General features: G+C 44.5%; 1 protein-coding gene across 1 annotated transcript; it reads right to left on the bottom strand.

Moving 5' to 3' along the window:
* Positions 1-113801: 113801 nt before the first annotated feature.
* LOC134944818 (protein mono-ADP-ribosyltransferase PARP15-like) lies at positions 113802-277432 on the bottom strand. The gene is made up of 13 exons (XM_063933705.1): positions 277330-277432; positions 259126-259284; positions 257506-257568; positions 253448-253621; positions 243265-243428; positions 224813-224933; positions 208030-208092; positions 189912-190088; positions 187495-187667; positions 183516-183561; positions 168752-168891; positions 164732-164906; positions 113802-114869 (listed from the first exon to the last, which is right to left on the bottom strand). Exons 2-13 carry the CDS (start codon positions 259238-259240, stop codon positions 114574-114576), a joined length of 1707 nt encoding a protein of 568 aa, XP_063789775.1. The 5' UTR covers positions 259241-259284; positions 277330-277432; the 3' UTR covers positions 113802-114573.
* Positions 277433-280165: the final 2733 nt, after the last annotated feature.

Below are 280165 nucleotides of genomic sequence, written 5' to 3'. Positions count from 1 at the left end.
AAAGTTTAAAGCAGAAATTGGGGCACTTTTGGAATTTTCATTTTTGACCAAAATCGATGGGTCCGAGGCTTAGGGAATTTCTCATATGCCGCAAAATGGTTGAAGCTCCAGTTCAAAAATCATGCTCTGAAATCAACTTCTGTCACCTCAGTGATACATTTTGGGATGGCACCTAAAGTTTAAAGCAGAAATTGGTACACTTTTGGAATTTTCATTTTTGACCAAAATCGATGGGTCCAGGGCTTAGGGAATTTCTCATATGCTGCAAAACTGTTGAAGCTCCTGTTCAAAAATCATGCTTCGAAATCAACTTCTGTCACCTCAGTGATAAAATTTGGGATGGTACCTAAAGTTTAAAGCAGAAATTGGGGCACTTTTGAAATTTTCATTTTTGACCAAAATTGACAGGTCTGGGGCTTAGGGAATTTCTCATATGCTACATAATGGTTGAAGCTCCTGTTCAAAAATGATGCTCCGAAATCAACTTCTGTCACCTTAGTGATACATTTTGGGATAGTACCTTAAGTTTAAAGCAGAAATTGGGGCACTTTTGAAATTTTCATTTTTGACCAAAATCGACAGGTCTGGGGCTTATGGAATTTCTCATATGCCACAAAACGGTTAAAACTCCTGTTCAAAAATCATGCTCCGAAATCAACTTCTGTCACCTCAGTGATAAAATTTGGGATGGTACCTAAAGTTTAAAGCAGAAATTGGGGCACTTTTGGAATTTTCATTTTTGACCAAAATCGACAAGTCCGGTGCTTAGGGAATTTCTCATATTCTGCAAAATGGTTGAAGCTCCTGTTCAAAAATCATGCTCCGAAATCAACTACTGTCACCTCAGTGAAACATTTTGGGATGGTACCTAAAGTTTAAAGCAGAAATTGGGGCACTTTTGGGATTTTTATTTTTGACCAAAATCGATGGGTCCAGGGGTTAGGGAATTTCTCATATTCTGCAAAATGGTTGAAGCTCCTGTTCAAAAATCATGCTCCGAAATCTACTTCTGTCACCTCAGTGATACATTTTGGGATGGTAACTAAAGTTTAAAGCAGAAATTGGGGCACTTTTGAAATTTTCATTTTTGACCAAAATTGACAGGTCTGGGGCTTAGGGAATTTCTCATATGCTACATAACGGTTGAAGCTCCTGTTCAAAAATGATGCTCCGAAATCAACTTCTGTCACCTTAGTGATACATTTTGGGATAGTACCTAAAGTTTAAAGCAGAAATTGGGGCACTTTTGAAATTTTCATTTTTGACCAAAATCGACAGGTCTGGGGCTTATGGAATTTCTCATATGCCACAAAACGGTTGAAACTCCTGTTCAAAAATCATGCTCCGAAATCAACTTCTGTCACCTCAGTGATAAAATTTGGGATGGTACCTAAAGTTTAAAGCAGAAATTGGGGCACTTTTGGGATTTTTATTTTTGACCAAAATAGATGGGTCCAGGGGTTAGGGAATTTCTCATATTCTGCAAAATGGTTGAAGCTCCTGTTCAAAAATCATGCTCCGAAATCTACTTCTGTCACCTCAGTGATACATTTTGGGATGGTAACTAAAGTTTAAAGCTGAAATTGGGGCACTTTTGGAATTTTCATTTTTGACCAAAATCGATGGGTCCGGGGCTTAGGGAATTTCTCATATGCTGCAAAACGGTTGAAGCTCCTGTTCAAAAATCATGCTCCGAAATCAACTACTGTCACCTCAGTGAAACATTTTGGGATGGTACCTAAAGTTTAAAGCAGAAATTGGGGCACTTTTGGGATTTTCATTTTTGACCAAAATCGATGGGTCCAGGGGTTAGGAAATTTCTCATATTCTGCAAAATGGTTGAAGCTCCTGTTCAAAAATCATGCTCCGAAATCTACTTCTGTCACCTCAGTGATACATTTTGGGATGGTAACTAAAGTTTAAAGCAGAAATTGGGGCACTTTTGGAATTTTCATTTTTGACCAATATCGATGGGTCCGGGGCTTAGGGAATTTCTCATATGCCACAAAACGGTTGAAGCTCCTGTTCAAAAATGATGCTCCGAAATCAACTTCTGTCACCTTAGTGATACATTTTGGGATAGTACCTAAAGTTTAAAGCAGAAATTGGGACACTTTTGAAATTTTCATTTTTGACCAAAATCGACAGGTCTGGGGCTTAGGGAATTTCTCATATGCCACAAAACGGTTGAAGCTCCTGTTCAAAAATGATGCTCCGAAATCAACTTCTGTTACCTTAGTGATACATTTTGGGATAGTACCTAAAGTTTAAAGCAGATATTGGGGCACTTTTGAAATTTTCATTTTTGACCAACCGGGGCTTAGGGAATTTCTCATATGCCACAAAACGGTTGAAGCTCCTGTTCAAAAATCATGCTCCGAAATCAACTTCTGTCACCTCAGTGATACATTTTGGGATAGTACCTAAAGTTTAAAGCAGAAATTGGGGCACTTTTGAAATTTTCATTTTTGACCAAAATCGATGGGTCCGGGGCTTAGGGAATTTCTCATATGCCACATAACGGTTGAAGCTCCAGTTCAAAAATGATGCTCCGAAATCAACTTCTGTCTCCTTAGTGATACATTTTGGGACAGTACCTAAAGTTTAAAGCAGAAATTGGGGCACTTTTGAAATTTTCATTTTTGACCAAAATCGACAGGTCTGGGGCTTATGGAATTTCTCATATGCCACAAAACGGTTGAAACTCCTGTTCAAAAATCATGCTCCGAAATCAACTTCTGTCACCTCAGTGATAAAATTTGGGATGGTACCTAAAGTTTAAAGCAGAAATTGGGGCACTTTTGGAATTTTCATTTTTGACCAAAATCGACAAGTCCGGTGCTTAGGGAATTTCTCATATTCTGCAAAATGGTTGAAGCTCCTGTTCAAAAATCATGCTCCGAAATCAACTTCTGTCACCTCAGTGATACATTTTGGGATGGTAACTAAAGTTTAAAGCAGAAATTGGGGCACTTTTGGAATTTTCATTTTTGACCAAAATCGATGGGTCCGGGGCTTAGGGAATTTCTCATATGCCGCAAAACGGTTGAAGCTCCTGTTCAAAAATCATGCTCCGAAATCAACTACTGTCACCTCAGTGAAACATTTTGGGATGGTACCTAAAGTTTAAAGCAGAAATTGGGGCACTTTTGGGATTTTTATTTTTGACCAAAATCGATGGGTCCAGGGGTTAGGGAATTTCTCATATTCTGCAAAATGGTTGAAGCTCCTGTTCAAAAATCATGCTCCGAAATCTACTTCTGTCACCTCAGTGATACATTTTGGGATGGTAACTAAAGTTTAAAGCAGAAATTGGGGCACTTTTGGAATTTTCATTTTTGACCAATATCGATGGGTCCGGGGCTTAGGGAATTTCTCATATGCTGCAAAATGGTTGAAGCTCCTGTTCAAAAATCATGCTCCGAAATCAACTTCTGTCACCTCAGTGATAAAATTTGGGATGGTACCTAAAGTTTAAAGCAGAAATTGGGGCAGTTTTGGGATTTTCATTTTTGACCAAAATCGATGGGTCCGAGGTTTAGGGAATTTCTCATATGCTGCAAAATGGTTGAAGCTCCTGTTCAAAAATCTTGCTCTGAAATCAACTTCTGTCACCTCAGTGATACATTTTGGGATGGTACCTAAAGTTTAAAGCAGAAATTGGGGCACTTTTGGGATTTTCATTTTTGACCAAAATCGATGGGTCCAGGGCTTAGGGAATTTCTCATAATCTGCAAAATGGTTGAAGCTCCTGTTCAAAAATCATGCTCCGAAATCAACTTCTGTCACCTCAATGATACATTTTGGGATGGTAACTAAAGATTAAAGCAGAAATTGGGGCACTTTTGGAATTTTCATTTTTGACCAATATCGATGGGTCCGGGGCTTAGGGAATTTCTCATATGCTGCAAAATGGTTGAAGCTCCTGTTCAAAAATCATGCTCCGAAATCAACTTCTGTCACCTCAGTGATAAAATTTGGGATGGTACCTAAAGTTTAAAGCAGAAATTGGGGCACTTTTGGAATTTTCATTTTTGACCAAAATCGATGGGTCCGAGGCTTAGGGAATTTCTCATATGCCGCAAAATGGTTGAAGCTCCTGTTCAAAAATCTTGCTCTGAAATCAACTTCTGTCACCTCATTGATACATTTTGGGATGGTACCTAAAGTTTAAAGTAGAAATTGGTGCACTTTTGGAATTTTCATTTTTGACCAAAATCGATGGGTCCAGGGCTTAGGGAATTTCTCATATGCTGCAAAACGGTTGAAGCTCCTGTTCAAAAATCATGCTTCGAAATCAACTTCTGTCACCTCAGTGATAAAATTTGAGATGGTACCTAAAGTTTAAAGCAGAAATTTGGGCACTTTTGGAATTTTAATTTTTGACCAAAATCGATGGGTCCGGGGCTTAGGGAATTTCTCATATTCTGCAAAATGGTTGAAGCTCCTGTTCAAAAATCATGCTCCGAAATCAACTTCTGTCACCTCAGTGATACATTTTGGGATGGTAACTAAAGTTTAAAGCAGAAATTGGGGCACTTTTGGAATTTTCATTTTTGACCAATATCGATGGGTCCGGGGCTTAGGGAATTTCTCATATGCTGCAAAATGGTTGAAGCTCCTGTTCAAAAATCATGCTCCGAAATCAACTTCTGTCACCTCAGTGATAAAATTTGGGATGGTAACTAAAGTTTAAAGCAGAAATTGGGGCACTTTTGGAATTTTCATTTTTGACCAAAATCAATGGGTCAGGGGCTTAGGGAATTTCTCATATGCCGCAAAACGGTTGAAGCTCCTGTTCAAAAATCATGCTCCGAAATCAACTACTGTCACCTCAGTGAAACATTTTGGGATGGTACCTAAAGTTTAAAGCAGAAATTGGGGCACTTTTGGGATTTTTATTTTTGACCAAAATCGATGGGTCCAGGGGTTAGGGAATTTCTCATATTCTGCAAAATGGTTGAAGCTCCTGTTCAAAAATCATGCTCCGAAATCTACTTCTGTCACCTCAGTGATATATTTTGGGATGGTAACTAAAGTTTAAAGCCGAAATTGGGGCACTTTTGGAATTTTAATTTTTGACCAAAATCGATGGGTCCAGGGGTTAGGGAATTTCTCATATGCTGCAAAATGGTTGAAGCTCCTGTTCAAAAATCATGCTCCGAAATCAACTTCTGTCACCTCAGTGATACATTTTGGGATAGTACCTTAAGTTTAAAGCAGAAATTGGGGCACTTTTGAAATTTTCATTTTTGACCAAAATTGACAGGTCTGGGGCTTAGGGAATTTCTCATATGCTACATAATGGTTGAAGCTCCTGTTCAAAAATGATGCTCCGAAATCAACTTCTGTCACCTTAGTGATACATTTTGGGATAGTACCTTAAGTTTAAAGCAGAAATTGGGGCACTTTTGAAATTTTCATTTTTGACCAAAATCGACAGGTCTGGGGCTTATGGAATTTCTCATATGCCACAAAATGGTTAAAACTCCTGTTCAAAAATCATGCTCCGAAATCAACTTCTGTCACCTCAGTGATAAAATTTGGGATGGTACCTAAAGTTTAAAGCAGAAATTGGGGCACTTTTGGAATTTTCATTTTTGACCAAAATCGACAAGTCCGGTGCTTAGGGAATTTCTCATATTCTGCAAAATGGTTGAAGCTCCTGTTCAAAAATCATGCTCCGAAATCAACTACTGTCACCTCAGTGAAACATTTTGGGATGGTACCTAAAGTTTAAAGCAGAAATTGGGGCACTTTTGGGATTTTTATTTTTGACCAAAATCGATGGGTCCAGGGGTTAGGGAATTTCTCATATTCTGCAAAATGGTTGAAGCTCCTGTTCAAAAATCATGCTCCGAAATCTACTTCTGTCACCTCAGTGATACATTTTGGGATGGTAACTAAAGTTTAAAGCAGAAATTGGGGCACTTTTGAAATTTTCATTTTTGACCAAAATTGACAGGTCTGGGGCTTAGGGAATTTCTCATATGCTACATAACGGTTGAAGCTCCTGTTCAAAAATGATGCTCCGAAATCAACTTCTGTCACCTTAGTGATACATTTTGGGATAGTACCTAAAGTTTAAAGCAGAAATTGGGGCACTTTTGAAATTTTCATTTTTGACCAAAATCGACAGGTCTGGGGCTTATGGAATTTCTCATATGCCACAAAACGGTTGAAACTCCTGTTCAAAAATCATGCTCCGAAATCAACTTCTGTCACCTCAGTGATAAAATTTGGGATGGTACCTAAAGTTTAAAGCAGAAATTGGGGCACTTTTGGAATTTTCATTTTTGACCAAAATCGACAAGTCCGGTGCTTAGGGAATTTCTCATATTCTGCAAAATGGTTGAAGCTCCTGTTCAAAAATCATGCTCCGAAATCAACTACTGTCACCTCAGTGAAACATTTTGGGATGGTACCTAAAGTTTAAAGCAGAAATTGGGGCACTTTTGGGATTTTTATTTTTGACCAAAATAGATGGGTCCAGGGGTTAGGGAATTTCTCATATTCTGCAAAATGGTTGAAGCTCCTGTTCAAAAATCATGCTCCGAAATCTACTTCTGTCACCTCAGTGATACATTTTGGGATGGTAACTAAAGTTTAAAGCAGAAATTGGGGCACTTTTGGAATTTTCATTTTTGACCAAAATCGATGGGTCAGGGGCTTAGGGAATTTCTCATATGCCGCAAAACGGTTGAAGCTCCTGTTCAAAAATCATGCTCCGAAATCAACTACTGTCACCTCAGTGAAACATTTTGGGATGGTACCTAAAGTTTAAAGCAGAAATTGGGGCACTTTTGGGATTTTTATTTTTGACCAAAATCGATGGGTCCAGGGGTTAGGGAATTTCTCATATTCTGCAAAATGGTTGAAGCTCCTGTTCAAAAATCATGCTCCGAAATCTACTTCTGTCACCTCAGTGATATATTTTGGGATGGTAACTAAAGTTTAAAGCCGAAATTGGGGCACTTTTGGAATTTTAATTTTTGACCAAAATCGATGGGTCCAGGGGTTAGGGAATTTCTCATATGCTGCAAAATGGTTGAAGCTCCTGTTCAAAAATCATGCTCCGAAATCAACTTCTGTCACCTCAGTGATATATTTTGGGATGGTAACTAAAGTTTAAAGCCGAAATTGGGGCACTTTTGGAATTTTAATTTTTGACCAAAATCGATGGGTCCAGGGGTTAGGGAATTTCTCATATGCTGCAAAATGGTTGAAGCTCCTGTTCAAAAATCATGCTCCGAAATCTACTTCTGTCACCTCAGTGATACATTTTGGGATGGTAACTAAAGTTTAAAGCAGAAATTGGGGCACTTTTGGAATTTTCATTTTTGACCAAAATCGATGGTCCGGGGCTTAGGGAATTTCTCATATGTCGCAAAACGGTTGAAGCTCCTGTTCAAAAATCATGTTCCGAAATCTACTGTCACCTCAGTGAAACATTTTGGGATGGTGCCTAAAGTTTAAAGCAGAAATTGGGGCACTTTTGGGATTTTTATGTTTGATAAAAATCGATGGGTCCAGGGGTTAGGGAATTTCTCATATTCTGCAAAATGGTTGAAGCTCCTGTTCAAAAATCATGCTCCGAAATCAACTTCTGTCACCTCAGTGATACATTTTGGGATGGTAACTAAAGTTTAAAGCAGAAATTGGGGCACTTTTGGAATTTTCATTTTTGACCAATATCGATGGGTCCAGGGCTTAGGGAATTTCTCATATGCTGCAAAACTGTTGAAGCTCCTGTTCAAAAATCATGCTTCGAAATCAACTTCTGTCACCTCAGTGATAAAATTTGGGATGGTACCTAAAGTTTAAAGCAGAAATTGGGGCACTTTTGAAATTTTCATTTTTGACCAAAATTGACAGGTCTGGGGCTTAGGGAATTTCTCATATGCTACATAATGGTTGAAGCTCCTGTTCAAAAATGATGCTCCGAAATCAACTTCTGTCACCTTAGTGATACATTTTGGGATAGTACCTTAAGTTTAAAGCAGAAATTGGGGCACTTTTGAAATTTTCATTTTTGACCAAAATCGACAGGTCTGGGGCTTATGGAATTTCTCATATGCCACAAAACGGTTAAAACTCCTGTTCAAAAATCATGCTCCGAAATCAACTTCTGTCACCTCAGTGATAAAATTTGGGATGGTACCTAAAGTTTAAAGCAGAAATTGGGGCACTTTTGGAATTTTCATTTTTGACCAAAATCGACAAGTCCGGTGCTTAGGGAATTTCTCATATTCTGCAAAATGGTTGAAGCTCCTGTTCAAAAATCATGCTCCGAAATCAACTACTGTCACCTCAGTGAAACATTTTGGGATGGTACCTAAAGTTTAAAGCAGAAATTGGGGCACTTTTGGGATTTTTATTTTTGACCAAAATCGATGGGTCCAGGGGTTAGGGAATTTCTCATATTCTGCAAAATGGTTGAAGCTCCTGTTCAAAAATCATGCTCCGAAATCTACTTCTGTCACCTCAGTGATACATTTTGGGATGGTAACTAAAGTTTAAAGCAGAAATTGGGGCACTTTTGAAATTTTCATTTTTGACCAAAATTGACAGGTCTGGGGCTTAGGGAATTTCTCATATGCTACATAACGGTTGAAGCTCCTGTTCAAAAATGATGCTCCGAAATCAACTTCTGTCACCTTAGTGATACATTTTGGGATAGTACCTAAAGTTTAAAGCAGAAATTGGGGCACTTTTGAAATTTTCATTTTTGACCAAAATCGACAGGTCTGGGGCTTATGGAATTTCTCATATGCCACAAAACGGTTGAAACTCCTGTTCAAAAATCATGCTCCGAAATCAACTTCTGTCACCTCAGTGATAAAATTTGGGATGGTACCTAAAGTTTAAAGCAGAAATTGGGGCACTTTTGGAATTTTCATTTTTGACCAAAATCGACAAGTCCGGTGCTTAGGGAATTTCTCATATTCTGCAAAATGGTTGAAGCTCCTGTTCAAAAATCATGCTCCGAAATCAACTACTGTCACCTCAGTGAAACATTTTGGGATGGTACCTAAAGTTTAAAGCAGAAATTGGGGCACTTTTGGGATTTTTATTTTTGACCAAAATAGATGGGTCCAGGGGTTAGGGAATTTCTCATATTCTGCAAAATGGTTGAAGCTCCTGTTCAAAAATCATGCTCCGAAATCTTCTTCTGTCACCTCAGTGAAACATTTTGGGATGGTAACTAAAGTTTAAAGCAGAAATTGGGGCACTTTTGGAATTTTCATTTTTGACCAAAATCGATGGGTCCGGGGCTTAGGGAATTTCTCATATGCTGCAAAACGGTTGAAGCTCCTGTTCAAAAATCATGCTCCGAAATCAACTACTGTCACCTCAGTGAAACATTTTGGGATGGTACCTAAAGTTTAAAGCAGAAATTGGGGCACTTTTGGGATTTTCATTTTTGACCAAAATCGATGGGTCCAGGGGTTAGGGAATTTCTCATATTCTGCAAAATGGTTGAAGCTCCTGTTCAAAAATCATGCTCCGAAATCTACTTCTGTCACCTCAGTGATACATTTTGGGATGGTAACTAAAGTTTAAAGCAGAAATTGGGGCACTTTTGGAATTTTCATTTTTGACCAATATCGATGGGTCCGGGGCTTAGGGAATTTCTCATATGCCACAAAACGGTTGAAGCTCCTGTTCAAAAATGATGCTCCGAAATCAACTTCTGTCACCTTAGTGATACATTTTGGGATAGTACCTAAAGTTTAAAGCAGAAATTGGGACACTTTTGAAATTTTCATTTTTGACCAAAATCGACAGGTCTGGGGCTTAGGGAATTTCTCATATGCCACAAAACGGTTGAAGCTCCTGTTCAAAAATGATGCTCCGAAATCAACTTCTGTTACCTTAGTGATACATTTTGGGATAGTACCTAAAGTTTAAAGCAGATATTGGGGCACTTTTGAAATTTTCATTTTTGACCAACCGGGGCTTAGGGAATTTCTCATATGCCACAAAACGGTTGAAGCTCCTGTTCAAAAATCATGCTCCGAAATCAACTTCTGTCACCTCAGTGATACATTTTGGGATAGTACCTAAAGTTTAAAGCAGAAATTGGGGCACTTTTGAAATTTTCATTTTTGACCAAAATCGATGGGTCCGGGGCTTAGGGAATTTCTCATATGCCACATAACGGTTGAAGCTCCAGTTCAAAAATGATGCTCCGAAATCAACTTCTGTCACCTTAGTGATACATTTTGGGATAGTACCTAAAGTTTAAAGCAGAAATTGGGGCACTTTTGAAATTTTCATTTTTGACCAAAATCGACAGGTCTGGGGCTTATGGAATTTCTCATATGCCACAAAACGGTTGAAACTCCTGTTCAAAAATCATGCTCCGAAATCAACTTCTGTCACCTCAGTGATAAAATTTGGGATGGTACCTAAAGTTTAAAGCAGAAATTGGGGCACTTTTGGAATTTTCATTTTTGACCAAAATCGACAAGTCCGGTGCTTAGGGAATTTCTCATATTCTGCAAAATGGTTGAAGCTCCTGTTCAAAAATCATGCTCCGAAATCAACTTCTGTCACCTCAGTGATACATTTTGGGATGGTAACTAAAGTTTAAAGCAGAAATTGGGGCACTTTTGGAATTTTCATTTTTGACCAAAATCGATGGGTCCGGGGCTTAGGGAATTTCTCATATGCCGCAAAACGGTTGAAGCTCCTGTTCAAAAATCATGCTCCGAAATCAACTACTGTCACCTCAGTGAAACATTTTGGGATGGTACCTAAAGTTTAAAGCAGAAATTGGGGCACTTTTGGGATTTTTATTTTTGACCAAAATCGATGGGTCCAGGGGTTAGGGAATTTCTCATATTCTGCAAAATGGTTGAAGCTCCTGTTCAAAAATCATGCTCCGAAATCTACTTCTGTCACCTCAGTGATACATTTTGGGATGGTAACTAAAGTTTAAAGCAGAAATTGGGGCACTTTTGGAATTTTCATTTTTGACCAATATCGATGGGTCCGGGGCTTAGGGAATTTCTCATATGCTGCAAAATGGTTGAAGCTCCTGTTCAAAAATCATGCTCCGAAATCAACTTCTGTCACCTCAGTGATAAAATTTGGGATGGTAACTAAAGTTTAAAGCAGAAATTGGGGCACTTTTGGAATTTTCATTTTTGACCAAAATCGATGGGTCAGGGGCTTAGGGAATTTCTCATATGCCGCAAAACGGTTGAAGCTCCTGTTCAAAAATCATGCTCCGAAATCAACTACTGTCACCTCAGTGAAACATTTTGGGATGGTACCTAAAGTTTAAAGCAGAAATTGGGGCACTTTTGGGATTTTTATTTTTGACCAAAATCGATGGGTCCAGGGGTTAGGGAATTTCTCATATTCTGCAAAATGGTTGAAGCTCCTGTTCAAAAATCATGCTCCGAAAACTACTTCTGTCACCTCAGTGATACATTTTGGGATGGTAACTAAAGTTTAAAGCAGAAATTTGGGGCACTTTTGGAATTTTCATTTTTGACCAATATCGATGGGTCCGGGGCTTAGGGAATTTCTCATATGCTGCAAAATGGTTGAAGCTCCTGTTCAAAAATCATGCTCCGAAATCAACTTCTGTCACCTCAGTGATAAAATTTGGGATGGTACCTAAAGTTTAAAGCAGAAATTGGGGCACTTTTGGGATTTTCACTTTTAACCAAAATCGATGGGTCCGAGGCTTAGGGAATTTCTCATATGCTGCAAAATGGTTGAAGCTCCTGTTCAAAAATCTTGCTCTGAAATCAACTTCTGTCACCTCAGTGATACATTTTGGGATGGTACCTAAAGTTTAAAGCAGAAATTGGGGCACTTTTGGGATTTTCATTTTTGACCAATATCGATGGGTCCGGGGCTTAGGGAATTTCTCATATGCTGCAAAATGGTTGAAGCTCCTGTTCAAAAATCATGCTCCGAAATCAACTTCTGTCACCTCAGTGATAAAATTTGGGATGGTAACTAAAGTTTAAAGCAGAAATTGGGGCACTTTTGGAATTTTCATTTTTGACCAAAATCGATGGGTCCGGGGCTTAGGGAATTTCTCATATGCCGCAAAACGGTTGAAGCTCCTGTTCAAAAATCATGCTCCGAAATCAACTACTGTCACCTCAGTGAAACATTTTGGGATGGTACCTAAAGTTTAAAGCAGAAATTGGGGCACTTTTGGGATTTTTATTTTTGACCAAAATCGATGGGTCCAGAGGTTAGGGAATTTCTCATATTCTGCAAAATGGTTGAAGCTCCTGTTCAAAAATCATGCTCCGAAATCTACTTCTGTCACCTCAGTGATACATTTTGGGATGGTAACTAAAGTTTAAAGCAGAAATTGGGGCACTTTTGGAATTTTCATTTTTGACCAATATCGATGGGTCCGGGGCTTAGGGAATTTCTCATATGCTGCAAAATGGTTGAAGCTCCTGTTCAAAAATCATGCTCCGAAATCAACTTCTGTCACCTCAGTGATAAAATTTGGGATGGTACCTAAAGTTTAAAGCAGAAATTGGGGCACTTTTGGGATTTTAATTTTTGACCAAAATCGATGGGTCCAGGGCTTAGGGAATTTCTCATATGCTGCAAAACGGTTGAAGCTCCTGTTCAAAAATCATGCTTCGAAATCAACCTCTGTCACCTCAGTGATAAAATTTGGGATGGTACCTAAAGTTTAAAGCAGAAATTTGGGCACTTTTGGAATTTTAATTTTTGACCAAAATCGATGGGTCCGGGGCTTAGGGAATTTCTCATATGCCACATAACGGTTAAAGCTCCAGTTCAAAAATGATGCTCCGAAATCAACTTCTGTCACCTTAGTGATACATTTTGGGATAGTACCTAAAGTTTAAAGCAGAAATTGGGGCACTTTTGGAATTTTCATTTTTGACCAAAATCGACAGGTCTGAGGCTTATGGAATTTCTCATATGCCACAAAACGGTTGAAACTCCTGTTCAAAAATCATGCTCCGAAATCAACTTCTGTCACCTCAGTGATAAAATTTGGGATGGTACCTAAAGTTTAAAGCAGAAATTGGGGCACTTTTGGAATTTTCATTTTTGACCAAAATCGACAAGTGCGGTGCTTAGGGAATTTCTCATATTCTGCAAAATGGTTGAAGCTCCTGTTCAAAAATCATGCTCCGAAATCAACTTCTGTCACCTCAGTGATACATTTTGGGATGGTAACTAAAGTTTAAAGCAGAAATTGGGGCACTTCTGGAATTTTCATTTTTGACCAAAATCGATGGGTCCGGGGCTTAGGGAATTTCTCATATGCCGCAAAACGGTTGAAGCTCCTGTTCAAAAATCATGCTCCGAAATCAACTACTGTCACCTCAGTGAAACATTTTGGGATGGTACCTAAAGTTTAAAGCAGAAATTGGGGCACTTTTGGGATTTTTATTTTTGACCAAAATCGATGGGTCCAGGGGTTAGGGAATTTCTCATATTCTGCAAAATGGTTGAAGCTCCTGTTCAAAAATCATGCTCCGAAATCTACTTCTGTCACCTCAGTGATACATTTTGGGATGGTAACTAAAGTTTAAAGCAGAAATTGGGGCACTTTTGGAATTTTCATTTTTGACCAATATCGATGGGTCCGGGGCTTAGGGAATTTCTCATATGCTGCAAAATGGTTGAAGCTCCTGTTCAAAAATCATGCTCCGAAATCAACTTCTGTCACCTCAGTGATAAAATTTGGGATGGTAACTAAAGTTTAAAGCAGAAATTGGGGCACTTTTGGAATTTTCATTTTTGACCAAAATCGATGGGTCAGGGGCTTAGGGAATTTCTCATATGCCGCAAAACGGTTGAAGCTCCTGTTCAAAAATCATGCTCCGAAATCAACTACTGTCACCTCAGTGAAACATTTTGGGATGGTACCTAAAGTTTAAAGCAGAAATTGGGGCACTTTTGGGATTTTTATTTTTGACCAAAATCGATGGGTCCAGGGGTTAGGGAATTTCTCATATTCTGCAAAATGGTTGAAGCTCCTGTTCAAAAATCATGCTCCGAAAACTACTTCTGTCACCTCAGTGATACATTTTGGGATGGTAACTAAAGTTTAAAGCAGAAATTTGGGGCACTTTTGGAATTTTCATTTTTGACCAATATCGATGGGTCCGGGGCTTAGGGAATTTCTCATATGCTGCAAAATGGTTGAAGCTCCTGTTCAAAAATCATGCTCCGAAATCAACTTCTGTCACCTCAGTGATAAAATTTGGGATGGTACCTAAAGTTTAAAGCAGAAATTGGGGCACTTTTGGGATTTTCACTTTTAACCAAAATCGATGGGTCCGAGGCTTAGGGAATTTCTCATATGCTGCAAAATGGTTGAAGCTCCTGTTCAAAAATCTTGCTCTGAAATCAACTTCTGTCACCTCAGTGATACATTTTGGGATGGTACCTAAAGTTTAAAGCAGAAATTGGGGCACTTTTGGGATTTTCATTTTTGACCAATATCGATGGGTCCGGGGCTTAGGGAATTTCTCATATGCTGCAAAATGGTTGAAGCTCCTGTTCAAAAATCATGCTCCGAAATCAACTTCTGTCACCTCAGTGATAAAATTTGGGATGGTAACTAAAGTTTAAAGCAGAAATTGGGGCACTTTTGGAATTTTCATTTTTGACCAAAATCGATGGGTCCGGGGCTTAGGGAATTTCTCATATGCCGCAAAACGGTTGAAGCTCCTGTTCAAAAATCATGCTCCGAAATCAACTACTGTCACCTCAGTGAAACATTTTGGGATGGTACCTAAAGTTTAAAGCAGAAATTGGGGCACTTTTGGGATTTTTATTTTTGACCAAAATCGATGGGTCCAGAGGTTAGGGAATTTCTCATATTCTGCAAAATGGTTGAAGCTCCTGTTCAAAAATCATGCTCCGAAATCTACTTCTGTCACCTCAGTGATACATTTTGGGATGGTAACTAAAGTTTAAAGCAGAAATTGGGGCACTTTTGGAATTTTCATTTTTGACCAATATCGATGGGTCCGGGGCTTAGGGAATTTCTCATATGCTGCAAAATGGTTGAAGCTCCTGTTCAAAAATCATGCTCCGAAATCAACTTCTGTCACCTCAGTGATAAAATTTGGGATGGTACCTAAAGTTTAAAGCAGAAATTGGGGCACTTTTGGGATTTTAATTTTTGACCAAAATCGATGGGTCCAGGGCTTAGGGAATTTCTCATATGCTGCAAAACGGTTGAAGCTCCTGTTCAAAAATCATGCTTCGAAATCAACCTCTGTCACCTCAGTGATAAAATTTGGGATGGTACCTAAAGTTTAAAGCAGAAATTTGGGCACTTTTGGAATTTTAATTTTTGACCAAAATCGATGGGTCCGGGGCTTAGGGAATTTCTCATATGCCACATAACGGTTAAAGCTCCAGTTCAAAAATGATGCTCCGAAATCAACTTCTGTCACCTTAGTGATACATTTTGGGATAGTACCTAAAGTTTAAAGCAGAAATTGGGGCACTTTTGGAATTTTCATTTTTGACCAAAATCGACAGGTCTGAGGCTTATGGAATTTCTCATATGCCACAAAACGGTTGAAACTCCTGTTCAAAAATCATGCTCCGAAATCAACTTCTGTCACCTCAGTGATTAAATTTGGGATGGTACCTAAAGTTTAAAGCAGAAATTGGGGCACTTTTGGAATTTTCATTTTTGACCAAAATCGACAAGTGCGGTGCTTAGGGAATTTCTCATATTCTGCAAAATGGTTGAAGCTCCTGTTCAAAAATCATGCTCCGAAATCAACTTCTGTCACCTCAGTGATACATTTTGGGATGGTAACTAAAGTTTAAAGCAGAAATTGGGGCACTTCTGGAATTTTCATTTTTGACCAAAATCGATGGGTCCGGGGCTTAGGGAATTTCTCATATGCCGCAAAACGGTTGAAGCTCCTGTTCAAAAATCATGCTCCGAAATCAACTACTGTCACCTCAGTGAAACATTTTGGGATGGTACCTAAAGTTTAAAGCAGAAATTGGGGCACTTTTGGGATTTTTATTTTTGACCAAAATCGATGGGTCCAGGGGTTAGGGAATTTCTCATATTCTGCAAAATGGTTGAAGCTCCTGTTCAAAAATCATGCTCCGAAATCTACTTCTATCACCTCAGTGATACATTTTGGGATGGTACCTAAAGTTTAAAGCAGAAATTGGGGCACTTTTGGGATTTTCATTTTTGACCAAAATCGATGGGTCCAGGGCTTAGGGAATTTCTCATATGCTGCAAAACGGTTGAAGCTCCTGTTCAAAAATCATGCTTCGAAATCAACCTCTGTCACCTCAGTGATAAAATTTGGGATGGTACCTAAAGTTTAAAGCAGAAATTTGGGCACTTTTGGAATTTTAATTTTTGACCAAAATCGATGGGTCCGGGGCTTAGGGAATTTCTCATATGCCACATAACGGTTAAAGCTCCAGTTCAAAAATGATGCTCCGAAATCAACTTCTGTCACCTTAGTGATACATTTTGGGATAGTACCTAAAGTTTAAAGCAGAAATTGGGGCACTTTTGAAATTTTCATTTTTGACCAAAATCGACAGGTCTGGGGCTTATGGAATTTCTCATATGCCACAAAACGGTTGAAACTCCTGTTCAAAAATCATGCTCCGAAATCAACTTCTGTCACCTCAGTGATAAAATTTGGGATGGTACCTAAAGTTTAAAGCAGAAATTGGGGCACTTTTGGAATTTTCATTTTTGACCAAAATCGACAAGTCCGGTGCTTAGGGAATTTCTCATATTCTGCAAAATGGTTGAAGCTCCTGTTCAAAAATCATGCTCCGAAATCAACTTCTGTCACCTCAGTGATACATTTTGGGATGGTAACTAAAGTTTAAAGCAGAAATTGGGGCACTTTTGGAATTTTCATTTTTGACCAAAATCGATGGGTCCGGGGCTTAGGGAATTTCTCATATGCCGCAAAACGGTTGAAGCTCCTGTTCAAAAATCATGCTCCGAAATCAACTTCTGTCACCTCAGTGATAAAATTTGGGATGGTACCTAAAGTTTAAAGCAGAAATTGGGGCACTTTTGGAATTTTCATTTTTGACCAAAATCGATGGGTCCGAAGCTTAGGGAATTTCTCATATGCCGCAAAATGGTTGAAGCTCCTGTTCAAAAATCATGCTCTGAAATCAACTTCTGTCACCTCAGTGATACATTTTGGGATGGTACCTAAAGTTTAAAGTAGAAATTGGTGCACTTTTGGAATTTTCATTTTTGACCAAAATCGATGGGTCCAGGGCTTAGGGAATTTCTCATATGCTGCAAAACGGTTGAAGCTCCTGTTCAAAAATCATGCTTCGAAATCAACCTCTGTCACCTCAGTGATAAAATTTGGGATGGTACCTAAAGTTTAAAGCAGAAATTTGGGCACTTTTGGAATTTTAATTTTTGACCAAAATCGATGGGTCCGGGGCTTAGGGAATTTCTCATATGCCACATAACGGTTAAAGCTCCAGTTCAAAAATGATGCTCCGAAATCAACTTCTGTCACCTTAGTGATACATTTTGGGATAGTACCTAAAGTTTAAAGCAGAAATTGGGGCACTTTTGGAATTTTCATTTTTGACCAAAATCGACAGGTCTGGGGCTTATGGAATTTCTCATATGCCACAAAACGGTTGAAACTCCTGTTCAAAAATCATGCTCCGAAATCAACTTCTGTCACCTCAGTGATAAAATTTGGGATGGTACCTAAAGTTTAAAGCAGAAATTGGGGCACTTTTGGAATTTTCATTTTTGACCAAAATCGACAAGTCCGGTGCTTAGGGAATTTCTCATATTCTGCAAAATGGTTGAAGCTCCTGTTCAAAAATCATGCTCCGAAATCAACTTCTGTCACCTCAGTGATACATTTTGGGATGGTAACTAAAGTTTAAAGCAGAAATTGGGGCACTTTTGGAATTTTCATTTTTGACCAAAATCGATGGGTCCAGGGCTTAGGGAATTTCTCATATGCTGCAAAACGGTTGAAGCTCCTGTTCAAAAATCATGCTTCGAAATCAACCTCTGTCACCTCAGTGATAAAATTTGGGATGGTACCTAAAGTTTAAAGCAGAAATTTGGGCACTTTTGGAATTTTAATTTTTGACCAAAATCGATGGGTCCGGGGCTTAGGGAATTTCTCATATGCCACATAACGGTTAAAGCTCCAGTTCAAAAATGATGCTCCGAAATCAACTTCTGTCACCTTAGTGATACATTTTGGGATAGTACCTAAAGTTTAAAGCAGAAATTGGGGCACTTTTGGAATTTTCATTTTTGACCAAAATCGACAGGTCTGAGGCTTATGGAATTTCTCATATGCCACAAAACGGTTGAAACTCCTGTTCAAAAATCATGCTCCGAAATCAACTTCTGTCACCTCAGTGATAAAATTTGGGATGGTACCTAAAGTTTAAAGCAGAAATTGGGGCACTTTTGGAATTTTCATTTTTGACCAAAATCGACAAGTCCGGTGCTTAGGGAATTTCTCATATTCTGCAAAATGGTTGAAGCTCCTGTTCAAAAATCATGCTCCGAAATCAACTTCTGTCACCTCAGTGATACATTTTGGGATGGTAACTAAAGTTTAAAGCAGAAATTGGGGCACTTCTGGAATTTTCATTTTTGACCAAAATCGATGGGTCCGGGGCTTAGGGAATTTCTCATATGCCGCAAAACGGTTGAAGCTCCTGTTCAAAAATCATGCTCCGAAATCAACTACTGTCACCTCAGTGAAACATTTTGGGATGGTACCTAAAGTTTAAAGCAGAAATTGGGGCACTTTTGGGATTTTTATTTTTGACCAAAATCGATGGGTCCAGGGGTTAGGGAATTTCTCATATTCTGCAAAATGGTTGAAGCTCCTGTTCAAAAATCATGCTCCGAAATCTACTTCTATCACCTCAGTGATACATTTTGGGATGGTACCTAAAGTTTAAAGCAGAAATTGGGGCACTTTTGGGATTTTCATTTTTGACCAAAATCGATGGGTCCAGGGCTTAGGGAATTTCTCATATGCTGCAAAACGGTTGAAGCTCCTGTTCAAAAATCATGCTTCGAAATCAACCTCTGTCACCTCAGTGATAAAATTTGGGATGGTACCTAAAGTTTAAAGCAGAAATTTGGGCACTTTTGGAATTTTAATTTTTGACCAAAATCGATGGGTCCGGGGCTTAGGGAATTTCTCATATGCCACATAACGGTTAAAGCTCCTGTTCAAAAATGATGCTCCGAAATCAACTTCTGTCACCTTAGTGATACATTTTGGGATAGTACCTAAAGTTTAAAGCAGAAATTGGGGCACTTTTGAAATTTTCATTTTTGACCAAAATCGACAGGTCTGGGGCTTATGGAATTTCTCATATGCCACAAAACGGTTGAAACTCCTGTTCAAAAATCATGCTCCGAAATCAACTTCTGTCACCTCAGTGATAAAATTTGGGATGGTACCTAAAGTTTAAAGCAGAAATTGGGGCACTTTTGGAATTTTCATTTTTGACCAAAATCGACAAGTCCGGTGCTTAGGGAATTTCTCATATTCTGCAAAATGGTTGAAGCTCCTGTTCAAAAATCATGCTCCGAAATCAACTTCTGTCACCTCAGTGATACATTTTGGGATGGTAACTAAAGTTTAAAGCAGAAATTGGGGCACTTTTGGAATTTTCATTTTTGACCAAAATCGATGGGTCCGGGGCTTAGGGAATTTCTCATATGCCGCAAAACGGTTGAAGCTCCTGTTCAAAAATCATGCTCCGAAATCAACTTCTGTCACCTCAGTGATAAAATTTGGGATGGTACCTAAAGTTTAAAGCAGAAATTGGGGCACTTTTGGAATTTTCATTTTTGACCAAAATCGATGGGTCCGAAGCTTAGGGAATTTCTCATATGCCGCAAAATGGTTGAAGCTCCTGTTCAAAAATCATGCTCTGAAATCAACTTCTGTCACCTCAGTGATACATTTTGGGATGGTACCTAAAGTTTAAAGTAGAAATTGGTGCACTTTTGGAATTTTCATTTTTGACCAAAATCGATGGGTCCAGGGCTTAGGGAATTTCTCATATGCTGCAAAACGGTTGAAGCTCCTGTTCAAAAATCATGCTTCGAAATCAACCTCTGTCACCTCAGTGATAAAATTTGGGATGGTACCTAAAGTTTAAAGCAGAAATTTGGGCACTTTTGGAATTTTAATTTTTGACCAAAATCGATGGGTCCGGGGCTTAGGGAATTTCTCATATGCCACATAACGGTTAAAGCTCCAGTTCAAAAATGATGCTCCGAAATCAACTTCTGTCACCTTAGTGATACATTTTGGGATAGTACCTAAAGTTTAAAGCAGAAATTGGGGCACTTTTGGAATTTTCATTTTTGACCAAAATCGACAGGTCTGGGGCTTATGGAATTTCTCATATGCCACAAAACGGTTGAAACTCCTGTTCAAAAATCATGCTCCGAAATCAACTTCTGTCACCTCAGTGATAAAATTTGGGATGGTACCTAAAGTTTAAAGCAGAAATTGGGGCACTTTTGGAATTTTCATTTTTGACCAAAATCGACAAGTCCGGTGCTTAGGGAATTTCTCATATTCTGCAAAATGGTTGAAGCTCCTGTTCAAAAATCATGCTCCGAAATCAACTTCTGTCACCTCAGTGATAAAATTTGGGATGGTACCTAAAGTTTAAAGCAGAAATTGGGGCACTTTTGGAATTTTCATTTTTGACCAAAATCGACAAGTCCGGTGCTTAGGGAATTTCTCATATTCTGCAAAATGGTTGAAGCTCCTGTTCAAAAATCATGCTCCGAAATCAACTTCTGTCACCTCAGTGATACATTTTGGGATGGTAACTAAAGTTTAAAGCAGAAATTGGGGCACTTTTGGAATTTTCATTTTTGACCAAAATCGATGGGTCCGGGGCTTAGGGAATTTCTCATATGCCGCAAAACGGTTGAAGCTCCTGTTCAAAAATCATGCTCCGAAATCAACTACTGTCACCTCAGTGAAACATTTTGGGATGGTACCTAAAGTTTAAAGCAGAAATTGGGGCACTTTTGGGATTTTTATTTTTGACCAAAATCGATGGGTCCAGGGGTTAGGGAATTTCTCATATTCTGCAAAATGGTTGAAGCTCCTGTTCAAAAATCATGCTCCGAAATCTACTTCTGTCACCTCAGTGATACATTTTGGGATGGTACCTAAAGTTTAAAGCAGAAATTTGGGCACTTTTGGGATTTTCATTTTTGACCAAAATCGATGGGTCCAGGGCTTAGGGAATTTCTCATATGCTGCAAAACGGTTGAAGCTCCTGTTCAAAAATCATGCTTCGAAATCAACCTCTGTCACCTCAGTGATAAAATTTGGGATGGTACCTAAAGTTTAAAGCAGAAATTTGGGCACTTTTGGAATTTTAATTTTTGACCAAAATCGATGGGTCCGGGGCTTAGGGAATTTCTCATATGCCACATAACGGTTAAAGCTCCAGTTCAAAAATGATGCTCCGAAATCAACTTCTGTCACCTTAGTGATACATTTTGGGATAGTACCTAAAGTTTAAAGCAGAAATTGGGGCACTTTTGAAATTTTCATTTTTGACCAAAATCGACAGGTCTGGGGCTTATGGAATTTCTCATATGCCACAAAACGGTTGAAATTCCTGTTCAAAAATCATGCTCCGAAATCAACTTCTGTCACCTCAGTGATAAAATTTGGGATGGTACCTAAAGTTTAAAGCAGAAATTGGGGCACTTTTGGAATTTTCATTTTTGACCAAAATCGACAAGTCCGGTGCTTAGGGAATTTCTCATATTCTGCAAAATGGTTGAAGCTCCTGTTCAAAAATCATGCTCCGAAATCAACTTCTGTCACCTCAGTGATACATTTTGGGATGGTAACTAAAGTTTAAAGCAGAAATTGGGGCACTTTTGGAATTTTCATTTTTGACCAAAATCGATGGGTCCGGGGCTTAGGGAATTTCTCATATGCCGCAAAACGGTTGAAGCTCCTGTTCAAAAATCATGCTCCGAAATCAACTTCTGTCACCTCAGTGATAAAATTTGGTATGGTACCTAAAGTTTAAAGCAGAAATTGGGGCACTTTTGGAATTTTCATTTTTGACCAAAATCGATGGGTCCGAGGCTTAGGGAATTTCTCATATGCCGCAAAATGGTTGAAGCTCCTGTTCAAAAATCATGCTCTGAAATCAACTTCTGTCACCTCAGTGATACATTTTGGGATGGTACCTAAAGTTTAAAGTAGAAATTGGTGCACTTTTGGAATTTTCATTTTTGACCAAAATCGATGGGTCCAGGGCTTAGGGAATTTCTCATATGCTGCAAAACGGTTGAAGCTCCTGTTCAAAAATCATGCTTCGAAATCAACTTCTGTCACCTCAGTGATAAAATTTGGGATGGTACCTAAAGTTTAAAGCAGAAATTTGGGCACTTTTGGAATTTTTATTTTTGACCAAAATCGATGGGTTCGGGGCTTAGGGAATTTCTCATATGCCGCAAAACGGTTTAAGCTCCTGTTCAAAAATCATGCTCCGAAATCAACTTCTGTCACCTCAGTGATACATTTTGGGATAGTACCTAACTTTTAAAGCAGAAATTGGGGCACTTTTGAAATTTTCATTTTTGACCAACCGGGGCTTAGAGAATTTCTCATATGCTACAAAACGGTTGAAGCTCCTGTTCAAAAATCATGCTTCGAAATCAACTTCTGTCACCTCAGTGATAAATTTACCCCAATGGGTCTGGGGCTTAGGGAATTTCTCATATGCCGCAAAACGGTTGAAGCTCCTGTTCAAAAATCATGCTCCGAAATCAACTTCTGTCACCTCAGTGATAAAATTTGGGATGGTAACTAAAGTTTAAAGCAGAAATTGGGGCACTTTTGGGATTTTCATTTTTGACCAAAATCGATGGGTCCAGGGGTTAGGGAATTTCTCATATGCTGCAAAATGGTTGAAGCTCCTGTTCAAAAATCTTGCTCTGAAATCAACTTCTGTCACCTCAGTGATACATTTTGGGATGTTACCTAAAGTTTAAAGCAGAAATTGGGGCACTTTTGGGATTTTCATTTTTGACCAAAATCGATGGGTCCAGGGGTTAGGGAATTTCTCATATTCTGCAAAATGGTTGAAGCTCCTGTTCAAAAATCATGCTCCGAAATCAACTTCTGTCACCTCAGTGATACATTTTGGGATGGTAACTAAAGTTTAAAGCAGAAATTGGGGCACTTTTGGAATTTTCATTTTTGACCAATATCGATGGGTCCGGGGCTTAGGGAATTTCTCATATGCTACATAACGGTTGAAGCTCCTGTTCAAAAATTATGCTCCGAAATCAACTTCTGTCACCTTAGTGATACATTTTGGGATAGTACCTAAAGTTTAAAGCAGAAATTGGGGCACTTTTGAAATTTTCATTTTTGACCAACCGGGGCTTAGGGAATTTCTCATATGCCACAAAACTGTTGAAGCTCCTGTTCAAAAATCATGCTCCGAAATCAACTTCTGTCACCTCAGTGATAAATTTACCCCAATGGGTCTGGGGCTTAGGGAATTTCTCATATGCCGCAAAACGGTTGAAGCTCCTGTTCAAAAATCATGCTCCGAAATCAACTTCTGTCACCTCAGTGATAAAATTTGGGATGGTACCTAAAGTTTAAAACAGAAATTGGGGCACTTTTGGAATTTTCATTTTTGACCAATATCGATGGGTCCGGGGCTTAGGGAATTTCTCAAATGCCGCAAAACGGTTGAAGCTCCTGTTCAAAAATCATGCTCCGAAATCAACTTCTGTCACCTCAGTGATACATTTTGGGATGGTAACTAAAGTTTAAAGCAGAAATTGGGGCACTTTTGGAATTTTCATTTTTGACCAAAATCGACAGGTCTGGGGCTTATGGAATTTCTCATATGCCACAAAACGGTTGAAACTCCTGTTCAAAAATCATGCTCCGAAATCAACTTCTGTCACCTCAGTGATAAAATTTGGAATGGTACCTAAAGTTTAAAGCAGAAATTGGGGCACTTTTGGAATTTTCATTTTTGACCAAAATCGACAAGTCCGGTGCTTAGGGAATTTCTCATATTCTGCAAAATGGTTGAAGCTCCTGTTCAAAAATCATGCTCCGAAATCAACTTCTGTCACCTCAGTGATACATTTTGGGATGGTAACTAAAGTTTAAAGCAGAAATTGGGGCACTTTTGGAATTTTCATTTTTGACCAAAATCGATGGGTCCGGGGCTTAGGGAATTTCTCATATGCCGCAAAACGGTTGAAGCTCCTGTTCAAAAATCATGCTCCGAAATCAACTTCTGTCACCTCAGTGATACATTTTGGGATGGTACCTAAAGTTTAAAGCAGAAATTGGGGCACTTTTGGAATTTTCATTTTTTACCAAAATCGACAGGTCTGGGGCTTATGGAATTTCTCATATGCCACAAAACGGTTGAAACTCCTGTTCAAAAATCATGCTCCGAAATCAACTTCTGTCACCTCAGTAATAAAATTTGGGATGGTACCTAAAGTTTAAAGCAGAAATTGGGGCACTTTTGGAATTTTCATTTTTGACCAAAATCGACAAGTCCGGTGCTTAGGGAATTTCTCATATTCTGCAAAATGGTTGAAGCTCCTGTTCAAAAATCATGCTCCGAAATCAACTTCTGTCACCTCAGTGATACATTTTGGGATGGTAACTAAAGTTTAAAGCAGAAATTGGGGCACTTTTGGAATTTTCATTTTTGACCAAAATCGATGGGTCCGGGGCTTAGGGAATTTCTCATATGCCGCAAAACGGTTGAAGCTCCTGTTCAAAAATCATGCTCCGAAATCAACTACTGTCACCTTAGTGAAACATTTTGGGATGGTACCTAAAGTTTAAAGCAGAAATTGGGGCACTTTTGGGATTTTTATTTTTGACCAAAATCGATGGGTCCAGGGGTTAGGGAATTTCTCATATTCTGCAAAATGGTTGAAGCTCCTGTTCAAAAATCATGCTCCGAAATCTACTTCTGTCACCTCAGTGATACATTTTGGGATGGTAACTAAAGTTTAAAGCAGAAATTGGGGCACTTTTGGAATTTTCATTTTTGACCAATATCGATGGGTCCGGGGCTTAGGGAATTTCTCATATGCTGCAAAATGGTTGAAGCTCCTGTTCAAAAATCATGCTCCGAAATCAACTTCTGTCACCTCAGTGATAAAATTTGGGATGGTACCTAAAGTTTAAAGCAGAAATTGGGGCACTTTTGGGATTTTCATTTTTGACCAAAATCGATGGGTCCGAGGCTTAGGGAATTTCTCATATGCTGCAAAATGGTTGCAGCTCCTATTCAAAAATCTTGCTCTGAAATCAACTTCTGTCACCTCAGTGATACATTTTGGGATGGTACCTAAAGTTTAAAGCAGAAATTGGGGCACTTTTGGGATTTTCATTTTTGGCCAAAATCGATGGGTCCAGGGGTTAGGGAATTTCTCATATTCTGCAAAATGGTTGAAGCTCCTGTTCAAAAATCATGCTCCGAAATCAACTTCTGTCACCTCAATGATACATTTTGGGATGGTAACTAAAGATTAAAGCAGAAATTGGGGCACTTTTGGAATTTTCATTTTTGACCAATATCGATGGGTCCGGGGCTTAGGGAATTTCTCATATGCTGCAAAATGGTTGCAGCTCCTGTTCAAAAATCATGCTCCGAAATCAACTTCTGTCACCTCAGTGATAAAATTTGGGATGGTACCTAAAGTTTAAAGCAGAAATTGGGGCACTTTTGGAATTTTCATTTTTGACCAAAATCGATGGGTCCGAGGCTTAGGGAATTTCTCATATGCCGCAAAATGGTTGAAGCTCCTGTTCAAAAATCATGCTCTGAAATCAACTTCTGTCACCTCAGTGATACATTTTGGGATGGTACCTAAAGTTTAAAGTAGAAATTGGTGCACTTTTGGAATTTTCATTTTTGACCAAAATCGATGGGTCCAGGGCTTAGGGAATTTCTCATATGCTGCAAAACGGTTGAAGCTCCTGTTCAAAAATCATGCTTCGAAATCAACTTCTGTCACCTCAGTGATAAAATTTGGGATGGTACCTAAAGTTTAAAGCAGAAATTTGGGCACTTTTGGAATTTTAATTTTTGACCAAAATCGATGGGTTCGGGGCTTAGGGAATTTCTCATATGCCGCAAAACGGTTTAAGCTCCTGTTCAAAAATCATGCTCCGAAATCAACTTCTGTCACCTCAGTGATACATTTTGGGATAGTACCTAACTTTTAAAGCAGAAATTGGGGCACTTTTGGGATTTTCATTTTTGACCAACCGGGGCTTAGAGAATTTTTCATATGCTACAAAACGGTTGAAGCTCCTGTTCAAAAATCATGCTTCGAAATCAACTTCTGTCACCTCAGTGATAAATTTACCCCAATGGGTCTGGGGCTTAGGGAATTTCTCATATGCCGCAAAACGGTTGAAGCTCCTGTTCAAAAATCATGCTCCGAAATCAACTTCTGTCACCTCAGTGATAAAATTTGGGATGGTAACTAAAGTTTAAAGCAGAAATTGGGGCACTTTTGGGATTTTCATTTTTGACCAAAATCGATGGGTCCAGGGGTTAGGGAATTTCTCATATGCTGCAAAATGGTTGAAGCTCCTGTTCAAAAATCTTGCTCTGAAATCAACTTCTGTCACCTCAGTGATACATTTTGGGATGTTACCTAAAGTTTAAAGCAGAAATTGGGGCACTTTTGGGATTTTCATTTTTGACCAAAATCGATGGGTCCAGGGGTTAGGGAATTTCTCATATTCTGCAAAATGGTTGAAGCTCCTGTTCAAAAATCATGCTCCGAAATCAACTTCTGTCACCTCAGTGATACATTTTGGGATGGTAACTAAAGTTTAAAGCAGAAATTGGGGCACTTTTGGAATTTTCATTTTTGACCAATATCGATGGGTCCGGGGCTTAGGGAATTTCTCATATGCTACATAACGGTTGAAGCTCCTGTTCAAAAATTATGCTCCGAAATCAACTTCTGTCACCTTAGTGATACATTTTGGGATAGTACCTAAAGTTTAAAGCAGAAATTGGGGCACTTTTGAAATTTTCATTTTTGACCAACCGGGGCTTAGGGAATTTCTCATATGCCACAAAACGGTTGAAGCTCCTGTTCAAAAATCATGCTCCGAAATCAACTTCTGTCACCTCAGTGATAAATTTACCCCAATGTGTCTGGGGCTTAGGGAATTTCTCATATGCCGCAAAACGGTTGAAGCTCCTGTTCAAAAATCATGCTCCGAAATCAACTTCTGTCACCTCAGTGATAAAATTTGGGATGGTACCTAAAGTTTAAAACAGAAATTGGGGCACTTTTGGAATTTTCATTTTTGACCAATATCGATGGGTCCGGGGCTTAGGGAATTTCTCAAATGCCGCAAAACGGTTGAAGCTCCTGTTCAAAAATCATGCTCCGAAATCAACTTCTGTCACCTCAGTGATACATTTTGGGATGGTAACTAAAGTTTAAAGCAGAAATTGGGGCACTTTTGGAATTTTCATTTTTGACCAATATCGATGGGTCCAGGGCTTAGGGAATTTCTCATATGCCGCAAAACGGTTGAAGCTCCTGTTCAAAAATCATGCTCCGAAATCAACTTCTGTCACCTCAGTGATAAAATTTGGGATGGTACCTAAAGTTTAAAGCAGAAATTGGGGCACTTTTGGAATTTTCATTTTTGACCAAAATCGATGGGTCCGAGGCTTAGGGAATTTCTCATATGCCGCAAAATGGTTGAAGCTCCTGTTCAAAAATCATGCTCTGAAATCAACTTCTGTCACCTCAGTGATACATTTTGGGATGGTACCTAAAGTTTAAAGTAGAAATTGGTGCACTTTTGGAATTTTCATTTTTGACCAAAATCGATGGGTCCAGGGCTTAGGGAATTTCTCATATGCTGCAAAACGGTTGAAGCTCCTGTTCAAAAATCATGCTTCGAAATCAACTTCTGTCACCTCAGTGATAAAATTTGGGATGGTACCTAAAGTTTAAAGCAGAAATTTGGGCACTTTTGGAATTTTAATTTTTGACCAAAATCGATGGGTTCGGGGCTTAGGGAATTTCTCATATGCCGCAAAACGGTTTAAGCTCCTGTTCAAAAATCATGCTCCGAAATCAACTTCTGTCACCTCAGTGATACATTTTGGGATAGTACCTAACTTTTAAAGCAGAAATTGGGGCACTTTTGGGATTTTCATTTTTGACCAACCGGGGCTTAGAGAATTTTTCATATGCTACAAAACGGTTGAAGCTCCTGTTCAAAAATCATGCTTCGAAATCAACTTCTGTCACCTCAGTGATAAATTTACCCCAATGGGTCTGGGGCTTAGGGAATTTCTCATATGCCGCAAAACGGTTGAAGCTCCTGTTCAAAAATCATGCTCTGAAATCAACTTCTGTCACCTCAGTGATAAAATTTGGGATGGTAACTAAAGTTTAAAGCAGAAATTGGGGCACTTTTGGGATTTTCATTTTTGACCAAAATCGATGGGTCCAGGGGTTAGGGAATTTCTCATATGCTGCAAAATGGTTGAAGCTCCTGTTCAAAAATCTTGCTCTGAAATCAACTTCTGTCACCTCAGTGATACATTTTGGGATGTTACCTAAAGTTTAAAGCAGAAATTGGGGCACTTTTGGGATTTTCATTTTTGACCAAAATCGATGGGTCCAGGGGTTAGGGAATTTCTCATATTCTGCAAAATGGTTGAAGCTCCTGTTCAAAAATCATGCTCCGAAATCAACTTCTGTCACCTCAGTGATACATTTTGGGATGGTAACTATAGTTTAAAGCAGAAATTGGGGCACTTTTGGAATTTTCATTTTTGACCAATATCGATGGGTCCGGGGCTTAGGGAATTTCTCATATGCTACATAACGGTTGAAGCTCCTGTTCAAAAATTATGCTCCGAAATCAACTTCTGTCACCTTAGTGATACATTTTGGGATAGTACCTAAAGTTTAAAGCAGAAATTGGGGCACTTTTGAAATTTTCATTTTTGACCAACCGGGGCTTAGGGAATTTCTCATATGCCACAAAACGGTTGAAGCTCCTGTTCAAAAATCATGCTCCGAAATCAACTTCTGTCACCTCAGTGATAAATTTACCCCAATGTGTCTGGGGCTTAGGGAATTTCTCATATGCCGCAAAACGGTTGAAGCTCCTGTTCAAAAATCATGCTCCGAAATCAACTTCTGTCACCTCAGTGATAAAATTTGGGATGGTACCTAAAGTTTAAAACAGAAATTGGGGCACTTTTGGAATTTTCATTTTTGACCAATATCGATGGGTCCGGGGCTTAGGGAATTTCTCAAATGCCGCAAAACGGTTGAAGCTCCTGTTCAAAAATCATGCTCCGAAATCAACTTCTGTCACCTCAGTGATACATTTTGGGATGGTAACTAAAGTTTAAAGCAGAAATTGGGGCACTTTTGGAATTTTCATTTTTGACCAATATCGATGGGTCCAGGGCTTAGGGAATTTCTCATATGCCGCAAAACGGTTGAAGCTCCTGTTCAAAAATCATGCTCCGAAATCAACTTCTGTCACCTCAGTGATAAAATTTGGGATGGTACCTAAAGTTTAAAGCAGAAATTGGGGCACTTTTGGAATTTTCATTTTTGACCAAAATCAATGGGTCCGGGGCTTAGGGAATTTCTCATATGCCGCAAAATGGTTGAAGCTCCTGTTCAAAAATCATGCTCCGAAATCAACTTCTGTCACCTCAGTAATACATTTTGGGATGGTACCTAAAGTTTAAAGCAGAAATTGGGGCACTTTTGGGATTTTCATTTTTGACCAAAATCGATGGGTCCAGGGGTTAGGGAATTTCTCATATGCTGCAAAATGGTTGAAGCTCCTGTTCAAAAATCTTGCTCTGAAATCAATTTCTGTCACCTCAGTGAAACATTTTGGGATGGTACCTAAAGTTTAAAGCAGAAATTGGGGCACTTTTGGGATTTTCATTTTTGACCAAAATCGATGGGTCCAGGGGTTAGGGAATTTCTCATATGCTGCAAAATGGTTGAAGCTCCTGTTCAATAATATTGCTCTGAAATCAACTTCTGTCACCTCAGTGATACATTTTGGGATGGTACCTAAAGTTTAAAGCAGAAATTGGTGCACTTTTGGAATTTTCATTTTTGACCAAACTCGATGGGTCCAGGGCTTAGGGAATTTCTCATATGCCGCAAAACGGTTGAAGCTCCTGTTCAAAAATCATGCTCCGAAATAAACTTCTGTCACCTCAGTGATACATTTTGGGATGGTACCTAAAGTTTAAAGCAGAAATTGGGGCACTTTTGGAATTTTCATTTTTGACCAAAATCGATGGGTCCGGGGCTTAGGGAATTTCTAATATGCCGCAAAACGGTTGAAGCTCCTGTTAAAAAATCATGCTCCGAAATCAACTTCTGTCACCTCAATAATACATTTTGGGATGGTACCTAAAGTTTAAAGCAGTAATTGTGGCACTTTTGGAATTTTCATTTTTGACCAAAATCGATGGGTCCGGGGCTTAGGGAATTTCTCATATGCCGCAAAACGGTTGAAGCTCCTGTTAAAAAATCATGCTCCGAAATCAACTTCTGTCACCTCAGTGATACATTTTGGGATGGTACCTAAAGTTTAAAGCAGAAATTGGGGCACTTTTGGAATTTTCATTTTTGACCAAAATCGATGGGTCCGGGGCTCAGGGAATTTCTCATATGCCGCAAAATGGTTGAAGCTCCTGTTCAAAAATCATGCTCCGAAATCAACTTCTGTCACCTCAATGATAAAATTTGGGATGGTATCTAAAGTTTAAAGCAGAAATTGGGGCACTTTTGGAATTTTCATTTTTGACCAAAATCAATGGGGTAAATTTACTAAGGTGCGAGATTTTTAGAACTGGTGATGTTGCCCATGGCAACCAATCAGATTCTACTTACCATTTATCTAGCTGCTTCTAGCAGATAATAGATATAATTTGATTGGTTGCCATGGGCAACATAACCAGTTCTAAAAATCTCCCACCTTAGTAAATTTACCCCAATGGGTCTGGGGCTTAGGGAATTTCTCATATGCCACAAAATGGTTGAAGCTCCTGTTCAAAAATCATGCTCCGAAATCAACTTCTGTCACCTCAATGATACATTTTGGGATGGTACCTAAAGTTTAAAGCAGAAATTGGGGCACTTTTGGAATTTTCATTTTTGAGCAAAATCGATGGGTCCGGGGCTTAGAGATTTCTCATATGCCGCAAAACGGTTGAAGCTGCTGTTCAAAAATCATGCTCCGAAATCAACTTCTGTCACCTCAATGATAAAATTTGGGATGGTATCTAAAGTTTAAAGCAGAAATTGGGACACTTTTGGAATTTTCATTTTTGACCAAAATCAATGGGTCCGGGGCTCAGGGAATTTCTCATATGCCGCAAAACGGTTGAAGCTCCTGTTCAAAAATCATGCTCCGAAATCAACTTCTGTCACCTCAATGATAAAATTTGGGATGGTATCTAAAGTTTAAAGCAGAAATTGGGACACTTTTGGAATTTTCATTTTTGACCAAAATCGATGTGTCCGGGGCTTTTTTACACATTACTGCAGACAGTGTCCCCTTTCATTACGGCACACAGCGTCCCCTTTTTACACATTATGGCAGACAGCATCCCCTTTTTTACACATTACGGCAGACAACTTCCACCTTTTTTCACATTACGGTAAATAGCGTCCACCTTTTTTACACATTACGGCAGACAGTGTCCTTTTTTATAAATCTGTTTTATTGAGGGTTTTCAGTATAACAGAATAACAAGTACAATGGTACAAAAAGCATAAAGAATAAGTAGTATTTGTATAAAAGTCAATCAATCTTAATGCATGGTGAATCAGCATAAAGTGTCAAAACAATCAGGATTGACAAAGAGACAGTAAACACAATTAGTTGAGAAATAATGTCCAAAGACCAGGAGGGAGGAGTCCATCAGGGTCTCCTTGAGCTTCGGGTAATACAATAAGAATACCAAAAACCTTCAATAATATGAAAATAACAGGGGGGATGACACAAAAGGAGAGAATGAGGAGGGGAGGGGGGGAGGGGAGCAGAGTATACAGACAAGCAATCATAGTGATGAGGACTACAAGGAGATCTGTCGAAGTAGGTACCATTCAGTTGATTCAAAGACCTTAAATGTGCAAGCTTGGGTGGAAAGTGGGAGTGAGTTAATATACTTTTCCCATCTAGCATAAAATTTAATGACACCAGATTCCATGTTTACCAGAGCAGTTCTACGATCAAAGTACAATATCTGTAGTAATTTCCTTTGCACTTCCAGTAATGAGTGCTTAGATTTGGAAACCCAGTATGTGAGAATTATTTTCTTAGATACCGTGACTACTATGGTTAGAAATGGTATGATCGCACGTCCATGTGCACCCAAGTCCCAGTGGGAGAAATTCGCACATAGGCAGGCTAGGTGATCAGAAGTGGTGTGAAGGAGAGAGTTGATGAATTACAGCACCTTATACCAAAACCTCCTAATATGGCCACATTCCCAAAAGTTGTGGAAGAAGGTTGCCGAATGATAACGACACTTAGGGCATTCACCTGATACCAATGGGTTATAGCGTGCGTGTTGAATTTGGGGAACATAGGCCCTCTGCAGAGTTCGGAGATGTACTTATTGTAGGTAAGCTGAGGACAAGACCTTCATGGTGGAGTAGTAATATGTGCTAAGAGCTGAGGAGTTGGTAAGTGAGGGGATATCTTTTTGCCATTGTGCTAGAGGCCGTGGGTATGTCAGTTAGGAGATTGTACAACATCCCAGTGCGAAAGGGCATGCATTCACATAGGGAAATCACTGATTGTAGTGGATCAGGAGGGCCAGAAGGGAGGGAGGAGTGGCCAATGGAATGTAGTAAAGAGGAGAGATAATGACGGACCTGTAAATACATGTAGAAATGTGAATGTGGGATGCTATATTTTTCTTGAAGGAAAGAAAATAGTAGTAGTCTGCCCCCAGATCAAAGACCTTGGAGGAATGTGACCATCCTTTACATTTCCAGAGCTTGAAAGCAGAATTTGTGAGGGAGGGGGAATGCAGGATTACCCCAAACAGGAATTTGCAGTGCGAACATATGAGACCTATGGAACAGTTTGTTAATTTTGAGCCAAGCATAGTAGATGTCATGAAATAATGGAGAGCGGAGGATATGAGGAGGGACAGTCTTCGGTGCGGAATGTAGGAGAGCGCTAGGAGAAAATGGGGAGAACATAGCCTCAACCAGAGCAAGGTCCATGTAGGAATGTCCGTCAGTCAGCCAATCAGCAATCTAACGAAAGAGCACAGACAAAGAATAAGAAAGGAAGTCAGGCAAACCAACACCTCCAGCAGTGTGTGGAACAGCTAGCTTTTTAAAAGCTATGAGCGATTTCTTGCCCTTCCAGTGAAATTTAGCAAGGAGTTTACGAAGGTGCAACAAGTCTTTCGTAGAAAGATGGATATGTAGCATTTGCATTAGATAGTACAACCGGGGAAAGAACACACTTTGAAGAACTGCCACTCGGCCCAGGATCGAGAGAGGTAACAATTTCCAAGAATCTAGAGTAGTAGCGAGTTTGACTAGCATAGGCGTGAAATTGATCTCATATAATGTGGACAGATCAGATGGGCTCTGTATTCCCAAGTAGGTAATTTTATCCGTGACAGTTTTGAATGCCAGTGCTACAGTGGATATGGGGCAGGGGGCAGATGCGCGTGAGGTTCCATGGGGTAACAATTCAGACTTGGCGACGTTGATGCGATAGCCCGCGACTGGTCCAAAAGAAGATATCAGATCAAGAATCTCCGGGAGGGAGGTGTCAGGGTCCGACATAATAAGGAGCATATCATCGGCGAAAAGAGCCACCTTTAGTTCTACATCGCCAATTCGAATCCCCTTTAAATTTGTGTATGCACATAGCGCAATCGCTAGCAGTTTGCGCGCTATGTCGAGAAGTAATGGGGACAATGAGCAGCCCTGCCTAGTGCCTCTACCGATATCAAAGGGGATGGACAGAATGCCATTACATGAAACCTGGGTTTGGGGGTGTAGGTATAGCAGTTTGATCCAATCGATGAAAGCTGGTGAGAAGCCGAAACGGGCTAGGGAGCGATATAGATGGGGCCATTCAACCAGATCAAATGCTTTTTCTGCGTCGAGGGAAAGGATATAGGTGGGCAGAGGCGAGGTGGAGGAGGCATGTACTGCTGCAAGGACACGTCGAACATTAACTTCTGAATGCCTGCCACAAACAAAACCCATTTGATCTGGATGAATGATATGGGGTAGAAGTAATTTAACTTGATCGGCCAAGATCTTGGTCAGTAGCTTATAGTCAAGATTGAGTAGGGAAATGGGTCGGTAGGATCCCAGGAGGGTGAGATCCCTGACAGGTTTCGGCAATACTTTAAGTATGGCCGTATTAAAATGCAAGGGGAGAGATCCTGACGTAAGCATAGCATTAAGCGCATTTAGCAGGGGAGTCTCAATTTTAGGCAATAGCAGCTTGTAGAAATGGGCAGAAAAGCCATCCGGTTCCGGGGCTTTATCACGTTTAAAGTGACCAATAGTCATGCAAATTTCTTCTAGAGAAATCGGGGCCGCGTGGGGTTGGCAAAGTTCTGAAGATAGGATGGGATTCGGCAGGGTCTCCCAGGTGTTATGAGATGTGGGCTCGTCAAGAGATTCAGGTGGGAAGGGGCAAGGAGTTGTGGGGAAATAGAGATCCGAGTAAAAGGAGTGCATAACATCAGCAATTTCTACATTGGTACTCATCAACGTACCTGAGTCAGACACTAAGGGTTGTGTAGTTAATGGAGGATGAGAGCCCCACAGTAGATTAAATAATAATTTACCTGTATTGTTTCCAAATTTGTGAAATCTGTAATTAACATTAAACATATACTTGTCACCTAATGTTTGCAAGAATTCGTCAAAGTGTGTCTTCGCCAAAAGGTAATTGTGTTTAGTAGTGTCTTGAATTGCTGAAAGGCTGAGGTCAGAACAGACTGAAATTCCAGATATTGTGTCGTGTATCGTTTCCAAGAATTGGCCACATATCATAATATCTCATTGCGTAACATGGCCTTAGCGGATAACCAAAAGAGCATGGGGTCAGAGTCTGCATGTGAGGCATTGTCCAAGGCAAACATCTCCCATGCTGCCTCAAGTTTGTTGCGGAACTTTAAGGACTTGGACAAATAAGAGGGAAATTTCCACAGTTTGGGGGAATCCTGCGACCCTGAAATTTGGATGGAGGATGTCACAAGAGCATGATCAGACGGGAAAATTGGGGAAATATGAGCATCTACCATGTTAGGGAAGAGGGTGTGAGAAGTGAATATGTAGTCAATTCGGAATAAGATGTGATGGGCTGAGGACAAACAGGTATAATCTCTGTCGGTTGGGTGGAGGGCCCTCCACACATCCACCAGAGAGAGTCTGTCTGTTAGCAAAGGTATTCCTAGCTTGGGGAGAGTCAGGCCTTTAGGGGGTGTAGAAGATCTATCCAGGAGAAGGGAGGATACTAAATTAAAATCTCTGCACAGTATAATAGAGGAGGAGAGGTGCGGGGTCAATAAGGCAAGTAATGAGTGTAGAAATCTCTTGGCATGGGTGGAGGGAGCGTATACATTACAGAGTGTCAGTGGCAGGTCATATAATTTGAGTGTCAATAACACTGTTCTGCCTAATTCATATGAATGAATAGTCAGATCATCATAGGGGATATGCCTTTTGATTAGGATGATGACAACTCTGGCTTTAGAATTATAAGAACTAGAACCCAAAACAGCCCAGCCTAAAGTATTCAGTTTAACCACTTTGGCAGGTACTAGATGGGACTCTTGCAGGAATGCAATGTCAACATTTTGCTCATTAAGGTAGATGAGAATTTTCCTACGTTTCGCAGGTGAGTTGAACCCGCCCACATTCCACGAGCCTATTGTCAGAGTAGGCATAACAGGGCGGGAGGGGAGTTACCATTACCATAGCTGCTATTGTCAAAGAAATACAATGGTCTATAGTGCAATGGAGGGGGAGGGGGAGCGGAGGTGGGGAAGGAGGGGGAGGGAAGGGGGGAGGGAGACAGGCATGACACAGTACACGCTAAAAATACTAATTGAGTCCAAAAAATCAATGGTGTGGCCAGAGGAGACATAACAATATGAAAGGACTCAGAACTTCCGAAAAGAAAAAATTACAGGGACATACATAAAAACCACATGAACGATAAAACCAGTAGTGGAGTGCGAGGGAGAAGCTCCGTTCGTCCCTCCACAGGTACTAAGAGGAGGAAATAAGGTGCATTGCCCTATATAGTAGGAGTGGGCGGGGAGCTTAGCACCAGGAGCCGAAGCCCCATAAGGCAGTAGCTCGGGACTAGAGGCAGGCTGGTGAATGAGTCTTGACAGCATAAAAAAACAAGTAATCATAACAGGCATAACATAAGTATTAGAGGGGTGTGCTCATTGGAGAGCAGCAACCAGTATGAAAAAAGGAAACATCAGAAAGAGAGCATGTGCAGTGAAACAAAACATGAGATATGTAACATGAAACATGAAAACAGTGCCGAAGTCGGATACTACAGAGGTAGCACTAATTACAGACGGGCGACCAGCAAAGAAAACCTTCAGGTAGACGCAGCAGGTGGAGGATCACTGATGTCAGCATCCGAGGGCCGAGGGAGGTCTTTGAGAAAAGCATGGGCGTCTGCAGGGGAGAGGAAGTCTTTATAGGAGGTGCCATCATAGATACGTAAACGGGCTGGGTAGAGCAAGCCAAACTTGCGGCCCTCTGAAACAAGTTGGGAGCAAATTGGAGAGAAAGCTTTCCAGGCCTGAGTCAATTCCACAGAGTAGTCCTGGAAAATAAAGAGTCTGTGGCCCTCCCATTGAAGATCCTTGATGCGACGGGACACAGACCAAAAGGCAGTCTTATGAAGGTAGTTCAAGCAGCGAAACAGCGTGACTCTCGAACGAGGCTTATTAGGGGTGGGGGCAGTCCCACTCAGTGCACCCTTTCAATTACCAAGTCACGACAGTCTTGCTCAATATCCAGGAGGTTGGGCAACATAGTGCGGACAAAGTGAGCAAGTGCTGGACCCTTGACGGATTCAGGAAGGCCCACTAGCCTAATATTATTTCTGCAAGACCTGTTCTCGATATCATCGAACTTGTTCCATATATGATAGTTGTCTGAAGTCAGGGTTTTCACAAACTGCTGCAGCTCATCAACATTATGCATGGCAGCTCCCAATTGATTTTCTGTATGGGATACACGTTGTTGCAAGCGCTGCAACTGCAGCGTTATGTCAGAGACAGCTTGAGTGAGGAGGGGGGTCATGGTGGACCTGATTGAGTCCACCATGTCTGCACAAGAAACCGGAGCAACTGCAGCGCGCTCCAACGGGGGGACAGTAACAGCCGCTACTTTCTTTGGGGCAGGGGAGACAGGATCAGGGCCAACCTCTGGCGACATAGTCCCCGCCACATGGCATTTTTCTTGGCGCTGCTACTGCACGCCAACCGCGGCTGCGGGCGTCACAAAGTTGTCCATCAGGGTCACGGATGCAGGGGGGAAGTAGTGAAGGGCAATTGGAGGCCTGGAAGGGCCGATAAAAGGCGTTTGCAGAGGGATTGTGGCGGAGCTCCGGGACTTGCTGCCTCACGCCAACAATCCGGAACCGAAAGTCCCAACAGCATCCATTTTTATACATTACAGCAGACAGAGTCCCCTTTTTTACACATTACGGCAGACAGCGTCCCTTTTTTTAAACATTACGGCAGACAGCTTCCCTTTTTATACATTACAGCAGACAGTGTCCCCTTTTTTACAAATTACTGCAGAACGTGTCCCCTTTTTTACACATTACGGCAAACAGCGTCCTCTTTTCACACATTACGGCAGACAGCGTCCCCTTTTTTACACTTTACAGCAGACAGCGTCCCCTTTTTTACACATTATGGCAGACAGCGTCCCCTTTTTACACATTACGGCAGGCAGAGTCCCTTTTTTACACATTATGGAAGACAGCGTGCCTTTTTATACATTACTGCTGACAGCGTCCCCTTTTTTACATATTATGGCAGACAGCGTCCCTTTTTTTCACATTACGGCAGACAGCGTCCCCTTTTTTACACATTACGGCAAACAGCGTCCACTTTTTTACACATTACGGCAGACAGCGTCCCCCTTTTTTACATATTACGGCAGACAGCGTCTCGCTTTTTTACACATTACGGCAAACAGCATCCCCTTTTTTACACATTACGGCAGACAGCGTCCACCTTTTTTACACATTACAGCTAACAGCATTCCCTTTTTTACACATTACGGCAGACAGCGTCCACCTTTTTTACACATTACAGCAAACAGCATCCCCTTTTTTACACATTACGGCAGACAGCATCCCCTTTTTTACACATTACGGCAGACAGCATCCCCTTTTTTACACATTACAGCAGACAGCATCCCCTTTTTACACATTACGGCAGACAATGGGGGTCATTCCGAGTTGTTCGCTCGTTGCCGATTTTCGCTATATTGTGATTAGTCGCTTACTGCGCATGCGCAAGGTTCGCAGAGCGCATGCGCTTAGTTATTTTACACAAAAGTTAGGTATTTTACTCACGGCATAACGAGGATTTTTCATCGTTCTGGTGATCGTACTGTGATTGACAGGAAGTGGGTGTTTCTGGGCGGAAACTGGCCGTTTTCTGGGCGTGTGCGAAAAAACGCTGACGTTTCTGGGAAAAACGCAGGAGTGTCTGAAGAAACGGGGGAGTGTCTGGGCGAACGCTGGGTGTGTTTGTGACGTCAAACCAGGAACGAAACTGACTGAACTGATCGCAATGGCTGAGTAAGTCTGGAGCTACTCAGAAACTGCTAAGAAATGTCTATCCGCAATTCTGCTAATCTTTCGTTCGCAATTCTGCTATGCTAAGATACACTCCCAGTAGGCGGCGGCTTAGCGTGTGCAATGCTGCTAAAAGCAGCTAGCGAGCGAACAACTCGGAATGAGGGCCAGTGTCCCTTTTTTTACACATTACGGCAGACAGCGTCCCCTTTTTTACATATTACGGCAGATAGATAGATAGATAGATAGATAGATAGATAGATAGATAGAATAGATTATACTTACTGTTTCCTCTGGCTCAGGCTCCTCAGTGCAGCTTCTGGCAGATCCCGGGCAGGGGAGAAGAAGGAGGAGGGAGGGGTACTCGGGAGCCGCAGCAGCGCATTGTAATTGGTGGAGGCACTGCTGCTGCTGTCCCTCTCCTTCACCATAGGCTGTCCTTCGCCGCTGTGAATGCTGGGAAGCATATCCCAGCATTCACAGTGGTGGAGGGCAGCCTATGGTGAAGGAGAGGGCCAGCAGCAGCAGCGCCTCCACCAATTACACAGCGCTGCTGTGGCTCCCTCCTCCACCTCCCTCCTCCTTCTTCACCCCCCCCCCCCCCATAATCGGTGCGCTCCTCTCCTCGGCGGCGGCACACAGCGGTAGCCAGGCGGCATGTAATGAGTCAGTCAGTTTGACTCATTACATGCCGCTCTGGCTTTGGGCCCCTGGACAGTGGCGGGCCCCAGTGCAGGGCACTGCCTGCACTGGCAGTAGTTCCGCCACTGGGTAGGTTGTATTCAAAATAAAGCAAAAAATAAAATTAGACCCGTGCATGATAAATGTGAACAGCAATAACAGCAAAAGTACTATTTCTCTGTTTACATCTTGATGTTTTAGACACTGCAAACATGAAAAAGAGCACTATTCTTCAAAATTAGTGGTAAACATGCAACAATACTGTTGGTCTATCACCATTTACAGACGTAGGAAGTTAACAGTAAGTTAGGATACTACTCAAAACACATACACATTAATACAGTAAATCATCCATGTGTACATAAATCTCTTCCATACCAACATATTACTTAAACTTCTCTAAAATACAGTCACATATGTTATCAAAAATTAAAAGTAAAAAAAAAAATGTAGCATCAATAAATTGCGAATGTGTTCAGGACATAAGCATACCTGAAATGCTGGTGCACTATTCTTGCCTTAACGGCATGACCACGCTGGGCCTCCATGCCTCTGCGGAATGTCCGCCAAACCCATGGCTCCTCATCCTCTCTGGGCAATTCCTCTGAGTGAGGAAGCTCCAGCCGACTCCTCACAGCAATATTGTGGAGGATGGCACAATGGACCACAATTTTACTTACCATTTCCGGTGAATACATGAGGTCACCACCAGTGCGGTGGAGCACATGGAAGCGTCCCTTCAGGACCCCAATGGTGCACTCCACCAGCTGCTTAGTGGCAGTAAGCGTGGAATTAAACTCGGACTGTGGCCCTAGCCTGGGTGTGCTGTAAGGAGTCATGAGCCAGGGGGTGCAAGGATATCCATGATCTCCTGTAAGAACACAATACCATCATAAGTGTTCAGATTTAACGACATACCACAAAAAATATAAAAAAATAAAAATTCTAACAAAATACTTACCGAATAGCCACGTCTTGGCCTTCCATCATTCTTAATCTTTGCCAGATCCCTGATTGCCGAATGACATGGGCATCATGGGCACTCCCGGGGTACTTTGCATTCAGGGATAGGATCTGGAGGGATGGGCCACAAACAACCATCACATTCAGAGAGTGGAACAGTTTTCTGTTCCTTTAAATTTCCTCATTATGTTTTGGTGCCACAAGTGGAACATGTGTCCCATCCACAACCCCACTAATGTGTGGGAAGCGACTACCCCCTTCCTGTAATTGCTGCTTCACCACAGCCAGGGCACCAGCATCCAATGGCATTGATGTGAACTGCTTTGTTCGCTTTAAGAATGCATCTAGGACGCGGTGCAGGACCTTTGAAAACTTGTCCTGAGACATACCTACCAGCACGCCAATGACTTGTTGGTAGGATCTCGTGGCACAGAAAAGTAACACAGCAAGGAATTGTGTCAATGCTGGTATTGCTATAGGATACTGAATAGATTGATCTAGATCACTCTCTATTATGGAGAGAGTTTCTAGGATGATATGAGGAGCCAGCCTGTAGCGCCGTACAACCTCATCATCTGGCATACCAAGAAGGGTGACACAGGTACGGAAAATACCAGGCCTTGCATGCCTCCGTTGCCTTTGAGGATGAGGGTCAGGTTGGGGTTGGGTGGCTTCAGAGGCAAGATATGTGACAAACAGCATGTTTAAAATGACCAAAAAAAAAATGTGTTCACAAACATTCACATATTTGCCTCCACCACAAAGTAAACTTACTTCCGGCATGTACTCCATATCTAAATGTCGGAGAGCAGGAGGCAAGAAAAAAGACAATTTGGCTGATAGAGAAAAATAAAATTTTACTTACCGGTAAATCTATTTCTCGTAGTCCGTAGAGGATGCTGGGACTCCGTAAGGACCATGGGGAATAGATGGGCTCCGCAGGAGATAGGGCACTTTAAAAAAGCTTTGGATTCTGGGTGTGCACTGGCTCCTCCCTCTATGATCCTCCTCCAGACCTCAGTTAGGGAAACTGTGCCCAGAGGAGATGGACAGTACGAGGAAGGATTTTTGTAAATCTAAGGGCGAGATTCATACCAGCCACACCAATCACACCGTATAACTTGTGATAACTTACCCAGTTAACAGTATGAACAACAACATAGCCACGGTATCACCGAAAACTATAACATAACCCTTATGTAAGCAATAACTATATTCAAGTCTTGCAGAAGAAGTCCGCACTTGGGACGGGCGCCCAGCATCCTCTACGGACTACGAGAAATAGATTTACCGGTAAGTAAAATCTTATTTTCTCTAACGTCCTTGAGGATGCTGGGACTCCGTAAGGACCATGGGGATTATACCAAAGCTCCCAAACGGGCGGGAGAGTGCGGATGACTCTGCAGCACCGATTGAGCAAACAGGAGGTCCTCCTCAGCCAGGTTATCAAATTTATAGAACTTTGCAAAGGTGTTTGTCCCCGACCAAGTAGTAGCTCGGCACAACTGTAGTGCAGAGACCCCTCGGGCAGCCGCCCAAGAAGAGCCCACCTTTCTAGTGGAGTGGGCCTTAACCGATTTCGGTAACGGCAATCCTGCCGTAGAATGCGCCTGCTGAATCGTGTTACAGATCCAGCGAGCAATAGTCTGCTTTGAAGCAGGGGCGCCAACCTTGTTGGCCGCATACAGAACAAACAAAGCTTCAGTCTTCCTGACCCGAGCCGTTCTGGTCACATAAATCTTCAAAGCCCTGACTACATCCAGGGACTCAGAATCCTCCAAGTCCCTTGTAGCCACAGGCACGACAATAGGTTGGTTCACATGAAAAGATGAGACCACTTTTAGCAGAAAGTGAGGACGAGTCCTCAACTCTGCCCTATCCACGTGAAAAACCAAGTATGGGCTTTTATGCGATAAAGCCGCCAATTCTGAAACACGTCTCGCCGAAGCTAACGCCAACAACATGAACACTTTCCATGTGAGGTATTTCTACTCCACAGTTTTAAGTGGTTCAAACCAAGGTGACTTGAGGAAACGTAACACCACGTTAAGATCCCAAGGCGCCACCAGAGGCACAAAGGGAGGCTGAATATGCAGCACCCCCTTCACAAAAGTCTGTACCTCAGGAAGAGAGGCTAATTCTATTTGAAAGAAAATGGATAGGGACGAAATCTGGACCTTTATGGACCCTAATTTTAGGCCCAAGGTCACTCCTGTTTGAAGGAAGTGAAGTAGACGGCCCAAATGGAACTCCTCCGTAGGAGCAGCTCTGGCCTCACACCAAGAAACATATTTCCACCATATACGGTGATAATGTTTTAACGTAACGTCTTTCCTAGCCTTGATCGGGGTTGGAATTACTTCCTCCGGAATTCCTTTTTCCGCTAGGATCCGGCGTTCAACCGCCATGCCGTCAAACGCAGCCGCGGTAAGTCTTGGAACAGACAGGGCCCCTGCTGTAGCAGGTCCTGCCTTAGAGGAAGAGGCCACGGATCTTCTGTGAGCAACTCTTGTAGTTCCGGATGCCAAGTCCTCCGTGGCCAATCTGGAAAAATGAGGATTGTTCTAACCTTGCTTATTCTTATAATTCTCAACACCTTGGGTATGAGAGGAAGAGGAGGAAACACATAGACCGATCTGAACACCCAAGGTGTCACCAGAGCATCTACCGCTACCGCCTGAGGGTCCCTTGACCTGGCGCAATACCGCTTTAGCTTTTTGTTGAGACGGGACGGCATCATGTCTATTTTAGGGAGGCACCACCAATCCGCGATCTGTGCAAAGACTTCTTGATGAAGTCCCCACTCCCCCAGATGCAGGTCGTGCCTGCTGAGGAAGTCCGCCTCCCAGTTGTCCACCTCCGGGATGAACACCGCGGACGGCGCGCTTACATGGCCTTCCGCCCAGCGTAGAATCCTGGTCGCTTCTGCCATGGCCACTCTGCTCCTTGTTCCGCCTTGGCGGTTTATATGAGCCACTGCCGTGACATTGTCTGACTGAATCAGAACCGGTCTTCTCTGAAGTAAGTTCTCCACTTGGTGCAGGGCGTTGTATATGGCCCTCAACTCCAGGATGTTGATGTGGAGACAAGTCTCCAGGCTTGACCAGAGACCTTGGAAATTTCTTCCCAGTGTCACTGCTCCCCAGGCTCGGAGGCTTGCGTCCGTGGTTACCAGGACCCAGTCCTGAATGCCGAACCTGCGACCCTCTAGAAGGTGAGCACTGTTCAGCCACCACAGGAGAGATACCCTGGTCCTGGGAGACAGGGTGATCCTTTGATGCATTTGTAAATGGGACCCGGACCACTTGTCCAAGAGGTCCCTCTGAAAAGTCCTTGCATGGAATCTGCCGAAAGGGATGACCTCGTATGAAGCCACCATCTTCCCCAGGACCCGCGTGCACTGATGCACTGAAACCTTCTTTGGTTTCAATAGGTTCCTGACCATGGTCATGAGTTCCTGAACCTTTTCGATCGGAAGAAAAACCTTTTTCTGGTCTGTGTCTAGGATCAGGCCTAGAAATGTCAGACGCGTTGTAGGAAATAGCTGGGACTTCGGTATATTGAGAATCCAGCCGTGTAGCTGCAACGTCTTCATGGACAGAGACACGGTGTCCAGCAACTTCTCCCTAGATCTCGCCTTTATTAGGAGATCGTCCAAGTATGGGATAATTGTGACCCCCTGCCTGCGCAGGAGCACCATCATTTCCGCCATTACCTTGGTGAAAATCCTCTGGGCCGTGGAAAGCCCAAACGGCAACGTCTGAGATTGGTAGTGACAGTCCTGCACTGCAAATCTCAAGAATGCCTGATGAGGGGGGAATATTGGAACATGAAGGTATGCATCCTTTATGTCCAGGGACACCATCCAATCCCCCCCCCCCTTCCAGGCTGGCGATGACCGCCCTGAGTGATTCCATTTTGAACTTGAACCTTTTCAAGTACAAGTTCAGAGAGTTCAGGTTTAAAATGGGCCTGACCGAACAGTCCGGTTTTGGGACCACAAACAGGGTTGAATAATATCCCTCTCCCTGCTGGAGATAAGGAACTGTGACAATCACCTGTTGAACATACAATTTTTGTATTGCTGTCAACACTGACTCCCTCTCTGATGGGGAAGTCGGCAGAGCCGATTTGAAAAACCGGCGAGGAGGCAAGTCTTCGAATTCCAGCCTGAATTCCTGAGCAACAATCTCCATTGCCCAGGGATCCACCTGCGATTGAACCCAGACGTGGCTGAAAAACCGAAGACGAGCCCCACCAGATCTGCCTCCCCCCGGGAAGCCTCAGCGTCATGCGGTGGATTTTGCAGACGCAGGGGAGGACTTCTGCTCTTGGGAACTAGCTGTGTGCAGCTTCTTTCCCCTGCCTTTTCCTCTGGTAACAAAAGACGATCCCCGCACCTTCTTGTTTTTATTGGAACGAAAGGACTGCATTTGATAATGAGGTGCCTTTTTAGTATGCTGCGGGGGGACATAAGGCAAGAAATTCGACTTACCAGCCGTAGCCGTAGAGACTAGGTCCGAGAGGCCGTCTCCAAACAACTCCTCCCCCTTGTACGGCAAGGACTCCATGTGCCGCTTAGAATCGGCATCTCCCGTCCACTGCCGGGTCCACAGGAGTCTCCTAGCAGAAATAGACATAGCATTTATTCTGGAACTTAATAAACAAATGTCTCCCTGAGCATCTCTCATATACAAGGCAGCATCTCTGATATGCTCTATGGTCATTTGAATGGCATCCCTATCTAAGGTGTCAATCTCCGCAGATAAGGAATCTGCCCATGCCACAACTGCACTACAAACCCAGGCCGACGCCATAGCCGGTCTAGCAATGGTACCGGAGTGAGTGTAAATGTGCTTCAAGGTAATTTCCTGCCTGCGATCAGCCGGTTCCTTGAGGGAAGCCGTATCCTGAGAAGGCAGTGCCACCTTTTTGGACAAGCGTGTCAGCGTCTTGTCCACTTTTGGTGAAGATTCCCAGCGTATCCTATCAGTTTGTGGAAAAGGATACGCCATAAGAATCCTTTTGGGAACTTGTGGTCTCCTATCTGGAGAGTTCCAAGCCTTTTCGCACAATTCACTTAACTCAAATGATGATGGAAAAGTGACTTAAGGCTTTTTCTCTTTATACATGTGTACCCTCGTGTCAGGGACAGGGGGTTCCTCAGTAATATGCAAAACCTCTTTAATGGCCATAATCCTGTACTGTATACCCTTAGCCACCTTCGGCTGTAATTTTGCATCTTCATAGTTGACACTAGAGTCAGAATCTGTGTCGGTATCTGTGTCATCGATCTGGGATATGGTGCCCTTCTGAGACCCCAACGGGCCCGGCGCTACAGGGACAGGCATGGACTGGGTACCTGACTGATCCCTAGCTTCTGCCTTGTCTAACCTTTTATGCAATAGATTTACATTTGCATTCAAGACATTCAGCATATCCACCCATTCCGGTGTCGGCGTTGCCGACGGCGACCTGACATTCAAGCACTCCCCCTCCACATTAAGCGAGCCTTCCTCGTCAAACATGTCGACACACGCGTACCGACACACTTCACACACACAGGGAACCCCTTTCCTGAAGACAGTATCCCTGTCAAGGCCCTTTGGAGAGACAGAGAGAGAGTATGCCAGCACACACCCCAGCGCAATAACCCTGGAGACTAACACAAAATGTTTTTCCACAGCAGTGCTGTGTAATATGTAAACCGCCAATTATGTGCCCCCCCCCCCCCCTCTCTTTTAAGCACCCTTTCACCGTGTAAGCAGGGAGAGTCCGGGGAGCTTCCTCTCAGCAGTGCTATGGAGAGAAAATGGCGCTGGTGAGTGCTGAGGGAGAAGCCCCGCCCCCTCGGCGGCGGGCTTCTGTCCCGCTCAAACTTAGGAAAATATGGCGGGGGCTCTTTTATATACATGTAGAGAGCCCACCTGTACATGTATATATTCTCTTTTGCCATGTAGAGGTTTATATTGCTGCCCAGGGCGCCCCCCCCCCCTGCGCCCTGCACCCTTACAGTGACCAGAGTGTGTGAGGTGTATGGGACCAATGACGCACAGCTGCAGTGCTGTGCATTACCTCCGTGAAGCTGAAGGCTTTTGCCGCCTGAGACGTCTTCTGACTTCTGTGCTTCTGGCTCTGTTAGGAGAATGGCGGCGCGGCTCCGGGGGTGGATGCCCAGTAAGAACCTGCGTTCACCCCCTCTGGAGCTAATGGTGTCCAGTAACCGAGGAAGCAGAGCCTATCTTTGACAAGAAGGTCTGCTCCTCTCTCCGCAGTCCCTCGATGCAGGGAGCCTGTTGCCAGCAGTGCTCCCTGTGAAAAAGTAGTAAAAAGTAGAAGAAAAATCCAAACAAAAATGCTTTCAAGCAGAGAACTCTAGAGAGCTCTCTACAGTGCACCCATCTTGCTCTGGGCACAGTGTAAAACTGAGGTCTGGAGGAGGGTCATAGAGGGAGGAGCCAGTGCACACCCAGAATCCAAAGCTTTCTTAAAGTGCCCTATCTCCTGCAGAGCCCGTCTATTCCCCATGGTCCTTACGGAGTCCCAGCATCCTCAAGGACGTTAGAGAAACAATACATATGTCACAAATACAGCACACACCACAAACACTGTAAAACCTAACTTTGCGGTCTTATACTTACCTTAAACATAAATACAACACACACAAAAAATACATGCAGAAGTTTAAGAAGACATACAAGTCAAAAGGCAAACACCCAAAGCACAGCAAGCAACATGATCAGACTTAACAGCAATTAGAAGAAAATATTCAAACGAACACAAAATAAGGCTCACTTGGCTAGAGGGAGAAAAAAAAAGTATGCACCCTACAGAAGAACAAACAGATTCAGAAACTACTGTAAACTCACCCAGAAATCACTAACCACCTACACCCAAAGCACAGCAAGCAACATGACCATACTATCCAGCAATTAGAAGAAAATATTCAAACATACACAAAATAAGGCTCACTTGGCCAAAGGGAAAAAAATGTATGCACCCTACAGAAGAACAAACGAATTCAGAAACTACTGTAAACTCACACAGAAATCACTAACAACCTACACCCAAAGCACAGCAAGCAACATACCCATACTTACCAGCAATTAGAAGAAAATATTCAAACTAGAGATGAGCGGGTTCGGTTCCTCGAGAATCGCCCCCCCCCCCCGAACTTCACCTATTTTACACGGTTCCGAGGCAGCCTCGGATCTTCCCGCCTTGCTCGGTTAACACGAACGCGCCCGATCGTCATCATCCCGCTGTCGTATTCTCGCGAGATTCGTATTGCATATAAAGAGCCGCGCGTCGCCGCCATTTTCACTCATGCATTGGAGATGATAGCGAGAGGACGTGGCTGCGTTCTCTCAGTTTCTGTGTTCAGTGTGCTGCAAATATCTGTGCTCAGTGTGCTGCAAATATCTGTGCTCAGTGTGCTGCACATATCTACGTTCTCTGCCTGAAAACGCTCCATAACTGTGCTGCATTGTAGTTGTGCGCAGTATATAATAAGAGGACAGTGCAGAATTTTGCTGACCACCAGTATATATATAGCAGTACGGTACAGTAGTCCATTGCTCTACCTCTGTGTCGTCAAGTATACTATCCATATCTGTGCTGAATAGTAGTTGTACGCAGTATATAATAGGAGGGCAGTGCAGAATTTTGCTGACCACCAGTATATATATAGCAGTACGGTACAGCAGTCCATTGCTCAACCTCTGTGTCGTCAAGTATACTATCCATATCTGTGCTGCATTGTAGTTGTGCGCAGTATATAGAAGGAGGACAGTGCAGAATTTTGCTGACCAACGGTATATATATATATATATATATATATATATATATAGTAGTATAGTACAGTAGGCCATTGCTATTGATATATTACTGGCATATAATTCCACACATTAAAAAATGGAGAACAAAAATGTGGAGGGTAAAATAGGGAAAGATCAAGATCCACTTCCACCTCGTGCTGAAGCTGCTGCCACTAGTCATGGCCGAGACGATGAAATGCCATCAACGTCATCTGCCAAGGCCGATGCCTAATGTCATAGTAGAGAGCATGTAAAATCCAAAAAACAAAAGTTCATTAAAATGACCCAAAAATCAAAATTAAAAGCGTCTGATGAGAAGCGTAAACTTGCCAATATGCCATTTATGACACGGAGTGGCAAGGAACAGCTGAGGCCCTGGCCTATGTTCATGGCTAGTGGTTCAGCTTCACATGAGGATGGAAGCACTCATCCTCCCGCTAGAAAAATGAAAAGACTTAAACTGGCAAAAGCACAGCAAAGAACTGTGCGTTCTTCTAAATCACAAATCCCCAAGGAGAGTCCAATTGTGTCGGTTGCGATGCCTGACCTTCCCAACACTGGACAGGAAGAGGTAGCGCCTTCCACCATTTGCACACACCCTGCAAGTGCTGGAAGGAGCACCCGCAGTCCAGTTCCTGATAGTCAAATTGAAGATGTCACTGTTGAAGTACACCAGGATGAGGATATGGGTGTTGCTGGCGCTGAGGAGGAAATTGACAAGTAGGATTCTGATGGTGAGGTGGTTTGTTTAAGTCAGGCACCCGGGGAGACACCTGTTGTCCGTGGGACGAATATGGCCATTGACATGCCTGGTCAAATTACAAAAAAAATCACCTCTTCGGTGTGGAATTATTTTAACAGAAATGCGGACAACAGGTGTCAAGCCGTGTGTTGCCTTTGTCAAGCTGTAATAAGTAGGGGTAAGGACGTTAATCACCTAGGAACATCCTCCCTTATACGTCACCTGGAGCGCATTCATCAGAAGTCATTGACAAGTTCAAAAACTTTGGGTGACAGTGGAAGCAGTCCACTGACAACTAAATCCCTTCCTCTTGTAACCAAGCTTCTGCAAACCACACCACCAACTCCCTCAGTGTCAATTTCCTCCTTAGACAGGAAAGCCAATAGTCCTGCAGGCCATGTCACTGGGAAGTCTGACGAGTCCTCTCCTGCCTGGGATTCCTCCGATGCATCCTTGAGTGTAACGCCTACTGCTGCTGGCGCTGCTGTTGTTGCTGCTGGGAGTCGATCGGCATCCCAGAGGGGACGTCGAAGGACCACTTGTACTACTTACAGTAAGCAATTGACTGTCCAACAGTCCTTTGCGAGGAAGATGAAATATCACAGCAGTCATCCTGCTGCAAAGCGGATAACTCAGGTCTTGGCAGCTGCGGTGGTGTTAAACATGTGTCCGGTACCCACCGTTAATTCACAGGGAATTAGAGAATTGATCGAGGTACTGTGTCCCCGGTACCAAATACTATCTAGGTTCCATTTCTCTAGGCAGGCGATACTGAGAATGTACACAGATGTCAGAAAAAGAGTCACCAGTGTCCTAAAAAATGCAGTTGTACCCAATGTCCACTTAACCACGGACATGTGGACAAGTGGAGCAGGGCAGACTCAGGACTATATGACTGTGACAGCCCACTGGGTAGATGTATTGCCTCCCGCTGCAAGAACAGCAGTGGCGGCACGAGTAGCAGCATCTCGCAAACGCCAACTCGTTCCTAGGCAGGCTACGCTTTGTATCACCGCTTTCCATAAGAGGCACACAGCTGACAACCTCTTACGGAAACTGAGGAACATCATCGCAGAATGGCTTACCCCAATTTGACTCTCCTGGGGATTTGTGACATCGCACAATGCCACCAATATTGTGCGTGCATTACATGTGGGCAAATTCCAGCACGTCCCATGTTTTGCACACACATTGAATTTGGTGGTGCAGAATTATTTAAAAAACGACAGGGGCATGCAAGAGATGCTGTCGGTGGCCCGAAGAATTGCGGGCCACTTTCGGCATTCAGCCACCGCGTGCCGAAGACTGGAGCACCACCAAACATTCCTGAACCTGCCCCGCCATCATCTAAAGCAAGAGGTGGTAACGAGGTGGAATTCAACCCTCTATATGCTTCAGAGGATGGAGGAGCAGCAAAAGGCCATTCAAGCCTATACATCTGCCTACGATATAGGCAAAGGAGGGGGATGCACCTGACAAGCGCAGTGGAGAATGATTTCAACGTTGTGCAAGGTTCTGCAACCCTTTGAACTTGCCACACGTGAAGTCAGTTCAGACACTGCCAGCCTGAGTCAGGTCATTCCCCTCATCAGGATTTTGCAGAAGAAGATGGAGAGATTGAAGGAGGAGCTAAAACAGAGCGATTCCGTTAGGCATGTGGTACTTGTGGATGGAGCCCTTAATTCGCTTAACCAGGATTCACTTTGTGGTCAATCTGTTGAAATCAGAGCACTACATTTTGGCCACCGTGCTCGATCCTAGGTTTAAAGCCTACATTGTATCTCTCTTTCCGGCAGACACAAGTCTGCAGAGGTGCAAAGACCTGCTGGTGAGACACTTGTCAAGTCAAGCGGACCGTGACCCGTCAACAGCTCCTCCTTCACATTCTCCCGCAACTGGGGCTGCAAGGAAAAGGCTAAGAATTCCGAGCCCACCCGCTGGTGGTGATGCAGGGCAGTCTGGAGCGAGTGCTGACATCTGGTCCGGACTGAAGGACCTGCCAACGATTACTGACATGTCGTCTACTGTCACTGCATATGATTCTGTCACCATTGAAAGAATGGTGGAGGATTATATGAGTGACCGCATCCAAGTAGGCACATCAGACAGTCCGTACGTATACTGGCAGGAAAAAGAGGCAATTTGGAGGCCCTTGCACAAACTGGCTTTATTTTACCTAAGTTGCCCCCCCTCCAGTGTGTACTCCGAAAGAGTGTTTAGTGCAGCCGCTCACCTTGTCAGCAATTGGTGTACGAGGTTACTTCCAGAAAATGTGGAGAAGATGATGTTCCTCAAAATGAATTATAATCAATTCCTCCGTGGAGACATTCACCAGCAATTGCCTCCAGAAAGTACACAGGGACCTGAGATGGTGGATTCCAGTGGGGTCGAATTAATAATCTGTGAGGAGGGGGATGTACACAGTGAAAGGGGTGAGGAATCGGACGATGAGGAGGAGGTGGACATCTTGCCTCTGTAGAGCCAGTTTGTGCAAGGAGAGATTGATTGCTTCTTTTTTGGTGGGGGCCCAAACCAACCAGTCATTTCAGTCACAGTCGTGTGGCAGACCCTGTCGCTGAAATGATGGGTTTGTTAAAGTGTGCATGTCCTGTTTATACAACATAAGGGTGGGTGGGAAGGCCCAAGGACAATTCCATCTTGCACCTCTTTTTTCTTTAATTTATCTTTGCATCATGTTATGTTTGGGGCCAATTTTTTTTAACTGCCATCCTGTCTAACACTGCAGTGCTACTCCTAGATGGGTCAGGTGTTTGTGCCGGCCACTTGGGTCGCTTAGCTTAGTCATCCAGCGACCTCGGTGCAAATTTTAGGACTAAAAATAATATTGTGAGGTGGTCAGAATAGACTGGAAATGAGTGGAAATTATGGTTATTGAGGTTAATAATACTATGGGATCAAAATGACCCCCAAATTCTATGATTTAAGCTGTTTTTGAGGGGTTTTTGAAAAAAAACACCCGAATCCAAAACACACCCGAATCCGACAAAAAAATTTCAGGGAGGTTTTGCCAAAACGCGTCTGAATCCAAAACACGGCCGCGGAACCAAATCCAAAACCAAAACACAAAACATGAAAAATGTTCAGTGCACATCTCTAATTCAAACGAACACAAAATAAGGCTCACTTGGCCAAAGGAAAAAAAAATGTATGTACCTGACAGAAGAGCAAACAGATTCAGAAACTACTGTAAACTCACCCAGAAATCACTTACCACCTACACCCAAAGCACATCAAGCAACAGGACCATACTTACCAGCAATTAGAAGAAAATATTAAAACCAATACAAAATAAGGCTCACTTGGCCAAAGGGGGAAAAAAAAAGTATGCACCCTACAGAAGAACAAACAGATTCAGAAACTACTGTAAACTCACCCAGAAATCACTAACCACCTACACCCAAAGCACAGCAAGCAACATACCCATACTTACCAGCAATTAGAAGAAAATATTCAAATGAACACAAAATAAGGATCACTTGGCCAAAGGGGAAAAAAATGTATGCACCCTACAGAAGAGCAAACGGATTCAGAAACTACTGTAAACTCACCCAGAAATCACTAACCACCTACACCCAAAGCACAGTAAGCAACAGGACCATACTTACCAGCAATTAGAAGAAAATATTCAAACAAACACAAAATAAGGCTCACTTGGCCAAAGGGGGGGGGGAAAATGTATGCACCCTACAGAACAAACAGATTCAGAAACTACTGTAAACTCACCTAGAAATCACTAACCACCTACACCCAAAGCACAGCAAGCAACATGACCATACTTACCAGCAATTAGATAAATACTGTGGAGAACATTATAACAATGTGAAAAAAAGTAAAATAGAATGAATGACAACCCCACCACAACAGCTTATCAGAACATTAATTTCCTTGATATCTTTGATAAAAATTATTTACCCATATATACTAAAGCAACATACATGAATGTAAAAAAAAAACAGAAAAAGTAACAACAACAAAAAACGCTGGGCGTACGCACTATAATGAGTCGCACCATCCGAAGCGGATAATCGTGTTAGCAGAGATAACAAAAAAAAAAATCATACCTCTCACGCCTTTGCAACTGTAATACTCGTCTCTCTCCAGTAAACATAGCTCTCTCCACAGCAAACAACACCACTGAACTCCTGCATACACCCACAAACGCAGGCCGCATGGAGGCCGTTTAAATAGGCAAAGTACACCCAAACATTCTGTATGCATCACCTTTGCAATTTCCCGCACAAACATACATACGCAGGTATGAAAACTCTACACACATTCAGACGCACATGCCAACACCAATATGGCCAATGTAAGCGAAATAGACGCTAAGGTGGCAGAGCAGCAGGAGCAGATGCGGGTTATCACAGTGAGAAGACGGAGGCTACTAGTGCAGAGGATGAGGGTGCAGGACCCAGTACTGCAGGACCCAGTATTCCAGCACCCCCATCTACTGACCAACAAACAGAAGAGGCCCTGCCAGAGGAAGCTGAAAATCAAACTGAGGAAGATTCTGGCCTCACTACTCAAACCCAACCAAGCCAGGGCCAAAGTGAAGAGGAAGGTGGTGAAACTTTGCAGGAAGAAGCATCACAGGAACCAAGCAAAATGAGAAAGCGCCAGCCCCCATTTACGAAGAGTGAGTTGGCAATTTTGGTCCCACAAGCCATGCAAAAAATACATTATGGCAGTAAAAACATGGGTGCTGCGGCGAAAGACCGCATCTGGAGAGACATTACTGACCGCATAAATGAAGTTGGCCCAATAGTCCGTACCGCAGCAGAAGTCCGAAGACGGTAAGTACATACTGACACACAATTGCATACACTATTTTAAAAACAACCAAGGAAAAATATGAGGTTGCCTATAGCAACTTAAAACTTTACATGTGTACAAAAATTTAACAAAACATTTATTGTTCTTTCTTTTCTTCACCTTTCTCCCAAAACAAACCACATATGTAGTTGGGCCGACTTCAAGTCCCTCCTGAAGGCAAAACGGTCTGCAGCTGGTGATGCCGTCTGTGACGTATGAGGAGGTACGATATGGACACAGACATGCCTGATATGTTCGGCCCACATGACTTGCCCGGTAAGTTGTCTTACATATATATTATATTAAAGTGTTTTATGTCTCAGTTTAGAAGTTGATACTAATGTTTTCATGTTTTTGTTGTCCCCTTATGTATCACATTAATATATCTGTTTTTCTCATAACACAGCACAGGAGGGGCAGATAGGTGAGTCACAGGAGGGGCATCTTGTGGAGGCTGAGGTGGGGGGAAGTAGTGAGACCTCCAGTGTGGGGCCGGTTATTCCATCAGGCCAGCCACACACTGCCCCCCCACCCCACCCCACCCAACCCTCTCTCCCGGCAATTCTGACAGAAATATTGAGTCATGGAGATCGGCTCAGCCAATACCATGACGTGATGACCTGGGAGATACGCAAGATGGCCCTTCGGCTCACTGAGCATACCACCTGTGTTCGTTCGGCAAGGTATGGGCGAAATCAGGCAAGGTCTATCCGAGCTCACCTCCTCTGTCCAACATTTGGCAAACCGAGTTGGACAAGGTCTACAGGACATCGCTGCCCTTCTTTCCCACAGTGGCAGGGAGCCACCAAGACCTACCAGTGACCTGCCACTTCAGGCGGGGAGAAAGAAGAAAAAGTAAAGTCTCTCCAGATGCGGGCACATTTCCCAGCACCCATGTTTATAATGTTCCCAAAATGTATTTTTGCTGGCTTGTGGGCCCAGAATGGCCAACTCCCTCATGCTGAATGGGGTTTGGTGGGTACTCTTTTTGTTAGTAGCCTGTGATGCATTCTCCTGTAAACTTTAGCCACCTTCCTCTTCATATCGTGCTGTGGCTGCTTGGGTTTGGGTAGTGTTCCCCCGAATCTTCCTCAGTTTGAACTACAGGATCCTCTGGCAGGGTATTGCCAGCTGTTTGTTATATTGTTTGCTGGCCAGTAGATGGGGGACCCTTACTACTGGCTTCTGTGTTTGAATTTTCTGCACTGGCATGTGTTTATTGCTAGGGCATGTTTGCTTATTGTATTGGTGTAAGTCAGGCATGTCCAAACTGCGGCCCTCCAGCTGTTGAGAAACTACACATCCCAGCATGCCCTGACACAGCTTTAGCATTCTCTGACAGCAAAACTGTGTCAGGGCATGTTGGGATATGTAGTTTCACAACAGCTGGAGGGCCACAGTTTGGACATGCCTGGTGTAAGTAAATGTATATAGATTAGTAAAATTACTTTATTAACATATTATTTGTGTGGATATTGTGTTTTTATTATTGTTTTTTTTATAAACATTTGCTTATTTTATTTGTATTACAAGTACAAATGCTAATATTATGTTTGGGGACAAAGCCCACAATCATTCCATATCTCATAGCTCAAAATGCTTTGCATTCACAACTCTTTTCTGTCTCTCAAAACACAATATATTGGCACGAAGCAGTTTAGTTACTGGGGGCAACAGGCCATAGTTGAAGAAACTGACAAGTGAACCAAATCAGACTTTGCAATGTCTTAGGTACATCAGTATGACAAAACATTGCAGCTTAGCGTGCATTATGTGGGTAATGTTGGTATATGAGTGACATACCTCCCAACATGACCCTCTCCAGGAGGGACACAATGCTCTGATTCTGGGCTTTTCTCTTAATTTATGATTGCCGACACCTGTGTTAAACAGGTTAATGGATAAGAAAGGTGTTTCACCACAGGTGATGGCAATCATACATGAAGAGGGAAGGTCAGGAACAGAGCATTCTGTCCCTCCTGGAGAGGGTCATGTTGGGAGGTATGGAGTGACCAAACTAAGGATGGAATCTTGAAAACATGGCATGGTTGTGGGTTGCACTTTTAATTTCCATAAATTAGTAAAAACACTTAGCCAATACACATACCTCCCAACATGACCCTCTCCAGGAGGAACAGACTGCTCTGCTTCTGGACTTTTCTCTTAATTTATGATTGCGCGCACCTGTGTTGAACAGGCTAATGGATAAGAAAGGTGTTTCAGCACAGGTGATGGCAATCATACATTAAGAGGCAAGTCCAGGAGCAGAGCATTCTGTCCCTCCTGGAGAGGGTCATGTTGGGAGGTATGAATACGTTCCAAACAAAGCAGACATATGGAACATAGCAAATACACTTGTATTATACAATAAGACACATGTGTAATGTTTGTCAGGGTCTTTGATTTTGAAATGGGTTTGAAAAAACGAGTTTTATGGTAAGAACTTACCTTTGTTAAAACTCTTTCTGCAAGGTACACTGGGCTCCACAAGGATAGACATAGGAGTGTAGAGTAGGATCTTGATCCGAGGCACCAACAGGCTGAAAAGCTTTGACTGTTCCCAGAATGCATAGCACCGCCTCCTCTATAACCCCGCCTCCCTGCACAGGAGCTCAGTTTTTAGTTAACCAGCCCAATGCAGTAGCAGGAAAAGAGACGACAACGGTTAGTAGCCACATACACCACACTCTCAGGAGAAGTGTCAGCGGCTAATGCCATACCAACCCAAAGAAGCTAAGTGCGTCAGGGTGGGCGCTTTGTGGAGCCCAGTGTACCTTGCAGAAAGAGTTTTAACAAAGGTAAGTTCTTACCATAAAACTCATTTTCAGATATGGGGAACTACAGGACAAATCATCCAAATCCGACACTCTTCTAGCTGAAGCAATAACCAGCAGAAACACCACCTTAAGGGAAAGCAACTTAAGATCAGCTGAACCAAGAGGTTCAAACGGAGACTCTTGTAACGCCTCCAAAACCACCGACAAGTCCCAAGGAGCCACAGGCGGGACATAGGGATGTTGGATATGCAACACACCCTGAGTGAAGGTATGCACATCAGGTAAGGTCGCAATCTTTCTCTGAAACCACACCGACAAGGCAGATATTTGAACCTTGAGGGAAGCCAGACGCAGGCCTAAGTCCAGGCCCTGCTGAAGAAAAGCCAACAACTTGGCTGTACTATACTTGGAAGCGTCATAATCGTTAGATGCGCACCAAACAAAGTAAGAATGCCAGACCCTATAGTAAATCCGAGCAGAAGCCAGTTTCCAGGCCCGCAACATAGTTTGAATGACCGCCTCAGAAAACCCTTTAGCCTTTAAGACGGAAGCTTCAAGAGCCACGCCGTCAAAGACAGCTGTGCTAGGTCCTGGTAGACACAGGGGCCCTGAACGAGGAGGTATGGGCATTGTGGAAGTAGAATTGGACGCTTTGACGATAGGCCCTGCAGGCCTGAGAACCAGTGCTGCCTGGGCCACACTGTAGCTATAAGAAGCAGAATTCCTCTTTCTTGCTTGAACGTCCGAATTACCCTGGGCAGGAGTGACACCGGAGGGAACACGTATGGCAGCCGAAACCTCCACTGCACCGCCAGTGCATCCACGAATGCTGCTTGAGGATCCCTTGTCCTTTCTCTGAAGACCGGAACCTTGTGATTGTGTCGAGACGCCATCAGATCTACGTCTGGAATGCCCCACTTTTCCACTAGGAGTTGAAACACTTCTGGATGGAGGCCCCACTCGCCGGCATGTACGTCCTGATGACTGAGAAAGTCCGCTTTCCAATTCAGGACTCCCGGAATGAATATTGCCGATATGGCCGGTAGATGGCGTTCCGCCCAATGTAGAATCCGTGAGACTTCCTTCATTGCCAAGCGGCTTCGAGTGCCGCCTTGATGATTTATGTAAGCCACTGTGGTGGCGTTGTCCGACTGTACTTGAACACGACGGTTCTGAATTAAATGCTGGGCCAGGTTCAACGCATTGAAGACCGCCCGCGATTCCAGAATGTTGATCGAGAGGAGGGATTCCTACTTGGTCCACCGACCCTGAAGGGAGTGTCGCTCCAGCACCGCACCCCAACCTCTTAGACTGGCATCTGTCGTCAACAGGATCCAGTCGGATATCCAGAAGGGACGGCCCCTGCACAATTGTCGGTCCTGGAGCCACCAGAGCAGCGACAGACGGACCTCCGGAGTCAATGAGATCATGTGAGACCTGATCCGGTGAGGCAGGCCGTCCCACTTGGCTAGAATCAGCTCTCTGGAGGGGGCGAGAATGGAATTGAGCATACTCCACCATGTCGAATGCTGACACCATGAGGCCCAGCACCTGCATCGCCGAAAGTATTGACACTTGCGGACGAGAAAGGAAGCAACGAATCCTGTCCTGAAGCTTCAGGGTTTTCTCCTGAGACAAGAACAACCTCTGGTTGTGAGTGTCCAATAGCGCTCCCAGGTGCACCACGCTCTGAGCAGGGACCAGGGAGGATTTCTTCCAGTTGATGAGCCACCCGTGGGCTTGTAGAAACCGGACAGTCATATCCAGATGACGTAGGAGAAGTTCTGGGGAATTTGCCAGGATTAACAAGTCATCCAGATACAGTAGTATCCTGACCCCTTGACGGCGCCATAACTCTGAGCAGGGACCAGGGAGGATTTCTTCCAGTTGATGAGCCACTCGTGGGCTTGTAGAAACCGGACAGTCATATCCAGATGACGTAGGAGAAGTTCTGGGGAATTTGCCAGGATTAACAAGTCGTCCAGATACAGCAGTATCCTGACCCCTTGAGTACCACGCCATAACTTTGGTGAAGACTCACGGAGCCGTAGTTAAACCAAAAGGTAATGCCCGAAACTGGTAATGGAGGTTGCCGATCGCAAACCTCAGGAATTGCTGATGTGACGCTGCTATAGGAATATGCAGGTAAGCATCCTGTATGTCCAGGGAGACCATGTAGTCCCCAGGTTCCAAAGCCAGAACTATAGAGCGAAGGGTATCCATACGGAACTTGCAAACCTTCACAAACCTGTTCAAAGCCTTGAGGTTGAGAATGGGCCGGGAGGACCCATTCGGTTTTGGGACTAGAAAAAGCGGAGAATAGTACCCCTGGCCACTCTGCGCAAGAGGCACCTGTACTACGACTCCTGTCTCCAGGAGGGTCTGTACCACCGAATGTAGAGTGTTTGCTTTGTCTGGTCCAATGGGACGACTGTCCGGCAAAATCGATGAGGGGGTCGGTTTTTGAAGGCTATGGCGTAACCTCGAGTGACGACTTCCCGTACCCAGGCATCTGAAGTGGTCTTCAACCATTCCTGGGTACACCCTAGAAGCCAGCCCCCCACCCAGGGGGAGGCCCGCCCCATCATGCGGTAGGCTTATCGGTCTTGGAAGCTGGCTGACAGGCAGCCCAGGCTCTTTTGGGCTTCGGCTTACCAGGTTTGGAAGTGCGGGCCTGCTTGATGTACGCCTGACCTTTTGCTTTACCTGAAGGACCAAAGGGGCGAAAGGAAGTACCTTTAGCCTTCGACACAGAAGGAGCGGTACTTGGCAGACAGGCAGTTTTGGCAGTAGCCAAGTCAGCCACAATCTTATTTAAGTCCTCCCCAAATAGAATATCTCCCTTGAAAGGGAGTACCTCCAGGGTTTTTCTTGAGTCCAGATCCACAGACCAGGATCTCAGCCACAAAATCCGGTGAGCCAGGACTGATGTAGTAGAGGCCTTGGCTGCTAGGACACCGGCATCAGAAGCCGCCTCTTTAATATAGCGAGAAGCTGTGACAATATATGACAAGCATTGTCTAGCATGGTCAGAAGAGATTTCAGCTTCTAACTCCAAGGCCCATGCTTAAATAGCTTCTGCAGCCCATGTTGCTGCAATAGTGGGCCTTTGTGCAGCACCCATGAGGGTGTAAATCGCTTTCAGACAACCCTCCACACATTTATTCGTAGGCTCTTTTAGAAACATGACGGTAGTGACAGGTAGAGCTGAGGAAACCACCATCTTAGCCACATGCGAGTCTACTGGAGGAGGCGTTTCCCAATTTTTAGACAGCTCCAGCGCGAGGGGATAGCGAGCCAGCATCTTCTTTTGAGGCACAAACTTCTTACCTGGGTTTTCCCAGGGTTCCTGACGTATATCCACTAGTGGTCAGTTAACTTGTTTAACCACCTTCTGACGCTTGAACCTGTCTGGTTTCTTAGGAGGAACGGATGGCTCGGGATCATCCGTAATCTGCAGAATCAACTTAATAGCCTCCAAAAGATCAGGAACATCCACATGTGAACTACCCTCCCCATCAGCAGTATCTGTGTCAGAATCTGTGGGGTCAGTAAAAGTGCCATCTTCATCAGACGAGGTGTCAGTGACAGCAATGGATTGTGAGGAGATAAGAGCTCGCTTAGAGGACCCCTTGGGCTTGGGCGAGCGAGGGTCAGACTTTTTAGTAGTCAGGGACTGGTTCAACTTCTTCAATTGAGCAGATAAATTGTCCGCCCATGGTGGGTTAGCTGCAGGGACCACATACGGTTGCACTGCCACAGGGGGTCCCATAGGGGGTGTAACTTTATTAACTAGCATATGCAGAAGCGTGTAAAAAGCAGCCCACGGAGGGTCATTATGGACCTCCGTTGCCAAAGTCCCACTGGGGGGCAAGGAGTCCCCAGAACCAGGGCCCACAGCTGCTATATTCCCCTCATATGGATCTGTGGCTTCAGCAACACCTGCAGTGTGTTCCGCCCCTGAACCGTTACCTTCAGAAGCAGACATGATATAACTTGCAGTATCAGGTAACACAGTACAATTGGCAGCAGCACAATACCTCTTACCCAAACCCCTGCGCAGTGTAGTCAGCACAAGCAGAGATAAAGGAGAGATATGTTGACTAAAATCACAGAGTAAAATACGTATTAAAGTATATCTTGTGAAAATCCTATATAAATATAAAACCTGACGTACCAAGCCCCCTCAGGTTATAGAATATAGGGATAGCAAGTTGCGTGAGAGACACACGAAATGGAAACCACTCAGCAAGATAATGCACACACATATAGTCACAGTTGTACAATGCAGAGGTTATTACTAACAATAATACTGCACTGGACCAGCTTATATAGCTATGTAGTCAATAGATATAACACTGCATAGTAAGAACTGGATGTATATCACAGGGTACTTGTACCAGAGAACCCTGACTAAATGCACTCTTTCTTAACTAACACTGTCTAATTGACATGTAGAATACTTAAGTGTCATGTAAAGTCACAGCGCTGACAACCAGGCGGCTTTACACAGGAGGATTTGCCCAAACAGTCCCAGGAACAGTGTAGCTTAGAGAAATGGCGCCCAGACACTGACAGGGAGTGAGGAAGAGACAGATATGCAGCTCCAGGGCAGGAACATTTGCGGGAAATGGCGCCCTGGGGCTGGGCGAAGGGCTCCAGGTCTAAGCCTTATCCCCCTGCTGGCAAAACCACGGGGTACTGTGGGCTGCTATTAAAATGGTTTTAAGAGAAAACCTGACCTTCACCCATGCCCTGGTGATCTAGTGGGATCGCCTGTACTGCCACAGTGTCCACCGCCAGTGCGCGCGGCCCGCCTCCCACTGACCGTTCCGGATCGTGATAAAGTACGGGTCCCGCAAGCGGGACCCACTCACCACCTCCCGAAGCGCGGCCACGCGATCCCGGAGAGTCCCCGTCGTGTGTGCCTGACCATGGAAGAAAACCGGAGCCTCCTGCTGTAGGTACCCGGCAACCAGGGCTCGGGAGTGTACAGCGCCGCTGGGGAGAGATGGAGCTGCAGCAGTGAATGTCAAAGACATATACACAATGCTACAGCCCTTGTAGTCTTCACTTTTCTTCTTAAAAAGCTCTTCTCAGGGCTGCCCAGAGCAGCCCCTCTGTTATGTGCCTGCTATCTGCGGCACCAACTACAAAACTGAGCTCCTGTGCAGGGAGGCGGGGTTATAGAGGAGGCGGCGCTATGCATTCTGGGAACAGTCAAAGCTTTTCAGCCTGTTGGTGCCTCGGATCAAGATCCTACTCTACACCTCTATGTCTATCCTTGTGGAGCCCAGTGTACCCCGCAGCAGAAATAACATTTCCTAGGAGTTTAAATGCACATACCGTCTGTGTAACTGACTCAGTTACAATTGCAGTGTTGAGCTATTAGCTGCTCACCAGCTGCTTTTTATTGCCAATTATTAGCTAGCTATGCCCTGTCAGCAACTTGTTGCACGATTTCGCTTGCTCTACGTAGCTGAAGACCTACTGCGTTCGTGTTGCAAACGCTTATTGTGCAGCAGCTACTATCAGCTTTGCAGCGATGTGAAAACCACACCTGCTATCATTAGCACATTCCCACAGTAGACACCCACCATCACGCCCCTTTTCGCTAGCTAGCGAAGCCATGCCCCTGCACCGCCTTCAACATTCCTCTTTATCGTTGACCCACTGCGAACACAAAATTCTGCACATTCATCACACGGGTCACTGTGCACATGCGGATTGTAGCTTTTGCGCATGCGCATTGGGCTTTTCCCCGCTGCTTGCAATGCGAAGATCTGCAGCGATCAACTCGGAATGAGGGCCAAAGACCGTCCAGGATCTTCATGATTGAGATTGCAATTTTTACTATTAACAAAATCTTTAATCAATCTCAGCATTATATGTTATCAGGCAAAACATCTTGGATCAGGTGGAACATTTGTACAACCAGAAGCTGACATACAGACTGCTGCAAAAAAAGTAATTTGCAAATCGAATTCCTACTATGAAACCCCAAACCACGGTAAGTACACTTTTGGCTAATTCTATTTCACACTCTAATTATTATTGTGTTTACATTGCAGATGGATTGCATTTATTAAAGTATATAGATACTTTTCTTCTTAACGGATACCTAGCGGGAGCCCTGCTGTACCTGTCAGGGAAGACAAATGTTCCTGTGAAGCCGCGATCTCCTCTCTGGCCTGGAAGAAAATGGTGTCATGCTGCTTAGAGGTATGTTAGGTTTATTTACTAATCAAAACCTTGTTATTAGCCATAAAAGTGGGTGCCTCTGGAATCATGGGGGTTAGAGGGGGTAACTATATATTTGCTAAAAATGTATTCTAATACTACGATAAAACCAGTAAAACCTCTCCAATACAGTGGTAATAAATTATCTTGATCACGCACTTTTTTTTTTTTGCAAACACAAGTAAATAAAAGCTTACAATATGCCTATTAATCAATAAATCAACATCTGCGGAATATACCTCTTTAAACACAAAAGGCCCGCCGCTGCTAATTCCTATAATAATCTTTGATTTTTCACCTCAGCCCTGACCAACCACAAACCATACGTTCTTTCCCAGAGGCATATTCCTTTGTGCCCTGGTCAGTGCACATTTTCAAAAGTTCAATCACATCCTTACAGTACTCAGCCTGCTTTAGAATGCCCCCCCTCATCCCAATTCCCTCTCCCAACCCGTCCAATCATCCTGACTGAGCCTGACACTCACAAGCTCCGCTCCCCAGACTATACTACATAAGAAAGGAGCTGCTACTGATGTTGCTGCATGGTGCCTGGTAACTTCTATAATGGCTCCATGATGAGCAGAATCGATTTATGATGTGTGTGTGAGAGGTGTGTTTATGGGGGTGAATGTGTTAATGGGCACTGGAATGTACAAATTGTTCAATAAATGGGTTACTGAGTGCTGGGTGGGGGGGAGTTAATGGGTACTGTGTGAGCATAGTATGGGTGCTACTGTGTGAGTATAGTATGGGTGCCACTGTGTGAGCGTAGTATGGGTGCTATGTGATGTAGTATGGGTGCCGCTGTGTGAGCGTAGTATGGGTGCTATGTGATGTAGTATGGGTAATAGCTTATGAGCGTAGTATGGGTGCTGCCGTGTGAGCATAGTATGGGTGCTGCTATGTGAGCGTAGTATGCAGAGGTGCTTTAAGAGAGGAGGAGGTCCACCTGCTGCCTCCTCCGTAAGGGCCCCCTCCTGTCTGCAGGAGCGCTGTAGAGTCTGAGCCCTAGAGGGCTCAGACTCTACTATGCATGTGCAGATCTCTGGGAAAATGGCGCGGTGGCCATTTTCCCAGAGATTTCTCTACTGCGAATGCGTAGAACTCAGTGAAAATGGCCGCTGTGCCATTTTCACAGGGTTTTAACAGCGCCGGTGACTTCAGCGCGGGACTCCGGAGGGTGAGTATTAAAAAAATGGGTGCAGTGTGTGCGGTGTGGGCCCCCTCTGGACTCAGGGACTGCACCCATTATAGAGACGCCAGTGGTAGTATGGGTGCTATTTGAGCATAGTATGGGTGGTGCTGTGTGAGGGGAGAGCTTATGGGAGCTGGAAGGGGGGGGGCGGATGAATGAATAAATTAGGGAGAGATGGGGTAATGAATGCACGGGGGGAGGGGGTGCTTGAGTAATGGGTTCTTGGACAGAGATATGTTTGTGGATACTGTGTAGGGGAAATTGGTTAATGGGTGTTTGCTGGATGGGTGAAAGTTTTGCTGGGGCTGAATGTGAGTCGTTAATGGTGTTAAAGGTGAATGGTCAAATTGGGGGGATTCAGTTGTTTGTGGAGTTTACTTTCTGTCTCAAGCTATTTAATTGTTTTGCCGATGGTTAGGCCGTATTATGTTTGTGTAAAACATTATTGCTGGTTAGACATTCCAGTCCATATTTATAGTAATGTACTGGAAGCAGATAGAGGTGGTACTCCAGGGACTGGCACATTGTAGAGAAAATACTTGTCACCTCATGACACCCCATGCCACCCCCAAGACACCACATGACACCCCATGTCACCACCAAAACACCACATGACACCCCACGTCACCACCAAAACACCACATGACACCCCATGTCACCACCAAGACACCACATGATACTCCATGTCATCACCAAGACACCAAATGACACCCCATGTCACCACCAAGACACCATATTATACCTCATGTCACCACCAAGTCACCACATTTCACCATATGACACCCCATTTCATCACCAAGGCACCACATGATACCACATGTCACCACCAAGACACCATATGACCCCATGTCACCACCAAGACACCATATGATACCCCATGTCACCACCAAGACACCATATGACACCTCATGTCTCCACCAAGACACCACATGATACCCCATGTCACCACAAAGACACCACATGACACCCCATGTCACCACCAAGACACCATATTTCACCACATGACACCCTATGTCACCACATGACACCACCAAAATATCACATGACTGGGTGGTGACATGTAGTATTTGTACATAATAACTTTTTTTTTAAATTTCTCACTATCGGGTCTAGATCTAGTATCTTCTTTGTATAGCTATTAATAAGGTTAGGACTTTCTTTTTTATATACAGTACTATATATAGATATGTGACATTCATGGTATCGCTTAGTGACCCGTATGCTGCTTAGTAGAGAGGTTTCAAATTCATGTGATCACTAAGCGCCATTTTTCCTTTTTTTGTCAGGTTAACAAGTAGGGTTTCCTTTTGTTTGTAGACTTTCACATTACACTGTTGATACAGATGTAGCCATGCTCATCCATCCTGCGGTATGGCCGCATGGGCACACCTGCCATGCTGAACTGCGGATTAGTATGCCGCTCATGTATTCCTATGGGTGCTTGTACTTAGACACACACGTGCATCCTAGTCGTGGGCACATTTCTAGCGCCTGGAAGGGAGACACTTGCTACAACTCATAATGCAGGCCACACCCACATTTTACTGGTCATGCCCCGCACAACTCTAGTCGCATCCCCTGCTTCAGCACACATTAGGCATTTTTTATTTATTTCAGCTCCAGGCCAATGTGGACCTTAATCTGGCACTGGTTATATAGGGCTGATCCTACCAGCCTATTAAGGCTTGCATAGTTGATTTTGTTCCCATTTCAATTTATTTATATACATTGTATGTGACTTTGCTAGTAATTGCTGTGTGCTATGTCTGTATTTACAACTCTGTACAGCTATATACCTATCCCTCACTAATTTATTAACCCAGACATGGCTGAGGTGTTTAAGGATTCAAAAAAGTACCTCACATTTACTTGCACTTGTGAGGAATGTCACATTGCATTGTTTGCCTGTACAGATACTGTGTGGCCTTTGCCGCCGGATATATTACTTTGTCCTCTAAAGGCAAGGGTGATAAGAAGACTAGGGCTCCTTCTCTGGCTACGAGCAGATCCTGTTCAGCTGGCTTATTCCCTCAGGTTTATGGTTAGTGTGTTATACCCCTCCACAACAGTCCGTCACTATACCACCGGTCCAGGAACCACCATGAGTGTCTTTTCTATCTCAGGTTATGACACAGCTAGTACAGTAGATCACTTGTCAGCTTCTACTCTGCATCTATAACAGTGGTTCCCTCAGCAAGTACAGCCTGCTTTAGTTACTCCCCTTGCATCCTCCCTGGACGGATACTTTTTCATACTCTGTACAGAGTTTGGCTCAGACACCAGTTGCTTTTCAGCTAATGCTACAGGGCAATGAACAGTTATCTGCCAATGGTCATAAACGTGCTGTAACATCATAACATTCTGCACATGTTTCAAATTCTGAGGAATTATTTGATCAGGAGGCAGACAATTCTTATGAATCAGTCCACAAGTCTTCCTCTGTTCATGAGGAACAATACTCTACTGTGGATCTTCCCACTTTGGTGCAGGCAGTACAATCCCTACTGTATATTGAGGAACAGGAGCCGGCGACTAAGACTAAAACTCCATTCTTTAAATGACAGAAGGTTGTTAAAGCAGAATTTTCTCATTTTGAGCTCACGGAGCTTATGCGGGATGCCCAGACTACGCATAACAAGCAGTTCCAGCTGTCAGAAAGGCTTACGTTCTTTTATACTCTCCATGTGGGGGAATGTACTAAGCGGGAGGTTTCCCCCTTCGGAAGAGGCTCATGTAGCCTGTCTAGTCAGAAGCTCTGTTCCCAAAGCATCCTCCCTCAAAGATGCCACTGGCAGAAAAATAGAGTGTTTCCTCTTTACCCTCAGGCTGGTGCTATTACATGTCCAATAGGGGTTTCGGAATGGATAGCCAATGTTGTTGGAGCTGGGTGGAGGCACTGGAAGAGTGCATTCCTACAGATGCCACAGGGAACAACTGACTCTCCTATCCCATATTAAGGACGTGGCTTTTTACTTAAGAGATGCAGCCTTAGATACAGGCGTACTTGTCTCTAAAGTATCTGCGGCCTTTGTGGCATTTAGACAAATTCTTTGGCTCCACTCCAGGAGGGCGGACTCTGACTCAAAAAAGAGTTCTTAAATCGCTGCCTTTCACAGACGAATTATTGTTTTGGGTACAGCTAGATAAGTATGAGGCTACTGTCGCAGCTTTTAAAACTACTTTTCTGCCATCAACTGCTGCCCTCATGTCTATGGCATCCTCTTTTAAGCCTTTTCGTCCCCAAGGGACAGCTAAAGGTCAGTCCTTTCCCAGGCCGATCTCTTCTTACAGGTTCAACTGCCCATGCCTTAAGCACTCCTGGGCTAGCAGACATCCGGCCACTAAGCTAGATGGGCCTCCTCCTGGGGGATCCTCCTTCAGTTTACAATGACCTGGTATCAGACTACCACAGACGCTTGAGTACGCTATCTCTTTCATGAGGTGACCTCCTCAGCAGTACTCTTGTGTGGGTCTCACAGCAGATCCCTACAAGGCCTTAGCACTGTAACAGGCCATTCTCTCTCTTCAACAGTCAGTAGTCATAGTGCCAGTTCCTCCAGAAAAACGACGTACAGGCTTTTATTCCGCTGTTTTTCTGGTTCAACAGCCCAATGTCTCCTTTTGACCCATGCTCAACCTGAAATCACTCAACAGGTTTAAGCGGGTACACAGGTTTCATATGAAAACCCTTTGCTCCATTGTCCTAGCCTTGGAGCCTGAGGACTTTATGACCTCCCTGGATATCCAGGATGCATACCTGCATGTGCCTATCACTTAAAAACATCAGCAATCCCTCAGAGTTGCTGTCCACCAGCAACTCTATCAGTTCCGGATCCTGCCCCTTTGGACTATCCACGGCCACCAGTGTTAAATTGTTTTGTGGAGTGAAAATAAATGGGTGCCCACAAACACAACAAGGATTGCCCCTAATAATATCCCCTCTCCACTCCTTTATATCTTTTCATTAATCACGCCCTACAAAAATAAGGGGTTGATGTATCAAGCAGTGAAAATAGTGGAAAAGTGTATCATGGGGAAGTTGCCCATAAGTTGCTTCTACCTAGAGATGTGCGGCTGGCACTTTTTGTGTTTTGTGTTTTGGTTTTGGTTCTAATTCCACTTTCGTGTTTTGGTTTGGTTTTGCCAAAACCACCCTTTCGTGTTTTGGTTTTGGTACTGGATGATTTTAGAAAAAATATAGAAATGGCTAAAATCACAGAATTTGGGGGTAATTTTGATCCTACGGTATTATTAACCTCAATAACATTCATTTCCACACATTTCCAGTCTATTCTGAACACCTCACACCTCGCAATATTGTTTTTAGGCCAAAAGGTTGCACTGAGGTAGATGGATCACTAAGCTAAGTGACACAAGTGGACAACATAAACACCTGGCCCATCTAGTAATTGCACTGCAGTGTCAGACAGGAGGGCAGATATAAAAAAGACCCCAAACAGCAGCAAAGATGTAGAAGAGGTGCAACGAGGTTGCTGTATGACTAAGCCAAGCGACACAAGTGTGCGGCACAAACTCCTGCCCCATCTAGAAGTGGCACTGCAGTGTCAGGCAGGATGGCACTTTTCAAAAACTAGGCCCCAAACAGCACGTCATGCAAAGATGTAGAAGAGGTGCAATGAGGTAGCTGTATGACTAAGCCAAGCGACACAAACAATTGGCCCATCTAGGAGTGGAGCTGCAGTGGCAGACAGGAGGGCAGATATAAAAAAAAAGGCCCCAAACAGCACCTCATGTAAAGATGTAGAAGAGGTGCAATGAGGTAGCTGTATGACTAAGCGAAGCGACACAAACAATTGGCCCATCTAGGAGTGGCACTGCAGTGGCAGATAGGGGGACAGATATAAAAAAAGGCCACAAACAGCACCTAATGCAAAGATGTAGAAGAGGTGCAATGAGGTAGTTGAATGACTAAGCCAAGCAACACAAACATATCCCACTGAAATTATACAGCAATATCACTGGAATCATATGGCAGTACCACTGGACATATACGGCAGTATCACTGGAATTATATGGCAGTACCACTGGACATATACTGTACGTGAGACAGGATAGCACTTTAAAAAAAATAGTCCCAAAACAGCACATGATGCAAAGAAGAAAAAGAGGTGCAAGATGGAATTGTCCTTGGGCACTCCCACCCACCCTTATGTTGTATAAACAGGACATGCATACTTTAACAAACCCATCATTTCAGTGACAGGGTCTGCCACACGACTGTGGCTGAAATGACTGGTTTGTTTGGGCCCCCACCAAAAAAGATGCAACCAATCTCTCCTTGCACAAACTGGCTCTACAGAGGCAAGATGTCGACCTCATCCTCATCCTCTGATTCCTCACCCCTTTCACTGTGTACATCCACCTCCTCACAGAGTATTAAATCGTCCCCACTGGAAATCATAGGTCCCTGTGTACTTTACGGAGACAATAGCTGGTCAAGTTCTTCCTAGAGGAATTTATAATTCATTTTGATGAACATCATCTTCTCCACATTTTCTGGAAGTAACCTCCTATGCCGATCGCTGACAAGGTTACCGGCTGCACTAAACAATATTTCGGAATACACACTGGAGGGAGGGCAACTTAGGTAAAATAAAGCCAGTTTGTGCAAGGGCATCCAAATTGCCTCTTTTTCCTGCCAGTATACATACGGACTGTCTAACATGCCTACTTGGATGTTGTCACTCATATAATCCTCCACCATTCTTTCAATGGTGACAGATTCATATGCAGTGACAGTAGGTATGTCAGTAATCGTTGGCAGGTCCTTCAGTCCGAACCAGATGTCAGCTTTCGCTCCTGACTGCCCTGCATCACCGCCAGCGGGTGTGCTAGGAAATATTATCCTTTTCCTTGCAGCCCCAGTGGCGGTAGATATTGAAGGAGGAGCTGTTGACGGGTCACATTCTGCTTGAGTTGACAATTTTCTCACCAGCAGGTATTTGAACCTCTGCAGACTTGTGTCTGCCGGATAGAGAGATACAATGTAGGCTTTAAACCTAGGATCGAGCATGGTGGCCAAAATGTAGTGCTCTGATTTCAGCAGATTGACTACCCTTGAATCCTGGCAAAGCGAATAAAGGGCTCCATCCACAAGTCCCACATACTTAGCGGAATCGCTCCGTCTTAGCTCCTCCTTTAATTTCTCCAGCTGCTTCTTTAAAAGCCTGATGAGGGGAATGACCTGACTCAAGCTGGCAGTGCCTGAACTGACTTCACATGTGGTAAGTTCAAAGGTTTGGATAACCTTGCACAAGACGGAAATCATTCTCCACTGTGCATTACCCCTCCTTTGCCTATATCATATGTGGATGTAAGGCTTTAATGGCCATTTGCTGCTCCTCCATCCTCTGAAGCATATAGAGTGTTGAATTCCACCTCATTACCACCTCTTGCTTCAGTTGATGGCAGGGCAGGTTCAGGAGTGTTTGCTGGTGCTCCAGTCTTTGGCACGCAGTGGCAGAATGTCGAAAGTGGCCGGAAATATTTTGGGCCACCGACAGCATCTTCTGTACACCCTTGTTATTTTTCAAAAAATTCTGCACCACCAAATTAATTGTGTGTGCAAAACATTGGACGTGCTGGAATTTGCCCAGTTGTAATGCATGCACAATATTGGTGGCGTTGTCCGATATCACAAATCCCCAGGAGAGTCTAAGTGGGGTAAGCCAATGCGCAATGATGTCCCTCAGTTTCCGTAAGAGGTTGTCAGCAGTGTGCCTCTTATGGAAAGCGGTGATACACAGCATAGCCTGCCTAGAAACGAGTTTGGATTTGCGAGATGCTGCTACTGGTGCCGTTGCTGCTGTTGTTGCTGCGGGAGGCAATACATCTACCCAGTGGGCTGTAACAGTCATATAGTCCTTAGTCTGCCCTGTTCCACTTTTTCACATGTCCATGGTTAAGTGGACACTGGATACAACCGCATTTTTAGGACACTGGCGACACTTTTTATGACATCTCTGTACATTTTCAGTATCGCCTGCCTAGTGAAGTGGAACCTAGATGGGATTTGGTAACAGGGACACAATACCTCCACCAATTGTCTAAATCCCACTGCACTAATGGCGGATACCGGACGCACGTCTAACACCAACATAAGTGTCAAGGCCTCAGTTATCCGCATTGCAACAGGATGACTGCTGTTATATTTCATCTTCCTCATAAAGGACTATTGGACAGTCAATTGCTTAGTTGAAGTAGTACAAGTGGTCTTCCGACATCCCCTCTGGGATGATGATCGACTCCCAGCAGCAACAACAGCAGCGGCGGCAGCAACAGCAGCAGTGGGCGTACCACTCAAGGATCCTCCGGAGGAATCCCGGTTAGGAGAGGACTCCTCAGTCTTGACAGTGACATGGCCTGCAGGACTACTGACGTTCATGGCTGAGGAGGAAGTTGACGTTGAGGGAGTTGGTGGTGTGGCTTGCAGGAGCTTGGGTACAAGAGGAAGATGGGATTTAGGTGTCATTGTAGTGCTTATGCTCTTACCCAAACTTTCCCAACTTGACACTGACTTCTGATGAATGCACTGCAGGTGACGTATAAGGGAGGGTGTTCCAAGGTGGTTAACATCCTTACCCCTACTTATTACAGATTGACAGAGGCAAAACACGGCTTGACACCTGTTGTCCAGATTTGTGGAGAAATAATTCCACACCGAAGAGGTGGCTTTTTTGGTATTTTGCCCAGGAATCACAATGGGCTTCTTCATCCCACGTACAACAGGTGTTTCCCCCGGTGCCTCATTTAAACAAACCACATCACCATCAGAATCCTCATCGTCAAATTCCTCCTCAGCGCCAGCAACACCCATATCCTCACCCTGGTGTACTTCAACATTGACATCTTCAATTTGAATATCAGAAACTGGACTGTGGGTACTCCTTCCAGCACTTGCATGGGGCGTGCAAATGGTGGAAGGAGCCACCTTTTCCCATCCAGTGTTGGGAAGGTCAGGCATCGCAACCGCCGACACACTTGGTCTCTCCTTGGGGATTTGTGATACCATCTTAGACCGCACAGTTCTTTTCTGTGCTTTTTCCAGCTTAACTCTTTAAATTTTTCTAGCAGGAGGATGAGGGCTTCCATTGTCATGTGAAGCTGAACCACTAGTCATGAACATAGGCCAGGGCCTTAGCCGTTCCTTGCCACTCCATGTCGTAAATGGCATATTGGCAAGTTTACATTTCTCCTCAGACCATTTAAATTTCTTTTTTGGGGTCTTTTTACAGAACTTTGGCTTTTTGGATTTTACATGCCCTCTACTTTCACATTGGGCATCGGCCTTGGCAGACGACGTTGATGGCATTTCATCATCTATGTCATGACTAGTGGCAGCAGCTTCAGCACTAGGAGGAAGTGGTTCTTGATCTTTACCTACTTTATCCTCCAAATTTTTGTTCTCAATTATTTTTCTGTAGTTATATAACACAATATGCGGCACAGGAGATCTTTCCCTTACACCTCACAGGGCAAACCCTGTAAAACTTATTTGGATTAAATATTAATAACCCCTTTATTTGGAGTAAATAATATACAGCACAGGACAGCACCACTGAATTTATATGGCAGCACCACTGGACTGGATTTATACGGAATTATATGGAGTTATATGGAATTAAACGGCAGTATCACTGGAATTATACATCAGTGTCACAGGAACTATATGGCAATATCACAGGAATTATACTCCAGTATTCAGAGAATTATATGGCAATATTACAGGAATTATACGCCAGTATCATGGGAATTATATGGCAATATCACAGGAATTATACGGCAATATCACAGGAATTATACGCCAGCATTTCCGAGAATTATACGGCAATATAACAGGAATTATATGGTAGTATCATGAGAATTATATGTCAATATCACTGAAATTATACGGCAATATCACAGGAATTATACGCCAGTATTACAAAAATTATATGGCAATATCACAGGAATTATATGATAGTATCATGGGAATTATATGGCAATATCACAGGAATTATACGGCAATATCACTGGAATTATACACCAGTATTCCGAGAATTATACAGCAATATCACAGGAATAATACGCCAGTATCATGGGAATTATATGGCAATATCACTGGAATTATACGGCAATATCACAGGAATTATATGGCAATGTCACAGGAATTATACGCTAGTATTTCGAGAATTATACGGCAGTATCACAGGAATTATACGCCAGTATCCCGAGAATTATATGGCAATATAACAGGAATTATACGCCAGTATTCCGAGAATTATACTGCAAGATCACAGGAATTATATGTCAGTATCACGGGTATCATATAGCAATATCACAGGAATTATACGGCAATATCACAGGAATTATATGTCAGTATTGCAAGAATTATATGGTAATATCACAGGAATTATACGCCAGTATCCCGAGAATTATACGCCAATATCACAGGAATTATACGCCAGTATTCCGAGAATTATAGGGCAATATCACAGAAATTATACTCCAGTATCACGGGAATTATATGGCAATATCACAGAAATTATACAGCAATATCACAGGAATTATATGCCAGTATTGCAAGAATTATATGGTAATATCACAGGAATTATATGCCAGTATCCTGAGAATTATACGACAATATCACAGGAATTATACGCCAGTATTCCGAGAATTATACGGCAATATCACAGAAATTATACTCCAGGATCACGGGAATTATATGGCAATATCACTGGAATTATACGGCAATATCACAGGAATTATACGGCAATATCACAGGAATTATATGCCAGTATTTCATAAATTATACGGCAATAGCACAGGAATTATACGCCAGTACCAAGGGAATTGTATAGCAATATCACAGGAATTATATTGCAAAATCACAGGAATTATACACCAGTATTCCGAGAATTATACGACAATATCACAGTAATAACACGCCAGTATCACGGGAACTATATGGCAATATCACTGGAATTATACGGCAATATCACAGGAATTATATGGCAATATCACAGGAATTATACGCCAGCATTTCGAGAATTATACGGCAGTATCACAAGAATTATACGCCAGTATCCCGAGAATTATATGGCAATATCACAGGAATTACACGCCAGTATTCTGAGAATTATACTGCAATTTCACAGGAATTATATGCCAGTATCACGGGTATCATATAGCAATATCACAGGAATTATACGCCAGTATTCCGAGAATTATAGGGCAATATCACAGAAATTATACTCCAGTATCACGGGAATTATATGGCAATATCACAGAAATTATACAGCAATATCACAGGAATTATATGCCAGTATTGCAAGAATTATATGGTAATATCACAGGAATTATATGCCAGTATCCTGAGAATTATACGACAATATCACAGGAATTATACGCCAGTATTCCGAGAATTATACGGCAATATCACAGAAATTATACTCCAGGATCACGGGAATTATATGGCAATATCACTGGAATTATACGGCAATATCACAGGAATTATACGGCAATATCACAGGAATTATATGCCAGTATTTCATAAATTATACGGCAATAGCACAGGAATTATACGCCAGTACCAAGGGAATTGTATAGCAATATCACAGGAATTATATTGCAAAATCACAGGAATTATACACCAGTATTCCGAGAATTATACGACAATATCACAGTAATAACACGCCAGTATCACGGGAACTATATGGCAATATCACTGGAATTATACGGCAATATCACAGGAATTATATGGCAATATCACAGGAATTATACGCCAGCATTTCGAGAATTATACGGCAGTATCACAAGAATTATACGCCAGTATCCCGAGAATTATATGGCAATATCACAGGAATTACACGCCAGTATTCTGAGAATTATACTGCAATTTCACAGGAATTATATGCCAGTATCACGGGTATCATATAGCAATATCACAGGAATTATATGCCAGTATTCCGAGAATTATAGGGCAATATCACAGAAATTATACTCCAGTATCACGGGAATTATATGGCAATATCACAGAAATTATACAGCAATATCACAGGAATTATATGCCAGTATTGCAAGAATTATACGGTAATATCACAGGAATTATATGCCAGTATCCTGAGAATTATACGACAATATCACAGGAATTATACGCCAGTATTCCGAGAATTATACGGCATATCACAGAAATTATACTCCAGGATCACGGGAATTATATGGCAATATCACTGGAATTATACGGCAATATCACAGGAATTATACGGCAATATCACAGGAATTATATGCCAGTATTTCATAAATTATACGGCAATAGCACAGGAATTATACGCCAGTACCAAGGGAATTGTATAGCAATATCACAGGAATTATATTGCAAAATCACAGGAATTATACACCAGTATTCCGAGAATTATACGACAATATCACAGTAATAACACGCCAGTATCACGGGAACTATATGGCAATATCACTGGAATTATACGGCAATATCACAGGAATTATATGGCAATATCACAGGAATTATACGCCAGTATTTCGAGAATTATACGGCAGTATCACAAGAATTATACGCCAGTATCCCGAGAATTATATGGCAATATCACAGGAATTACACGCCAGTATTCTGAGAATTATACTGCAATTTCACAGGAATTATATGTCAGTATCACGGGTATCATATAGCAATATCACAGGAATTATACGCCAGTATTTCGAGAATTATAGGGCAATATCACAGAAATTATACTCCAGTATCACGGGAATTATATGGCAATATCACAGAAATTATACAGCAATATCACAGGAATTATATGACAGTATTGCAAGAATTATATGGTAATATCACAGGAATTATATGCCAGTATCCTGAGAATTATACGACAATATCACAGGAATTATACGCCAGTATTCCAAAAATTATACGGCAATATCACAGAAATTATACTCCAGGATCACGGGAATTATATGGCAATATCACTGGAATTATACGGCAATATCACAGGAATTATACGGCAATATCACAGGAATTATATGCCAGTATTTCATAAATTATACGGCAATAGCACAGGAATTATACGCCAGTACCAAGGGAATTGTATAGCAATATCACAGGAATTATATTGCAAAATCACAGGAATTATACACCAGTATTCCGAGAATTATACGACAATATCACAGTAATAACACGCCAGTATCACGGGAACTATATGGCAATATCACTGGAATTATACGGCAATATCACAGGAATTATATGGCAATATCACAGGAATTATACGCCAGTATTTCGAGAATTATACGGCAGTATCACAAGAATTATACGCCAGTATCCCGAGAATTATATGGCAATATCACAGGAATTACACGCCAGTATTCTGAGAATTATACTGCAATTTCACAGGAATTATATGCCAGTATCACGGGAATTATATGGCAGTATCACAGGAATTATACGGCAATATCCCAGGAATTATACGGCAATATCACAGGAATTATATGGCAATATTACAGGAATTATACGCCAGTATTCCGAGAATTATACAGCTGTTTCACAGGAATTATACGCCAGTATCTCGAGAATTATATGGCAATATCACAGGAATTATACGCTAGTATTCCGAGAATTATACAGCAATATCACAGGAATTATATGGCAGTATCATGAGAATTATATGGCAATATCACTGGAATTATACGGCAATATCACAGGAATTTTACGGCAATATCACAGGAATTATACGGCAATATCACAGGAATTATACGCCAGCATTGCAAGAATTATATGGCAATATCACAGAAATTATATGCCAGTATCCCGAGAATTATACGGCAAAATCACAGGAATTATACACCAGCATCACGGGAATTATATGGCAATATCACAGGAATTATATGGTAATATCACAGGAATTATACGACAATATCACAGGAATTATACGCCAGTATTCCGAGAATTATACGGCAATATCACAGAAATTATACTCCAGTATCACGGGAATTATACAGCAATATCACAGGAATTATATGCCAGTATTGCAAGAATGATATGGTAATATCACAGGAATTATATGCCAGTATCCTGAGAATTATACGACAATATCACAGGAATTATATGTCAGTATCACGGGTATCATATAGCAATATCACAGGAATTATACGGCAATATCACAGGAATTATATGTCAGTATTGCAAGAATTATATGGTAATATCACAGGAATTATACGCCAGTATCCCGAGAATTATACGCCAATATCACAGGAATTATACGCCAGTATTCCGAGAATTATAGGGCAATATCACAGAAATTATACTCCAGTATCACGGGAATTATATGGCAATATCACAGAAATTATACAGCAATATCACAGGAATTATATGCCAGTATTGCAAGAATTATATGGTAATATCACAGGAATTATATGCCAGTATCCTGAGAATTATACGACAATATCACAGGAATTATACGCCAGTATTCCGAGAATTATACGGCAATATCACAGAAATTATACTCCAGGATCACGGGAATTATATGGCAATATCACTGGAATTATACGGCAATATCACAGGAATTATACGGCAATATCACAGGAATTATATGCCAGTATTTCATAAATTATACGGCAATAGCACAGGAATTATACGCCAGTACCAAGGAAATTGTATAGCAATATCACAGGAATTATATTGCAAAATCACAGGAATTATACACCAGTATTCCGAGAATTATACGACAATATCACAGTAATAACACGCCAGTATCACGGGAACTATATGGCAATATCACTGGAATTATACGGCAATATCACAGGAATTATATGGCAATATCACAGGAATTATACGCCAGCATTTCGAGAATTATACGGCAGTATCACAAGAATTATACGCCAGTATCCCGAGAATTATATGGCAATATCACAGGAATTACACGCCAGTATTCTGAGAATTATACTGCAATTTCACAGGAATTATATGCCAGTATCACGGGTATCATATAGCAATATCACAGGAATTATACGCCAGTATTCCGAGAATTATAGGGCAATATCACAGAAATTATACTCCAGTATCACGGGAATTATATGGCAATATCACAGAAATTATACAGCAATATCACAGGAATTATATGCCAGTATTGCAAGAATTATATGGTAATATCACAGGAATTATATGTCAGTATCCTGAGAATTATACGACAATATCACAGGAATTATACGCCAGTATTCCGAGAATTATACGGCAATATCACAGAAATTATACTCCAGGATCACGGGAATTATATGGCAATATCACTGGAATTATGCGGCAATATCACAGGAATTATACGGCAATATCACAGGAATTATATGCCAGTATTTTATAAATTATACGGCAATAGCACAGGAATTATACGCCAGTACCAAGGGAATTGTATAGCAATATCACAGGAATTATATTGCAAAATCACAGGAATTATACACCAGTATTCCGAGAATTATACGACAATATCACAGTAATAACACGCCAGTATCACGGGAACTTTATGGCAATATCACTGGAATTATACGGCAATATCACAGGAATTATATGGCAATATCACAGGAATTATACGCCAGTATTTCGAGAATTATACGGCAGTATCACAAGAATTATACGCCAGTATCGCGAGAATTATATGGCAATATCACAGGAATTACACGCCAGTATTCTGAGAATTATACTGCAATTTCACAGGAATTATATGCCAGTATCACGGGTATCATATAGCAATATCACAGGAATTATACGCCAGTATTCCGAGAATTATAGGGCAATATCACAGAAATTATACTCCAGTATCACGGGAATCATATGGCAATATCACAGAAATTATACAGCAATATCACAGGAATTATATGCCAGTATTGCAAGAATTATATGGTAATATCACAGGAATTATATGCCAGTATCCTGAGAATTATACGACAATATCACAGGAATTATACGCCAGTATTCCGAGAATTATACGGCAATATCACAGAAATTATACTCCAGGATCACGGGAATTATATGGCAATATCACTGGAATTATACGGCAATATCACAGGAATTATACGGCAATATCACAGGAATTATATGCCAGTATTTCATAAATTATACGGCAATAGCACAGGAATTATACGCCAGTACCAAGGGAATTGTATAGCAATATCACAGGAATTATATTGCAAAATCACAGGAATTATACACCAGTATTCCGAGAATTATACGACAATATCACAGTAATAACACGCCAGTATCACGGGAACTATATGGCAATATCACTGGAATTATACGGCAATATCACAGGAATTATATGGCAATATCACAGGAATTATACACCAGTATTTCGAGAATTATACGGCAGTATCACAAGAATTATACGCCAGTATCCCGAGAATTATATGGCAATATCACAGGAATTACACGCCAGTATTCTGAGAATTATACTGCAATTTCACAGGAATTATATGCCAGTATCACGGGTATCATATAGCAATATCACAGGAATTATACGCCAGTATTCCGAGAATTATAGGGCAATATCACAGAAATTATACTCCAGTATCACGGGAATTATATGGCAATATCACAGAAATTATACAGCAATATCACAGGAATTATATGCCAGTATTGCAAGAATTATATGGTAATATCACAGGAATTATATGTCAGTATCCTGAGAATTATACGACAATATCACAGGAATTATACGCCAGTATTCCGAGAATTATACGGCAATATCACAGAAATTATACTCCAGGATCACGGGAATTATATGGCAATATCACTGGAATTATGCGGCAATATCACAGGAATTATACGGCAATATCACAGGAATTATATGCCAGTATTTTATAAATTATACGGCAATAGCACAGGAATTATACGCCAGTACCAAGGGAATTGTATAGCAATATCACAGGAATTATATTGCAAAATCACAGGAATTATACACCAGTATTCCGAGAATTATACGACAATATCACAGTAATAACACGCCAGTATCACGGGAACTTTATGGCAATATCACTGGAATTATACGGCAATATCACAGGAATTATATGGCAATATCACAGGAATTATACGCCAGTATTTCGAGAATTATACGGCAGTATCAAAAGAATTATACGCCAGTATCGCGAGAATTATATGGCAATATCACAGGAATTACACGCCAGTATTCTGAGAATTATACTGCAATTTCACAGGAATTATATGCCAGTATCACGGGTATCATATAGCAATATCACAGGAATTATACGCCAGTATTCCGAGAATTATAGGGCAATATCACAGAAATTATACTCCAGTATCACGGGAATCATATGGCAATATCACAGAAATTATACAGCAATATCACAGGAATTATATGCCAGTATTGCAAGAATTATATGGTAATATCACAGGAATTATATGCCAGTATCCTGAGAATTATACGACAATATCACAGGAATTATACGCCAGTATTCCGAGAATTATACGGCAATATCACAGAAATTATACTCCAGGATCACGGGAATTATATGGCAATATCACTGGAATTATACGGCAATATCACAGGAATTATACGGCAATATCACAGGAATTATATGCCAGTATTTCATAAATTATACGGCAATAGCACAGGAATTATACGCCAGTACCAAGGGAATTGTATAGCAATATCACAGGAATTATATTGCAAAATCACAGGAATTATACACCAGTATTCCGAGAATTATACGACAATATCACAGTAATAACACGCCAGTATCACGGGAACTATATGGCAATATCACTGGAATTATACGGCAATATCACAGGAATTATATGGCAATATCACAGGAATTATACACCAGTATTTCGAGAATTATACGGCAGTATCACAAGAATTATACGCCAGTATCCCGAGAATTATATGGCAATATCACAGGAATTACACGCCAGTATTCTGAGAATTATACTGCAATTTCACAGGAATTATATGCCAGTATCACGGGTATCATATAGCAATATCACAGGAATTATACGCCAGTATTCCGAGAATTATAGGGCAATATCACAGAAATTATACTCCAGTATCACGGGAATTATATGGCAATATCACAGAAATTGTACAGCAATATCACAGGAATTATATGCCAGTATTGCAAGAGTTATATGGTAATATCACAGGAATTATATGCCAGTATCCTGAGAATTATACGACAATATCACAGGAATTATACGCCAGTATTCCGAGAATTATACGGCAATATCACAGAAATTATACTCCAGGATCACGGGAATTATATGGCAATATCACTGGAATTATGCGGCAATATCACAGGAATTATACGGCAATATCACAGGAATTATATGCCAGTATTTCATAAATTATACGGCAATAGCACAGGAATTATACGCCAGTACCAAGGGAATTGTATAGCAATATCACAGGAATTATATTGCAAAATCACAGGAATTATACACCAGTATTCCGAGAATTATACGACAATATCACAGTAATAACACGCCAGTATCACGGGAACTATATGGCAATATCACTGGAATTATACGGCAATATCACAGGAATTATATGGCAATATCACAGGAATTATACGCCAGCATTTCGAGAATTATACGGCAGTATCACAAGAATTATACGCCAGTATCCCGAGAATTATATGGCAATATCACAGGAATTACACGCCAGTATTCTGAGAATTATACTGCAATTTCACAGGAATTATATGCCAGTATCACGGGTATCATATAGCAATATCACAGGAATTATACGCCAGTATTCCGAGAATTATAGGGCAATATCACAGAAATTATACTCCAGTATCACGGGAATTATATGGCAATATCACAGAAATTATACAGCAATATCACAGGAATTATATGCCAGTATTGCAAGAATTATATGGTAATATCACAGGAATTATATGCCAGTATCCTGAGAATTATACGACAATATCACAGGAATTATACGCCAGTATTCCGAGAATTATACGGCAATATCACAGAAATTATACTCCAGGATCACGGGAATTATATGGCAATATCACTGGAATTATACGGCAATATCACAGGAATTATACGGCAATATCACAGGAATTATATGCCAGTATTTCATAAATTATACGGCAATAGCACAGGAATTATACTCCAGTACCAAGGGAATTGTATAGCAATATCACAGGAATTATATTGCAAAATCACAGGAATTATACACCAGTATTCCGAGAATTATACGACAATATCACAGTAATAACACGCCAGTATCACGGAACTATATGGCAATATCACTGGAATTATACGGCAATATCACAGGAATTATATGGCAATATCACAGGAATTATACGCCAGTATTTCGAGAATTATACTGCAGTATCACAAGAATTATACGCCAGTATCCCGAGAATTATATGGCAATATCACAGGAATTACACGCCAGTATTCTGAGAATTATACTGCAATTTCACAGGAATTATATGTCAGTATCACGGGTATCATATAGCAATATCACAGGAATTATACGCCAGTATTTCGAGAATTATAGGGCAATATCACAGAAATTATACTCCAGTATCACGGGAATTATATGGCAATATCACAGAAATTATACAGCAATATCACAGGAATTATATGACAGTATTGCAAGAATTATATGGTAATATCACAGGAATTATATGCCAGTATCCTGAGAATTATACGACAATATCACAGGAATTATACGCCAGTATTCCAAGAATTATACGGCAATATCACAGAAATTATACTCCAGGATCACGGGAATTATATGGCAATATCACTGGAATTATACGGCAATATCACAGGAATTATACGGCAATATCACAGGAATTATATGCCAGTATTTCATAAATTATACGGCAATAGCACAGGAATTATACGCCAGTACCAAGGGAATTGTATAGCAATATCACAGGAATTATATTGCAAAATCACAGGAATTATACACCAGTATTACGAGAATTATACGACAATATCACAGTAATAACACGCCAGTATCACGGGAACTATATGGCAATATCACTGGAATTATACGGCAATATCACAGGAATTATATGGCAATATCACAGGAATTATACGCCAGTATTTCGAGAATTATACGGCAGTATCACAAGAATTATACGCCAGTATCCCGAGAATTATATGGCAATATCACAGGAATTACACGCCAGTATTCTGAGAATTATACTGCAATTTCACAGGAATTATATGCCAGTATCACGGGAATTATATGGCAGTATCACAGGAATTATACGGCAATATCCCAGGAATTATACGGCAATATCACAGGAATTATATGGCAATATTACAGGAATTATACGCCAGTATTCCGAGAATTATACAGCTGTTTCACAGGAATTATACGCCAGTATCTCGAGAATTATATGGCAATATCACAGGAATTATACGCTAGTATTCCGAGAATTATACAGCAATATCACAGGAATTATATGGCAGTATCATGAGAATTATATGGCAATATCACTGGAATTATACGGCAATATCACAGGAATTTTACGGCAATATCACAGGAATTATACGGCAATATCACAGGAATTATACGCCAGCATTGCAAGAATTATATGGCAATATCACAGAAATTATATGCCAGTATCCCGAGAATTATACGGCAAAATCACAGGAATTATACACCAGCATCACGGGAATTATATGGCAATATCACAGGAATTATATGGTAATATCACAGGAATTATACGACAATATCACAGGAATTATACGCCAGTATTCCGAGAATTATACGGCAATATCACAGAAATTATACTCCAGTATCACGGGAATTATACAGCAATATCACAGGAATTATATGCCAGTATTGCAAGAATGATATGGTAATATCACAGGAATTATATGCCAGTATCCTGAGAATTATACGACAATATCACAGGAATTATACGCCAGTATTCCGAGAATTATACGGCAATATCACAGAAATTATACTCCAGGATCACGGGAATTATATGGCAATATCACTGGAATTATACGGCAATATATCAGGAATTATACGGCAATATCACAGGAATTATATGCCAGTATTTCATAAATTATACGGCAATAGCACAGGAATTATACGCCAGTACCAAGGGAATTGTATAGCAATATCACAGGAATTATATTGCAAAATCACAGGAATTATACACCAGTATTCCGAGAATTATACGACAATATCACAGTAATAACACGCCAGTATCACGGGAACTATATGGCAATATCACTGGAATTATACGGCAATATCACAGGAATTATATGGCAATATCACAGGAATTATACGCCAGTATTTCGAGAATTATACGGCAGTATCACAAGAATTATACGCCAGTATCCCGAGAATTATATGGCAATATCACAGGAATTACACGCCAGTATTCTGAGAATTATACTGCAATTTCACAGGAATTATATGCCAGTATCACGGGAATTATATGGCAGTATCACAGGAATTATACGGCAATATCCCAGGAATTATACGGCAATATCACAGGAATTATATGGCAATATTACAGGAATTAAACGCCAGTATTCCGAGAATTATACAGCTGTTTCACAGGAATTATACGCCAGTATCTCGAGAATTATATGGCAATATCACAGGAATTATACGCTAGTATTCCGAGAATTATACAGCAATATCACAGGAATTATATGGCAGTATCATGAGAATTATATGGCAATATCACTGGAATTATACGGCAATATCACAGGAATTTTACGGCAATATCACAGGAATTATACGGCAATATCACAGGAATTATACGCCAGCATTGCAAGAATTATATGGCAATATCACAGAAATTATATGCCAGTATCCCGAGAATTATACGGCAAAATCACAGGAATTATACACCAGCATCACGGGAATTATATGGCAATATCACAGGAATTATATGGTAATATCACAGGAATTATACGACAATATCACAGGAATTATACGCCAGTATTCCGAGAATTATACGGCAATATCACAGAAATTATACTCCAGTATCACGGGAATTATACAGCAATATCACAGGAATTATATGCCAGTATTGCAAGAATGATATGGTAATATCACAGGAATTATATGCCAGTATCCTGAGAATTATACGACAATATCACAGGAATTATACGCCAGTATTCCGAGAATTACACGGCAATATCACAGAAATTATACTCCAGGATCACGGGAATTATATGGCAATATCACTGGAATTATACGGCAATATATCAGGAATTATACGGCAATATCACAGGAATTATATGCCAGTATTTCATAAATTATACGGCAATAGCACAGGAATTATACGCCAGTACCAAGGGAATTTTATAGCAATATCACAGGAATTATATTGCAAAATCACAGGAATTATACACCAGTATTCCGAGAATTATACGACAATATCACAGTAATAACACGCCAGTATCACTGGAACTATATGGCAATATCACTGGAATTATACGGCAATATCACAGGAATTATATGGCAATATCACAGGAATTATACGCCAGTATTTCGAGAATTATACGGCAGTATCACAAGAATTATACGCCAGTATCCCGAGAATTATATGGCAATATCACAGGAATTACACGCCAGTATTCTGAGAATTATACTGCAATTTCACAGGAATTATATGCCAGTATCACGGGAATTATATGGCAGTATCACAGGAATTATACGGCAATATCCCAGGAATTATACGGCAATATCACAGGAATTATATGGCAATATTACAGGAATTATACGCCAGTATTCCGAGAATTATACAGCTGTTTCACAGGAATTATACGCCAGTATCTCGAGAATTATATGGCAATATCACAGGAATTATACGCTAGTATTCCGAGAATTATACAGCAATATCACAGGAATTATATGGCAGTATCATGAGAATTATATGGCAATATCACTGGAATTATACGGCAATATCACAGGAATTTTACGGCAATATCACAGGAATTATACGGCAATATCACAGGAATTATACGCCAGCATTGCAAGAATTATATGGCAATATCACAGAAATTATATGCCAGTATCCCGAGAATTATACGGCAAAATCACAGGAATTATACACCAGCATCACGGGAATTATATGGCAATATCACAGGAATTATATGGTAATATCACAGGAATTATACGACAATATCACAGGAATTATACGCCAGTATTCCGAGAATTATATGGCAATATCACAGAAATTATACTCCAGTATCACGGGAATTATATAGCAATATCACTGGAATTATACGGCAATATCACAGGAATTATACGGCAATATCACAGGAATTATATGACAGTATTTCATAAATTATACGGCAATAGTACAGGAATTATACGCCAGTACCACGGGAATTGTATAGCAATATCACAGGAATTATATTGCAAAATCACAGGAATTATACACCAGTATTCCGAGAATTATACGACAATATCACAGGAATAATACGCCAGCATCACGGGAACTATATGGCAATATCACAGGAATTATACGGCAATATCACAGGAATTATATGGCAATATCACAGGAATTATTCGCCAGTATTCCGAGAATTATACGGCAGTATCACAGGAATTATACGCCAGTATCCCGAGAATTATATGGCAATATCCCAGGAATTATATGCCAGTATTCTGAGAATTATACTGCAATATCACAGGAATTATACGGCAATATCCCAGGAATTATACGGCAATATCACAGGAATTATACACCAGTATTCCAAGAATTATACAGCAATATCATAGGAATAATACGCCAGTATCACGGGAATTATATAGCAATATCACTGGAATTATACAGCAATTTCACAGGAATTATATGGCAATATTACAGGAATTATACGCCAGTATTCCGATAATTATACAGCAGTATCACAGGAATTATAGGGCAATATCACAGGAATTATACACCAGTATTCCGAGAATTATACGGCAATATCACAGGAATAATACGCCAGTATCATGAGAATTATATGGCAATATCACTGGAATTTTACGGCAATATCACAGGAATTATATGGCAATATCACAGGAATTATACGCCAGCATTGCAAGAATTTTATGGCAATATCACAGAAATTATATGCCAGTATCCCGAGAATTATACGGCAAAATCACAGGAATTATACACCAGCATCACGGGAATTATATGGCAATATCACAGGAATTATATGGTAATATCACAGGAATTATACGACAATATCACAGGAATTATACGACAGTATTCCGAGAATTATACGGCAAAATCACAGGAATAATACGCCAGTATCCTGAGATTTATACGGCAATATCACAGGAATTATACACCAGTATTCTAAGAATTATACGGCAATATCACAGGAATTATACGCCAGTATCACGGGAAATATATGGCAATATCACTGGAATTATACGGCAATATCACAGGAATTATACGGCAAAATCACAGGAATTATACGCCAGTATTCCAAGAATTATATGGCAATATCACAGGAATTATACGCCAGTATCACGGGAATTGTATAGCAATATCACAGAAATTATACTGCAATATCACAGGAATTATACACCAGTATTCCGAGAATTATACGGCAATATCACAGGAATAAAACACCAGTATCACGGGAATTATATGGCAATATCACTGGAATTATACGGCAATATCACAGGAATTATACGGCAATATCACAGGAATTGTATGCCAGTATTTCAAGAATTATACAGCAATATCACAGGAATTATACGCCAGTATCACGGGAATTGTATAGCAATATCACAGGAATTATACGGCAAAATCACAGGAATTATACACCAGTATTCCGAGAATTACACGACAATATCACAGGAATAATACGTCAGTATTACGGGAACTATATGGCAATATCACTGGAATTATACGCCAGTATCCCGAGAATTATATGGCAACATCACAGGAATTATACGCCAGTATCCTGAGAATTATACTGCAATATCACAGGAATTACACCACTGTTACTGGTCACTGGACTGATGCTGCACAAGAGAGACACTACCCCTGGTCTGATGCAAGACAACACAGCAAAACTGCAAGGGACTTATACAGCAGCCAGCAGCACTGAGGACATGTAGAAGCAGAGGACACCAACACTGTGATGGGCTGGACTGATGCTGAGGCTACACTGGACTGAGCAGCACAAGACAGCACTAGAATCGCCACCCCACTTTCCCGCCCACACAGACACTGAGGATGGAGATACGTCCTCTCACTACACTCTCCGTGACTGGAGTGAAAATGGCTGCGACGCGCGGCTCCTTATATGGAATTCAATTCCCAGCGAGAATCCGACAGTGGGATGATGACGTTTTGCCTCGTTCTGGTTTCCGAGTCAGGCAGGAAAACCCGAGCCTGACTCAGATCCGGACTTGGGTAGGGAGGTTCGGTAGGGTTCGGATCTCAGGGATCCGAACTAGAGATGAGCGCCTGAAATTTTTCGGGTTTTGTGTTTTGGTTTTGGGTTCGGTTCCGCGGCCGTGTTTTGGGTTCGAACGCGTTTTGGCAAAACCTCACCGAATTTTTTTTGTCGGATTCGGGTGTGTTTTGGATTCGGGTGTTTTTTTCAAAAAACACTAAAAAACAGCTTAAATCATAGAATTTGGGGGTCATTTTGATCCCAAAGTATTATTAACCTCAAAAACCATAATTTACACTCATTTTCAGTCTATTCTGAATACCTCACACCTCACAATATTATTTTTAGTCCTAAAATTTGCACCGAGGTCGCTGTGTGAGTAAGATAAGCGACCCTAGTGGCCGACACAAACACCGGGCCCATCTAGGAGTGGCACTGCAGTGTCACGCAGGATGTCCCTTCCAAAAAACCCTCCCCAAACAGCACATGACGCAAAGAAAAAAAGAGGCGCAATGAGGTAGCTGTGTGAGTAAGATTAGCAACCCTAGTGGCCGACACAAACACCGGGCCCATCTAGGAGTGGCACTGCAGTGTCACGCAGGATGGCCCTTCCAAAAAACCCTCCCCAAACAGCACATGACGCAAAGAAAAAAAGAGGCGCAATGAGGTAGCTGTGTGAGTAAGATTAGCGACCCTAGTGGCCGACACAAACACCGGGCCCATCTAGGAGTGGCACTGCAGTGTCACGCAGGATGTCCCTTCCAAAAAACCCTCCCCAAACAGCACATGACGCAAAGAAAAAAAGAGGCGCAATGAGGTAGCTGACTGTGTGAGTAAGATTAGCGACCCTAGTGGCCGACACAAACACCGGGCCCATCTAGGAGTGGCACTGCAGTGTCACGCAGGATGTCCCTTCCAAAAAACCCTCCCCAATCAGCACATGATGCAAAGAAAAAGAAAAAAAAAAGAGGTGCAAGATGGAATTGTCCTTGGGCCCTCCCACCCACCCTTATGTTGTATAAACAAAACAGGACATGCACACTTTAACCAACCCATCATTTCAGTGACAGGGTCTGCCACACGACTGTGACTGATATGACGGGTTGGTTTGGACCCCCCCCAAAAAAGAAGCAATTAATCTCTCCTTGCACAAACTGGCTCTACAGAGGCAAGATGTCCACCTCATCTTCACCCTCCGATATATCACCGTGTACATCCCCCTCCTCACAGATTATCAATTCGTCCCCACTGGAATCCACCATCTCAGCTCCCTGTGTACTTTGTGGAGGCAATTGCTGCTGGTCAATGTCTCCGCGGAGGAATTGATTATAATTCATTTTAATGAACATCATCTTCTCCACATTTTCTGGATGTAACCTCGTACGCCGATTGCTGACAAGGTGAGCGGCGGCACTAAACACTCTTTCGGAGTACACACTTGTGGGAGGGCAACTTAGGTAGAATAAAGCCAGTTTGTGCAAGGGCCTCCAAATTGCCTCTTTTTCCTGCCAGTATAAGTACGGACTGTGTGACGTGCCTACTTGGATGCGGTCACTCATATAATCCTCCACCATTCTATCAATGTTGAGAGAATCATATGCAGTGACAGTAGACGACATGTCCGTAATCGTTGTCAGGTCCTTCAGTCCGGACCAGATGTCAGCATCAGCAGTCGCTCCAGACTGCCCTGCATCACCGCCAGCGGGTGGGCTCGGAATTCTGAGCCTTTTCCTCGCACCCCCAGTTGCGGGAGAATGTGAAGGAGGAGATGTTGACAGGTCGCGTTCCGCTTGACTTGACAATTTTGTCACCAGCAGGTCTTTCAACCCCAGCAGACTTGTGTCTGCCGGAAAGAGAGATCCAAGGTAGGCTTTAAATCTAGGATCGAGCACGGTGGCCAAAATGATTTCAACAGATTGACCACCCGTGAATCCTTGTTAAGCGAATTAAGGGCTGCATCCACAAGTCCCACATGCCTAGCGGAATCGCTCCCTTTTAGCTCCTTCTTCAATGCCTCCAGCTTCTTCTGCAAAAGCCTGATGAGGGGAATGACCTGACTCAGGCTGGCAGTGTCTGAACTGACTTCACGTGTGGCAAGTTCAAAGGGCATCAGAACCTTGCACAACGTTGAAATCATTCTCCACTGCACTTGAGACAGGTGCATTCCACCTCCTATATCGTGCTCAATTGTATAGGCTTGAATGGCCTTTTGCTGCTCCTCCAACCTCTGAAGCATATAGAGGGTTGAATTCCACCTCGTTACCACTTCTTGCTTCAGATGATGGCAGGGCAGGTTCAGTAGTTTTTGGTGGTGCTCCAGTCTTCTGTACGTGGTGCCTGTACGCCGAAAGTGTCCCGCAATTCTTCTGGCCACCGACAGCATCTCTTGCACGCCCCTGTCGTTTTTAAAAAAATTCTGCACCACCAAATTCAAGGTATGTGCAAAACATGGGACGTGCTGGAATTTGCCCATATTTAATGCACACACAATATTGCTGGCGTTGTCCGATGCCACAAATCCACAGGAGAGTCCAATTGGGGTAAGCCATTCCGCGATGATCTTCCTCAGTTGCCGTAAGAGGTTTTCAGCTGTGTGCGTATTCTGGAAACCGGTGATACAAAGCGTAGCCTGCCTAGGAAAGAGTTGGCGTTTGCGAGATGCTGCTACTGGTGCCGCCGCTGCTGTTCTTGCGGCGGGAGTCCATACATCTACCCAGTGGGCTGTCACAGTCATATAGTCCTGACCCTGCCCTGCTCCACTTGTCCACATGTCCGTGGTTAAGTGGACATTGGGTACAGCTGCATTTTTTAGGACACTGGTGACTCTTTTTCTGAGGTCTGTGTACATTTTCGGTATCGCCTGCCTAGAGAAATGGAACCTAGATGGTATTTGGTACCGGGGACACAGTACCTCCAACAAGTCTCTAGTTGGCTCTGCAGTAATGATGGATACCGGAACCACGTTTCTCACCACCCAGGATGCCAAGGCCTCAGTTATCCGCTTTGCAGTAGGATGACTGCTGTGATATTTCATCTTCCTCGCAAAGGACTGTTGAACAGTCAATTGCTTACTGGAAGTAGTACAAGTGGGCTTACGACTTCCCCTCTGGGATGACCATCGACTCCCAGCGGCAACAACAGCAGCGCCAGCAGCAGTAGGCGTTACACGCAAGGATGCATCGGAGGAATCCCAGGCAGGAGAGGACTCGTCAGAATTGCCAGTGACATGGCCTGCAGGACTATTGGCATTCCTGGGGAAGGAGGAAATTGACACTGAGGGAGTTGGTGGGGTGGTTTGCGTGAGCTTGGTTACAAGAGGAAGGGATTTACTGGTCAGTGGACTGCTTCCGCTGTCACCCAAAGTTTTTGAACTTGTCACTGACTTATTATGAATGCGCTGCAGGTGACGTATAAGGGAGGATGTTCCGAGGTGGTTAACGTCCTTACCCCTACTTATTACAGCTTGACAAAGGGAACACACGGCTTGACACCTGTTGTCCGCATTTCTGGTGAAATACCTCCACACCGAAGAGCTGATTTTTTTGGTATTTTCACCTGGCATGTCAACGGCCATATTCCTCCCACGGACAACAGGTGTCTCCCCGGGTGCCTGACTTAAACAAACCACCTCACCATCAGAATCCTCCTGGTCAATTTCCTCCCCAGCGCCAGCAACACCCATATCCTCCTCATCCTGGTGTACTTCAACACTGACATCTTCAATCTGACTATCAGGAACTGGACTGCGGGTGCTCCTTCCAGCACTTGCAGGGGGCGTGCAAATGGTGGAAGGCGCATGCTCTTCACGTCCAGTGTTGGGAAGGTCAGGCATCGCAACCGACACAATTGGACTCTCCTTGTGGATTTGGGATTTCGAAGAATGCACAGTTCTTTGCTGTGCTGCTTTTGCCAGCTTGAGTCTTTTCATTTTTCTAGCGAGAGGCTGAGTGCTTCCATCCTCATGTGAAGCTGAACCACTAGCCATGAACATAGGCCAGGGCCTCAGCCGTTCCTTGCCACTCCGTGTGGTAAATGGCATATTGGCAAGTTTACGCTTCTCCTCCGACAATTTTATTTTAGGTTTTGGAGTCCTTTTTTTTCTGATATTTGGTGTTTTGGATTTGACATGCTCTGTACTATGACATTGGGCATCGGCCTTGGCAGACGACGTTGCTGGCATTTCATCGTCTCGGCCATGACTAGTGGCAGCAGCTTCAGCACGAGGTGGAAGTGGATCTTGATCTTTCCCTAATTTTGGAACCTCAACATTTTTGTTCTCCATATTTTAATAGGCACAACTAAAAGGCACCTCAGGTAAACAATGGAGATGGATACTAGTATACAATTATGGACTGCCTGCCGACTGCAGACACAGAGGTAGCCACAGCCGTGAACTACCGTACTGTACTGTGTCTGCAGCTAATATAGACTGGTTGATAAAGAGAAGATGTCTATGTAACTATGTATGTATAAAGAAGACTGAAAAAAATCCACGGTTAGGTGGTATACAATTATGGACGGACTGCCTGCCGAGTGCAGACACAGAGGTAGCCACAGCCGTGAACTACCGTACTGTACTGTGTCTGCAGCTAATATAGACTGGTTGATAAAGAGAAGATGTCTATGTAACTATGTATGTATAAAGAAGAATGAAAAAAAACCACGGTTAGGTGGTATACAATTATGGACGGACTGCCTGCCGAGTGCAGACACAGAGGTAGCCACAGCCGTGAACTACCGTACTGTACTGTGTCTGCAGCTAATATAGACTGGTTGATAAAGAGAAGATGTCTATGTAACTATGTATGTATAAAGAAGAATGAAAAAAATCCACGGTTAGGTGGTATTACAATTATGGACGGACTGCCTGCCGAGTGCAGAGACACAGAGGTAGCCACAGCCGTGAACTACCGTACTGTGTCTGCTGCGACTGGATGATAAATGATATAAAAAATATATATATATCACTACTGCAGCCGGACAGGTATATATTATATATTATATAATGACGGACCTGCTGGACACTGTCTGTCAGCAGAATGAGTTTTATTTTTATAGAATAAAAAAAAAAAAAACACACAAGTGAAGTCACACGACGAGTGTTTAACTTTTTCAGGCAATCACAATATAAGTATACTACTAACTATACTGGTGGTCAGTGTGGTCAGGTCACTGGTCAGTCACACTGGCAGTGGCACTCCTGCAGCAAAAGTGTGCACTGTTTAATTTTAATATAATATGTACTCCTGGCTCCTGCTATAACCTATAACTGGCACTGCAGTAGTGCTCCCCAGTCTCCCCCACAATTATAAGCTGTGTGAGCTGAGCAGTCAGACAGATATATAATATATATAGATGATGCAGCACACTGGCCTGAGCCTGAGCAGTGCACACAGATATGGTATGTGACTGACTGAGTCACTGTGTGTATCGCTTTTTTCAGGCAGAGAACGGATATATTAAATAAACTGCACTGTGTGTCTGGTGGTCACTCACTATATAATATATTATGTACTCCTGGCTCCTGCTATAACCTATAACTGGCACTGCAGTAGTGCTCCCCAGTCTCCCCCACAATTATAAGCTGTGTGAGCTGAGCAGTCAGACAGATATATATAATATTATATATAGATAATAGATGATGCAGCACACTGGCCTGAGCCTGAGCAGTGCACACAGATATGGTATGTGACTGACTGAGTCACTGTGTGTATCGCTTTTTTCAGGCAGAGAACGGATATATTAAATAAACTGCACTGTGTGTCTGGTGGTCACTCACTATATAATATATTATGTACTCCTGGCTCCTGCTATAACCTATAACTGGCACTGCAGTAGTGCTCCCCAGTCTCCCCCACAATTATAAGCTGTGTGAGCTGAGCAGTCAGACAGATATATATAATATTATATATAGATAATAGATGATGCAGCACACTGGCCTGAGCCTGAGCAGTGCACACAGATATGGTATGTGACTGACTGAGTCACTGTGTGTATCGCTTTTTTCAGGCAGAGAACGGATATATTAAATAAACTGCACTGTGTGTCTGGTGGTCACTCACTATATAATATATTATGTACTCCTGGCTCCTGCTATAACCTATAACTGGCACTGCAGTAGTGCTCCCCAGTCTCCCCCACAATTATAAGCTGTGTGAGCTGAGCAGTCAGACAGATATATATAATATTATATATAGATAATAGATGATGCAGCACACTGGCCTGAGCCTGAGCAGTGCACACAGATATGGTATGTGACTGAGTCACTGTGTGCTGTGTATCGCTTTTTTCAGGCAGAGAACGGATTATAAAGTAAACTGCACTGTCCTCACTAGTAAACTCTCTCCACTCAGTCTCTACACTTCTACAGTAACAGTACTCCTCCTAGTCAGCTCCAGTAAATCTCTCTCAGTCTCTTATAATCTAAATGGAGAGGACGCCAGCCACGTCCTCTCCCTATCAATCTCAATGCACGTGTGAAAATGGCGGCGACGCGCGGCTCCTTATATAGAATCCGAGTCTCGCGATAGAATCCGAGCCTCGCGAGAATCCGACAGCGTCATGATGACGTTCGGGCGCGCTCGGGTTAACCGAGCAAGGCGGGAAGATCCGAGTCGCTCGGACCCGTGAAAAAAAACATGAAGTTCTGTCGGGTTCGGATTCAGAGAAACCGAACCCGCTCATCTCTAATCCGAACCCGCTCATCTCTACTTCTACCTATCATTTTATAGAATGTACTGCTTCAAAGCTGACTGGTTTCCATGGGAAACTTCTCCACTGGTCCTCTTTTCACTCTTTTCACTGCTTGACTTATTAACCCCTCAATCTGATTTGTACTTCTCAGCAAAACTGCAGCCGTGTGTATCTCTGTATGTAGCAATAGAGATGGGAATAAATATCTGTTGCATTGATTTTGTGCATTCGATAGCAGATGATTACCCAGTCCATAGTGAGGTTTTCAATATTTCATCCCTATCTATTTTTCCCTGATTCTCTATTATTTGTAAGTTCCGGCAGCCAGGCTTCCAGCTAGCCTAGCAGACACAGCTCAGCACAGACCTGGTTACTGTTTGTAATGTAGCTTGTGTCCTTATCACAGCCAGCTCTGTGATCGGCATGAGATATGGACCAAAAGGCAGCCACCAGCACAGGTCACACTGTGAGTCTCTGAAAGCACTAGGGGGTAAATTTACTAATATGGGAGTTCTATTTAAATTGGGATGTTGCCCATAGCAACCTATCAGATTACAGGTACAGTATTTATCTTCTAGAATGTGCTAGATAAATGAGAAGCAGAATCTGATTGGTTGCTATGGGCAACATCCCATCTTAGATAGAACTCCCATCTTAGTAAATTTACCCCTAGGTCTTTACTACAAAAGAACAAAAAATAAAAAGCAGTTATAACTTCTAACATCATTCAGATGTTTTTCAAGTTAAAAATACATCGTTTTAACAGTTAATAATGATTTCACAACCAATTTTATATTCCAATAAATTAAAAAAATTAAACGTTTAAAATATCTAAATCTATTTTTTTAATTCCCTTTCCTACTTAGCGTAGTGCTTTTGCTCATCAGCTGCTGCAAATTCCTGCTCCTCTGAAATTTAATAACCCTATGAGCTTTTGCACAAAATGAGATGAATGGTAGGATCATGGCCAGCCACTCAAGCAAGAATTCTAAGGCTTTTGCGTGTTTTCGAGATTGTGAGACCAGGAACCATTAGAACCAGAGCCAGAACATACTGTATGGCCAACATTTCTGTTCCCTACAGTTAGAGCAACACAATCTTCACATGTGGATAAAGTTCCAGTGATGGCCATTTATCCCTATTCCCTTATATCGACAATACTGTATGTTAAACTTTTGTGGAGGAAGTCTCCTTTTTCCTTCTGTCATCTGGCTAATCATTTTGCAAGCTCTTGACCAAATAATTCCTTTTCTGGACAATTTGATAAATTAAGGAGTGTTAGGTTCCTGGTGCTCAGAACAAGGGAGATGTTCATGAAGTGAGTCCAGAGCACCAGGACGTAACGCTGGGAAAGGGGAATGGAAAGGGAATAGCCCCTGGCGCCCTAACTCTGTTGTCTCACCCGTGCTGTCAGAAATCCCTTGCGAGACTATGGTTTCTTGAGCCCTTGGCAGCCGCGTTTGAAGGGCGGATTATGTCTGCCCAACTCCGATGCCCCCCGGTCTTAGTGAGAGACAAAGGGAAATCCGAGACAGGATGATAACAAGAGGCCCTCTAACTAAGCAAACAGGCCAGGGGCTACAAGCTAACTAAAAACCTAAAGTATGTGCGGAGAAACCGCCAAAGGAAAAGAACAACAAAGGAAATGCTGATCACACGCCGACACAATACCTTTGTGTACCGGCGGTGACAGCATAAGCAGAACCCTCTGCAAAACACCAGGGACAGAAACAATAATGGAATACAGCGGCCTAGGCCAACGGACGCGGCAGAGCCGCTACTCACGGAACCGGTACGAATACTGGCAAACGAACAGGAACCCTCAATGATGCCGACACACACTCTCAGAACTGGAGGACAGGCAGAATCCCAAACGACAGACCGGTGGACACCAGGAAACCAGGAACTTGACCAGGGATAGGCAAAGCCACTGGACATCAGGGCAGGAACGCCTCACAGCAGGACACGGGCTCAGACACAGGAATCGACACAGGGACTGACACAGGAATCAACACAGGAAGCAGCTAGTCAGATACTGCTATACAGGAGCTCAGAGACTGGCAGGAACCAACACAGACTTCAAGCAGACTGAAAACCAAGAAATATCACCAGCATCTGTGAATTGCAGACAGCCAGCATATAACAGAGAGGCCTAATTAATAATCCCATGCAGCTGCCCTGTTGCATGACTCTAAACTGACAAGATGCAATTAGCAGCCAGGTGAGGCTGAACACATGGGAACAAGCTGCAATTACACAGACTCACCAGCGGCAGCAGACAAGAGTATTCTAAAACAGAGCAACGGGAAATCCTGGCATGCAAGACAACTTTATAAACATAAAATAGGAATGAACCACTACCTGTGGTTCATAACAGGAGTCATTTCTGCATTCTAGTATCTTTACCACAGTGGCATACAGGCATATTTTGTTGTTGCTGACATTCCAGCTATTAATATGGCTGCTTAACCACTTGCCTGACATGGTTGCATCAGATGCGACCACATTAAGCTGGTCTTTCCCTGAAATGGTTGCATATGATGTAGACATGTCAAAAACGCCACCAGTGGCTGCTGGAAAGTAATCTTCCGGCAGCTGCCAGACTCACAGTACCTTCAAACAAACAGAGTGGTAGCTGCTCTTTCACTTTGGCAATCAGTACCTTGCCAGTCCCTCTTGACCCGCGGCTAAGCTCCAATCTCCTCCTTCTCTTACCAGTACTGGCTGCAGGAAGATTATTGCAGCCCAAAGTCTTATGAATAACTGCAGCTCTCCACAGCCAAAGTGATCGGAGATACAAAGAGGATAGACTACCCATGGCTGTAGTAAGAGAACTTTCTGCAGCCTGGGCTCACTGCAGCTGTACCTTGCTCCAGTCTCCCCTCATCCACAGACAGCAGTGATGGGTAATCCTTGGGAATGCCCATCCCCTGTGGATGCAGTACAGCCAGAGATGAAGGAGGAGCGTACTCACAGCTTCTCCCCTTATTTCTCCCTGACCAGATCTGACGTCACGATCTTGTGACTATCCCTGGAGCTAAAATCCAAGAAGGAGAGGAGAAACCGCACTCCACTTGGTGCAGGTCTGATTTAAAGTAAGTAAATTGTGATATATGTTATATATTTGTCACCTCTCCCTGTTACAAGACAATTGACAAAACTTCAATCAAGCTGTTTATGTGTGTCTGGTCCAGTGACCTAATTTACTGGCAGTTATCTTTGTAGACGCAAGCTAAGTTCAGCACTCATCATCTCATGCCTGAGTGGTATCTGCACTCTTTGGCTAGCAGGGAGGCTGGGCCCGTAAACGGATGGTTTCCGACTTCCCACACTTTTCCAGCATACCTCCCCCACTCGCTCGCAGAATGTTGCCATGAGAAAGAGCTAGCTGGGCTGCTCCCTATGGTGTGACATTGCCTAGTGATACAGAGGGTCATTTGTCTCTGTCTCACTCCTGGCACCCCTTAGCAGCGCTTCTACTATCCATAAATGGCCCTGTGTCAGTCTGTAAATGTTGGGGTTTTCTCATAATTGATAGCCTAATTCATACATGATCGCTCCTTTGCAAATTTGCAGAGGTTTGCGATCTGATAGTTGCTGCCCAGGCAGAGTGAAAATCTGCCCTCGTGCAAGTCTGTGTACGCCATGCGAAAAGCTTTGCAAACGCCGGTCAGCTACAAAACCATTCGCAACTCACCATTTAATGTTTTTTCCAGTCTGTGCAGACTGTGCGTAGCCCAGGACCTTCTCCTACAGTGTGAAAGAAACAGGCAGATCGGGCCAGAATTTACATCACACACCCTCCCTGAAAACGCTTGGCAATGCCTGCGTTTTTCCTGACACTCCCAGAAAATGGGCAGTTACCACCCCCAAATGTCCACTTCCTGTCAATCAACCTGCGTATGCCTAGCAATCAAAAAAAGAGGTTTATTTCTTTCGCACTTTGATCGATAATCGGCCGCCTTTCAAATTCGCACAACAGCGATCAGGTCTGAATTAGGCCCTATATTTGTTGGTTGTCCACAATAGTTTTACAATACAGGAGTCTATTCTCATGCACATGTGGGACTCCCAGAATATGTATTTTGCTTTAGTCTGAAAGCCAGGATTGCTGCATTTCATCCGAAGATAATTCAGAGGTTGCTTACTGCATGCTATTGTATCTGTAAAAGCATCTTCTATTCCTAGTCAATGAATCAATTGGCCTGTTTAGCGAACAGCGCATCAACAAGACAATGCACATCCTATGATCCTATGCACACCGCCCATGTTCAATTCTAATGAACTGTTTGAGAAAAAAATCTATGCAACAGTATCCTCTCAGTAGCTGAGGAAGCAGTTACTTTGTACATAGATTTATTTGAAAAAGGACTTTAAAACCAGATACATGTACACCACCGATAATCCGCCACCTGATGGTCCGGCACCTCTTTTAATCCGGACACATCATGTGACGGGGAAAGTTATGCTGTGGGTGGGAGTTAGGATGCGGGAAGCGCTTAGATAGGCTGTGGGAGGTCTTAGATTAGCAGCAGAAGACTTAGTTAGGCTGAGGGAGGATTTAGATTAGTAGCAGGAGGCTTAGTTAGGCTGAGGATGGGGGAGTCTAGCTGCGGGCAGGTAGACAGGCTGCGGCAGGGAGACCGGCTGCAAGTAGAAAATCAGGCTGCCTGGCCGAAATTAGGCTTTAGGGGGCAGACTGGATAGAATTAGGCTGCAGGGGGGGGGGGGGGGGGTCAGGATGCTGCCGACACCACCGTAAATGATACCACCGATAATCCGGCAAAATCGATAATCCGACACAGTGCTGGAACCAAGGGTGCCGGATTATCAGTGGTGTACCTGTAGATGACATCCCACGTGATATAATACTTTTTGTAAAAGAATGCAACATCATTAACAGGATTCTTCTTTTCAAATTAGAATGGCAGTAACCAAAGATGTCCGTTTGCAAGCTTCAGGTGTTATAAGCTCAATGACAACCAGGGTGCAAAATATTTTGACGCCTAGTGTTCCCTCCAGGTACTTGGTAGCTTCTACATGGCGCTCATAGATCTTGTTACAAGGATGACACACGTAATCTTCCTGAAAGCCAAGAATGAAGTAAGACTGCAGACTACTAGAATCTTGTAGAAACTGAAACAGGCCCAAAGATAAAAGTGCTGACGCCTGATAAAGGTGAAGCATATGAAAATAGAGATCTTGTCATCTTTCTAACGAGGAAGAAAAATGCTGATGCATACTCTAAGCACACTGGTAGTGGGAATCTTCTAATTAAGTTAACCTGGGCACGGTGGATGGACCCACATATTTGTGCAAATGTGTGCTAAGAACTTCACTTATACTCAGGGGTGTATCTAGGGGTCCGAGCGCCCCTGGCAAAATAGGGCCTGGTGCCCCCCCCCCTGACCTCCAGAAAGAGAGCACAGCAAGCCAGTGGCAGTTGCAGGGGTTGAGCTGCAGTGGAGACCACATTTGAAATAGGGGGGGGCTGCACCAACTGCGCACCCCAAACACTGCCAAACATTGCTGTTCGGGACTCACTGTCAATGGGAACTGGCCAGTAGCAGCAGCAGACAGGAAACCGAGCAGCAATGGATCTTGAACAGCCCAGTGTGGTGCAGTGAGGTCAGTGGCTGAGGAGGCATGGGCTAGTATCAGAGCCAGAGTTACATACACATATATGAACGGGTGTGTTAGGAAATGCTGGCGTTCAGGATACTGGCAGTCACATGACCAACTGCGACATCATGATATTTAGAATGCAGACAGGGTAATTAATTTACCCCTCCTCTGCCCCCTACCCTAACCCCCCTGGGGTGGTGGCTAGGGATAAAGCTCAGGGGGGCAGCTATGGCTAATCGCAGGGGGTGACTGCTAAGACTCTGCTAACCCCTCTTGTAGTGTTGACCGCATCCCATATGATCCGTAGGGTTCATGTGGGCATTATACAAGGTTGTACATATTTTGTTACCCTACATAGTTATAAATATCTTTTTTGTATTATTCTATTCATTTTTATAGTAAAAAAAACTGGGGTACACTCGATATAACAGTTGAGGCTCTGCCTCCCCTGCCTACCCTCACTGCAAGTCACTGGATCAGTCCAGCCCCCAACCTCCGCTATCAACAGATTTCTATAGGCTAGCTAACCTGCCCGCCCCAGACTATGTGATCACGGCTAGTTCTCCAGAGCAAAATTTTTCCTTGGTGTCCCCACCCCCCATATTAAAAATTTACATCTCAGTTTAACATAATGCTATGTGGCGCAAGGCATCGCGCTGGTCACTCGTATTAACCTCTGACCTTTGCTTTTTTTCTTTGAGCCAGATTGCATACTTTTTCCTGCAGTTTGTGTTTTCATTCAATAAGTGTAGTAAGTACCTGGGATTAGTATCTTTACTGACCCCTCTATAATCTATACTACATCACTGACCATAGGCGTGCGCAGCTAATTTTATTAGGGGGTGCACCCGGAGGGGCATGTCTTGCTCCGCCTTTTGGGCGTATCAAGCACCGCCTTTTGGGCGTGTCTAGAACCAGCCATAGACATGTCTAGAACTATTTTACATTCTCTCAGTAAAATCACATGGCTTAATCTAATTTCCCCCTAATAATAAAGTAGATATAATACACCCCAGAGAAAATAAATGAAATATAATGGTGCAACCACCAGGCAATACTGACGGTCTGCTACGGCATAACCCTGAGCCCTAGCTGCCGCTGTACCCTATTCACTGCTTACACTTCCCCAATCTATCCCTGACCCAGTGGCGGAACCAGAGAGTGATGGGCCTAGGTGCATATGCATTCCCCTCCCCACCCCACACACGTCCCTTGCACCCCCCAGCACTACACCCTAATTTTGAGTGGGCCACTCTGAAAAGTACAGAAGATTTATTAAGCCAAATGGGAGGCGATCACGATACCGCCTGTCGGAAAACCGGCACCGTGTCCACAGCGTAGCGAGCACGGCAAGCCTGCAAGGGGCTTTCAAGCGCTCATCCCGCTGCAGGCACACTGGTGGTCGGTATCCCGCTGTCGGGATCATGACAGCCGGGATCCTGGCCACCAGGACGAACATTTCCATTTTATTCTAACACAAGTAATTTTATAATTTACACATGTGCCATCAGAGCCTCATTTGCCTCTTTCTATGCCAACAGACCCCTCCTCTGCAATACACCAGCATTTGTCACACATGTCCCCATGCTCACCAGCTACTGACAGTAGTGCCCCTTATTCACATTATGAGTCAAAATTCACATGACCCCACACAGTTTGAGTCGAGTTCACATTACGCCACACAGTATGAGCTGAAATTCACATTACGCCACACAGTATGAGCTGAAATTCACATTACGCCACACAGTATGAGACGAAATTCACATGACCCCACACAGTATGAGCCGAAATTCACATTACCCCACACAGTTATGAGCCGAAATTCACATTACGCCACACAGTATGAGCCGAAATTCACATTACGCCACACATTTTGAGCCGAAATTCACATTACGCCACACAGTATGAGCCCGAATTCACATTATGGCAAACAGTATGCCACCAGCAGTGCCAGATACAATAATACCCCCGTAGTGCTCACCGTTATTACAATAGTATAACACATTATTAATAATAAATATTTTGGGGGATACAAATAATCCATAGTAATAAAAAAATCAAAATTTAACATATTAAACAGAGCTGTCTCAGTGACACACTGACAGATAGCGTGTGTCTTAAGGCCCATACACACTGGGCGATTTTGAGCTGAAAGCAGATCACTTTTGGTGTTTTGTGCTGCTTTCAGCTCAAAACCGCCCAGTGTGTATGCCTGGCGATGAGCGCTGATGCACGCCTACGCTTCATCGCCGGCGGCCGCCGCTCATCTGCTGGTATTACCAGCAGATGAACGGCCGGGTGGACGGCTTTTCATAGAAAGCCGTTCACCCCCGCTGACATTGCTGGCCGATTTTCAGCCCAGCAATCATCGCTGTGCATATACGCTGGGCAAAAACGCTCGGTGTGTATGCACCTTTATACTCTCTGCTGAGTGCTGAACTGTCCTCCGCTCCGGTGGCGGCTCCGATTCCTCCTGAGAGGAACGCTACCTGGGCTGGGCCTGTGATGTTGGCATGGCTGGTGCATACCTCCCAACTTTGGCTGCCTTGAAAGAGGGACACACGCGCTCCCAAAGGGGGGCGTGGTCTATGAAAAGGGGGCGTGGCTTCGCGGGAAGACCCGCGAGCCACGCCCCCGATTTCATCACTGAGGGGGCATGCCCAGCGCTCCGTGAGCCGCTGGCATGCCCCCTCTCCCTCTGTCTACAATGAATAGACGCTGTGCGCATGCGCACAGCGTCTATTCACCGCTGCTCTGCTAAGCAGGGCAGCGAGAGACTGAGCCTCCCAACTGTCCCCCCCCACCGCGGGACACTGCGGCCCGCGGGTGGGACAGCGGGACAGACCCCAAAAAACGGGACTGTCCCGCGAAAATCGGGACAGTTGGGAGGTATGCTGGTGGTGGCAGTTACAGGACAGTGAGGACATGGCGCAGAGACAAACGCAGGATTTTTATTGGGGAGGGGGTCCATATATATATATATATATATATATATATATTCAGCAAAAACAATGGCCGGCACTCCTAGGAGATGTAAATAATTAAACCACATCACAACATGTCCCCAATCACGTAGTACACATACACATACACACCATACATTGACACAGTAAACTCAATTAATAGTGTACATACACATAGATGACATACATACCTACTTACATACATCACACATAGCAGTAGTACACAACATGCATACATACAGTAGACACACACAGTAGCATAGATATACACAGCAGACACCAAAGTATACATACGGTAGTGTACACACACATCTCTTTCACACAAAAATAAAACACAGCCACCATAATTGCATATAGGCGCTGCCAGCCCCTGCCGGATCAGCGAGAGCCCACCCGGCCAGCATCATTAATCAAACACGCCCGCATACCCATCCCCCACCGGACCCGCCACTACCGCCGTCACCCCCTGACATACGTCTCATACCTACGGACATGAGACGCTGCATCCGACATCGGCCAGTCCACCCCCATGAGAAGGAAAATGGCTGAGGAGCAGCTCTCACTCACCCCCTGCGTGCGCGTAGCTGCTGGAGGAGACTGGAGAGCGCTGGCGGGAGGCGGAGCTTGACATCAGTCACCCCCTGTGCGGCTGCTGTGCTGGGCAGCCGTTCGTGACACCAGCTTGAGCCTCTATAAATATATTGTCCGCGGCGGCGCAGCAAGTCAGTGACAGACTGCAATGAGCAGCGCTGGCACTGTGGCGGCTTATCGCGATCATCACAGGTGTGGAGTGCGGGGGGTGCCGGACATTAGGGGGTGCCTGTGCGCACCAGGCACCCCCCGTGCGCACGCCTATGTCACTGACCCCTCTACACCCTACGATATATCGCTGGTCTATCTATACCCTACTCTACATCACTGACCCCCCTACACTCTACGCTACATCACTGACCCCTCTACACCTTACGCTACATCACTGACCCCCCCTACACCCTATGCTACATCACTGACCCCTCTACACCCTACGCTACATCACTGACCCCTCTACACCCTTCGCTACATCACTGACCCCTCTACACCCTACACTACATCACTGACCCCTCTACACCCTACACTACATCACTGACGCCTCTTATCACTGGCCCATCTATACTCTACACTACATCACTGACCCCTCTGCACTACATCACTGACCGCTCTGCACCCAACGATACATCTCTGTCATCGCTACATCCTACACTAAATTACTTACCCCTCTATGCCGTACACTACATTACTGACACCTCTATACCCTACACTACATTGCTGACCCTTCTATAGGTTACACTACACTGTAAAACATTACTGTACTACCTCTCCGCACTACATCAGAAAAAGGAAATACTGTGAAAAATAAGACATAGGGCAAAGTGGACAACAGACACTGACGCTTTAGACCAGTGGTTCCCAAACTCGGTCCTCAAGGATACCTAACTGGTCATTTTTTCCATCTCACACGGCAGCTGCACTGTGTTATCACCAACTGCCACATTTTTAAAATCCACAGGTGACCTGGAAAACATGAACTGTCGAGGACCGAGTTTGGGAACCATTGCAGTCTAGACAAAGGAGAGAGTCTAAGAACAGCAAAGCACCAGGGAAAGTGGCCAATTGATAAACTATAGAGGGAGGGAGGAGAGATAGAAATATCAGAAAAAGTAAAACAAATGGGAAAGTGGACAAAGTATACTGAAAGACACACAAAAAGTGTGTGTGTGTGTGTGTGTGTGTGTGTGTGTGTGTGTGTGTGTGTGTGTGTGTGTGTGTGAGGAGGGGGGGTAGGTGTCTAGTAGTGAGTGGTAGGATAGGGAAAAAATGCTTTAAGCAGCCTAACTGAGTTGGGAAACTGGTGCTGGCATTGTAGTGTCGACATAAGGACTGTTGACTTGCTGACTACGTTCAATTCACTATTAGTACAGTATAACAGCTGTAACTTTCTCCCTCTAAGGATGGAGGTGGGTGCAATTACATTTGGGGATGGTTCAGTGAAATGTGGCAGCTCAACCAGCAAGCATATGCACTGGAAAAATGCAGTACTGTACAGCTCTCCCTTATTACCAGCCAGTCTTACAAGCAATAAGCGTTCTTAACTTTTTGATAAAGCTTATTAGCATCTCCAGCACGCTGCAGATGCTGGGAGATTTAGTTCTCCTTGTCAAAACACTTAATTATGAACAATGTGCCCCCCCCCCCCCCCCCCCGAAAACTCTCAAACACACGTTACCCTCATACTCACAAATCTAAACAGACACATATCTCCCCCACTGACAACTCTTCCCACTCCCACACTGACAGCTCCATCACACCCATCCCCCATTCCTCCCCTCCACACCGATACCTCCATCACACCAATCCCCCCCCTTCCTTCCCTCCACACTGACAGCTCCATCACACTAATCCCCCCTTCCTCCCCTCCACACTGACAGCTCCATCACACCAATCCCCCCATTCCTCCCCTCTCCACTGACACCTCCATCACACCAATCCCCCATTCCTCCCCTCCACACTGACAGCTCCCATATACACATGCCCACTCCCCAAACTGATACTGACACCCCCCCCACACACACACACACACACACACTAACCGCACACATACTGTAAATGTGGGATAATTGCAGGTACTGATGTACAGTAGTGTGTATGTCACCTACACAAATCACCCCTCCTCCACACAGACGGCTGCCACAAACTTCTTGGGACATGGACTCACCATGGTGTCTCAGCAGGGGGCTGTCCATCAGTCTCCAGCCTCACTCTCTCCTCCTTCCGCGGTGTGATTCCTTGCAGGCACCTCCTCACGCTGCCGTGGTGAGCATGGCCCTGGGCCGGATTTCAGCCTCCAGGGGAGTGGGGCTAACCATGTTCTAAGGGACAGAGGAGGGAGTGACTTGGGTGTGCAGCAGCTGAGGGAAGCGTTATGCTGTAACAGGAACTGCTGCAGCCAGGACTTTAGTCAGGAGCCAGCAGCACACAGCTTCTGTCTCCTCCCCTCGCCGCTAATTAACCCCGCTGTTATTAATTTGTGCAACCTGCTTCACTCCGTGCCCACTGTAGCGCTCTACCACTTGGCCGCAGGTGGCACCTCCGGGTGGCGCCCCCCTTCTACGGGCGCCCCTGGCGAGTGCCATCCTGGCCAAGTGGTAGATACGCCTCTGCTTATACTCCATGTTCATTGTAAGAGTTTATCAAAATATTTGTATTTTTTTTTCCAAACGTTTTTATAGACAGGAGGAAACAGCAACATACAGTTCATATATACAGTACAGATAAACATGACGAAAAGAGAAAGTACCAGCATTATATTACATCAATCAAGAAAGAGACAGAAACCACACTTTGATCAAAATATACACAGAATATCACGTCAAAGAAAGGCTGATCTATATATACAGGTGCAATACAGTGGTATATCCCTGATTATAAATGATTGAGAAGGGAGCACCTGAGTCAAGAACTTCTAAATTTTACCATCTAGTGCCCTGAAAACACTTTCGCAAAACTTCCTTAATCAATGGGGAGAGAGTGCAAACATACGGGAGCCATATATTAAAATGCTTCTACGTTAATTTTTCTTTTTGTAACGTGTTGTTGGTCCAGTTTAAGTGAAAAAGATATGAAATTCTAGGGTGAAGTAATAAAATAGAGATTGGGTCAGTAGAAATCCATTGTGAGAGAATTGTTTTTTTTGTGGCGGCAGCCAGTTTGATTAGTAAGATACGGTTCCCTTTAGATAAGTTAGTGGGGGGAGATGGAGGGTAAATATCCCAAAAGGCTCAGGTTTTATCAATGAGAAATGGTATTCTCAAATAATTTGTGATATATGATTGAAGTGCACGCCACAGGACCTGCACTTTGGGGCAGGACCACAAGCAATGAACAAGGTCGGCATCTGGGAAATTACATTTAAAACAATGAGACATAGGGGCAGCCCCAATGAGGAATCAAATTTAGGTGTAACATATGCTCTATGCAGCATTTTCTGATGCATCTCTGTGTATGTTGTGGAACCTAATGTCTTGTCCAAAAATATAGTAGCGTTGAGAATGGTTTTCAATGTGAGATTTGGAAACTCCAGTTTCCATCATAACAAACCCACAGTGCCAGAGTCTAGATTAAAGTAAATACCGTGAGTATGTATAAAAGCGGTAGAGAAGGGACCATTCGGGTTGTGGCGTAGTGTTCCATCTAAAGTGTTAGTTTTATCAGTCATATTTAAAGTCGACAAAATGTTTTGTACATAGCTACTCGCCTGTAGAAAGGGGAATAAGGGGATCAATAAAGGCAGGAAGCGCTCCATGATTTGAGAGTGTGTGAGCAGGACTAAGTTCTCTTTATTCAAAAATTGGTAAATATACTTTAGGCCCCCTTCATACCATGTATGAAAAATTTGTGAAGTGGTGTGTGGTTCGAAGTAGGGATTGCCCAAAAGAGGTAAGAATAAAGATGCCCGTTGTGATAACTTAAGTTTAGAGCGTATTGTCCTCCATGCCATACACGTGGAGGACAATAAAGCATTGTCTTTTATAAAGTCAGCATTGAGTGCGGAGATGCATGTAATAAAGATACTAGATTCCAGGTAGGGACAAAGGTTTGTTCCAAGTATGAATTAGCATATACATTGCGTCCGATGATCCAATCCAAAGCAACCCTGTAGTTAGCTGCCATTGCATAGGTACGTATGCATGGTAGATTAAGGCCACCAAGAGATCTTGGTTGGCGCAGTTTGAATAATGAAAATCGTGGCCGTTTACCTGCCCAGATAAATTTGGACAGTGCCCTGTCCATTTGGGCAAATGTACTCTTGGGTGGGATCAACGGAAGCATTTGCAACACATATTGAAAACGTGGGAAGCTGATCATTTTAAATAAATGACAGCGTCCTGTGTATGTCAAAGGAAGATGAGCCCATCTAGAGAAGTCCATGTAAGTCCTAGCAGATAGTGGGGAGAAATTGAGGGAGCATAAGTCGGAAGAGTGGCTGGGAATTTTGATACCTAAATAGGTGATACAGTCATCAGTAGCCCAGTGAAACGGAAAGGTGGCGCTCCATCCCGTTTTGGCAGAGTAAAAGAAGGCCAAAGATTCCGTCTTAGAATAATTAATTTTGAAACCAGACACTAATTCAAAAGAATTAAAAATGGTGAGTAAATGTGGTAATGCCATGTGAGGATTACTAAAATAGAGCAGAATATCATCAGCGAATGCTGAAAATTTAAGCTCCAAGTGGGTCAATTCAATTCCATGCCATCTATCTTCCTTTAGAAAATGTCGAAAAAGAGGGTCCAAAGCTAGGTTAAATAAAAGTGAGGATAAGGGACAGCTCTGCCTAGTACCTCTATGCAGTGTAAAGTAGCGAGAGATTGGGCATTAATCGTTTAGAAGACCAGCGGGTTCTGATAAAGAGAGTAGAAGACATAAAAAAATTCAGAGCCAAATTGCTGGTGTTGAAGGATTCTAACAATATGAGCCCATGAGATCCTATCAAAGGCCTTATCGGCATCACAACTTAAAACTATGTTTCCCGTCTCCAGTGAGTTGTGAGTTTTGATCATGGCCGCCAATAAACGTTATGAACTGAATGCCTGTGGCATAAGAAACCTGTCTGAGCAGGCTGTAACAACGTGTGTAGTACCAACTGGAGGTGGGATGCAATAAGCTTTGTAAAAATCTTAAAATCTTGGTTCAAAAGAGAATTAGGCCTGTAGGAAAAAAAAACCAAAGTGGGGTCCTTATTCGGTTTGGGTAGGACTATAACCCGTATTAAAGTCAGGTGGTGCCTGTTGGCCTGTAAGGATAGAATTATAACATTTGCATAAGTGTTCTCGTAGATGTGGGGACAGAAGTTTATAATATGCAGCAGATAGGCCATCTGGACCCGGGGATTTCCTGTTGGGGAGGGATTTAATTATAGTCTCCAACTCCACATCAGTAATAGGAGCAGTGAGAAGTTCCCTATCGTCGACAGTAAGACTAGGAAGGTCCGCCTGAAGTAAAAAGTCCATGCCTTTAGTGGGTTGGTCAGGGGGTGCAGTGTATAGGTTCTCAAAAAATTCAAGAAAAGTATCACTAATTCTATATTGGGTTAGGAATAGTGTACCCTGAGTATTTCGGCCTAAGGAGATGTATTTAGGGGCAGTGGAGGCTTTCACTAGGTTTGCCAACAATTTCCCGGGGCGATTACTCCAACGAAAGTACTTGTTAGAATGAAATGATAGAAATAACTTAACCTGCTCAGCACAAAGAGTATCATGGACCGACTTAGCATCTCTATATAACAATCTGTTAGATTCAGAAGGGTCAGCCAGTAGTTGGGAGTATGAGGAAGCGACTGTACGAGTCGCATGAGTCAATCTCTCCTGAAATAGTTTTTTCCTAGAGGCGACATATGATATTATGTGACCTCGGAGAACTGGTTTCGAGACCTGCCAAAAAAGATTATCAAAATAATTTTTAATATCAGTGTTCTTAGCGCTTAGTGTGTGCATCAGCATTTTTCTTTCTCCTGCATGGTACTAGAAGCCTTAGCATGGTAGCACCTCTTAATATGTTCAAAAATAGGGTGTGCAGTAAAGTCGTCCCCCCCCCTTTTTCCTTTTTTTATCTTTCTAAAGAGGAAAGGCATACAATACCCACTGACAATTGCCTACACACCAGAGAAGAAAAGCAAGAGGAAGAGGGCAAACAGAACAATAACTGAAAAAGCATGGACTTTGCTAAGTGATGCAGGTCTTAAGAAGAGATACTGGGCAGAAGCAGGTACCATATACCCCAAGAATCAAGCATCTACACTAGCAGTCAAATAGTTAAACACTATTGAGGAGTAGTCCAGTAAAAAGGCCAAGTGTCAAACAACTCTGTGTGTTTGAATGGAGAACATACTGTTCCATACCCCCCATTTTTCTTGTACTGTCCTGCGATGAGGGAGTGGGGCAGTTGGGAGCATACACACCACTGTTCTGCATAGCAGAGCAGCGGGTAGCAGCAGGAGAATAGATGCCATGTACACAGAATTTATTCACAGTGTATGGGGAGTCTGGAGCAGCCCACCATCTCTGAGAGTGCTGGGCGCACCCCCACAGTGACAATAATGGGGGTCCCATGAATCCCTGCTCCATTCCACTGGGCCCCACCCCCTTGGAGTACCCGTTTCCTGAATCACCTATTTTGGGAGGTATGCCGTTTGCCCATATTCCTAAGAAGGAGATGCAATCTGAATTCACAAGTCCTCATGTATTATGCTTGGAAATTGCCAAGAAAGCAAAGGCTACAAACTGTAGAACATTGACAAGCCAAAGTTTATGAAGTCAAGAGACATCTTGTTTCTTGAAGCGTCTTCAATTAAAGACAATCTGTGAACTAGAACACCACAAAAGCTTGATAATCTGGACATGCCGACAGCTGATAGCATGTCAGAAATTCAAACCACAGATACAAGCAGTGGTGGATTTTACCTATGGGCTGCAGGACTGCAGCCCCCCAGGTAAAATCTTCCACTCCACTCAGTGTCAGTGAGCCAGATGCAGTCCATGACTGCACTGGCTTCACTGTGACTGGCACTGACTTCCTATTTAAAGTCCTACCTGTCAGTCACAGACACACAGGGCAGTCCCATTGGGAGATGTTTCCTCCCTCTGGGACAGCCAGACCAGACTGCGATTAGCAGAGAGCTGGCTTCCTGTAGGAAGCCACTCCCTGCCCAGTTGTCAGCCTAATCCGGCTTCTATGGTCTTCACAAAGCTTATTCATCATAGCTGTGTATGTGGATGATTTATTGCTTGCTGGACAGGAGACCCAAATAGCTGAAGTAAAATTGTTTCTAAGTGACTGGTTAAAACTAAAGAATCTTGGGACTGACTACCAAATGTTGGATCTGAGGACTATACAAAATTTGTATGCTAGGGCTGCTACTGTTGACCAACAAGGATACCGTGGGGCAATGCTCAACAAATTTAGTATGGCATAAAGTACATTGCCATAAAACACCATTTCATAAGAGAACTGGAGTATAGCACTAAGTCAAAGTGATTTATGTAACTAGTGATTGAAACCTTGCAGATATGTAACTAAGGGTCTGATGTCACATGTGCTCAATTCCTGGAGTGCATTTTGAAATGTTGATGTGTCCTGTTATTTTTGTGTCCTCCTGTGTTTCAGTGACAGAAATGTCTTGTATTGCCATGTAACCAGAGCCTTGAAAGAGAGGGGAGGGTTGTTTAGGAGTGCGCACTGTGTTGTGTCCTTGCTGTGTCAAGATCGCCAGAGTAACACAGCTGTGCTAGTGCGCATGTGTAATCTCCAACACAATAAGCCATGTGCGCCAGTTCCCTTTATGCGCGCCCCCATATTTAAAAAATGGACAGTGCTCCAAAAATATACTGTAGGAGCGTGGCAACAGAATAGTACTTATTCATATTACACCGAACAATAGTGTCCATTTAGTCACAATACACCACACAGTAGTGTGCGTTATTCACACTACACCACACACTAGTACCCCTTAACATGTTACATCACACAACAATGCCCTTTATACATGTTACACCACAGTAGAGCTGCTTATACACGTTACACCACAGTAGAGCTGCTTATACACATTACACCACAGTAGAGACCCTTATACACATTACACCACACATAGTGCCCCTTATACACATTACACTACAGTAGAGCCATTTATATATGTTACGGCACACTAGAGCTGTTTATACACATTACACCACAGTAGAGCAGTTTATACACGTTACACCACAGTAGAGCCCCTTATAAAAGGTACACCATAGTAGAGCACCTTATACACTTTACACATTAGAACCGCTTATACACATTATACCATGGTAGAGTACCTTATACATGTTACACCACAGTAGAGCCGCTATGGAAGTAGCTGTGAGGTGAGGACAAGAGAGTGAGAAGACAAGAGAAATATAGAGATAGAGGTGAGGACAAAAGAGAGAGAAGTGAGGACAAGAGAGAGAGGGCAAGAAAGAGAGGTGAGGACAAGAGAGAGTGAGATGAGGAGAAGAGAGAGGTGAGGACGAGAGAGCGGTGAGGACGAGAGAGAGGTGAGGACGAGAAAGAGAGGTGAGGAAAAGAGAAAGAGAGAGACAGTCAGCCAGTATACATCCGCACTTACCCTGGCGGCAGGCTGGAACACCCTGGCGGGGCCCAGCTAATAGTGGGCTCTTCCAGGATGCTTCTTTATCCCTGCAGTGCTGATGCTGCAGCTGGTCTTGTGCTGTGATGCTGCTGGGATCCGGGACAGTCAGGCCAGACCAGGAGGCGCTGGCGGGCAGCAGAAGCTGTGGGTGAGACTGATAAGTCAGTGAAGTCTCACTCTGTGCAGTGGCAGTGGTGAGAGACTGTGCCCTTTGAGCTTGGTGCCGTATGCGGCTGCGAAACTTGCTTTATTGGCCAGGTGGCCCTGATTGTACGTATATGCAGATGCGTACTACACACACCACAATCCACTCCAGGCTGAATCGGTCTCGTATTGCATATTCTTCCATTGTGCTGCATTAATCCTGTGTTGTCTCACATCCTGCTGTGGTACCTGTTTAATAAACCAATCCCTTGTTAAACTATTCATCATGTGGACTGACCTCTATCACACACCCTTTACACCTATCAACATAGGTTCTGCCAATAGGTCATAGCCAAATAGCTATAGGTTACACAGATATTGTGACACGAAGGGCGGTCTTCAATTCTTTTCACCCCCTTCAACACCTGTTCTGTTTCTGCTGATGGGTGTGGTATCATCATTTCAGCTTGCTACCCCCAGGGTAGCGAGGCACCCAACCCTTTATGCAGCTAAACCTGATTACTAGGGACGCAATATGAGTGATAATGGGGATCACTTTGGAAGGCAGATTGGGTGTTAGATATCATTTGAATACCACCCAAAGACTGCTTAAAATAAATGAAGGGACTCCAATATTTGCCAAACAGTGGCCAGTTTATTTGTAAATGTAGAAAAGGCAGTGATTATATAGCAAAAGATGCAAATTCACAATAAACCTTGAAGACATTTCCATAAAGAATACACAGAACTTGAAATGTTCATTAATAACCTACTTTTAAACTAACCAGAGGCACATCTATGATTGGTGCAGGGTATTTGGTGCACACGGGCCTATTTTTAATAATTCTCCCATTAGTGGGCCTCAAAAAAAAAAAAATCATCAAAAACAATAGTTATTGTGAAACCATATATAAAACCTAGTTTTATAAGTTTTCTCAAGAGTGCAGTATATAACAAAAGCTCATGTTTTTCTTATGTTCCCAAATTATGTTGTGTGGGCTTTGAAAATGCCGGACAACTGTTATAACCATTGAATTTAACGGCAGAAAAGAATCACATGAACTATCTAGTCTACCCATGTCTTATTACTAAAAAGGTCAGATCTTATTTTGCTTTAATCAGTTTAAAACATTTTTATTATTGTTATGGAACTGTTATTATGGCACTACCGCAAAACAACGCCCTCTTTCGGGAGCACGCATGGCAATATCCCTAATCTAGGAAAATTAGAGTTGGGAGGTATGGCTACCTATGTAGCCATACCTGTGGCTGACTAAATCCAGGTGAAATGCAAGCTTCAATTTAGACAGCCACAGAACCTGTGTAAATAATTGGCGTCCCAGATTAAAGGGATATTATAGGATATTACGGTAAGCCTATTAATATGAAACAGCATATTATTGTAGTCTATTTTTTAGGCTTAAAAGTTATCAGATACTCAGGATATGCATAGTCATCATGAAAAGTCACAAAAACAGATGGATTTCTAATGTCATCTGTGACAGAATCATAGCGGTCTCCACTGGGATCATTGTCTATGTACGGAGGTTCTCTGTAGGTACAGCTTCCCTTGCAATACCTCCCAGTTATCACTGCAGCCTGATAGACATATTTGTTTCCGTTACTGTCAGGAACAGAATATCGGTCTCCACAAGAGTAATCTGACTTTACAGCGAAGTACGTTCCATATCCATATGCTGTTCCTATTGGATAAATGTAAAGACAACATTCACATTCTGGAATGAATGCATATATTTAAGATATATTTGCTAACATTAACACAGGTGTAGTCATATTCAGCTTCACTTTCGTGTTTTTATTCAGATTTTTGTTGATGTTTATAGTAACTTTAAAGCAGAAACACACGCACATATATTTGTCCTTATCGGAGAAACAAAAATCCTGACTCAATCCATACCACCAATTTGACCCCTGATGCGACACAATATCATATCAGTGACGTGTGGAGAGGAAAATGGATGGGGAGGCCCTGGCTAGTACCAGAGCCAGATTTACACACACATATATGAGCCCAAGGGTACATGTGGGCATTATACACAGGTGCAGCAGTATATACTGCTTGATATTTGCTGGGTTTTGATCAGAGATGTTCAGAAAAACGAGTTTTATGGTAAGAACTTACCTTTGTTAAAACTCTTTCTGCGAGGTACACTGGGCTCCACAAGGAATGGACAATGGGTGTAGAGTAGGATCTTGGTCCGAGGCACCAACAGGCTAAAAGCTTTGACCTTCTTTCCAGAATGCATAGCGCCGCCTCCTATATCACCCCGCCTCCCTGCACAGGATCTCAGTTTTTAGTTAACCAGTCCAATGCAGTAGCAGGAAAAGAGACAACGGTTAGTAGCCACAACACCGCATTCTCACGACAGGAGACGTATCAGCGGCTAATGCCATACCAACCCAAATAAGCTAAGTGCGTCAGGGTGGGCGCCTTGTGGAGCCCAGTGTACCTCGCAGAAAGAGATTTAACAAAGGTAAGTTCTTACCATAAAACTCGTTTTCTGCTGCGGGGTACACTGGGCTCCACAAGGAATGGACAATGGGGATGTCCTAAAGCAGTTCCTTATGGGAGGGGACGCACTGTAGCGGGCACAAGAACCCGGCGTCCAAAGGAAGCATCCTGGGAAGCGGCAGTATCGAAGGCATAGAACCTTATGAACGTATTCACAGAGGACCACGTAGCCGCCTTGCACAATTGTTCAAGGGTCGCACCACGTTGGGCCGCCCAAGAAGGTCCAACAGACCGAGTAGAATGGGCCTTAATGTGATCAGGAGCAGAGAGACCAGCCTTCACATAAGCATGTGCAATCACCATTCTAATCCATCTGGCCAGAGTTTGCTTGTGAGCAGACCAGCCCCGTTTGTGAAACCCAAACACAACAAAAAGAGAATCAGATTTCCTAATAGGAGCAGTTCTCTTCACATAGATACGGAGAGCCTGTACCACATCCAAAGACCGTTCTTTGGGAGACAGATCAGGAGAAACAAGTGACGGAACTACAATCTCCTGATTAAGGTGGAACGAAGAAACCACCTTAGGTAGATAGCCGGGACGAGTCCTAAGAACCGCCCGGTCACGGTGAAATATCAGATATGGGGAACTACAGGACAAGGCACCCAAATCCGACACTCTTCTAGCTGAAGCAATAGCCAGCAGAAACACCACCTTAAGGGAAAGCCACTTAAGGTCAGCTGAACCAAGAGGTTCAAACGGAGACTCTTGTAACGCCTCCAAAACAACCGACAAGTCCCAAGGAGCCACAGGCGGGACATAGGGAGGTTGGATACGCAACACGCCCTGAGTAAAGGTATGCACATCAGGTAAGGACGCAATTTTTCTCTGAAACCACACCGACAAGGCAGATATTTGAACCCTGCTGAAGAAAAGCCAACAACTTGGCTATACTAAACTTGGAAGCGTCATAATCGTTAGATGCGCACCAAACAAAGTAAGAATGCCAGACCCTATAGTAAATCCGAGCCGAAGCCGGTTTCCGGGCCCGCAACATAGTTTGAATGACCGCCTGAGAAAACCCTTTAGCCCTTAAGACGGAAGCTTCAAGAGCCATGCCGTCAAAGACAGCCGGGCTAGGTCCTGGTAGACACAGGGGCCCTGAATGAGGAGGTCTGGGCATGGTGGAAGTAGAATTGGACGCTCTGACGATAGGCCTTGCAGGTCTGAGAACCAGTGCCGTCTGGGCCACGCTGGAGCTATGAGAAGCAGAATTCCTTTTTCTTGCTTGAACTTCCGAATTACCCTGGGCAGGAGTGACACCAGAGGGAACACGTATGGCTGCCAAAACCTCCACGGTACCGCCAGCGCATCCACGAATGCTGCTTGAGGATCCCTTGTCCTTACTCCGAAGACTGGAACCTTGTGATTGTGTCGAGACGCCATCAGATCTACGTCTGGAAGGCCCCACCTTTCCACTAGGAGTTGAAACACTTCTGGATGGAGGCCCCACTCGCCGGCATGCACGTCCTGATGACTGAGAAAGTCCGCTTCCCAATTCAGGACTCCCGGAATGAATATTGCCGATACGGCCGGTAGATGGCGTTCCGCCCACTGTAGAATCCGTGAGACTTCCTTCACTGCTAGGCGGCTTTGAGTGCCGCCTTGATGATTTATGTAAGCCACTGTGGTGGCGTTGTCTGACTGTACTTGAACAGGACGGTTCTGAAGTAAATGCTAGGCTAGGTTCAAGGCATTGAAGACCGCCCGCAACTCCAGAATATTGATCGAGAGGAGGGACTCCTCCTTGGTCCACCTGAAGGGAGTGTTGCTCCAGCACCGTGCCCCAACCTCTTAGACTGGCATCTGTTGTCAACAGGACCCAGTCGGATATCTAGAACGGACGGCCCCTGCACAGTTGTTGGTCCCGGAGCCACCAGAGCAGCGACAGACGGACCTCCGGAGTCAATGAGATCATTTTACACCTGATCCGGTGAGGCAGGCCATCCCATTTGGCTAGAATCAGCCTCTGGGGAGGGTGAGAGTGAAATTGAGCATACTCCACCATGTCGAATGCTGACACCATGAGGCCCAGCACCTGCATCGCCGAATGTATCGACACTTGCGGACGAGATAGGAAGCAACGAATCCTGTCCTGAAGTTTCAGGACTTTCTCCTGAGACAGGAACAAACCACTGGTTGTGAGTGTCCAATAGTGCTCCCAGATGCACCATGCTCTGAGCAGGGATCAGGGATGACTTCTTCCAGGTGATGAGACACCCGTGGACTTACAGAAACCGGACCGTCACATCTAGATGATGCAGGAGAAGTTCTGGGGAATTTGCCAGGATGAACAAGTCATCCAAATAGGGCAGTATCCTGACCCCTTGACGGCAGAGTACCACCGTCATCACCGCCATGACTTTTGTAAAGACTCGCGGTGCCGTTGTTAAACCAAAAGGTAACGCCCGAAACTGGTAATGGCAGTTGCCAATCGCAAATCTCAGGTATTGCTGATGAGACATTGCTATAGGAATGAAGTCCCCAGGTTCCAAGGCCAGAACTATAGAGCGAAGGGTTTCCATCCGGAACTTGGAAACCTTCACAAACCTGTTCAATGCCTTGAGGTTGAGAATGGGCCGGGAGGACCCATTCGGTTTCGGGACTAGAAACAGCGGAGAATAGTACCCCCAGCCCCTCTGCGCAAGAGGCACCTGTACTACGACTCCTGTATCCAGGAGGGTCTGTACCACCGAATGTAGAGTGTTTGCCTTTGTCGTGTCCAACGGGACATCTGTCTGTCAAAATCGATGAGGGGGTCGGTTTTTGAAGGCTATGGCGTAACCTCGAGTTACGACTTCCCGTACCCAGGCATCTGAAGTGGTCTTCAACCATTCCTGGGTATACCCTAGAAGCCTGCCCCCCACCCTGGGATCCCCCAGAGGGAGGCCCGCCCTGTCATGCGGCAGGTTTATCTGTCTTGGAAGCTGGCTGACGGGCTGCCCAGGCTCTTTTGGGCTTAGGCTTACCAGGTTTGGAAGTGCGGGCCTGCTTTTTGTACGCCTGACCTTTTGCTTTACCTGAAGCATGAAAGGGGCGAAAGGAAGTACCTTTAGCCTTCGACACAGAAGGAGCAGGACTTGGCAGACAGACAGTTTTGGCAGCAGCCAAGTCAGCCACAATCTTATTTAAATCCTCCCCAAACAGAATATCTCCCTTAAAAGGGAGTACCTCCAGGGTTTTTCTAGAGTCCAGATCCACAGACTAGGATCTCAGCCACAATATCCGGCGAGCCAGGACTGACGTAGTAGAGGCCTTGGCTGCCAGGATACCGGCATCAGAAGCCGCCTCTTTAATATAACGAGAAGCTGTGACAGTATAAGACAAGCATTGTCTAGCATGGTCAGAGGAGATTTCAGCATCTAACTCCAAGGCCCATGCTTCAATGGCCTCTGCAGCCCAAGTAGCTGCAATAGTGGGCCTTTGTGCAGCACCCGTGAGGGTGTAAATCGCTTTCAGACCACCCTCCACACGTTTATCCGTAGGCTCTTTTAGAGACATGACGGTGGTGACCGGTAGAGCTGAGGAAACCACCATCCTAGCCACATGTGAGTCCACTGGAGGAGGCGTTTCCAAATTCTTAGACAGCTCCGGCGCGAGGGGATAGCGAGCCAGCATCTTCTTTTGAGGCACAAACTTTGTACCCGGGTTTTCCCAGGGTTCCTGACGTATATCAATTAGGTGGTCAGAGTGAGGTAAAACTTGTTTAATCACTATCTGACGCTTGAACCTATCTGGTTTCTTAGGAGGAACGGATGGCTCGGGATCATCCGTAATCTGTAAAATTAACTTAATAGCATCCAAAAGATCAGGAACATCCACATGTGAACCACCCTCCCCATCAGCCGTATCTGAGTCAGAACCTGTGGGGTCAGTGTAAGTGTCGTCTTCATCCGACGAGGTGTCAGTGACAGCAGTGGATTGTGAGGAGACAAGTGCTCGCTTAGAGGACCCCTTGGACGTAGGCGAGCGATGGTCAGACTTTTTAGTAGTCAGGGACTGGTTGAACTTCTTTGAGCAGATAAATCATCCGCCCACGGCGGGTTAGCTGCAGGGGCCACAAACGGTTGCACCGGCACTGGGGGTCCCATAGGGGGTGTTAGTTTATGAACTAGCGTATGCAGAAGCGTGGAAAAAGCGGCCCACGGCGGGTCATTATTTGCCCCCGTTGCCACCATCCCACTGGGGGGCAAGGAGCCCCCAGAACCAGAGCCCAAAGCTGCTATATTCTCCTCATATCTGCGGCTTCAGCAACACCGGCAGTGTGTTCAGCCCCACAACCGTTACCCTCAGAAGCAGACATGATATAACTTGCAGTATCAGGTAACACAGTACAATTTGTCAGCAGCACAATACCTCTAGCCCAAACCCCTGCGCAGTGTAGTCCAGCAGAGATAAAGGAGAGATATGGTGACTAAATTACAGAGAAAAATACGTAATACGTAATACAGTATATCTTTGTGAAAATCCTATATTAGATAAAACCTGACGCACCAAGCCCCTTCAGGTTATAGAATATAGGGATAGCAGGTTGAGTGAAAGACACGAAATGGACATCACTCAGCTATCAAATGCACACACAAATAGTCACAGTCTGTACAATGCAGAGGTTATTACTAACAATAATACTGCACTGGACTAGCTTACACAGCTATATAACAATAGATATAACAGTACACAGTAAGAACTGGATGTATATCACAGGGTAATTGTACTAGAAAACCCTGACTAAGTGCACTCTTTCTTAACTAACACTGACTAAAAAAGGCAGGTAGAATACTTAAGTGTCTTGTAAAGTCACAGCACTGACAACCAGGCGGCTTTACATAGGAGGATTTGCCCAAGCATTCCCAGGAACAGTGAGCTGAGGGATAATGGCGCCGCAGACACTGCCAGGGAGTGAGGGAGAGACAGATATGCAGCTCCAGGGCGGGAACATTTGCAGAAAATGGCGCCCTGGGGCTGGGGGAGGGGCTTCAGGTCCAAGCTCTATCCCCCTGCTGGCAAAACCACCGGGTACTGCAGGCTCTAATAAAACGGTTTATAGAGAAAACCTGACCTGTCCCATGCCCCGGTGATCTAGTGGGATCGCCTGTACTGCCACAGTGTCCACCGCCAGCGCGCGCGGCCCGCCTCCCACTGACCGCGCCGGATCGCGATAAAGACCGGGTCCCACAAGCAGGACCCACTTACCACCGTCCGAAGCGCGGCCACGCGATCCCGGAGAGCCCCCGTCGTGTGTGCCTGACAAGAAGAAAACCGGAGCCTCCTGCTGTAGTTATCCAGCAACCAGGGCTCGGGAGTGTACATCGCCGCTGGGGAGAGCCGGAGCTGCAGCCGTGAATGTCCACTGACATGTAACACTGCTGCTGCCCTTGAAGTCTTCACTTTTTTCCTCAGAAAAAAAGCTCTTCTTAGGGCTGCCTGGAGCAGCCCCTCTGTTAAGTACCTGCTACTGCAGCACCAACTACAAAACTGAGATCCTGTGCAGGGAGGCGGGGTGATATAGGAGGTGGAGCTATGCATTCTGGGAAGAAGGTCAAAGCTTTTAGACTGTTGGTGCCTCGGATCAAGATCCTATTCTACACCCATTGTCCATTCCTTGTGGAGCCCAGTGTACCCCGCAGCAGAAAGGTAGGCAGGGAAGGTGCTGCCTCACCTGTCATAGGGCCTAATTCAGACCTGATCGCCGCAGCAAAAAAAATTCTCTAATGGGCAAAACCATGTGCACTGCAGGGGGGCACGTGCAGAGAGAGTTAGGTTTCGGTGGAATGTGTTCAAACTGAAATCTAAATTGCAGTGTAGAAATAAAGCAGCCAGTACAGTATTTACCCTGTACATAAACAAAATAACCCGCCCATAGACCAGAGTTTTGACTATAAAAATTATTAGAATAACACAAAGATATTTATATCTTATTTATTTTCTTTGTATTTTTTATATCATTTTTATAATCAAACCCCTGGAGTATACAGTACTATGACAGGAGAGGCTCGGCTTCACTAGCCTCACCTCACCACACCTCACTGTATTATATGCTAGTTATTGGAGTTGACAAATACATTCTGTTTTGCTATGAAGATGTCTATGGCTTTCTTGAAGCTATATAAAGCTTTCACTTTACTCTTCGCTGAAGGAGCCACTGTCTTAGTAAAAGATAGTTGATAAATAGCTGTGTTAAAGAAACACTTTATGGCCACAACATGTGGTCAAATGGAACGATGTTTTGAGAGACTCTCACTACCACCAATGACAATACCACGGTGGTAGCTATAATGCGCCTTCAGGGGGCCCCACACTGCACACGGGTCCGGTATGTTTTACCATAAGATAGGAGACTTCAAGAACCTTGGGGTATAGACGGGATCCGCAGGAGACATGGGTACTTTAAGACTTTCAAAGGGGTATGAACTGGATCCTCCCTCTTTGCCCCTCCTCCAGACTCCAGTTTAGAATCTGTGCCCAGTGAGACTGGATGCACACTGAGGAGCTCTCCTGAGTTTCTCTGAAAAAGACTTTTGTTAGGTTTATTATTTTCTAGTGATGAGCGGGTTCGGTTTCTCGGAAACCGAACCCCCCCGAACTTCACCCTTTTTACACGGGTCCGAGCCATACTCGGATTCTCCCGTATGGTTCGGGTAACCCGTGCGCGCCCGAACGTCATCATCCCGCTGTCGGATTCTCGCGAGATTCGGATTCTATATAAGCAGCCGCGCGTCGCCGCCATTTTCACTCGTGCATTGGAAATGTTAGGGAGAGGACGTGGCTGGCGTCCTCTTAGTTATTGTTGAACTTGATTGTGCTGTGCACTATTGCTTAATTGTGGGGAGGGCTGGGGAGCAGCTGTATGTAGGAGGAGTACAGTGCAGAGTTTTGCTGATCAGTGACCACCAGTTATCCGTTCTCTGCCTGAAAAAAACGCTCCATATCTGTGCTCACAGTGTGCTGCATATATCTGTGCTCACACTGCTTAATTGTGGGGACTGGGGAGCAGCTGTATTATATAGCAGGAGTACATTGCAGAGTTTTGCTGACAGTGACCACCAGTATACGTTGTCTGCCTGAAAAACACTCCATATCTGTGCTCAGTGTGCTGCTTTATTGTGGGGACTGGGGACCACCAGTATAATATTATATAGGAGGAGTACAGTGCAGAGTTTTGCTGACCAGTGACCACCAGTATATAATATATAGCATTACGGTACAGTAGGCCACTGCTGTACCTACCTCTGTGTCGTCATTAAGTATACTATCCATCTACATTCTGTACCTGTGGTGCATTTTAGTTTTGCAGTTTGCTGACACAGTGACCACCAGTATACTATATATAGCAGTACGGAAGGCCACTGCTGTACCTACCTCTGTGTCGTCATTAAGTATACTATCCATCTACATTCTATACCTGTGGTGCATTTTAGTTTTGCAGTTTGCAGACACAGTGACCACCAGTATACTATATATAGCAGTACGGAAGGCCACTGCTGTACCTACCTCTGTGTCGTCATTCATTAAGTATACTATCCATCTACATTCTATACCTGTGGTGCATTTTAGTTTTGCAGTTTGCTGACACAGTGACCACCAGTATACTATAGCAGTACGGAAGGCCACTGCTGTACCTACCTCTGTGTCGTCATTCATTAAGTATACTATCCATCTACATTCTATACCTGTGGTGCATTTTAGTTTTGCAGTTTGCTGACACAGTGACCACCAGTATACTATATATAGCAGTACGGTACGGAAGGCCACTGCTGTACCTACCTCTGTGTCGTCATTCATTAAGTAAACTATCCATCTACATTCTATACCTGTGGTGCATTTTAGTTTTGCAGTTTGCTGACACAGTGACCACCATTATACTATATATAGCAGTACGGAAGGCCACTGCTGTACCTACCTCTGTGTCGTCATTAAGTATACTATCATCTACATTCTATACCTGTGGTGCATTTTAGTTTTGCAGTTTGCTGACACAGTGACCACCAGTATACTATAGCAGTACGGAAGGCCACTGCTGTACCTACCTCTGTGTCGTCATTCATTAAGTATACTATCCATCTACATTCTATACCTGTGGTGCATTTTAGTTTTGCAGTTTGCTGACACAGTGACCACCAGTATACTATATATAGCAGTACGGTACGGAAGGCCACTGCTGTACCTACCTCGGTGTCGTCATTCATTAAGTATACTATCCATCTACATTCTATACCTGTGGTGCATTTTCGTTTTGCAGTTTGCTGACACAGTGACCACCAGTATACTATATATAGCAGTACGGTACGGAAGGCCACTGCTGTACCTACCTCTGTGTCATCATTCATTAAGTATACTATCCATCTACATTCTATACCTGTGGTGCATTTTAGTTTTGCAGTTTGCTGACACAGTGACCACCAGTATACTATATATAGCAGTACGGAAGGCCACTGCTGTACCTACCTCTGTGTCGTCATTAAGTATACTATCCATCTACATTCTATACCTGTGGTGCATTTTAGTTTTGCAGTTTGCTGACACAGTGACCACCAGTATACTATATATAGCAGTGCGGAAGGCCACTGCTGTACCTACCTCTGTGTCGTCATTCATTAAGTATACTATCCATCTCTTTTATCCGCCTCTTTTTTTCTTTGCATCATGTGCTGTTTGGGGGACAATTTTTTTGAAGTGCCATCCTGCCTGACACTGCAGTGCCACTCCTAGATGGGCCAGGTGTTTGTGTCGGCCACTTGTGTCGCTTAGCTTAGTCTCACAGCGACCTTGGTGCGCCTCTTTTTTTCTTTGCATCATGTGCTGTTTGGGGACAATTTTTTTGAAGTGCCATCCTGCCTGACACTGCAGTGCCACTCCTAGATGGGCCAGGTGTTTGTGTCGGCCACTTGTGTCGTTTAGCTTAGTCTCACAGCGACCTTGGTGCGCCTCTTTTTTTCTTTGCATCATGTGCTGTTTGGGGACTATTTTTTTGAAGTGCCATCCTGCCTGACACTGCAGTGCCACTCCTAGATGGGCCAGGTGTTTGTGTCGGCCACTTGGGTCGCTTAGCTTAGCCATCCAGCGACCTTGGTGCACCTCTTTTTTTCTTTGCATCATGTGCTGTTTGGGGACTATTTTTTTGAAGTGCCATCCTGTCTGATACTGCAGTGCCACTCCTAGATGGGCCAGGTGTTTGTGTTGGCCACTTGTGTCGCTTAGCTTAGCCATCCAGCGACCTCGGTGCAAATTTTAGGACTAAAAATAATATTGTGAGGTGTGAGGTGTTCAGAATAGACTGGAAATGAGTGGAAATTATGGTTATTGAGGTTAATAAAACTATGGGATCAAAATGACCCCCAAATTCTATGATTTAAGCTGTTTTTTAGGGTTTTTTGTAAAAAACACCCGAATCCAAAACACACCCGAATCCGACAAAAAAATTTCGGTGAGGTTTTGCCAAAACGCGTCCGAATCGAAAACACGGCCGCGGAACCGAATCCAAAACCAAAATACAAAACCCGAAAAATGTCCGGTGCACATCACTATTATTTTCAGGGAGACCTGCTGGCAACAGGCTCCCTGCTTCGTGGGACTGAGGGGAGAGAAGCAGGCCTACTTCTGTGAGTTTCAAGGCTCTGCTTCTTTGGCTACAGGACACCATTAGCTCCTGAGGGTCTGAATGCTAGGTACGCCTAGATGCTCGTTCCCAGAGCCCGCCGTCACCCCCTTTGCAGAGCCAGAAGTCAGAAGACAGGTGAGAAGAAGATCAGAAGACTTCAGTGACGGCTTTGAGGTACCGCACAGCGGGGCGCTGCGCGCCATGCTCCCACACACAGCGGCACTACAGGGTGCAGGGCGCGGGGGGGGCGCCCTGGGCACCATTAAAAACCTCATATAAGACTGGCAAAGTGGTTTTTAAGTGCCATGGCAGTGGCACTAAATCCGAACCCCCGCCAGTATAAATATTCAAAAAAATAGTGGGGCTGAAGCGTGCCATTAAGGGGGCGGGGCTTAGCCCTCACAGCTCTCATCAGCACCATTTTCTCTTCACAGAGCTGCAGAGACGCTGGTCCTTCATTTACACTGCTGTATCAAGTAACAGGGTGCAAAGCAGGGGGGGCACAGTTATTTTGGTGCTATATATGTATTTATAAAAGTGCTAACAGGTCTGAGGCTTTGTATAAAGGTTTTCAGAACCGCGATAAGCGCTGGGTTGTGAGCTGGCAAACTCCCTCTGTGTTTCTCTGACAGGCTTTACTGTGGGTCTGTCCCCTATATGCCCAGTGTGTCTGTGGGTGTCGGTACACGTGTGTCGGCAAGTCTGAGGCTGAGTGCTCTTCTCAGGAGGCTGGATTAGGGACAGAAACGGCTGTGGGAGTGACCATGGGGGCATTTGTGTATCTGGCACAGTGAAGCAATGTATATCTGGCACTATGGGGCAATGTATATCTGGAACTGTGGGGCAGTGTATATCTGGCACTGTGTAGCAATGTGTACCTGGCACTGTGGGGCAATGTATATCTGGCACTGTGGGGCAATGTATATCTGGCACAGTGAAGCAATGTATATCTGGCACTGTGGGGCAATGTATATCTGGCACTGTGGGGCAATGTGTATCCGGCACTGTGGGGCAATGTATATCTGTCACTGTGGGGCAATGTATATCTGGCACTGTGGGGCAACGTATATCTGGCACTGTGGGGCAACTTGTATCTGGCACTATTGGGGTTATATGTGTATCTGCCCCTCCCCCCGTATGTGTATCACGCCCCCATTTTCATTGGCCACGCCCCATGTGGCATTTGGTCACACCCATTTTTTACAGCGCGCGCACACAGTACCCGTAAGACATTTTTTCTACTTGCACCACTGGTCAAGGGCCAATGCCATGGCAGTGTCAGCTAGAAGAGCATTGTGGATTCATCAATGGAATGCTGATGCTGACTCTAAGATCTCTGCCGTATAAAGGTGGTGTCTTGTTTGGTGACGGCCTCGCTGACCTGGTATCTACGGCTACCGCGGGTAAGTCATAATTTTTTACCTTATGTTCCTGCACAACAAAAGAAGACGCACCACTATCAGATACAGTCCTTTCGGCCCAATAAATACAAAAAAGGACGAGGGTCTTTCTTTCTTGCTTCTAGAGGAAGAGGAAGAGGAAAGGAAAAAAGGTCACCGGCTGTGGCAGGTTCCCAGGAGCAGAAGTCCTCTCCGGCTTCTGCCAAATCCACCGCACGTCGCTGGGACTCCTCTGCGGGAGTCCGCATCGGTGGGGGCACGTCTCCAACTCTTCAGCCAGTTCTGGGTTCGTTCGGCCCTAGACCCATGGGTATCAGAAATAGTATCCCAAGGGTACAAACTGGAGTTTCAAGACGCTCCCCCTCAGCGATTTTTCAAATCACCCTCACCAGCGTCTCTTCCGGACAGGGAGGTAGTACACGATGCGATACAAAAGCTGTGTCAAAATCAACACACCAGGGAGAAGTTTTTTTTTCAAGCCTCTTCGTGGTCCAGAAGCCGGACAGCTCGGTCAGACCAATTCTGAGCCTAAAATCCCTCAATTTCTATCTTAGAAAATTCAAATTCAAGATGGAATCTCTCCGAGCAGTGATCTCCAGTCTGGAGGAAGGGGATTTTATGGTGTCGATCGACATAGAGGATGCCTGCTTACACGTCCCCATATATCCTCCGCATCAGGCTTACCTGAGGTTTGCGATTCAGGATTGTCATTACCAGTTTCAGACGTTGCCGTTTGGTTCATCCACGGCTCCGAGGGTTTTCACCAAAGTTATGGCGGAAATGATGGTTCTCCTGCGCATGCAAGGAGTCACAATTATCCCGTACTTGGACGATGTCCTGATAAAGGCGAGATCCAGGGACCGATTACTGCAGAGCATTACGATTTCCCTGACAGTTCTGCAACAACATGGTTGGCTCCTGAACTTGCCAAAGTCACAGTTGAGTCCGACGAAACGACTATCGTTTTTGGGAATGATTCTGGACACAGAAGAGAAGGCTCTGCAAATTCAGAGTCTGGTCAAACAAATTCTGAAGCCAGCGAGAGTCTCGATCCATCAATGCGCTCGATTGCTGGGGAAGATGGTGGCGGCCTACGAGGCCATTCCATTTGGCAGATTCCATGCCGGAGTTTTCAGTGGGACCTGTTGGACAAGTGGTCCAGATCCCATCTGCACATGCACCGACAGATAATCCTGTCGTCCAAGACCAGAATCTCACTTCTGTGGTGGCTGCACAGCTCTCACCTCCTAGAGGGATGCAGGTTCAGGATCCAGGACTGGATCCTGGGGACCACGGATGCGAGCCTCCGAGGCCGGGGTGCAGTAACACAAGGGGGGGAAATTTCCAGGAAAAATGGTCAATCCAGGAAGCTTGTCTACACATAAACATTCTGGAATTAAGGGCCATTTACAACGGCCTTCTACAAGCGGAAAATCTTCTTCGCAATCTGCCCGTCTTGATTCAGTCCGACAACATAACAGCAGTGGTGTACATAAACCGCCAGGGCAGAACGAAGAGCAGAGCGGCGATGGCAGAAGCCACAAAAGTTTTCCGCTGAGCGGAAAGGCGTGTAAGCGCACTGTCAGCGGTCTTCATTCCAGGTGTGGACAACTGAGAAGCAGACTTCCTCAGCAGACACGATCTCCATCCAGGAGAGTGGGGTCTGCATCAAGAGGTCTTTGCAGAAGTGGCAAGTCGTTGGGGAATTCCTCAAATAGACATGATGGCGTCTCATCTCAACAAGAAACTTCCGAGATGTTGTTCCAGGTCGAGGGACCCTCAAGCAATAACGGTGGACGCCTTTGTGACACCGTGGGTGTTTTCAGTTGGTATATGTGTTCCCTCCGATTCCACTCATTCCAAAAGTGATAAAGATCATAAGAAGAACAAGGGTTCATGCAATCCTCATTGTTCCAGACTGCCCAAGGAGGGCCTGGTATCCAGATCTTCAGGAATTGCTCATAGGAGATCCCTGGACTCTTCCTCTATGAGAGGATCTGTTACAGCAGGGGTCGTGCATGTACCAAGACTTACCGCGGCTTCGTTTGACGGCTTGGAGGTTGAACACTGGATCCTAGCCCGAAAGGGTATTCCCAGTGAAGTCATTACCACACTTCTTCAGGCTAGAAAAGAAGTAACGGCGAAACATTATCACCGTATTTGGAGAAAATATGTGTCTTGGTGTGAATCCAAGAAGGCTCCTACGGAAAAATTTCAGCTGGGCCGTTTTCTCCATTTTCTGCAAGCAGGTGTTGATGCGGGCCTAAAGTTATGCTCAATTAAAGTACAAATTTCGGCCTTGTCAATTTTCTTTTAAAAAAAGAATTGGCCTCCCTTCCGGAAGTTCAGGCTTTCGTGAAAGGCGTGCTGCACATCCAACCTCCCTTTGTGCCCCCAGTGGCACCATGGGGTCTTAACGTGGTGTTGCAGTTCCTGCAATCTCATTGGTTTGAACCTTTACGTAAGGTAGAGTTGAAATTCGTCACTTGGAAAGTGATCATGCTGTTGGCCTTGGCCTCTGCGAGGCGGGTGTTTGAATTGGCGGCTTTGTCTCACAAGAGCCCCTATTTGATCTTCCATGAAGATAGAGCAGAGTTGAGAACTCGTCAGCAATTTCTGCCAAAAGTGGTGTCATCGTTTCACATGAACCAACCTATTGTGGTGTCAGTGACTACTGACGCCTTAGCGGAATCGAAGTCTCTAGATGTGGACAGAGCTTTGAAAATTTATGTAGCCAGAACGGCACAGATTAGGAAAACGGAGGCTGTTTGTCCTGTATGATCCCAACAAGATTGGGGCTCTTGCTTCCAAGCAGACTATTGCACGCTGGATCTGTAATACGATTCAGTAAGATCATTCTACGGCTGGATTGCCATTACCAAAATCGGTGAAGGCCCATTCTACCAGAAAGGTGGGCTCATCCTGGGCGGCTGCCTGAGGGGTCTCGGCTTTACAACTTTGCAGAGCGGCTACTGGTCGGGTTCAAACGCCTTTGCGATTTTCTACAAGTTTGATGCCCTGGCTGATGAGGACCTCATGTTTGGTCAATCGGTGCTGCAGAGTCATCCGCACTCTCCCGCCCGTTCTAGAGCTTTGGTATAAACTCCATGGTTCTTGAAGTGTCCCCAGCATCCTCTAGGACGTATGAGAAAATAGGATTTTAATACCTACCGGTAAATCCTTTTCTCTTAGTCCGTAGAGGATGCTGGCCGCCCGTCCCAGTGCATACTGTTTCTGCAGTTATTAGTTATGGTTACACACATAAATAAACAGATAGAGTGCGCTGTCAACGGTAGCCTGTACAGGGAAGGTCAATTCCCTTAATAATGTAAACAGGAAGAAAAAAGGAGTACTGGCGCCGGCTGTGATTCAAAACTCAATAAGTAAAATATATAAAAAAATATCTTTTAATGAGCATTCATTTTATTTGAAAGGGTTAACCTCTGTGGCATCCTACAGATCTTATCCAATTGTTTGTGTTTTATTCTTGAGGGATAGGAAAAACCTCTCTTTGATGAATGCTCATTAAAATATATTTTTTTATATATTTTACTTATTGAGTTTTGAATCACAGCCGGCGCCAGTACTCCTTTTTTCTTCATGGTTACACACATGTTGTGTTACGTTTATGGTCAGCCTGTTGCTGATGTAGTTCATGCCGTTGACTTGCGTTGTTGACTGCCATGTTGTACGGCGTGCTTGAGGTGTGAGCAGTGCCGTTTCTTGCGGCGGGCGAGCCGTGCAACCGCACGGGGCGCCCACCGCGGCACTTCTTGAACACTTTAAAATCCATTCCCACCTCCTCCGTCCTCCCAAGTACCCAGCTCGGGGGGCGGAGTTTCGTGGAATGACGCGGTGCGTCGTGACGTCACGACGCAATCGCGTCATTCCATGAAACTCCGCCCCCCGTGCTGGGTACTCGGGAGGACGGAGGAGGGGGAGCCAAGCCGGCGGCGCCGCGAAGAGGAGGGAGAGGCGGCGAAGAGCGGGAAGAACCGCTTCAACTGTAAGTCAGCCTCTCCCTCTCTCTCTCTCTACCCCCCCTCTGCCATTTGCCATCATGTATACAAAGGGGACACTTGCCTGCCATAATATGTTAAATGGGGACACTTGCCTGCCATAATGTGTTAAATGGGGACACCTGTCTGCGTACTGTGTAAAATGGGGACACCTGTCTGCGTACTGTGTAAAATGGGGACACCTGCCTGCGTACTGTGTAAAATGGGGACACCTGTCTGCGTACTGTGTAAAATGGGGACACCTGCCTGCGTACTGTGTAAAATGGGGACGCGTGCCTGCCATACTGTGTAAAATGGGGACTCTTGCCTGCCGTACTGTGTAAAATGGGGGCACGTGCCTGCCGTACTGTTTAAAATCGGGGCACGTGCCTGCCACAATGTGTAAAATGGGGACACTTGCCTGCCGTACTGTGTAAAATGGAGGCACGTGCCTGCCACAATGTGTAAAATGGGGACACTTGCCTGCAGTACTGTGTAAAATAGAGGCACGTGCCTGCCGCAATGGGTAAAATGGGGACACTTTCCTGCCGCAATGTGTAAAATGGGGACACTTGCCTACCGTGCTGTGTAAAATGGGGACACTTGCCTGCCGTGCTGTGTAAAATGGGGTCGCGTGCCTGCTGTAATGTGTAAAATGAGGACTTTTTTTTTTTTTTATCCTGTGGTGGCCATGATGATGATGAGATCAGATGAGGCCACGCCCATCTTAACAAAATCACGCCCATTTTAATGAGGCCACGCCCCTTGTCGGGAGCGCGCGCATGCTTTTACTCTTTATATCTATGGGGGGGGCGCATTTTTTTATGTGAATGGGGGGGGGGCACATTTTTAAATCTCGCACTGGGAGCCAAATTGGCTAGAAACGGCCCTGGGTGTGAGCTGGTATGTATCTCACCTTAGTTTAACAATAAATCCTTTTCCTCGAAATGTCCGTCTCCCTGGGCACAGTTCCTATAACTGGAGTCTGGAGGAGGAGCATAGAGGGAGGAGCCAGTTCACACCCCTTTGAAAGTCTTAAAGTGCCCATGTCTCCTGCGGATCCCGTTTATACCCCATGGTTCTTGAAGTGTCCCCAGCATCCTCTACGGACTAAGAGAAAAGGATTTACCGGTAGGTATTAAAATCCTATTTTTTACCTACCAACAGTGTCGGACTGGGGCTTGTAAGGTCCACCGGGGGAATGAAGTGGTAAGGGCCCATGTTTAGGGGTGTGGCAGTATGCACAGGGTGTGTGGGCTGCCACCTCATTGGTTTGACTAACCATTAGAGAGTGCAATGCCTGGGCCCCTTCATAAATATTCCTCTGTACCCGTGGGCCAGTCCAAGCCTGCCTACCAATAAACATAACCCACTAACCCAGCATAACCGTAACCTCCCCTAACCCCGCAGCCTAACCCTCTCCGTAGTGCCTTACACTAACCTGACTACTTACCTCTTGGATGTGTTGGGATACCAAATGGCAGGAATTTGCCCGCATTCCACCTGGCCCTCTTTTACCTTGCCACCCATTTTCTTCTCTAAGGGGGTGATTCACTATGATCGCATAAACGATTCTCTGTGCGGTTTTCTGATGGTAGGAAAACTGCACATGCGCAGGACCTGGTCTGTGAATGTGCAGAATGGGTCCTATGATGCGATTGTAAGTATGTAAACCCCTCTGCCTGATTGACAGCCAGAGTCGTTCAGAGGGGGTGCCCCCATTTTCTGGCATCGTGGATGCAGTTTCCTTAGCCTCACAAGGCCACCTGCGACAGCCCGCTGTCACAGATGAACATGCTGTAGCAACCGATAGTCATAATGTTTATCTCAGATGCAATTGCATCGTAAATGCAGGAAAGAGGTGTTATTTGTTTGTTCCACTTGTTGGCTATTTATAAAACCCTAGCTCGTTGCCTGACCTCCGCTCTGCCTAATTACAGAATATCAAACTATGTGGGTAATTCCAAGTTGATCGCAGCAGGAATTCTGTTAGCAATTGGGCAAAACCATGTGCACTGCAGGGGAGGCAGATATAACATGTGCAGAGTTAGATTTGGGTGGGGTGTGTTCAATCTGCAATCTAATTTACCCTGCACAGAAATAAAATAACCCACCCAAATCTAACTCTCTCTGCAAATGTTATATCTTCCACACCTGCAGTACACATGGTTTTGCCCAACTGCTAAAAAATTTCCTGCTGCGATCAACTTGGAATTACCCCCTATGGCTCATTGCCTGGCCTCCGCTCTGCCTAATTACAGAATACCAAACTATGGATCGTTGCCTGACCTCCGTTCTGCCTAGCTACACAATATCAAACTATGGCTCATTGCCTGACCTCCGCTCTGCCTAATTAATGTCAAACTATGGCTCGTTGCCTGACCTCCGCTCTGCCTAATTACAGAATACCAAACTATGGCTCGTTGCCTGACCTCCGCTCTGCCTAATTACAGAATACCAAACTATAGCTCGTTGCCTGACCTCCGAGCTGCCTAATTACAGAATAACAAGCTATGGCTTGTTGCCTGACCTCCACTCTGCCTGACTACAGAATACCAAACTATGGCTCATTTCCTGACCTCCGCTCTGCCTAATTACAGAATATCAAACTATGGCTCATTGCCTGACCTCTGCTCTGCCTGATTATAGAATACTGAACTACAGATTAGAGATGTGCACTTGAAATTTTTCGGGTTTTGTGTTTTGGTTTTGGGTTCGGTTCCGCGGCCGTGTTTTGGGTTCGACCGCGTTTTGGCAAAACCTCACCGAATTTTTTTTGTCGGATTCGGGTGTGTTTTGGATTCGGGTGTTTTTTTTCAAAAAACACTAAAAAACAGCTTAAATCATAGAATTTGGGGGTCATTTTGATCCCAAAGTATTATTAACCTCAAAAACCATAATTTCCACTCATTTTCAGTCTATTCTGAACACCTCACACCTCACAATATTATTTTTAGTCCTAAAATTTGCACCGAGGTCGCTGGATGACTAAGCTAAGCGACCCTAGTGGCCAACACAAACACCTGGCCCATCTAGGAGTGGCACTGCAGTGTCACGCAGGATGGCCCTTCCAAAAAACACTCCCCAAACAGCACATGACGCAAAGAAAAAAAGAGGCGCAATGAGGTAGCTGTGTGAGTAAGCTAAGCGACCCTAGTGGCCGACACAAACACCTGGCCCATCTAGGAGTGGCACTGCAGTGTCACGCAGGATGGCCCTTCCAAAAAACACTCCCCAAAAAGCACATGACGCAAAGAAAAAAAGAGGCGCAATGAGGTAGCTGTGTGAGTAAGCTAAGCGACCCTAGTGGCCGACACAAACACCTGGCCCATCTAGGAGTGGCACTGCAGTGTCACGCAGGATGGCCCTTCCAAAAAACACTCCCCAAACAGCACATGACGCAAAGAAAAAAAGAGGCGCAATGAGGTAGCTGTGTGAGTAAGCTAAGCGACCCTAGTGGCCGACACAAACACCTGGCCCATCTAGGAGTGGCACTGCAGTGTCACGCAGGATGGCCCTTCCAAAAAACACTCCCCAAACAGCACATGACGCAAAGAAAAAAAGAGGCGCAATGAGGTAGCTGTGTGAGTAAGCTAAGCGACCCTAGTGGCCGACACAAACACCTGGCCCATCTAGGAGTGGCACTGCAGTGTCACGCAGGATGGCCCTTCCAAAAAACACTCCCCAAACAGCACATGACGCAAAGAAAAAAAGAGGCGCAATGAGGTAGCTGTGTGAGTAAGATAAGCGACCCTAGTGGCCGACACAAACACCTGGCCCATCTAGGAGTGGCACTGCAGTGTCACGCAGGATGGCCCTTCCAAAAATCACTCCCCAAACAGCACATGACGCAAAGAAAAAAAGAGGCGCAATGAGGTAGCTGTTTGAGTAAGATAAGCGACCCTAGTGGCCGACACAAACACCTGGTCCACCTAGGAGTGGCACTGCAGTTTTCTAACGAGAGGATGAGTGCTTCCATCCTCATGTGAAGCTGAACCACTAGCCATGAACATAGGCCAGGGCCTCAGCCGTTCCTTGCCACTCCGTGTGGTAAATGGCATATTGGCAAGTTTACGCTTCTCCTCCGACAATTTTATTTTAGATTTTTGAGTCCTTTTTTTACTGATATTTGGTGTTTTGGATTTTACATGCTCTGTACTATGACATTGGGCATCGGCCTTGGCAGACGACGTTGCTGGCATTTCATCGTCTCGGCCATGACTAGTGGCAGCAGCTTCAGCACGAGGTGGAAGTCGATCTTGATCTTTCCCTATTTTTGGAACCTCAACATTTTTGTTCTCCATATTTTAATAGGCACAACTAAAAGGCACCTCAGGTAAACAATGGAGATGGATGGATACTAGTATACTTATGGATGACGAGCGACTGCCGACACAGAGGTAGCTACAGCCGTGGACTACCGTACTGTGTCTGCTGCTAATATAGACTGGATGATAATGAGATAAAATTAAAATATATATATATATCACACTAGTACTGCAGCCGGACAGGTATATATTATGTAATGACGGACCTGCTGGACACTGTCTGTCAGCACTGCAGACTCCTAAAGTAAGCTACTAGTATCAAGAAGATAGAAAAAAAAAAAAACACGGGTAGGTGGTATACAATTATGGATGGACGAGCGACTGCCGACACAGAGGTAGCTACAGCCGTGGACTACCGTACTGTGTCTGCTGCTAATATAGACTGGATGATAATGAGATAAAATTAAAATATATATATATATATATCACACTAGTACTGCAGCCGGACAGGTATATATTATGTAATGACGGACCTGCTGGACACTGTCTGTCAGCACTGCAGACTCCTAAAGTAAGCTACTAGTATCAAGAAGATAGAAAAAAAAAAAACACGGGTAGGTGGTATACAATTATGGATGGACGAGCGACTGCCGACACAGAGGTAGCTACAGCCGTGGACTACCGTACTGTGTCTGCTGCTAATATAGACTGGATGATAATGAGATAAAATTTAAATATATATACATATCACACTAGTACTGCAGCCGGACAGGTATATATTATGTAATGACGGACCTGCTGGACACTGTCTGTCAGCACTGCAGACTCCTAAAGTAAGCTACTAGTATCAAGAAGATAGAAAAAAAAAAAAACACGGGTAGGTGGTATACAATTATGGATGGACGAGCGACTGCCGACACAGAGGTAGCTACAGCCGTGGACTACCGTACTGTGTCTGCTGCTAATATAGACTGGATGATAATGAGATAAAATTAAAATATATATATATATATCACACTAGTACTGCAGCCGGACAGGTATATATTATGTAATGACGGACCTGCTGGACACTGTCTGTCAGCACTGCAGACTCCTAAAGTAAGCTACTAGTATCAAGAAGATAGAAAAAAAAAACCACGGGTAGGTGGTATACAATTATGGATGGACGAGCGACTGCCGACACAGAGGTAGCTACAGCCGTGGACTACCGTACTGTGTCTGCTGCTAATATAGACTGGATGATAATGAGATAAAATTAAAATATATATATATATCACACTAGTACTGCAGCCGGACAGGTATATATTATGTAATGACGGACCTGCTGGACACTGTCTGTCAGACTCAGCACTGCAGACTCCTAAAGTAAGCTACTAGTATCAAGAAGATAGAAAAAAAAAAAACCACGGGTAGGTGGTATACAATTATGGATGGACGAGCGACTGCCGACACAGAGGTAGCTACAGCCGTGGACTACCATACTGTGTCTGCTGCTAATATAGACTGGATGATAATGAGATAAAATTAAAATATATATATATATCACACTAGTACTGCAGCCGGACAGGTATATATTATGTAATGATGGACCTGCTGGACACTGTCTGTCAGACTCAGCACTGCAGACTCCTAAAGTAAGCTACTAGTATCAAGAAGATAGAAAAAAAAAAAACCACGGGTAGGTGGTATACAATTATGGATGGACGAGCGACTGCCGACACAGAGGTAGCTACAGCCATGGACTACCGTACTGTGTCTGCTGCTAATATAGACTGGATGATAATGAGATAAAATTAAAATATATATATATATCACACTAGTACTGCAGCCGGACAGGTATATATTATGTAATGACGGACCTGCTGGACACTGTCTGCAGAATGCGTTTATAAAAACACCACACGACGAGTGTTTAACTTTTTCAGGCAGACAATCACAATATACTGGTGGTCAGCAGACAATCACAATACTGGTGGTCAGTGGTCACTGGTCAGTCACACTGGCAGTGGCACTCTGGCAGCAAAAGTGTGCACTGTACTTAAAATATGTACTCCTGCTATAACTGCTCCCCAGTCTCCCCCACAATTAAGCTGTGTGAGCAGTGAGCACTCAGCACAGTCAGATAATGATATACAGTATTACATATTATGCAGCACACTGGGCTGAGCACAGATATGGTATGTGACTGTGTCACACTGTGTATCGTTTTTTATCAGGCAGAGAACAGATTAATTAAACTGGTGGTCACTGGTCACACTATCAGCAGCAAGTAGTACTCCTCCTAATAATATGCTCCCCAAAATTTGTGTCTCTCTCTAGTACTCTAGTCTAAACGGAGAGGACGCCAGCCACGTCCTCTCCCTATCAATCTCAATGCACGTGTGAAAATGGCGGCGACGCGCGGCTCCTTATATAGAATCCGAGTCTCGCGATAGAATCCGAGCCTCGCGAGAATCCGACAGCGGGATGATGACGTTCGGGCGCGCTCGGGTTAGCCGAGCAAGGCGGGAAGATCCGAGTCTGCCTCGGATCCGTGTAAAAAGGCTGAAGTTCGGGGGGGTTCGGATTCCGAGGAACCGAACCCGCTCATCACTACTACAGATGTGTCCTTACATCCTTGCTGCAATCATGCTAAACAGCCCTTCAAGTTGTGCCATGCTGTGGTGGGACTCGGTAGCGCAGAGCATATTTTTTTTTTTTTTCCCCCACAAAACTGCATATTAGTCGCAAGTGATGCAATAGGATGCATCAGCAGACCCTGACTATTAAAATGGTATGCATCCAAAATACCACATTAGTGTTTTCCAGGAAAACACTGTAGCATAGCATTTTGTATGCAAATACAGTTGCAGTCACGCACAGAATATAGGCATGATGGATATAATTTTAATCAGAAGCGGCTTGTGAATCCTATTGCATTACATTTACATTTTTCATGGGGAATAATGCAAAAAAGACGCTCGGTGCTACCGAGTCAAACGGCACTCACGCGTAATGTGTAACGCAACTTGTATCGCACAGAGAAAAGATGTAAGAGGATACATCTGTATGGCTTATTGCCTGACCTCGACTCTGCCTGACTGCAGAATACCGAACTATGGGGGTCGTTCCGACCTGATCGCACGGTGCCGTTTTTCGCGGTGCAGTGATCAGGTCACTACTGCGCATGTGTTTGCACCGCAATGCGCAGGTGCGTCGGACGGGTACAAAGCAGTTCATTGCAGTGCGATATATTTAACGAAGAATCCATTTGCACAGCCGATCACAAGGAGATTGATAGGAAGAAGGTGTTTATAGGTATCAACTGACCATTTTCTGGGAGTGGCTGAGAAAACGCAGGCGTGTCCAAGCGTTTGCGGGGCGGGTGTCTGACGTCAATTCCGGGACCGGACAGGCTTAAGTTATTGAAAGGGCTGAGTAAGTTCAGACCTACTCAGAAACTGCAGAAAATGTTTTTGCAGATCTCGACTGCACATGAGATCGTAAACTTGCAAAGCGAAAATACACTTCCCTGTGGGTGGCGACTATGCGTTTTCACGGCTGCTAAAAACAGCTAGCGAGCGATCAACTCGGAATGACCCCCAATGGCTTGTTGCCTGACCTACGCTCTACCTGGTTACAGAATACTGAACTATGGGGGTTATTTCGACCTGATCACACGCTGCCGTTCCGCAGCGATCAGGTAACTACTGCGCATGCGTATGCACTGCAATGCACAGGCACGTCGTACGGGTACAAAGCGGTTCGTTGCAGTGCGATGGATTTAATGAAGAATCCATTCGCACAGCCGATCGCAAGGAGATTGACAGGAAGAAGGCGTTTATGGGTGTCAGCTGACCGTTTTCTGGGAGTGGTTGGGAAAACGCAGGCGTGTCCAAGCGTTTGCAGTGCTGGTGTCTGACGTCAATTCCGGGACCGGACAGGCTGAAGTGATCGCAGCAGCTGAGTACGTTCGGACCTACTCAGAAACTGCACAAAATGTTTTTGCAGAGCTCGGCTGCACATGCGATCGTACACTTGCAAAGCGAAAATACACTCCTCTGTGGGCGACGACTATGCGTTTACACAACTGCTAAAAACAGCTAGCGAGCAATCAACTCGGAATGACCCCTTATGGGCCTAATTCAGTCCTGATCGCTGTGCTGCAAATTACAGCAATCAGATAGACGCCACCCAGGGGGAGTGTAAATTCTCCCCGTGCAATTGCATGTGTACGCTGTGCGAAAATTACCCTCAGTCAGCGGACAGCTGCAAATCCATTCACAACTCACTCACCATCAAATGTTTTTTCCAGTCTGTGCAGTCTGTGCGCAGCCCAAGACTTACTCCTCCAGTGCGATAGAATCAGGCTGATCGGGGCCGGAGCGGACGTCACACAGCCTCCTTGAAAATGCTTGGGAACGCCTGTGTTTTTTCTGACACTCTCAGAAAACGGTCAGTTAATTTGTTAACAGTTGGGCAAAACCATGTGCACTGCAGGTGGGGCAGATATAACATTTGCAGAGAGAGTTAGATTTTGGTGGGTTATTTTGTTTCTCTGCAGGGTAAATACTGGCTGCTTTATTTTTACACTGCAATTTAGATTTCAGTTTGAACACACCCCACCCAAATCTAACTCTCTCTGCACATGTTATATCTGCCCCCCCCTGCAGTGCACATGGTTTTGCCCAACTGCTAAAAAATTTGCTGCTGCGATCAACTTTGAATTACCCCTTATGGGCCTAGAGAGAGAGATTGTGATCGTAGATGTGCTATTTTTAGCACATCTACGATCACTGGCCCTCATTCCGAGTTGTTCGCTCGGTAAAAATCTTCGCATCGCAGCGATTTTCCGCTTAATGCGCATGCGTAATGTCCGCACTGTGACTGCGCCAAGTAAATTTGCTATGTAGTTAGGATTTTTACTCACGGCTTTTTCATCGTTCTGGTGATCGTAATGTGATTGACAGGAAATGGGTGTTACTGGGCGGAAACAGACCGTTTTATGGGCGTGTGGGAAAAAACGCTACCGTTTCCGGAAAAAACGCAGGAGTGGCCGGAGAAACGGGGGAGTGTCTGGGCGAACGCTGGGTGTGTTTGTGACGTCAAACCAGGAACGACAAGCACTGAACTGATCGCAGATGCCGAGTAAGTCTGAAGCTACTCAGAAACTGCTACGAGGTGTGTAATCGCAATATTGCGAATACATCGTTCGCAATTTTAAGATGCTAAGATTCACTCCCAGTAGGCGGCGGCTTAGCATGAGCAAATCTGCTAAAATTCACTTGCGAGCGAACAACTCGGAATGAGGGCCACAATCTCTGACATGTGGGGGTACGCCCAGCACAGGGCTTGTCCGCACCGCATGCCAAGCCCTACTCCCCCCTCCGCAGAGGTGCGAAAGCATCGCCCCAGCAACAGTCCAGACATGCCTGCATTGTCCGGACCGCACCCCCCTCAGCGCCGCTCTAAAGCCACCGGCACGCCTCCTCCGCCCCATGACCTCCTCTGTCTGTCAATCAGACAGAGGCGATCGCACCGAGATGCTTTCGCATCTCACTGTGTGCGCATGCGCAGTGCGGACGCTGTGCATGCGCACACCACATAGGGCTTCAGCCTGTGATTGCTGCCTTTGCAGCGACCAGGTCTGAATTAGGCCCTATGGCTTATTGCCTGACCTCCGCTCTACCTGACTACAGAATACCGAACTATGGCTTGTTGCATAACCTCTGCTCTGTCTAATTACAGAATACCGAACTATGGCTTGTTGCATAACCTTTGCTCTGCCTAATTACAGAATATCGAACTATGGCTTATTGCATAACCTCTGCTCTGCCTAATTACAGAATACCAAACTATGGACCCTATTCAGTAAGGATTTAAAATTCTGCTTTTTAGCAGAATTTGCAATCCTTTGTCTCGCATGCTGGGTGCCGCCCATCGCAGGGCAAGGCCACCCAGAATGCTAACCAGTGCCCCCCCTATCTGCGACCTGCACTAACTACGATTGCGCCGCAATTAGTGCGCGGTTGCAGAAATTAAGGAAGCTTTCTGCCAGCGGAGACTGGCTGCGATGACAGGAGGCCCGCCGCCATCTTTTTGACCAGAGCGGCTGCGTGTAATGTCACGCAGCCACCCTGATAACGCCCACGCCTCGTCCCCCATTTGCGACACCACACCTGTTTCCCTGCCGCTGCCCCCGCAACGCTATATCTCCTCCTAGGAAACAGAGCGTTGCCGCCCCGCTCCTGCCTCTGCCTATCAATCAGGCAGAGGCGTTCCCATTTACTGTGGGTCACCCGCAGAAAATGGGAGCGCATGCGCAGTATGGGCCCTGCACATGCGCTCTCCGGGTGAACGCAGAAATTCCGGTTGGATCGCGATTTGTGATCCGACCTAAATTAGCCCCTATGGCTGGTTGCCTGACTTTCGCTCTACCTGATTGCAGTGTGCCGAGCTATGGCTTATTGCCTGACCTCCACTCTGCCTGATTATAGAATACTGAACTATGGCTTATTGCCTCACCCCCACTCTGCCTGATTACAGAATACTGAACTATGACTTATTGCCTCACCTCCACTCTGCCTGATTACAATGTACCAAACTTTGGGCCTACTTCAAACCTGATCACAGCAGCAACATTTTTCTCTAATGGGCAAAACAACGTGTAGTGCAGGTGGGGCAGATATAACGTGCAGTGAGAGTTAGAAATGGGTGTAGTCTGTTCAAACTGAAATCGAAATTGCAGTGTAAAAATAAAGTAAACAGTATTTACCGTGCACAGAAACAAAATAACCCGCCCAAATCTAACTCTCTCTGCACATGTTATATCTGCCCCACCTGCAGTGCACATGGGCCCTCATTCCGAGTTGTTCGCTCGCAAGGCGATTATAGCAGAGTTACACACGCTAAGCCGCCGCCTACTGGGAGTGAATCTAAACATCTTAAATGTGCGACCGATGTATTCGCAATATTGCGATCAAAACCGAGTTAGCAGTTTCTGAGTAACTCCAGACTTACTCTGCCTGTGCGATCAATTCAGTGCTTTTCGGTCCCGGCTGACGTCATAAACACACCCAGCGTTCGCCCAAGCACTCCCACCGTTTCTCCAGACACGCCTGCGTTTTTTCCGGAAACGGTAGCGTTTCCTGCCACACGCCCCTAAAACGCCGTACATCCGCCCAGTAACACCCATTTCCTGTCAATCACAATGCGTTCTCCGGAGCGACGAAAAAGCCGTGAGTAAAATTACTTTCTTCTTAGTAAAGTTACTTGACGCATGCGCAGTGCGAACATTACGCATGCGCACTAAGAGAATTCTCACTGCGATGCGATGAAAAATACCGAGCGAACAACTCGGAATGAGGGCCATGGTTTTGGCCATTAGAGAAAAATGTTGCTGCTGCGAACAGGTCTGAATTAGGCCCATAGACCTGAATATGCAAGAGATTTGACTATCAAAATTATTAGAATAACACAAAGAAGATATTTATAGTATTTTCTTTGTATTTTTCATATAATTTTTATAATCAAACCTCTGGAGTATACAGTAGAATGACAGGAGAGGCTCATCCTCACTAGCCTCACCTCACCGCACCTCACTGTATTATATTCTAGTTATTTGAGTTGACAACATCATTCTGTTTTGCTATGAAGATATCTATGGCTTTCTTGAAGCTATATAAAGCTTTCACCATACTTGCCTACCTGACCCTCTCCATGAGGGAGAAAATGCTCTGTTCCTGGACTTTCCTGGTAATGTATGATTGCCATCACCTGTGGTGAAACACCTTTCTTATCAATTAACTAGCTCACCACAGGTGATGGCAATCATACATTACCAGGAAAGTCCAGGAACAGAGCATTTTCTCCCTCATGGAGAGGGTCAGGTAGGCAAGTATGGCTTTCACTTTACTCTTCGCTGTGAAGGAGCCACTGTCTCAGTGAGGGAAAGATTTTGCTTTTTTGATCAGGTCTGAATTAGGCCCCTCGACTTGTTTCCAGTTGTTTCCCGAACTTCAGTTTTTTTTACACGGGTCCGAGCGACTCGGATCTTCCCGCCTTGCTCGGTTAACCCGAGCGCGCCCGAACGTCATCATCCCGCTGTCAGATTCTCGCGAGGCTCGGATTCTATCGCGAGACTCGGATTCTATATAAGGAGCCGCGCGTCGCCGCCATTTTCACACGTGCATTGAGATTGATAGGGAGAGGACGTGGCTGGCGTCCTCTCCGTTTATAGAGAGTGAGACTACTAGAGTAGAGAGAGACACAGTATTATTTACTTTAGTAATTTTGGGGAGCATTAGGAGGAGTACTACTACTTGCTGAAGTGATAGTGTGACTGTATATCTGACTTGTGGGGGAGACAGTGGGGAGCAGTTAGAGTCTGAGAGCAGGAGTAAATATTTTAACGTACAGTGCACACTTTTGCTGGCACTCTGCTGCCAGAGTGCCACACTGCCATTGTGACCACACTGACCACCAGTATATATTGTGATTGTCTGCTTAGGAGTACTACTTGCAAGTTGCTGATAGTGTGACCAGTGACCTGACCACCAGTTTAATTAATCACCACCAGTTTAATATATATATATATATATATATATATAAAATTGTATATAATATATATATAATTGTATATGTATACCACCTACCCGTGTTTTTTTTTTTTCTTTCTTCTTGATACATACTACTATAGTAGCTTACTGTAGCAGTCTGCGGTGCTGCTGAGCTGACAGTGTCCAGCAGGTCCGTCATCAGTCATTACATAATAAATATATATACCTGTCCGGCTGCAGTACTAGTGATATTATATATATTTATTTCATCTCATTATCATCCAGTCTATATTAGCAGCAGACACAGTACGGTAGTCCACGGCTGTAGCTACCTCTGTGTCGGCAGTCGCTGGTCCATCCATAATTGTATACCACCTACCCGTGGTTTTTTTTTTTCTTTCTTCTTGATACATACTACTATAGTAGCTTACTGTAGCAGTCTGCGGTGCTGCTGAGCTGACAGTGTCCAGCAGGTCCGTCATCAGTCATTACATAATAAATATATATACCTGTCCGGCTGCAGTACTAGTGATATTATATATATATATATATATATTAATTTCATCTCATTATCATCCAGTCTATATTAGCAGCAGACACAGTACGGTAGTCCACGGCTGTAGCTACCTCTGTGTCGGCAGTCGCTGGTCCATCCATAATTGTATACCACCTACCCGTGTTTTTTTTTTTTTTCTTTCTTCTTGATACATACTACTATAGTAGCTTACTGTAGCAGTCTGCGGTGCTGCTGAGCTGACAGTGTCCAGCAGGTCCGTCATCAGTCATTACATAATAAATATATATACCTGTCCGGCTGCAGTACTAGTGATATTATATATATATATATATATTAATTTAATCTCATTATCATCCAGTCTATATTAGCAGCAGACACAGTACGGTAGTCCACGGCTGTAGCTACCTCTGTGTCGGCAGTCGCTGGTCCATCCATAATTGTATACCACCTACCCGTGTTTTTTTTTTTCTCTTCTTGATACATACTACTATAGTAGCTTACTGTAGCAGTCTGCGGTGCTGCTGAGCTGACAGTGTCCAGCAGGTCCGTCATCAGTCATTACATAATAAATATATATACCTGTCCGGCTGCAGTACTAGTGATATTATATATATATATATATTAATTTCATCTCATTATCATCCAGTCTATATTAGCAGCAGACACAGTACGGTAGTCCACGGCTGTAGCTACCTCTGTGTCGGCAGTCGCTGGTCCATCCATAATTGTATACCACCTACCCGTGTTTTTTTTTTTTTTCTTTCTTCTTGATACATACTACTATAGTAGCTTACTGTAGCAGTCTGCGGTGCTGCTGAGCTGACAGTGTCCAGCAGGTCCGTCATCAGTCATTACATAATAAATATATATACCTGTCCGGCTGCAGTACTAGTGATATTATATATATATATATATATATATATATATATATTAATTTCATCTCATTATCATCCAGTCTATATTAGCAGCAGACACAGTACGGTAGTCCACGGCTGTAGCTACCTCTGTGTCGGCAGTCGCTGGTCCATCCATAATTGTATACCACCTACCCGTGTTTTTTTTTTTTTCTTTCTTCTTGATACATACTACTATAGTAGCTTACTGTAGCAGTCTGCGGTGCTGCTGAGCTGACAGTGTCCAGCAGGTCCGTCATCAGTCATTACATAATAAATATATATACCTGTCCGGCTGCAGTACTAGTGATATTATATATATATATATATATATATTAATTTCATCTCATTATCATCCAGTCTATATTAGCAGCAGACACAGTACGGTAGTCCACGGCTGTAGCTACCTCTGTGTCGGCAGTCGCTGGTCCATCCATAATTGTATACCACCTACCCGTGTTTTTTTTTTTCTCTTTCTTCTTGATACATACTACTATAGTAGCTTACTGTAGCAGTCTGCGGTGCTGCTGAGCTGACAGTGTCCAGCAGGTCCGTCATCAGTCATTACATAATAAATATATATACCTGTCCGGCTGCAGTACTAGTGATATTATATATATATATATATTAATTTCATCTCATTATCATCCAGTCTATATTAGCAGCAGACACAGTACGGTAGTCCACGGCTGTAGCTACCTCTGTGTCGGCAGTCGCTGGTCCATCCATAATTGTATACCACCTACCCGTGGGTTTTTTTTTTCTCTTTCTTCTTGATACATACTACTATAGTAGCTTACTGTAGCAGTCTGCGGTGCTGCTGAGCTGACAGTGTCCAGCAGGTCCGTCATCAGTCATTACATAATAAATATATATACCTGTCCGGCTGCAGTACTAGTGATATTATATATATATATATATATATATATTAATTTCATCTCATTATCATCCAGTCTATATTAGCAGCAGACACAGTACGGTAGTCCACGGCTGTAGCTACCTCTGTGTCGGCAGTCGCTGGTCCATCCATAAGTATACTAGTATCCATCCATCTCCATTGTTTACCTGAGGTGCCTTTTAGTTGTGCCTATTAAAATATGGAGAACAAAAATGTTGAGGTTCCAAAATTAGGGAAAGATCAAGATCCACTTCCACCTCGTGCTGAAGCTGCTGCCACTAGTCATGGCCGAGACGATGAAATGCCAGCAACGTCGTCTGCCAAGGCCGATGCCCAATGTCATAGTACAGAGCATGTAAAATCCAAAACACCAAATATCAGTAAAAAAAGGACTCCAAAATCTAAAATAAAATTGTCGAAGGAGAAGCGTAAACTTGCCAATATGCCATTTACCACACGGAGTGGCAAGGAACGGCTGAGGCCCTGGCCTATGTTCATGGCTAGTGGTTCAGCTTCACATGAGGATGGAAGCACTCAGCCTCTCGCTAGAAAAATGAAAAGACTCAAGCTGGCAAAAGCACCGCAAAGAACTGTGCGTTCTTCCAAATCCCAAATCCACAAGGAGAGTCCAATTGTGTCGGTTGCGATGCCTGACCTTCCCAACACTGGACGTGAAGAGTATGCGCCTTCCACCATTTGCACGCCCCCTGCAAGTGCTGTAAGGAGCACCCGCAGTCCAGTTCCTGATAGTCAGATTGAAGATGTCAGTGTTGAAGTACACCAGGATGAGGAGGATATGGGTGTTGCTGGCGCTGGGGAGGAAATTGACAAGGAGGATTCTGATGGTGAGGTGGTTTGTTTAAGTCAGGCACCCGGGGAGACACCTGTTGTCCGTGGGAGGAATAGGGCCGTTGACATGCCTGGTGAAAATACCAAAAAAATCAGCTCTTCGGTGTGGAAGTATTTCAACAGAAATGCGGACAACATTTGTCAAGCCGTGTGTTGCCTTTGTCAAGCTGTAATAAGTAGGGGTAAGGACGTTAACCACCTCGGAACATCCTCCCTTATACGTCACCTGCAGCGCATTCATAATAAGTCAGTGACAAGTTCAAAAACTTTGGGCGACAGCGGAAGCAGTCCACTGACCAGTAAATCCCTTCCTCTTGTAACCAAGCTCACGCAAACCACCCCACCAACTCCCTCAGTGTCAATTTCCTCCTTCCCCAGGAATGCCAATAGTCCTGCAGGCCATGTCACTGGCAATTCTGACGAGTCCTCTCCTGCCTGGGATTCCTCCGATGCATCCTTGCGTGTAACGCCTACTGCTGCTGGCGCTGCTGTTGCTGCTGCTGGGAGTCGATGGTCATCCCAGAGGGGAAGTCGTAAGCCCACTTTTACTACTTCCACCAAGCAATTGACTGTCCAACAGTCCTTTGCGAGGAAGATGAAATATCACAGCAGTCATCCTGTTGCAAAGCGGATAACTGAGGCCTTGACAACTATGTTGGTGTTAGACGTGCGTCCGGTATCCGCCGTTAGTTCACAGGGAACTAGAAAATTTCTTGAGGTAGTGTGCCCCCGTTACCAAATACCATCTAGGTTCCACTTCTCTAGGCAGGCGATACCGAGAATGTACACGGACGTCAGAAAAAGACTCACCAGTGTCCTAAAAAATGCAGTTGTACCCAATGTCCACTTAACCACGGACATGTGGACAAGTGGAGCAGGGCAGGGTCAGGACTATATGACTGTGACAGTCCACTGGGTAGATGTATGGACTCCCGCCGCAAGAACAGCAGCGGCGGCACCAGTAGCAGCATCTCGCAAACGCCAACTATTTCCTAGGCAGGCTACGCTTTGTATCACCGGTTTCCAGAATACGCACACAGCTGAAAACCTCTTACGGCAACTGAGGAAGATCATCGCGGAATGGCTTACCCCAATTGGACTCTCCTGTGGATTTGTGGCATCGGACAACGCCAGCAATATTGTGTGTGCATTAAATATGGGCAAATTCCAGCACGTCCCATGTTTTGCACATACCTTGAATTTGGTGGTGCAGAATTTTTTAAAAAACGACAGGGGCGTGCAAGAGATGCTGTCGGTGGCCAGAAGAATTGCGGGACACTTTCGGCGTACAGGCACCACGTACAGAAGACTGGAGCACCACCAAAAACGCCTGAACCTGCCCTGCCATCATCTGAAGCAAGAAGTGGTAACGAGGTGGAATTCAACCCTCTATATGCTTCAGAGGTTGGAGGAGCAGCAAAAGGCCATTCAAGCCTATACAATTGAGCACGATATAGGAGGTGGAATGTACCTGTCTCAAGCGCAGTGGAGAATGATTTCAACGTTGTGCAAGGTTCTGCAACCTTTTGAACTTGCCACACGTGAAGTCAGTTCAGACACTGCCAGCCTGAGTCAGGTCATTCCCCTCATCAGGCTTTTGCAGAAGAAGCTGGAGGCATTGAAGGAGGAGCTAAAAGGGAGCGATTCCGCTAGGCATGTGGGACTTGTGGATGGAGCCCTTAATTCGCTTAACAAGGATTCACGGGTGGTCAATCTGTTGAAATCAGAGCACTACATTTTGGCCACCGTGCTCGATCCTAGATTTAAAACCTACCTTGGATCTCTCTTTCCGGCAGACACAAGTCTGCTGGGGTTCAAAGACCTGCTGGTGACAAAATTGTCAAGTCAAGCGGAACGCGACCTGTCAACATCTCCTCCTTCACATTCTCCCGCAACTGGGGGTGCGAGGAAAAGGCTCAGAATTCCGAGCCCACCCGCTGGCGGTGATGCAGGGCAGTCTGGAGCGACTGCTGATGCTGACATCTGGTCCGGACTGAAGGAACTGACAACGATTACGGACATGTCGTCTACTGTCACTGCATATGATTCTCTCACCATTGAAAGAATGGTGGAGGATTATATGAGTGACCGCATCCAAGTAGGCACGTCAGACAGTCCGTACTTATACTGGCAGGAAAAAGAGGCAATTTGGAGGCCCTTGCACAAACTGGCTTTATTCTACCTAAGTTGCCCTCCCACAAGTGTGTACTCTGAAAGAGTGTTTAGTGCCGCCGCTCACCTTGTCAGCAATCGGCGTACGAGGTTACTTCCAGAAAATGTGGAGAAGATGATGTTCATTAAAATGAATTATAATCAATTCCTCCGTGGAGACATTGACCAGCAGCAATTGCCTCCACAAAGTACACAGGGAGCTGAGATGGTGGATTCCAGTGGGGACAAATTGATAATCTGTGAGGAGCGGGATGTACACGGTGATATATCGGAGGATGATGATGAGGTGGACATCTTGCCTCTGTAGAGCCAGTTTGTGCAAGGAGAGATTAATTGCTTCTTTTTCGGTGGGGGTCCAAACCAACCCGTCATTTCAGTCACAGTCGTGTGGCAGACCCTGTCACTGAAATGATGGGTTGGTTAAAGTGTGCATGTCCTGTTTATACAACATAAGGGTGGGTGGGAGGGCCCAAGGACAATTCCATCTTGCACCTCTTTTTTCTTTCATTTTTATTTGCGTCATGTGCTGTTTGGGGAGTGTTTTTTGGAAGGGCCATCCTGCGTGACACTGCAGTGCCACTCCTAGATGGGCCAGGTGTTTGTGTCGGCCACTAGGGTCGCTTAGCTTACTCACACAGCTACCTCATTGCACCTGTTTTTTTCTTCTTTGCGTCATGTGCTGTTTGGGGAGTGTTTTTTGGAAGGGCCATCCTGCGTGACACTGCAGTGCCACTCCTAGATGGGCCAGGTGTTTGTGTCGGCTACTAGGGTCGCTTATCTTACTCACACAGCTACCTCATTGCGCCTCTTTTTTTCTTCTTTGCGTCATGTGCTGTTTGGGGAGTGTTTTTTGGAAGGGCCATCCTGCGTGACACTGCAGTGCCACTCCTAGATGGGCCAGGTGTTTGTGTCGGCCACTAGGGTCGCTTATCTTACTCACACAGCTACCTCATTGCGCCTCTTTTTTTCTTCTTTGCGTCATGTGCTGTTTGGGGAGTGTGTTTTGGAAGGGCCATCCTGCGTGACACTGCAGTGCCACTCCTAGATGGGCCAGGTGTTTGTATCGGCCACTAGGGTCGCTTAGCTTACTCACACAGCTACCTCATTGCGCCTCTTTTTTTCTTCTTTGCGTCATGTGCTGTTTGGGGAGTGTTTTTTGGAAGGGCCATCCTGCGTGACGCTGCAGTGCCACTCCTAGATGGGCCAGGTGTTTGTGTCGGCCACTAGGGTCGCTTAGCTTACTCACACAGCTACCTCATTGCGCCTCTTTTTTTCTTCTTTGCGTCATGTGCTGTTTGGGGAGTGTTTTTTGGAAGGGCCATCCTGCGTGACACTGCAGTGCCACTCCTAGATGGGCCAGGTGTTTGTGTCGGCCACTAGGGTCGCTTATCTTACTCACACAGCTACCTCATTGCGCCTCTTTTTTTCTTCTTTGCGTCATGTGCTGTTTGGGGAGTGTTTTTTGGAAGGGCCATCCTGCGTGACACTGCAGTGCCACTCCTAGATGGGCCAGGTGTTTGTGTCGGCCACTAGGGTCGCTTAGCTTACTCACACAGCTACCTCATTGCGCCTCTTTTTTTCTTCTTTGCGTCATGTGCTGTTTGGGGAGTGTTTTTTGGAAGGGCCATCCTGCGTGACACTGCAGTGCCACTCCTAGATGGGCCAGGTGTTTGTGTCGGCCACTAGGGTCGCTTATCTTACTCACACAGCTACCTCATTGCGCCTCTTTTTTTCTTCTTTGCGTCATGTGCTGTTTGGGGAGTGTTTTTTGGAAGGGCCATCCTGCGTGACACTGCAGTGCCACTCCTAGATGGGCCAGGTGTTTGTGTCGGCCACTAGGGTCGCTTATCTTACTCACACAGCTACCTCATTGCGCCTCTTTTTTTCTTCTTTGCGTCATGTGCTGTTTGGGGAGTGTTTTTTGGAAGGGCCATCCTGCGTGACACTGCAGTGCCACTCCTAGATGGGCCAGGTGTTTGTGTCGGCCACTAGGGTCGCTTATCTTACTCACACAGCTACCCATTGCGCCTCTTTTTTTCTTCTTTGCGTCATGTGCTGTTTGGGGAGTGTTTTTTGGAAGGGCCATCCTGCGTGACACTGCAGTGCCACTCCTAGATGGGCCAGGTGTTTGTGTCGGCCACTAGGGTCGCTTAGCTTAGTCATCCAGCGACCTCGGTGCAAATTTTAGGACTAAAAATAATATTGTGAGGTGTGAGGTATTCAGAATAGACTGAAAATTAGTGGAAATTATGGTTTTTGAGGTTAATAATACTTTGGGATCAAAATGACCCCCAAATTCTATGATTTAAGCTGTTTTTTTAGTGTTTTTTGAAAAAAACACCCGAATCCAAAACACACCCGAATCCGACAAAAAAAATTCGGTGAGGTTTTGCCAAAACGCGGTCGAACCCAAAACACGGCCGCGGAACCGAACCCAAAACCAAAACCCGAAAAATTTCAAGTGCACATCTCTTGTTTCCAGCCCTCTGCTCTGCTTGACCATTTTGTGCATCTCCTTTGCTTGAACCCCTGTGCATACCTCCCAACATGACCCTCTCCAGGAGGGACAGAATGCTCTGTTCCTGGACTTCCCTCTTAATTTATGATTGCCCTCACCTGTGCTGAAACACCTTTCTTATCCATTAACCTGTTCAAAACAGGTGTCTGCAATCATAAATTAAGAGGAAAGTCCAGAAGCAGAGCATTGTGTCCCTCCTGGAGAGGGTCATGTTGGGAGGTATGCCTGTATAGCAATCCTAGACAAGCATTATCTTCACTCCTGATTACCATTATATTAAACTACAGTATGTGTGATTTCCAACATCCATTTTTTTCTGATTAATACATGCCAAACTTTTTTCCTGACCTCCGCTTCCTGATTATAGCGTACTGAATTTTGACCTGATTCCTGGTGACTGCTCTGCTTGACCATTTCTCTTACCTCTAATCGCTAAAAATGGGTCACACGCTCAAGAATAGGAGAACACATTGGAAAACTAGGAAAAATTAAGTTGTGTTGGGCAAGTGTGATACCTTGTAGTTGCCATTTTGGAAAGGGGATGAAGCCAGTGTCATTTTAAAATAAAGTTGATTTAAAAAAAATTAGGAGCTGTGGAGAGAGGAGAGCTGATAGGATGCCAGTGCACAGGATAAGCAGCTGAGAGAGAGACAGAGAACACAGAATAATGACTGGGACTTGCAGTGTAGAGAGCCAATCTGAGAGTTCTGCCCATTTGTTTGCAGTGCCTACCTTTTGGAAGGGAAGCCTCATCCTAATTTAGGTCCTCAGATTTGGTGAGTGGTGCCCATTATTACCCACAACTTCTATGTGTGATACAATGATCCTAGTGCGTTGCAATAATGCTATTTAAGTTGTAAATACACTTTAAGGGCCACAACGTGAGCACAAAGAGTTATCCATAAACCAGGTTAACAATGATATGTTATGTGTGGTTCAGAACATGGGGCCCCTGGGTTAGCATAACTAACCTGCTTCAGAGCATCAGTAAACTTGTTCAGAATATTAAACTAATTTAACACTTAAACTGCTACTTCTTACCAGGGGTGTATCTAGGGGTCCGAGCGCCCCTGGCAAAGTAAGGGGCTGGCGCCCCCCCCTACACACATTTGGATAAAGGTGTGAGTATTGGAAATGGGGCATGGTCTTGTGGGGGAAGGGCGTGGACACAATAGTACTTACAATTCAAATTATGCCACACAGTAGTGTCCCTTATTCACATTACACCGCAAAGTAGTGTCTCGTATTCACGTTACACCATCCCTCCCCCCTAACCCACCTTTCCCACAGCCTGACCTTAACCTGCCCCCCTCCCCCAAAAGCTTCTTCAGTGGTGCCTAACCCTAACCCACCCTTCCTAATCTCCCTCCCTGCAGCCTAACCCTAGCCCTCGCAGCCTAACCCTAACCCTCCCACGTGGCTTGCCAGTACAGACTTTGGCACCAACTCAATCCGGATTTTGCCATTCTGCATCACTATCTATGTTGGGATGCCAGCATCAGCATTCCGAGCAGTTTCGGGATGCTGGCGTCAGCTTTCTGATCGCCGGGATGCCAAATGCCGGCATCTTGACTGCATCCTGAATGAAATGCTAATGAGCTGCTGTGAGATGAGCCTCAAATGGACCCAGCCATTAACCAAACACCATTAGTTGGATGTAGAAGTGCTTCCTGTTAGAAAAAACATCAGGGGGCCATCACTTCCAAGATAAAATGATCAATTATACAGTTAACTGATAAACATTTCTTTGAACCTGGCCTTGAAATAGGTAAGATATGTATTTTCTTTATTACACTCAACAAGTTAAAGTTTTCACTTACTTACTACTTACATCTAACATGTATGAAAATCATGTAGATTTCCAGATTCTACAGTCCCTTCTCCCAAACACTGACACTTTTTGATTATCGTCAACAACAAATAGATCTATAGCACTGTGCTATATAACAATTGCTGTGTACCTGGTGATAGTCTGTTACTGCCGGCGCGGCGCCAGTGTCCGTCAGCACCGCACTGCACTAGTGATCAGACTAGTGTCCGGCAGCACCGCACTGCACTAGTGATCAGACTAGTGTCCGGCAGCACTGCATTTGTAATCAGACTCACAATAAACTACAGTTCCCAGCAGCCCTTGCTGCCAGGAGCTCCCAGCAACAAGGGCTGCTGGGAGCTGTAGTTTATTTTGAGTCTGATTACAAGTGCGGTGCTGCCGGACACCGGCGCCGTTCCAGCAGTAACAGACTCTCACCAGGTACAGTCTGACAGTACTGCTTTTCTATCCTTTGGCCGCGGGTGGCACAGCCAGGTGGTGCCCCCTCCTTGCCTGGCGCCCCTGGCGAGTGCCATCCTGGCCAATAGGTAGATACACCCCTGCTTCTTACTAATGTAACACTTTTCTGTATCTTCTCCTTTTTCCTTAATTTAACACTTTTCAGTGTCCTCACTGTCTGGAGGATAGAGCTGTGCTGTGTGTGACAGATACCAACTGACTCTGACAGACTGAACTGAGAGGCTGCTCCCAGGTGTTCTTCTTGCCATTACACACAGCAGCTGTGGCAATGTGACAGCTACTGAGCCAAATGGAGCCTCCTGCATAGTCCCTGTCGCTGCCGCTGGAGAGAAAACATGTCTGCAGAGGACCCGAACTGACATGTTTCCATGATAATGTTAACAGCCAGCTCCTACACATTCCCCGCTAACACTGCTAAAATGATTGTGATCTCTCCTCCAGTGGTGAAAGGGACTAGGCTGTAGGTGGTGGTACCAGCAGGAACGGTGCGGGAGTCAGGCAGCTTCCTGTCATAGACAGCACAGCTCCGTCCTCCAGACGTGATGGTATCAGCATCCCGATGCTCAGGATCCCGACACCTACTTGGTAAGTATACTAGCCGTAATCCAGAACCTCCCTCACACTATCCCTCCGTTTCCACAGCCTAACCCTAATCCCTCCCCTCCCCTGCAGCCTAATCCTAAACCTCCCTGGTGGTGCCTAACCCAAAACACCCTCCCCGCATTCTAACCGTAACCCTTCCTCCCACACAGCTGACTGCTGGGATCCCGAACGCCGGGAGAGTGACCGGATCCCCTTCAGAAACCGACAAGTATTATATTAAGAAGGAATGAGAAGATACAGAAAAGTGTTCAATTGGATTGAAACAGCAGTTTAAATGTTAAATGGGTTTACTAAATATTCTGAACAAGCGTACTGATGTATTGAAGCAGTTTAGTTATGCTAACCCAGGGGGCTACATGTTCTGAACTTGAACCGTCATCTGTATTAGATTTTTGGGACATTCTACTCAAGGTAGTCATAATAATGTGACTCGACAGTGTAATTTATGTTATATGTTGTGTTTATTGTATATTGGTGGTCATTCCGAGTTGATCGCTAGCTGCATTTGTTCGCAGCGCAGCGATCAGGCTAAAAAAAACGGCAGTTCTGCGCATGCGTATGCGGCGCAATGCGCATGCGCGACATACGTGCACAACGAACGATGCAGTTTTGCACAGGGTCTAGCGATGCATTTCAGTCGCACTGGTTGCCGCAGAGTGATTGACATGAAGTTGGCGTTTCTGGGTGCCAACTGACCGAAAAACGCAGGTGTGCCAGGGAAAACGCAGGCGTGGCTGGCCGAACGCTGGGCGGGTGTGTGACGTCAAATCCTGAATAGTCTGAAGTGATCGCAAGCGCTGAGTAGGTTTTGAGCTACTCTGAAACTACACAAAATTGTTTTGCAGGCGCTCTGCAATACAACCGTTCGAACTTCTGCTAAGCAAAAATACACTCCCAGTGGGCGGCGGCATAGCGTTTGCATGGCTGCTAAAAACTGCTAGCGAGCGATCAACTCGGAATGACCCCCATTGTACCAAAACTACCTATGTGTTCTCATACATCATTGCTGATGTCACGCCAAACAGTCCCTCTTGGCGTGCCAGGTCCCACGAGACTCTGTTAGCGTCAGGCATGATGCAACTAGGATGCAACAGGAGACTGTGCTGATTAATTTGATATGTGACACGTGTATACCGGTGTGTGAATTTCTGAATCTGTATATGAAGTTCTACGATGCAGCGGCTGCTGCTTTTTTCTATTCCATTTTCCTTTGTGCTTTGTATACAGGGCCTGCTTCATGTTTGTATGATGCAATTGCAATGTGATATTCTAGGCTGCGGAACTGCTAATGTTAGCAAGTGAAGCTGCTGCCATGAAATGTAAAGATACTCCTACCAAAGCCATCGCAAACTCATTCGCAATTACGTACAAATTTGCGGTCTATATGCAAAAATGAACATCTGGGCTAAGGGTAGGTCTAAGGCTTTGCAGGGATGGGAAAGTTATGGTCAGGTACCAGGGGGGGTTACGGTTAGGCACTTTCCAGGGGAGGTTAGGGTATGGCACCATGCGGGGAGTGTTAGGTTTAGGCAGTGGGGAAGGGAGGGTTAGGGAACTGTTTGGGTGGCTGTCAGGATTCTGGTGTGACTGCAACAATAATGTATGAGGACACATACTGTATGTAGGTGGAAACCTGTATTGGTGCTATGCAGCCAGTATATTCACAACCAAAGTACCACCAAATACTGGGTGTGATGTGGGATACCAGCATTTGGGATGTCAGCGGTCATAAGACCGACAGTGGCATCCCAATGCTCAACATGGGATGTAGTTGGAATCCCAGCAGTCGGAATCCCGACAGTGAAAATACCAACGCTGGAATCCTGACCGCCAGAATATCGGCAGCACCGCCACAGCTATTCCCACTCCTGGGTGTCCATGACGTGTCTGTGGTGAGTGAAGTGAGCCGCCGAGCCCACAGCGTGGCGAGCCCGCAAGGGTCTTAGTTCCACTCGCCCCCCTGCCGGCATTCTGATGGTCGGGGATTCCGACGTTGTTTTTTTGACCGTCGGGATTCCGACCGCTGGGATTCCATACCCAACCCCTCAGCATAAGTATGCTTACCCTTCTCCCCTACCCCCTAACTGTAACCCACTTTTCCTGCAGCCTAACCCTAACCTTTCCTCAGCAGCCTATCCCTCCCCGGTGGTGCCTAAATCTAACACCCCCTGCGGCCAAATCCTAGGAGACCCCGGCATGCTTACATACGATGACAGCGTTTGGTATTCCGGCATCAGTATTCCAAGTGATGTTGGAGTTCCGATGCCGGCATTTTGGCTGCGTGTCACGATTCCGGCACTGGGATTTTAAAGACGGTATCTTGACCGCATCCCCAAATACTTACGGCAAAACAATATACAGGTTGAGTATCCCATATCCGAATATTCCGAAATACGGAATATTCCGAAATACAGACTTTTTTGAGTGAGAGTGAAATAGTGAAACTTTTGTTTTTTGATGCCTCAATGTACACAAACTTTGTTTAATACACAAAGTTATAAAAAATATTGTATTAATTAAATGACCTTCAGGCTGTGTGTGTATAAGGTGTATATAAAACATAAATTAATTGTGTGAATGTAGACGCACTTTGTTTAATGCACACAGTTATAAAAAATATTGGCTAAAATTACCTTCAGGCTGTGTCTATAAGGTGTATATGCACAGGCGGATCCGGGGGGGGGGGGGGGGCACTCGGGCCCGTGCCCCCCCCCCCCCCCCTGTCATTTCTGACTTCTTTTTTTTCAAAAGGAGAACAGCAGCAGCACTACTGCTATTTCCGTCAGTCAGATTTGATAAAAGAGCCGGCAGGCACTAGGACCCGCCGCGGCTCTAACAGCAAGTCCGTGTGGTAACCATTGGGGAGGATGGAGCTGCAGCTCTAGCCTCCCCCTGCTCACACCGCAACCTACCTCCCCCACTGCCAGCTGGCCAGAGTCCAGCCCAGGCGCAGGGTTCAAATGTCAGCATCGAGTAAGACTGTTATTTATGACGGCGCAGAAGGCTTCATTAGCCCTCACTGCACCGCACAATAATCCCAGCACTACCTCCTCCACTACCTTTACCACCATGCTAGGTGCAGTCACACTCAGCCTCAGCTTTGAGAAGGCGGCCCGTGTGATTGTGACAGGGCTGTCCTGCAGAATTCTTATGCTGCTTGTTGGAGATCCAGCTGGCTGCTTCTGCTAATCAAAGATGAGCAGTTCATGTCCTGCAGTCTGAGTCTCAGTGCAGTGCCCAAAACAAGGTATGCTGCACCTGCCACCACCAACTAAAAACTATAATAATTATATTGTGCTGGGGTGCCTTCCAGGCTCCCATACCTAATGGAACAGGTGAATAACATTTCAAGGCCCAATTAGCCTTTTCATCAGGGTGAAACATTGGCAATAAACCAGGATGCGCTCCTACAGCCAATCATTACCTGATTTTTTCTGTACGGCCACGCCCCCTGTGATACCACACCCCTTATCTGGGAGCACGCGTGCCTTAGGTGCATGTAAATATAACTATTACCGTTCCCCTATCATGGTGCCCCCCCTTTCATTTTCTTCTGGATCCGCCCCTGTGTATATGTAACATAAATGCATTCTGTGCTTAGATTTAGGTCCCATCACCATGATATCTCATTATGGTATGCAATTATTCCAAAATACGGAAAAATCCGATATCCAAAATACCTCTGGTCACAAGCATTTTGGATAAGGGATACTCAACCTGTATAATGAAAAATTGAGTTTTACATTTGCCACTGTATTGGGTCGAAGTTTCTATTTCTTCCCTTTTCTGTCAGGTAACATTACTCCATTCAACATAAAAAAGAACATAAACAAACATATACAGTATAGTCATATGCCTGACGATGGTTGAATAAACCGAAACGTTGCTGCACAGACGTTTGATAGTCTGTTCATTTCATATTTTAAGTCCGTAGAGTGACGCTCTGTATCGTACTGTATAGTCATAATATAATATTTCACAAAACACAGGAATACACTTGTGCAATAATCAGGAGAATGGAGTAGTATTAAACCCTCCAATTACAAAGACATTTTCCTTATAGAACTGAAGAAGTTACTGAACCATTTTCCTGATTGTTGCAATTGTAGCAAGTGTGTGTTCTTGTGTTTGATTAAATACTATACTATGTATATTATATTATGTTATTGTCTATGGTGGTCATTCCGAGTTGATCGTTTGTTGCTGTTTTTAGCAGAATAGCGATCAGGAAAAAAATGGTTGATTCTGCGCATGCGCATGGGCCGCAGGGCGCACGCGCTAAGTTATTTCACACAAAACTATGCAATTTAACACAGGTCCGAGCTACGCTTTTCAGTCGCTCTGCTGATCGGTGAGTGATTGACAGGAAGTGGGTGTTTCTGGGCGGAAACTGACCCTTTTCCGGAAGTGTGCTAAAAAACGCAGGCATGTCAGGCTAAAACGCAGGAGTGGCTGGAGAAACGGGGGAGTGGCTGGCCGAACGCAGGGCGTGTTTGTGACGTCAAACCAGGAACTAAACGGACTGAGGTGATCGCAATCTAGGAGTAGGTCTGGAGCTACTCAGAAACTGCATGAAAATTTTTAGTAGCAGTTCTGCTACTCTTTCGTTCGCAATTCTGCTAAGCTAAGATACACTCCCAGAGGGCGGCGGGCTAGCGTGTGCAATGCTGCTAAAAGCAGCTAGCGAGCGATCAACTCGGAATGACCCCCTATGTTGAAAGGAGTAACATTACCTAATGCTGTATAACTTCCACTGAAGACATCATGATGATCACAAAGACGGTCTGCTTTGGCTTATGGTGTTGCTGGAACACTCAATGGTTTCATGAGCTGAAACTCATTTGGCATCAGATAAAAAAAAAATTCTAGAACATATATTTCTCTGACGTCCTAGTGGATGCTGGGTACTCCGTAAGGACCATGGGGTATAGACGGGCTCCGCAGGAGACTGGGTATAGACGGGCTCCGCAGGAGACTGGGCACTCTTAAAAAAAAAGATTAGGTACTATATCTGGTGTGCACTGGCTCCTCCCTCTATGCCCCTCCTCCAGACCTCAGTTAGTATCTGTGCCCGGCCAGAGCTGGATGCACCCTAGGGGCTCTCCTGAGCTTCCTAGAAAAGAAAGTATTTGTTAGGTTTTTTATTTTCAGTGAGATCTGCTGGCAACAGACTCACTGCTACGTGGGACTGAGGGGAGAGAAGCGAACCTACCTGCTTGCAGCTAGCTTGGGCTTCTAAGGCTACTGGACACCATTAGCTCCAGAGGGATCGAACACAGGCCCAGTCCTCGGTCGTCCGGTCCCGGAGCCGCTCCGCCGTCCCCCTTGCAGAGCCAGAAGTTGAAAATCGGCGGCTGAAGACTCCGGTCTTCATTAAGGTAGCGCACAGCACTGCAGCTGTGCGCCATTGCTCCCTTAGCACACCACACACTCCGGTCACTGATGGGTGCAGGGCGCTGGGGGGGTAGGGGCGCCCTGGGCAGCAATTAGATTACCTTACTTGGCGAAAAGCACATAATACAGTCTGATAAAGTGTATATGTGCATTAACCCCCGCCATTAAAGTACATAAAAGGACAGAAGCCCACCGCTGAGGGGGCCGGGCCTTCTTCCTCAGCACACCGGCGCCATTTTCTCTTCACAGCTCAGCTGGAAGGAAGCTCCCCAGGCTCTCCCCTGCAGTATCCTGGTACACAAAAGGTAAAAAAGAGAGGGGGGTGCACATAAATTTAGGCGCAAAACTGTGTATATAAGCTGCTATAGGGGAAAAATCACTCAGTATAGTGTACATCCCTGTATTATATAGCGCTGTGGTGTGTGCTGGCATATTCTCTCTCTGTCTCTCCAAAGGGCCTGGTGGGGGAACTGTCTTCAAATAGAGCATCCCCTGTGTGTGTGGTGTGTCGGTACGCGTGTGTCGACATGTCTGAGGTAAAAGGCTCCTCTAAGGAGGTGATAGAGCGGATAAGTGTGTGGGAGGGTGTCTCCGTCAACAACGCCGACACCTGTTTGGATATGTGTAAGTGCTGAGGTAAAATTATTGCACAAAAGGTTAGGGAACAGAAAGGAAATCTACCCTGGTCTGTCCCTATGTCACAGAGTCCTTCAGAGTCTCTCTATGTTCACTATCCAAAATAACAAAGTATCGACACGGAGTTTAACTCCACTGTCGACTACGATAATGCAAAGTTACAGCCAAGAGGGCTAAAAGATATTCAATATATGATTATTGGAATAAAAGATGATTTGCATATCACTGATGACTCATCTGTCCCTGACACAAGAGTACACATGTTTAAGGGGGAGAAAGCTGAGGTAAATTTCCCTCCTCTCATGAGGAAAAAGAGCGGGAATCTCCAGACAAGAGACGGCAGCTTCCCACAAGAGAATTCTCAGGCTGTATCCTTTCCCCACTAGGGCCAGGATGTGTTGAGAATCTTCCCCTTGGGTGTCCTGTTTGCACTAGCTATTCTCAGGGATCCTGCAGATAGCGTGCACATTCTAGTATACTACCCAGACCGGCGATTGTGTCGGCATGGGTTTATAGCGCTGTGGCAGCGTGGACAGGTACCTTATCAGCAGAGATTGAGACCCTAGTATGCATATAAATATTTTAAGATGCTGTCTTAAGTGATAGATATATAATTATAAAGCATGCCCAAAGGGACATGAGTATACTGGGTCCTAGAGTCAAAAGCTATGTCGATTTCTGCTTGACGTGTCCTGTAGAATATACATTGGACAGATGATGCTGACTTAAGAGGCATATGGAAGGCTGAGGATTGTGTGGAGAAAGGTTCTCGGGCCTGGTCTCCACAGTTATTGCTGGTAATTCTGATATTTTGCCTTATATTCCTGCACAGCCTAGGAAAGCACGACATTATTAAATGCAGCTTTTCGAATAAAGAAACAAGAAAGTCTGAGGTGCGTCCTTTCTTGTCAGAGCCGGGGGCAGAGGAAAAAAGCTGTACAACACAGCTAGTCCCAAGGAACAGAAGTCCTCCCCGGCCTCTACAAAAATCCACCGCATGTCGCTGGGGCTCCACAGGCGGAGCTAGGCCCGGTGGGGACACGCCTTCGTAAGTTCAGCCACAAGTGGGTTCACTCCCTGTTAGATCCCTGGGCAATAGAAATTGTATCGCAGGGATACAGGCTGGACTGTGAGAAGATGCCCCCTCACCGAGGACCCGGCGGGCTTCCCCCCAAGAGAGGGAGCCAGTGTTAACTGCAATTCGTAAATTGTATCTTCAACAGGTGGTGGTCAAGGGTCCCCTCCTTCAACAAGAGGGTGTTATTATTCGACCATGTTATAATCCCGAAACCAGACGGTTCGGTTAGACCCATATTGAATTAAAATCCCTGAACATATACCTGAAAAGGTTCAGGTTCAAGATGGAATCGCTAAGAGCGGTCATTGCATGCCTGAAATGAATCGGGACATAAGGGATGCATACCTTCGTGTCCCCATTTATCCACCTCATCAGGCGTACCTCAGAATTGCGGTACGGGATTGTCATTACCAATTTCACCAAGGTAATGGCGGATATGATGGTGCTCCTGCGGAAGCAAGGTGTCACTATTATCACATACTTGGATGATCTCCTCATAAAAGCGAGATCAAGAGAGCAGTTGCTGGACAGCGTATCACCTTCTCTGGAAGTAAAACGGCAACACGACTGGATTCTATATATTCCAAAGTCGCAGTTGGTTCCTACAGCTCATCTGCCTCGCCTAGGCATGATCCTAGACACAGACCAGAAGAGGGTTTATCTCCCGATAGAGAGAGCTCAGGAGCTCATGACACTGGTCAGGAATCCATTGAAAACCAAAACAGGTGTCAGTGCATCACTGCACTCGAGTCCTGAGAAGGATGATGGCATCATACGAGGCCATCCCCTTCGGCTGGTTCCATGCAAGGACAATGGAACTTACTGGACAAGTGGTCCGGATCACATCTTCAGATGCATCGGTTAATCACCCTATCCCCCAGGGCCAGGGTGTCTCTCCTGTGGTGGCTGCGGAGTGCTCACCTTCTCGAGGGCCGCAGATTCGGCATTCAGGACTGGGTCCTGGTGACCACGGATGCAAGCCTCCGAGGGTGGGGGGCAGTTACACAGGGAAGAAAATTCCAAGGTTTGTGGTCAAGCCAACAGACTTGCCTTCACATCAATATCCTGGAACTAAGGGCCATATACAACGCCCTAAGTCAAGCGGAGTTCCTGCTTCGCGACCAACCGGTTCTGATCCAGTCAGACCGCAGGGGCTCATGTAAACCGCCAGGGCAGCACAAGGAGCAGGGTGGCGTGGGTAGAAGCCACCAGAATTCTTCGCTGGGCGGAGAATCAAGTAAGCGCACTGTCAGCAGTGTTCATTCCGGGAGTGGACACGACCTCCACCCGGGAAAGTGGTGACTTCATCAGGAAGTCTTCACGCAGTTTTGCAAATTGATGGAAACTGCCTCAGGTGGACTACATGGCGTCCCACCTCAATAAAAAGATAAAAAAGGTTTTACGCTGGGTCAAGGGACTCTCAGGCGATAGCTGTGGTCGCACTAGTAACACCGTGGGTGTTCCAGTCGGTCTATATATTCCCTCCTCTTCCTCTCAGACCCAAGGGCTGAGAATTGTAATAAACGGAGGAGTGTGAACAATATTCTTTGCTCCGGATTGGCCAAGAAGGACTCGGTACCCGGAACTGCAAGAAATGCTCTCAGAGGACCCATGGCCTCTGCCTCTCAGTCAGGACATGTTGCAACAGGGACCCTGTCTGATCCAAGACTTGCTGCGTTGGACGGCATGGCGGTTGAACGCCGGATCCTAGCGGAAAAGGGCATTCCGGATGCAGTTATTCCTACGCTGATAACGGCTAGGAAAGACGTGACAGCAAGACTTTTTCACTGTATATGGCAAAAATAGGTTGCTTGGTGTGTGGCCGGGAAGGCCCTACAGAGGAATTCCAGGGGGGTCGATTCCTGCACTTCCTACAGTCAGGAGTGACTATGGGCCTAAAATTAGGATCCATAAAGGCCAAGATTTCGGCCCTATCCCTTTTTCTCTCAAAAAGAACTGGCTTCACTGCCTGAAGTTCGGACGTTGTTACAGGGGTGCTGCATATTCAGCCCCTTTTGTGCCTCCAGTGGCACCTTGGGATCTTAACGTGTGTTGGATTCCTAAAATCCCACTGGTTTGAGCTACTTAAGACCGTGGAGCTAAAATATCTCACGTGGAAAGTGGTTATGCTTTTGGCCTTAGCTTGGACTAGGCGTGTGTCAGAATTGGCGGCTTTGTCATGTAAAAGCCCATATCTGATCTTCCATATGGAAAGGGCAGAATGGAGGACTCGTCCCCAATTTCTCCCTAAGGTGGTATCATCGTTTCATTTGAACCAACCTATTGTGGTGCCTGCGGCTACTAGGGTCTTGGAGGATTCCAAGTTGCTGGACGTAGTCCGGGCCCTGAAACTTTATGTTTCCAGGATGGCTAGAGTCAGAAAAACTGACTCGCTATTTATCCTGCATGCACCCAACAAGCTGGGTGCTCCTGCTTCAAAGCAGACTATTGCTCGCTGGATCTGTAGCACCATTCAGCTTGCACATTCTGCGGCTGGACTGCCGCATCCTAAATCAGTAAAAGCCCATTCCACGAGGAAGGTGGGCTCTTCTTGGGCGGCTGCCCAAGGGGTCTCTGCTTTACAACTTTGCCGAGCTGCTACTTGGTCGGGTTCAAACACTTTTGCAAAATTCTACAAGTTTGATACCCTGGCTGAGGAGGACCTTGAGTTTGCTCATTCGGTGCTGCAGAGTCATCCGCACTCTCCCGCCCGTTTGGGAGCTTTGGTATAATCCCCATGGTCCTTACGGAGTACCCAGCATCCACTAGGACGTCAGAGAAAATAAGAATTTACTCACCGGTAATTCTATTTCTCGTAGTCCGTAGTGGATGCTGGGAGCCCGTCCCAAGTGCGGACTCTCTGCAATACATGTATATAGTTATTGCTTAACTAAAGAGTTATTGTATGAGCCATCTGTTGAGAGAGGCTCAGTTATTGTTCATACTGTTAACTGGGTATAGTTATCACGAGTTGTACAGTGTGATTGGTGTGGCTGGTATGAGTCTTACCCTGGATTCCAAATCCTTTCCTAGTAATGTCAGCTCTTCCGGGCACAGTTTCCCTAGCTGAGGTCTGGAGGAGGGGCATAGAGGGAGGAGCCAGTGCACACCAGATATAGTACCTAATCTTTCTTTTAAGAGTGCCCAGTCTCCTGCGGAGCCCGTCTATACCCAGTCTCCTGCGGAGCCCGTCTATACTCCATGGTCCTTACGGAGTACCCAGCATCCACTACGGACTACGAGAAATAGAATTACCGGTGAGTCAATTCTTATTTTAAATCCACACCAGTTTCCAGGCAATCAGTATTTCATGGGGATACTGTATGAAAAAATAACTGTTCTTTATTAATGCACTGATAAGCAATTGCCACCGACCAACTTACCATTTTCACCAGAATAAATTCGGTTGAATCCTTCCCGGTTAATGTTCTTAATGACCTCAGACTTTGTGCCATGGTACAAATGGTGAAGGTTTCGCTTTCCAGGGTTTTTTCTGCTCACTGCTCTCTTGTTAATTGTAAAGCTCTGCCACTGTTTTACACTCTGAATCCTTTTGATCTAGAAAAATATAAAGAAGTGTTTATGGTATATTTCTGTATACACTACTAGTATTTTGGACCCATCATGCACCGGGTCATAAGCACGCAAAATGCATGAAAATTTTAAACTGCATAAGCAACTGTGTTTTATTTTTCTCTACAGTATGTCTTTCTACTGTATTTCTCTCCCCCCTCCAGGATTTATGCTGTCTCCCTCCTTACTCCATCTCTCTCCCTCCTCCCTCTACTGTCCCTTTCTGAATCTGTCTTCCTCTTTTCCCAGTGTCTCGCTCTGTCTCTCTTTACGAAAAACGCAGACAGCCTGCGCCACCATTGCATCGCGCACATGCGGTCATATTTCTGGGATGCGATTACAATGTGATTGACAGATGGCAGGCGGTCGGGAGTGGGAACGCAGCGTTGGTGGTGAGTGCTGCAGGAAGCACAGGAGTGTCATGGCCAGTTTCGGGGAGGCTGGATGACGTCGCCTGCGTTTTTTGCAATGGGAAACATGGCGACAGTGCGCCTGCATATGCTGCCCGGCTACGTATACAGGGGTCTACCTCTGCAATAACCTCTCAATTGAATTGCAATCACATCGCTGGGTAGCGCTACACATGCTGGGCAGTTTTGCCCTGTGCTGGGCAGCCCTGAGCATGCGATTATATCATTAGCAGTTTTGCTATTTTAGTAAAACAGCTACTGACTCTGAATAACCCCCCATGTGTATAAGGTGCATATGAAACATAAATGCATTCTGTGTTTAGACTTGGGTCCCATCCCCAAGATAACTCATTATGGTATGCAAGTATTCCAAAACATGGAAAAAGCCGATATCCAAAATACTTCTTGTCTCAAGCATTTTCGATATGGGAGACTCAACCTGTATAATAATACTTGTCATTAGCTTATCACTTCACAATACAAATGCCAATGAATAGTATTACATGTCAAGCTATAACTAAGGGTGTTGAGTGGTGCTGTCGCAGAGGCTGTAGGGCTCGGGTGGAACACCGTCACTGCATCATGATACCTGCATGTGGCCTTCATGGTGACTTAGCAAGCAGTGCTACTGCAGAGCCATCCAGTGCGCCCAAGGGGGAAGGCACCAAGGGATGCTGTGAGCAGAGCTTGACTTCCCAAAGCCGGTAGCGACTTCCTAGAGCCGGCTTCCCTGCTCCTTAGGTGTGGTGTTATGACATCACAGCTGACTGGCCCTCATAGTGGGTAGCAGAGATTAGGCTCCACCAAGACATAGGCTGCTTACCTGTCTCAAAGCGGAGGAGGTAGTCTGTTAACTGAAGGAGGGGGGGTGGGGGACTCCGGAGTGGCACGCCTATGGATTTATACCTACTCTATGCTGGGTGCCAGAAATCCATCTGAAATAGCTTGCCTTTGGTATACGCATGACCTAGAATAGAACACGACACTGGCTACACATCCAAGACTTTTCCATGACATTCCCACAAGACATGTCTCTTTCATGCGAGCACCAAGTGGCCACCAAATGCTGAGAACTGTCCTGAATCACCAGGATGTATGCAAACAAGGGTGTGTTCCTACAGCACATGCGCAATTTGCTAACATTCTCTAGATGCAACCGTTTAAGGAGCAGCGTGCGACTCAGAATCAGGCCCTAATTGGGAGCAAACCTGTTCTTACTTGATGCAAGACAGGGCTGATCTGCTCAGTAGATACCTTTAATCTGTGAAAAAGGTTATTTTTTTGTCTACATAGTGATCACCAGATAATAACTACTAAAGGAACACAGCCTTAGAAAGGGGATGTACTCATAATTTTGACATTTACAATGTCAACAGTCATAATGTCACCATCACTGTGTCGACATTTATGATTTGTCTTTGTTGAAATGAAGCATTGAATATGTCTGCATGTCCAAAATGTCGACATGTTCAGTGTCGACATGTGGAATGTCAACATTCTGCACATACCGGCAGTGGAGAGTCAGAGTTAGACTATTGGGAGGGAAGGGTTAGGCACTAGAGGGAAGGTTAACCTGAGGGAGGGGGGTTAAGGTTACTGTAGGAACTAGGGAGGGGTTAGTTTTAAAATACAGGAGGGTAGGTTAGGGTTAGGCACTAGGGGAAGGGTTAGGCTGAGGGAAAGAGGTTAGGGTTAGACACTAAAGGGACAGTTAACCTGAGGGAGGGGGGGTTAAGGTAAGACACTACGGAGGTGTTAGGCTAAGGGGGGGTTAGAGTTAGGCTCCAGAGGGAGGGGTTAGGCAGAGGGAGGAGATCTTAGGGTTAGACACTAGAGGGAAGGTTAACCTGAGGGAGGGGGTTTAAGGTTAGGGAATACGAGGAGTTAGGGTTAAGCTACAGGAAGGGAGGCTAGAGTTAGGCACTAGGGGAAGGGTTGGGCTAAGGGAGAGGAGATTAGGCACTAGAGGGAGGGTTAGGCTAAGGAGAGGGTAGGTTAGGTCAAGGAACTAGGGGGAGGGTTAGGGTTAAGGTATGAAAGGAGGAGAGGTTAAGGTTAGGCTATGGGCGGGGAGGGATAGTGTTAGGTACTGGGGTGGGGTTAGGCTACGGGAGGGGAGGTTAGAATCGGGCCCTAGTGGGAGGGTTAGGGTTAGTCATACTTACTGCCAGAAGCCATGCAGGATGAGCCAGAAGTCCTCGTCAGCTGACCACCAGTCCCAGAACACACTGCTGGAGCTGCCAGACCAATTACTGTAAGTCACTACCAGACCACCAGAAACGTTTTGTTGATATTCTAATGATGCTGACGTTTCATCAGTGTCGACATGATGAATTACAATGAGGCCAATTTTGAAATGTCAACATTATGACCATGTTGACATTGTCATGGTAACGTTATGGGGGAGATTCAAATGTTTGAAAAGTCAGTTGGGAGTCTGTTTTTTCCTATCTAATAGACAGGGAAAAACAGACACCCAACCGACTATTCAAACAATTGAATTACACCCTACGAATGTCAACATAATATATCATACCCATTAGAAAGAGAGGACTCTCAAATGTGTGTGCCCCAAGTGTTCAGATTAATGCTTTTATGCACGTAACAAGACAACCCACAAGGATGAGACCTCGGGGACTTACAGTAGAGTAGGCAATTCTCTTGAAAATGGACTTACCTGACTCCAAAGGAACATGATTACACAAATTATGTCATCAAGCCCTGACCCCCTTTGTCAATGCTGAGTGGGCAGGAGCATGCTAATTAATATCATCGTACATCTTGACCTACACAAATTGACACAAATGGCATCATAAAATGCCCCTTCTTTTCACATCATCTTTCAGCATCATTACAACAAAGGGCCTGATTCACTACCGTTTGCAAATGTCAGATTGCACGCAGAGAGTGATTATCGTCGGACTGCGCATGAGCTGCGAATGCATTGGGTGTGCGTGAAGGGAAAAATGCGATTGCCTTGTGTATGCAGCTTAATTGTAAAGACAATGCATTTTGATTGACAGGAAGTGACCGTTCATGGGTGGTAACGGCGTTTGTGGGGAGGAGTGGTTGGGAAAATGCTGTCATGTCATGGCTGTTTTCGGAGTATGTATCTGACGTCATCTGTGAATGCTGCGTTCAAAAACATGGCACCCAGTGCGACTACATTATCATTGATTTGAGTATGCTGGGATCACCCGCAACTGTCAATGGTGCTCATTTTTTGCGTATGCATTGCGATTCTGCTCATGCATACGTAGATTTGCAAAGGCATTGGTGGGCGTATTTTCTTTTCTTTTCTGGGATTTTTTGCAGTACCAGGTTAGAAATAATTGCTAATTCCTCAATGACAATCCATCGTGAATTAGGCCCAAATGTGGCAGTATTGATGTACTAAAATAAATAATTAATAATATTAACCTCAACCACATGAAATGATTTTGAGGAAGACTTGAATTTAGTTTTAACTTCTTTGTACTCCTGGGAATCTTTGTCCAGATTCACTTCCTGGAACTCACTTTTCACAATATCTGTCCAAGTTCCTGGGTAGTCAAATTTGTCTGTTACAGAAAGAGTAGAGAATTGCTTTATTTTAACATTGCTCTAAATAAACAGTGAGTTATTATAATTCAGCTGGAATCTATAAATTGTTAGATACATTTTAGGTAAAATGTACTTGTTAGTAATACACAAGCAAATCTGCCATTTTGCCATGAAGTGAAGACATTGAAATGGACCCAGTGACAGTCCTGCAATTCCAACAAGTAGTCAGACAAAACATGTAGATATCAGATAAAATGCTTTCTGTGTGGAGTAATAATTCTTTGAAACCTTTTCACAGCAGCAATATGCGTGAGGCTTATTTATAAATCATTTTAACTCCTTAAATACTGTGGAAATGGTTGACCAATGGTCGTGCATGCGCAATAAAGATACCAGGTCATCAATGAGATACAATCATCGTTAGAACAGCATCTTGTCTTCCAGGATGACATTGTATGTGGAGTCTCCTATATCCAGTGCTGATAGTAGGGTGGTACGGGGTGGTACATGGTACCATTAAGAGATATGGTGGTGGTACACAGTACCATCAGCCCACCGCCGGTGCAGCAGGGTGCAGGGTCTCTGTATGCACTGAGCATGCAACCCTTGGCAACGAGCAAGAAACCCCTTACAATGAACATGTAACACCTGGCAATGAGCAAGAAACCCCTGGCAACGAGCAGGTAGGGCGGTAAGTCCTACTAGAGGCATTATGTGTGAAAGCGGCACTGCAGGGAGCATTATGTGTGTAAGCGACACTAGTGGGGCATTATGCGTGTAAGCGGCACTACAGGGGTCATTATGCATGTAAGCGACACTAAAATGCCATGTGGGTGGGGCGCAAAATGTATAATTCCAGCACTGCATGTACAGCGTTACCCAGAAGTGCCGGGAACGCTGGCGCCTCCAGGAGAAGATGCAGAAAGCTGCATCTTTTGCCATGAAATCCCCTGCAGCAAGTAAACAGAAGCCTTACTGTGGGGCATAATTTATAAGGGGTATTTTTGTGTGTGGGACATAAAAGTATGAGTGGCATAATGTGTAATGGGCATTATGGTGTTTGGCATAATGTGTAAGGGGCATTACGGTGTGTAATATAATATGGCCATGCCCCTATTGTCATCCAGCCACTCCCCTAGTTTTGAGTGACCACGCCCCCTCATGACACTGGACCTCGCCCATTTTTACTATCAGTACCACTAAGAAAAAAATTCTTCTTGCACCACTGCCTATATCTAAAAATCTGAAATCCAAAATATTTTTAGCAAGATAGTGACACCTTTGTTTCCTGATGGTCTAAAGTACACACATTTTGTTTCAGGCACAAAATTCTTAAAAATATTATTTAAAATTGCCTTCCGGCTATGGGCCATTTTTGTAAGAAAAGCAAAAAAGCAAGCAAGTGGGCAGAACCATGTTGAGCTGCAGGTGGGGCAGATGTCACATGTACAAAGAGAGTTAGATTTGGGTGAGGTGTGTTCAAACTGAAATCTATGTTGCAGTGTAGAAATAAAGCTGTCTAGCATTTGTGGGCTACATGCAAAGCAGACAGTATTTACATGCTTTTTTTTTGCTTTACTTACAAAAATGAATCAGGCTCTATTGTATGTGTATAAATTGTATATGAAACAAAAATGCATTTTATGTTTAGACTTGGGTCCTATCCCCAAGATACAGTATGTCATTATGGCATGCAGATATTCTAAAATACGGAAAAATCAAATATCCAAAATACATCTGGTCCCAAGCATTTTGGATATGGGAGACTCAACCTTTATTGATTAATTGGTCTGTTACATCATCTCTTACCTCAGCGAATAGCAGCAATAAGAGCATACTTAACAGACAATGTATGTGAAGATACGTAATAATGTGCATTTATATACACGGGATGGTATCGGGATCCAAGCGTTTGGGATGCCGGCACTCATAATACCAACAGTGGCATCTCGACCCTCAGGATCCTAACACATACTAGGTGAGTATACTATCTCTAATCCCCAAACCCCCTAAACCTAAGACTCCTTTTCTGCAGCCTGACCTCCGCCCCACCCCAGCAGCCTAACCCTAACCCTGCCTGGTGGTGCCTAATTCTAACCACCTATTCCCACAGCCTAAGCCTAACCCTCCCCAGGGATGCCTAACCCTAAGTCCCCCTCCCTGTTGCCTATCCATAAACTCCCCCCTTCACAGCCTAACCTTAACGCTCCTCCCTGTAGCCTAAACCTAACCCCCTTCCCCCCCCCCCACACACACACACGCAAACACAGCGGCTTACCAGCTTACCACTCTGCTAGACCGGCAAATCCTCATTCAGGATCCCGGTGGTCGGGATCCTGACATTCCAAGTAGTGTCGGGATTCCGGCATCAGCATTTCGACTGCCAGGATCCCGTCCTCTGGGATCCTTACCGGATACCATATACACTTTTCTCCCAAAAGACTGAAAAGGGCATGCCAAATAGGGTCGCCTGCCCCTTGCCGGAACCCTGACCGCCGGGATCCTGAACAAGCGAGTGTCGGGACACTAAAGAGGTAAGCCAGGGGTGGGGGTGGTTAGGTTTAGGCTGCAAGGAGGGTTAGGCTGCGGGCCAGTGGGATTAGGTTTAGACTGCGGTGAGGAGGGGGTTAGGCTGCGGGAAGGAGGGGTTAGGTTCAGGCACCACCACAAAGGGTTAGTGTTAGACTATGGGGAGGGGAAGGTTAGATTCAGGCTGCGGTGATGGAGGGTTAGGGTTAAGGGAACATTTGGGGTCGGAAAGTATACTTACCTTCCCCTGTCAGGATTCTGATCATCGGGATGCCACGGTCAGTATTATGACCGCCAGCATTCTCTATCCAATGCGGCTGAAAGTGCTTTATATTTGCCAAGAAGTAACCATATTACAAAGGAGACAGCCATCTCGGCAGATACAAATATGTAATTAAAAGTACAAGACACTCAAAGATTCACCAGTTCCATGGATTGTTCATCTTATCCACGGAAGTACCAGGCAAGGCAGCTGTCTGTGGCATACTGCGTAGGTTATAAGGGGCTGGATAAGCAATATCTGGGGGGTATGCAGTCATAATGTCTCCGATAATGCAGTCACAATTTCTACAACAGAATGTCGACACTGTTGAGATAGACATTGTTAAAATGTCAACACCATTAATGTTGACACCTCCAAAATGTCAAAATATTGACATAGGAAATGTCAACAGTGCCATAATATCGACATTTCTGTTATGGTTAGGGTTAGCCTTAAAGTTATGATTAGGGAATGAAGCACACTAAAATCATATTGTCACCATTTCAACAATGTTGACATTACATCAATGTCGAAATGCAGAATGTTGACTTTATTATTGTCGGAAGCAATTCATAGAAATCTGATACACAGTAGTTGGAAAACAAAACAACAAATGCATAGAAGCAGCAAGGGACTCAATGGAGGAGGAGGCTGAGCAGTTTAGGCTGTAGTACTGTAAGGCAGGTTGATGTTGGTCATGCTGGGCAACACAGAGTGCTTGGGGCAAGGTGGTAGAGTACCAGTCAAAGCTAGATAAAAGTGTCACTTTCAGTTTAAAGTGGGCTATGATGCAGAGGTCAGGAAGGTGTGGAGGCCATTGTGGTGTGGAGGTCTAGGAATAAGAGGGGTCTTGTACTTATGTATGTATTCCCAGACTGTTGGTGTGTTGATCCAGATGTAATTGCGGTGAGGGAGAATGCATAATAATGCCAGAGAAGAAAAATGTTGTTGCCACATGGAAAAAAAACAGTGTAAAGTCAGAAGTTAGGCATGAATGGCAAATGAAAGGCAATACCAGGCAGTAGAATAAATAAGGCAACAGTTGAGTAAGTAAATTGCATAACACAAAGCTTCATAAGGCACATAGGCAGGAGCATGGTGGTTAGATAGGTAAAGTCTGGGGAAGAATTAAAGAACCTAGTGAATATGTTGTAGTACTGAAGACCTTGTTGAATCTGTGAAGTTGCAGAGTGGTTCAAAGTCAGTTAAAACTCCATTTATAACATGCTTTAGATGACATGCTTAAGAGGTGGACCAATGACTTTGAATAGATAGGGCGCAAAGTTACTACAGTGGCTCTACTTATATTCCTGGCAACTTTCAAGTTATGATAGCCATATGAAATTGAACGTGACTTTATGCAAACTTGCCAGAATCTCACTCCAACCAATCTTGCTGAGTTAGAAGATGCCATCCAGATGTTTTTAATGCTAAACATACAACTATAGGGATGTAATAGTTAGTGAGATCCAAACTTGCCAGAATCTGTCGAATACTGGGACTGAGGCAACCTGCTGAAGGCCTAACAGTTATGTGTGTGCACTACGGGATAGTACGTATATTATGTACACACCCAATAATCACAGTATCAAAGGGTTCTCATATTCATTAGTATAGTGTAGAAGCATAACAGAATCCATTTTGATTCTAGCTAGATGATATAGCAAATTCATCTTGAACTTTTTACACACTGAGAGACGAGAAAAACAACTTTGTTGGCTAAGTATTAATTCCACCTACGCACTTTCTAAAAGCTCATAGAGTCCAGATGTAATTCCTAATATGGACACAGTTGAATATCACGAGTATCTTTGAGTATTCTTGACAATGGTCCTAATATTGCATAATAATATTGCATAACAATATTGCCTAACACTGTATTCCTAGGTAAGAAATCATATGGGAGGGATATACAAAAGGGGCGTAACTGTGTATTATATAAAACTCATTGTTGATACGTGTATCTGGTTGTTGTTAAAAGGATTTACCTCTCCCCTGTATACGGGCGTGGCCTTTTTAATAAATAATAATTGATTTTTATAAATCCATTTTCAATTCATTAATTTTACCTAACAACCCAAACAGCAACAAGATGGTTAATTTAGTTAACCTCACAAAGAGAATTCAACAGATGGGGGCTCGCAGTCCTTGGAACTATAGATTTCGATCTCTTCATCAAATTCTCAAAGAGGTGTGCCAGCCAGGATGGAAGGAACATCCCAAGTCATTACAGCACTGGTAAGTATAGAATACCATGGTATGTGCTGTATTCCAGTACATGCTGTTTCTATACCTGCCAGCTGTCTGTGTGATTGTATTTTTTATAATATGAGAATTAGGAGTGGAGAGAGTGACAAAACTAGTAAAATAACTCAGGGACCTGTTTGTTGTTGCTTGTTTGTAAAATTAATACCAAAATTATGTCCAAATCGGTTAAGGACCAAGTAACTCGGAAATGTTGATTGACAGATGCTGTTGCATGTAAATAAGATCAAAAATAATTCAAAGTTTGTATTTGGGCAAAGAAACAGTAACCAGGGTTTTTCACTCTTAACTCTATGAATGATTGCGTGTATAAGTGCTGTGGACCATCTTCACGAGGTCTGTTTGTGTTTCAATCTGCATTTACAGTATCACGTCCCCTCGTTAACGCTGTAAGTGCCAGATAAGATAAGAGCCAAAATTAAGTAAAAAGCACATAGACCACCTCCCCTTGTTAGTCAGCTACACGTGTGTAAGAAGGGTACATGAAATAGAGTGAACAACCCGAGGTTACAGGGATTATATGTATTTGAGTGTAAATATATATTGCAATACTGAGCTGCTAAGAGCTGCTGGTTGTTTTAAGCAACCATAGCATGGCATGTTGCATTGTGATAGTAGTCTGTGATAAGAGGATCTACTGCAGCTTCCCAGTTGACAGACGTGTCGCGTGTGTGAAAAATTGCAGGGATTGCGAATTTTTCCAGCGTATGGGAAGGGCAGGGAGGATTAACCCTAAGTGTGCATATCATGTATGGAAGAAATATTCCATAGAAGCACAAATTTTGTATAGTACTGTGACAAAGGGTACAGTATATGTTTTGCATTTCAATCATGCTGTATAATATTGGCCTGATCAACCAATACTAAGCGTATTTTGAAATCGGCAAAACTGTTGAAATCTGCAAGAAATTGAAGTTTGCAAACTGAATTTAAATTTTTGTGTTATGGTGTCTTGTGTGTGGGACATAATGTTCAGTTAAGTATATTCTCAGATCTGGGTCTAATGGAAACCTTCTGTCTGTGATTGGCATGGTTACAAGTTTTGAAATAAGGTTACAAGTTTTGAAATAAGGGTTTTATATATATATATATATATATATATGTATATTTGTGAACTGAGGAAACAAAAGTTGATGTCCGTGTTCAAATGGCTTTTGGCAGATCTGTAGCTAAAAATATGTGGTTATCTAATGTTACTATCTAACTATGAAGTGAAGTTGCCTTATGGTATTGTTTAATACGTAAATATTCTTTAATGCAATATATTGTGAGAAGGTCTGCCAGCAGAAAGAAAAAAAAAAAAAAAGAAAACCCCTTCAGTTTCCAACGCTGTGTAGCACGGAGAGCTGTAAAAGCGCAGAAACGTGCCCCCTCCTTTCCAGCAGCAGTGTAAGCCATGACGCAGTAAAGAAAAAAAAAGTGTTCAGTGAGCTTTGATTTTTTTCATCTAATAAGATGGATCATAATAAGCATAAGTCAGTGGTTTCCAAAATTTTTTTTAATCATGTGGCCCTAGAATATCAGAATTTTTTTCACAGCACCCCTAGGAAAAAATTTTTATTATTGAGAAATGTAAAAATAAATATTACATTAAGTAGATGGCATTTATATGTCATCCTTAGGGTCAGTTGTGTGATGAGGGACAAGATTTGCTTCTGTTTGGCCACATATTTTATGACTGGCAGCCACCAGCACTGGATAATTTGAATTGGTCCTGGACCACCAACCCAGGGAACCCCTGCAAGTGTCCTAGGCACCCCAGGGAGCTACGGCACACAGTTTGGGAACCTCTGGCATAAGCAATACTCTAAATATGTTTTTCTGCAAATGATCTACTCTAGTTTAATATAAGAAAAAAAAAAAAATCCCAGCAACAGATATGGGCTAAAGATGTCAGCACTAACAGCGTTAAAGCTAACAGATCTGCATCTGGCAGACAGTCAAGAAGACAACGCCCTAACTCTGGTGAGCTATACGGGGAAAAGAGTTTTCAAAGCAGCAGAAGCAGCAGCTAAAATCATAGGGAAAGATAAAGGAATACGCATTCTTCAATGTATATGCTGTAAATCAAACATTGCGACCAGCAATTAATCACTACGATTCCAGTATTAACATACTTTTAGACAATTCTTCAAAGTTATTTGGAAGAAACCTAATGTAAAAGTTACAGTGTAAAATCATACTACATCACGGATTAGGTATTTCTAAAGATTCCATGAAGTTTAAAGTAGGTACAGATTAAGTTGGATGCATAGCATATCTATATATCACTTACCCTGGGTTTGTGAGGTAAAAAAAAAAATATGCTTGCTAAAATCCATCTCATTGTATAGGCATCGATATAATACATTGCAAAAGTTCTTAGTGGACTGCACAATATGCAGTGATGAACCAGGTTCCGTAGCCAGGAAGTGTGGGGATATGATTGTATAGAATAGTTATACAGATAAAAATGTGAGCAGGAGCGTTGTTAAGTTTGTAAGTTTTCTGTGAATCCGTATATGTGCCAAGGCATCCATAGGATGGACACAGTCCAAGAAAAGTTTGCTTGGAAGCACATAATGGGTGTGCATGAAAAAAAAAAAACGTAGAGTTTGTGTGGACTGGCCAGTCTGAATGATATGTTGAAATAAGTAAAGAAATGTAACCAGTATGTGGATGATATACCTTTGTGTTATAAATTATTTGAAATATTGGTGTCAGATACTAAACAGTTGTGTTTTCTTGCAGAAAAGAACACAAGGTGTCGAAAGACAAAAGTCAACGGTGTGCTGACATAGTTAACTACCTAGATCATTATTTGGCGCTAGGCCAAAGATAGTTAAAACCCTTAGAGGGTGGAGCCTTGGTATACATTTATTGATAGATATATATGTATGACCAGATGATAAATCTCTAGATACAGTAATTTATTTTTTTTGTAAATGCTATATGCATACATTCAAGTTCATAACCAAAGAAATTATAGAAGGTAATACAATATTACACTTTATCATGAATAAAACATTATGGATACACAGTCAGAGCCAAACCATCCACTTATGCATAAGCAAGAACATATATGTTTAATACTGAGTATATATGTTTAATACTGAGGTTAAGCAGTAGATTTTATATGATGTGTACATTTTACCTCTGACAGTATACAACTTAGATATAATATAGCAATAGTGTAGCTTACAGAAGGATTTCAGATTTAAAGATATATCCCTTCATTCAATAGGGGATATATGAACCAACAGGGAAATTGTAACAAATGATTTGTTCCATGAAAAATGTGTTTATTAGGACACATAAACTCACTGACATACTACATACATAAAGTGCATGGGTGAATCTGGACCAGTTAAAGTGACTGTGTGATAGATGTAAATCTCTCACCATATAATGGGATTGCGGTGGGCTAGCTTAAAGAAGCAACATGGGTCCGAGGCTGAAAATAGCCTAGGCACCACCGCAGATGGTTTATTCAGCGTATCAGTCCTTTTACTTGCTTCACTGATCCTCGTCACCCGATTTCCCTGTCCAAGAACCTATCCTGGTAGGGTTTCCTCTGGTGGCACAGTGATGCCCAGCTCAGAGTGTTTCCCGATTCACAGGATCCACCACAACTTAGATACAGCTGCATACTTGTCTTCCTCACCCCCAAAAGTGGGGAGTATAAGGAATATAATGTGGATGAGTAAGACAATTATAATGATTACATCGCATTTTACATTGCATTTAAAGGAATTGAAAAAAACTGATTAACAGGAGAAAAATTTCTCGAGCATCCATAGGGGATAATGGGATGGTGAATTAGTGAATTAGTATTATTAATAAAAGTGTTGTTGCCAATTTTCATTAAGGGGAAATGTCATGAGTTATGCAAATCTAAGGGTAACTAACATGAAATAGATTCACAAGCTTTCTATAGTGGGATGAAGTTTAATGGAGAAGTGTACATTGTGTTTTGGCATGGGACCAAAATAACAAATTATGTGATAATAAGAGGGATGATCGTGATGGTGATAAAGAAAGCTATAGCATGTTTACTGCAGATGGTTGGGTTGATTAAAAACAACATTGTTGTAATACAACATAGTTTAATGCTAAAAAAGGAACTATAGTATGTGTAACAGGTGTTAAGGGGTTATTTGAGAAATGAATAATAAGGCCAGAGGTGTGAGATAGTGTTTCAAAGACAGTAAAGTTTCTTTACTGATAGAAAGAGTTTATAGGAGTTTGACAAATATTTTGTGTTTAATATGTGTAATGTTGAGAATAAAAAGTCATAATGTGACAAGGAAAGTTTAAAGAATTAAGCATTATTAATCTACAAAAGAGACAGGAAAGGCAGAATTTGAATCATGGCATGGTCCAATCGTTGGTTCAATAGTGGTAGAATTACACCTAAGCCTCTGCTTTGTCTCTCTTCTATATCATGTTTTTGTTATTCTTTTTGGAATCCAGCAAAGATATATTATCCAGAGACTGATTCAAAACTACAAAATGATTTGACGATTCAAATGTGTCACACAAATTATTTAAACAGTTACAAGAATATCAAGTGCTGCAAGAACCTTGGAAAGATAGTTAACCAACACGAAAACGCACAGTCCGGCACAGGACAATCACTAAAGAGAGTGAAGACGGTGTTATGGTGAGAAGTTGCTTATGTTTTGGTTCCATTACAGATCGCATAGGATGGTCCTGGGCAAGTACCGCTGACTACTGATACAGCCGTTGCAAAGGCTGCAGAAGAAGGACACCTAGATCCATGAGCTTGCAATGAAATGAAAAGGTCAGAGACCAGAGCTTAAAGGAACCTAACACTAAAAACAATTGTATGGAGATACAATACAGAGACTGTTACTACTGTTACTACCACAGAGTTGTATTTGAATGAACCCTTCAATCAAGATAGAGATGATTATGATCATTGATAATAGACTATGTGCTTATAAGCTAATATCCTACAGAACTTTTAACATTTCTGAAAGTATACGGGAGCGACGTTATTTATAACAGCATTAGGACTTAATTTATTTATTTTTCTTTGAAGAGAGAGCGAGCAAACGTGTGGTGTAGGTATGAGTACTCACCCATTATTGTGGATGGGAATTATTTCAATAAGACCCTTCCTTCCTCTTTTCTTTTCTAAGCAGGAAATCCAGAGAGATTTATGACCGGTGTAACGAACACACACTTTGAAAAACGTGGTTGTGAGTATTATACTCCACTTGAAGACAGATGTATAGATTAATGCATGGATAATTTAAATAATTTAGGATATTATTCTGAGGAGTATCCAGTCCAGCAATACCATTAATTGTTGGAAAGATTTTAAGTACTGCAGCTATATAAATTGTATTGCTAATCATTTGTATAGATACAACAGTATCTCAAGAAAGAACCACTGGTGATAATATTAGCTACACATGTCGGGTGTATTTCAGTTAGTGGAAATAAAATAGGTCAATAATACAGAAAAAAAAATTATCTTATGTAGATAGAAAAGGTTGATTTAAGGGAATGTGAAAGGATTGTTACAATATACTAACCTAAGGTTTCTAGATGTGCTAGATATAATGAGTTAGGTATATAAATAGTAATGGTTACATATGATGTTCATTAAAGTTTATGATTTAATAAATGTATTTTACCAGTAGTAGATTCAAAGGTTAAAAGAAGATATCATACATAACGGGGAATGGTAGTTGTCACCATGTCCTTAGGATATGATATATAATTGGTTACCTATTAATTCTAAAAATGTTTGTTATTTAAGATTGATTTAGCAATTTTATACAAAAACATATATTAACTTGAGAAAAGTTTTCTTGCAGGATGAACTATTCCTAAAAAGAGTAATTGACTCAGTAATCAGGAAACATGTTCCTGCCACCAGAGTATCAATAAAACCTCGAAGTGGTAAAGGTGGCTAATAAGTTCTCCTATGGCTAATGAAGTCGTGTGATTAATCAACTGGAAGTTGACGTTTTTTTTCGTTTAAATTATTGATAACATGATTGAACTTTATGATAGGATATTCCAGAACTGTGGACATTTGTGATGATTCCAGGACATTGGACATGAACTATTACGATACCATATTGTTCTACATTTTTTTAATACCACAAATTGGAGGATATTGTTGATTTCCGGAAACAGCACGTTGTGCTTATTTGACCAAAGACATTACGGATCCCGATACGTGTAATGCCAAGTATATAAAGGAGGCCCATGATATAAAAGAACTTTAACCAAGGCATTATGATATGGACTGGAAAAGATAAATGTTTAAATCCTAGTATTCAATTTTCAGGATTAGGAAAATGTTTTTTAAGTATATTGTATGTGATTGTATGTGATGATGTATTCTGTGATGAGGTTTATTCTTTGGTAACCCCGATGTGATTATAGACATTCATTTGATGTTCACCGCCTACAGATGCGGCCTATGTTGTATTTAGAAGGCTACTGTCAAACGCAGAATAGCAATATTACATGAAATGATTATTAGCGAACTATACGTTCCCAGAAATTCTCCTGAGATGACAGGGCACATGGATAATGTCCCTGATCAAAGGGTGGAGCTGTCGAATACTGGGACTGAGGCAACCTGCTGAAGGCCTAACAGTTATGTGTGTGCACTACGGGATAGTACGTATATTATGTACACACCCAATAATCACAGTATCAAAGGGTTCTCATATTCATTAGTATAGTGTAGAAGCATAACAGAATCCATTTTGATTCTAGCTAGATGATATAGCAAATTCATCTTGAACTTTTTACACACTGAGAGACGAGAAAAACAACTTTGTTGGCTAAGTATTAATTCCACCTACGCACTTTCTAAAAGCTCATAGAGTCCAGATGTAATTCCTAATATGGACACAGTTGAATATCACGAGTATCTTTGAGTATTCTTGACAATGGTCCTAATATTGCATAATAATATTGCATAACAATATTGCCTAACACTGTATTCCTGAGGTATGAAATCATATGGGAGGGATATACAAAAGGGGCGTAACTGTGTATTATATAAAACTCATTGTTGATACGTGTATCTGGTTGTTGTTAAAAGGATTTAACCCAGGAGGAGAGGATGTACCTCTCCCCTGTATACGGGCGTGGCCTTTTTAATAAATAATAATTGATTTTTATAAATCCATTTTCAATTCATTAATTTTACCTAACAACCCAAACAGCAACAAGATGGTTAATTTAGTTAACCTCACAAAGAGAATTCAACAAATCACACCAGAATAATTTGCCAGATAACAGATGGGCAGGAGGGCTATCTCACTGTGTTCCTTTAGTTTGAATATTGTCAAAACTGAATAAAGTAAATAAAAAAACATCTCTTAATGGAAAAATTGAGGGAACAAAAAGCATGAGGTTCCCCCAATTTATCCATTACCAGCACTAAGCTTAAACAGCCAGGGCTAGTGGAACCATAGAGGGGAAATTGGCAGTGTGGGTGTCCCCACTATGATTCCATCAGCCCTAGGCCAGTTATCATCAGGGAATGCTAGGCTTTTTCCCGGCTTTATAACCCACCACACATAGTCAGAAGGTTGCTGAGTTAGCGGGGGGAGAGACTGTTTGATCAGTAAGTAAAGCATTGCTAATTATCAGAGAGGATGTTACATACAGCTAAGATCACAGTTACAAAAAGACATTCATATAGACATTCTTGAGGTGTGCAAAGTAGAGACAGAAATGACATATCATATATGTAAGATGAATGTGGCGTTATATATTATAATATGAACCTGGGACAAGGTTAAATACATTTCTTTAATTAAACTTAAACCCCCAGATCTGACATAAATAGGCAGTGTGTGTGTGTGTGTGTGTGTGTGTGTGTGTGTGTGTGTGTGTGTGTGTGTCTCTCTCTCTCTATATATATATATATATATATACAGTATATATACACTGCTCAAAAAAATAAAGGGAACACTTAAATAACACATCCTAGATCTGAATGAATGAAATATTCTTATTAAATACTTTGTTCTTTACATAGTTGAATGTGATGACAACAAAATCACACAAAAATTATCAATGGAAATCAAATGTATTAACTCATGGAGGTCTGGATTTGGAGTCACACTCAAAATTAAAGTGGAAAAACACACTACAGGCTGATCCAACTTTGATGTAATGTCCTTAAAACAAGTCAAAATGAGGCTCAGTAGTGTGTGTGGCCTCCACGTGCCTGTATGACCTCCCTACAACGCCTGGGCATGCTCCTGATGAGGTGGAGGATGGTTACTGAGGGATCTCCTCCCAGACCTGGACTCAAGCATCCGCCAACTCCTGGACAGTCTGTGGTCCACGTTGGTGGATGGAGCGAGACATGATGTCCCAGATGTGCTCAATTGGATTCAGGTCTGGGGAACGGGCGGGCCAGTCCATAGCATCAATGCCTTCGTCTTGCAGGAACTGCTGAAACACTCCAGCCACATGAGGTCTAGCATTGTCTTGCATTAGGAGGAACCCAGGGCCAACCGCACCAGCATATGGTCTCACAAGGGGTCTGAGGATCTCATCTCGGTACCTAATGGCAGTCAGGCTACCTCTGGCGAGCACATGGAGGGCTGTGCGGTCCCCCAAAGAAATGCCGCCCCACACCATTACTGACCCACTGCCAAACTGCTCATGCTGGAGGATGTTGCAGGCAGCAGAACGTTCTCCTTGGCGTCTCTAGACTCTGTCACATGTGCTCAGTGAGAACCTGCTTTCATCTGTGAAGAGCACAGGGCGCCAGTGGCGAATTTGCCAGTCTTGGTGTTCTCTGGCAAATGCCAAACGTCCTGCACGGTGTTGGGCTGTAAGCACAACCCCCACCTGTGGACGTCGGGCCCTCATACCACCCTCATGAAGTCTGTTTCTGATCGTTTGAGTAGACACATGCACATTTGTGGCTTGCTGGAGGTCATTTTGCAGGGCTCTGGCAGTGCTCCTCCTGTTCCTCCTTGCACAAAGGCGGAGGTAGCGGCCCTGCTGCTGGGTTGTTGCCCTCCTTCGGCATCCTCCACATCTCCTGATGTACTGGCCTGTCTCCTGGTAGCGCCTCCATGCTCTGAGCACTACGCTGACAGACACAGCAAACCTTCTTACCACAGCTCGCATTGATGTGCCATCCTGGATGAGCTGCACTACCTAAGCCACTTGTGTGGGTTGTAGACTCCGTCTCATGCTACCACTAGAGTGAAAGCACCGCCAGCTTTCAAAAGTGACCAAAACATCAGCCAGAAAGCATAGGAGCTGAGAAGTGGTCTGTGGTCACCACCTGCAGAACAACTCCTTTATTGGGAGTGTCTTGCTAATTGCCTATAATTTCCACCTGTTGTCTATTCCATTTGCACAACAGCATGTGAAATTGATTGTCAATCAGTGTTGCTTCCTAAGTGGACAGTTTGATTTCACAGAAGTGTGATTGACTTGGAGTTACATTGTGTTGTTTAAGTGTTCCCTTTATTTTTTTGAGCAGTATATATATATATATATATATATATATATATTATTACTGGTGAGGTGACTCAGTAGTATGCTACAATTGTTTAGATAAAAACTGATCATGAATACCTTGTGCATGTATCGCTGATAATATATTTTCTTCCCGTTGGATTGCCTGAAACAAAATAAATACAGTATATATCTGAATCCTTTGTAATATAAATCATTTGCAGGTTTATGATCTTAAAAGCTCCAACACAGAATATGGCCTAATTAATTTAAAGTCAAATACTGTTTATATGACCTTGATTTATGGAATAAATTGGGATTTTTCCTAATTCTTAACTCAGTTATAAAGTGGCCGTGTGGGGCAACAACAAGGGGGAGACAAATGGTGGCAATAATACATGAATACCTTTATGGGACAACAACATGAAGGGGGAAGAGAAGGACTAACAACATCCAAATGAAGTATGTAGAGTTACAAAGGAGAATTAAATTGTGCCAACAAGAAGGTGAGGAGGACAGATAACAGTAGGAATAGGAGGATAACAGGAGGAAGAAGAGTATAAAAAGATGACAACAATGTTACCAAATTCAGGCACAAGATACATTATCCGAACCAATCTTGGTAAGGCTTTCACCTATAGCAACCCCCCTTTACAAAAGAATGCTATGGGGTATATTTACTAAGCTTCTCTGCAGTTTTGGCCTCAACATTTAAGGAACCACTGATATTAAATGCAAAGCCTGGTGCCAGGTTTTAAACACAACGTTTTGATAATTTATCATGTGCAGTTTCGGAGAGATGAGACCACAAAATAAAGTTGACCTTCAGGTAACAAAAAGCAACCAGCATACACAGTTCGATAATTGAATGGAGAAGTGCCAGTTCACAGCGCAGGTAATTCCACAGTAGAAATTGCATACCCATATTCACCAGTAACACAAGGCGGCAGTAGAGAACAGAGTCAGTGATGTTGGCAATCCACAATAGTAACCCTAATTAACCCTGCGGTCTACTGCAGACTGTAGAGTTCTCACCATAGAGTATAATGGAGGATTGCGATCCTCCATTATAGCCTATGCGCTTTGCCTGATTGACAGGCCGAGAGTGCATAGTCAATCAGGAGAGCGCTATGACATGGTGCTCCCTGATTGGCTGGTGGGACCCCTACTGGCAGAAGTCATAAGGAGTCCCAGCATTCGGGGAAAGGGGATCCATGTGTAAACATGGATCCCCTTTAGTGCGTTGGGCCGGGTTTTTGCGGTTTGTTATTTTTTTAGCCCCTGGATGCCTACATGGAAAGAAGAGGACTGATCTACACCAGATTTTAGGTGAGTATATTGTTTTTTTTTTTTTTTTACAGGTACCATAATGGATTCTACATTGACAAGGGGACCGAGGGACTCCATGGGACACTAGGTAAGTATGTGCGAGTGTGTAAGGGTGCATGTATGTGTAATTAAAGTTGTACTTTCACTGTGTGTGTGTACTGTCTTTATTGTAATATTTCTTTTACATTTTTTTAGCCCCTGGATGCCTACATGGAAAGAAGAGGACTGATCTACACCAGTTTTTAGGTGAGTATATTGTTTTTGGTTTTTTTACAGGTACCATAATGGATTCTACATTGACAAGGGGACCGAGGGACTCCATGGGACACTAGGTAAGTATGTGCGAGTGTGTAAGGGTGCATGTATGTGTAATTAAAGTTGTACTTTCACTGTGTGTGTGTACTGTCTTTATTGTAATATTTCTTTTACAGGTGTAACTACAGGTACCAGTGGGCCATTTAATGCCCTGCATGCTGGAATTTCTGGTTCTCCAAGTACCAGCATGCGGGGAGGCTTGCTGGGACCCGTAGTTTCACAGATAAAAGACAATATTAAATCTTATTTCTACACATGGGCCTCATCCCTGCCTTGGGGGGGGGGGTGACCTCTTTATTGGGGGGGTCCCAACTCCCCCAGGGAACCCCGGCAAGGCGTGACTAGTTGGGGGGGTAATGCCACGGCTGCAGGGACCTGTATAAATGTATCCCCCGGCTGTGGCATTATCTCCTTGGATAGTGTCTTTTGTCCCACGTATTTTTGGAACCAGGACCGGTCCAAGAGCCTGGTGCTGGTTCTGTAAATACTTGGGGACCCTATGCAATTTCCCCCCGGTATTTTAACAACCAGGACTGGCTCAAAAGAGCCCGGGGCTGGTCATGCTTATAAGGGGGAACCCCACACAATTATTTTTTTAATTTTAACTATTTAACCATTTAAATACTGTAGACAATGAAGTCCTGCACGGATCTCACTGATACGGCCGGGCTTCATTGTGTTATGTCTGGCAGTGTTTTACTAATCTCTCCCGTAAAACACTGCCCGACAATACGAAGGACATTGACATTGGTGAACTCTAATTGAAAAAACACAGTAGTTTAGTAAGTTACCGCAATTTTTCTCAAAAAGTTGCAATCTCAAACGCCCGATGTCAGCCGAGATTGATCTCGGCTGAAATCGGCTGCAACACGAATAATAGTAAATTTATCCCATAGAGTGTGAAGCACAAACAGGATCCAGGAACACAAAGCTCAGCAGTAGATACAGAAACATAGGAAAGCTAGTGTATAAACGCTATAACAGGCAATGCACTGCCAATGAAGGCAGCTTTTTTAAAAGCAGCTAGCACCAATGAAAGCATTGCAAGAGAACCAGCCTACATATGACATCTAAGGCACGTGACTGCAAGAATCTAGGATGCATAGGAACAAAACCAAAACACAGGCAAGAAACACAATGGTGACTATAAGAGGAAGGGAGGATACTTTGTAGAGAGGAGCCCCCACAGCGATCCAATTCTGAGGTTGCCACGGATATCCCTGTGAAACAGCCACTAAATCTCCGGTGTGTGTTTTCAGTGGCAACCAGTCTCATGACCAAGACGGGCAGTGATCCAATCGGAACTTGACACCTCTCCTGCAAATCTTGCATAACTGGTGAGTCAATCATGGCTGTTAATAGGTGTCAATATGTACGATGGAGGACAGACGTGTATGTTTGTGTCTTTAGCTAATGCCACTACAAAGCCCTTCCCCTAAGTACATATGCGTGTCCGAATAAACAAGGACTGAGTTACCCATTTAAGACGATGCATTTCTGACTGGTGCATCATTAAATGCACCATTGGTTGCAACATTGAAACTTCCACCAGCCCAGGTGCAATTTCTCCGTCTGACTATTGCCTCCTATGTGAGCGGCTCTATGTAGCTGCTTTCAACAACACACCTGTGACACTACCATAAGATGCAACATTTCTGTGCATCTTTTGAGTCATCCCGGTTACCTTCCATTCAGCGTCCAATAACTCTCCTTATATTTCTTCTACTGTACGTCTAAATGTGTTCTGCGACTTTGTGCAAACAAAATCAAGATGCATGCGTGGTGTGACTCAGATGCATGTGCAGACAAATCATTGGCCAACTGGGTGTATCACCGACACTGCATCCACCTCTAAATCAGGCCCACTGATTCCACTTCTATCGGTTCACAGACGTCTGTGTGAATGTGAACTAGTTCCAGTGGTACTTTAGTCCTCAACCTGACTTCGGAAAAGGGCAATGTGTTTACTTACCCTTCATGCAAGTTTTACATTCTGGTCCCTCTGGGATGTTCATGGACATCCCCGTCATAATACCATTTAGAAGCTTCTGTAAGTTATCATACCCTAGGTGACCCAGTTGCCTATGCCAGCAATGGTTGGAGTCAGAAACCAGCATTGCAGAACACTCCTCAGTGTCTAGAATGTACAGTTATTAACACCGGGTGGCCATTGCTATATAATCTCCGTAAATATTTTCATAGCACAGAAGTCTTACTGCACATGTGCAAAATGCCAGGAAAATGCCTGCCGCTCCAATCCCTGGTGATTTATGCAGCAGTGCTGCTGCAACGTGGGACTTCGGAGGGGTAGGTATTCAAGAAATAGGTGAGGGTATGCGGTGTGGGCCCCCTAGATCCAGGGCCGGTGTTCACCGCACACCTTGTACCCGTTATAGATACACCACTGTATTGAACTTAATACATCCCTAATTAAAAGTGATTAGGTTTACAGTACCTGAAGCTCTGTGCATTTTTCTTGAAACACCTTCAGGTACGTCTTGTAAATGGGTTCTTGCAGTACAATTATACAGATTGTTTCAAGGGTTGGAATGCATGTTTCTGATAAATAGTTCAAGATGCTAGACAATATGGCTATAATTGAGTCTTGCGGGTCAACATGAGCAATGCCTGCAAATACACACACAAAGTTATAACTTATTAGGGAATGAAAGAGAAGTTTCTATTCTCATATCGCTGGCTCTGCAGTTTTGTTATACATGACACTGGGCCTGATTCAGAGATGCACACAGGTATTTTGTCCTGCGCAGATTCCCGATAATCGGGAATCTGCGACTGCCCTAGGTCTATTCTACACATGCACAGAATGGACTTTGCACTGTTTCAAGGAATTACCCTCTTCTGCTGTCTGATTGACAGACAGTGGCGTTGAGGTGGTGGGGAGAGGCCTGCGATCCTGAAAACAGGGGCGTGTTGCCTCCATTTTTCTGGGAAAGGAAAGCCAAGGGTCTGCACATCACCATGTAGACTTTCTGGCCTTGCAGCCTCTGCTTCCATTATCCAGCTGTGCAAGCTGAGGCTTACTCAGCTGGCCATCTGCAATGGTCGCGATGTTCGATCCCAGCTTGTGACATCTGTCTCAGCTTGTGACCGGGATGCCAGCCGTCAGTATACCAACAACAGCATCCCAGCTGCCAGTATGCCGGCAGCATGTCAAGCGCATAGAGTCCCCTTGCGGGCTCGCTACGCTCGCCACAGGTTCTATTCCCACTCTATGAGTGTCGTGGACACCCACGAGTGGGAATAGCCCATTAGCCCCTGTTTCCGGCTGGCGGCATTTTTAGCGGTCGAGATTCCAGCGTCTGTATCCTGACCGCCGGGATCCCGACTGCCGGCAACCTAACTGCATCCCGTCTCTTGCATGCACTTCCTTAAAATCGGATGAAAATTCAGTGTTGCTTGCAAGTTTCATTTTTGTCCATCACTGAATCAGGCCCATTGTCACAATGTAATTTCTCTGTTTCATAGGACTACTAATTCATAAATGAAAGTAAAATATGGGTGCTTCAAAACGTAATTCAAATTAGTGATGAACCTAAAGGCTCTCCTTCCATATCTTCTGAATGGCCACGTCATGGTTACTCTGTTTGCTTCCATCTCATGTCTGCTTCCTTCTTGGTTGTCATCCCTTGTCTCATGTTTCCCTTCTTTGTAAATTGTTGTAATCTGTATTGTTTTCTGGGCCTAATTCCTAGTCATAAGTAAACCCGATGGTTTGCTTACAAATACCACTGTTGGGGTCTGCGCATTAAGTGCATGTGTTCAAAGGGTCTTGTGATGTCACATGATTGACATGCTGCAGCGCATGGGGGGGGGGGAGCAGGGACCGTTCTTCATGTTGCCACCATTTTGATGGTCTGCGTAATTGGATGCAGACTTCCTGGAGTCAGGTACTCAGATCCAACGGCCAGCCTGAGTAGCTGGCCGATGCCTAAAACCATCGGGATGGCGAAGCAGCACTCAGATCCTTGATAATCCCCACAGGAGGCGTCTATTTCCTACAGACGCCTCCTGCTGAATTAGAATTTCAATGACACGGAATTGCTGCAATTCCTAACAAACATGTATCAGTCCCTATGTTTATATCCTAATTTCTATTAGTGATCCCAGCGGTGAGCGCAGCGTGTCCCGTCACAGGCTCGCTGTGCTCTCCATGCTTTGGGCCCGGTGGTGACCTTTAGGCCCGGTGGTGACCTTTGGTGGTCCACGCCTCGGGCGGAGGCGTGGACCACCACCCAAGTGGGGAAACCAGCCAGCGTTTGAGACTCCGACCACCGGTATTGCATATGGTGTCGGAATTACGGCATCAGTATAATGACCACCGGATTCTGTCCAGTGGTCAATTGACTGCCTCCTATATCCTGATATCGCTGGGTACACACATTGTCTAGTGGGGTTAGTTATAATATGCCGGCGGTCAGAAGACCGAGTGTGGCATCCCAATACGTTCCCCCAATGCCCTCTTAACCCTTCCTTTCGGCAACCTACACCGCCCCGCAGCCAAACCCTAACCCCCCTTTCCCATAGCTTAACCCTAACCCTCCCCCCGCAGACTAAACCTAACCTCCCACCCCACCCCCAATTGCTTACCTGTCCGCAGCCCCAGCAAACCTTTGGTCGGGTTCCTGGTGGTCGGGATCCCGGTGCCGGGATTGTCCGTGTCAGCGTCGGCATTCCAAGCAGTGTCGGTATTACGGCATCGGTATTTTGACTGCCGGGATCCTGCACAGATCCTGTTTACTGTATACCTAACTTAAGATTGACACCAGAATCATTTTCAGTAATAATATTTTCAAATGTTGGATATGATTTGAAAATTGCGACCGTACTTATTCTTTGTACCTGTTCATTTACCTGTTCCAATAGCCGGCAGTGCAAAACTTGTGAACCCATTATTATGGCATTCTAGCAGAATCCTGTCCATTGACGGTTCATAGTCTGGAACTCTGGTTGGTCCAATTATATGCATGATATTTTTGCTTTTCAGTTTCCCACCACTTGTTATTGCGATCTTGTCTGTTTTTAGTGTACCTTAAAAAGAAACCTCTGTTTTAGTGAAAGAAACACAAGAGTTACAAAAACTAATTCCTAAGGGATGGTACAAACCTAGAGATGTGTGCTGAGCGAACTATCACAGACCGCTCAGTACACATCTCTCCCCCCGCTCAGCACTCAGCGTGATGTGTGCTGAGCGAGGGAGGTAGGGGAACTGGGGGCCGCTCACTTCACACAGCGCTGAAGTGAGCGACCTACTAGATTGAGCCTGCATGCAGGCTCAATATAGCACCGGCAATAGCCCCGCGCATCGACATCGCTGCAGGCATACACACAGAGATATCTGTTTAACTTCTAAGCAATCTATTCAGATTGCTTAGAAATTAAGGGCCTAATTCAGAGTTGATCGCAGCGCAGCAGCAAATTTGTTAGCAGTTGGGCAAAACCATGGGGGTAATTCCAAGTTGATCGCAGCAGGATTTTTGTTAGCAATTGGGCAAAACCATGTGCACTGCAGGGGGGGCAGATATAACATGTGCAGAGAGAGTTAGATTTATATGGGGTGTGTACAAACTGAAATCTAAATTGCAGTGTAAAAATAAAGCAGCCATTATTTACCCTGCACAGAAACAAAATAACCCACCCACATCTAACTCTCTCTGCAAATGTTATTTCTGCCACACCTACAGTGCACATGGGGGGTCATTCCGAATTGATCGAATGTAGCAACTTTTTGCTGCTCGTGCAATCAACTAGACGCCGCCTATGGGGGAGTGTATTGTAGCATAGCAGGGCTGCGATCGCTTGTGCAGCCCTGCTATGCTAAAAAAGTTTTGTGCAGAACAAGACTAGCCCTGCAGTTACTTACCCTGTGCGATGGATCCAGCGATGAAGGTCCCAGAATTGACGTCAGACAACTGCCCTCCAAACACCTCTCCGCTGTCAATCTTCTTGCGATCGCGCTAGCGATCACTTTCTTCTGGTCGTTGCCCGGTGACGGCTGTCGCTGGGCAACGATGCGCGTGCGCATTGCGGGCGCCGCGCATGCACAGTTCCGACCTGTTTGCACCGCAGCGATGAACCACAGCGTGCGAATGGGTCGGAATGACCCCCATGGTTTTGCCCAACTGCCAACAAATTTGCTGCTGCAATCAACTCTGAATGACCCCCTAAGCACGGATCTCTCCGTGTGCACCACCCTTAAGTCCTTTAATTGTTGAAAGGACAATTTTAAATGTAAACATATGGAATGATGTACAGTAAAACTATATCAGGAGCAATCAGTATTTTTGTACGTGCCATTCCATTGGCAAATGGCACTTTACTGTACATTGGGGGTCACTCCGAGTAGTTCGCTTGTTGCCGATTTTCGCAACGGAGCGATTAAGGCAAAAATGCGCATGGTTCACAGTGCGCATGCGGTTAGTATTTTAACACAAAACTTAGTAGATTTACTCACGGCCGAACAAAGATTTTTCATCGTTGAAGTGATCGGAGTGTCATTGACAGGAAGTGGGTGTTTCTGGGCGGAAACTGGCCGTTTTCTAGGAGTGTGCGGAAAAAACGCAGGCGTGTCAGGGAAAAACGTGGGAGTGTCTGGAGAAACGGGGGAGTGGCTGGCCGAACGCTGGGGGTGTGTGTGACGTCAAACCAGGAACGAAACGGCCTGAGCTGATCGCAATCTGTGAGTAAGTCTCGAGCTACTCAGAAACTGCTAAGAAATTTCTATTCGCAATTTTGCTAATCTTTCGTTCGCAATTCTGCTAAGCTAAGATTCACTCCCAGAGGGCGGCGGTTTAGCGTGTGCAATGCTGCTAAAAGCAGCTAGCAAGCGAACAACTCGGAATCACCCCCATTATTAAGATACATATGACTAAAGTCAAAACACTGTATTATATTTAATCATCATCTCCGCTCATCCAGACTATAAGCAGTTTTTCCACTCAGATCACTTAGGACAGCTAATCAGGTCATTAGAATTTCATGAAATTAAGTTTATGCATCCACTTATGGCATATGAAGCCTAATGTGTGGGTCGAGTTGCTATCACTTCCTTGGAAGCAGAAGTGATTGCACTGCATGGTGATGCAGCAGGAGGCTTCTATTACAAGCAGACACTTCCTGCTGCAGTAGTGGTCCAACCTGCATCCTAGGGCACAACATCGGATCACTCAGTTACCATTGGACAGCTTACTGTTATGGTTCCGCGCAAACCAGCGTCGCAGAGGCCAGGAAATCCGCGCCCTATGACAGAGATCCCTGACATCTTCCCACTCCCTAAACGGCGGCTACTCGACTCAGTTTTCACAAACCACCCCCTCCCCGTCCCCCAAACAGCAGCAGACTGTCAATCACTGACAGTCTGCTGCCATTCTGCTTCCGACGTTAGAGGACCCATTCGAGCACGCTCAGTACAGGTCCTGCGCATGCGCAAATTACTTATCAGTACTTTGCACATGATAGCGCTCTAATAAACGCACCAAAATGACCCCTATAGTGTGCTTAAGGACAAAACTACTATGGTAGAAGTGAGTGCACCTGATAAGGAACCTGTTACTGGCGACAACGACACTGTTATGATGCTATACTATTGCACTGCTAACACAGAGTGATGGTTATGATGCTGAGCTATATAATTTCATTCACTCTATAGTAATACTTTAATGTGTAATCTCAGGGCCTATTTCAGACTGGATCGCTTCGATGCATCGGCAGCGATCACAGTCTGAAGCCCTTTGGTGAGTGCGCTTGCGCACCCCGGGAGGCCCAGTGAGATGCAAAAGCATCTCAGGGTTGCAATCGCCTCTGCCTGATTGACAGGCAGATGCTGTCACAGGGTGGGAGGGGGCATGCCAGCGGTATTAGAACGCCATTGGTGGGGCGCGGACCATTGCAGGGGTGGGCCGCGGGGGCTGTGTGACGTGACATACAGCCACTGTGACCCAGGAAGTGTCGGGTAGCCGCTTGCCAGCGCAGCTAGGCTGCGCAGGCAGAGAGCTACTTGGTGGGTGCGAAAGCATCGCCACCGTGCAATGCTTTCGCACCCATGCAGGGCGGACTAGCCCTGTGCTGGGCGTACCCCCACATGTCTGAGTAACTAATCGTAGATGCGCTAAATTTAGTACATACTGTATACGATCAGATCTGAATTATCCCGTTAATCTGTTTAAGGACAAAGCTCACTACCTCAACACAGATACAAAGTTGCCAATGCACTTACACTTAATTAAACTGGAAGCATGGGCAGCAAAATGGAGAATGAGATTCAACACAGACAAGTTTAAGGTAATGCACTGTGGTGGCAAGACCAAAAATAACACCTACATACTAAATGGGGTAATATTAGGGGATTCTGTACTGGAAATAAACTTAGGGGTTCACATAGATAACAAATTAAGCAGCAGTACCCAAAGTAGGATTGCAGCAAAGAAGGCTAATAAGATTAGCATGCATAAAACGGGGAATTAATGCAAGGGACGAGAGTATTAATACTCCCATTATATAAATCACAAGTGATGCCACATCTTGAATACTGCGTGCAATTTTGGGCACCATATTACAAAAAGGATATCCTGGAGCTAGAAAAGGGTCAGAGGCGGGCGACCAAACTAATTAAGGGGATGGAGACGCTGCAAGGCTAGGCATGTTTGCATTGGAAAAGAGGAGACTAAGAGGGGACATGATCAACATCTACAAATATATAAGGGGTCAATACACAGAGCTTGCAAGGGACTTTTATGCACACCAGTGCCAGCAGGAATGTACTGGTGTCTGAACGGTGAGGGATGCAAAACAAATGAACTCACAGACAGACTGGGGAATATGACATTACATACACAGAAGGTGATAGGGTAACAAAATAAACACAAAGTGAACAGAGAAGCCCAAAGGCTAAGAAACTGGGTGTCTCCCTAGTATTAGGAATGCTCAGATGGAAAGAAGCGAGATGTAGTGATTTAATACGTAGAGAACGCGAAATGCTGTTGCTAAGGGCAACAGCAAAACCCTAAAGGGTTACCAACGGGTGTGGCAGTAAACTCCTTGGTCAGAGATGGAATAATAGACACAAGGAGAGTCTCCACAATCCTAGTCCTCACTTGCAGTGCACTGGTTCAGTTTACTGCCACTAAACTGACACCTGAACACCTTGCACAGTGAGAAAGGATTTTGGCAGGCAAGTCTGAGAATACAGCCGCAAACTTGCTAGGTTCACAGAGTAGCAAAAGAACCCCAGCAGGTTAAACGACTGACTCCAGTCTTACTGCTAGGTCTGGATTGGCAGAGTGTAATACCAAATCCCAAGGCCTATTTGCAGTAAGCAACAAACAAATACAAAGTTTACACAGTACTAGCTAGCTTTCAGGAACTGACTAACCAACAAAGATTCAGCAGCATCTGCCTAACCTGAGAAGAGGGTTTATATAGCAGGTGCTGTCCACGCCCCACTCAGACCTCACAGACTGTGAGCACAAAAACCAGCACCGGATCCCCTGCCGTGCACAGAGCCTGTAACCACTGCACAGCAAAAGACCCGAACCGGAGTATCAGCTACGCTCAGGTTACTCCGCTAGCACTTGTCTCCCGGTTGCCATGACGACGTGGCAGCACAGAGCAGGAGACCCTAACAGTACCCCCCCTCTGACGAGGGGTCAAAGAACCCCTACCACCGGGTTTATCGGGAAACTGTGAGAAGAAAGAGCGTAACAGTCTGGGGGCATGAAGATCACAACTGCGCACCCACGACCGCTCCTCCGGGCCATACCCCTTCCAGTGCACCAAAAATGACAGCCGACCCCGAACCATCTTGGAGTCAAGAATCCTTTCAACAACAAACTCCCTCTGGCCACGTATCAGAAGAAGGGAAGGTCTTCCACTGGAAGAAGGATTACTAATCGCCCGTTTTAAAAGGGAACAATGAAATGTTTTATTGATACCCAAAGAACGGGGTAGATCTAACTGAAATGCCACCGGATTGATGACCCTAGTGATCTTATAAGGACCGATGAACCGGGGGCCTAACTTATGAGATGGCTGTCTCAACTTCAAATTCTTGGTAGACAACCAGACGAAGTCTCCTAATTTGAAGCTGCAGGGTCTTTTCCGCTTATCAAAAACCCTTTTGGTCACTAATGACACAGACACAAGGGCTTTCTTCACTTTCCTCCAAATACCTCTAAGGACCGAAACCACAGAGGAACCACCAGGCGTGGAGTCCAGGGGGTCAAAAGAATTGGCCTTAGGATGATGCCCATACACACAAAGGAAGGGAGAGATCCCTGTAGCAGAGTGAGCCGCGTTGTTATAGGCAAACTCCGCCATGGACAGATGAGCAACCCAGTCAGTCTGACACTTGGAGACATAACACCTGAGGAACTGCTCCAAGGACTGGTTCACCCTTTCAGTCTGCCCATTAGACTGCGGATGGTAGCCTGACGACAAGCTGACAGAAATCTGGAGATCGGAACAAAATGCCCTCCAGAATTTGGCCACAAACTGGGATCCGCGGTCAGAGACCACATCAAGTGGCAACCCGTGGAGGCGCACAACATGCAGCATAAATAATTCAGACAGGCGTCTGGCCGATGGCAGCCCAACCAATGGAACGAAGTGCGCCATCTTCGAAAACCTGTCAACGACAACCCAGATGACTGTCATCCCCGAGGATTTGGGCAAGTCCACCACAAAATCCATTGAAATGTGGGTCCATGGCTTAGATGGAATAGAGAGTGGATGTAATGGGCCAACAGGAACCCCTCTAGGAGTCTTATTTCGGGCACAGATGTTACATGCCCGAACCCACTGATCCACATCCCTAGCCACCGAGGGCCACCACACCGCCCTAGATAGCAACTCCCGAGTTCTGGCAATACCCGGGTGACCTGCCGACTTCTTGGCATGGAATTCCAGGAACACTCGCTGTCTTAACCTAGGAGGCACAAACAAAAGACCTACTGGAAGGTCTGGAGGAGCCTGCTCCTGTGCTCTAAGGACTAATGACAAGAGGTCCTGGGTAATGCCCACTTTAATACATGATGGGGACACAATGGGCAATGGCTCCTCGGTGGTCTCCTGGATTGGAGCAAAACTCTGCGAGAGCGCATCAGCCTTGATGTTTTTTGACCCAGGGCGATATGTTATCAAAAAATGAAAGCGAGCAAAAAACAAAGCCCATCGTGCCTGCCTGCCATTGAGGCGCTTCGCTGACTCTAAATATGCCAAATTCTGATGGTCGGTGAGAATTGAGACCACAAACTTAGCCCCCTCAAGCCAGTGTCTCCACTCCTCGAGTGCATCCTTAATAGCCAACAATTCCCGGTTACCCACGTCATAATTCATCTCGGCAGGCGAAAATTTACGGGAAAAGTAAGCACAGGGATGAAGGCGATTATCAGACACCCCCATCTGAGAGAGCACTGCCCCAATACCCATCTCAGAGGCATCCACCTCCACCACAAAAGGACGCTCTGGATCTGGGTGTCGCAGCACCTTGGCCGAGACAAATGCCCTCTTGAGACGGGCAAAAGCCGCTTTGGCCTCACAAGACCAGTGAGCAACATCCGCCCCTTTCTTAGTGAGTGCCACCAAGGGCGCCACTATAGACGAAAATCCAGCGATAAATCGTCTATAAAAATTCGCAAAGCCCAGAAAACGCTGAAGCGCCTTCAAACTAGTGGGCTGCACCCAATCCAGGACTGCCTGTACCTTGGAACCCTCCATTTGGAAACCTTCTGGGGAGATAATATATCCTAGAAATGCGATTTGCTGAACTTCAAATTCGCACTTCTCCAGCTTCGCCCCAAGCCGGTGGTCTCTGAGTTTCTGGAGGACTAAGCGTACATGCTTCCGATGTTCCTCCAGGGAATGGGAGAAGATTAGAATGTCATCTAAGTATACAACTAAGAATCTATCCAAATATTCCCAGAGCACATCGTTCATGAAGTCCTGGAAGACTGCCGGGGCATTACAGAGCCCAAAAGGCATCACCAAATATTCATAATGCCCTGAGTGGGTATTAAAGGCAGTCTTCCATTCATCCCCCTCTCTTATTCGGATTAGATTGTACGCACCGCGTAGGTCAATCTTAGAAAAAATGGTGGCAGTACGAAGCTGGTCAAACAAGACCGAAATGAGAGGCAGTGGGTATGAGTTTTTAATCGTGATACGGTTCAATTCCCTGAAGTCGATGCAGGGTCGCAACGAACCGTCCTTTTTACCCACGAAGAAGAACCCCGACCCAACTGGAGACTGTGAAGGTCTGATAAATCCCTTAGCCAAGTTCTCCTGAATGTACTCTGCCATAGCCTGAGTCTCCGGACGTGACAGGGAGTACAACCTGCTCTTGGGAAGCTTAGCATTCGGCAACAAATCAATGGCACAGTCATAGGGGCGATGGGGAGGTAGTACCTCTGCAACTCTTTTGGAGAACACGTCCGCAAAATCTGCATAACATCCTGGCAATCCTGGCAAACTTAGCTGCGAAAGCCTGACTGGAAGGCTCAAGCAACTCCTGAAACAATCAGTACCCCAACTAAGAATCTCCCCAGAGACCCAGTCAAATTGAGGATTGTGGGCCCTTAACCAGGGTAACCCCAACACCAATGGGGCAAAAGTACAGACAGTCACATAAAAGGACAATTTTTCAGAGTGTGTGGCTCCAATAAACAAAGAAATTTGGCTAGTGCAAGAGGTAATTTTACCCTGGGATAATGGTTCCCCGTTTAACCCACAAATCTCAATTTCCGATGCCAAGGGTACTAAGGGAACAGAGTGTTTCAGGGCGAATTGGCGGTCCATAAAAACTCAGTCGGCCCCACTGTCCACAAAGGCCTCAGTCTTGACAGTTTGACCGAGGATCTTCAAGGTCACCGGAATGATAAAAGTCTTCTTGGGAAATTCTGACTTCTGGCCTGACAGGATATTTCCCATCACCCTCAGGCCCTGAAGTTTTCTGGCTTTTCTGGGCATGATACTACCACATGACCTTTATTCCCACAGTACAAACATAACCCCTGCTGTCTCCTCCGCGTCTTCTCACGCGAGGAGAGGCGGGTAGCCCCAATCTGCATAGGCTCCTCGGAAAACTCCTCAGAGTCTGAGGTTCCCTTTGGAAAGAAGGACACCTCGGTCTCCCTTTCAAGCCTGCGCTCTCTCAGCCGTCTATCCACCCGAATGGATAACTGCATGAGCTGATCCAAGCTATCAGGCAAGGGATATTGTACCAGTTGGTCTTTTAACTGGTTAGAAAGACCTCTTCGGTACTGGTGTCTCAGGGCTGGGTCATTCCACTGGGTATCATGGGCCAACCTCCGAAACTCCGTACAATAAACCTCAACTGGCCTTCGCCCTTGCTTAAGGATCGAAATCTGAGCCTCGGCTGAGGCCGTCTTGTCAGGGTCATCATACAACATGCCCAGTGCCGTAAAAAAAGCATCAACACTTTTAAGCGACGGACAGTCAGGCTGCAACCCATATGCCCAGACCTGTGGGTCTCCTTGTAGCAAGGAAATCACTATGCCCACCCGCTGAATCTCCGACCCAGAAGACTGAGGCCTAAGCTGGAAATATAGCTTGCAGCTCTCCTTGAAACAAAAGAACTGCGAGCGATCTCCAGAAAAACGATCCGGGAGATTTACTTTCGGCTCTTTAACCCCTGAAGGTACTGCTGCTGCGAGAGCTCCGCCAGCGGCCTGTGAGGTGTGCATTTTAATGGACAAATCATTAAATTGTCGAGTCAGGACCTGCACCTGATCGACCACCTGTTGCAAAGTATTTTGAGGGGTATGCTCCATATTCCCACAAAATTTCAACAGGAGTATTGGGCTGCTGAATATGTTATGCACACCAGTGCCAGCAGGAATGTACTGGTGTCTGAACGGTGAGGGATGCAAAACAAATGAACTCACAGACAGACTGGGGAATATGACATTACATACACAGAAGGTGATAGGGTAACAAAATAAACACAAAGTGAACAGAGAAGCCCAAAGGCTAAGAAACCGGGTGTCTCCCTAGTATTAGGAATGCTCAGATGGAAAGAAGCAAGATGTAGTGATTTAATACGTAGAGAACCCAAAATGATGTTGCTAAGGGCAACAGCAAAACCCTAAAGGGTTACCAACGGGTGTGGCAGTAAACTCCTTGGTCAGAGATTAAATAATAGACACAAGGAGAGTCTCCACAATCCTAGTCCTCACTTGCAGTGCACTGGTTCAGTTTACTGCCACTAAACTGACACCTGAACACCTTGCACAGTGAGAAAGGATTTTGGCAGGCAAGTCTGAGAATACAGCCGCAAACTTGCTAGGTTCACAGAGTAGCAAAAGAACCCCAGCAGGTTAAACGACTGACTCCAGTCTTACTGCTAGGTCTGGATTGGCAGAGTGTAATACCAAATCCCAAGGCCTATTTGCAGTAAGCAACAAACAAATACAAAGTTTACACAGTACTAGCTAGCTTTCAGGAACTGACTAATCAACAAAGATTCAGCAGCATCTGCTTAACCTGAGAAGAGGGTTTATATAGCAGGTGCTGTCCACGCCCCACTCAGACCTCACAGACTGTGAGCACAAAAACCAGCACCGGATCCCCTGCCGTGCACAGAGCCTGTAACCACTGCACAGCAAAAGACCCGAACCGGAGTATCAGCTACGCTCAGGTTACTCCGCTAGCACTTGTCTCCCGGTTGCCATGACGACGTGGCAGCACAGAGCAGGAGACCCTAACAGGGACCTGCTTTCAATAAGATCAGCACAGAGGACGCGTGGTCACTCGCTTAGGTTAGAGGAGAGGAGTTTCCACACATTGAGGCGAAAAGGTTTTTTCACAGTAAGGACAATACATGTTTGGAATTCCCTGCCTGAGAGAGTAGTAACTGCGGACTCAGTCAACACCTTTAAGAATGGGTTAGATAAATTCCTATTGGATAAAGATATTCAGGGTTATGGTGCGTAGTCACGCATTATAGTTAATATAACTAGTCCTAACATAAAAATAACTAGTCCTTACATAAAAATAACTAGTCCTAAAATAAAACTGCATAAGAGACCACAAACAGGTTGAACTCGATGGACAATTGTCTTTTTTCAACCTTAGTTACTATGTTACTATGTTACTATGGTGGTCATTCTGAGTTGTTCGCTCGCTAGCAGTTTTTAGCAGCCGTGCAAATGCTATGCCGCCTCCCACTGGGAGTGTATCTTAGCTTAGCAGAAGTGGAAAGGATCGCACAGCGGCTACAAAAAAATTATGTGCAGCTTCAGACCTACTCAGCGCTTGCGATGACTTCAGACTGTTCAGTTGCTGTTTTGACGTCACGAACACGCCCTGCGTTCGCCTAGCCACGCCTGCATTTTTCCTGGCATGCCTGCGTTTTTTCGAACACTCCCTGAAAACGGTCAGTTGACACCCAGAAATGCCCTCTTCCTGTCAATCACTCTGCGGCCAGCAGTGCGACTGAAAAGCTTTGCTAGACCTTGTGTGAAACTACATCATTCGTTGTACTAGTACGACGTGCGTGTGCATTGCGCCGCATACGCATGCGCAGAAGTGCCATTTTTTTGCAAGATCGCTGCTCTGCGAACGAAATCTGCTAGCGAACAACTCGGAATGACCCCCAATGTTACTGCAGAGTTTCTGTCTTCAGTATAACTGCACCTCAATGCTAAATATAAATCGTATACTTTTTCTTATATACAGTATATGTGGTTTATTTTGTCAGACTAACAAAAATATGTGATTTAAACTTTATGATCTATTCCAGTGGTTCACAAACTTTTTTGAATCACGGCGCCCTAGGGTATCTGAATATTTATCATGGCACCCCTAAGCCAAAAGTTTTTTATTGAGAAATATAGAAAAAACAGTAAATATTACATTAAGTAAATTGTGTTTATATGTCATCCATAGGTTCAATTGTGTGGTGAAGGACAAGATTTGCTTTTGTTTGGCCATATATTCTATGACTGGCAGCCACCAGCACTGGTTTTGCCTATTACATTGACCATAAATACTTTGAATTGGTCCTGGACCACCAATCCAAGGAACCCCTGAAAGTGCCCTGAGGAACCCCAGGGTTCTACAGCACACAATTTGACAATCACTGATCTGATCTATTTTATACTTTATTAGCCTGTGCTAATTTATATGCCATACAATCATAAAACCACTGTGTCATGACTACAGTATGTCTATGGGTGTTATTCAGAGTTGTTAGCAAACCAAAACAGTTAGCAGTTGGGCAATACCATGTTGCACTGCAGGTGGGGCAGATGTAACATGTGCAGAGAGAGTTAGATTTGGGTGGGTTACCGTATAATGGGGGTCATTCCGAGTTGTTCGCTCGCAAGCTGCTTTTAGCAGCTTTGCACACGCTAAGCCGCCGCCTACTGGGAGTGAATCTTAGCTTATCAAAATTGCGAACGAAAGATTAGCAGAATTGCGAATAGACACTTCTTAGCAGTTTCTGAGTAGCTCCAGACTTACTCGGCATCTGCGATCAGTTCAGTGCTTGTCGTTCCTGGTTTGACGTCACAAACACACCCAGCGTTCGCCCAGACACTCCTCCGTTTCTCCAGCCACTCCCGCGTTTTTCCCTGAAACTGTAGCGTTTTTTCACACACACCCATAAAACAGCCAGTTTCCGCCCAGAAACACCCACTTCCTGTCAATCACATTACGATCACCAGAACGAAGAAAAAACCTCGCAATGCCGTGAGTAAAAAACCTAACTGCATAGCAAATTTACTTGGCGCAGTCGCACTGCGGACATTGCGCATGCGCATTAGCGACTAATCGCTCCGTTGCGAGAAAAAATAAGAATTTACTTACCGATAATTCTATTTCTCGTAGTCCGTAGTGGATGCTGGGAACTCCGTAAGGACCATGGGGGATAGCGGCTCCGCAGGAGACTGGGCACAAAAGTAAAGCTTTGGGACTACCTGGTGTGCACTGGCTCCTCCCCCCATGACCCTCCTCCAAGCCTCAGTTAGGATACTGTGCCCGGACGAGCGTACACAATAAGGAAGGATTTTGAATCCCGGGTAAGACTCATACCAGCCACACCAATCACACCGTACAACTTGTGATCTGAACCCAGTTAACAGCATGATAACAGAGGAGCCTCTGGAAAGATGGCTCACAACAACAATAACCCGATTTAGTTAACAATAACTATGTACAAGTATTGCAGACAATCCGCACTTGGGATGGGCGCCCAGCATCCACTACGGACTACGAGAAATAGAATTATCGGTAAGTAAATTCTTATTTTCTCTGACGTCCTAGTGGATGCTGGGAACTCCGTAAGGACCATGGGGATTATACCAAAGCTCCCAAACGGGCGGGAGAGTGCGGATGACTCTGCAGCACCGAATGAGAGAACTCCAGGTCCTCCTCAGCCAGAGTATCAAATTTGTAGAATTTAGCAAACGTGTTTGCCCCTGACCAAGTAGCTGCTCGGCAAAGTTGTAAAGCCAAGACCCCTCGGGCAGCCGCCCAAGATGAGCCCCCTTCCTTGTGGAATGGGTTTTTACAAATTTTGGCTGTGGCAGGCCTGCCACAGAATGTGCAAGCTGAATTGTACTACAAATCCAACGAGCAATAGTCTGCTTAGAAGCAGGAGCACCCAGCTTGTTGGGTGCATACAGGATAAACAGGGAGTCAGATTTTCTGACTCCAGCCGTCCTGGAAACATATATTTTCAGGGCCCTGACAACGTCCAGCAACTTGGAGTCCTCCAAGTCCCTAGTAGCCGCAGGTACCACAATAGGCTGGTTCAGGTGAAACGCTGAAACCACCTTAGGGAGAAATTGTGGACGAGTCCTCAATTCTGCCCTGTCCGTATGAAAAAACAGGTAAGGGCTTTTATAAGATAAAGCCGCCAATTCTGACACGCGCCTGGCCAAAGCCAGGGCCAACAGCATGACCACTTTCCATGTGAGATATTTCAAATCCACAGATTTAAGCGGTTCAAACCAATGTGATTTTAGGAACCCCAAAACTACATTGAGATCCCAAGGTGCCACTGGAGGCACAAAAGGAGGCTGTATATGCAGCACCCCCTTGACAACGTCTGAAACTTCAGGAACTGAAGCCAGTTCTTTCTGGAAGAAAATCGACAGGGCCGAAATCTGAACCTTAATGGATCCTAATTTTAGGCCCATAGACACTCCTGTTTGCAGGAAATGCAGGAATCGACCCAGTTGAAATTCCTCCGTTGGGGCCTTCCTGGCCTCGCACCACGCAACATATTTCCGCCAAATGCGGTGATAATGCTTTGCGGTCACATCCTTCCTGGCTTTGATCAGGGTAGGAATGACTTCTTCCGGAATGCCTTTTTCCTTCAGGATCCGGCGTTCAAACGCCATGCCGTCAAACGCAGCCGCGGTAAGTCTTGGAACAGACAGGGTCCTTGCTGGATCAGGTCCCTTCTTAGAGGTAGAGGCCACGGGTCCTCTGTGAGCATCTCTTGAAGTTCCGGGTACCAAGTCCTTCTTGGCCAATCCGGAGCCACGAGTATAGTTCTTACTCCTTTCCGTCTTATAATTCTCAGTACCTTGGGTATGAGAGGCAGAGGAGGGAAACACATACACTGACTGGTACACCCATGGTGTTATCAGAGCGTCCACAGCTATTGCCTGAGGGTCCCTTGACCTGGCGCAATACCTGTCCAATTTTTTGTTGAGGCGGGGCGCCATCATGTCCACCTTTGGTTTTTTCCAACGGTTTACAATCATGTGGAAGACTTCTGGGTGAAGTCCCCACTCTCCCGGGTGGAGGTCGTGCCTGCTGAGGAAGTCTGCTTCCCAGTTGTCCACTCCCGGAATGAACACTGCTGACAGTGCTATCACATGATTTTCCGCCCAGCGAAGAATCCTTGCAGCTTCTGCCATTGCCCTCCTGCTTCTTGTGCCGCCCTGTCTGTTCACGTGGGCGACTGCCGTGATGTTGTCCGACTGGATCAGCACCGGCTGACCTTGAAGCAGAGGTCTTGCTTGGCTTAGGGTATTGTAAATGGCTCTCAGCTCCAGGATATTTATGTGAAGTGATGTCTCCAGGCTTGACCACAAGCCCTGGAAATTTCTTCCCTGCGTGACTGCTCCCCAGCCTCGCAGGCTGGCATCCGTGGTCACCAGGACCCAGTCCTGAATGCCGAATCTGCGGCCCTCTAAAAGATGAGCACTCTGCAACCACCACAGGAGAGACACCCTTGTCTTTGGTGACAGGGTTATCCGCTGATGCATCTGAAGATGCGATCCGGACCATTTGTCCAGCAGGTCCCACTGGAAAGTTCTTGCGTGGAATCTGCCGAAAGGGATTGCTTCGTAGGAAGCCACCATTTTTCCCAGGACCCTTGTGCATTGATGCACTGACACTTGGCCTGGTTTTAGGAGGTTTCTAACTAGTTCGGATAACTCCCTGGCTTTCTCCTCCGGGAGTAACACCTTTTTCTGGACTGTGTCCAGGATCATCCCTAGGAATAGAAGACGTGTCGTCGGGATCAGCTGCGATTTTGGAATATTGAGAATCCAACCGTGCTGCCGCAACACTACTTGAGATAGTGCTACCCCGACTACCAATTGTTCCCTGGATCTTGCCCTTATCAGGAGATCGTCCAAGTACGGGATAACTAAAACTCCCTTCCTTCGAAGGAGTATCATCATTTCGGCCATTACCTTGGTAAAGACCCGGGGTGCCGTGGACAAACCAAACGGCAGCGTCTGAAACTGATAGTGACAGTTCTGTACCACAAACCTGAGGTATCCTTGGTGAGAAGGGTAAATTGGGACATGGAGGTAAGCCTCCTTGATGTCCAAAGACACCATATAATCCCCTTCTTCCAAGTTCGCAATCACCGCTCTGAGTGACTCCATCTTGAATTTGAACCTGTGTATGTAAGTGTTCAAGGATTTCAGATTTAAAATAGGTCTCACCGAGCCGTCCGGCTTCGGTACCACAAACAGCGTGGAATAATACCCCTGTCCCTGTTGCAGGAGGGGTATCTTGATTAACACCTGCTGGGAATACAGCTTGTGAATGGCTTCCAATACCGCCTCCCTGTCGGAGGGAGACGTCGGTAAAGCAGACTTTAGGGGAGTGCCTGAGTCCGCTTGTAAAGCCCCAGCGTCATGCTGAGGACTTGGCAGAAACGGGAGAGGGCTTCTGTTCCTGGGAACTGGTTGTTTGCTGCAGCCTTTTTCCTCTCCCTCTGCCACGGGGCAGAAATGAGGAGCCTTTTGCCCGCTTGCCCTTATGGGGCCGAAAGGACTGCGCCTGATAATACGGCGTCTTCTTATGTTGAGAGGCTACCTGGGGTAAAAATGTGGATTTCCCAGCAGTTGCCGTGGCCACCAGGTCTGATAGACCTACCCCAAATAACGCCTCCCCTTTGTAAGGCAATACTTCCATATGCCTTTTGGAATCAGCATCACCTGACCACTGCCTCGTCCATAACCGTCTTCTGGCAGAAATGGACAGCGCACTTACTCTTGATGCCAGTCGGCAAATATCCCTCTGTGCATCCCGCATATATAGAAATGCATCTTTCAAATGCTCTATAGTCAGTAATATACTGTCCCTATCCAGGGTATCAATATTGTCAGTCAGGGAATCCGACCAAGCCACCCCAGCACTGCACATCCAGGCTGAGGCGATTGCTGGTCGCAGTATAACACCCGTTAAGTGTATATACATTTTAGGATATTCTCCTGCTTTCTGTCAGCAGGTTCCTTAAGGGCGGCCCTATCAGGAGACGGTAGTGCCACCTGTTTTGACAAACGTGTGAGCGCTTTATCCACCTTAGGGGGTGTTTCCCAACGTGCCCTATCCTCTGGCGGGAAGGGGTATGATGCTAATAACCTTTTAGGAATTATCAGTTTTTTATCGGGGGAAACCCACGCTTCATCACACACTTCATTTAATTCCTCAGATGCAGGAAAAACTACAGGCAGTTTTTTCTCACCAAACATAATACCCTTTTTAGTGGTACGTGTATTATCAGAAATATGTAAAACATTTTTCATAACATCAATCATGTAACGTGTGGCCCTATTTGGAAGTCACATTCGTCTCTTCATCGTCGACACTGGAGTCAGTATCCGTGTCGGCGTCTGTATCTGCCATCTGAGGTAACGGGCGTTTTAGAGCCCCTGATGGCTTTTGAGACGCCTAGACAGGCACGAGCTGAGTAGCCGGCTGTCTCATGTCATCAACCGTCTTTTGTAAAGAGCTGACACTGTCACGTAATTCCTTCCATAAGCTCAGCCACTCAGGTGTCGACTCCCTAGGGGGTGACATCTCCATTACAGGCAATTGCTCCGCCTCCACACCATTTTCCTCCTCATACATGTCGACACAATCATACCGACACACAGCATACACACAGGGAATGCTCTGATAGAGGACAGGACCCCACTAGCCCTTTGGGGAGACAGAGGGAGAGTATGCCAGCACACACCAGAGCGCTATATATATACAGGGATAACCTTATAGAAGTGTTTTTCCCCTTATAGCTGCTGTTTTATTTATACTGCGCCTAATTAGTGCCCCCCTCTCTTGTTTTACCCTTTTCTGTAGTGCAGGACTGCAGGGGAGAGTCAGGGAGACGTCCTTCCAGCGAAGCTGTGAGGGAAAATGGCGCCCGTGTGCTGAGGAGATAGGCTCCGCCCCCTTCTCGGCTGACTTTTCTCCCGCTTTTTGCTGTATTCTGGCAGGGGTTAAAATACATCCATATAGCCCTGGGGGTTATATGTGATGTATTTTCGCCAGCCAAGGTGTTTCTATTGCTGCTCAGGGCGCCCCCCCCCCCAGCGCCCTGCACCCTCAGTGAACGGAGTGTGAAGTGTGCCTGAGGAGCAATGGCGCACAGCTGCAGTGCTGTGCGCTACCTTGGTGAAGACTGATGTCTTCTGCCGCCGATTTTACGGACCTCTTCTTGCTTCTGGCTCTGTAAGGGGGCCGGCGGCGCGGCTCTGGGACCGGACTCCGAGGCTGGGCCTGTGTTCGGTCCCTCTGGAGCTAATGGTGTCCAGTAGCCAAGAAGCCCAAGCTGGCTGCAAGCAGGCAGGTTCGCTTCTTCTCCCCTTAGTCCCTCGATGCAGTGAGCCTGTTGCCAGCAGGTCTCACTGAAAATAAAAAACCTAAAACTAAACTTTTACTAAGAAACTCAGGAGAGCCTCCTAGAATGCACCCTTCTCGGCCGGGCACAAAAATCCAACTGAGGCTTGGAGGAGGGTCATGGGGGGAGGAGCCAGTGCACACCAGGTAGTCCTAAAGCTTTACTTTTGTGCCCAGTCTCCTGCGGAGCCGCTATCCCCCATGGTCCTTACGGAGTTCCCAGCATCCACTAGGACGTCAGAGAAAAATAACGAGCGAACAACTCGGAATGACCCCCATTGTTTCTGTGCAGGGTAAATACTGGCTGCTTTACTTTTACACTGCAATTTAGATTTCAGTTTGAACACACGCCACCCAAATCTAACTCTCTCTGCACATGTTACATATGCCCAACCTGCAGTGCACATGGTTTTACCCATTAGTGTGCTTTTTTCGTTTGCTAACAACTCTGAATAACCCCCTATATTTGTATAATTTGGTAATTTGACTAATATTCTGTGATACAACTGTTTCCCGTGCAGAATCACTCCCTTTGCATTTGAGAGGGAATTACATACCTCCCAATAGTCCCAGTATCGGTGGGACAGTCCTGGTTTGAGTGGACTACCCTGTCATACTGTGACTGGCACAGCTGTCCAAATTTGCAGCAGTTTTGGTTTTATGCATCCCAAAAAAATTATATTTAAGCTAAAATCACATATTGTGGGTGTAACCATGATTTATCACCCATTATTACATGGTCACACCCCAGGCATGCTACAGCCACACACACCATACTGATTTTCCACCTCCAAAAGTGGGGAGGTATGGAATTATACATATATGATTGCTTTATTTATTTATTAGTTTATTTATTTCAAAATACCAATCTCTTTGCACTCTTCTTTAACAGTGTCCCCAGCAGCAGCCAATATTGCTCCAGAAACACCTGCAAGAAAAATAATACACATTACAAGCTAGCACTACATTTTCAGGAGGTAAAAAGCATGTTCAAGAATATGTTTAGCAGTCAGTTATTATGTGTATCTATAATTCCCTATATGTGAATCGTGGAAATATGTTTTCCTTTCCTCTGACACTGCTTCTGTATCCATATTATTCTAATAATTTTTTATGGACAAAACTCTGAAGTAAAAAGTTTATGACAGGTGTGGCAGTTCTATCTTTTCCGCACATCTCTGATCAAAACTCAGCAAATTTCCAGCAATATATACTGCTGCACCTGTGTATAATGCCCACATGTACCCTTTGGCTCATAGGGATCAGTATGAGATCCCGGTGGTCGGGATCCCGGCGGTCAGGAGACTGATGCCGGGATCCAGACAGCCGGGATCCCGGCGGCGAGCGCAGCATGTCCCCTCGTGGGCTCACTGCGCTTGCCACGCTTTGGTTGCCACAGGGTTCTATTCCCCATCGAGTAGTGGCGTGGACCACCACCCAAGTGGGGGAACTAGCCGGCGGTCGGAACTCCAACCGCCGGTATTCCAGATGGTGTTGGCATTCCGGCGTCGGTATCCTGACCGCTGGGATCCCGACCAATTGACTGCCTCCCCGCTCACATATTGTGTGTAAATCTGGCTCTGGTACTAGCCAGTGCCCCCTCAGCCATATACCTCACCGCACGTATCTGCCAAAAATATGTATTTATATCTATCTTGCTAATGAATACTGAGAACTAAGGGCCTAATTGAGACCTGGTCACCGTGCTGCAAATTTGCAGAGGGCTGCAATCAGATAGTCGCCGCCCAGGGCGAGTGAAAACCCGCTCCGTGCATGTGTGCAAATGCATGTGTACGCCATGCGAAAACTTCTCCAGACAGCGGACAGCTGCAAATCCCTTCGCAACTAGACCAGGACTTACTGTACTCCTACAGTGCGATAGAATCAGGCTGTTCGGGGCCGGAGCTGATGTCACACACCCTCCCAGAAAATGATTGGGAATGCCTGCATTTTTCCTGACACTCACAGAAAACGGCCAGTGCCAACTACAAACGTCCGCTTCCTTTCAATCACCTTGCATACGCCTAGCGATCTAAATTTTTGCACCATTCTGTTGCTGTTTGGGCTCGTGTCTGCGCATTGCGGTGCATATACATGTGCAGTCATAATCAGCCACTGTGCGATTACACACTACAGCAATCAGGTCTGAATTAGGCCCTAAATTAGAGATAATGCGTTAACTACATAACATTAACACGTTAATACAGGTGCAATAAGTTTTACACAATAAAAGGGATAATACATATACTAAAAATAAAAAAAATAAAAATACAATTTACAAGCACAATTTCCCAGCAGGAAAATATGTATAAAGGAATCCTCCATAACGGGCATATTTTTGAATGTATCTTTTGAATGTACTAATGTGCAATTTTGAGGATAATTAGCTAAATTCTCCCCCAAGCCCTTAAATTTGCATCTTTTTTAGTAACCAGATAACATTTCCTATACTTACAGGTGTGTCCACTTACATCTTTGCTTTTTTACAACATGCAAAACACGGCTAAGCTGTTTTTCACGAGTAGCGAGTGGATGAATTTTAAAAATTTTGTTTGCCATAATAGAATATGTATAAAGTAACATATTAAAGAAGCAAATTAAGAAAAATCACAAGGCATGGCTAAATCTCTGAGTCTATGGCATACAAAACTGTGCCATACATGGCAGGATATAGCAAAGATGTATGTGGACACATCTGTATGATAAGTGGTCGAAATCGGAATTTAGAAGTGGGGGTATGTAATATTTAATAGGATGGCCAGGGATCTGGGGTACACCTAGAACTCCAGAAGCTTTATGGATTTTGATAATGTGAAATCAATTTAGATACTTTTTAACACTATATAATATAAAATATACCATATGATAAAGTTATCCAACTTATGTTCCCTATGTTGTCTATCCTCCTCTTCTCCATATCTTTTTTATTTTACCTTTACTTAATGTCTCACGTCACCCCTGCTCCTATTACTTTCTCCTTTCCTTACTTACCCCCTGCACCATTCATACCCTCTATCCCTCTTTAACCCTGCACATCAGTCCATCGCTCACCTCTGTCCTTCGGTCTCTTACCCCTGCACCTATTACTAGCTCCTTTTCTTAATACCCCTGCACCTCTCACTCCCTTCTTCCATACGCCTCTCATTCCCTCTATCACCCTTGTGCCAATCAATTTTCTCCCATCTCTATTGTTCTCCAGCCAGCAGCTGTATCACTATATCAAATTTGCTGGCTTACATTTCTAGCAATTCTGACTAGCTGGTCAGTTGGGTGGTGGGGCGGGCAGTGGGAAGATTCAAGCGTAAATAGATCCCTCTCACTTTCCCTTCTCCTGAACATTTGTCTGGACACAGTGCAGGACACGGTCTCGTGTCCCGATTCCTAGCGGTAGTGGGTCTCCTTCTCTCCACCAATGAGAAGGAAGAAGGATTTGTCAGTGTCCTCGGTAGATGCTCAATGCACAAATGAATGCACTGAGCAGACCAATAGTATGCACAGCAGTGAGTCAGATTCACAACTGTGCAAGAAAAGTAAAAATGCTATGCCCAGTGCTTGAAGTGGCGATATGCCATACCACTATATACCGCCCCACTTCGAGCAATGCTTGCAATGGGAAATGCGATCTGCCCAAATTTACTAATAACAAGTTGGGGAAAAAAATACTGGAGGGAGACCTGTGATAATAACACTATCTCCAGATAGCATTAATAGGGCATCTCTCCGGTTCCTCTACTTCTACACAGCTATCTCTGCTGGCAGTAAAGGCTGAGCTCAGTGACAGCCCTTGTGATCAGCCATGTGTGTTTGATAGACCACAGACTGATCACTGTGTAAAAAAGATAATTAAAGTTAGAATTTTTTTTTATTTCCGGAGACCAGTGATCCAGGAGGGCAGATGGTCATCTGATCTCTGTATGCCTGCTGTGACCCCCAGTGCAGTAAAGTGATGCTGTGAAGTTGGTATCTCACTGTACAGCACCAGGAGTCACAGCATAGCACAGAATCAGATGACCGGCAGCCCTTCCAGATCACCGATCACCAGTCCTGGCTACAGGTAAGTATACGCGGGGGGGTTGTGGGGGATAGGCAGTGGGGGTATCTTTGTCACATGTTCAGGGTATCTTTGAAAAAAAAAATACCCATAGAATTGTGGAATTGCGGTAAGAGGATTCACAGGGACAGAGCCTCCTCACAAGTTCTGTCCCTGCATGCCTTATTTGCTACATCTTAGTGAATTTGGGGGAATTTATCACAGTAGTAGTACCCTTTACACATTATGCCTACACAGTAGTATCTTTATACACGTTACGCCACACAGTAGTGCCCCCTAAACATTGTGTCCACAAAGTAGTAGTGCCCCTTACACATTACTCCCACACAGTAGTAGCGCCCCTTACACATTATGCCCGCACAGTAGTAGCGCCCCTTACACATTATGCCCACACAGTAGTAGTGCTCCTTACAATTACTCCCCCACAGTATTAGTGCTCCTTACATATGCCCATACAGAAGCATACCCTCCAACTTACCTTTTTGGCCGGTACAGTAACATTTTGTTATGGTCTGTACCAGCCAAAAAGGGTCCTGTACTAATTTTCAGTGTCTCCCTTGTCCTATTCACCCCTATCGCAGCGCCTCATGGCCATGTCCACTCTACCCATGGCCACGCCATTTTTAGAATTTGTACCAATTTATTCTTTAATGATATTATTATTATTATCCTTTCTTTATATAGCATCATGAGGGTTCCGCAGCGCCCAATTACAGAATGCATAAACTGACAAAGCTGAATATATTTGTCCTATTAAAAACACGTTAAAGGTTAAAGAACACAGTACGCAATTGGCGCAAAAGGTACCGCAAGGGTATGCGCAGACGCTGTGCACAGGGTGTGAACACAGGCATTGCAGATACTTACAGAATTAAACTAGAATAACTATACCTTAAGGAATGTACTTATACTGTAAACCTCTGTGTAGTGGTAGAGTGTAGATGCAACACAGTGTAACCTTATTAACTTAAAAGCTGTTTGAGCGTCACCGACGCTCTGAGAATACTTAACACTATAAGAAATACACAGATACCTGGGCTTAGGGTCTAACGCCTTATATATATATTATGGATGGTATGCTTGCAAAAGAATAATACAATACAATTATACACTACCAATATAACATAGACTAACTAACCAGATAACTACACAGGAAATACAATACAATACAATTTACGTTTAAGGGAAAATGAGGGAGAAAGAGAAGAAGAGAGAGAGAGAGAGATATGGCTCACAATAACAATAAGAACAATATGATTGCAGATAAAACTACACATGTGAGAGACAATCGCTGCGCAGTTAGTCAATGCTGAGAATCTTTGTGGAGAAAATACTTGACCTTACCCATACTGGCTGTCCCTATATACACAACCCTACAATACCGCATGGGACAGAAGCTAGACTCCATTTTGGGAAAACTCCCATGATTCCAAAGACTGCACCACATGGTTGAAAGGGGGAGGGGAAAATACCCGGCAGCAGCCATTTTAGATTTGCAGGTCCAAACACATGGCACTCTCTGCTACACCACAATCACATAGCAGAAGACTCAAGACTCCATTTTATTCCAAAATGTCCAAGCCTCAAAACAATGCATATGTTCTGATTTTACAATTCCAAACCATCTAAATCACCTTTCACAATTACAATCCAACTTCCTAGAACCATCTTATTCAATTTCACATTCCAAACAACTTCAGTATCTCAATAACCAGAGCATATTCATCACAAGACCAGATCACAATGTAACCACACATATCAGCCTGCCATTGCTACCAGCACATATTCCCAGATCTATCACACAAACAAGTTACAATATCCTATTTAAACCAGCACCATTGACCTTAAAGCAATCTGTCTATATTTCCTTATCTAGCCATGTGAATTCAATACTTAGCCTTTAGTTTGGAGGTCAGTCCTGGGGATGTAGCCGCCATGCTGCTGGGTGCCAGGTAGCTGTGTGAGTAGCTACAGTATATCTGTCCTCAGAGGCCCCAAGCAAACTGAAACTGACCTCTTTTCTAGCCATGCCTGTTTTCCTAGTTCCTGGGGGAGGGGTCTCTCTTGCTTTGTATATGCTAATCAGGTTCAGCCCTGAAATCTTAGTAAAGGGTTGGCTTGATCATTCATTGTTCTAACAAAATGATCTTAGCTTTTATACATATAATCATATCTATCCGCTGCAATGTCCCACAACTTCACAACAAGCCTCAAACTAACCCACACATCAATCTGCTTGCTTCAATACCAAACATGACGGGCGCATCTGGTTCTGTTCAAATAATACACATTCATGACATCAATTCATCAGCCAATTCTAAATCTCCATGATGTCTGGTGCCCGACATTATCATAACCATGTACTGTATGAAACAAGCGCCGAATCCATCTCCGTGCCATGTCTGAGCAAATGCGTGTGTTACCATATATTGCTGTGCTCGCTGCGCATATTTGCAAGTATAGCGACTTAAATGTGTGTAGTTTGTATGTTCTCTCTATGTAATATTTTTGACTTTGACAGTCCACCCTTTGGCAGTCACCAATAACTGCCACTTCCTAAAACATTTTCAGAAAGAGAAAAATATATGTCATATGTAAATACATTTCTATGATTGGGTAAGGGAGGAGAGAAGAAGGTGGGAAAAGGTATGACCTAGTGAGATAGCAGAAGCATGTGTGTATGAATCCATGTTTGGGGGGTCATGTATCATCGTGCCGTACGTGTTGTACATCAAGCTTCGAGGTATTGCGAAGTATACATTTGAATTCCTTCTTATCCCGTATTAAGGGTCTGTGGATGGGCTGTCAAACTTTACCGAGCTCTTTTCGGCTTTGCTTGCAACAAAATGGGGTAGCACATCTTAGTTGATGATACATGAATGGGGGGATATGCGATTGCTGATATCTGTGCCTGTATTCCCTATCGACTATGTGTGTCATTACCTGAAGGTTGTAGAAATGAAGATAAAGAACAATTATGGTAAATGCAGTGGTATTCTATGTCAGGTTAATGTACATTTGTCGGTTGAAGTCTTGTTCGGTGTCTGTTGGTTGCAGTCTTCTTTGTGCTTTTGCCCATAAGGTGCGAGCAAAAGCTTTGTCAATGTCCATAGGCTTACAAAAGTGTTGGGCTAGCGTAAATTTTAAATTTCTAGGGAAACTGGGGGTCTATGGCATAGTTCATCAAATATCTGTGTATAAGGTTGTCAAAACTTCTTCTTTAATCCATCAGTTGTCTGTATACAGGCTCATCAAATTCCTCATCCAAGTGGGTCTTTTTACCTTGGAGAAAACGGAGAAACAGGTGAAAGAAACGGACCGTATAATCGCATTTTCATCACATCATTGTTTCTACCGTTGGGTCATAAATCAAATCTATTGGAATTACAATTTCCTCACTCCTTAGACTCATTACCTCAGGTAGTACTTTTCCAATATAACACAATCCTTCAGAGTTTGGGGCAAGCCACTTTATACGCCTTCCTCCCGCATATGAAATATGCATCATCGGGGAGAACATATGGGACGGAGTAGGACATTACCATATTACACATCTTCCATGTGAAATCTCCTAACCCTAATTCTCCCATCTGTTTAGTACACGTATCAGTTTGTACGATATGTGCACAGTATCCTGGTGATACCTCTCCAACTCTCGTAATCCTACTTCCTAGGGTATACATATACCGGAAAGATTTTCCTCTACTGGCTATGTGGCGTATAAGTTCTGTATCTGTGGGCATTCTATCTGCTCTATATGAAAAGGTCATGGTTTGGTTATTCCATGACACTTCCCAATTTCCCGGCCTTCGGGGATTGGAAATGTTAAATCAGATTAGGGACCTATCCACATGATATTGGTGGAGCTTCAAACTAGGAGGGCTGGAGATATTAAACCTCCTGTCCACCGGTCTCCCGCCCTTTAGCTCAAGTACCTCCCCTACCGTTAAAGGGAATGGTACTAATCCTGATTTGCTATGGCCTTGAGGTACTTGAGAGCATACCCAACAATCTGTCTGATTTAACACATTACCCACTAAGGAGTGATAGTCACTCAATGGATGCCGGTTCATGTTAATGTTAAAACTGGACTGACATTCCTTGATGCACCCATCCTCTACTACACTGTCACAGAGTCTACAGATACAGTTCTCTTTTCAGCTAACAATGTTTACAAATAACATGGCTGCTAGATCGTTTCCGGTACTCGCCTTTGCTTGGTGGTTGTGTTGCTATTGGAAATTTACACCTCCGTCTCAGTCATCAGAACCTTTCTGGATCCTTTCTCGACCTCACTGGTACTCTCACCGAAACAGACTGCTCTGGTCAACATCAGGGTCAACATGAAAAATCCATATCACAGTCTCTTGGGGCAAGTCCATCTTACAGGAGGAGAAAAGGAGAAATTTGTAATGGGGGTACAGAAAATCAGTTTGAGGGGGAGAGAAACTTGTTACGATAATTAAGTTCTCTAGTCTTTGTCGTTCTTCCTGTTCTGTCATCATCTCAAAGGTGCTGTCTCTCAGTCTTCCAACCGAACATTCCGGTGATGCAATATTCCTTCCAAACCAGCGATCTCTCTGTAAGGAGCAAAAATCTTGCATTACCATTTGTCTAACTGATGTGTGACATACCATCTTTAAAACATGAAAACATGAGAAAGAAGAGAGAAAACAAAAAAAAAACAAAAGAGAGAGAGAGCAATTCATATATGTATATATCACATAAATCAACAGAGAACAAAAACAGGGAAAAAAAACATTTTTCAAACATTTTAAAACATTGTCAGATCATCAGGCTGTCATATCTACATGTCCAATGGTTTCCTTGCGCAGTCCCTCCCACCAGCACCTCCATACTCCACCCTCTGTATCTGGCCAGAATACATTGATGCGGATAGGTCATGCTGGGGTTTGGTAGACTTCTGCAAAGACCAAGTAGATATGCAATGTTTGAGTCCTATCAATAATCGTCAGAGATGGGGAGAGAAAAGAAACATTTCACAGATACATTTACAACGCTTCACCCGGTCATTCCTGTGTCTTCAGGGAATGACCTCCCAATTTATTAACTGTTACCTCAGGCTTACCATCCGTCCTAGTGATCACCTTTCTTGACTACATATTATGGGTGTGGCCCAAAATTCTTCCTATATGATCCCTGATTATAATTTGGTGTGTCATATTCATGGTCATATTCATGTCTAGGGGGTCTGACTTTATGTGGGCTGTTGCAGTTACTGGCATAATGCCCTTCTCTTTTGCAAAGATCACAAACCCTGGGCTTCCTCCAAGTGTCAGTGAAATGGGGTCTTGGTTGATTTAATGCCTCCTCAAACGCTTGGATGCTCATCACCATCAACCGCTTTCCCTGTGCTTCCCTGATTCCTTGGATACCATGATTATGTTGTTGTCTAGGGGGTTTATATACCTTCTGTAAATTTCTTGATCTACAATCTCTTGCATAATGGCCTTCCTTCTGGCAATTATAACACCTTATCACCTTGGACTTACCCACAGGGATCTGAGGCTCCTTTGTTTCCCTTTGCTTGATGCTGGTTTGCTCATGCCCAACAGCAGAGTCCCTTAATGCAATTACTGATTTATCTCTCCAGTATGGATTGGTGATCTGTATCCTTGCTCTCAACACTTCCTTTAAACCATCCATTAGCACAGATACTGCTACTTCTCTGTGCGGTGCACTTGTTTCGATGTTTTCTATACCCGTATACCTAGTCATGTCCTGCAATGCCCGGTGGAAATAATTAGAAATACTTTCCCCTTTGTTTTGTCTTATGGAGAAGATTTTGTTCCACTCGACAATGGCTGGGAAATATACTTCTAACTGTCGGTTGATCTGCTTAATACATTCCTGATTGTGTTCCTCCGTACAAAGTACCTCCGTGTCTAATTTACAATCAGCAATAAATTTCGCAGGGTCAACACTGGAGGGCAAACATGCCCTCAGCACTGTCCGCCACTCTTTGTTGGTGGGTTCTGTGGAGTTTCCTAGTTCTTTAATGAACTTTTGACATGCGACTAGATTTTTCCTAGGATCAGGAAATTCAGACATAATTGATCTCAATTCGGTCCGGGACCAGGGACAGCGCATTGCACTGTCCTGGACGGGAATGGTTCCCTGATCGTCGGTCTTCCCATTGGGGACTGTGATCACCCTGACAGGACTAAACTCAATTACATCACCTTGTTTTGGTCTTACAATATTGGGTACATTTGTTTGTGCGTGATATAAAACATTGTACGTACCTGTGGACACGACCTCACCTGACCCTCCGTTAGGGGGTTTGATTATTGCCTTTACCGATTTGGTCGCGTCCACCTGGATGTCTTGTGTGATGGCTGCTGGAAGAGGTGCCGACATCGTGTTGGGTTCACTTTCTTGTTTGTATTCCTGAGGGAAGTTTGACATGGGGTGCGACTTGCACGGGTTAATAGTTGTACATTTAACAGCATTACAATTATCATTGTTATGTTTATTACACTTATTCTTATCATCTATACTACAGTTGCTAAGTGCGTTTTTATTGTTCAACATTGTGCCTTTCTCCGCAACCATAATCCTCTCCGTTGCCATATCTCTCCTCCCAAGATGAGAGTCAGATATGTCAGTTAACTCTCTTTGCATTTCACTTTCCTGTTGCCATAATTTTAAACAATCATAATGTTTGATCCGTCTCTTTGCTGGTTTAATAAGACCTATCCTTCTCCTTAAATTCATTAACACTTCTGGGCTTAAGCTACCTATTCTTGGGAATTTCTCCCCGTCATGCATTGTCATTCTTTCCCATTCATCACATAAAATTTCTGTGTGCCTTCCGTATTTTTCACACATTACATACCTTGCCGACCCGACTGGTCGGTTTACAGAATCAACCCGAACCGAGGTTGATCGCCCCCTTCCTGAACAACTGGCCCCCATAATTTGCAGGTGTTGCTTGTTCTACCTCTGACCTTTATATCAGGGTGTTCAGCGAACCCTTACAAAAAACCAAAATATTCAAAGATAGGTTGACGGTGAAGTTTACCGAGCACCTCACTCACTCGCCCACGCCGACCAATATGCCCACACACTGATATAGTGCTGGCGTACTCGACCCAGGGCCCCTATTAACCTTCGTTTACTGGAACATGTGAGTGTGATCCGAAGAGCATTAACCCTTTCCAGTAAAGGTGGGGTTGTCGGATAATTCCTGAGTGACCAGCGAACTTCCCTTTTTGAAAAAATAAAAAATTACACAAATCACGTCAGAATGTACAAATAGCGTTTATGACCGGGTTTGTACACAAATGGTACTGGTCAGGTTACTAACTAATGCACACAATTACGTGCGGTACAGTCGTTCAGCACATAAGCAACTAATCTTATGTACGGAGCGACCAGTGGAATCGACATTCGGCAGCTGCGAATTCCTTCAGCCTGAGCTTTATTGTCCTATATGGGTGTTGCACCAACCCTTCTTGGTGTTGTGCCTTGTCTCTATAGCGGACTTCCTTGTCTGCTGTACCTGGACCTCCTGGTCTGTTATGCGACCTCCTGGTCTGACCTCCTGGTCTGTTACAGTATGACCTCCTGGTCTGCTACACTCTAATGCTCAAATTTTATGTTTAACCAGAGATGCCTCCCTAGCCACCATGTATGTCACTTACACGTATGTACCTTCACGAGAACTCGATGATTTCTTTGGTTCAATCCCCAATATTGTAAAAAACTTATATGCAAACACTCACTCAACACATGTACACTTTTGTTTCTATTTCTATTTCTGCGCAGAAATTTCCTTTAGACCAGATGTGTTGTAAATTTGGAGAAGGATCTGTTAATTTAAATTTCGGACACTAAAATCGACTTGCGCTATTTATCGCGTTGCCACCTCTTCGCCTGCTAAAATAACACTATCGTGTGACTTGAGTTACGTGGGCGTACCCAGACGCTCCGTTGCGTAATTTACGCTGCGTGCGTCAGCCTTTGCGCACGCGAGTCTCACCCTTTGTTAGAGACACGTGTACACCAGTCTTTTATCCACCGTAACACAACTAACACGTTTATCAATGTAGATGATCCTCGATCATCTACCGAGCACCACACCAATCTCTCCTTGTACCTTTAGGTAGAGCTGTGTGTGTGCTTTTTACAATTATAACCTTAAATATTACTTTTTATCTTTTTAACTACTAATAGCAACAAATCTTTCTTAGCACGTTATCAATGCAAATGGCAAACAGGAAGGTGAGATGTGAAACTTACACAAATGAACATGCAATTCTAAATTTAATCTAATAACATACATTGATGTAAGCACACGCATATAGATTTTACATATAAGTACCAATCACTATTACTTATGATTGACTATGATATAGATTAAATAAATGCATAAAAAAAACTCATTAAATGATGATTTCTTTTTGACAATGGATGGCTGATTATTTCCTGAGTCAACTGAAAATCAGCCGCTTAGGGGAGAAAAAAAATTGACCTTCCCAAAATGGCCGCTGATCCTCCCCCTTTCACCTCCATGAGGGTCACACAAAATGGTGGACAGACCATGCTGCTTCTGGTCACAAAGAAAGTCATCATTCAAACTCCTAAAGTTATTCTAGGCCTGAGTTTTAAAAAAAAAAAACTATATCAAGGCTATGCAGCAACTTTTAAATGTAATTTTAAACCTACTTAAACAGATAAACCATCCAATCTGCGTGTGTAGTTAGGCACAAAATAGAAATAAAAAAAAACAGATTTCCAAAGACAATAACGTACTGTTCTTACCTTCCAGTTCCCGAATTCCCTCAGCACTCCTTACCAAGTGAAGCAGGCGCTTATCTGGTCAGCACTGCGAGGGATAGCACCTTCCCGCCTTTTGCTGATCGATAATGTCTGCTAAAGTTACCTAGTGCAGATATGTGAAGACCGGAGGAGAGCCCCCACTTGACAAAGCTGAATATATTTGTCCTATTAAAAACACGTTAAAGGTTAAAGAACACAGTACGCAATTGGCGCAAAAGGTACCGCAAGGGTATGCGCAGACGCTGTGCACAGGGTGTGAACACAGGCATTGCAGATACTTACAGAATTAAACTAGAATAACTATACCTTAAGGAATGTACTTATACTGTAAACCTCTGTGTAGTGGTAGAGTGTAGATGCAACACAGTGTAACCTTATTAACTTAAAAGCTGTTTGAGCGTCACCGACGCTCTGAGAATACTTAACACTATAAGAAATACACAGATACCTGGGCTTAGGGTCTAACGCCTTATATATATATTATGGATGGTATGCTTGCAAAAGAATAATACAATACAATTATACACTACCAATATAACATAGACTAACTAACCAGATAACTACACAGGAAATACAATACAATACAATTTACGTTTAAGGGAAAATGAGGGAGAAAGAGGAGAAGAGAGAGAGAGAGAGATATGGCTCACAATAACAATAAGAACAATATGATTGCAGATAAAACTACACATGTGAGAGACAATCGCTGCGCAGTTAGTCAATGCTGAGAATCTTTGTGGAGAAAATACTTGACCTTACCCATACTGGCTGTCCCTATATACACAACCCTACAATACCGCATGGGACAGAAGCTAGACTCCATTTTGGGAAAACTCCCATGATTCCAAAGACTGCACCACATGGTTGAAAGGGGGAGGGGAAAATACCCGGCAGCAGCCATTTTAGATTTGCAGGTCCAAACACATGGCACTCTCTGCTACACCACAATCACATAGCAGAAGACACAAGACTCCATTTTATTCCAAAATGTCCAAGCCTCAAAACAATGCATATGTTCTGATTTTACAATTCCAAACCATCTAAATCACCTTTCACAATTACAATCCAACTTCCTAGAACCATCTTATTCAATTTCACATTCCAAACAACTTCAGTATCTCAATAACCAGAGCATATTCATCACAAGACCAGATCACAATGTAACCACACATATCAGCCTGCCATTGCTACCAGCACATATTCCCAGATCTATCACACAAACAAGTTACAATATCCTATTTAAACCAGCACCATTGACCTTAAAGCAATCTGTCTATATTTCCTTATCTAGCCATGTGAATTCAATACTTAGCCTTTAGTTTGGAGGTCAGTCCTGGGGATGTAGCCGCCATGCTGCTGGGTGCCAGGTAGCTGTGTGAGTAGCTACAGTATATCTGTCCTCAGAGGCCCCAAGCAAACTGAAACTGACTTCTTTTCTAGCCATGCCTGTTTTCCTAGTTCCTGGGGGAGGGGTCTCTCTTGCTTTGTATATGCTAATCAGGTTCAGCCCTGAAATCTTAGTAAAGGGTTGGCTTGATCATTCATTGTTCTAACAAAATGATCTTAGCTTTTATACATATAATCATATCTATCCGCTGCAATGTCCCACAACTTCACAACAAGCCTCAAACTAACCCACACATCAATCTGCTTGCTTCAATACCAAACATGACGGGCGCATCTGGTTCTGTTCAAATAATACACATTCATGACATCAATTCATCAGCCAATTCTAAATCTCCATGATGTCTGGTGCCCGACATTATCATAACCATGTACTGTATGAAACAAGCGCCGAATCCATCTCCGTGCCATGTCTGAGCAAATGCGTGTGTTACCATATATTGCTGTGCTCGCTGCGCATATTTGCAAGTATAGCGACTTAAATGTGTGTAGTTTGTATGTTCTCTCTATGTAATATTTTTGACTTTGACAAAACAAATAATCAAAAACAGGAAAACAGCAACTTACAGTTGATGACAATATAGGACAAGTACAGGTTAAATAAACATAGCTACATCAGCAGATGACACTGAAATAAGTATCAGGTGGCAGAAGACTGCTGGATTTGGTGCACTTGAAGATAATTGAAGTAAGAAAAAGAATAAGCACATGAGGAAAGAGGGCCCTACTCGTGAGAGCTTACATTCTAAAGGGGAGGGTTAGACAGACGGGGGTGACACAGACAGGGTACATAGAGAGCGTGGAACAGAGGGTTAGGATGAGATTTGGCTGGGTTTGGTGAAGAAGTGGTTCTTGTTAGCCTGTTTGAAGTTTTGTAGAGAGGTGGAGAGTCTGAGGGGGAGAGGTATGGAATTCCATAGAAATGGAGCAGCACGTGAGAAATCTTGGAGGTAGGAGTGGGAGGAAGTAATAAGTAGGCAGGAGAGTTGGTGTGCATTAGCAGAGTGAAGAGGACGGGTGGGAGTGTAAAGGGAGATAAGGTCAGAGATGTAGATGGGAGAGGAGTGGGTGAGGGCTTTGTGAGTGTAAGAAGCTTGAAATGGATTCTGAAAGGGAAGGTGAGCTAGTGAAGGTCTTGTAAGAGAGGAGAGGTGGACGTAGTGCATTTGGTGAGGAAAATGAGCCAGCCAGTAGCATTGAGGATAGATTGGAGTGGAGAGAGGTATTTGTCAGGAATGCCAGTCAGGAGGAGATTACAGTAGTCCAGTCTGGAGATGAGCAGTGAGTGGATAAGAGTCTTAGTAGCCTCCTGGGTCAGAAAGGGTCTGATCCTAAAAATATATTTTAAATGAAAATGGCAGGTTTGCGAGAGGTGCTGATGTGTGGTTTGAAGGAGAGGGAGGAGTCAAGGATTACTCCAAGACAGCGCACTTGGGGGCTAGAGGAGATAGTAGTGCCATCAATAGATACTGAGATTGTAGGAGGTGAGGTTATGCGGAGGGAGGTGCAAAAAAAGAGAAAAACCACCTAAGTGATTTGTTCCTGGCGCTTGATAGGGAGGTTCACCACAGCAGCTAAACACAAGGGGTTGGTCAGACCCCAAAGAAATGATACACAAGCACAAAGAAATGTAGCGCTAATTGGTCATTAATGAGAAAGGTCGGTCATAATATCCACATGATTTAATGTTAATAAGAGCAGAATTCATAGAACATAATAGTGCACAATCGATAAAAATTATAATAATAAAACCAATTCTAATGAAACGAGAGTGCTACTCCACACCAATGAATGGGAGTAGCACTCTCGTTTCATTAGAATTGGTTTTATTATAATTTTTCGATTGTGCACTATTATGTTCTATGAATTCTGCTCTTATTAACATTAAATCATGTGGATATTATGACCGACCTTTCTCATAATGCCAATTAGCGCTACATTTCTTTGTGCTTATGCGGAGGGAGGGAAGATGATCAGCTCGGACTTAGACATGTTAAGTTAAAGAAAGCGCTGGGACATCCAAACAGAGATAGCAGAGAGACCGTTGGAGATACGAGTGAGGAGAGTAGGGGAGAGGTCTGGAGAGGAAAGAGATTTAAGTGTTATCAGCATGCAGATGATATTGTAAACCAAAGGAACTAATGAGCTAACCTAGTGAGGAGATATAGAGAGAGAAAAGAAGAGGGCCAAGGACAGAACCTTGGGGTACACCTACAGTTAGTGGAAGTGAAGGGGAGGTGGTGTCTTGAGAGGAGACAGAGAATGAATGGTCAGAGAGGTAGTAAGACAGCCAAGAGAGGGCAGTATCACGCAGACCAATGGAGTGAAGGATTTGCAGTAGGAGAGGGTGGTCCACAGTGTCAAACGCAGCAGAGAGATCAAGAAGAATAAGTAGAAAGTAGTGGCCCTTAGATTTAGCAGCATGGAGGTCATTGCAGACTATTGTAAGGGCAGTTTCAGTGGAGTGGAGAGGATGGAAGCCAGACTGGAATGGGTCAAGCAGTGAGTGTGAGGAAAGAAAGGAAGTAAGGCGGTTGTAGACAATACGCTCAATGAGTTTGGAGGCAAAAGGGAGAAGAGAGATGGGTCAGTAGTTGGAGAGAGTGTCTGGATCAAGGGTAGGTTTTTTAAGAATAGGAGAGAAGAGTGCATGCTTGAAGGCAGAGGGGACAGTGGCTGATGAGAGGGAGAGGTTGAGAAGGTAGGAAAGTTGGGAACAGGCAGAATGAGAGAGGTAGCGGAGTAGGCGAGAAGGGATAGGGTAAAGTGGGGAGTTGGTGAGGGGACAGGAACGAATGAGGGCCATGACTTCCTCACCAGATGTATGGGTGAAAGATATCATAGTTGGTGAGAGGGATTGGGAGGGGTGGTAAGGGATGGGAGGAGGCTGGTTGGTGATGGTCCGGTGTGATGTGATGTCCTGATGTATGGAGTCAATTTTGGATGTAAAGTAAGTGGCAAAGTCAAGATGTTGGAGGGTATGCAGTAGAAGTGCCCCTTACACATTACTCCCACACAGTAGTAGTGCCCCTTACACAGCTAGGTTCAGGTGGCAGGGTAGAGAGGTAGCAAAGTGTCAGAGAGGCATCAAGTACACCAATAAAACAGGCCTGGAGTTTCTTCCCAGGACCGGGATTTCTTCAGAGGGTTATCCCTCTTTATTAGTCTCAGTGACTTGATTTTTATCATTCTAATGGAGGATTCTTTTATATACATTTTTCCTGTATTATCCCTATTAGTGTGTATTTATTGCATTTGCAATAAATTGTTAATTATGTGGTCAAAGCATTATCTCTTTATTAGTTCTGAGTAATAGAGGGAATGCAGTGCTGGTTTTCTTTTCCTTCATAGTCACATAGCCAGTATGTTATTATAACTGTATATTTACCACTAGATTGATTCAGAGAGCTGTTTGTTAAGTTCAAAATGCAGTCCACAGCCTGATCGGTGATGTCGCCTTTAATTAATTCAATTGTTTTTCCAAAAGCTGTGAAGTGAGGGTAATTTGTCTAAGTAGAGAGCAAACAGTTAATCGCACAATGTTAAACAGCTTGTCTAAATATATTTATTTTTCTACAAATGTTAAAGTATCTGTATATTTAAAATACAAATTAATCCAATATGAAAAAGTTCACAGTAACATTCACAGATATGTTTGTAAATGTTTACGTATCCTAACGGGAGACAAAGGGAAATTAGGTGTTTTATGTATGCAAGGTTTCATGCAGGGTATACCAATAAAATTGTCAAAATTATATACTGGCTACATTATTAAGAAGTATAATGTGGAAAATTTTATTAAACTGACTGTACTACCACCAGTTCATATTATGCCACACAGGACCCCCAGTTCACATTATACCACAGTACGCCACATGCTGGTAATGTACCTATGTGTTCCCTACATGCGTACATGACTGCCCTGTTATTAATCCACCACTATTTTCACAGATGTGAGTAAATTCTCTCCGCTGATATGACCACACATACACTGAATTGAATTTCTAACAAGAGCTGAGGGCAGAGTTGATGGCTCTGAGGAGAGCTTTTGCAACAGTGGTGTAACGGGATGGAGTGACCTGCTGGAGGCTGAGGAAACAAAGTGCATGCTTGGAGGCTGACGGGTGGTTTCCTGTACTAGACAGAAATTAGAGAAAGACCCCGGTAGCAAGCAGTGACAGGGGCGGATTTAGGGATGAGGGTTCCCCTAGGCACAACAGTAACTTCCCCGCCTAATTTTATTATTTTTATTGCTTGTTTATAAGCCCTCATTTGATGATAGTCGATTTAATAGAATGATAAAATAAAGCCACTACCTATGACTTTTTTTTTAATTATGTATACATATTTACTACAGATGGATCCATGCTAATTGTGGCTCCGTCTGTAGCTGGGTGCACCCATCGTAGTATCTGGGCCGCATGCGTGTCACGTCTGTGATGGAGCCGCATAAGATGAGTGCGGCTCTATCTGTAGGCAGGACAGCTGAAAGGGGCAGTATGTGCATGTACTACCCATTTACACTCCATTCAAGACGGCATAGTACAGTGAAAACATTTTGCAATTACTGGTACTTTTTGGAACGACAGTACCAACACAAGCATCCAAGTGCTGCCCCCAACAAGTGCCGTCTTTAGCATGTGCCTCAAGTGCCTAATGGGAAATTCCCCACTGGGCAGGGAACATCATTTATGCAAGATGAGCGTGGGAGCTAGGTGTTTGCTTCTATTTGTTGCTAACAATTACAGTGCTTTTATATTCATTTTCTGAGCTTGTTGGGTGGAATCCCCATTTTTCACATGAACATTACGCAAAATAATATATTGAAGACCCTAGGATTCGTCCAACTGTTTGGCCAAACACGCCTTTCAGAAGCAACTGATTATTACAACATATTTGCATTGGTATTGCACTGGTTTTGCTGTGAGTTCAAAACCTGCCCCCCTCAGTAAATGTGATGGTTTGTGTACTTATAATGGGGAAAAACTGAGGTGGCATTTATTGGTCTAAAGCAGGCATGTCAAACTCATGGTCATCCAGCTGTTGTGAAACTACAAGTTCCAGCATGCTTTTCCAGCTGATCAGTGGAAGGTATGCTGGCAAAGCATGCTGGGACTTGTAGTTTCACAACAGCTGGAGGGCCACGAGTTTGATACTGTATGCTTGGTTTAAAGTGTGGTTTTGCATAGAGATGAGCGGGTTCGGTTCTCCGAGAACCGAACCCCCCCCCCCGAATTCCACGTGGTTTACACGGGTCCGAGGCAGCCTCGGTTCTTCCCGCCTTACTCGGAAAACCCGAACGAGGGAAAACGTCATCATCCCGCTGTCGGATTCTCGCGGGATTCGGATTCCATATAAAGAGACGCGCGTCGCCGCCATTTTCACTCGTGCATTGTAGATTGAGCGGAGAGGACGTGGCTACGTTCTCTGAGTGGAAAGCTCAATATCAGCTCAATATCTGTGCTCAGTATCAGTGCTGCATTGTGGTGACCAGTATACTACAGTACAATAGTCCATTGATGCATCTTGCTGCTGCGTCTCAGTTCTAGTATCCTCATCAGTGCTCAATATCTGTGCTCAGTATCAGTGCTGCATTGTGGTGTCCAGTATACAATACTACTACAGTACAATAGTCTATTGCTGCATCTTGCTGCTCCGTGTCAGTTCTAGTATCCTCATCAGTGCTCAATACCTGTGCTCAGTATCAGTGCTGCATTGTGGTGACCAGTATATAATACTAGTACAATAGTCCATTGCTGCATCTTGCTGCTCCGTGTCAGTTCTAGTATCCTCATCAGTGCTCAATATCTGTGCGCAGTATCAGTGCTGCATTGTGGTGACCAGTATATAATACTACTACAGTACTATAGTCCATTGCTGCATCTTGCTGTTCCGTGTCAGTTCTAGTATCCTCATCAGTGCTCAATATATGTGCTCAGTATCAGTGCTGCATTGTGGTGACCAGTATATAATACTACTACAGTACAATAGTCCATTGCTGCATCTTGCTGTTCCGTGTCAGTTCTAGTATCCTCATCAGTGCTCAATATCTGTGCTCAGTATCAGTGCTGCATTGTGGTGACCAGTATATAATACTACTACAGTACAATAGTCCATTGCTGCATCTTGCTGCTCCGTGTCAGTTCTAGTATCCTCATCAGTGCTCAATATCTGTGCTCAGTATCAGTGCTGCATTGTGGTGACCAGTATATAATACTAGTACAATAGTCCATTGCTGCATCTTGCTGTTCCGTGTCAGTTCTAGTATCCTCATTAGTGCTCAATATCTGTGCTCAGTATCAGTGCTGCATTGTGGTGACCAGTATACTACAGTACATTACTAAACATCCAGTGTCTTGTGCTGCATCTTGATGCTGTAGGGTGCTGTGGTAACATAGTAACATAGTATCTAAGGTTGAAAAAAGACAATTGTCCATCGAGTTCAACCTATTTGTGGTCTCCTATGCGCGATTATTTTGTATAAAATTTTGACTGAAGTTGATGACTGCCGTTACGTTTTACCCCTCTTTTTATAATAACCATAGTGCGTGACTATGCCCCGTAACCCTGGATATCCTTATCCATTAGGAATTTATCTAACCCATTCTTAAAGGTGTTGACCGAGTCGGCCATTACAACTCCCTCAGGCAGGGAATTCCAAACACGTATCGTCCTTACCGTAAAAAAGCCTTTACGCCGTATTGTGCGGAATCTCCTCTCCTCTAACCTGAGCGAGTGTCCACGAGTTCTCTGTGTTGATCTAACCAAAAACAGGTCCTGCGCAAGATCTGTATATTGTCCCCTTATATATTTGTAGAAGTTGATCATGTCCCCTCTTAATCTCCTCTTTTCCAGTGTAAACATGCCTAGTCTTGCAAGCCTTTCCTCGTATTCCAGCGTCTCCATACCCTTAATTAGTTTGGTCGCCCGCCTTTGAACCTTCTCTAGCTCCAGGATATCCTTTTTGTAGTAAGGTGCCCAGAATTGTACACAGTATTCAAGGTATGGCCTCACAAGTGATTTATATAACGGGAGTATAATACTCTCGTCCCTAGCATCAATTCCCCGTTTTATGCATGCTAATATCTTATTAGCCTTCTTTGCTGCAGTCCTACTTTGGGTACTACTGCTTAGTTTGCTATCTATGGGGACACCTAAGTCCTTTTCCAGTACAGAATCCCCTAATTTTACCCCATTTAGTAGGTAGGTGTTATTTTTGCTCTTGTTACCACAGTGCATTACCTTACACTTGTCTGTATTGAAGCACATTCTCCATTTCGCTGCCAAAGTTTCTAATTTAACTAAGTCGTTCTGAAGCGACTCAGCATCCCCCTCCGCATTTATAACTTTACACAATTTGGTATTATCTGCAAAAATTGACACCATGCTCTCTAGACCTTCTGTTAGGTCGTTAATGAAAATATTGAACAATAGCGGTAATAATACTGAGCCTTGCGGCACACCACTTAGCACTTCAGTCCAAGTTGAAAAAGATCCATTAACCACTACGCGCTGCTCCCTATTATCTAGCCAGTTTTTGACCCAAGTGCATATTGTGCTTCCTAGCGCTGATTCTTGTAGCTTGTAGATAAGTCTCATGTGTGGTACAGTGTCGAATGCTTTGCCAAAATCTAAAAAGATTACATCCACCTCTTTACCCTGATCTATGTTTGCGCTTACTGTTTCATAAAAGCCAAGTAAGTTGGTTTGGCAGGATCTGTCCTTCATAATCCCATGTTGATTCCTTTTAATTACCTTATTGACTTCAAGGAACTTCTGAATACTATCTCTTAGAATACCTTCCAATACTTTCCCCACTATAGATGTAAGACTAACTGGTCTATAATTACCTGGTTCAGCTTTACTTCCCTTTTTGAATATAGGCACTACTTCCGCTATACGCCAGTCTTTGGGAACCATACCTGATCTTACTGAATCCTTAAAGATCAAAAATAGCGGTTTTGCAAGTTCAGAGTGAAGATCCATTAGAACCCTTGGGTGAATACCATCGGGACCTGGTGACTTATTAATCTTTAAATAAAATCTGTCACAGACTACTTCCTCGCTTAAATAAGTACCTATCAGTGGGATATTCTCATTATTGAGATTGTGTGTTAGTCCCTGAATTGGGTCCTCTCTAGTAAATACTGTTGAAAAAAACTCATTTAGTGTGTCCGCTATGTCATTACCATTTTTGCTTTAAGACTCCCAACTTGTCTTTTAAAGGGCCTATACTCTCCTTCTTTAATCTCTTGCTATTAATGTATTTAAATATTTTTTGGGGATTCGCTTTGCTTTCCTTTGCTACTAGTTTTTCAGTATCTACTTTAGCTGCTCTTATTTCCTTTTTTCTAATTTTGTTACATTCCTTATAGTGCTGAAATTACTCTGCTTCCCCGTCAGATTTGTATTTTTTAAATGCTCGCCTTTTCTTGCCCATAAGTTCCTTTATCTTTTTGTTAAGCCACATTGGTTTATGATTTTTATTCCTTTTTTTGCTGCTCGTAGGAATAAATTTGAGAGTATTTTTAGCTAGCAGGAATTTTAGTACCTCCCATTTCTCCGTAGTATTTTTCCTAAAAACAAACCTTCCCATTCAATATCCCTGAAAAATACCCTCATCTTTTCAAAATTCGCTTTGCTAAAGAGTCCTAGTTGAGCCAGTATAGGGCTGTTTATGAAAACTGATATTGAATGTGACTATATTGTGGTCGCTGTTTCCTATGGGTTCCCCTACTATAATACCTGATACCAAATCCCCATTGTTTGTTAATACCAGGTCTAAGATTGCATTGTACCTAGTTGGTTCCTCAGTTAGTTGAACTAAGTAGTTATCATTAAGTGTGTTTAAAAACATATTGCCCCTAGCAGTATCACATGAATCATTTTTCCAGTTTATCTCTGGATAGTTAAAATCTCCCATCACTACTATGACTCCTACTCCTGCTGCTCTTTCAATTTGCTTTAGTAACAATTCCTCATCAGATACGTTGATACCAGGCGGCCTATAGCATACACCCAATACTAACTTTTTTATTCCTTTTTCCCCGCATGCAATTTCTACCCATAATGTCTCGACAGTGTCTACAGTCCCCTCCTGAATATCTTCCCGTATATCAGGTTTTAAAAATGGCTTTACGTAAAGACACACCCCTCCACCCTTTTTATTTAGTCTGTCTCTCTTAAACAGTGTATAGCCCTCTAGATTGACTGTCCAATCATGAGATTCGTCCCACCAAGTTTCAGTAATGCCTATAATATCATACTGTTTGCTTGCTGCAAGTATTTCTAGTTCGCCCTTTTTACCAGTAATGCTTCTAGCGTTTACATACATACAACTAAGATAAGTATTTTCCCTTACGTTAGGGACATCTTTCACCATATGTAGCAATGATGACCTGTAATCGTCATTGGTTAGTGCTTTGGTAAAATCTCTTTTAGTACCCATGTTAGTAACCTTACCGCCTGCTCTTGCCCTCCCCCCAACTTCTCCCCATATAATTTACTATCGCCATCACCATGGTAGTGTCCTGTCACTGTGCATAGGTCATCATCATTCCAGTCACAGTGGTATCTGGTATATATCTAGTGGTATCTAATTCCAGACATTACTGCCATCTAATTCCAGATATATTACTGGCATATAATTCCACACATTAAAAAATGGGGAACAAAAATTTGGAGGGTAAAATAGGGAAAGATCAAGATCCACTTCCACCTAATGCTGAAGCTGCTGCCACTAGTCATGGCAGAGATGATTAAATGCCATCAACGTCGTCTGCCAAGGCCGATGCCCAATGTCATAGCAGAGAGCATGTAAAATCCAAAAAAACTAAAGTTCAGGAAAATTACCCAAAAATCTAAATTAAAATCGTCTGAGGAGAAGCGTAAACTTGGCAATATGCCATTTAACACACGGAGTGGCAAGGAACAGCTGAGGTCCTGGCCTATGTTCATGGCTAGTGGTTCAGCTTCACATGAGGATGGAAGCACTCATCCTCCCGCTAGAAAAATTAAAAGAGTTAAGCTGGCAAAAGCACAGCAAAAAACTGTGCGTTCTTCTAAATCAAAAATCCCCAAGGAGAGTCCAATTGTGTCGGTTCTGATGCCTGACCTTCCCAACACTGGACGGGAAGAGGTGGCTCCTTCCACCATTTGCACGCCCCCTGCAAGTGCTGGAAGGAGCACCCACAGTCCAGTTCCTGATATTCAAATTGAAGATGTCACTGATGAAGTACACCAGGATGAGGATATGGGTGTTGCTGGCGCTGAGGAGGAAATTTGCAAGGAGGATTCTGATGGTGAGGTGGTTTGTTTAAGTCAGGCACCCGGGGCGACACCTGTTGTCCGTGGAATGAATAAGGCCATTGATATGCCTGGTCAAAATACAAAAAAAAAATAACCTCTTCGGTGTGGAATTATTTCAACAGAAATGCAGACAACAGGTGTCAAGCCGTGTGTTGCCTTTGTCAAGCTGTAATAAGTAGGGGTAAGGATGTTAACCACCTCGGAACATCCTCCCTTATACGTCACCTGGAGCGCATTCATCAGAAGTCATTGACAAGTTCAAAAACTTTGGGTGACAGCGGAAGCAGTCCACTGACAACTAAATCCCTTTTTCCTCTTGTACCCAAGCTCCTGCAAACCACCCCACCAACTCCCTCAATGTCAATTTCCTCCTTAGACAGGAACACCAATAGTCCTGCAGGCCATGTCACTGGCAAGTCTGACGAGTCCTCTCCTAACTGGGATTCCTCCGATGGATCCTTGAGTGGAACGCCTACTGCTGCTGTTGTTACTGCTGGTGCTGCCTTTGTTGCTGCTGGCAGTCGATCGTTATCCCAGAGGCGAAGTCGGAAGACCATTTCTACTACTTCCAGTAAGCAATTGACTGTTCAACAGTCCTTTGCGAGGAAGATGAAATATCACAGCAGTCATCCTGTTGCAAAGCAGATAACTCAGGCCTTGACAACTATGTTGGTGTTAGACGTGCACCCGGTATCCGCCGTTAGTTCACAGGGACTTAGAGCATTGCTTGAGGTAGTGTGTCCCCGGTACCAAATGCCATCTAGGTTCCACTTCTCTAGGCAGGCGATACCGAGAATGTACACAGATGTCAGAAAAAGACTCACCAGTGTCCTAAAAATTCAGTTATACCCAGTGTCAACTTAACCACGGACATGTGGACAAGTGGAGCAGGGCAGACTAAGGACTATATGACTGTGACAGTCCACTGGTTAGCTGTATTGCCTCCCGCAGCAACAACAGCAGCAGCGGCAACAGTAGCAGCATCTCGCAAACGCCAACTCGTTCCTAGGCAGGCTACGCTTTGTATCACTGCTTTCCATAAGAGGCACACCGCTGACAACCTCTTACGGAAACTGAGAAACATCATCGCAGATTGGCTTAACCCAATTGGACTCTCCTGGGGATTTGTGACATCGGACAACTCCACCAATATTGTGCGTGAATTACATGTGGGCAAATTCCAGCACGTACCATGTTTTGCACATACAATGAATTTGGTGGTGCAGAATTTTTTAAAAAATGACAGGGGCGTAATAGAGATAAACCAAAGAGAAAAAGCGCCCTACTGAGCCTGTGTTGAAATGCTGCCTGCTGCTCTCAAGGTGAAAAGGGTATTAGCAAACCCTAAACAATTGAAAGAAAAAAGAAGAAAGAGAGCGCAAGCAGACTGGACTAGTATTACAACAAATTTAATCATAAGTCACAATCAAGTTAAAATGTTGAATTAATTGTTACTAATGAAATATTCAATGAATACAAATCAACAAAGAATCCACACTAAGAATAGAATTATAATAGTCCCACAATACTAGTGCACTAGTAGATGACACAGTAACCGGTAAATGATCTTTAGTAGAACCAGTGATCCTTCAGTTCTTTTACAAAATGTTAACGGCTGATGATTTGATATGGAATTTTCATGTGACACTTTAGTAGCAGTTTCCAAAGTGAATAATTTCCCTTAATCTGTGTAACAACAGTGCTCTTGCTGATAAACAAACCGTCTCTACGAAGGTATCGTGCTGGAATTGTATTGAAATAAAGTGCATACGCTCCGTCTGTCACTCTCTCACTGTGACAGTGTGCCGGAGCTAAATATGCTTACCGCTTCCACGGATGTCCCAGCGGCACTGACCATGGACTGGGCACCGCTCGTTATAGCGGCTTGACCTCCCATTCTCCTGCCGGACCAACGTGGCAGGATAGCTCATTCCATGCCGCCTCCAAATGGATCCCGGTGGTGCTATTGATAGTTAAGCGACATGGATTCCAGATAGATTGACTGATGGCCACGGTCCCCATATGGCAAGCGGGACCAATGCAGGTGGCTTTAAATCGAGTGGATCGATTCCGGCAGAGATTGGAGGTGCAAATGGATGAAATCGTGGGACTGACGAGTGCTTGGATCCTTTGAGCCCTGACGCGTTTCTCGACCGACAAACACTGGTCGTTTCCTCAGAGGGTTGAAAACGGAGATGCTGTCGGTGGCACGAAGAATTGCGGTCACTTTCGGCATTCAGCCACCACATGCCAAAGACTGGAGCACCAGCAAACACTCCTGAACATGTCCTGCCATCAGCTGAAGCAAGAGGTGGTAACGAGGTGGAATTCAATATGCTTCAGAGGATGGAGGAACAGCAAAAGGCCATTCAAGCCTATACATCTGCCTACGATATAGGCAAAGGAGGGGGAATGCACCTGACTCAAGTGCAGTGGAGAATGATTTCAACGTTGTGCAAGGTTCTCCAACCCTTTGAACTTGCCACACGTGAAGTCAGTTCAGACACTGCCAGCCTAAGTCAGGTCATTCTCCTCATCAGGCTTTTGCAGAAGCAGCTGGAGAGATTGACGGAGGAGCTAAAACGGAGCGATTCTGCTAGGCATGTGCAACTTGTGGATGGAGCCCTTCATTCGCTTAACCAGGATTCACGGGTGGTCAATCTGTTGAAATCAGAGCACTACATTTTAGCCACCGTGCTCGATCTTAGGTTTAAAGCCTACATTGTATCTCTTTCCAGCAGACACAAGTCTGCAGATGTTCAAAGACCTGCTGGTGAGAATTGTCAAGTCAAGCGGAACGTGACCCGCTAACAGCTCCTCCTTCAGTTTCTCCCGCCACTGGAGCTGCCAGGAAAAGGATAAAATTTCCAAAACCACCCGCTGGCGGTGATGCAGGGCAGTCAGGAGCGATAGCTGATATCTGGTCCAGACTGAAGGACCTGCCAACAATTACTGACATGTCGTCTACTGTCACTGCATATGATTCTGTCACCATTGAAATGGTGGAGGATTATATGAGTGACAGCATCCAGTCCGTACATATACTGGCAGGAAAAAGAGGCAATTTGGAGGCCCTTGCACAAACTGGCTTTATTTTAACTAAGTTGCCCCCCCTCCATTGTGTACTCCGAAAGAGTGTTTAGTGCAGCCGGTATCCTTGTCAGTGATCGGCGTAGCAGGTTACTTCCAGAAAATGTGGAGAAGATGATGTTCATCAAAATGAATTATAATAAATTCCTCCGTGGAGACATTTACCAGCAATTGCCTCCAGAAAGAACACAGTGATCGTGGATTCCAGTGGGGACGAATTAATACTCTGTGAGGAGGGGGATGTACAAAGTGAAAGGGGTGAGGAATCGGACGATGAGGAGGAGGTGGACATCTTGCCTCTGTAGAGCCAGTTTGTGCAAGGAGAGATCGATTGCTTCTTTTTTGGTGGGGGCCCAAACCAACCAATCATTTCAGCCAGTCGTGTGGCAGACCCTGTCGCTGAAATGATGGGTTTATTAAAGTGTACATGTCCTGTTTATACAACATAAGGGTGGGTGGGAGGGCCCAAGGACAATTCCATCTTGCACCTCTTTTTCTTTTTCTTTATCTTTGCATCATGTGCTGCTTGGGGACTATTTTTTTTAAGTGCCATCCTGTCTGACACTGCAGTGCCACTCCTAGATGGGCCAGGTGTTTGTGCCGCCCACTTGGGTCGCTTAACTTAGTCATCCAGCGACCTCGGTGCAAATTTTAGGACTAAAAATAATAATACGAGGTGTGAGGTGTTCAGAATAGACTGGAAATGAGTGGAAATTATGGTTATTGAGGTTAATAATACTATAGGATCAAAATTGCCCCCAAATTATATGATTTAAGCTGTTTTTGAGGGGTTTTTGGAAAAAAAATCAGACAAAAATTCTTAAGGGAGGTTTTGCAAAACGCGTCTGAATCCAAAACACGACCGTGGAACCGAATCCAAAACCAAAACACAAAACACAAAAAATGCCCGCTGCACATCTCTAGTTTTGCATCAGGATTTACAGTATATTAGTAATTTGGTGAAATGCAAAACCAATGAAAAATCAGTGTCATCTCACTGGTATTGAAACCCGTGACTTAGTAATGTAAATTTAACTAGTGATGTGCACCGGAAATATTTCGGGTTTTGTGTTTTGGTTTTGGGTTCGGTTCCGCGGCCGTGTTTTGGATTCGGACGCGTTTTGGCAAAACCTTACTGAAAATTTTTTGTCGGATTCGGGTGTGTTTTGGATTCGGGTGTTTCTTTCAAAAAACCCTCAAAAACAGCTTAAACCATAGAATTTGGGGGTCATTTTGATCCCATAGTATTATTAACCTCAATAACCATAATTTCCACTCATTTTCAGTCTATTCTGAACACCTCACAATATTATTTTTTGTCCTAAAATTTGCCCCGAGGTCGCTGGATGGCTAAGCTAAGCGACCCAAGTGGCCGACACAAACACCTGGCCCATCTAGGAGTGGCACTGCAGTGTCAGGCAGGATGGCACTTCCAAAAAATACTCCCCAAACAGCACATGATGCAAAGAAAAAAAGAGGCGCACCAAGGTAGCTGTGTGACTAAGCTAAGCGACACAAGTGGCCGACACAAACACCTGGCCCATCTAGGAGTGGCACTGCAGTGTCAATCAAGACAGGATGGCCCTTCCAAAAAATACTCCCCAAACAGCACATGATGCAAAGAAAAAAAGAGGCGCACCAAGGTGGCTGTGTGACTAAGCTAAGCGATACAAGTGGCCGACACAAACACCTGGCCCATCTAGAAGTGGCACTCCAGTGTCAATCAAGACAGGATGGCCCTTCCAAAAAATACTCCCCAAACAGCACATGATGCAAAGAAAAAAAGAGGCGCACCAAGGTGGCTGTGTGACTAAGCTAAGCGACCCAAGTGGCCGACACAAACACCTGGCCCATCTAGGAGTGGCACTGCAGTGTCAATCAAGACAGGATGGCCCTTCCAAAAAATACTCCCCAAACAGCACATGATGCAAAGAAAAAAAGAGGCGCACCAAGATGGCTGTGTGACTAAGCTAAGCGACCCAAGTGGCCGACACAAACACCTGGCCCATCTAGGAGTGGCACTGCAGTGTCAGGCAGGATGGCACTTCCAAAAAATACTCCCCAAACAGCACATGATGCAAAGAAAAAAAGAGGCGCACCAAGGTAGCTGTGTGACTAAGCTAAGCGACACAAGTGGCCGACACAAACACCTGGCCCATCTAGGAGTGGCACTGCAGTGTCAATCAAGACAGGATGGCCCTTCCAAAAAATACTCCCCAAACAGCACATGATGCAAAGAAAAAAAGAGGCGCACCAAGGTGGCTGTGTGACTAAGCTAAGCGATACAAGTGGCCGACACAAACACCTGGCCCATCTAGAAGTGGCACTCCAGTGTCAATCAAGACAGGATGGCCCTTCCACAAAATACTCCCCAAACAGCACATGATGCAAAGAAAAAAAGAGGTGCACCAAGGTGGCTGTGTGACTAAGCTAAGCGACCCAAGTGGCCGACACAAACACCTGGCCCATCTAGGAGTGGCACTGCAGTGTCAATCAAGACAGGATGGCCCTTCCAAAAAATACTCCCCAAACAGCACATGATGCAAAGAAAAAAAGAGGCGCACCAAGATGGCTGTGTGACTAAGCTAAGCGACCCAAGTGGCCGACACAAACACCTGGCCCATCTAGGAGTGGCACTGCAGTGTCAATCAAGACAGGATGGCCCTTCCAAAAAATTGTCCCCAAACAGCACACGATGCCAAGAAAAATGAAAGAAAAAAGAGGTGCAAGATGGAATTGTCCTTGGGCCCTCCCACCCACCCTTATGTTGTATAAACAGGACATGCACACTTTAACGAACCCATCATTTCAGCGACAGGGTCTGCCACACGACTGTGACTGAAATGACTGGTTGGTTTGGGCCCCCACCAAAAAAGAAGCAATCAATCTCTCCTTGCACAAACTGGCTCTACAGAGGCAAGATGTCCACCTCATCATCATCCTCCGATTCCTCACCCCTTTCACTGTGTACATCCCCCTCCTCACAGATTATTAATTCGTCCCCACTGGAATCCACCATCTCAGGTCCCCATGTACTTTCTGGAGGCAATTGCTGCTGGTGAATGTCTCCACGGAGGAATTGATTATAATTAATTTTGATGAACATCATCTTCTCCACATTTTCTGTAAGTACGCCGATTGCTGACAAGGTGAGCGGCTGCACTAAACACTCTTTCGGAGTACACACTGGAGGGAGGGCAACTTAGGTAGAATAAAGCCAGTTTGTGCAAGGGCCTCCAAATTGCCTCTTTTTCCTGCCAGTATACGTACGGACTGTCTGACGTGTCTACTTGGATGCGGTCACTCATATAATCCTCCACCATTCTTTCAATGGTGACAGAATCATATGCAGTGACAGTAGACATGTCAGTAATCATTGGCAGGTCCTTCAGTCCGGACCAGATGTCAGCACTCGCTCCAGACTGCCCTGCATCACCGCCAGCGGGTGGGCTCGTAATTCTTAGCCTTTTCCTCGCACCCCCAGTTGCGGGAGAATGTGAAGGAGGAGATGGTGACGGGTCACGTTCCGCTTGACTTGACAATTTTCTCACCAGCAGGTCTTTGAACCTCTGCAGACTTGTGTCTGCCGGAAAGAGAGATACAACGTAGGTTTTAAATCTAGGATCGAGCACGGTGGCCAAAATGTAGTGCTCTGATTTCAACAGATTGACCACCCGTGAATCCTTGTTAAGCGAATTAAGGGCTCCATCCACAAGTCCCACATGCCTAGCGGAATCGCTCTGTTTTAGCTCCTCCTTCAATGTCTCCAGCTTCTTCTGCAAAAGCCTGATGAGGGGAATGACCTGACTCAGGCTGACAGTGTCTGAACTGACTTCACGTGTGGCAAGTTCAAAGGGTTGCAGAACCTTGCACAACGTTGAAATCATTCTCCACTGCGCTTGAGTCAGGTGCATTCCACCTCCTTTGCCTATATCGTGGCCAGATGTATAGGCTTGAATGGCCTTTTGCTGCTCCTCCATCCTCTGAAGCATATAGAGGGTTGAATTCCACCTCGTTACCACCTCTTGCTTCAGATGATGGCAGGGCAGGTTCAGGAATGTTTGGTGGTGCTCCAGTCTTCAGTACGCGGTGCCTGAACGCCGAAAGTGGCCCGCAATTCTTCGGGCCACCGACAGCATCTCTTGCACGCCCCTGTCGTTTTTTAAATAATTCTGCACCACCAAATTCAAGGTATGTGCAAAACATGGGACGTGATGGAATTTGCCCAGATGTAATGCACGCACAATATTGCTGGCGTTGTCCGATGTCACAAATCCCCAGGAGAGTCCAATTGGGGTAAGCCATTCTGCGATGATCTTCCTCAGTTGCCGTAAGAGGTTTTCAGCTGTGTGGCTATTCTGGAAAGCGGTGATACAAAGCGTAGCCTGCCTAGGAACGAGTTGGCGTTTGCGAGATGCTGCTACTGGTGCCGCCGCTGCTGTTCTTGCTGCGGGAGGCAATACACCTACCCAGTGGGCTGTCACAGTCATATAGTCCTGATTCTGCCCTGCTCCACTTGTCCACATGTCCGTGGTTAAGTGGACATTGGGTACAACTGCATTTTTTAGGACACTGGTGAGTCTTTTTCTGAGGTCTGTGTACATTTTCGGTATCGCCTGCCTAGAGAAATGGAACCTAGATGGTATTTGGTACCGGGGACACAGTACCTCAATCAAGTCTCTAGTTGGCTCTGAATTAACGATGGATACCGGAACCACGTCTCCCAGGCTGCCAAGGCCTCAGTTATCCGCTTTGCAGCAGGATGACTGCTGTGATATTTCATCTTCCTCGCAAAGGACTGTTGTACAGTCAATTGCTTACTGGAAGTAGTACAAGTGGTCTTCAGACTTCCCCTCTGGGATGACGATCGACTCCCAGCAGCAACAACAGCAGCGCCAGCAGCAGTAGGCGTTACACTCAAGGATGCATCGGAGGAATCCCAGGCAGGAGAGGACTCGTCAGACTTGACAGTGACATGGCCTGCAGGACTATTGGCTTTCCTAGGTAAGGAGGAAATTGACACTGAGGGAGTTGGTGGTGTGGTTTGCAGGAGCTTGGTTACAAGAGGAAGGGATTTAGTGGTCAGTGGACTGCTTCCGCTGTCACCCAAAGTTTTTGAACTTGTCACTGACTTATGATGAATGCGCTGCAGGTGACGTATAAGGGAGGATGTTCCGAGGTGGTTAACGTCCTTACCCCTACTTATTACAGCTTGACAAAGGCAACACACGGCTTGACACCTGTTGTCCGCATTTGTGTTGAAATAATTCCACACCGAATAGCTGATTTTTTTCGTATTTTGACCAGGCATGTCAAGGGCCATATTCCTCCCACGGACAACAGGTGTCTCCCCGGGTGCCTGACTTAAACAAACCACCTCACCATCAGAATCCTCCTTGTCAATTTCCTCCCCAGCGCCAGCAACACCCATATCCTCATCCTGGTGTACTTCAACAGTGACATCTTCAATTTGACTATCAGGAACTGGACTGCGGGTGCTCCTTCCAGCACTTGCAGGGGGCGTGCAAATGGTGGAAGGAGCAAGCTCTTCCCGTCCAGTGTTTGGAAGGTCAGGCATCGCAACCAACACAATTGGACTCTCCTTGGGGATTTGTGATTTTGAAGAACGCACAGTTCTTTGCTGTGCTTTTGCCAGCTTAAGTCTTTTCTTTTTTCTAGCGAGAGGATGAGTGCTTCCATCCTCATTTGAAGCTGAACCACTAGCCATGAACATAGGCCAGGGCCTCAGCCATTCCTTGCCTCTCCGTGTCGTAAATGGCATATTGGCAAGTTTACGCTTCTCCTCAGACGCTTTTAATTTTGATTTTTGGGTCATTTTACTGAACTTTTGTGTTTTGGATTTTACATGCTCTCCACTATGACATTGGGCATCGGCCTTGGCAGACGACGTTGATGGCATTTCATCGTCTCGGCCATGACTAGTGGCAGCAGCTTCAGCACGAGGTGGAAGTGGATCTTGATCTTTCCCTTTAACCTCCACATTTTTGTTCTCCATTTTTTAATGTGTGGAATTATATGCCAGTATCAATAGCAATGGCCTACTACTATATTTACTGCGCACAACAAAAAGGCACCACAGGTATACAATGTAGATGGATGGATACTAGTATACTTTATGGATGACGAGTGACGACACAGAGGTAGGTACACAGCACGCAGTGGCCTACCGTACTGCTATATACAGTATACTGGACCTGGTGGACACTGTCAGCAAACTGCTAAACTAGTCTAAAAAAAAGGCACCACAGGTATACAATGTAGATGGATGGATACTAGTATACTTTATGGATGACGAGTGACGACACAGAGGTAGGTACACAGCACGCAGTGGCCTACCGTACTGCTATATACAGTATACTGGACCTGGTGGACACTGTCAGCAAACTGCTAAACTAGTCTAAAAAAAAAGGCACCACAGGTATACAATGTAGATGGATGGATACTAGTATACTTTATGGATGACGAGTGACGACACAGAGGTAGGTACACAGCACGCAGTGGCCTACCGTACTGCTATATACAGTATACTGGACCTGGTGGACACTGTCAGCAAACTGCTAAACTAGTCTAAAAAAAAGGCACCACAGGTATACAATGTAGATGGATGGATACTAGTATACTTTATGGATGACGAGTGACGACACAGAGGTAGGTACACAGCACGCAGTGGCCTACCGTACTGCTATATACAGTATACTGGACCTGGTGGACACTGTCAGCAAACTGCTAAACTAGTCTAAAAAAAAAGGCACCACAGGTATACAATGTAGATGGATGGATAGTATACTTAATGGATGACGAGTGACGACACAGAGGTAGGTACAGCAGTGGCCTACCGTACTGCTATATATAGTATACTGGACCTGGTGGACACTGTCAGCAAACTGCTAAACTAAAATGAACCACAGGTATAGGAATGTAGATGGATAGTATACTTAATGGATGACGACACAGAGGTAGGTACAGCAGTGCACTCTGCACTGTACTCCTCCTATATATAATATTAATTATACTGGTGGTCCCCAGTCCCCACAATAAAGCAGCACACTGTGAGCACAGATATGGAGTGTTTTTAAGGCAGACAAACGTATACTGGTGGTCACTGTCAGCAAAACTCTGCACTGTACTCCTGCTATAGCTGCTCCCCAGTCCCCATAATTAAGCAGTGTGAGCACTCAGCACAGATATATCATGCAGCACACTGAGCACAGATATGGTATGGAGCGTTTTTTTCAGGCAGAGAACGGATAAAAAAAACTAAACTCTGCACTGTACTTCTCCTAACAGCTGCTCCCCAATCCTCCCCACAATTATAGTAATAAACAAGCACAAGCAATCAAATCAACTGTCTTCTGACTTCTACTAAACGGAGAGGACGCCAGCCACGTCCTCTCCCTATCATCTCCAATGCACATGTGAAAAAATGGCAGCGACGCGCGGCTGCTTATAGAATCCGAATCTCGCGAGAATCCGACAGCGGGATGATGACGTTCGGGCGCGCTCGGGTTAGCCGAGCAAGGCGGGAGGATCCGAGTCTGCTCGGACCCGTGTAAAAAAGGTAAAGCTCGGGTGGGTTCGGTTTCTCGGAAACCGAACCCGCTCATCACTAAATTTAACACAAAGTATGGATACATTTTGCAGATTTAAAAGTGCATGTAAATATTGTATTTTGCTATTATTTCTTGCAGCTGCACTGTATATTAAACACTACTGGGATTACATAAATTAGATTATTCTCAAGCCTGATTTGTGGAGCTTTCCTTTAATTGGGTTCAGGATCTTACCCACCACCTACCTGGTGACAGAGATATCTATCTATAGATGAGGCTGTCATTAGCTTGTCCAAAAACGGGTCACATGTGTAATTCTAAGGCTCACGGGTGCGTACATGGTGCAAACTTTACAGAGTACATTTTCAGCTGAACTCAGTAGGAAATAGTGGGGAGGTCAGGGGGTGCTGTGAGGGAACAGGGTGAGAGGAGAAAGGATAGCCGACAAAGGAGAGGACAATAGGTGGGAGGGGGAAGAGGTGAGGAACATATGAAGGGGGAATTGAGAAGGGCACAGGGTCGGTCCCTGAGGAGGGGCCATCCCACAGTACCTAGCCAGACACTGTAGAGGCTGGAGCTCGATGGGGACAGTGGGCCCTGGAGGCAGGCAGAGAAGGGATTTGGGGCGGGAGGAGGTGGAGTAGACTGGAAAGGGTATAATTTCACTCCTGACATGCCACATATTAGCTGTAGATTGCAGCTGCACTGCATCCCTCAACAAAGTACTTTTACTAGCACCCCTCAAATATTTGGGGCGGGGGAGAGATCACCAAATCTAAATACAAGCTATACCAAAAAAAAAAAATGTTTTACAAAATGGTTGTGACTGTTAACTGAATACATATATTCTGAAACATTAATTTAAATTTACCTGGTAATTTTGAAAAAAATTTAAATATTCTTTATAAACATCTGGATCAAACACAACAATAATGATGTCTGAAATACTGGTCATAGTGGCAGGATCAGCAAGGTACTCCTCAATGCCTCTTGTAATCAATTTCACTGAGTTGATGGGCTCTAGTTTACTGGATCCTGAAACAGACGGTACAAACCAAGTTTAAAAAAAAAGAAACTTCCATTAACCACCTAACTACCGAATTTCTCCCGCAAAACCGCTCAGAAATTGTGGTTACTTATTAAAGTTTAAAAATATTTTTCAATAATAGATTAAAATATTGAATTTAAAAAATAGGGGGTGTTTTGCACCCCCCACCCCCCTCTTGTCCATAGGCATCCATCATAAAATATCTTCCCAACCCCCCCATGGCAACTGAACACCCAGTGATCTTAAATCCTAATAATAGTAACCCCACACACCCTTAATAGCAGGAAATAACAGAAAATCCATGCTTTGTAACCCCTCCTCTCTATAGAAAGACCCTTTTAAGCAACCCCCAACATGTGACCAATGTATTTTATTTTTTATTATTTTACCCCATCACCTTTAAAATCATTTGGCTTTTGTATTTGATATTTCCCCTCCCCCAACCCCATTTGCTTTTGATTCCCCCCTGTCATCACAGCACCCCCTCCGCCTCCGCCTCATGCAGAGCACAGCAGTGCACTCCAACACAGCATGCGCACCAGAAAGCCAACGGCATTCTGAGGAGTGATTCTGGAAGTGATGTCGACTGTCAGAAACCGGCCCATCACTCTGGGGGATCCAGGGAGCCAGAGGAGATCCGTTCTGCACGGTCTCCCCATTCTTACAGGACGGAGACACAGCAGGGCGGGGCGGGGCGGCGCGTCTCATGTAAAATTAATAATTACAGCAAACAATAGTGGAAAAATAAACATGATATGTGTAAAACACTAGAGATATATCTATGAACACAGTGCAGACCCCAGAAGGCTAGACATAGCTATACATACAACATATACAATGGCAATAATCTTTTAGGCTCCAGATAATGATAAGTCATAGATGTGCACATGGTGTGTGCATTTGCACAACCTTTTGGGCAGGTCCAATAACACTTATGTGCCATGCGAGTTACAAAGCAGAGGACAACACTCCACATACTGTGCTCTCCCACCTTTCTGCTCTGCATGGACAGTTGAGCTAGGCTACAGCAGCTATGGTAACTGGCATGTGAGAGCAGTGTGGTCGTGTTGTAGTAGGGTATGCCGGCGATCAGCATACCGGCACCGGAATTCCAAACGCCGGCATACTGACAGCTGGGCGAGCGCAAATGAGCCCCTTGCTGGCTCGCTGCGGTCGCCATGCTGCGGGCACGGTAGCGCGTCTATTCTCCCTCCAGGGGGATCGTGGACCCCCAAGAGGGAGAAAAAGTGTCGGTATGCTGGGTGTCGGGATTCCGGCGCCAGTATACTGTGCGCCGTGATCCCGACAGCCGGCAAACTGAAGACCACCCGTGTGGTCGGATGTAAGCGCAGTGTAATGGCATGAGCTGGGCAGTCTGGTGGCATAAGTTGACAGTCTTGTGGCATGTGAAGGCAGTTTGGTAGCATATGTGAGCAGTCTGATTTGGGCAATCTGGTGGAATGTGGTGGCAGTCTGGAGGGGGCATGCAATGGACTCTGACTCCCTCTTACCAGGTCAAGCCAGTCCATTCATCTGCTGGGGCACGCCCACTCGCCACTACAGTACACATATACATACTGAGTCTGGTTGGCTTCTGGAGAATTGGTCCTATTTCTGGGATCTGAATTGCATGGGCGCCACCATATTGGATTGATCAGCTGACTCCAGTTTTTACTATCTTCCATATGACCAGAGGCCCCTATTTCAGATCAGTGCACCCTATTTAAACCCCTTACTTGCATCTCCTCATTGCCAGTACAACGTGTATCTTACCAGTTCCTGGTTCCAGTATCAGCAGCTCCGCTTCCTGATTCTTGGTTTGGTGCACACTCAAGTTCCTGTTCTCAGCTCCAACTTCTCCTAGCTTGTCTCTGTCTGCAAACCTGTGCAGCTCCCACACTGCTTATAAACTCAAGCTAGTAAAACTTGTGCAAATAATCACTGCAAACCCATGCAGATTCTACACTGCTCATCATATCCAGCTATAAAATCTGTGCAGATAACCTCTGCAATCCTGTGCAGTTACCACTGCTGTTCTGTGCAATTTCAGTCTGCTATCATTCCTATATCCAGTACCTGAATGCAAAGTGCATATTCATCACCTGTGTGCATTCATTCACAGCCTGCAGAGTGCACACCCATAACCTGTATGCATTACCACTGTGGGCCTAATTCATGTTTGTACGTACATGTCTACGTAATTGTGATTTTTCAGGCTACGGACTTGCTAATCATCACAAGTGAAGCTGCCCCCCAAAAAAGAATAGAGACGCCCTTTGGAGACATCACAAACTTCTTAGCAACTGCGTACAGTACACATTTGCAGTGTTGATGCAATAACGAGGAACATCGACATCCCGAGTGAGTCTATGGTCACACAGACTGGCCGCGGTAGTTGCGACGCTGGTGCTATGTTTCTCTGCGTACTTGATCGCAGCAAAAGGCATATACATGCCCGAAAAATGCCTGTGACATGCCTGCAGTTTTGCCGCCACTCCCCATTACCTCCCCCAAAGGTCCCTTCCTGGCAATCGCTCTGTGTTACAAATCTCCCTGTGAGCGGCATTGGAAGGTACCATGGCATGTATGCAGTGTGAACCCAGCACATGTGCAGAGTCAGACTACCAATAATTACTCAGTTGCGTGAACATCAGCATTGCATACAAACATGAATTAGGTCCAGAGTACACAACCTATACTTATGTAAGAATACCATCCATTACCAGCAGGGTGTCAACCCTCACGAGTGTCTGCAATGACTTAACTAGCAGAGACTATAGGGGTCATTCCGAGTTAATCACTCGCTAGCAGTTTTTATCAGCCGTGCAAATGCTATGCCGCCGCCCACTGGGAGTGTATTTTAGCTTAGTAGAAGTGCAAAAGTTTTTATCGCAGAGCGCCTGCAAAAAATGTTTGTGTAGTTTCAGAGTAGCTCAAAACCTACTCAGCGCTTGCGATCACTTCAGACTATTTAGTGCCGGATTTGACATCACACACCCACCCAGCGTTCGCCCAGCCACGCCTGCGTTTTCACTGGCACTCCTGCGTTTTTCCGAACACTCCCTGAAAATGGTCAGTTGCCACCCAGAAACGCCCACTTCATGTCAATCACTCTGCGGCAACCAGTGCGACTGAAATGCATCGCTAGACCCTGTGCAAAACTGCATCGTTCATTGTGCCCGTACGTCGCGCATGCGCATTGCGCCGCATACGCATAACTGCCGTTTTTTAGCCTGATCGCTGCACTGCAAACAAATGCAGCTAGCGATCAACTCGGAATGACCACCTATGCCTGTACACCTGATTGCAAGGTCCTCCAACAAGTGCCTGCTTCCATTGCAGGTTAGGAAACCTGTTACTCTCACCTTAGTGCTTCATTCTGACTTCCATTTCTGTTCAATTCTGGTTCTCTGGGACTAGATACTGTGATATTACTGTATACAGAAGAGCGTCATAAGACCTCCTAAATTTGTTCAGTTCAGGCCCAACCAGTTCTTGTCCAGTGGTCTCAGTCTAGAGCCCAAACAAAATACAGCTCTTGACAGATGGCATGTGGGGACAGTCTGGTGGTATGCAGGGACAGTCTAAAAGCATGTAATGGGTACGTGGGCAAGTCTGATGGCCCTGTGGAGAGGTTCAGTAGTCATGTGGGTTGTCTGATGAGCATGTGGTCATATGTAATGGCATGAGGCAATTAACAACATTTTCTCTCAGGTCCAATAGTCCCTCAACCTCGATTATGGTTGCAGTGGAATCAGAGTATTTGGACACTAGACACAGCAGGGAGGTAAGAATTGTGCAAATTTTAATATTTTTGTGAACATTTTGATATGCTGGGGAGCCATGATAAGGATTAGGAGGCAACGTGAAGATGATGTGAGTGGTCTGTATGGGGAGTGTGTGTGCGTGTGTGTGTGTATGTGGGGGGGGTTATTATTGCCCGCAAATCCCTTATCAAGACCTTCGCGCACTACTATGGTGAAAGTCCTACTCTTACTGGTAGATAAAATATATGGAGACTGTATTGCTGTGATTCCCTGATAGTCAAAAGCAAATTCAGTTTGTTGGAATTATAAGTGTACATGCAATAGCAGAGAAGTCTACACACCAGCGGAATTTTCCTTACCCAAATACTAGGCCAGTAACTTAACCAGTAGTGTGGTTTATTGAGAATTTATTAAGGTGTAGGTACATCTGTACTCACTGTGGTCACACTGGTAAAGAGCATGAAGTGGAGCTTGTAGAGGAGCAAGGTTGTCACAGCTTACCAGCCTGGAGACTGTATATCACAGGTGGATAGCGGTGCAGAATGCTGGAACAGCAAAGATACGGGCGCAAGGCAGGTCTCTTGGAGCTAAAGGGGACACATCCGTCTTCCACTATGTCCCTCTACATCAGAGCTGGCCAAACCAGTCCTCGAGATCTACCAACAGTTCACATTTTCCAGACCACCTAGCTGGTGCACAGGTGTAGTCATTACTAATTAAGATGTGCTGCATTCATTCCTAACTGACAATTCTACAGATCTCCAGGAGGCCTGGAAAAATAAGATTTTACTTACCGGTAAATCTATTTCTCGTAATCCGTAGAGGATGCTGAGGACTCCGTAAGGACCATGGGGAGAGACGGGCTCCGCAGGAGACATGGGCACTTTAAGAAATAATTTAGTTCCTGGTGTGCACTGGCTCCTCCCTCTCTGACCCTCCTCCAGACCTCAGTTAGAGAACTGTGCCCAGAGGAGATGGACAGTACGAGGAAAGGATTTTTGTTAATCCAAGGGCAAGATTCATACCAGCCACACCAATCACACCGTATAACTTGTGATAACAATCCAGTAAACAGTATGACAATAACATAGCATCAGTTCACGCCAGATGCAACAATAACGTAACCCTTATTGAAGCAATAACTATATACAAGTATTGCAGAAGAAGTCCGCACTTGGGACGGGCGCCCAGCATCCTCTACGGACTACGAGAAATAGATTTACCGGTAAGTAAAATCTTATTTTCTCTAACGTCCTAGAGGATGCCGAGGACTCCATAAGGACCATGGGGATTATACCAAAGCTACCAAATGGGCAGGAGAGTGCGGATGACTCTGCAGCACCGATTGAGCAAACATGAGGTCCTCCTCAGCCAGGGTATCAAACTTATAGAATTTTGCAAAAGTGTTTGTACCCGACCAAGTAGCAGCTCGACACAGCTGTAGTGCCGAGACCCCTCGGGCAGCCGCCCAAGAAGAGCCCACTTTCCTAGTGGAATGGGCCTTGATCGATTTAGGTAACGGCAATCCTGCCGTAGAATGCGCCTGCTGAATCGTGTTACAGATCCAGCGAGCAAGAGTCTGCTTTGAAGCAGGGCCGCCAAGCTTGTTGGCTGCATACAGAACAAACAGTGCTTCTGTTTTTTGGACTCTAGCCGTCCTGGCTACATAAATTTTCAAAGCCCTGACCACATCAAGGGACTCGGAATCCTCTAAGTCCCGTGTAGCCACAGGCACCACAATAGGTTGGTTCATATGAAAGGATGAAACCACTTTTGGCAGGAACTGAGGACGTGTCCGCAATTCCGCTCTATCCATATGGAAAACCAGATAGCGGCTTTTATGTGATAAAGCCGCTAATTCCGACACTCGCCTAGCCGAAGCCAGGGCTAATAACTTGACCACCTTCCAAGTGAGATATTTCAACTCCACCGTTTTCAGTGGTTCAAACCAGTGTGACTTTAGGAAGCCCAAGACCACATTAAGGTCCCAAGGCGCCACCGGAGGCACAAATGGAGGCTGAATATGCAGTACTCCCTTAACAAAAGTCTGAACTTCTGGGAGAGAAGCCAATTCTTTTTGAAAGAAAATGGATAGGGCCAAAATCTGGACCTTAATGGAGCCTAATTTAAGGCCCAAATCCACTCCAGTTTGTAGGAAGTGAAGGAAACGGCCCAGATGGAATTCTTCCGTAGGAGCATTCCTGGCCTCACACCAAGAAACATATCTTCGCCATATACGGTGATAATGTTTTGCTGTTACTTCCTTCCTAGCCTTTATCAGCGTAGGGATAACCTCCACCAGAATACCTTTTTCCGCTAGGATCCGGCGTTCAACCGCCATGCCGTCAAACGCAGCCGCGGTAAGTCTTGGAACAGACAGGGACCCTGTTGCAACAGGTCCTGCCTTAGAGGAAGAGGCCAGGGATCTTCCATGAGCATTTCCTGCAGATCTGGATACCAGGTCCGTCGTGGCCAATCTGGAACAACGAGGATTGTTCTCACTCCTTTTCTTCTTACTATTCTCAACACCTTTGGTATGAGAGGAAGAGGAGGAAATACATAGATGGACCGGAACACCCACGGTGTCACGAGGGCTTCTACCGCTACTGCCTGAGGGTCTCTTGACCTGGCGCAATAACTCTGCAGCTTTTTGTTGGGCTAACATATATTATCAGGAGTAACGAGAGGTGGTGGTGGGGTACTCTTTTATTAGGCATGGGCACCTTGGAGGGCACGGCAGGGGATTATCCCCCCAGTGCCGCAGCAGCAGCACATCGGGCAGCAGCTTCTCTCCCCAGCACACGCTGCTATGTGCTGGGATGTTCCATTCTCCCTGCATGATGTGCAGGGGAAAGCAATCGCAATGATAGCACCCCACCGATCATCTCCAGTACGTGACCCCGTTCCCACTCTTGACAGCCCTACATATTAAATACTGGTTTAAAACACACTACAGTATGGCTGATTCTGAGGTAGGAGCAAAGCAAAATAAACTACTGAATTTGTATTTTGAACAAGCTGTGGCTCAATGCAAGGAGTGCAAATACAGCACATTTATTTATTTTTGTGTTTTTTGCATGCAGGGTAATACTAGCTGCTTTTGCATGTAGCCCATGAATGCTAGATAGCTTATTTTTTAGCACAGCAATTTACAGTGTAGTCTGGATACACCTCTCACATCTAAATCACTCAGCACTTTGTAAATCTGCTCCACCTGCAGGGCAGCATGGGGTTACCCATGTACAAAGAGCCTAATTCAGACCTGATCGCAGCAGCAAATTTGTTAGCTCATGTAGAAAGGGCCTAATTCAGACCAGATCGCAGCAGCAAATTTGTTAGCTAATGGACAAAGGGGGTAAGGTAGATGCTAGAATCAAGTGGGCTAAGGGACCTTTTCCGTTAGGGGGAGGAGCCATGACACAAGGGGGAGGAGCTATGCCAGTGGGATAGTTCCTCTACTATCCACGCCACCAACTATTACCTTTAGTAATCAGGTGGCGAGCGTACTTTTCGGGTACCCTGTTTGCCCGTAGCTCCTCCCTCTGGTGATGTGTCTCCTCCCCTAGGTACGTCAGAAGGTCCCTTTTCCCACTCCGATATAGAATCAACCAAGGGGGTAATTCAGAGTTGATTGCAGCAGCAACTTTGTTGGCAGTTGGGCAAAACCATGTACACTGCAGTGGGGGTAGATATAACATGCAGAGAGAGTTAGATTTGGGTGGGTTATTTTGTTTCTCTGCAGGGTAAATACTGGCTGCTTTATTTTTACACTGCAATTTACATTTCAGTTTGAACACACCCCACCCAAATCTAACTCCCTGCACATGTTATATCTGCCCCCCTCCCCCTGCAGTGCACATGGTTTTGTCCATTAGCTAAGAAATTTGCTGCTGCGATCAGGTGTTTATTAGGCCCAAAAAGTGATTTGCTCTTTTTACTTACAACTAGCGTGGCTCTATCTGTAATATAGAAATTATCCAAACCCCACTACACATCTATATAACGACTCTTTAACTATTTCATATCTACATCCCATTCTGTCTGTGAAGGATAACTCAATATGTATTAATGTTTGAACTATCGGGCTAATTCAGACCTGTTCGCTCACTAGGGTTTTTTTGCAGTCCTGCGTTCGCATAGCCCATGGGGGAGTGTATTTTTGCTTTGCAAGTGTGAGAACGCATGTGTAGCAGAAATGTACAAACAGATTTTGTGCAGTCTCTGCGCAGCCCAGGACTTACTCAGCCGCTGTGAACACTTCAGCCTGTCCGGGAACCCTCCCTGCAAAAGCTTGGACACGCCTACGTTTTCCCAAACACTCCCAGAAAACAGTCAGTTGCCACCAACAAAACGCCTTCTTTCGGTCAATCTCCTTGCGAACGCCCCTGTGAATGGATCCTTTGTACAAACCCATCGCTGAGCGGCGATCTGCTTTGTACCAGTGTGACGCGCCTGCGCACTGCGGTGTATACGCATGCGCAGTTTAGACCTGATTCCCTGCTGTACAAAAACGCAGCCTAGCGATCAGGTCTGAATTAGGCCCTATATTTGTTACTTGGGCTTACAGCACATTTGTGACCATTGCCCTATGTCACTGTAAATTGCTCTTGTTTAAAGAATTGTATTCGTTTTGAACAATACTTTTGTAATGAAAAAGATTATTTTTGCCTTTGGGAAGATAAATATTACACTCAGTGGAACTTTGTACAGGTTGATTCTCCCATATCCAAAATGCTTGTTTTTGGTTATCGGATATTTTCATTTTTTAGAATGCACTTATATATCATGTACACCTTACACACACACAGCTTGAAGGTTATTGTATACAATGGGCCTTATTCTGTATGGACCGCATACTGAAAATGTTATGCCCAGTACGTATGCGTAGGAGCCGCACTGTGCGTGCGCATACAGTGAGATGCGATCACATCTCACTAATGCGAACGCTTCTAACTAATTGATAGGCAGAGGCGTTTACAGGGCGGTCCGGGGTGGAGATAAGGCACTGTGCGGGTGGGAGTGGTGAAAACCGCAGCAGATCTGGAACTTTTTGGGGGGCGGCCGCATGAGATCACACGTGGCTGCTGTGATGGAAAACATGGCCACCTTGTGCCTGCCTTCACAGCCAGGCTGTGCAGGCAGGGGGGCATCCCTAATTCAGCAATGCAATCACAATTGAATGCCATCGCAACGCTGGCAGATATTTGCATGCTGGGCGGCCTTGCCCTGTGCTGGGTGGTCCCCAGCATTCAATCACAAGCAGTTGCAAATTTGCTAATTTAGCAAAACTGCAACTAATGCTGAAAAGATCCAATATTTTTAATAATTTTATGCATGAAACAAATGTTGTGTACATTGGGGTTGGTACTGGGAGACCGGCGGCCGGGATCCCGAAGGTCAGTATACAGACCCGGGATCCCAGCCACAGAATGCTGGCAAGGGGGGAACGAGTGCAACAAAGCCCCTTGAGGGCTCGCTACGCTCGCCACGCACTCTATGGGTGTCGTGGACAACCACGAGTAGGAATAGTCCCTGTTAGTTGGCATGCTGACTGTTGGGTTTTCCCCAGCTCGGAATTCTGGCATTGGTATAGTGACTGTCGGTCGGGAACAGCTTCCCGTACATTGAACCATAAGAAAGCAAAGGTGTCACTATCTCAGTCACGCTCACAAAATACAGAATTTTGGAGAGACTCAGGGCGGGATGTGTTAACATACATCGCTGCCCCTCGCCACCCTTCGCAGCAATGTTGATCGCATATGTACTAACATATGCAATCAACATCGCAATTCGGTGACGGAGGCCCTCCGCGATACCTGTAAGGTGGTGTGCGGGGGGGTCTCCATCACCTCCCTGGGCTCTCCTTCTCCTCAGCTGCCGGGAACAAGGCAGCAAGCTGTCTCCGGCGCCTCCTCCTCCACCCAGCACCCATGGTCCAGGCTGACTGGAGGAAGGTATGCCGGGGAGGAGGGGGGGGTCAGCATCTGCGGCAGGGGGTGGCGGAGGAGGCGGGTTGCGGTGGCCAGCGATAAGAAGCCCATAGGCTTCTAGATGGCGACGAAAAACTGGCAGTCGGGTCTTAGTATATTTGAAAATGCAGTAAAACCCCCGAAAACAGAGGTTTTACCACATTTTTCCCTTGGTACATCCCACCCTCAACCTGTATATATTTACACATTGACAACTAGTTCATGTACTTTGAGCTTGAAGTAATATGTGTCTGCCATTTTTTTCCTTACCTGTACCAATTGCTGGGAGACTTACAGTTGTCACATAGTGTTGGTCACACGCTTTTAGTGCTTTTTTTACCGATTCCACAATGGCATGTGGTTTAACATTAATCAGGTGAATTATCTTTCGGCATTTCAGATTTCCAGCTGAAGTTACAACAATTCCATCACTGGGGAGTTTACCTAAAATACATTGTGGGGAAAAATGTAATATACTACTTTGCATTTTAAGACATATTTTAGAAAATTCTACCTATCCAACATACACCATGTTACCTATAGCCAAAGTGTCTGAGGGATGCAATCGCTATGTGACTGACAGCGGTGGCCGTCAGGGTAGTCACTGACACGTTTTGGGGGAGAGGTCCAGACAACGCAGACGTGTCCGGACCGTTTTCAAGGGCCATGCTGCGTATGCAGGGGATATTCCTCAATTTCCCGTTCTGCTTTGCGATCGAATCGCTGAGCGGCAGGGGTTAAAGTGAGCCGGAACGGGGCGGAACTGTGTTCCGTCAGTTCCACTTGGAGACGGAACGCAGTTCCGCCTCCTCCGGCTCACCTAACCCGATGTCCCGCTGCTGCAGGGAGATGCCGGGCGCCCACTTAGATTGCGTTACCAGCGGGAGACCGACTATCTCTGCAGCGGAAGCCGGAGGCAGGAGCTCACTATTGAGCGCCAGGTTCCGGCTTTGTCAGTGCGTGCACGCTATGGGAGAGACGTCATGACATCTCTCCCATAGTGCCGAGGAGTGGAAGCCGAGAAGACTGCGGCGGGAGCGGGGCTTGGTGAGTATGGTGTCTCTCCCCCCCCCCTTCCCATATGTGTACTAGCGGCACTTCTACTGGGGGGCAAGCTACTGGGGGCAACCTCCTGGGGGCAAACTACACAGGGTCAAACTACTGGGGCATTACTACTGGGGGGCTTTACTACTGGGGGCAAACTACAAGGGGGCAAGCTACAAAGGGGCAAACTACTGGGGGCATTACTACTGGGGTCATAACTACAGAGGCATTACTACAAGGGGGCAAACTACAGGGGGACTAAACTACTGGCAGCATTACTACTTGGGGGCATTACTACTGGGGGCATTACTACTGGGGACATAACTACAGGGGGGCATTGCTACAAGATGGCAAACTACTGGGGCATTACCACTGGGAGGCTAAACAAAGGGGGAAGGGGAGTAAACTACTGGGGGCATAACTACTGGGGCTAAACTACAGGGTGCTAAACGACTGGGGGTATTACTACAGGCAACATTACTACTGGGGGCAATACTACACAGGGGCATTACCATTAAGGGCATTACTGATGGGGTGCACTACTAATGAGGGCATTGTAAAGGGGGCACTTCATAAGGGGCACCACTCCTGGGGACATAAGGGGCACTACTATTGCAGGCATTGCATAAGGGGCACTACTACTGTGGGCATTGTATAAGGAGTGCTACTGCTGTTGGCATTACTGTATGTGTATTACGGCGTGCTACCAGTGCTCGAAGTGGGCCTATATACAACGGTATGGTATACCGGCACTTCTTCAAGCACTGCAGGGCCGACAAAGAAGCTGAGCTCCTGATCCGCCCTCCGTCCCTACTACTGCCGCCGCTCTGGAAGCCCTGGTTCCAGACTCCCAGCTGCAGCGGATTTGGGATCAGGCCAGCTTTATTATCCCTACCACCGCATCGAGCTCCACGGTGCTACTAGTTCAAATCTGTCGCTGATGGGCTGCTGGTCCGCGGCAGTTTTAAAATATTTGCGCCGTGGCCACAGGAGCTCGATGCGGCGGCAGGGATAATAAAGCCAGCCTGGTCCCATATCCACTGCAGCTGCCCTTACCCTCCTCTGCCACTCCGCACTCGGACCTCTGCACGCCCACAGCCTCCTCCTCTGCACTATCTCCGAGGCCCAGAGCCTCCTCCACCCCATGCCTATCACAGCCTACTCATCCATCGTACCACAGACCATAACCGCTGCTAAACAGGTAATCTTACCCTGCTGCTTTTCTCTCTCCCTTGTCCCTACTGTATGCCCTTGCTGTCCCTCTCTCTGTCACTCCTGTCCCTGCTGTCACTACCCCTGTCCCTGCTGTCATTCTCCCTGTCCCTGCTGTCACTCTCCCTGTCCCTGCTGTCACTCTATAATGTGAATCTCTGCTCATTCTGTTTGCTATAATGTGAATTTCGGCTCATTCTGTGTGCTATAATGTGAATTTCGGGTCATACCATGTGCTATAATGTGAATTTCGGTTCATACTGTTTGCTATAATGTGAATTTTGGCCCATACCTTGTGCTATAATGTGAATTTTGGCCCATACCTTGTGCTATAATGTGAATTTCGGCTCCTACCGTGTGCTATAATGTGAATTTCGGCTCATACCGTGTGCTATAATGTGAATTTCGGCTTATACCGTGTGCTATAATGTGAATTTCGGCTCATACTGTTTGCTATAATGTGAATTTTGCCTCATACATTGTGCTATAATGTGAATTTCGGCTCATACCGTGTGCTATAATGTGAATTTCGGGTCATTCTGTGTGCTATAATGTGAATTTTGGCTCATACTGTTGGGTATAATGTGAATTTTGGCTCATACTGTGTGGTATAATGTGAAAGGGGCACCAGTAAGGGGTCCTACTATTGTGGTGTATAATGTGTATAAGGGGTATATGCTGTGGTAAACTATACTGAAGGACACGCCCCCTTTTGAGTGGCCATGCCTCTTTTTTAGGGGCGCGCGCGCCTGCGCCACGCACATAATTACAACCTTCCCTTTTCCATACCCCCACTTAAAAATTTCCACTTGGGCGCTACTACTGTGGACATTTATACTATTGTGAGACCACACACCCTTTTTTGCCGCACGCGCCTGCGGCACGCGCAATACCTTTATTGCATGGGTGCCGTGGGGAGGGGGGTGAGTTCCACCATCTCTCTAGGACCATTTTAAGCACTGCTGAGTGACACTTTGCATGCTGGGCGGTCTTGCAATGTGCTGGGTGGCGATATGCAAATGATAGTTAAAGCCTTCCCCAGGTGCAGATGCCTGTGTCAGAATGTGCAAGCTGTGAGATGCCCACTTTCTACTCCCCTGTGTGCAGTAGCACCATCAGTGGTTACAGACAGGCAGCTATCAATGCACTCTTTTCCAGCTTCCACAATTGCACCTGCGTAAGGCAGGCACAGTGTCTCCATCTAAACATGGTCTCTGCGGCAGCGGCTTTCATATGAGAACGCAGGCCGCTTGCAGTGACAGGCCTGTTCGCTTAGTTCAGTTTTCCTCTCAGACACCACACAGGATTACCCATTGCATTGCCTCCCCTTCTCTGATACTAGCGCCTCCATATGCAACAGCATTTTTGTGCAAACCCTTTGTGTAATGCATGCACCGTAGGGATTTGCAGAATAAACTGCATGTGCAGCAGCAAATAATCGCTCAACTGTGCCAACATGGGCATTGGGTGCAGTTAGTGTCCACCTCTAAATCAGGCCCAGTGTGGCTGCTGTCAGGTAGATTTGGTCGAAGCTAACGTAGAAGGACCTTGTAGCAATTACATTCTCTTCACTGTTCCAGGTAAGTGTCAGGGAGCATTGTGAAGAAAAACGTTCATCGTACAGTAAATGTGAATTGTGTTTGTTATAAATATGGTAAAAATATGGATGGTAAACTAGGGATGACCATTGGTTGTGTAGATATGGATGGTCACCTTCGATGGTACCATCAGTGGTTAACATTGATGGCATAAAACTATACACTGAGAACCACCAATGGTTTGCACCCACTGATGGTCATCCCTGAATGGTGCATCAGTCAGTGAAGGGGGACAGGACTTACTAGCACAGTTGCAGGGTGAAACAAAGCTCAGTTCCAAGCACTGAGAGAAAAAAAAACCCGTATGATTACCTCAAAGCCATCAACTACGGAGAACCACCGGATCTCCAAAAATACATCTACCATCGCTGGCAAACCATTGATGGATGGATCTTAACCATTGATGGTTGATGGCCATTTCTAGGTTCAACTCAAGGCTTATAATAATTGATGAGATTGCCATTTTGTTCGTACCTAAACGTTCACATTCTTCCTTTACATTATCTCCTGCTGCGTCAAGAATGACTTTGGATACACCTTAAAACAAAGAGAGAAAAAAGTTAGTATACATTTCATTAAACATCTAAAAACCAGAAAAACCAACATTACATCTATGTTAAAACACTGTATGGCTGTTATTTACAATTCATTAGCAACAGTAAGGCTAATCAATGATGGAATCCCTGAGAGGGCCTATGGACCACATTCAGAGATGTACACTGACCTAATATTTTGCGTAAATCTCTGATGTTTGCAGATCTGCAAATGGGCAAGGCCTGTACTGCACAGTGCAGATGTCTGCGAAGACGGTCACAGTGCCCCCTGAGCTACTGCACAATTAAAATGCTGTGGCCATTTGGGGGCAGGGATGGGGCAGTGGCGGCTGGTGATCCAGAGAAAGGGGGTGTGATGGACCCATTTTCTGGGTTGCCGAGGCCAGTAGCTGCGTCCTAGGATGGCCCGGCTGGGTGAAAACACTGGCCATCCTGAGTAACCTATGAGTACAAAGATGCAGAATTGTGTCCTACTGTACAGTATGTTTTTTGTATCTGTTTAATTCATGTAAGGATAACAAGTTAATGGACCGGATGTAATGAAGTGCGAGTTGGCCAGAGGTGTAGGCTCCTGGCTAAACTCTGACTTTTTTTAAAGCGGCAATCATGTAGAAGGCAAAACCAAGCTTTGCAAATGATTGCCACTTTAAAAAAATGTCCGTGTTGGACCAGGAACCGCACTTCTGGCCAATACGGACTTCATTACATTCAGCCCAATATCTGAGTCATTGCCAAATTGGAAAGTGTTTTCACTAAAAAAGTTGATTGACTATGAAGTTATATGCAAGCAACGTTCATCCCATGCTAGAGCCTGACGTAGTGCCAATGTTCACGGAGTTTAACAATTTTTTATTACTGAATGTGCAAGAAAATCCCTAAAAACGTATGCAGTTCATGTATTGGTAATGTATTGGGTGTTCCTGGGCAGTGACTGGGAGATGCACTGGGCCTGATTCAGTGGTGGATGCTAATGCAGGAACCTGCAGCCGTGTGCAGTGTGAACAGTGCTGATTTGAGTTGCGCCGCGGTGAGTAAGGGTCTGTCCCGGATCTGACCAGGTTTGGAACTGTTTTACAAATCTCTGGTCGGACCCAGAACTTTAGTGGGAAAGGAGTATTCTGTAACTGAATCTCGCATTTATACGCATTCCTGCGATGTATTGGCGTTTCATGGCACAAGCCCTTTTGCAAACTTGACCATTTGTACCAACTTTTACATGTTGACCTTATGATCATGTTGACATTTTGTACCTGTCAACCTAATGCATGTCGACCATTTGGGACTGACCTATTGACTGCAGACCTTTTTAATTTAGATCTATCAACCTGATACCCTTTCAGAAATGTAAAAATGAGCCAAGAATCAGTACAGATTAGTATGTTCAGAATCACTAAATCAGACGACTTCCCAATTGAATATACTCCTAAGAACTAGGAGTTGTCTGGTTCAGTGTATACTGTATATTATCTATCTATCTATCTATCTATCTATCTATTCATCTATCTACATACGTATATAGTAGACATATGTAACTACGTACCAAAGTTTTGGTCCAGGGTTGCATTGTTTAAGTTTACTATGGCATCCGTTTTTTCAGTAGTGATGTCCCCCTGCTTTACCTTCACAGAAGTGTCACACACCACCACCTCACACATGGTGATCACCGCAAATTATATGTTACTGCTCTTTGATGTTGTATCTACAACAATAAAAAAGTAGAACAGTGATGTGTTTAAATTGGAGACATTTACTGATACGAGTACTTTACATGGTATTTATGGGTGTGGTATTGAAGGTCGACCACACTTAGGTCGACAGTGTCTAGGTCAACAACTATTGGTGGACAGTGCTTAGACTGTGTGAGTAGTCGCGTGGAGGAGAATGGTAAAGTAGAGGTGGGTAAGGATGCGCAAAAGCACTCTAGTAAATAGGGATGACTACAGTATGTAATGGCAAGCTGAAATAATTTGTTTTGAGACCGGATACCGGTATTTATGCATAGCCTCCAAGATGTGTGATTTTAAGATAAACCCAAAATAATGATTCATGTAAAGATGAGGCGAGGATCAGTAGTAGTTTATGACCAAAATAACTTTATGAGATGTGTATACCATTAATGCTACTAACACATGCAACACAGTCAATAAAATGGACCAGTAACAACAAGTGTGTTTCGCAGTGGTTCCCAAACTGTGCTCACAGGGGTGCAGCAGGTGGGAGGCCTGGTCCCAAAACAAATTATTGCCATTGCCATTACATACTGTAGTCAGGCCTATTAACTAGAGTGCTTCTGTGCATCCTTACCCACCTCTACTTTGCCATTCTTCTCCACGCGACTACTCACACAGTCTCAGCAGAAGGCAGAATTCAATGTAAGTAGTCTCCTGGATCTTTCTCTGCCCAGTGCCCACCATTGACTTAATGCCCCCCCATCCCCACCCCCACCCCTACATGTTTTTCCTATCATCTGTATCTCTATTCTCCTTCTTTGGTGTAAATGTAATAACCTGAGCGATGAATTGTTTACAGGGGCAATCATTTAAAAGTCAAAACCAGCCTGGTATTGGCTTTTAAATGATTTCCCCTTTAACACATTGGGCAAACTAGACAGAAAGTTGGTTATGGCTGTACGTTGCAGGCTATTACATTTACCCCTATGTGTGTGTCACTCCCTTTCTATTAGTTGCTCTGTTTCTAACTATTTGTGCACGTGTCTCTGTGTCCATGGGCCGGATGCAGAGCATTTTTTTTTTTTAAATGGCAATCATTTACAAGGCAAAATCAGGTAGATTTTGCCCTGTAAATGATTGCTGCTTTAAAAAAATGTATGAGTTTGGCCGGAATCTTGGAGCTCGTACTGCATTACATCCGGCCCAATATGTGTCTCTCTCCCTCCTGTTATGTTTATGCCTTCTATTCATACATGCCGACTTTCTGGCTGCTACCTCCAGGAGGGGGCTGTGCTTCTGAAAAGAGGGAGGACCAGGGCGTGGAGCCGCCCCCGCAATCCAACACCAGCATTACCGGCATTGTACAGCGGGGGTGGGGACGCAATGACGTGATTAGCATCATCACCGCTCCCACACTTCCACTAGTAGCCGACGACTGTGGAGATGAGCGAGTGACAGTGCTTAGGTGCAGGGGGCGCAAGATGGATGCGGGAGGATTGCCTACTTTTCCAGGTGGCCGGAAGTGCCACACAATTTTCGTGAGACTCCCGGCCATTCCGGGAGAGTAGGCAAGTATGCTTCTATTGTCATCCCATCTGTTACACCTTATTCTCCCATCTGCTCCCACAACTAACGGGGGACTTTTACCACTTCTGCCCATGTGTCCCCTCTTCATACCTTTCTTTCCTCTTTTTTTGTTTTGTTTTATGTGATGGGCAAAATCAGGGCTGATTGCTGCCAAACAGAAGCTATGCGGACAAATAACACAACTTAACAAAAATATGGCAGGTACAGAAAGCACAATTTTCTTATTGTAATTATTGTTTGCTGAGTACCACTGTAGGAAACTTGTTGCCTAGGAGTACTATGAAAAAATTGATGAGACAATAAGACGGCTGTAAACCGAGACAATTTAGTTTCTGGTGTATCACTAAAACTAGTGCATTGCTTTAAAGTAATTACCTTTAAAAAAAAAAAAAAAAAATAAATCACATATTGTAATCTGTATAATCAATAAATAATGCAATCTAATATACATATACTGTAAATACACACAAAAGCATACACACCATGCAGTTATGATAATCCATATAAATGTACATACTTTGCATTATTTATGATGGGATAAATGAACATTAAAACTCTACTATTTAATTTCTTGGGTGTAGTATGAGTTGCCGGGATACTGACCGCCGGCTTGCCAACGGCGGGGCGAACGCAAATGAGCCCCTTGCGGACTCACTGCGCTCGCTACGCTACCTATTCTCCCTCTAGGAGGGTCGTGGACCCCCAAGAGGGAGAAAAGGTGTAAATATGCCGGTTGTCGAGATTCTGGCGCTGGTATTCTGTGCGCCGGGATCTCAGCAACCAGTATACTGAATACCACCCCATTTGTCCAGCATTTTAAAAAGAATAATGCCATATTTATTGATGATTTTAGAAAATCAACAGTGACGTGTGGTGAGGTTTCACCTCTTCTGTCATACTCCAGTATACTTCAGAGTTTTGACTATAAAAATGACATGGAAAATACAAAGAAATTATAAATATCTTCTTTGTATTATTATTAATTTTTAAATTATTAATAATTTTTATAGTCAAAACTAGAGATGAGCGGGTTTGGTTCCTCGGGATCCGAAGAACCCCCCCGAACTTCACCCATTTTACACGGTTCCGAGGCAGCCTCGGATCTTCCCGCCTTGCTCGGTTAACCAGAACGCGCCCGAACGTCATCATCCCGCTGTCAGATTCTTGCGAGATTCGTATTCTATATAAAGAGCCGCGCGTCGCCGCCATTTTCACTCGTGCTTTGGAGATTGAATGGAGAGGACGTTTCAGCGTTCCCTCCCTGAAAAGCTCAGTAATCTGTGCTCAGTGTGCTGAAAATATCTGTGCTCAGTGTCCTGCAAATAATCTGTGCTCAGTGTGCTGAAAATATCTATGTTCTCTGCCTGAAAACACTCCATATCTGTGCTCAGTGTGCTGCAAATATCTGATCAGTGTGCTGCATTGTGGGGACTGGGGACCACCAGTATATAATATATACTTTTCTATAGATTCTATACTGCTTGTCAGGACACATGGGTCACAGTTACACCGCTCTGTCTGTACTGATATATACAATAATATATATATACTTTTGTTATTTTCTATAGCTTCTATACTGCTTGTCAGGACACATGTGTCACAGTTACACCGCTCTGTACTGATATACAGTAATATTATATATACTTTTCTATAGCTTCTATACTGCTTGTCAGGACACATGGGTCACAGTTACACCGCTCTGTCTGTACTGATATATACAATAATATATATACTTTTCTTATTTTCTATAGCTTCTATACTGCTTTTCAGGACACATGGGTCACAGTTACACCGCTCTGTCTGTACTGATATATACAATAATATATACACTTTTCTTATTTTCTATAGCTTCTATACTGCTTGTCAGGACACATGGGTCACAGTTACACCGCTCTGTACTGATATACAGTAATATTATATATACTTTTCTATAGCTTCTATACTGCTTGTTAGGACACATGGGTCAGTTACACCGCTCTGTCTGTACTGATATATACAATAATATATATACTTTTCTTATTTTCTATAGCTTCTATACTGCTTGTCAGGACACATGGGTCACAGTTACACCGCTCTGTACTGATATACAGTAATATTATATATACTTTTCTATAGCTTCTATACTGCTTGTCAGTAATGATGTGCACCGGACATTTTTCGGGTTTTGTGTTTTGGTTTTGGATTAGGTTCCGCGGCCGTGTTTTGGATTCGGACGCGTTTTGGCAAAACCTCACCGAAAATTTATTGTCGGATTCGGGTGTGTTTTGGATTCGGGTGTTTTTTTCAAAAAACCCTAAAAAACAGCTTAAATCATAGAATTTGGGGGTCATTTTGATCCCATAGTATTATTGACCTCAATAACCATAATTTCCACTCATTTCCAGTCTATTCTGAACACCTCACACCTCACAATATTATTTTTAGTCCTACAATTTGCACCGAGGTCGCTGGATGGCTAAGCTAAGCGACACAAGTGGCCGACACAAACACCTGGCCCATCTAGGAGTGGCACTGCAGTGTCAGGCAGGATGGCACTTCAAAAAAATTGTCCCCAAACAGCACATGATGCAAAGAAAAAAAGAGGCGCACCAAGGTCGCTGTGTGACTAAGCTAAGCGACACAAGTGGCCGACACAAACACCTGGCCCATCTAGGAGTGGCACTGCAGTGTGAGGCAGGATGGCACTTCAAAAAAATTGTCCCCAAACAGCACATGATGCAAAGAAAAATAGAGGCGCACCAAGGTCGCTGTGTGACTAAGCTAAGCGATACAAGTGGCCGACACAAACACCTGGCCCATCTAGGAGTGGCACTGCAGTGTCAGGCAGGATGGCACTTCAAAAAAATTGTCCCCAAACAGCACATGATGCAAAGAAAAATGAAAGAAAAAAGAGGTGCAAGATGGAATTGTCCTTGGGCCCTCCCACCCACCCTTATGTTGTATAAACAGGACATGCACACTTTAACCAACCCATCATTTCAGCGACAGGGTCTGCCACATGACTGACTGAAATGACTGGTTGGTTTGGGCCCCCAGCAAAAAAGAAGCAATCAATCTCTCCTTGCACAAACTGGCTCTACAGAGGCAAGATGTCCACCTCATCATCATCCTCTGATTTCTCACCCCTTTCACTGTGTACATCCCCCTCCTCACAGATTATTAATTCGTCCCCACTGGAATCCACCATCTCAGGTCCCCGTGTACTTTCTGGAGGCAATTGCTGCTGGTGAATGTCTCCACGGAGGAATTGATTATAATTCATTTTGATGAACATCATCTTCTCCACATTTTCTGGAAGTAACCTCGTATGCCGATTGCTGACAAGGTGAGCGGCTGCACTAAACACTCTTTCGGAGTACACACTGGAAGGAGGGCAACTTAGGTAGAATAAAGCCAGTTTGTGCAAGGGCCTCCAAATTGCCTCTTTTTCCTGCCAGTATACGTACGGACTGACTGTCTGACGTGCCTACTTGGATGCGGTCACTCATATAATCCTCCACCATTCTTTCAATGGAGAGAGAATCATATGCAGTGACAGTAGACGACATGTCAGTAATCGTTGGCAGGTCCTTCAGTCCGGACCAGATGTCAGCACTCGCTCCAGACTGCCCTGCATCACCGCCAGCGGGTGGGCTCGGAATTCTTAGCCTTTTCCTCGCACCCCCAGTTGCGGGAGAATGTGAAGGAGGAGCTGTTGACGGGTCACGTTCCGCTTGACTTGACAATTTTCTTACCAGCAGGTCTTTGAACCTCTGCAGACTTGTGTCTGCCGGAAAGAGAGATACAACGTAGGTTTTAAATCTAGGATCGAGCACGGTGGCCAAAATGTAGTGCTCTGATTTCAACAGATTGACCACCCGTGAATCCTGGTTAAGCTAATTAAGGGCTCCATCCACAAGTCCCACATGCCTAGCGGAATCACTCTGTTTTAGCTCCTCCTTCAATGTCTCCAGCTTCTTCTGCAAAAGCCTGATGAGGGGAATGACCTGACTCAGGCTGGCAGTGTCTGAACTGACTTCACGTGTGGCAAGTTCAAAGGGTTGCAGAACCTTGCACAACGTTGAAATCATTCTCCACTGCACTTGAGTCAGGTGCATTCCCCCTCCTTTGCCTATATCGTGGGCAGATGTATAGGCTTGAATGGCCTTTTGCTGCTCCTCCATCCTCTGAAGCATATAGAGGGTTGAATTCCACCTCGTTACCACCTCTTGCTTCAGATGATGGCATGGCAGGTTCAGGAATGTTTGGTGGTGCTCCAGTCTTCTGTACGCGGTGCCTGAATGCTGAAAGTGGCCCGCAATTCTTCGGGCCACCGACAGCATCTCTTGCACGCCCCTGTCGTTTTTTAAATAATTCTGCACCACCAAATTCAATGTATGTGCAAAACATGGGACGTGCTGGAATTTGCCCAGATGTAATGCACGCACAATATTGCTGGCGTTGTCCGATGTCACAAATCCCCAGGAGAGTCCAATTGGGGTAAGCCATTCTGCGATGATCTTCCTCAGTTGCCGTAAGAGGTTGTCAGCTGTGTGCCTATTCTGGAAAGCGGTGATACAAAGCGTAGCCTGCCTAGGAACGAGTTGGCGTTTACAAGATGCTGCTACTGGTGCCGCCGCTGCTGTTCTTGCTGCGGGAGGCAATACATCTACCCAGTGGGCTGTCACAGTCATATAGTCCTGAGTCTGCCCTGCTCCACTTGTCCACATGTCCGTGGTTAAGTGGACATTGGGTACAACTGCATTTTTTAGGACACTGGTGAGTCTTTTTCTGAGGTCTGCGTACATTTTCGGTATCGCCTGCCTAGAGAATGGAACCTAGATGGTATTTGGTACCGGGGACACAGTACCTCAATCAAGTCTATAGTTGCCTCTGAATTAACGATGGATACCAGAACCACGTTTCTCACCGCCCAGGCTGCCAAGGCCTGAGTTATCTGCTTTGCAGCAGGATGACTGCTGTGATATTTCATCTTCCTCGCAAAGGACTGTTGGACAGTCAATTGCTTACTGGAAGTAGTACAAGTGGTCTTCCGACTTCCCCTCTGGGATGACGATCGACTCCCAGCAGCAACAACAGCAGCGCCAGCAGCAGTAGGCGTTACACTCAAGGATGCATCGGAGGAATCCCAGGCAGGAGAGGACTCGTCAGACTTGACAGTGACATGGCCTGCAGAACTATTGGCTTTCCTGGGTAAGAAGGAAATTGACACTGAGGGAGTTGGTGGTGTGGTTTGCAGGAGCTTGGTTACAAGAGGAAGGGATTTAGTGGTCAGTGGACTGCTTCCGCTGTCACCCAAAGTTTTTGAACTTGTCACTGACTTATGATGAATGCGCTGCAGGTGACGTATAAGGGAGGATGTTCCGAGGTGGTTAACGTCCTTACCCCTACTTATTACAGCTTGACAAAGGCAACACACGGCTTGACACCTGTTGTCCGCATTTGTGTTGAAATAATTCCACACCGAAGAGGTGATTTTTTTTGTATTTTGACCAGGCATGTCAATGGCCATATTCGTCCCACAGACAACAGGTGTCACCCCGGGTGCCTGACTTAAACAAACCATCTCACCATCAGAATCCTCCTTGTCAATTTCCTCCCCAGCGCCAGTAACACCCATATCCTCATCCTGGTGTACTTCAACAGTGACATCTTCAATTTGACTATCAGGAACTGGACTGCGGGTGCTCCTTCCAGCACTTTCAGGGGGCGTGCAAATGGTGGAAGGCGCAAGCTCTTCCCGTCCAGTGTTGGGAAGGTCAGGCATCGCAACCGACACAATTGGACTCTCCTAGGGGATTTGTGATTTAGAAGAACGCACAGTTCTTTGCTGTGCTTTTGCCAGCTTAAGTCTTTTCATTTTTCTAGCGAGAGGATGAGTGCTTCCATCCTCATGTGAAGCTGAACCACTAGCCATGAACATAGGCCAGGGCCTCAGCCGTTCCTTGCCACTCCGTGTCGTAAATGGCATGTTGGCAAGTTTACGCTTCTCCTCAGACGATTTTAATTTTGATTTTTGGGTCATTTTACTGAACTTTTGTTTTTTGGATTTTACATGCTCTCTACTATGACATTGGGCATCGGCCTTGGCAGACGACGTTGATGGCATTTCATCATCTCGGCCATGACTAGTGGCAGCAGCTTCAGCACGAGGTGGAAGTGGATCTTGATCTTTCCCTATTTTATTTTTAACCTCCACATTTTTGTTCTCCATTTTTTAATGTGTGGAATTATATGCCAGTATCAATAGCAATGGCCTACTACTATATTTACTGCGCACAACTGAAATGCACCACAGGTATGGATGGATAGTATACTTGATGACACAGAGGTAGGTACAGCAGTGGCCTACCGTACTGCTATATATAGTATACTGGTGGTCACTGTGTCAGCAAACTGCAAAACTAAAATGCACCACAGGTATAGAATGTAGATGGATAGTATACTTAATGGATGACGACACAGAGGTAGGTACAGCAGTGGCATACCGTACTGCTATATATAGTATACTGGTGGTCACTGTGTCAGCAAACTGCAAAACTATAATGCACCACAGGTATAGAATGTAGATGGATAGTATACTTAATGGGTGACGACACAGAGGTAGGTACAGCAGTGGCCTACCGTACTGCTATATATAGTATACTGGTGGTCACTGTGTCAGCAAACTGCAAAACTAAAATGCACCACAGATATAGAATGTAGATGGATAGTATACTTAATGGATGACGACACAGAGGTAGGTACAGCAGTGGCCTACCGTACTGCTATATATAGTATACTGGTGGTCACTGTGTCAGCAAACTGCAAAACTAAAATGCACCACAGGTATAGAATGTAGATGGATAGTATACTTAATGGATGACGACACAGAGGTAGGTACAGCAGTGGCCTACCGTACTGCTATATATAGTATACTGGTGGTCACTGTGTCAGCAAACTGCAAAACTAAAATGCACCACAGGTATAGAATGTAGATGGATAGTATACTTAATGGATGACGACACAGAGGTAGGTACAGCAGTGGCCTACCGTACTACTATATATAGTATACTGGTGGTCACTGTGTCAGCAAACTGCAAAACTAAAATGCACCACAGGTATAGAATGTAGATGGATAGTATACTTAATGGATGACGACACAGAGGTAGGTACAGCAGTGGCCTACCGTACTGCTATATATAGTATACTGGTGGTCACTGTGTCAGCAAACTGCAAAATCTAAAATGCACCACAGGTATAGAATGTAGATGGATAGTATACTTAATGGATGACGACACAGAGGTAGGTACAGCAGTGGCATACCGTACTGCTATATATAGTATACTGGTGGTCACTGTGTCAGCAAACTGCAAAACTATAATGCACCACAGGTATAGAATGTAGATGGATAGTATACTTAATGGGTGACGACACAGAGGTAGGTACAGCAGTGGCCTACCGTACTGCTATATATAGTATACTGGTGGTCACTGTGTCAGCAAACTGCAAAACTAAAATGCACCACAGGTATAGAATGTAGATGGATAGTATACTTAATGGATGACGACACAGAGGTAGGTACAGCAGTGGCCTACCGTACTGCTATATATAGTATACTGGTGGTCACTGTGTCAGCAAACTGCAAAACTAAAATGCACCACAGGTATAGAATGTAGATGGATAGTATACTTAATGGATGACGACACAGAGGTAGGTACAGAAGTGGCCTACCGTACTGCTATATATAGTATACTGGTGGTCACTGTGTCAGCAAACTGCAAAACTAAAATGCACCACAGGTATGGAATGTAGATGGATAGTATAATTAATGGATGACGACACAGAGGTAGGTACAGCAGTGCACTTTGCACTGTACTCCTCCTATATAATATTAATTATACTGGTGGGTCCCAGTCCCCACAATAAAGCAGCACACTGAGCACAGATATGGAGTGTTTTTCAGGCAGACAACGTATACTGGTGGTCACTGTCAGCAAAACTCTGCACTGTACTCCTGCTATATGCTGCTCCCCAGTCCCCACAATTAAGCAGTGTGAGCACTCAGCACAGATATATTATGCAGCACACTGAGCACAGATATGGTATGGAGCGTTTTTTTCAGGCAGAGAACGGATAAAAACTGGTGGTCACTTATCAGCAAAACTCTGCACTGTACTCCTCCTAACAGCTGCTCCCCAGTCCTCCCCACAATTAAGCAATAAAGCAATCAACTTCAACAATAAACGGAGAGGACGCCAGCCATGTCCTCTCCCTATCATCTCCAATGCACGAGTGAAAATGGCGGCGACGCGCGGCTGCTTATATAGAATCCGAATCTCGCGAGAATCCGACAGCGGGATGATGACGTTCGGGCGTGCTCGGGTTAGCCGAGCAAGGCGGGAAGGTTCGAACCTGCCTCGGACCCGTGTAAAAAGGGTGAAGTTCGGGGGGGTTCGTTTTCCGAGAAACCAAACCCGCTCATCACTACTTGTCAGGACACATGGGTCACAGTTACACCGCTCTTTCTGTACTGATATATACAATAATATATATACTTTTCTTATTTTCTATAGCTTCTATACTGCTTGTCAGGACACATGGGTCACAGTTAAACTGCTCTGTCTGTACTGATATATACAATAATATATATACTTTTCTATAGCTTCTAGTATTACAGTGCAGCATTTTGGTAACTAACAGTATATAGTTGTACAGTAGGCCATTTCTGTATCTTGCAGCTCTGTGTCACTGCAAGTATCCATCTATTCCATTTTCTTCCAGTGATTTGGACCAAAAATACCATTGATTAGAACGAATAATTCCAGTGATTTTGTCATTTTCTTCCAGTGATTTGGACCAATAATACCATTGATTAGAACGAATAATTCCAGTGATTTTGTCATTTTCTTCCAGTGATTTGGACCAATAATACCATTGATTAGAACGAATAATTTCAGTGATTATGTCATTTTCTTCCAGTGATTTGGACCAATAATACCATTGATTAGAACAAATAATTCCTGTGATATTGAGGTGTCTGTGTCGCTTAGCTTAGCCGTCCAGCGACCACAGTGCACCTCTTTTTCTCTTTTCTTTGCATCATGTGCTGTTTGGGGCCAATTTTTTTAAGTGCCATCCTGTCTGACACTGCAGTACCACCTCTAGATGGGCCAGGTGTTTGTGCCGCCCTCTTGGGTCGCTTAGCTTAGTCATCCAGCGACCTCGGTGCAAATTTTAGGACTAAAAATTGTATTGTGAGGTGTGAGGTGTTCAGAATAGACTAGAAATGAGTGGAAATTGTGGTTATTGAGGTTAATAATACTATAGGATCAAAATGACCCCAAATTCTATGATTTAAGCTGTTTTTGAGGGTTTTTTTTAAAAAAAACACCCGAATCCAAAACACACCTGAATCCGACAAAAAATTTTCAGGGAGATTTTGCCAAAACACGTCCAAATCCAAAACACGGCCGCGGAACCGAATCCAAAACCAAAACACAAAACCCGAAAAATTTCCGGTGCACATCTCTAGTCAAAACCCTGGAGTACACTGGTCTATGGGGATGCAGTTGGGATCCTGGTGCTTGGGACCTCGGCAGTCAGAATGCCGACGCCAGTATCCCGACACCTGTTAGAATAAAGACGCCGGCATCCCGACAGCCGGTCATGCTGCAGCCAGTGGAGGTTAAGGTTAGGCTGCGGGGAGGGAGTGTTAGGTTTAGGCTGCGGGGAGGGAGGGTTATGGTTATGCTGTGGGGAGGGTGGGTTAGGTTTGGGCTGCGGGGGGAGTGTTAAGGTTAGGTTGCGGGGGAGGGAGAAGATTAGCTGCCTCCTGCACCCCTCTCGAGATTTCAAACAATTGGAATGCCAGTGTCTGTATTCTGACAGCCGGCATCACTTTTGCCAGTATCCCGTACCGAACCCCTTATAATAGGTGAGCTACTGCCTCATCTTCCTAACTTGTCTGCACATCTCTGATCAAAACTCACCACATTAGAATAAATCTGGTTATGACACATCACTGAAAATTAATGTGATAAAAGTTCTACTTAAAGTTTGTAAGGCAGAAGGAAATTGTCAGATAGTTTTGATAAAATATTTGCTGGGACTTTCCACAGTACAGTCGGCACACCCTGAATGCACTGCTGTTGTTTTCCTTTCACTTCTTTCCCTCCCCGTATAATACATATGTCCACTTTTGAACTTTCGTTATCACAGTGGGCCTATTTTATATTACAGTAATATGAAGCTGCTGCGGGCTGCAGCACCAGCACTGGCAACAAACTATTTGTTTATCATTAAAAATCTTATTTGGCAAGCTATGCTACAAATCTATGAATCATACGATCTATCGTATGATCGAATGCCTCACCTAGCACGTGATCACAAAAAAATTAAATAATTTAAAAGGACGTTCATCGTTTGCACAATCGTACGATGCATGGTATGTACATACGATGACGAGGCTGAAGTTAGCTTAATATTCGGCCAGCTTCTTATTCACTTCTTATTCGAGCTCCAGCTTCTTATTCAGATCATTCAGTTTTGCAAGGGTTAATGAGTCTTGGGCAACACATTTGACAACTGAAATTCACAGAGTAGGGTCCCTTACATATGACCCACATGTATTTTGGCTTGCCCAACGCTGGTTTGGGCATGAAATACGCTGGCAAAGTGGGCACATACACTATAATTCACCATTTTGAATAAGTAGCTGTAGTTTTGCAAGGGTTAACGAGTCTCGGGCAACAATTTTGACACCTGAAATCAAGTGAGTCGGGTCACTTGCATATGACTCACATGGATTTTGCCTTGCCCAACACTGGTTTGGGCATGAAATACGCTGCCCAAGTGGGCACCTTAACACTATCATTTTCTATTATGAATAAGTAGCTATAGTTTGGCAAGGGTTAACGAGTCTCGGGCAACAATTTTGACACCTGAAATCAACAGAGTCGGGTCACTTGCATATGACCCACATGGATTTTGCCTTTCCCAACACTGGTTTGGGCATGAAATACGCTGGCAAGGTGGGCACATACACAGTATTATGAATTACTATTTTGAATAAGTAGCTGTAGTTTTGCAAGGGTTAACGAGTCTCGGGCAACAATTTTGACAGCTGAAATCAACTGAGTCAGGTCACTTGCATATGACCCACATGGATTTTGCCTTGCCCAACACTGGTTTGGGCATGAAATACGCTGCCCAAGTGGGCACCTTAACACTATCTTTTTCTATTATGAATAAGTAGCTGTAGTTTTGCAAGGGTTAACGAGTCTCGGGCAACAATTTTGACAGCTGAAATCAACTGAGTCGGGTCACTTGCATATGACCCACATGGATTTTGCCTTGCCCAACACTGGTTTGGGCATGAAATACGCTGCCCAAGTGGGCACCTTAACACTATCTTTTTCTATTATGAATAAGTAGCTGTAGTTTTGCAAGGGTTAATGAGTCTCGGGCAACAATTTTGACACCTGAAATCAACAGAGTCGGGTCACTTGCATATGACCCACATGGATTGTGCCTTGCCCAACACTGGTTTGGGCATGAAATACGCTGGCAAGGTGGGCACATACACAGTATTATGAATTACTATTTTGAATAAGTAGCTGTAGTTTTGCAAGGGTTAACGAGTCTCGGGCAACAATTTTGACAGCTGAAATCAACTGAGTCGGGTCACTTGCATATGACCCACATGGATTTTGCCTTGCCCAATACTGGTTTGGGCATGAAATACGCTGCCCAAGTGGGCACCTTAACACTATCTTTTTCTATTATGAATAAGTAGCTGTAGTTTTGCAAGGGTTAACGAGTCTCGGGCAACAATTTTGACACCTGAAATCAACTGAGTAAGGTCACTTGCATATGACCCACATGTATTTTGCCTTGCCCAACACTGGTTTGGGCATGAAATATGCTGCCCAAGTGGGCACCTTAACACTATCTTTTTCTATTATGAATAAGTAGCTGTAGTTTTGCAAGGGTTAACGAGTCTCGGGCAACAATTTTGACAGCTGAAATCAACTGAGTCGGGTCACTTGCATATGACCCACATGGATTTTGCCTTGCCCAACACTGGTTTGGGCATGAAATACGCTGCCCAAGTGGGCACCTTAACACTATCTTTTTCTATTATGAATAAGTAGCTGTAGTTTTGCAAGGGTTAACGAGTCTCGGGCAACAATTTTGACACCTGAAATCAACAGAGTCGGGTCACTTGCATATGACCCACATGGATTGTGCCTTGCCCAACACTGGTTTGGGCATGAAATACGCTGGCAAGGTGGGCACATACACAGTATTATGAATTACTATTTTGAATAAGTAGCTGTAGTTTTGCAAGGGTTAACGAGTCTCGGGCAACAATTTTGACAGCTGAAATCAACTGAGTCGGGTCACTTGCATATGACCCACATGGATTTTGCCTTGCCCAATACTGGTTTGGGCATGAAATACGCTGCCCAAGTGGGCACCTTAACACTATCTTTTTCTATTATGAATAAGTAGCTGTAGTTTTGCAAGGGTTAACGAGTCTCGGGAAACAATTTTGACACCTGAAATCAACTGAGTAAGGTCACTTGCATATGACCCACATGTATTTTGCCTTGCCCAACACTGGTTTGGGCATGAAATATGCTGCCCAAGTGGGCACCTTAACACTATCTTTTTCTATTATGAATAAGTAGCTGTAGTTTTGCAAGGGTTAACGAGTCTCGGGCAACAATTTTGACACCAGATCTCAATAGAGTCGGGTCACTTGCATATGACCCACATGGATTTTGCCTTGCCCGACACTGGTTTGGGCATGAAATACGCTGGCAAGGTGGGCATATACACAGTATTATAAATTACTATTTTGAATAAGTAGCTGTAGTTTTGCAAGGGTTAACGAGTCTCGGGCAACAAATTTGACACCTGAAATCAACTGAGTCAGGTCACTTGCATATGACCCACATGGATTTTTCCTTGCCCAACACTGGTTTGGGCATGAAATATGCTGGCAAAGTAGGCACCTTAACACTATAATTTTCTATTATGAATAAGTAGCTGTAGTTTGGCAAGGGTTAACGAGTCTCGGGCAACAATTTTGACACCAGAAATCAACTGAGTCTGGTCACTTGCATATGACCCACATGGATTTTGCCTTGCCCGACACTGGTTTGGGCATGAAATACGCTGGCAAGGTGGGCATATACACAGTATTATGAATTACTATTTTGAATAAGTAGCTGTAGTTTTGCAAGGGTTAACGAGTCTCGGGCAACAATTTTGACACCAGAAATCAATAGAGTCGGGTCACTTGCATATGACCCACGTGGATTTTGCCTTGCCCGACACTGGTTTGGGCATGAAATGCGCTGCCCAAGTGGGCACCTTAACCCTATCATTTTCCATAATGAATAAGTAGCTGTAGCTTTGCAAGGGTTAACGAGTCTCGGGCAACAATTTTGACACCTGAAATCAACTGAGTCAGGTCACTTGCATATGACCCACATGGATTTTGCCTTGCCCAACACTGGTTTGGGCATGAAATACGCTGCCCAAGTGGGCACCTTAACATTATCATTTTCCATTATGAATAAGTAGCTGCCCACCTTGCCAGCGTATTTCATGCCCAAACCAGTGTCGGGCAAGGCAAAATCCATGTGGGTCATATGCAAGTCACCCGACTCTATTGAGATCTGGTGTCAAAATTGTTGCCCGAGACTCGATAACCCTTGCAAAACTACAGCTACTTATTCAAAATAGTAATTCATAATACTGTGTATATGCCCACCTTGCCAGTGTATTTCATGCCCAAACCAGTGTCGTGCAAGGCAAAATCCATGTGGGTCATATGCAAGTGACCCGACTCTATTGATTTCTGGTGTCAAAATTGTTGCCCGAGACTCGTTAACCCTTGCAAAACTACATCTACTTATTCATAATAGAAAAAGATAGTTTTACGGTGCCCACTTGGGCAGCATTTTTCAGGCCCAAACCAGTGTCGGGCAAGGCAAAATACATGTGGGTCATATGCAAGTGACCCGACTCTATTGAGATCTGGTGTCAAAATTGTTGCCCGAGACTCGTTAACCCTTGCAAAACTACAGCTACTTATTCATAATAGAAAAAGATAGTGTTAATGTGCCCACTTGGGCAGCATATTTCATGCCCAAACCAGTGTTGGGCAAGGCAAAATACATGTGGGTCATATGCAAGTGACCCGACTCAGTTGATTTCAGGTGTCAAAATTGTTGCCCGAGATTCGTTAACCCTTGCAAAACTACAGCTACTTATTCCTAATGGAAAATGATAGTGTTAAGGTGCCCACTTGGGCAGCATATTTCATGCCCAAACCAGTGTTGGGCAAGGCAAAATCCATGTGGGTCATATGCAAGTTACCCGACTCAATTGATTTCAGCTGTCAAAATTGTTGCCCGAGACTCGTTAACCCTTGCAAAACTACAGCTACTTATTCAGAATAGTAATTCATAATACTGTGTATATGCCCACCTTGCCAGCGTATTTCATGCCCAAACCAGTGTCGGGCAAGGCAAAATCCATGTGGGTCATATGCAAGTGACCCGACTCAGTTGATTTCAGGTGTCAAAATTGTTGCCCGAGACTCGTTAACCCTTGCCCAACTATAGCTACTTATTCATAATAGAAAATGATAGTGTTAAGGTGCCCACTTGGGCAGCGTATTTCATGCCCAAACCAGTGTTGGGCAAGGCAAAATACATGTGAGTCATATGCAAGTGACCCGATTCAGTTGATTTCAGGTGTCAAAATTGTTGCCCGAGACTTGTTAACCCTTGCAAAACTACAGCTACTTATTCAAAATAGTAAATTATAATATCGTGTATGTTCCCACCTTGCCAGCGTATTTCATGCCCAAACCAGTGTTGGGCAAGGAAAAATCCATGTGGGTCATATGCAAGTGACCCGACTCAGTTGATTTCAGGTGTCAAAATTGTTGCCCGAGACTCGTTAACCCTTGCAAAACTACAGCTACTTATTCAAAATTGTGAATTATAGTGTATGTGCCCACTTTGCCAGCGTATTTCATGCCCAAACCAGCGTTGGGCAAGCCAAAATACATGTGGGTCATATGAAAGGGACCCTACTCTGTGAATTTCAGGTGTCAAATGTGTTGCCCAAGACTCATTAACCCTTGCAAAACTGAATGATCTGAATAAGAAGCTGGAGCTCGAATAAGAAGTGAATAAGAAGCTGGAGCTTGAATAAGAAGTGAATAAGAAGCTGGCCGAATAAGAAGCTAACTTCAGCCTCGTCATACGATGTGCATATGATTACGACGGATAATATGGGCTGCATGAATGATTATCTGATGCGACATTCGGCAAACGGGTACGCGCATCGCAACGTAAGCCTACTGAAAATACATACGATGTCACACAATGCATCATTGTCCATATTGGCATTCATGTATAAACAACCCGGCACCAACGATAAACGAGCGTGGGGCCGTGCATCGTTCATCGTTGCTGTATACACACTGAAAGATATGAATGATATCTCATTCATTAATGAATGAGATCGTTCATATCTTTCAGTGTAATCACTAAGTATGTAAGGCCCATTACTGTGGCTACAGACCATCTCACCACGCCAGGTCCCATGCTACTCGGCTGCACAGTGTTTTTTTTTGTCAAATGTGAATCTTAGCATTCATATACCAGGGAGAGAATTGCATTGTTAGCGTACACTGATCAATCGGTTGGCGACATTTGTATAACTGTGTGCAACTGAGTCTGAATCAATGGAAAAAGGGCTCCCATGCGAGCAGCTGTGCTTCATCTGCGACTTTGTACACGTGTAAAACTAATTCACGAGTGATCAAAGTCACAGCCTAACGTCTGTAGTACTGTACATTATACTATGATCGGCTTTTCTCTGAGTCTGCAATGAGGCTAAGAAGCAAAATTTAAAGAAAGATACTTTACGCTACTCCTTTCAGAGCGTCTCAGTCACATAGGGCGTCTCACGCAATATGGCATAAAGATGCCCAGTGTATGAGGACACGCCTGTATTCTCATGAACTGTATAAAAGCTCTCAGACTGTTGTCTCATTCTTTTGATTTGGTCATGGAACATTAATATCATGATTTTTTGTAGGTCGTCCATTTTTTCCCTATGTATGTATGTATGTATGTAACATTACACCACATATAAATAGAAATAATCAACAGCATCTTTATTTACTCATAATAAGGTCCACATCAAAGTTGGAGAGTGCCACTTCCCTCAGGTCTTTGTACAGTGCCTACAATGTGTGAGGCTACTCCAGAACCCTTTACCTATACAGAAACCCCTCTTCTATGTTGTGTGCGTGACACTGCCTCTCTGGGATAAGACTCCCAACCCATGGCACAATGGGCCTGGGAGCTACCAGTTTCTGTATCTGGAAGTTATATTATATTAATAAATCAAATGAAACATACTGAAAACAATAATTAATATAAAAACCAGCTTAATATGAATATGAAACTTACCTCAGGGTGTTAGCAATGTTCCTTTACAAAGTGCAACCTTACTTGTTTAGCTCAGATGTGTCTCTGTATGAAATGTAGAAACAAAACTAATCTCTACTTTCACTTTCCTTTCATACAAACTCAGTCATCATTGTATAATAGCAAGGAAGTTCATTTCCTTTAACCCTTATGACGACTAGAAATAGTTTGCAGTTTAAAGCACAATCTCATTAATATTTTTTTCCCATTAAATCGCAAGTTTACTTTCAAGCATGCATCTGTTTGTCATTTTCCTTAGTTCTCTACAAATTATTGGGACTGATTCATGTTTGTTTGTTTGTTTGTTTGTTTGTTTGTTTGTTTGTTTGTAAGTAAAGTAAAAAAACAAGCAACTGGGCAAAACCATGTTGCACTACAGATTTGGGTGGGATGTGTTCAACTGAAATCTAAATAGCAGTGTAAAAATAAAGCTGTCCAACATTTGTTGGCTACTTGCAAAAGCAGCCAGTATTCACCCTGCACAGGAAAAATATAAATGTATATGCTCTCCTTGCACGGTAACATGGTTTGTTCCAGGCATAAAGGGGGTCATTCCAACCCGATCGCAGCGTGCTTTCACGCGCACAGCTGCGACCGGGTCAGTACTGCGCATGCGCGTGGGATGTAATGCGAACGGGCGTCATTGCCCAACGACGAAGGGAACGAAGAAAGCGATCGCAGCGGTGATCGCTTGAAGATAGACAGGTGGTGGGCGTTTCTGGCCGGCAACACAGCGTTCAGACCCGTTTTCTGGGACTGGTAAGAAAAACGCAGGTGTGTTTGAAGAAACGCAGGCGTGTCCAGGGCGGGCGTTTGATGTCAGAGCCAGGACCGAACAGGCTGAAAACGTCACAGCTGCTAAGTATGTCTAGACCTACTTAGAAACTGCACCATTTTTTTCCCCATAGCAGGGCTGCACAAGCGAACGCAGCCTTGCTATGGGAAAAAACCCACCCCCATAGGTGGAGTATAGTTGATCACACGGGCTGCAAAAAGCAGCTACGTGCGATCAACTCGGAATGACCCCCAAAGTTACTTGCTTTTTTTGCTTTACTCACAAACCAGGCTTACTGTCTGCTATTTAAAATCATTCTTTCAAGGAAACGAATACCCCTTTCACACTGCCAATGCCGGATCCCACCTGGGAATTGGAAACGGGTCCTTCCCGGGTGGGATCCGGCATTGGCAGCTGCTGCAGGCTTTCCCGACCCGGCAATAAGCCGTGCGGGTTGCCATAGCAGCGGGGGGGCGAAGCCGGCGGCGGGGGTGGAGGTGGAGGAGGCGCTGGGAGATGAGCTCATCTCCGTGCCGCCTCTCCCTATCTAGTAAACGGGTCCCGGGTCGCATCGACCCGGGAGCCCGTTTACGCAGTCAATGACCCGGTATTCAACCAGGGTATAACACTGCTTAATACCCGGGTTGAATTGCCGGGTCAGGCGACCCGGGATTTCGGCAATGCCCCTTTCACACCGCGCGCCGACCCGTGTCGACCCGGCATATTGCCGGGTCGATACCGGGTTATTTGTGCGGTGTGAAAGGGGTATGAGTATGGCTGCTAGCTATACTCTGACTAGGGACATCCATATTAGGAATGCATACCTCCTAACTTTTGTAATCTGTAGAGCGGGACATGCGGCCGGAAAGGGGGCAGAGCCTCAAGAAAATGGGCGGGCTTTGGGAGAAGGGGGCAGGATATCACACTACAGCCTCCGATTTTTGTTATTTTGGGGGGGTGCCAAGCACTCCCTGAGCAGCTGGGCAACCCCCTCATCTCCTCCCCGCACTGTTCAGATGCCATGCGCAGCGCACGGCATCTATTCAGTGATCACCGGTTGCTTTGCCATGCAGAGCAGCGGTGATCACTGGTTCTCCCAACTGTTACCCCCCGCCTGCGGGACACTTCGACCTGCAGGAGGGACAGCGAGACAGTGTCCGAAATAGAGGGACTGTCCCACGGGAATCGGGACAGTTGGGAGGTATGGGAATGTCACCAATTCAATGCCCACTCAATTCCAGAAATGTATCCTTGCTTTTGATGGCTCAATCAAAGTCTACATTGTATCCTTGCTTCTGATGGCTCATCCTATGTCTACATTGCTGTTACCAGGAAGGAATGTCCGCAGCAGAGATTCTGTGCACATTCGCGAATATCCAGGGTCCCTGCACATGCACACTAAGCAGTTGCGTAATGAACATGGGGTAAGACGGGGATGCACTGGATGGGCGACACTGAGGTGGTTAGTGTTCAGAACACAAATGACAGTTGCAATCACAGGAGGTACACTAGCGGGAATCAGTATGTTATACTGATGGCCAGGATGCCGGCCGTAAGTATACCGACAGCAGCGTCCCAGCCACCAGGATGCCGGCAGCGGGGCAAACGCTAGTAAGCACCTTGCAGGCTCGCTGCACTTGCCACATTTTGGGCACGGTGGCTCTCTGCGCTCGCCACAGGTTATATTCTCCCTCTATCGCCACAGATTATATTCTCCCTCTATGGGTGTCGTGGGAGAAAAGCCTGTGGTGCTGGCATTGTACTGCTGTGCGGGATCCCGACGTCGGTATTGTGCGGTATCTTCACCGCTTCCCCATGAGGGATGCTGTGCTGCAAGACTAACCTGGACAGTGCACAGTGCCTGTCACCTCTGGCGGGCATAGGAGGCAGACAGAGGACACAGGCAGCAGCGACTAGATAAAGTGCATTGTGGGCACTAGAATTTCAGGGAACTCTCCCATATTCTAGAAAGAAAATCAGTTATTGCAATTTATACTGAATATCATCACTGTGGTCCCCCCACCCGTACAAGCCGTGCCATAA

This window comes from Pseudophryne corroboree, chromosome 7 (assembly GCF_028390025.1).
Source record: "Pseudophryne corroboree isolate aPseCor3 chromosome 7, aPseCor3.hap2, whole genome shotgun sequence".
NCBI lineage: Eukaryota > Metazoa > Chordata > Amphibia > Anura > Myobatrachidae > Pseudophryne > Pseudophryne corroboree.
The sequence above is the reverse complement of the archived record's forward strand: the minus strand, read 5'-3'. Positions and strand labels throughout refer to the sequence as shown.

Excerpts from the sequence above, each read along its gene's own strand:
- LOC134944818 (XM_063933705.1), bottom strand. The coding sequence starts at position 259,240 with ATGTGTGAGGTGGTGGTGTGTGACACTTCTGTGAAGGTAAAGCAGGGG. Across the intron at positions 243,429-253,447 it reads TCTCCCAGCAATTGGTACAG|GATCCAGTAAACTAGAGCCC; the intron begins GTAAGGAAAAAA and ends CGTCTGTTTCAG. Across the intron at positions 114,870-164,731 it reads AATTTATTCTGGTGAAAATG|GAACAGCATATGGATATGGA; the intron begins GTAAGTTGGTCG and ends TTTATCCAATAG.